Source organism: Akanthomyces muscarius, chromosome 2 (assembly GCF_028009165.1).
Source record: "Akanthomyces muscarius strain Ve6 chromosome 2, whole genome shotgun sequence".
Classification (NCBI taxonomy): domain Eukaryota; kingdom Fungi; phylum Ascomycota; class Sordariomycetes; order Hypocreales; family Cordycipitaceae; genus Akanthomyces; species Akanthomyces muscarius.
Window position 1 is genome coordinate 5,179,358 of NC_079242.1, and position 207,463 is coordinate 5,386,820.

At 52.7% G+C, this 207,463-nt stretch overlaps 59 protein-coding genes across 59 annotated transcripts; 29 read left to right on the forward strand and 30 right to left on the reverse strand.

Annotated features, from left to right (window-relative positions):
• Positions 1-2,390: 2,390 nt before the first annotated feature.
• LMH87_004854 (uncharacterized protein) lies at positions 2,391-3,284 on the reverse strand (the record flags this gene model as incomplete). The annotated part of the gene is made up of 2 exons (XM_056196135.1): positions 2,391-2,505; positions 2,623-3,284. 2 exons carry the CDS (start codon positions 3,282-3,284, stop codon positions 2,391-2,393), a joined length of 777 nt encoding a protein of 258 aa, XP_056049694.1.
• A 16,456-nt stretch (positions 3,285-19,740) lies between these two features.
• Positions 19,741-21,906, forward strand: LMH87_004855 (uncharacterized protein; the record flags this gene model as incomplete). The annotated part of the gene is made up of 4 exons (XM_056196136.1): positions 19,741-20,386; positions 20,457-20,589; positions 20,646-21,220; positions 21,299-21,906. The coding sequence occupies 4 exons, from the start codon at positions 19,741-19,743 to the stop codon at positions 21,904-21,906; spliced, it is 1,962 nt and encodes a 653-aa protein (XP_056049695.1).
• Positions 21,907-23,253: 1,347 nt separating this feature from the next.
• LMH87_004856 (uncharacterized protein) lies at positions 23,254-24,319 on the forward strand (the record flags this gene model as incomplete). The annotated part of the gene is made up of 2 exons (XM_056196137.1): positions 23,254-23,278; positions 23,334-24,319. 2 exons carry the CDS (start codon positions 23,254-23,256, stop codon positions 24,317-24,319), a joined length of 1,011 nt encoding a protein of 336 aa, XP_056049696.1.
• Positions 24,320-24,462: 143 nt separating this feature from the next.
• On the reverse strand, positions 24,463-25,615 carry LMH87_004857 (uncharacterized protein; the record flags this gene model as incomplete). Its single annotated transcript, XM_056196139.1, has 4 exons — positions 24,463-24,557; positions 24,613-25,285; positions 25,358-25,407; positions 25,462-25,615. 4 exons carry the CDS (start codon positions 25,613-25,615, stop codon positions 24,463-24,465), a joined length of 972 nt encoding a protein of 323 aa, XP_056049697.1.
• Positions 25,616-26,085: 470 nt separating this feature from the next.
• On the forward strand, positions 26,086-28,033 carry LMH87_004858 (uncharacterized protein; the record flags this gene model as incomplete). The annotated part of the gene is made up of 4 exons (XM_056196140.1): positions 26,086-26,123; positions 26,172-26,423; positions 26,475-27,884; positions 27,937-28,033. 4 exons carry the CDS (start codon positions 26,086-26,088, stop codon positions 28,031-28,033), a joined length of 1,797 nt encoding a protein of 598 aa, XP_056049698.1.
• A 666-nt stretch (positions 28,034-28,699) lies between these two features.
• On the forward strand, positions 28,700-30,116 carry LMH87_004859 (uncharacterized protein; the record flags this gene model as incomplete). Its single annotated transcript, XM_056196141.1, has 2 exons — positions 28,700-29,162; positions 29,230-30,116. 2 exons carry the CDS (start codon positions 28,700-28,702, stop codon positions 30,114-30,116), a joined length of 1,350 nt encoding a protein of 449 aa, XP_056049699.1.
• Positions 30,117-30,415: 299 nt separating this feature from the next.
• On the reverse strand, positions 30,416-31,490 carry LMH87_004860 (uncharacterized protein; the record flags this gene model as incomplete). The annotated part of the gene is made up of 2 exons (XM_056196142.1): positions 30,416-31,363; positions 31,422-31,490. The coding sequence occupies 2 exons, from the start codon at positions 31,488-31,490 to the stop codon at positions 30,416-30,418; spliced, it is 1,017 nt and encodes a 338-aa protein (XP_056049700.1).
• Positions 31,491-32,282: 792 nt separating this feature from the next.
• Positions 32,283-32,684, reverse strand: LMH87_004861 (uncharacterized protein; the record flags this gene model as incomplete). Its single annotated transcript, XM_056196143.1, has 1 exon — positions 32,283-32,684. The coding sequence occupies one exon, from the start codon at positions 32,682-32,684 to the stop codon at positions 32,283-32,285; it is 402 nt and encodes a 133-aa protein (XP_056049701.1).
• A 1,307-nt stretch (positions 32,685-33,991) lies between these two features.
• Positions 33,992-35,554, forward strand: LMH87_004862 (uncharacterized protein; the record flags this gene model as incomplete). The annotated part of the gene is made up of 1 exon (XM_056196144.1): positions 33,992-35,554. The coding sequence occupies one exon, from the start codon at positions 33,992-33,994 to the stop codon at positions 35,552-35,554; it is 1,563 nt and encodes a 520-aa protein (XP_056049702.1).
• A 1,575-nt stretch (positions 35,555-37,129) lies between these two features.
• On the forward strand, positions 37,130-38,505 carry LMH87_004863 (uncharacterized protein; the record flags this gene model as incomplete). Its single annotated transcript, XM_056196145.1, has 5 exons — positions 37,130-37,222; positions 37,283-37,681; positions 37,748-37,871; positions 37,941-38,060; positions 38,114-38,505. 5 exons carry the CDS (start codon positions 37,130-37,132, stop codon positions 38,503-38,505), a joined length of 1,128 nt encoding a protein of 375 aa, XP_056049703.1.
• Positions 38,506-40,020: 1,515 nt separating this feature from the next.
• LMH87_004864 (uncharacterized protein) lies at positions 40,021-41,769 on the reverse strand (the record flags this gene model as incomplete). Its single annotated transcript, XM_056196146.1, has 1 exon — positions 40,021-41,769. The coding sequence occupies one exon, from the start codon at positions 41,767-41,769 to the stop codon at positions 40,021-40,023; it is 1,749 nt and encodes a 582-aa protein (XP_056049704.1).
• Positions 41,770-42,449: 680 nt separating this feature from the next.
• On the reverse strand, positions 42,450-44,295 carry LMH87_004865 (uncharacterized protein; the record flags this gene model as incomplete). The annotated part of the gene is made up of 2 exons (XM_056196147.1): positions 42,450-42,897; positions 42,944-44,295. The coding sequence occupies 2 exons, from the start codon at positions 44,293-44,295 to the stop codon at positions 42,450-42,452; spliced, it is 1,800 nt and encodes a 599-aa protein (XP_056049705.1).
• Positions 44,296-45,362: 1,067 nt separating this feature from the next.
• Positions 45,363-47,138, forward strand: LMH87_004866 (uncharacterized protein; the record flags this gene model as incomplete). The annotated part of the gene is made up of 2 exons (XM_056196148.1): positions 45,363-46,964; positions 47,025-47,138. The coding sequence occupies 2 exons, from the start codon at positions 45,363-45,365 to the stop codon at positions 47,136-47,138; spliced, it is 1,716 nt and encodes a 571-aa protein (XP_056049706.1).
• A 54-nt stretch (positions 47,139-47,192) lies between these two features.
• On the reverse strand, positions 47,193-47,696 carry LMH87_004867 (uncharacterized protein; the record flags this gene model as incomplete). The annotated part of the gene is made up of 4 exons (XM_056196150.1): positions 47,193-47,443; positions 47,495-47,503; positions 47,551-47,571; positions 47,627-47,696. The coding sequence occupies 4 exons, from the start codon at positions 47,694-47,696 to the stop codon at positions 47,193-47,195; spliced, it is 351 nt and encodes a 116-aa protein (XP_056049707.1).
• Positions 47,697-47,816: 120 nt separating this feature from the next.
• LMH87_004868 (uncharacterized protein) lies at positions 47,817-51,239 on the reverse strand (the record flags this gene model as incomplete). The annotated part of the gene is made up of 6 exons (XM_056196151.1): positions 47,817-47,931; positions 48,039-48,079; positions 48,147-48,490; positions 48,541-50,608; positions 50,685-50,720; positions 50,781-51,239. 6 exons carry the CDS (start codon positions 51,237-51,239, stop codon positions 47,817-47,819), a joined length of 3,063 nt encoding a protein of 1,020 aa, XP_056049708.1.
• A 1,040-nt stretch (positions 51,240-52,279) lies between these two features.
• Positions 52,280-54,199, forward strand: LMH87_004869 (uncharacterized protein; the record flags this gene model as incomplete). The annotated part of the gene is made up of 5 exons (XM_056196152.1): positions 52,280-52,312; positions 52,361-53,384; positions 53,452-53,639; positions 53,703-53,985; positions 54,084-54,199. The coding sequence occupies 5 exons, from the start codon at positions 52,280-52,282 to the stop codon at positions 54,197-54,199; spliced, it is 1,644 nt and encodes a 547-aa protein (XP_056049709.1).
• A 121-nt stretch (positions 54,200-54,320) lies between these two features.
• Positions 54,321-55,200, reverse strand: LMH87_004870 (uncharacterized protein; the record flags this gene model as incomplete). The annotated part of the gene is made up of 2 exons (XM_056196153.1): positions 54,321-54,773; positions 54,844-55,200. The coding sequence occupies 2 exons, from the start codon at positions 55,198-55,200 to the stop codon at positions 54,321-54,323; spliced, it is 810 nt and encodes a 269-aa protein (XP_056049710.1).
• A 735-nt stretch (positions 55,201-55,935) lies between these two features.
• On the forward strand, positions 55,936-57,679 carry LMH87_004871 (uncharacterized protein; the record flags this gene model as incomplete). The annotated part of the gene is made up of 4 exons (XM_056196154.1): positions 55,936-57,137; positions 57,195-57,292; positions 57,368-57,464; positions 57,610-57,679. The coding sequence occupies 4 exons, from the start codon at positions 55,936-55,938 to the stop codon at positions 57,677-57,679; spliced, it is 1,467 nt and encodes a 488-aa protein (XP_056049711.1).
• A 3,330-nt stretch (positions 57,680-61,009) lies between these two features.
• LMH87_004872 (uncharacterized protein) lies at positions 61,010-61,476 on the forward strand (the record flags this gene model as incomplete). Its single annotated transcript, XM_056196155.1, has 4 exons — positions 61,010-61,071; positions 61,153-61,239; positions 61,327-61,339; positions 61,402-61,476. 4 exons carry the CDS (start codon positions 61,010-61,012, stop codon positions 61,474-61,476), a joined length of 237 nt encoding a protein of 78 aa, XP_056049712.1.
• Positions 61,477-63,483: 2,007 nt separating this feature from the next.
• LMH87_004873 (uncharacterized protein) lies at positions 63,484-64,336 on the forward strand (the record flags this gene model as incomplete). The annotated part of the gene is made up of 2 exons (XM_056196156.1): positions 63,484-63,588; positions 63,731-64,336. 2 exons carry the CDS (start codon positions 63,484-63,486, stop codon positions 64,334-64,336), a joined length of 711 nt encoding a protein of 236 aa, XP_056049713.1.
• A 1,796-nt stretch (positions 64,337-66,132) lies between these two features.
• LMH87_004874 (uncharacterized protein) lies at positions 66,133-67,447 on the reverse strand (the record flags this gene model as incomplete). Its single annotated transcript, XM_056196157.1, has 2 exons — positions 66,133-67,328; positions 67,399-67,447. The coding sequence occupies 2 exons, from the start codon at positions 67,445-67,447 to the stop codon at positions 66,133-66,135; spliced, it is 1,245 nt and encodes a 414-aa protein (XP_056049714.1).
• Positions 67,448-68,397: 950 nt separating this feature from the next.
• LMH87_004875 (uncharacterized protein) lies at positions 68,398-68,796 on the reverse strand (the record flags this gene model as incomplete). Its single annotated transcript, XM_056196158.1, has 3 exons — positions 68,398-68,546; positions 68,620-68,710; positions 68,776-68,796. 3 exons carry the CDS (start codon positions 68,794-68,796, stop codon positions 68,398-68,400), a joined length of 261 nt encoding a protein of 86 aa, XP_056049715.1.
• A 2,975-nt stretch (positions 68,797-71,771) lies between these two features.
• LMH87_004876 (uncharacterized protein) lies at positions 71,772-74,647 on the forward strand (the record flags this gene model as incomplete). Its single annotated transcript, XM_056196159.1, has 3 exons — positions 71,772-71,849; positions 71,907-74,456; positions 74,510-74,647. The coding sequence occupies 3 exons, from the start codon at positions 71,772-71,774 to the stop codon at positions 74,645-74,647; spliced, it is 2,766 nt and encodes a 921-aa protein (XP_056049716.1).
• A 928-nt stretch (positions 74,648-75,575) lies between these two features.
• Positions 75,576-76,396, forward strand: LMH87_004877 (uncharacterized protein; the record flags this gene model as incomplete). The annotated part of the gene is made up of 4 exons (XM_056196161.1): positions 75,576-75,596; positions 75,700-75,787; positions 75,880-76,169; positions 76,238-76,396. The coding sequence occupies 4 exons, from the start codon at positions 75,576-75,578 to the stop codon at positions 76,394-76,396; spliced, it is 558 nt and encodes a 185-aa protein (XP_056049717.1).
• Positions 76,397-78,165: 1,769 nt separating this feature from the next.
• Positions 78,166-79,629, forward strand: LMH87_004878 (uncharacterized protein; the record flags this gene model as incomplete). The annotated part of the gene is made up of 5 exons (XM_056196162.1): positions 78,166-78,373; positions 78,470-78,501; positions 78,556-78,834; positions 78,881-79,548; positions 79,602-79,629. 5 exons carry the CDS (start codon positions 78,166-78,168, stop codon positions 79,627-79,629), a joined length of 1,215 nt encoding a protein of 404 aa, XP_056049718.1.
• Positions 79,630-80,842: 1,213 nt separating this feature from the next.
• LMH87_004879 (uncharacterized protein) lies at positions 80,843-82,097 on the forward strand (the record flags this gene model as incomplete). Its single annotated transcript, XM_056196163.1, has 2 exons — positions 80,843-81,176; positions 81,292-82,097. The coding sequence occupies 2 exons, from the start codon at positions 80,843-80,845 to the stop codon at positions 82,095-82,097; spliced, it is 1,140 nt and encodes a 379-aa protein (XP_056049719.1).
• A 2,023-nt stretch (positions 82,098-84,120) lies between these two features.
• Positions 84,121-84,987, forward strand: LMH87_004880 (uncharacterized protein; the record flags this gene model as incomplete). The annotated part of the gene is made up of 1 exon (XM_056196164.1): positions 84,121-84,987. The coding sequence occupies one exon, from the start codon at positions 84,121-84,123 to the stop codon at positions 84,985-84,987; it is 867 nt and encodes a 288-aa protein (XP_056049720.1).
• A 6,021-nt stretch (positions 84,988-91,008) lies between these two features.
• Positions 91,009-95,087, forward strand: LMH87_004881 (uncharacterized protein; the record flags this gene model as incomplete). Its single annotated transcript, XM_056196165.1, has 2 exons — positions 91,009-93,973; positions 94,063-95,087. 2 exons carry the CDS (start codon positions 91,009-91,011, stop codon positions 95,085-95,087), a joined length of 3,990 nt encoding a protein of 1,329 aa, XP_056049721.1.
• A 618-nt stretch (positions 95,088-95,705) lies between these two features.
• Positions 95,706-97,237, reverse strand: LMH87_004882 (uncharacterized protein; the record flags this gene model as incomplete). Its single annotated transcript, XM_056196166.1, has 3 exons — positions 95,706-96,916; positions 96,998-97,102; positions 97,153-97,237. The coding sequence occupies 3 exons, from the start codon at positions 97,235-97,237 to the stop codon at positions 95,706-95,708; spliced, it is 1,401 nt and encodes a 466-aa protein (XP_056049722.1).
• Positions 97,238-98,650: 1,413 nt separating this feature from the next.
• On the reverse strand, positions 98,651-100,414 carry LMH87_004883 (uncharacterized protein; the record flags this gene model as incomplete). Its single annotated transcript, XM_056196167.1, has 4 exons — positions 98,651-99,539; positions 99,604-99,694; positions 100,124-100,277; positions 100,364-100,414. The coding sequence occupies 4 exons, from the start codon at positions 100,412-100,414 to the stop codon at positions 98,651-98,653; spliced, it is 1,185 nt and encodes a 394-aa protein (XP_056049723.1).
• Positions 100,415-102,758: 2,344 nt separating this feature from the next.
• LMH87_004884 (uncharacterized protein) lies at positions 102,759-103,820 on the reverse strand (the record flags this gene model as incomplete). The annotated part of the gene is made up of 1 exon (XM_056196168.1): positions 102,759-103,820. The coding sequence occupies one exon, from the start codon at positions 103,818-103,820 to the stop codon at positions 102,759-102,761; it is 1,062 nt and encodes a 353-aa protein (XP_056049724.1).
• A 254-nt stretch (positions 103,821-104,074) lies between these two features.
• Positions 104,075-104,361, forward strand: LMH87_004885 (uncharacterized protein; the record flags this gene model as incomplete). The annotated part of the gene is made up of 2 exons (XM_056196169.1): positions 104,075-104,241; positions 104,307-104,361. 2 exons carry the CDS (start codon positions 104,075-104,077, stop codon positions 104,359-104,361), a joined length of 222 nt encoding a protein of 73 aa, XP_056049725.1.
• Positions 104,362-105,308: 947 nt separating this feature from the next.
• LMH87_004886 (uncharacterized protein) lies at positions 105,309-105,809 on the reverse strand (the record flags this gene model as incomplete). Its single annotated transcript, XM_056196170.1, has 1 exon — positions 105,309-105,809. The coding sequence occupies one exon, from the start codon at positions 105,807-105,809 to the stop codon at positions 105,309-105,311; it is 501 nt and encodes a 166-aa protein (XP_056049726.1).
• A 672-nt stretch (positions 105,810-106,481) lies between these two features.
• Positions 106,482-107,390, forward strand: LMH87_004887 (uncharacterized protein; the record flags this gene model as incomplete). The annotated part of the gene is made up of 3 exons (XM_056196172.1): positions 106,482-106,528; positions 106,579-106,634; positions 106,687-107,390. The coding sequence occupies 3 exons, from the start codon at positions 106,482-106,484 to the stop codon at positions 107,388-107,390; spliced, it is 807 nt and encodes a 268-aa protein (XP_056049727.1).
• Positions 107,391-107,884: 494 nt separating this feature from the next.
• On the reverse strand, positions 107,885-109,922 carry LMH87_004888 (uncharacterized protein; the record flags this gene model as incomplete). Its single annotated transcript, XM_056196173.1, has 6 exons — positions 107,885-108,235; positions 108,293-108,962; positions 109,030-109,144; positions 109,214-109,467; positions 109,532-109,573; positions 109,630-109,922. 6 exons carry the CDS (start codon positions 109,920-109,922, stop codon positions 107,885-107,887), a joined length of 1,725 nt encoding a protein of 574 aa, XP_056049728.1.
• A 1,827-nt stretch (positions 109,923-111,749) lies between these two features.
• Positions 111,750-113,145, reverse strand: LMH87_004889 (uncharacterized protein; the record flags this gene model as incomplete). Its single annotated transcript, XM_056196174.1, has 2 exons — positions 111,750-113,019; positions 113,072-113,145. The coding sequence occupies 2 exons, from the start codon at positions 113,143-113,145 to the stop codon at positions 111,750-111,752; spliced, it is 1,344 nt and encodes a 447-aa protein (XP_056049729.1).
• A 478-nt stretch (positions 113,146-113,623) lies between these two features.
• Positions 113,624-115,629, forward strand: LMH87_004890 (uncharacterized protein; the record flags this gene model as incomplete). Its single annotated transcript, XM_056196175.1, has 7 exons — positions 113,624-113,773; positions 113,836-114,235; positions 114,312-114,341; positions 114,399-114,789; positions 114,840-114,910; positions 114,973-115,111; positions 115,176-115,629. 7 exons carry the CDS (start codon positions 113,624-113,626, stop codon positions 115,627-115,629), a joined length of 1,635 nt encoding a protein of 544 aa, XP_056049730.1.
• A 430-nt stretch (positions 115,630-116,059) lies between these two features.
• On the reverse strand, positions 116,060-118,267 carry LMH87_004891 (uncharacterized protein; the record flags this gene model as incomplete). Its single annotated transcript, XM_056196176.1, has 6 exons — positions 116,060-116,808; positions 116,874-117,154; positions 117,206-117,731; positions 117,790-117,832; positions 118,089-118,182; positions 118,248-118,267. 6 exons carry the CDS (start codon positions 118,265-118,267, stop codon positions 116,060-116,062), a joined length of 1,713 nt encoding a protein of 570 aa, XP_056049731.1.
• Positions 118,268-120,734: 2,467 nt separating this feature from the next.
• LMH87_004892 (uncharacterized protein) lies at positions 120,735-120,965 on the forward strand (the record flags this gene model as incomplete). The annotated part of the gene is made up of 1 exon (XM_056196177.1): positions 120,735-120,965. The coding sequence occupies one exon, from the start codon at positions 120,735-120,737 to the stop codon at positions 120,963-120,965; it is 231 nt and encodes a 76-aa protein (XP_056049732.1).
• Positions 120,966-121,612: 647 nt separating this feature from the next.
• LMH87_004893 (uncharacterized protein) lies at positions 121,613-122,592 on the reverse strand (the record flags this gene model as incomplete). Its single annotated transcript, XM_056196178.1, has 4 exons — positions 121,613-121,676; positions 121,737-122,433; positions 122,485-122,509; positions 122,563-122,592. 4 exons carry the CDS (start codon positions 122,590-122,592, stop codon positions 121,613-121,615), a joined length of 816 nt encoding a protein of 271 aa, XP_056049733.1.
• Positions 122,593-123,395: 803 nt separating this feature from the next.
• Positions 123,396-124,341, forward strand: LMH87_004894 (uncharacterized protein; the record flags this gene model as incomplete). Its single annotated transcript, XM_056196179.1, has 2 exons — positions 123,396-123,914; positions 123,994-124,341. 2 exons carry the CDS (start codon positions 123,396-123,398, stop codon positions 124,339-124,341), a joined length of 867 nt encoding a protein of 288 aa, XP_056049734.1.
• A 270-nt stretch (positions 124,342-124,611) lies between these two features.
• On the reverse strand, positions 124,612-125,508 carry LMH87_004895 (uncharacterized protein; the record flags this gene model as incomplete). Its single annotated transcript, XM_056196180.1, has 1 exon — positions 124,612-125,508. One exon carries the CDS (start codon positions 125,506-125,508, stop codon positions 124,612-124,614), a length of 897 nt encoding a protein of 298 aa, XP_056049735.1.
• Positions 125,509-127,292: 1,784 nt separating this feature from the next.
• Positions 127,293-128,298, reverse strand: LMH87_004896 (uncharacterized protein; the record flags this gene model as incomplete). Its single annotated transcript, XM_056196181.1, has 3 exons — positions 127,293-127,788; positions 127,872-128,099; positions 128,162-128,298. 3 exons carry the CDS (start codon positions 128,296-128,298, stop codon positions 127,293-127,295), a joined length of 861 nt encoding a protein of 286 aa, XP_056049736.1.
• Positions 128,299-129,264: 966 nt separating this feature from the next.
• On the forward strand, positions 129,265-130,660 carry LMH87_004897 (uncharacterized protein; the record flags this gene model as incomplete). Its single annotated transcript, XM_056196183.1, has 4 exons — positions 129,265-129,469; positions 129,527-129,870; positions 129,937-130,007; positions 130,075-130,660. The coding sequence occupies 4 exons, from the start codon at positions 129,265-129,267 to the stop codon at positions 130,658-130,660; spliced, it is 1,206 nt and encodes a 401-aa protein (XP_056049737.1).
• A 2,092-nt stretch (positions 130,661-132,752) lies between these two features.
• On the forward strand, positions 132,753-133,295 carry LMH87_004898 (uncharacterized protein; the record flags this gene model as incomplete). Its single annotated transcript, XM_056196184.1, has 1 exon — positions 132,753-133,295. The coding sequence occupies one exon, from the start codon at positions 132,753-132,755 to the stop codon at positions 133,293-133,295; it is 543 nt and encodes a 180-aa protein (XP_056049738.1).
• Positions 133,296-133,977: 682 nt separating this feature from the next.
• On the reverse strand, positions 133,978-134,526 carry LMH87_004899 (uncharacterized protein; the record flags this gene model as incomplete). Its single annotated transcript, XM_056196185.1, has 1 exon — positions 133,978-134,526. The coding sequence occupies one exon, from the start codon at positions 134,524-134,526 to the stop codon at positions 133,978-133,980; it is 549 nt and encodes a 182-aa protein (XP_056049739.1).
• Positions 134,527-135,102: 576 nt separating this feature from the next.
• LMH87_004900 (uncharacterized protein) lies at positions 135,103-136,243 on the forward strand (the record flags this gene model as incomplete). The annotated part of the gene is made up of 4 exons (XM_056196186.1): positions 135,103-135,315; positions 135,388-135,627; positions 135,692-135,989; positions 136,236-136,243. 4 exons carry the CDS (start codon positions 135,103-135,105, stop codon positions 136,241-136,243), a joined length of 759 nt encoding a protein of 252 aa, XP_056049740.1.
• Positions 136,244-136,474: 231 nt separating this feature from the next.
• On the reverse strand, positions 136,475-139,200 carry LMH87_004901 (uncharacterized protein; the record flags this gene model as incomplete). Its single annotated transcript, XM_056196187.1, has 8 exons — positions 136,475-136,626; positions 136,674-137,147; positions 137,193-137,439; positions 137,486-137,613; positions 137,658-137,881; positions 137,937-138,678; positions 138,736-138,819; positions 139,194-139,200. 8 exons carry the CDS (start codon positions 139,198-139,200, stop codon positions 136,475-136,477), a joined length of 2,058 nt encoding a protein of 685 aa, XP_056049741.1.
• Positions 139,201-140,486: 1,286 nt separating this feature from the next.
• On the reverse strand, positions 140,487-141,343 carry LMH87_004902 (uncharacterized protein; the record flags this gene model as incomplete). The annotated part of the gene is made up of 2 exons (XM_056196188.1): positions 140,487-140,892; positions 140,952-141,343. 2 exons carry the CDS (start codon positions 141,341-141,343, stop codon positions 140,487-140,489), a joined length of 798 nt encoding a protein of 265 aa, XP_056049742.1.
• A 1,354-nt stretch (positions 141,344-142,697) lies between these two features.
• LMH87_004903 (uncharacterized protein) lies at positions 142,698-146,281 on the reverse strand (the record flags this gene model as incomplete). Its single annotated transcript, XM_056196189.1, has 6 exons — positions 142,698-143,316; positions 143,367-143,479; positions 143,531-144,019; positions 144,079-145,901; positions 145,960-146,033; positions 146,088-146,281. The coding sequence occupies 6 exons, from the start codon at positions 146,279-146,281 to the stop codon at positions 142,698-142,700; spliced, it is 3,312 nt and encodes a 1,103-aa protein (XP_056049743.1).
• A 2,006-nt stretch (positions 146,282-148,287) lies between these two features.
• LMH87_004904 (uncharacterized protein) lies at positions 148,288-150,019 on the reverse strand (the record flags this gene model as incomplete). Its single annotated transcript, XM_056196190.1, has 3 exons — positions 148,288-148,945; positions 149,003-149,411; positions 149,482-150,019. The coding sequence occupies 3 exons, from the start codon at positions 150,017-150,019 to the stop codon at positions 148,288-148,290; spliced, it is 1,605 nt and encodes a 534-aa protein (XP_056049744.1).
• A 5,557-nt stretch (positions 150,020-155,576) lies between these two features.
• On the reverse strand, positions 155,577-157,814 carry LMH87_004905 (uncharacterized protein; the record flags this gene model as incomplete). Its single annotated transcript, XM_056196191.1, has 5 exons — positions 155,577-155,820; positions 155,880-156,640; positions 156,696-157,473; positions 157,531-157,634; positions 157,767-157,814. 5 exons carry the CDS (start codon positions 157,812-157,814, stop codon positions 155,577-155,579), a joined length of 1,935 nt encoding a protein of 644 aa, XP_056049745.1.
• A 902-nt stretch (positions 157,815-158,716) lies between these two features.
• On the forward strand, positions 158,717-162,961 carry LMH87_004906 (uncharacterized protein; the record flags this gene model as incomplete). Its single annotated transcript, XM_056196192.1, has 2 exons — positions 158,717-159,498; positions 159,547-162,961. The coding sequence occupies 2 exons, from the start codon at positions 158,717-158,719 to the stop codon at positions 162,959-162,961; spliced, it is 4,197 nt and encodes a 1,398-aa protein (XP_056049746.1).
• Positions 162,962-170,920: 7,959 nt separating this feature from the next.
• LMH87_004907 (uncharacterized protein) lies at positions 170,921-172,324 on the forward strand (the record flags this gene model as incomplete). Its single annotated transcript, XM_056196194.1, has 2 exons — positions 170,921-171,441; positions 171,502-172,324. The coding sequence occupies 2 exons, from the start codon at positions 170,921-170,923 to the stop codon at positions 172,322-172,324; spliced, it is 1,344 nt and encodes a 447-aa protein (XP_056049747.1).
• A 658-nt stretch (positions 172,325-172,982) lies between these two features.
• Positions 172,983-177,905, reverse strand: LMH87_004908 (uncharacterized protein; the record flags this gene model as incomplete). The annotated part of the gene is made up of 3 exons (XM_056196195.1): positions 172,983-173,606; positions 173,667-175,872; positions 175,930-177,905. 3 exons carry the CDS (start codon positions 177,903-177,905, stop codon positions 172,983-172,985), a joined length of 4,806 nt encoding a protein of 1,601 aa, XP_056049748.1.
• A 117-nt stretch (positions 177,906-178,022) lies between these two features.
• Positions 178,023-180,677, reverse strand: LMH87_004909 (uncharacterized protein; the record flags this gene model as incomplete). Its single annotated transcript, XM_056196196.1, has 4 exons — positions 178,023-179,965; positions 180,021-180,153; positions 180,227-180,495; positions 180,557-180,677. The coding sequence occupies 4 exons, from the start codon at positions 180,675-180,677 to the stop codon at positions 178,023-178,025; spliced, it is 2,466 nt and encodes an 821-aa protein (XP_056049749.1).
• Positions 180,678-181,813: 1,136 nt separating this feature from the next.
• LMH87_004910 (uncharacterized protein) lies at positions 181,814-183,618 on the forward strand (the record flags this gene model as incomplete). The annotated part of the gene is made up of 2 exons (XM_056196197.1): positions 181,814-181,940; positions 182,057-183,618. The coding sequence occupies 2 exons, from the start codon at positions 181,814-181,816 to the stop codon at positions 183,616-183,618; spliced, it is 1,689 nt and encodes a 562-aa protein (XP_056049750.1).
• Positions 183,619-184,353: 735 nt separating this feature from the next.
• LMH87_004911 (uncharacterized protein) lies at positions 184,354-185,488 on the reverse strand (the record flags this gene model as incomplete). The annotated part of the gene is made up of 3 exons (XM_056196198.1): positions 184,354-184,498; positions 184,598-185,069; positions 185,146-185,488. 3 exons carry the CDS (start codon positions 185,486-185,488, stop codon positions 184,354-184,356), a joined length of 960 nt encoding a protein of 319 aa, XP_056049751.1.
• Positions 185,489-186,697: 1,209 nt separating this feature from the next.
• On the forward strand, positions 186,698-189,011 carry LMH87_004912 (uncharacterized protein; the record flags this gene model as incomplete). Its single annotated transcript, XM_056196199.1, has 7 exons — positions 186,698-186,852; positions 186,922-187,055; positions 187,174-187,297; positions 187,414-187,620; positions 187,718-188,059; positions 188,157-188,533; positions 188,611-189,011. 7 exons carry the CDS (start codon positions 186,698-186,700, stop codon positions 189,009-189,011), a joined length of 1,740 nt encoding a protein of 579 aa, XP_056049752.1.
• Between the last annotated feature and the right edge of the window lie 18,452 nt (positions 189,012-207,463).

The following is a 207,463-nucleotide window of genomic DNA, read 5'->3' on the forward strand; positions in this document are numbered from 1 at the left end:
TCGAGCGGCTGGTCCCGTGTGTCGGAAAATTTCTGAACAGTCCGCAAAGAGCTCTCTCATTACTGCGAACTATTGACAGCAGCCTAGTCAAATGGGCAAAACACTTGGTTGGACATTCTAATGGCATTGATGATCCCAAGGATGTAATCATATCGTGTCGTCAAGGCCAAGTAGTGTATCATGCCATCTTTGACACGTTCCGAGTTGAAAAGTATGGTTATGCGGAACTCATCTGTTTGCCAGGTGTACTCAGCTATAAAGGTGAGAAGTTCAACTCTGTGGTAGATGGAGAGCTGATGCCGGGTGGCCATTACATACCACCGACTCGACTTCAGAAAGATGATCTTTTGACAACACCGAATTCTGAGGATACAAGCATATCCTGGCGCATCTCGGTATTCAGCGAAACAGCGCTCGATGCAATGCTAGTCTGGTCTTCCAAGATAAACAATACGCAGAAAGATGCCCACCCATGTCACCTGCTGTATCACCTCCGCCGGGCATCGATATTGGAAATCTGCGCCCATTCTCAAGATACTCCAGTGGAGGAGATCGAGGACAACATCTTTGACGCTCCTGTTTGGGATTCACATTATCACGACATGAGGTTATGTACAGAAGCCATGCTTGACGCTTATGTTTGGGAGTCAGATTATGACGACATGAGGCCCTCTGGAGGGTGGCTTCATGTTGTTAGAGTGGGAAGGGAGGCCGACCAACTTTGTTTTGGGCTCGCCTCGCTAAAACGGAACCAGCCTATTGTGATAGGAAGAGGGGCTTGTTTTGGTTGCTGTGTAAAGTTGTGTCGCGTCCTGAAAGCTCAAGTATTGTTTTTTTGTAGATGTTGAGCATGACAGGCTGTTATTTAGCCACCACCTGAGGAGGTCGTTGAACTAGCCAATGTTTACTGCTTGCTCACAATTTGACAGCGTAGTTTCAACTCTGATTGCATCTTTAACGTTTTTCTCTTATTGACGATTTTCCAACATAGCGTTAACCTTTGATTGTCAGGCACACAATGATGCCGTCGATATGCAATACCAGATACCAGAACACAACAGCGTGGCAGCCACGCGCGGTCAACGTAGCCCTGCAGCTTCGTGCAGCAAACCGTAAACACGTACAGGTCTGCATCATCGTTTCATGCCCTCCTCTCACTCAGCATGTCGCATTTCTTCGACGCGCATCTGCGTTTTCAAACAGGCAAATCCTGCTGGCGTGTACATTAACCAGTCCTCATTGCTGATGTTGCTGCTGCTGTGCTCCATCCCCAAGTCCTGCTGCTGTACCTTGTCAACCAGATGTCTGCTGTGCCATCTCCAAGTCTGAGATCGACGACGACGCAGCGTCGTGGCACAAAGAGATGCGGGCCTATCGCTCCCATGTACCACTTCTAATAAAAAACACGAAACAGTCGTTCTTATTCCCCAAGAAAATGGCCAACGCTCACCTCGCACAAGCCAATCAAGGCGGGTGAAGAGGAAGAAGTCGGTGTAGGAGGCGGCGGGCGAGTCGACTAGTCTCAAGCAACACAGAAACACACAAGAGTGAGGCTTGAATATTTGGTATTTTTATTCCATTACTTAGACAAGGGAGCACTCCATCTCTCCTCCCTCTCTCTATCGATGATGCAGTGAATGCAGAGCGGGAGCGGGAAGGGGCCAACGACAAGGCGATCGAAACATGCGGTGCGTTGTCCCCGTACAACCCGTCATTTTTTCTTCCCACCCGCAGACGTACATTCAATCATTCAGACAGATGCCGCCATGCCAATGTTCCTAATTTATTCCTGCTTCCCCCTCAGCGGTGAGGCATCTACTCGTTGCCCACCCATTCATCCCTCAACGGCCTCTTCTGTCCCACATCCTTTCTCCTCCTCCAGCCGTTGTGTAACCGCCGCTGCCCACACACACAGAGTCATCAACGCTGCATTAGCTCCCGTTGTATTTAGACCAAAAAACGCCACATTGTGCGACACTGTCTTGCAGCGGCAAGTCGTAAAAATAAATAAAAAGTCAATGACGCTAAAATGGAAGACGGTGTAGCACAGAGATTTGAGGTCTGTGACAGGTGTAGACGCAGCGACGTCTTTTTTGGGGGCCAAGAGGTGGTCGACCGGGTCCATGAGTTCTAGTCCACGCGCCGAGGGGGGCGCTTTTGGATGTGTGTGTGTGTGTGTGTGTGGGATTGAAGAGCAGGGAAGCTGATTTATTACGGCAGAAAGCCTCCGGGGTAGATGAGTATGCCTGGTCGATATGCCTGGTCAGGGGATGAGGGGGGCTCGGCGCGTACAAGTGACGGGGAGCGATTCATTTCCCGTCCTCGACGACCAGCTGAAGAGCTATTATTTGTGGTTTTGTATTTTCTGGCAGCAGGTGACGAGAAATCGTTCAAGCTGGCTTCTTTGCGAGGCTGTAGACGCTCGACTGGCCCTGGTGGGCAATTTTAAGGTTGGAGAAGCGCGCCTCGGGGAGTCGTGTGCCGGCGCGGATACTTTCGAGGACCCTGGTCAATTTGTTAGCCCTTTTCTTTCTTTTCTTTCTCGAAGCATGAAATTTCTCCGAGTTTGACAACACCCAAACATGTGGGAAACAACTGCAGCTCGGTAGAGGTTGTACGCACCATTCAACGCCCACGTATTTGATGCCTTTGCCGCCGAGGCGTCGAATCTCGCGGTCCATCTTGGTGCCGGCCAGACCACCACCGCATCCCGCCGCTGCACCTGCCGGCCGTCCGAGGACGACGTGCGTGACCTGCCGCCGGGCCAGGTGCAGGGCGATGCGGGCGCCGTGGGCGGCCAGGGCCGTCTTGAGCTTGTGGTCGGAGATGAGCGGAAAGGTGCTGCCGTTGATGTACACGACCAGGCCGTCAAAGAGCTGCCGGCCTGGGCTTCCTCCTCCAGCATGTTCAGCAACCGGCAGCGAGATGATTTCCTTCATCGAGCCTGGCTTGACGAGCATCTCGACGACACTCTTCTTCTGCGGTGGCGGTTGTTGTTTGCTGTCCTGTGTTGGAGAGGCCGGGATGTGGCTCTGCTGCGGTTTGAACTGGCGGTTGAGCTTGAGGCCGCGCGAGGTCCGCCAGCTCGTCTCGGAGACGCCGTCGGTCTCGCGGCGAGAGGCCTCGCGGCGCTGGTGGCCGGACGACGACGAGTTCCACGGGTCAAAGGGCCGTGGCCGGGAGAGCGGCGGCGGCTTGGGGAGGGGGTCCGTAAAGGGCTTCATGGTGGTGGGCGGCGGTTGCGGCTCATCAGTCCCACGAGATATGCCCTTTGCGTCCAACATACAAGCAACGCTGGCGATGGTGGTGTTGCTGGGTGAAGAGGACCATACGTCGAGTGGTGGTGAAATTCACGGTGCTTTGGTTTGGCCCCATTGATGCCAACGCGTTCAAGGGAGACATTACGCGCTACGATGTGTTTTTGGAAACCAACACTGTCCAAATGCAATGTTTGTAAAATCTTTATTAAAATCAGATAAATATTCCATGACCAGGTACATCCTTTACAATACCCTACACCACGATTGCGACTGCAGCGTTGCGCCGAACGCACGCTGTCCGTGTTGGACCAACGCCCTTTGGCTTTGGTCCCACATCAGCAGCCGTGAACTCTACCTCTTGATCGCACGACTTGGCAGCCCAAGTTTGTTTCATGCGGGCAACTGAGCTCCTCTAAACGAAAAAAATCAGGGGCAAAAAAAAATCAGGGGAAAAACGGGAGCCACGAAAAAAACTTCACGAGGAAGGAAAAAACTCTTCAATAACCAAAAGACTGCGAGTATAAAATCAGCACAACTTGGTGGTCATTGCGGGGCGCGCCTCTCTTTTGCATTTGTGCATTTGCCGAAGTCCGCCGCCCATCTCGTCCCCTCATGCTGACACTCTCGATCAAGCAAAAAAGCCGAGACTAGCTGTATCAGTTATTGGCCAGCTTTTTCAAATATCATCGATCCCATGCTCACTGCGAGATTGCTTTTCGGGGGGGGGGAGTTCCTGTCATGTACATGCAGCTGTACATACGGCCGGCCGATGGGCAAAGCAGTACCGGTACACACACCCTCCCGTAACAAGACCAGAAGCGGGCGCGAAATCATGCATCCCGGGCTATTGATGCCCATTTTTAGCAACACAAAAGGCTATTGATCGTCTTTGGCCGAGGCAAGCGAGTCAAGAAGACTAAACGATAGAGAAAGAAAAAAAAAAGGGCCATCGTGACTTGCATGGACCACGGGCGCGGACGTAGCCGCAGCCCGGGTGGCCCGCGGGGGCGAGAAAGCCTCCTCAGCCCACCACATGGCAGGACAAGTACCCAAAAAGCCAGCCAGCGCAGCAAAACGCCCGCTTGTAGTTTAGCGACTCCTGATGGAGTGGCCGCTCCACAGGGCGACCTGCAGCTGCTTGGTGGCTTACAGGATGATTGCGTTGTATCTTGTGCTGTGGTGCTGCCTTTTTGCAAGGACCACGGCCGAGGGAAATACTTTGTCAGTGATGCTGATGGAAAAATTGGAGTTGCGGAATGGACATGTCTGATGGTTTGAAACCCGGCGGCTGTACGAGATGCACACGCACGCTTGACGTATCTCTACAGGCAAACCATCACTGGTCGCAGTGTACCTCAGCACGAAGGTTACAGCAACGGGGAACCAAGGTTCGCTGTGCCGGGCGAGCGAGCGCCGCCCGTCCCTCTCCACCTGCTGCAACGGCCCGCTGTTGCAGAAAACCGTTTTTTTAAATCATGTCTCTCTCGCTTGCTACCAGTAATTCACCGCACACTACACGCTGCACAAGCTCCCGCGATAGGCACCATGTACTGTGCTGTCTTGTTCTTGTCTTTTCGGTCTCGGCCTCGTCAGTTTCCGTCTAGACATCACACACATACCTAGGTACCTATATTGCGAAATCCAGATGAGGAGCCGGGACCCCCCCTGTTATACGCGGAAGCAGACCCGGGCCAGCTCAGACACCACCAGCTCCCCGCCCGTCCGCCCCCGACAAATAAGCTACCCAAGCGGCGAAGAGTATTTTATTTTTTTTATTCCGTGTTTTTAAATCACAAACAACTAATTTACACGTGTCAATGTGAAATAGCTACGCACTAGACTGTTTACAAAAAAAAAATTGTACTTGACCATGGAGAACTCGGCCGACCCGTCCCGTCCGGCTGACTACTGCCCTGCCCTGTCCTGCTATATCTCGCTCCCCCCCTTCGCTCCCCACCAATGACGCCTCCAAACGTGATGCTGCAGAAAAGACAACGGCCGCCGCGCTGAGTTGATCAAAATCGTACTGGTAACGGAGCCTTGTTCGTTTCATTTCATCTCACCAGGCCATCCACAGCTCTCCGACACACGCCCCTCCCCTCCTCCTCCGTCCTTCGATCCCTGCTTCTTGAGAGAAGAGACCAAAAGCAAAGTAGTAGTCCGCACCATTATTAGCCTCTCTTTGATTTGCCCTATATCATCGATTTTATAGCTGTCATATCTCTCTCGTCAAACAATACTACCACCCAAGACAGGGTCCCCCCCCCTCCCCCGTTCTGCAAAGGCCACCACCGTCCGAGGTTTGCCCCTCCAGCTGCCATCGGAGGCTCTCTGCGTCTGCATGCTTTCTGCGGTACCTCGGGCCTGCTTGCTTCCACACACACACTTATTCACAATACATGATCCATGGTCATCGTGGTTTGGTAGCTAGGTACCCCAAAGGTCCTTGCGCCCCCGGTCCCCAAGCCACACCGGAAAACGATGCCCACCCATGATCCTACCTTGGCGCTTTTTTTTTCTGCCTCTGCTTTTGGCAACCTTTTTGCTTTTTGCCTGGCGTCATCTGGAAGCACGTTTTGATTACATCTTCTTTTTAATATACCGCTGCCGGTACTCACTGACCACCAATAGATGGTCTAGATACACATGATTTCTACAGATCCTCGTAATAGTGCATGTTAGAAGATGCTGCCGTCCATGACAACCATATCCGATTAGCTGCAAACGTCCAAGCGCCTTATGGTTTGTTGTATCAGGTTCGTCCAGCCATTGCTCGTGACTGCGCCGCCCCTCCCCATCATAGCGTCGTTTCACCAACGCCTCTTTTTTACCTTTTTTTCCAGAACCCAGATACCATGCCATGCCATGCTCCATCGTCAGCCGCTTTTTTTATTTACTTCCTGGCCATGCGCACCATCATCGGGTGTATCTCCTCCATCTAGAAACTCGCACTAGCAGCCTGCTCACTTGTGGCTTGAAAAACGACACCACACAACCCGCTAATGCACACCATACTTGCCTTGGCCCTGCTTTTTGCATGAAGAACAAAACATCACCCAACATGAAAGCTTTTTTTGCATTATACAATCTCGTTTCTGATCTCCTAAATCACAAACGTCCAATATTATAGCAAAGTATAGAAACATGTTTTGCGTGATGTTGATGTAAAACATGGATAGGAAATATCCCGCCGTCACCGAGTCACGGCACCGCCGCTCGCCGCCGCCCGCCCGTCTCCCCCGCCTTCATCTTCAGCCCCCCCGGTTGTGCACGTCTACATGTGCATACATTCTTGGGCAGATGGGACAAGCAAGAAAAGAAGCGAGCCCATTGCTAGAATCATCCCAGCAGAACCCGCCATGAGTCAAATCCCCCCCCTGGGGGCTTGGATGGGCTGCAGCAGCTACCCGCCCGCCTCCATCACCCCATGGCCACAGCCGAGCCCCCAAGGATTCTATAGTGGATTTCCTTTTACGCCCGGTCTCTCAGTCTCTTTCTCGTTCAGACGGCAACAGTAACAAACAGACAGAGAAAAACCGACACGGAGCATATTGGCCAACTATAGCGTGGATATACCTCATTTTCGCCCAGATTGGGCAATCGTAAACTCCATTATACCACAAGCTAGCTATGTATTAATGTAATGTAATGTAATGTACCCAGCTAGCCCTGGCTGTCAAGCTAACAACCCCACCACCACCACAATGGCCGCCGGGGTTCGACAAAAGATCCCAAGAGAATTCAAAGTGAATTGCGCCGCACTAATGTACAACGGGTGCTAAAAAAGGTCATGTTTTTCTCGGAAGAACGCTCCCATCTACAGACTATTATTCTTGGCTTTTCCTTAGCCAAGGGCGTTCATGCACACGATGGGGGCGTGTAGATTTTCAGATGCCGTCCGCAGCTTCAATCTTGATGCTGCAAAGTCACTTGCCACTGCCTACATGTAATTGCCTACCCACCCAGCTGTTGACATGTCTGTCCAGATACAGCGCCATCACAATATTGCAACTCCAAAGCTCCGACGACGAAAAGCGACTTTCCTTGACACCTTGCCTCAATGTCGCCTCGTTTCTCACTCAGCCTCTCACGCCCTCGCATCTTACCCAGCGTTGCATTCATTCTGTCATCGCGCCGGAAAACAACGCAACCTTCTTTCTCTTCCTTTGCGGCGCAGCCCCCCATCCCAGCCTGACCCCCCCTCCTTTCCTGGTGGGCTTGCCGCACGGCACGGGAAGACTAACGTACCTCTCATGCACACTTGCGGGACCTCCTCCCCTATTCCTCTCTCTCTCTCTCTCTCTCTCTCTCTCTCTCTTTCCTCCTTCTTTTCTGCTTTTTGCTTGCTACATTGTAGCTCGCTGGCAGTGAGCCTCTTCTGCCTGATATCCACTACGTAACCCGCAGCAACCTTGTCTAGCCTCGGTCAACTATCCCAAGTACTTAGATGCAATGTGCATGCACCAGCGTCTCGTCCGTACGAACAAACCCCTACCTGCGTATCCATCTCGCGATCTTGAGAGATGGGACACGCTTCTTGATTTTTTCAAGTGTTACTGTGCGCCGTACCTGACACAAAAAGAAACCCTGCGGCGCACGCACGCACGTACTACATCCCGTCTTGTTTCCCTCCCAAGCTGCATATACCCCCGCCTTGTTCATTTGGGGGCGGAAAAGATATCCTCTTACTGGGTCAAATACAAGTTCGACTTGTCAAGACGGGGACGCGCCTTGTACCAGCCATGTAGCCACGCTCAGGCCATGGGACAAAACTGACCTTCCTTCATTCGACATTGACATCCTGGACCTTGAAACGGAGGGCCATTGTCACCCCTTCAAGTTCCAGGGCTGAGATGCCGCACAAGAATCTGCCCCGTATCAGCATCTCTTGTATAACAACGAGTCAGGTATTTTGTGCTATGCCACATCAGCCACTACAAGCAAACAGCCAGAGTTTGCCCGACGTCTGCCGAGCCCCAAAACTGAGACCTTTTGTTTCTCAATGCCCAGAGAAAAACCGTTATCGAAGCGCCGCGCCCAGCCCCCCCCCCCCCGCGAGAGAGTCACAAGGGTCCCCTCCCTGTGTGTGCTCAGACAAGCGCAAGGTATTGGCATCGTCTCCTCTACTTCTCATAGTGACCTTTTGAAAACTATGTGTTTCCCGCCTGCACACCCTCGCGTCAAGATACATGCAGATACATGCACAGTGGACAAAACAGCCCATCTGGCTTGGGATGAAGGCCACTAGTTCGACGCACAGCCGGGTATGCAAGGGAAAGAGGGGCACAGGCTGGGGGAAGAGGCCAACACATCCATCGACCTGCGTCTGGCCACACGGGAAAGAGATGGCAGCGCGGCGCGACAAGAACATGCATGCTGCAACAGGCGGTGAGGGGCATGCGCCGAATCGACTGGGGGGGGGGCGTGTCGCATGTGGTGCCGCTGGCCCCAGTCGCCCAGCCTCAAACGAGACATTTTGGATATCGAAGACAAGATCCGAACAACAATGGGAAATCGGACACAGACGGAAGACAGGAAAAAGCTTTTCAAAAAAAGAAAAAAAAGAGAGCCATCAGTCATGAACACAGATGCAGAAGAAAGTAGATGCAGCTTTGACGGAACCTGCCCACCAAAACGGCGCGTGTGGCCCGGCGTAGAGTTGACCGATAGCTTGCTGACTTTGCACTGCTGGAGTCCATCCCCTGCGTCGCAAAAAGATCGTCTCTCCTAGCGAAAAAGAACATGACCGGCCACCAGCCGAGCTGCCAGGGTCTTGTTTGGACCGACGGGGATCTTACCAAGGTGGTATCTTGGGCGCGCCTCGTGCTTGTACCTCTGTAGCCACACGCCCCCCTACCCTGGTCCGCCAGATGGCCTTGAGTGGTGGTGGCCTTTGCTTTGCTCAGGGATGTTGCTTCGCTGGACTAGCACGACCGGCCGAGGCCGAAGAGCGAGAAAAGAAAACCCGCCAGTTCTCCTTCTCCCTTTGTGAGAAAGCGCGCATGGGTCGAAAAGCCCTACCCGCACTCCTTGCTGTTCTGGGAGGCTGGTCAAAAGTCTTGTCTTGACGTTGAAAGGAAGCCGCCGCTGCACTTCAGACTACTTGTGCAAGATCGCGCACGATGGGCCTACCCTGAAAAGAAAGGAAAGCTGCTCGATGAAGAGAGATCCGGCACAGCTGCGCGCGCATACTCTGTGCATAAAAGCCACAGATTAAGTGGCCCAGCCAGCGCCAGCGCAGCAAGGCAACACGGGAATCGTCCTTTATTTTTGCTTGCATTACTCCGCCGTATGCAAACTGCACATGTGGCAACCCGCGGAAGCACGCGTGCAGAACCGGCCTCCCACGCTGCTAAAGCCCATCTATAATACGACGCCCAGTTGGGCTGACATCCTGCCATCGCATATGTACACCATGCTTTGCGCTCGCAAGGTCTCACAGTGCTGAAAGGAAAACGGCGCGGCGAAACGTCTTGATAGTAACCGCCCAGATCACAAGTCCTGGTAGAATTTGCGCCCACCGCACTGTCTGTTCGTCTGTCTCTGCTCTCATGCCCTCTTGTCGCGGCATGTGGTTGGGCCACGGCATGAGTTTGGTGTGGGGTGGTCCATTCTCCAGCCTTGCTTCTCTTTGGCTCGAACAATAGCTTGCCTCGCGCCGGACCACACAGACGCTATTGTTTTCTTGCGAAAAGCCAGGTGCGGGTGGGCTTGGCCAGCGCACACTTTTCAAGCCTAGTCCCTGGTTCACGCAGCCGTCGTCGCACAAGGTTCTGTGGCACGCCCCCAGAATGAGCGGGAAGCAGCGAGTCAATCAACCCCATCACACGTTGGACAATGCTGGCCAAACTGTGCCACCTCACTTCACTTGCCCTGTCTAGCGAGCATGGTGGCATGGTTGGCAGAAGCTTTGGTCTCGCATGTACCGGCGTCGGCATAGAGCTCTTGTGCGTCTGTAGATCCACCAAGGAATTGTGCATAACAAGAGCATCGTTATCGAGACTTGAATCGCACAGGCAGATCCGAGCAATCCTCGCTGCGGCTGCAATAGCATGACAGGCCTCAGGCTGTTAGTCAATTGTTGAATGATCCCAGCAATAATGTGCTGTCAGTTCATCACGGACAAGTTTATGCCCACGCCCCTGTCAATATCGGAATCCTCCCAACCCCGTCTGCGATAGCACGGCATCACTTCTCGAATCGGTAAGCACTGCTCGCTCCCCGATAGACACTTGAACACAAAAAGACGGTCCAGAAAATTTAAGCCAAGTGGGGAGCGGCCTGGGCTTTTGCCCATCGGCCTTCGCAGGTGATGGTCCGCCCGGATCTTGTCCAATTGAGGTTGTGCTGGTGGACATGGCCTGTGTGCCAGCACAACGTGGTGAGTCCTCATTGGACTGCTAGTGGTCAGCTCCCAACCCCCGACCGAAGTGACGCCACTTTGTGGGTGAACAAGGAGGAGAAAAGGCGAGAATCCACCGCAGCGAGGCTATCCGTCCTGAGGACGAGTATAATTTTTTCATGGCAGTACTGGTACGGCGCGCCGTCTTGAATGGTGATGGCTCCATATGCACCAGGATTGTTTCGCAATCACATTGCGCCAGTATGCTGCCTGCTTCGATAGCTCGGTCAGAAACGTGTGTCCAGCCACCGCTGGCCCCGTGATTCCTTTGATATGTACCGTCTAGTTCAATCGAAGCCAATGACAGACATCAGACGGCAATAATGTACGTATAACGTGTATAATCAGCTGCTCTTGCAGCCATGTCACCTGCGGCCTCGTTGAATTGTCTTGCCAATGTGGCCTGCAAGGACTTTTGTTAAAGCCTCTGCGGGCGGCTAGAGTGAAAATAGCAGGAGGCCAAAGGACCCTTGTCCAGTCGATCGCTGCCAAACCCTGTAGCCACGGGCCAAAGGCAGTCATCGGCTCTGCAGCCTTCGATGCGGTCGCGCGGGAAGACTAATGTATGCACGGAAAACGGAGTGCGGGCTGGCGAAACCACAACGGAGGCATCCACCGAGAATGGCATCGATGGTCTGCCCACATGGGCGCCGAGCTTCTGCTTACCCCCCATCAGGCCCACAGACGCGACAGGCATTGTGTAGTCAGGAATAGCGTTGCAGTGACAGTCCGCCCCGTCTGTCGTAGTGGTGGCTGAATGAGCGCGCAGCGGTGCGGTCGTCGTCTTATTGGTATTTTCAGGATGGTGCCGAGTCAATTCGGTAATGGCTTCCGTCTTGTCATGATTGAATTACGCCAATAACAGGGTCGCTAAAAGGCGAAACAGGCCGTCGTCACTCTAGCTGGAATATCCAGCACTCCCATTCCGGGCTGCTCTGAGACATACATAGCCGCTGCGTGTGTCATGCAAGTGCGCTGTCGGCCCTCCGACTAGCTGGCTGCAGGGACTGGCCGCTGTCAAAATGCGGCTGGCCACATGTATTGTGGCTGTTATAACGTCTTGAAGTTAATAATAGTTGGCAGCGCTGCAGCAGTGGTGCCGCTGTGCGGTCAGCAGCTACGCATTGGAGGGGCGAGATTTATCGTGCATTGCATTGGTAGCTCGCGGACGCAAAGTCGGCTTGCAACGGCATCGGCCGAGTGAACGAATGAGCAGGTCCCTTGTCTGGTTGTAATTATCAACACAGCCAATCCCACCGCGGAACGCAACCGCACCAGACATTTCAACAGTTGTAGGCTCCTTGTGATGTACCAGTAAAAGATGCAGGCAGTGGAAGGCTGGCCCCAGGTCCACATGGGTCAGCCCAGGCAGATTATGTACAAGATCCGGCTGTGCCATGATGATGTGCATACGCGGATAACATCTTGTGTCCAGATCGGCATGCTTCATTCTGGGCCTAACGAAGCGAAGACGGCAAATGGCATAAGGTGTCACAGTGTCTAGAGGTATAATGTAGACATGGAGTGCAGATCATGTGCACAAACAGGCCGACAACCACGTTCCAAGGCAGTGTCGGCCGTCGAGCGCAACGGCCTCGGTCGGAGTGTATGGCTGATATTGAAGCAAGTAAAATGATAGTCTCCACTGGGGCGTTGGTGGAGGTGGGGAGAATTGCGGGAGCTTTTCCAATCGTCCAGTCCCACGCAGTCTGCAAAGGAACATGTTGGCATGATGCGGGTGAGGCAAAAGATTGAAGGATACCAGGCCTGGCCTCGTCCGACACAGCTGCGTGGAAAGGATGGGGGCGAAATGAGGTGGCGTGGAGAGGGCCTGCCAGCAGAGTGTCTCGGAAGCGTGCAAGTGTGCCACATCTTGGTCTGCAGATGGCCTGGTCCGGATGCACAGCCTTGGTTCGGGGTTGTGCAATGCAGCCCAGCGCTTATCTATTCACACTAAACCCGAGACTGGCTTGCTACTGGAGCTGGCCTGACAGCCGTCGGAGTCGGAATCTTGTAGCGGCTGTCCGCAGATTGGCAGGGCTGGCTGCGTACCAGTTTTGGCGCTGGCTGTGGTAGGATCCGAGGTTCATGGCTTTGCAGTAGATGACGCAACTTGGGTCATCAGATGGGATGCGCCATGTTGTTCGATGACATGCGCAGAATCGACGGACGGAGCACAACGAGGCAGTGGATCAGTAAGACGGCGCATGGCTGGACGATGGCAGGCCCAGCGTGCCAGGGAACAGCCTCGTGCGAGCTCTCGATCAGGCATCGTGGAAGCTGCAGGCTCCAGCAAGTTGAGTGGCGCTGGTGAGAGGACTAGCTGTTCGTGGCAAGCGGCTAGAATGGCGCAAGATCGGGCGTGTGGGGACAGTATCACAGGGGTTTCGTATCAGCAAGGAGAATGTCACCAAGCCTTGGTGGATTGGGACGAATTGCTTGTATTTTGCCCATTTTGCGGCGACGGCAAGTCAACCGCTACTTCTGTCACAATGAGTGTATTGGCAGCAGATCGCTTCGAGGCCAACTTGCCTGTGGTCGACCGTATTCGGCTCAGGGATCCCGGCTGCTAACAGGGTTCAACTGGTAAAGCTGGGGCGAAGGATGAAAATGCTGAAAGGTCAGCAATAGATTAGCGTGATACAGGAACGGCGGTGGGTTTGTGGCTGGCTATGCTGGTGATGCTGTAATAATGGCACCTGTATGGAGCAGCGTCAGCCGACCCGAGGCATCTTGATTCGCGAACGCAGTATCATGCGTAGCTATTCCCATTCCGAATGTACCGGCGCTGAGAATACATTCAGTAGTGTCCGAGCAAAACGCCATGGTGCGGGATATTATTACTGATCTGTACCTAGTTGGTGATGCAGGGACGGATGCCAAAGGAGGTCCTAGGCGGCATCGGATCGAGACGGCTGCAGGAGAGCTTGCAGCAGGTAATTGCGGCGGAGTGTTTTACCGACGAAGGTGGTCGTGTGGAACAGGTTGATGGCAGAGATGAAATTGAGCACATGATTGATAGGTGGTGGTTTTCTTGCAAGATTGAATCATGATATTGGTGGCGTTTGCAGGGGTTAGTTTGTGCTTCCGCAGCCAAGACTGGATGAGGTTGCAAGCTGGCCAGACGCCAGGCTTCAGCAGAACGGTCAACGCATGAACTATGGATGCGAAATCGAGTCGAGCGCGATGGCAGGTTTGGTAACTAATAATGCAATGCCTGTAGGGTGGCGCGGGCATGCAGCATGGTGATGAAAGGCGAACGGCAGCATGGGCTGGCGTCCGGAAATAGGCGCTACGCGATAGAACCTGGCAGGGGAAAGTTCCAGCCAAAAACGCCCTAGAACAAGCCACTCAGCGCTGTACTTCTGGCTGCTGAACGGCGCACGAGAAGCAGCAAAACGGCTGAGGCACCACACTGAACCACCCCACTTGGCAGATGGTGACGGCCACTGATGACGGGCAGGTTCAACGCTTGCCGCTCAACTGCTACCCGGGGCCACTATCGTCTGCTACGTTTGGCTGGCCGACCAGTTAGTTGCGCGCCGTACATTGTAATCGTTACATTGCAATCGATATTGAAACACAGAAGCGGGAATTAACGGTCCTCATCATATGAGGCGTAGAAATGTCGGTCAGGCGCCTGCCAACTTGCGATACTGAGAGACGAAGTCTGGTCTGTGACAGCGATTTTGCGCAGTGGTGGACGTGATCGCCGCTCGTTCTGGTTGGGGCTCGCAGTATTTGGACCAGCCAGCATGCCCCACGGCGACTCCGCTGAAAGGGTTTTTGCTGGTGCACTCTCTTGGCCAGCCCAGCCACCCAGCTGATACGAATGCCATGGGTTTTCTTTAAACAATCAATTTAGCCCGTGGTACCTGGTCGCTCTGATTGGTACTCGGAAAAGCCCTCGTCTCATTTATGCTTTGCAGGCGAACCGGCGGTGCATGGGCAGTCTGCACGATGCTGCGGCGGGCGGTGCATCCACACAGCAGCCCCCAGTCGGTGCCAATGTCGATGAGCAAGATTTGGCAGGCGGCCGAGCCTGCATTAATGCACATTCATGCACAATGTCGCTAGGGGGAACCAGCGTCATCGTGGGAGGGAAAAGCCAGGCGCGGATGCAGGTCGATCTGGGCCCCAAGATATTTTTGGGATCCCAGCCGGCGCTATCGGGGCCTTTTCGGGGCCGCTAACTAGCACGACTGGGACGGACTGGGACTGGGCTGGGCTGTGAGACGGGTGAGACAGTGGGCTGGGCTGGGCCGGGCTCTTCAATGGCTGAATCAGAGGCGTTGGGAGCCTGACCTGGCTTCTCTACATGGTTCGCAGAGCGGACATGGACATGGCAAAACGCGGCGTAGAGTCTGACCACGGGTATCGAGGAGACCAGCACGACAGAGGCGCATAAAAAGGCCAGGCGAATACGAAGGAACCAATTCGACGTCTGTTTCGGCAGCTTGTCGGCCGCTTGGAAGAAACGGAAAGCCTGCTCATCAATGCCTCGCTGGTAGAGTTAGTTACTTGGGTTTGAAAAATGTTTATGCGCTGGCCGCTGCGGGCCTCGTTCCGCGTTGCCACAAATCCAGCCCTCCAGCTTCCGAGCTTCCCTTGCCAGCTTCCCTGTAGCACAAGCAAGCCCCCTGAAAGTTAGTGGTGTTTTAACTCAGGGATTGGTCGCCGAGCAGGCTGGTTGGCTGGCAGTCGCTCGACTTTGGAGACCTGAAGTCAGCCACGGCCCGCCCACCGCTCAAACGCCGTTGCGTCGGCTGTCTGTCGGCTAGTACGAACAGTGCTTAATACTTGGCTTTTTACTAGTCGGCCGACTCTAGTTGATCCAAAGGAAAAAAAAAACCGCAAACCTTGAGCTCCATTCACACGAGGTCAACAATAACTAATCGCTTAAGCTTCTGTTCCTGGCTAAAACGGCTCCAACCACAAGTATGGAACGCGCCATTTTCGAGTCGAGAAGCAAAAGGCAAAAGCAACGACCAGGGCTTGACGGGTATAGTTGGAAACAGAAGGCCCTGGTGCGAGAGAAAAAGGAATACCGGCCGGCGTCGAAACATGCCAGGGGCTGCATATAGGTCAAAAGGAACGACTGCCGCCGGCCACGGCTGTGCAAGCATAAATCGGGAAAAGCAAATCGTTATCCGCAGGAACCGGAGACGTAGCGAAAAGCAAAACGACGCGACGCGAGGCAAATGCTACGCAACAGGACGAGACTGTGGTAGTGAGCGGTTGGGTAATCATGAACCAGTTTCTTCAAACTCGCTTGTCTTTGAATACATGTGCTAGGATTGGAAGGAAAAAAGACGGGGCTCTGACCTCTGACTACTGACTACAGCTCAGATCCTTGGCATCCTGGCGGGCCCAACCTCCCCGAAAACACCATGATATGAACGAGACGACACCATTATTTGCGACTGCCGTCGGGCGAAAGACCGAGTAAAAAAGCTTGCTTCTTTTTCGTCAAGGACTGACATAGGTACAACAGTAGCCTCAATTATTGTATACATGGCCTTCTCTCTGCACTACAATCCCGTTGCACCCGGCGTGGACAAAGTAGAGTAGTGGCATCTAGCCCTCGTAATGCTTCTGGACGCAACAATTGCAGACTCAAAATTCGTACGTCCTTGCACCCCCAATGGGAGCGCGATGACGCCCCCCTCCACTTGGTCCCTCCACCGGCGGCCAACTAGCTAAACATGTTACTACTGGTTAGCTGACGCAGGCTTTGGCGTCGGAAAAGAAAAAGCTGGCTTGTCGCTGCTGACCGTGGGCACCCACACACGGCGCGGACAGCACGGACAGGATTGGTCCCTGTACCGGAGCAGGCTGTTTATACTTTTTTTCTACGTTGAGCGGTGACGGGAGCAAGGAAACGCCTGGAGATGCCGGCTGGATGAGCGAGATAGTAAGCACGGAGCTCCGTGGCGCTGTCTTGGTTGATGTAGACGGGCTCTGCTCTGGCTTCACGAAATAGACCACGGCGGCCCGTTTCACAATAGAAAAACTATGTTGCTGAAAGAGGCGCCGGGATGAGCTATAGGCGTTCAGGCTTCGTTGTACGACCCATGGTTTTATTGTAGGGACTGACACCCTCATCCACACACTTTCGCAAGGCGGAACGGACACACACACACACACACACGCCCGCGCGAGGGCCGATAACAAGCAGACGGTGGGCTGCGATTCGTTGACCTGGTCCAGCTACGTTTGGAGCCAACTGGCGATGGGGTTGGGGCGGCGGAGGGACGGCAAATGGAGAAGCGCAAGTTGAAAAGCGGTGGATGGGCAGAAAATAGCAGAGAGTAAAGGATCTTGAATGCGTAAAGATGATGCCCGTGTCATGACAGGCGAGATGCTGGGAAGCTGTAGACTACGATCTGAATCGCGTAGAGAAACATGGAAATAGAGATAAAAATAAAACATGGGAAAGCTAGCTGGAGCCTAGGATAGATGGTTGACCGACTGCAGGTTAGAACTAGCTGAAAGGTCAGCAGTCAACTAGAGACGGGGGTTCAAGAGGCGAGACCAGGACGCAGGACGGGGGACATGGGTGTGGGCGGCTGGCGAAATGTCTCTCGCTGTTGGGGTGCTGGAGGAGGAGGAGAAGGAGGCGGACGGGAAGCACAGAGACGGGTGAGTTGATGGCAGCAGGCCATCGCCCGCTAATATCTGGTGTTACCGACGCGAGAATGAAGATACACCGCTACGCAAGTGAATAGCTCGAGTTGAGAGATGACGGGTTCTCGGATGGCTACCTAGCTACATGTATATCCGTCAATGGCTGGCTCTGTACCAGTAAATGCAAACGACAGGCGAGCAAAGGGGAGACATCGGTGCCGGCCCAAGCCCTGCCCGAGCTCTCTCTCTCACTCTTACTCTCACCACAGTCACTACAGGACGCCCACCCCCCGTGCTTCTTACCGGGTCCCATCTACAAGAGGGGTAAAGACGGGGTGGAAAAAAAAAAGATGGATTTTGGGGGGACGGGGGCGCAGCGGGCGGGCGGCCATCTGGCAGGAAGCGGCTTTACCTTGCTGTAGGTACCGTGCAGTAGGCTGCTTTTCTGCTGTGGGCTTCAACAGCACACACACTCGCACGGCACCCGCTGGAGGCGCCACTCGCGTTGCCGCTGAATTTTGGCTGGCTGGCGGCCAAGATGTCTCTGGCACCCACCCCCTACTTGGACAGTCTATGCTCGTACAGAGTAGCAAAGCGGAGGAAAACCATCGTCTCTGGGAAAATCACAACAAGAGGAAAAGGACAAGGAAACAGAGACACGATGCCCCAGCACATCTCGTCTGCCAGCCAGCCCAGTGCCAGCCAGCCACCGCTCTACCCAATCTGGGGCGGGAACCTTTCCTTGAACCAGCCAGGGCCTGCCTGTTCAAGGTCCCCTGTCTTGTACACTAGCCAGACCCTACACCAGCGCATCAATTTTTTTTTAATTTTTTTTTACTTGCTCGTCCACTTCCATGCTGTTAGTGCCCCCCCCGGTCCATCCCCCCGGGCCATCTTGACCACGCCCCCCAGAAGCAGAGGCCGGCCCCCCTCTCCCCTCAGGCTCCTCTCTCGGTGGCCCAACTCCTCTTCTTCCTCCGTCCCGATGGGCGCGCACTAAAAAAAAAACGAAGAATTAAAAAATCGACTAGGTATGCCTGTCTGCTCGTAGGGACCGAACGGCAGCCTCTTCTCTTTCTCTTAGACAAACGGAGAGCACTCCCACTGCTGGCCTAGTCCATCTTGCTCCTACCGATACGCCCCCCCATCCGTCTCCCCCCAGAACCCCCTCCTCCTCTCCCAGCACCCCCCGGCCAAGTTGACCGGCCTCTCTCTTCCTCCTCTCCTCTCATCACACGCCCAAAAAAACAAAACCATCCCGGGCCCAAGTCGACTTCTTGTAGGGCCTCCTCTTCCTCTCTTCTTTTTTCCTCTACTCCCGTCTTTAAAATATTGTCCTACGTGCTCTTCATAAGCTCTTTCCCTCACTCCCTCTTTTTTTCTTTTCCTTCTACTCCATCTCCTTTCTACCAGCACCGTATCCCTCCTCCACCTCGAAACCATCCGCTACCGACCTCTCCATTTTTCCCAATTCTCAGACTTTGTTTCGAGACGGGAAGACGAGGATCCAGAAAAAAAGGTACGGCTTCTTTTTTTCTTCTTAAATGCTCTCCTTCTTGGTGAATGGGCTTGCTTTTACTCGCACTCCACAATGGCCCTGTCTCAATCCATCCTCGCCATCGTGCATGTCGGTTGATGCGCCGCGCCGTCTCTCGCTGTGCCCTCTTCTCCGCCTGGCACCACCTCCACCACCACCAACATTTCGTACCTCCTTCTGCCCTCGCCTGTGTACCCAGCCTTCTCCCAATTGCATTATATCCCCTCCCGCCGCTCCCACCGTTTTCTCTGCATTGTCTTCTTCTTCCTTCTTTGTATGCGACTGTGCATTCTCTGCATTCTCCCGCCTAGTCAACCTTGCAGCTAACCGCATTGCATTGCAGCTATCGGCGCACTTCTAACACCCCCGCCAGTCGTCAAGACCTTCAAACGCCCTCTTCACCTCCTTGCCGTTTGCATAGCTTCTTGCGTACGCGCCGTCTCGCTCCGCCCTTGTTTCCCACCTCGTGCCAAACGATTCCTCCTCCCGTCTTTGACGACAGACATCACCGCCTCTCCGGGACGAGATATTCGGCTTCTTCCACCGCCTCCAGCCTCTTCGCGCATATATATCTGTCTTGCCTCTCGCGACAGTCGCACTCCGTCTTCTTGACAGAGAAACCACTTCTCTCCCAGGGATGCTTCACGATTAAGACGATTTTGTACCTTATGCCCGTTTACGATTAGCACGTCTTCTCTCCGACCACAGGTCTGCTCTTTTCGCGCCTGTCTTGTTGCTAGCGTTCCTTCCGTCCTATAACAACTCTCGACTTCCTGATTTTTTGTCGCCTCTTACGACGTCAGGCTTACGACCTCTGCTTCCATCACCTCTGCTACTCTGAATCCAGCCAGAGTTGTACTACAATTTGACCCCCCCTTCTTGTCTCGCCAGCTTGACCCTTGACAAGAGTATTTATGAGCCTTGACAGATTACCGTCATTTACTCTGCCTCCTCCTGGCCAGGCCCATTCCTCCGGCACTTCGTCCCCGCGTCTGAGCTCCTTTGCCTCTCACAACGGCTCGCAGTCCTCATTCACCTCGGCCGCCTCCTCCAACGGTCCCAAGACGCCATCGCCCACTCTGCCGCTCAACGCCATCACCGGCCCGCCCACATCAATTGTCCGTTACGACGCCATGAATCACCCGCCCGACCTGTACTATGCCCAGCACCTCTCGGCTGGCCAGCCGCCTGCTCCTCAGACGGTCACCTCGGGCGCCATGGGCCACTATCACCAGCAGCCGCCTCCCATGTTGCAGTCCCATGCTCAGTACACCAATCCCGCGCCCTACCAGTATGGCTACGCCAATGGCCTGACCTCGCCGCCCTCCGCACCCCCCTCAGTTTCCAACGGCATGGCTGCCCCGCAAAATGTTTTGCCTCTGCCCGGTGGCGGCGTCCCCAGCCAAAACTCCATGCAGCAACCCTACGCTCACTTTGACAACACCGGCCAGCAGCCCCCGCCCGGTATGAAGCCTCGCGTAACTGCTACGTTGTGGGAAGATGAGGGCAGTCTCTGCTTCCAGGTCGAGGCCCGTGGCATCTGCGTTGCCCGTCGCGAAGGTACGTTTTTTTTTCTTTCCTCGCTGCGCCCGCGGCGTGTTCCTGACATATCTTGCTCACCTTTACACAGATAACCACATGATCAATGGCACAAAGCTGCTAAACGTCGCTGGCATGACCCGTGGCCGCCGTGACGGAATTCTCAAGAGCGAAAAGACCCGTCATGTGGTAAAAATAGGTCCCATGCATCTCAAGGGAGTCTGGTATGTTGCTTGATCCACATTTAAGACACTACATCGTAGATACTAAGACACGATAGGATTCCCTATGATCGAGCTCTCGAGTTTGCCAACAAGGAAAAGATTACCGAGCTTCTTTACCCTCTTTTTGTTCAGAACATTGGCTCTCTGCTCTACCACCCCACAAACCAAACCCGCACAAACCAGGTCATGGCCGCCGCCGACCGCCGCAAGCAGGATCAAGGCCAACAGATGCGCTCCAACTCCACCAGCCATGGTCTGCCTTCCATTCACCATCAGCAGCAGCCCGCCATGGCTCAGGTTCCTGGTCCCCAGACCACCCTGCCCTCTCACAGCTCCCTCGCACGTCCGGGCCTGGAGCGTGCACACACCTTTCCTACGCCCCCGACTAGTGCCTCCAGTGTCATCAACGGAATGGGCGCTTCGGAAAGCTTCAACTGGCAGGGCCACGGCATGAACGGCCAGCAGGCCACCACTCCGCCCGGCTCCACCCTCCAGTCACTCCAGTCGTACCCCTCCAGCGCTCATGGCGGCTATGACAATCAGCGCCAGATGTACAATGCTCCGTCGTCGCAGCAGTCTCCCTACCAGAGCGCTAGCAATTCTTCTCAGGACCGTCTGTACGGTCAGGCTGGTTCGTACCCCAAACACGACATGGCTCCACCATCAAGTCGACCGGCTACCACGAGCATCCTTGCTGACCACTCCGAAGCCAAACCCAATGGTGTCATGCCTTCCGACCAGTCTGCTCACCAGCAGCCCGGCGAGGAGGAGGGTGAACACGAGCAGGATCCCGAGTATACCCACGATAGTGGCGCCTATGATCCCACCCGCGGTTCCTACAACTACAACGCCCCTGGCGGCATGCAAAACGATAACAACAACATGCCCCCTGAGATGACGGGCTCCCCTAACCATCCTCCTGCCTCTGGTCGTGCCACCCCTAGAACTGCCGCGCAGCCTCAGTCATACTATCAGCACACTGGCTACAATACACCTCCTCGCGTGCAACAGTCGAGCAATCTCTACAGCGTCATGAGCAACGACCGCCCCGCCACCAACGGCGGTTCGACCGGTGACGTCTACGCCCCTGCCGGGGAGATGCCTGGTTCCATGAACAACGGCTACGCTCCCCGCGCTCCTCTTCTCAACGGGGCTGGTGCCGGTGTCAAGCGCGGACGTGACGACGACGAGGCCAACAACGCTGGTGGTGTCGACCTCAAGCGCCGCAAGACCATGATGGAGACGAGTGTCCCTGCTCCCGTCTACGACGCCATGAACCAGTCTGCCTCTGCCGTCGGTGCTCCTCCCCGACGATGAGCACACATAACTTGCATGTCATCATGACTGCCATAAGCACGTCTCCACGACTGCTCTAATGATTGCGCCGCCCACGTCTCCAAGACTGACTTTTTTACGTTGGACACACCAAGTCATCTTGCGACGGGGCATCCCGTTCATTTTGTTCATTTTTATCCCTTGTCACAATTCTTCACTTCTCTCATTGTTTTTTTCCTAGTCACTTCTGCGTCATTAAGCGCAAGACTAGCGGTTTGAACTTTTGTCGATGCTACAACACACAATGCGCGACGAGTTACGAGTTTTTACGATTTGTTACCATTTATTCAGCCATTTATTTTTTCTATGGCTGCGCAACGTCTTAACGAGTCACGCCTTACCATCTTGACTGACACGGGCTTGATCTCGAATAGCCTTTGCCCACGGGGCAGATCTTATTTGAGTGTTTCCATCCAGACCCAGACAGGTCGATGGCTTTGTTTTCTTTGCATATACTGCCTGTTACGACCCCCAGGCAAATGAGGAAAATGAAGTGCCTTGAGCGTTTATGGGAAGCTGGGACACGATTGCACAAAAAAACCTACAACGGCCTCTTCCCATGTATACAGGCGAGGCGAAAATGAACCTTTGTTTCTTTATTCTAGAATGCCTCTTTTTATGATTGGGAAGAGTTGGAAAATGGCATTTTAATTGGAAATGGAAGAGACACCGGCTACAAAATACGCCGGTGATGACTTTATGACCTGTTTATTCTTTATTCATATTTTTTCTCCATGGTATTTTATTTCTTTTCGGAACAAACCACCACTTTTTGGTGTTTTTCTCTTCTTTGTCGGACATGTTGCGTTATTACTTGACGACTTATGAAATGACAATAAAAGCTATTGAGGGTTTAGACCAACAGACTTTCATTTGATGCCGTGAGCGTAATCGCTATTGAAACGAGACTGCAATGGGCTCCCTAGGTGGTGTTTCAGCTGGACGTACGGCAGGGATTGGTGCAAGCCTGATAACCTGGCTAGGCTTGGCTGTGCGACTTTATCCAGGTGCCTGGCGGCCGGCTAGCCTACAATTCCGCGCGATGCCTCAATTCTGGAAATTGGTCCAAAAATTGGCAACCTCGAGCTCCACTGCTTTCGACGATATCGCCCACTGCTATTGCATTTGTAATCCTTTCTGTGGCCTCCGTTGGGATGGTGCGGACGTTGATCGGGTTGTGAATGACTAATCCGAGAGCTCCGTCGGAGCTCTCTATGACCTCACTGTCGTCACTGCATAAAATGTAAAAGTTACTCGGGGTCCGGTAGCCTGGAGGCTTTTCTCTCTTCTCCAACAATCAATTTTAATACAGAATACGTCTTAGTCAAAATGGCCGGCACAATGAGAGCAGTCGGTGAGCATCCCCAGACATTTGCAACAGCGTTCACCCCGCATTAACCCCGCGATAGAGATCAAAGGCGGCAAGGGTGAGCTCGATGCGCTGTACATCAGCCCCGAGGCGCGCAAGCCCGAGGCGGCCGAGGGCCAGGCCATTGTCAAGATCAAGGCCTTTGGAATCAACCGCATGGACATTATCCAGCGCCGCGGCCTCTACCCGCTGCCCCCGCAGGCGCCCGCCACGCTCGGCGTCGAGTTCTCGGGCGTCATCGAGTCCTTTGGGCCCGGCGACCACGGCAACTTCAAGAACGGCGACGAGGTCTTTGGCCTCGCGTACGGCGGCGCGTACGCCGAGTTCATCGCCGTCAGCTCCAAGATGCTGCTGCACAAGCCCGCGCACCTGAGCTTCGAAAAGGCCGCCGCGCTGCCCGAGGCCTGGATCACGGCCACGCAGGCGCTGCACCTCGTCCTGGGCTTCGCCGAGGGCAAGTCCATCCTCTGGCACGCGGGCGCGTCGGGCGTCGCGACGGCGGGCATCCAGCTCTCCAAGATGGCGGGCGCGTCGGCCGTGTACGCGACGGCGGGCACCGACGACAAGTGCAAGTATGTGACGGACACGGTGGGCGCGACGGCGGCCTTTAACTACAAGACGCAGGACTGGGCCGAGGAGGTCAAGAAGGCGACGGGCGGCAAGGGTGTGGACTACATTGTTGACTTTGTGGGCGGCAGCTACTTCAACAAGAACCTGGACGCGGCGGCGCGCGATGGCCGCATCGTCATGCTGGGCACGCTGGGCGGCGCGCAGGTGCCCGACGCCCAGATCGGCATGATCCTCTACAAGCGCATCCGCATCGAGGGCAGCACGCTGCGCAGCCGCGATGAGGACTACCAGGGCAGGCTGCGCGACAGGCTGGAGAAGTACCTGCCCGAGTTTGACTCGGGGAAGCTCAAGATAGTTATTGACTCGGTGCTGCCGTGGGAGCAGATCCAGGATGCGCACCGCCACATGGAGGATGGCAAGAACTCGGGCAAGATTGTGTGCACGATTGGTCACTGATTTCTGGTGTGGCAGGTTTGGACAAAGGGAGGGAAGTTCTTCTTGATACGTATTCATGAGTTTTGATCGCTAGGTAGAAAAAGGCCAAAAGAAAGAGCAAAGAACGAAGCAAACCAGCAAAGCAGGGGCAGTCGTGCAATGATTTAGTGCTCCTTGATCCATTTCAGCATCTGCTCGTAGGCAGTCGCCTGAGCTTCCTTGATATTGGCCTCTGCGTACTCGCCAACGACGGCAAACCCTACGGCTAGGTCAGTATAATGACAACGAATATTCAAACCACGGGGCGCACTTACCGTGTGGCACACCGGGATACACCTGGACCTCGTGCTCCAGGTTCGCCTTGGACATGGCGTCCTCGCCCAGCGTGCGGACCTCGTCCGAGAAGAGCGGATCGTCCTCGACGCAGACCAGGCTCAGCGGCACGCAGACGTCGTCAAAGTCCTCTGGCGCCACCGACGCGGCGTGCGCCAGCGCGCCCGCCTTGATATACGGCCCCCTCGTCGTCGGGCCGCTCTCCTCGTCCGCCGCCGCCTCGGTGGTCTGCTTGCCGAGCAGCAGGACGAAGCGCGCGCCGACGCAGTAGCCTACGGCGTAGATGCCGTCGCCCTGGCGGACCGCGTCGGCGTACCGGTCGCGCGCGGCGTCGAGGACCCGGTGCAGGACGGGCAGCACGCGGTCGGGCGTGACGCGCGCGAGCCACATGTCAATCACAAACGACTTGGTCACCTCGGCCGCCTTGAGCTTGACCTGCTCCAGCCACGAGGAGGAGGAGGGGTCGATGGCCACGGTGCCGGGCGCCGGGCCGTCGCCCGCAAAGATGTCGGGCATCAGCACGAGGAAGCCCTCGGCGGCGAAGCGGTCCGCCTGGATCTGGTTGTTGACGGACTGGATGCCCGTGCCGCCGGTGAGCAGCAGCAGCAGCCGCGCCGGCGCGTGCGGGTAGTCGGCCGGCTTGGAGATGTAGACCTGGAGAGCAGTTGTGGTTAGCGAGTGGTGGGAGCTAGTGGTTGCGAAGGGGAGGAGAGGGTCTTTTCGTACATCAACATCGTTGAGCTTGATGATTTCGCCGGTGGATGACTGACCGGAAGCTGTATACGGCTTGTTAGTTTACAGTCCAGAGTACGAATAGAGGGAACTCTCACGAGTTGGTCGGTCAGTGACGCAATGCTCGCCTGTGACGGGTGCGGTAGCAGTAGCGGTAGCGGTAGAGGTAGCGGGAGCTGGCGCTTCGGCGGGGGTGCTGGTCTCCTGAGCGTCGCTCTCAGGTGCCCTAGTCGCATTGTCGGCGTCGGCCATGGTTGCGGATGATTTAATGGCGAAAAATGTGACTTTACAGAATTATGCGCAAACGTGGTTTCACGAGAGGGGTTCCTTGGCTGTCAAGCTGGCCAGGCTACATACAGATGGGCGGAGCGGTGACATGCAGGCTGCGCCAGCAGCACAGCTTCAATAGCTCTCACACAGGATTTGAGAAACACAAAAAAAAAACATTTTATCGGCACCCGATAGCCAATTTTACTTTTGGTGTTCCAACTATCCGATTTATATATTATTGAGCTGTAATGTTGACCGTTACATAAGCCAGTGGCGACCCCGCCAACCGTCTACCTATTGAGGGGCGATTTTCCATTTAACGCGTCCAACGCGTCGCGGTCCACTGTGAACCTGGCGTCCGACTTGCCGTGCTAGATTTCACGCCCAAACCACTGCGTCACTGGAAGTCGAATTCCCGCACAAACATCAACACGACATCACACTCAGCAGCCATGGACGCCGAATCTGCGCTTTCCAAGGGGTCCTTGGAGTAAGAATTTCTCGCCTTCTGTCGTGTTCCTGCCGCTAATCCGCGTAGCCTCATCTTCAATGATCCCGACAAGGCGACCAAACAGTTCCCCATCCCGACGATGCAATGCCTGCAGGTCAAGCAGATGGCGCCTTCCGCCCAGGGTGGCGACAGATATCGTCTCGTCATGAGCGACGGTCAGCACTACGTCCAGACCATGCTGGCGACGCAAGCAAACCACGTCGTGCACGAGGAGAAGCTGGTGCGCGGATGCATTGCTCGCGTCAAGCAATACACGCCCAATAATCTGAAGGGCAAGAAGTAGGTGCTATCTGCTAGTGATCAGACAACGAGCTTCGGCTGACCAATCAGTATCCTCATCATTCTCGACATCGAAGTCATTGAGAGCTACGGCATCCTGGACAAGATCGGCGAGCCCTCAGCCGTCGAGTCCAAGGCCGCCGAGACAACCATTGCCGGCAACGACTTTTACGGCGTCAAAAAAGAAGAAAAGGCCACCCCACAGCAGCAATCGATGCCCTCGCGACCAGCCATGCACGCTGGAAACAACATTTACCCCATCGAGGGCCTGTCGCCCTTTTCTCACAAGTGGACGATCAAGGCCCGCGTCACATCCAAGTCGGAAATCAAGACATGGCACAAGGCGACGGGTGAAGGCAAGCTGTTCAGCGTCAATCTGCTCGACGAGAGTGGCGAGATCAAGGCGACTGGCTTCAACGATCAGTGCGACGCCTTCTATGAGCTGCTGCAAGAAGGCTCGGTTTACTACATTTCTACACCCTGCCGCGTGAACCTGGCCAAGAAGCAATTCTCCAACCTGCCCAATGACTACGAGCTGGCGTTTGAGCGCGACACAGTGATTGAAAAGGCCGAAGACCAAACCAATGTGCCGCAGGTACGCTTTAACTTCTCCACCATCCAAGAGCTGCAGAGCGTCGAAAAGGACAACACGGTCGATGTCATTGGTGTTCTCAAGGAGGCTGGCGAGATTAGTGAGATTGTGTCCAAAAAGACGGGCGCGCCTTACCAGAAGCGTGAGCTTACCATGGTCGACGACACTGGTTACTCGGTGCGCGTCACCATCTGGGGCAAGACAGCCAGCTCTTTTGAAGCACAGCCTGAGTCTGTTGTCGCCTTCAAGGGCACCAAGGTATCCGATTTTGGCGGCAAGAGCCTGAGCCTGCTCTCATCGGGCACCATGTCCATCGATCCCGATATTCCCGACGCCCACCGCCTCAAGGGCTGGTACGACTCGGCCGGCCGCAACGACACATTTACCACGCACCAGAATCTTGCGAGCGTCGGCGCTGCCGGCGGTCGCAATGACGAGATCAAGACAATTGCGCAGGTCAAGGAGGAGAACCTCGGTGTGGACGACCAGGCCTACTACACGATCAAGGCGACAATTGTCTTTGTCAAGCAGGAAAACTTTTGCTACCCAGCGTGCCTGTCGCAGGGCTGCAACAAAAAGGTGCAAGACATGGGCGACGGCACGTGGCGCTGCGAAAAGTGCAACCTGTCGCACGACAAGCCCGAGTACCGCTATGTGCTGAGCTTCAACGTGGCCGACCACACCAGCCACCAGTGGCTGAGCTGTTTTGACGACTCGGGCCGTGCGATCGTGGGCATGTCGGCGGACGAGCTGATGGATCTCAAGGAGAATGACGAGGCCAAGTTTCTGGCCGCGTTTGAGGCGGTCAACTGCAAGAAGCTGCAGTTTCGTTGCCGCGCCCGCATGGACAACTATGGCGAGGTGCAGAGGTGAGCTTTTTCGATCAAAGTGCCGCAAGTGTCACAAGCTAACTGTAAGCAGAGTACGGTATCAGGTCATGACAGCATCGTTCCTCGACTTCAAGTCGGAAGGCGATAAGCTTGCGGAAATGATTAAGCAATACGACATGAACAATTAGAGGGTGGGAGTTGAGTTGAGGAGTTGCGGGAGGGCCGTGGAATACGTGAAATCTAACTGGTTCTGTTTTTGGGTCTGGTAATACGGGAAAATTTGTACTCTATGGTATTGGTATTTGCTGTAAGGTGATGAATTACAAGTCATACTCAACTTCTGTTGCGACGCCCTCGGTTTCTCCATCTGATAGAGCGTGACTCGCTGCCGTGCCTCATTGGAAACTATCACGACCCATGGGGCCTTGGAGGCGGCAACTACGTCATAACCACTAAAAGTCTGCATCTGCCGCTCAACGAGTCAATCTTGACGACACCTTAAAAAAGAAATGCCCCATAGTACAGTGAGATATATAAAAAGCGCACTGCTATTCTCGTCCTTGGCGCGAGAAAGCACTAACAAAAAATATCTGCAAGCCTCGTCCACGCCGGGCCTATCAGCGACAGGCACCGCAGGCAGTTTGATGTCATCGCGTCGCAGCGCCCAGCGGAGTGCAAACCCCGCGGTGGGGCCTGGGCGGGCGTTTGCTTTCGAGTGACGACAAGGAGGGGCACATGCTATTTTTCTGCATCGTCGGTATTTATTACAATCTCTCCCCGGGTAGATGCTATAATTCCCTCATTTTTTACAACCATATCCTGATCTTTCTCTTTCCACCCCCGATCATCCGAAAATGTCGCTCACAAACGCTTCTCCCGAGGCCGCCGCCCGCGAGGCCAAGTCGGCGTCGTTTACCCTCGCCGCGCTGCCGGCGTCGGCGCGCAACGAGGCCCTCGAGGGTATCCACGCCGCGCTGTCGGCCAACCGCGATGCCATCCTCGCCGCCAACGCCCGGGACTTGGAGCTGGCGCGCAAGGCCGCCGCCGACGGGTCGCTCAGCGAGGCGCTCGTCAGCCGCCTCGACCTCGGCAAGAAGGGCAAGTGGGAGGACATGCTCAAAGGCATCCTCGACGTGCGGGACCTGCCCGACCCCGTGGGCAACATCTCGATGCGCACCAAGCTAGACGACGACCTCGTCATGGAGCGCGTGTCGTGCCCGATTGGCGTGCTGCTCATCATCTTTGAGGCGCGCCCCGAGGTCATTGCCAACATTGCCAGCTTGGCCATCAAGTCTGGCAACTCGGCTATTCTCAAGGGTGAGTTTCAAAAATCACCGCCCCTCCTCTCTCTTGATGTTTCAGTATGCTGACAGTGCCAAATCAGGTGGCAAAGAGTCGACTGAATCCTTCGTCGCCATCTCCCAGGTCATCTCCGCCGCCCTCGACAAGAGCCAGGTGCCCAACGGCGCCATCCAGCTCGTCACAACCCGCGACGCCATTGCCAGCCTCCTCGCGCAGGACCGCTCCATCGACCTCGTCATCCCGCGCGGCTCCAACGAGCTGGTGCGTTACATCAAAGAATCTACCAAGATCCCCGTGCTGGGCCACGCCGACGGCCTGTGTAGCATCTACCTGACCGCCACCGCCGACCCGGCCAAGGCTGCCACCGCCATTGTCGACGCCAAGACGAGCTACCCGGCCGCCTGCAACAGCGTCGAGACGCTCCTTGTTCAGGACGCTGCCCTCAACAGCACCTTTGCCCCCGTCGTGGCCGGTCTCGTCGCCAAGGGCGTCGAGCTTCGCTGCGATGGCTCCAGCAAGGCCGCCGCCCTGGCAAGCCTCAACGGCGGCGACTCTAGCAAGATTGTCGACGCCACCGACGCCGACTACGACACGGAGCACCTGTCGCTGACGATTGCCGTCAAGACGGTGGCGTCGGCCGACGAGGCCATTGCGCACATCAACGCCCACGGCTCCGGCCACACCGAGTCCATCATGACGTCGGACAGGGACGAGGCCGAGCGCTTCATGAACCAAGTCGACTCGGCGGGCGCGTACTGGAACGCCTCGACGCGCTTGGCCGACGGCATGCGCTACGGCTTCGGCACCGAGGTCGGCATCAGCACCAACAAGATCCACGCCCGCGGGCCCGTCGGCCTCGAGGGCCTGACCATCTATAAGTACAAGATTCGCGGCGACTACCAGCCCACGGCTGGCTATGGCGATGGCGAGGGCCAGAAGCCATTCAAGCATGAGAAGCTGGCTCTTTAAATATAAAATGTTAGGAATGATGATGGAAAAGAAGAAAAAGGCATACCAGTTGTCGCGTTGGATACCCCCGTGCATATATAGCGCTTAAGAAAAAAATATCAAAATCACAATTCATTTAAATCGACACATGAACTGGGCTTGAAGTACGATGCAGATGCATTCTATCCTTGCGAGTCTCGACTTCGGTCTTCCCACCAAGTGGCCGAATAATCGTAGCTGTTCAAATATATACGGAAAAACTTGGTCTACGAAAATCACTAACGACTCTATGTACTGATACTACAAAAACAACCATCCCTCTAGCTGGCCATGCGCTCCGTCCGCTGCTTCAGCACCTCGGCCAGCGCAATCGCGTCCTTGGTCGCCTCGTCCAGTTCCTCCTGCGGCAGGCCGAGCAGCGCATTCTGCGCCTTGGCCGAGACGTCGAGCGCATCGTCGGGGAAAAAAGCCCGCGCGTACAGCATCTTGCCAAAACCGGCCATGTTGCCCTGGCGGACCAGCGCGCGGCCGGTCTCGAACCGCTGCCGGGTGCTCTCCTGGGTGACTGTCCAGTCGGCATCGGTGGTGCCCGTCACGCGCTGGACGCTCGCCAGCATGTCGTTTTGGCTCACCACGAAGCTCTTGACGTAGATGCTGGCGTTGAAAAAGGCAGACAGCGTTGGGCTGGCGTCGGCCGCGTCCCGGGGGAGGAGTGGGAGCGCCAGCGCGGCGGCCACGGCCCGCCCGACCTGCGCGAGCGTCGACGTCGAGTTCCTGGTCGCGCCGTCGTCGTAGCGCGTGAGCGTGCGCCGGTCAAAGTCGAACCCGAAGCGCGCCTCGCCGCCCCCGAGGCTGTAGTCGTACCAGAAGCCGCAGCAGACGTTGACCCACGTCATGCCGAGGCTCTCGACCTCTGCGCGCTGCGCCTTGGCCGCGGGCCCGAGCAGGACGTCCTCGCCCATCTGGGTGTCGGCGACGTCGCCGCCGTACGAGTTGGGCATGATGTAGGAGACGCCGGCCCGGGCCGCGGCCTGGACGAGCTGGCTGTGCGTCGAGGGCGGGGCCATGGGCGCGAGCGTGATGATGAGGAACTGCTGGCCCTGCAGCGCGGCGACGAGGCTGGCCGGGTCGTCGTAAGAGATGGGGGCGACGGCGACGCCGGCGGGAAGCGTGTTGGTGCTGCCGACGCGGGAGAGGGCGGTGATCGTGTGCTTGCGGTCCGATTGGAGGAGCGCAGCGGTAATGTGCGCGCCAATGGTGCCGGCGGCCTGGGACGTTTGTTAGTAGAGTGGGAGGAGGAGAGTTGGAGAGGACAGAGAAACGTACGCCGACGATGGCAATTTTTTCAATGGCATTGACAAAGCCGGGTTTCTGGTTAGAGGCGTATTCGGGCATGTTGAAGGTTTGGACCAAGTGTGGTGTGGAAGAGAGTGGTGTATAGAATGGTGTAAGTGGTGAGAGTGTAAGTGACTTGGAGCATCTTCTGGCTCTGAGTTGGGAATTACCCTGAACTTATATAATTTGAGTCGGATGAGGATTTCGGAGAGTTTTCGTAAACTCAAAGCAAGACTTTCGCTGCCTCGTCTTACAGATGAGCATCGTGTTGCGCCGTAGGGCTGGCCGCGCCGCCTGCGCCGGTCATGTCCGCGGCGTTAGCGGGGGCGGACTCCGGGCCGGAATTCTTGGCCACAACAGACCGTCAGCAAAAGTAGCGGCCCTGTGAGTCAGCCCATCACGACCTGATGTGCGGCTGCTGCGGCTTCCTAAATCCGATTTTGGGTAATCGCACTTGGTGCGATCGGAGTCCGTCTGCATTGCAGAGTGCGCAGAAGCAAAACACTGCACAGCTTGTGTTTATGCATCCCTGGCTGCAGGAGAGAGCCAGTGCATGTTAGTGGCGAGCCACAGATCCATACGCGCATAGAAGATGTCATCATTGGTGCCCTCATAGTGTAACTCTGTTCGTTCGACTGTCGCACAACAATAGCAGAGCGACACCTGGCCAGGCGCCAAGCAAGTCCGCAGGATAAGCTTTTCACTGTACGGAACTGGAGAGCCGATGTACAGTGTGACAAGTTCCCTTCATCTGCATACTCGGCAACCATATATCTACATGCTAGCCTACCCTAGAACCTTGTGTCAAGCTCATTTCTTGTTCCCAATCCTTCTGCTGGGCCCTTCGCTGCATTACCACGAGATCTGCGCCCCTGATGTCTGCCCAAAGAACCCCCACGCACCGAGACCCAAGCTCGTTATTAGCCGAAACATCGCCTTGCCTGGGTTGCCTTGACGCCAGCAGACGTACGAGTCCACAAGTCCCAAGTACCAGCCCATGAGCGTCAGCAGGATATCGCACTCTTCCAGCATGCCGCGAAAATAAAGGACAAACATGATGATGCCGAGGACGGTCGTGCGGGCACCGTTGATCATCATGACGGGGTGCGCTGCGGGTGAGTTTGCGACACGCGCTGGGAAGCCAAACTCGAGCATCGCCCCTGCCGGTGCGAAGAGGGGCCAGAAGCCGCCTAAGGATGTTGTTGTTGCGGCGAAGAGCGCGGGCATGTGGCGGCGGCTAAATTCGACGGACATTATGGCGAAGGCGGTAGAGGAGTTGTCTGACTGGTAGGGGTGCAAGAAGGTCTTTGCGGCTCAGGCAGTGTAGCTCGGTAATAAATGTGTAAGGATTGAATTCTTTGACGAGGCTGTAATTTTACTGTCCAATATTTTTGTTGTTGGGGTGTCGCCGCCCGCCATGCTGTCGAAGGCTAACGTTGACCCTTGCAAAAAGTAGTTGACTAACCGCCGGAGTGTCTACCAAGCCTCGGTAGGCAGCCGCCTGATGTTGGCGTAGGAGACAGTTGGTATCGAATCAGCAAAACTCAGGTTTATGTTGATTATAGTAGAAAGAGGTATAAGCTTCAGGATCCAGTCTAGGCACAGAACCCAGCGCCATTACTGTGTATTCTTAACACTATATTATAGAGACAGGTACAGAAAGGCGTGTCGTGTGTAGCGAAGCGTCCAGGCTTAGGTGTAGAAGGTCGCGCTAAGCAATTAGGACGGCTACTTTAAAAAACATGTTGCCTTATTCCGTCAATTAGCCATATTGCTAGTCGATAACAGTGGTTTGTGAGATAGTGAGCTCAGATAGCCATTTGAATCAAGCGAATGCCACTTTTTAAGTCCCGGCTCCCTCTCTGTGGCCGTGGTTCCGTAGATGTAGCGGCTAGAGGCCTACAACGTCCACGAATGGATACGCTCTCGGTTCTCCCTTGAGTCGATGCTGAGACAGAAAGTTGTCCGCCTCAACGTATGTTCCTGCCCAACGATCCCAAAGCATGGTATACTGGTCAAAACTGCAGAATTCAAGCTTTGGATTTTGGCGCTCGCCAAGGTCGCCTTATTTGAGTCGTATGGCGACAGCCACGAGATTGTTGACGCATTCCATATTAGCATCTTTGCCCCCCGCGGCCGATCATTAGTGTCAAAGAGAACGGGGCATTCTAAAAGATGTATTTAGAACAAAACAATTTTTTTCTACTTACTTGATAAATATCATTTAACTAAAGAAATGAAATTTTACAATGGACTAGAATAGATAAGCGCCTAGTTCTCTGGATAGCTAGAAAGTAAGCCCGCGGCGTCCCGCAGCACCCGCAGTTTAATAAGTTTTGGTGGTGTTGAGCAGAAGCTTCTTTGAGGCCGCTGGAGCCGCAACAGCCGCGCAGGGCTGTCCTTAATTTCGGCCGCATTGCCCCAATGCTACTACTAATTCAGACGAGTTTAAATCAGAAATTAAATCAAGGTACGATTTTTTCTATATATATCACCTCTCTTTCGCAAAACAATTGTGCAAATGTCCAATAACTTACACCAACTTACATCAACTGGGCACCATGCCTCTACCACACAACACCACGGCACAAACCAAGGACCAAACCCCCGACGTCCTGGCCTCCGATATGTCTTCCTCCAATAAGGATAAACGCCTCGTTCATCGCTCACTTGCCACCGAAATCATCTTTGTCGGCGTCGTCTGCGCCGCACAGCTCCTCACGCAAGCCGGCCTCGCCCTCAGTATCGCGCCCCAAACCCTCATCGCCCAATCCTTTCACATCACCGACCAGGGAACTGCGAGCTGGTTTTCTGCCGCCTACTCCCTGACGGTGGGCACGTTTATCCTCCCAGCGGGCCGCCTGGGCGATGTCTTTGGCCATAAGCGGTTCTTGGCGGGCGGCTTTGCCTGGTTTGGCGTGTGGTCCGCGCTCGCGGGCTGCGCCGTCTACAGCGGACCGATCCTATTTGCGTTTTGCCGCGCGATGCAGGGCATGGGTCCGGCGTTTATGCTGCCGAACGCGGTGGCGATCCTAGGGCGCGCATATGAGGCCGGAAGCATGCGTCAAAATATGGTGTTTAGCCTTTTTGGTGCCACCGCGCCTTCTGGGTTTATTGTTGGCGCCGTTTTTTCGAGCTTGTTGGCGCAGAAAACGTGGTGGCCGTGGGCGTATTGGGTCATGGCCTTGGCGTGTCTGCTGTTCGCTGTCTTAAGCGTCTTTGCTGTGCCGGCGACGGTCAGGGAAAGCGCGCAGGAAGATGGAAACGACCCGCTCTGGCAAAGAGTTGATCTATTTGGGTCGGTTGCGGGCGTCTCGGCCCTGATCCTCTTCAACTTTGCCTGGAACCAGGGTCCGGTCGTTGGATGGACACAGCCATATACATACTCCATCATGATTGTCGGCATTCTTGCATTCGTCCTCTTTATCTTCATTGAAAACAGAGCTACGCACCCTCTGATCCCCTTTGGTGTCTTGAAAATCGACTCCCTCTTTACTCTGGCCTGCATCGGCGCCGGTTGGTCCAGTTTTGGCATTTTTGTTCTATACACTTGGAACTTTGTCGTTCAGTTTCGACACCAGACGCCCCTTCTGTCGTCGGCGCAGTTCTCGCCCGTTGCCATCAGCGGGCTGTGTGCTGCTGTTGGCACAGGTATCGCTCTGAGCAACCTGCGCCCTTCGTCCGTTATTTTCGTCTCCATGGTTGGTTTTGCCGCAGGCGGAGCCATTTTGGCAACCATGCCCATCCACCAGACGTACTGGGGGCAGGAGTTTGTGGGCCTCATCGTCTTGCCCTGGGGTATGGACATGTCGTTTCCAGCGGCGACCATTGTCTTGAGTCGAGCAATGCCGCGGAAGCACCAGGGTCTGGCAGCGTCTCTGGTGAACACCTTTGTCAACTATTCCATCTCCATCGGACTCGGGTTTGCGGGCACTGTAGATTCCAATGTCAATGATGGGGGCCGAGAGGTTCTTCGCGGCTTCCGTGGCGCGCTGTATCTGGGCGTTGGTCTTGCGGGCTTGGGTGTCGTCGTGGCCCTGCTGTTCTGTTTTGTAGATTGGTATAGATCTGACATCTGCGAGAAGATGGAGCAGGAGAGTGAGAATAAACTAGACAGTGCGTAAATGGGTGATAGCTCGTACATAAACGGGCCTTGAACTGTGGCGAGTGGGTGATTGTCGGTGATCAAGGGGACACTATTTAGTATGGGTGGTATTTACGGGCTAGTAATACCTATTCAATCATTGCACTCCGTACTGACTGACACTGAATGAGTGCCGGCAGCGATTGGATGTTGGCACGAACCTAGTACCAGCAACTCAAACTCGGTGTCAACCAGTAGGCTAGGCAGTACTTGACTTGTCTATGTGCTAGTACATGGTAGTGGAATATAGCAGTTACTGGCATAGTAGCTATGTCCGGTGCATCATTCGGACCACTTTTTGCATCATAAACTTTTGATTTTGAATTTGTGAAGTCGGCCGGTGGCAGAACTGAGGTAAATCTTAGGCGCGTATATGCCAGCGTGTGATCTGAGTAACTAGAAAAAAGGATTTTTTTTTTAAATCTCCACGACTATTGCATTTCAATGATAGTACTTATCATAATATCAATTCTAAATTAGAGGTGTGGTCAGTGGTAGAAGCTAGGCAGCCGGTTTGGCTGGCGGTCGCTGCCACGAAGGCATTAAGAATGACTTCATCAGCGTTAGGGTTAGACGTGCGCTAGCTTCAGCGCGATAGCGCTATAACTAGTGCTGGAGCATAGGCTGTAACTAGCGCTGGAGCAAGCGCGGCAACACATTGACCGCTGGTTGAACAAGGCAGATAGGCTCTGAAGCCTACTGCGGGAGTAATACGGATAAGATCAATGTAGAGAGCACATCGTAAACTTCAAGTCCAGCCACCTCTTAGAATAAGTCTAGAAGGAGAAGTGGGGCTAAAAGTGGCAGAAAAAAGTGAAGATGCATGGAATGTGCGAGGTATGTGCACTACAAGTACTCTCAGCCAGCCAGCCAGCCACTTCGACTGTTCAACACGATAAATCTCGCGAGTACCGCAATGGTGCCGTTTAGTGTACTCACCGCCACGGTGACTGACATTGAAGAATTGCTGAGCAACGGTACGCTCACTAGCGAAGCCGTGGTAACGGAATACTGAAAGCAAATTGACCGCTACAATGGGTACCTCCATGCCGTCGTTGCTGTTGCACCGAAGCAACTGCTTATCAAGAGAGCTCGCTTTCTAGACCAGGAGAGGGCTTCTGGACGGCTGTTGAGCCCTCTCCATGGCATCCCTTACTCATCAAGGTTCGAAACTCCTGTTCCTGCTGCGTCGACATCACTTACTTGAAGATAGGATAATACTGCCACTCATCACGCTCTTAGAATGGACACAACAGCGGGAACGCTTGCCTTGGTGGGTTCAAAGGCTCCAGACAGCGCCCCATGTGTTGCTCAGGTATGAAGCAGACTTTTTCGCCGCTGGTCTGTCGATGAAGCTGACTATAAAAAGTTGCAAGCAGCTGGGGCCATCATCCTTGCGAAGGCAAATTTAAGTATACATCTGCCCTTTGCCGTCCTGTGTGCTTATTGATAACTAATGCTAGAAAGGAATTGAGCAACTTCAGGTAAATAACACCCCTCCTTTTAGTCTGCTACCTCGCCATCGTACCACTGACATCTTTCTAGAGGCTTGCATATGCCAACTGGCTGGTCGGTCGTCGGTGGACTCACGCAGTCGCCCTATGTCATCGGAGGCAAACGCTGGGATGACGGCTTCGGGGGCCATAGTGTACGCTTCTGCTAGATCTCCAAACCGACCGCGGTACTCTCATTCTAACTCATCCAACAGGCTGTAGGTGGCTCGTCTTCAGGATCTTGCGCTGGAGTGGCTGCGGGGTTCGCCCCTGCAGCCCTTGGTACTGACACCAACGGGTCGATTTTGATGCCTGCAACTCGACATGACGTCTACGCCATGAAACCAACTCTCGGTCTTATTTCCCAAGACGGTATCTGCCCTATATCGTTCGACTTTGACTCTGCCGGCCCGATTGCCCGGTCAGCGCGAGACATTGCCATCCTCATGGATGCACTTGTCGACCGTGAGAAAGCCACCAACATTCCTAACGGGACCTACGTATCGCATCTCACCGGATATTTTGACGGAATACGAATTGGAGTGCTGGAGCCCAAAGAATGGCATATGCCCCCCGTCGCAGTAGCGCCGAACAAGGAAGTAGATGATCAGCAGGTACGTACAGTTTCCCTCAAGATAGACTATTAAGACTTTATGTGAATCACTAAACGAGAATGGCAGGACGCGGATGCTTCAGCAGCGTACGAACGGCTAAAGTCCCTTGGGGCCATTGTGAAGCAAGTCGAGGTAGCCTCCTTGGAAGAGCTAGTTGTCGACGGAATGAGCCAGATTCAAAGAGTCATGGGTAAGTTCCACCAGCTAAACGAAAAACTAGAAGACTTCTAATCAGTATTTTCAAAATTATGTTCAAAAGATTCCCGCTTCAGGCAGGCCATCGATTCATATCTCTCGAAATTAGAGGGAGGCAAGGTCCAAACCCTGGACCAGCTCATGCAGTTCATGCGCGATAACGCGAAGCAGGAAATGCCCCCTGGTATGGTTTCACCATCGCACTTGATTGGAATGGCAGTCTCTGACGATTCTCAGAGTCTCCCATTATGACACGTCTGGAAATCGCGGCAGCATTCGACATTACTGAAGATGGGTACCAGAACGCTCTCGCTGATATGAGAGATCTTGGCAGGAGGCGGGCGGTTGATAAATGTCTGAAGGAATATGATGTTGACATTATCCTTGGGCCAGGAGATAGCAGGATTAATGAGCTCTACGCAACCGCAGGTTACCCGATGGCAGTCGTACCCTTTTCTTACGCGAGCTTCAACGGAAGACCGCTCGGGATGTGTGCTGTGGTCACCGCAAACCAAGAGGGCCTCATCATCCAGTTCATGAGCGCCTGGCAAGCTCATTTCAACAGTGAGAGGCAGCTACCTAAATGGATTGGAGGTGATCCCAACAGTGCCACCGAGAGCGAGCTCTAGGATTTCTTGGAGAAGTGTCACTTCAGGCATTGGCCGAACGCACAGATGCGGACGGTTACTAAGTAATTGAGAAGGGATAGCAAAGAAAACGGCTCAAATTGCAAGTTATACCATACTAGCTCATCCTAATCTTTGGCTTCACAATTTTACGCTTGCGTTTCTCTATCTCGTGATCCTCCTGCGTATGTTCTCCATTCTTCAGATCCATTACCAGCCATGAATATCTCCTGAACGTAGAAAGTTTTGCCCACCCATTAACACACGACAATAAAGCTGGCTTCCAAGCTTTCTATGGGCCAATGTTCCGCATCTGTAGTCCCCAATTTGAAGTTTCCGTGAGAAATCACTTGCGCTGTTAGTGGCACTGAAGTGGCCTGCCCGCTTGGGGGGGATCCTTACAGGCTGAACCGATGCCCTGGCTTGAATAATAGCTTACAAACACCAGCATTTCATCGAGCGCTTGGTTGCTGAGCCATTTCCAGTCTTTTTCTCATTGTGGGCGATATAGTATGTCTCCTCAACGTGATATGAGGTCAGTCAAGTGATGGGAAGGAACATCGTGCCGACGGAGGACCCAAACTCCGCTTTGCGTGGATTGACGATCGAACTTTTGTGAAGCCGCTGCCGCGATACCTTACGTCTTACGCATTTTGGCACAGCTACCTTGGCAGAGGCGTAGACGAGGCGGCTGACACTCGAAGTCAACGCATCCGCAGGGCAGCGCTCGGCTACCTGAGGACGTATTACTACCTCGTCAAGACTGAGCTTGACTTCCATATCGCGCAAGACCTAAGCTTGCGGTTGCTGACCAAAGACACCACCTGGGAGCAATTCTGCTATTTCATCACCCCTCTGGTCGATGTCACTGATCGGGACGTATCCGGGCGATACGCGTACGGCGAAATTAGGCTTAGAAGGCTCAACTTCTACGCACCGCTGTTGCTAGGGAAGGCGAATTTCCAGCTTGTGGAATACCAGTCCGCGTCATATTTTGCCCGTTTTTACGGACCCATACTGTTTCTGATTGGCGTGATGTCTATCGCTCTCAACGGGTTTCAAATTATTATTGGCGTCGAACAAGCCAAGCCCACCCAGTATAGTGACATTGCATTTGGTGTCGCGATGTGGTGCAGCGTGCTCGTGATTGTCTTTTTCTGTATTTTATTTGGCTGGCTTATTCTTCTCTATTTTTATAAGGTAGTCAAAGAGTGGAAATATGCGTTTCGGGACCGTGCGCGGCTCCTAGAGCAGGCCGTCCCAAACCCGGCAAAATGAGGTCACTCGTGATATTACCCTTGCTGGCAAGTCTTCGCCAATGCTGAGACGTTTTGGGAGCATGGGCACCTTGAGCGCAAAATGGAAGCCACCTCTGTGGCAAATAACAGTACCTCCGCGGTCATGGGTCGGAGGAGTGACAGCAAGGGACGCCACGTCCGCCCCCAGCCTCGACTCGTCCGACAACCATGACCGTGCAATATACATATTATCAATGCAGGCGCACTGGTTCGCTGTGAGCTAGAGCGTGGCATCGAGACCAAACATTGTGAGATACGGTTCGACGAGAAACTGGTCCCAGTCCATATCCCAGGTCATCTCCCCAGACGAACCCGCTGGGGGCTCTGGCTGCGGCGGCGAGTCCTGATAGCTTGCCTCAACGGCTTCCAGCATCTCCAGCTCTCGGCGCTTCTTTGCCGTGCTGAGACTAAGCAGGCGGCGCGCCATGGACAGCGCCTCGCGCGTCAGCCCCGTATCGGCGGCGCGAACGAGATTTCCAAGGCTCTCAAAGGCCTTTGAGATGTGCGCATTCGCGGCCGGCGTATCCATTGCTAGGAGGACACAGGTGTACTGGAAAACGCTGCCGATGACGTTCCAAAACATCCGTCCTTGACTGGCGAGCTGCTCGGCGGCGACGATGGCCGCATTGCCGCTGTTTATCACCATGTGAATAATTTTGTCGGGTATGCCCATTTTGAGCTGATACATGCGCCGATAGAAGCAAAATGTCAGATCGGCCTTGGTCACCACCATGAATGGATGCTCAAAGTGAAGCTTATCCAGCGCCCGGAGACGCTCGCACAGCTCCTCCGTCGGTGTGAGAGCCTCGCGCTCTAGCCGAAAGGGCGAATTGGGCCCCGGAAGGATTTGTCCTAGCGTCACAAACTGATCCGCGACAGAGCCGGCTTTCCGGGAGATTTCTCCGCATGTCACGGCGTTGAACGAAACCGAAGATCGGTCGTACTCGTACGACATGATTTTGTGACCCGCGTACGCGATCCAGAAGACGCGGCGCAGCTGGTCCTCGCTGTGGCCCATGGCACGCGCCCCGGGCATCGCCGCCGTCTTGACGATGATTTCTTCGCGGTGCAGGCCGACGGCCTCGCAGAGGTGCAGGACGGTGCACGAGGCGATCCACGCATTGTTAGGGCGCGTGGTGGCGCGCAGATAGAAGACGCGCAGACCCGACGCGACGATGTGGTCGACTGTCAGCGCGCGCATCGCGACGGGGTCGTCGAGGATAGCCTTGGCGTACCGCACCAGCTCCGTCTCCTGCGGGTGTCTGCTCGCGGAGAGAAACGAGCCCAGGGCGGCGACACCAGCCGCCACGGCGCCAAACGCAACGATGTTCGGACCAGCGTCGTGGAAGTAGTCCCGACAGCGCGTACTGTAGACATTCTGGTCCATGAGGTCGGCAATGGGCGCCATGGCGGAGAAAAAGACGGAAGAGAAGCGCGTTAGGTCATCGGCGGAAATGAGCCGCGACAGCGAGCCGTGCGTGTGCGAGGTCTCCTCGGGCCGGATCCCAAAGTTGTACGCAAAGGAGCGCATCCGCGGCGGCGGGCTGCTGGAGCCCAGCGCGACGCCGAGGACGTGTGGAAAGGCCATGGCGGCCGAGGCGCCGGCGTACCGTGACTTGTACTCGTCAAAGATGCCGTCGGGGGTGCTGCCGCGGCCGCGGCGGCTTCGCGGCGTCGTCGTCTCATCGGTCTCCCTTCCGTCGCGCGCCGTCCGGGGGCTCTTGGGCGGATCTGCTGCTGCTGCTCTCCTGGCCGCCGTGGGCTGAGGGCTGGCGCGGCGAGCCGACGAATGCTGCTGACGATGCTGGCCGTTGGCTTCTCCGGCTGGCAGGCTGTCGCCGTAGAAGCAGTCGTACTCGTAGGCGGTGCACATGCCGCAGGGCAGCCTGTTGTCGCACTTGCGCTTCCGTTGGTGGCATGGTGTGCAGGCCTTGCGCACGCGTCGCCGCTTGGAGACGGGCGCCGACATGCTGAGCAGGCAAGGGGGTAAATAAGAGGAGAGACGCTTGCTGTAATTTGCGGTTATGGAAGGAAGGATAAGAAGAAGAAAAAGAGAGCAAAGAATGGAGATCGAAGCAAGACGTTGATGGAAGTTCAATGTACAAATAGATAAACTCGGCACCTTTTTTGCCACTCACTTGGCGGCAATGGTAGGGGAAACGAGGCTGTCGAGGTGAGGCTGTTTTATTAGTGTCGAGATGTGGTCAGCCTTCCGGCCCCACCATGCCACGATGGTAGGTCTGTGTGTGTTGGTCCAGTTTTTGGGTAATACAGCAATTACAGTTCTAGCGCGACGTATTTACCTTGTTTTGAGACGGCAAGGTAGAATGTATGGAAATGTATCTTTCCAAGCCGAGGGCATGGCGGGGTGGAACCTAATGACGGCTGGCAACATTTGCGACCGCCGTGCAAGCGTTTGGAGGCGTCAAGCTTGCTGGTGTTAAAAGGGCGCTTCCTCCGCTCAGTGTTTTTTGTAATGACCAAAACAAATAAACCACTCCGTACATTGTGCTCTATGTTCGTTCTCATGCTGCATATTTTTCCCCATTTGCTCTAGCAATCGGCAACACGACACAGGCTACCTAGTGTTTGGCTCTGTTTTCACACGCTCTTATATAAACTACCAAGAAATGAGATGACCGCTCCAATTCAACTTGGCCACTTTTCTTTGCGTAAATCGTCCACAAATGCAAGGCGCTGGCGATTATCGTCCACCACGCGCGCATATTCCAGCAACAACCTCCAGACATAGAGCTTCATATCCTCGTCCCGATACACCGCATTCGCCCAGTTACTGCTCTCCGTCGCAATGACCTCGGCCTGCGCGTCGCGGCCGTCGAGGAAATATTCCATGACGGCGTAGATGTCCTTGTACGACGCGTCAAACGGCACAAAGTGCACCCAGGGCACCATGCGGTCGTCGTGCCACTCGGCGTAAATGGTGGCCTTGAGCGGCACGCTCGTCGACTTGAGAAACGCCCGCCAGCGGCCGCTAAACGAGTGGCCGTCGACGTCGGGCAGGTACTTGTAGCGGTACTGCTGCTGCAAGGGCTTGGACGCGGCGATGCCCATGTGCGGCCGTGTACGAGCACGTCCCCTTGCGCTCCTTGGGCGGCTCGGGGAAGCACTCAAGGTGCACAAACGAGACGTCGGAAAAGTTGGAGAGCCACGCGCCGATCTGGCCGCCCATGGCGCGTGGGAGGCTGTAGTTGGCGGCCGAGAGCAGGTTCAAGGTCGGCGCGCTGGCCGCGTCGCCGGCCTCGACGCGCGCGACGGCGGTGCCATTCATCATCTGCACCCAGCGGTGGCGGTGAAAGTGCCACCAGTTGTCGGCCTTGTTTCGGCCGCCCAAAGCTGTCCCGCGCCAGAGGAGGGCGTTCCTCTTGGTGGACCACTTTCCGCCACTGCCCCGGCCGCCGCTATAAAAGGCGCGTCGGGAGAGGTACATGGCGGCGGGGATGAGGAGCTCGTTGTTGGTGGGGAGCTTGGAGCCGGCAAAGAGCGGGAAGAGCGTCGTGGTGGTTGACATGCTCACGCTCTCGACAAAGGTGCCTTGGAGTCCGCGCAAGTGCGGCTGCAGGCATGGATCGCGGGCCTGGGTAAAGTTTTGTACGAAGCCGCGGTAGGCGTGCGGCATCTGCTCGCTCGGGTACTCGACAGGTACGTTGAAGGATTCGAGGGCGCTGATGTTTCGACTGGGGCTGTCTGTAGGGCAGGTCTCACGAAAGTAATTCCAATAGAGGTTTGCGTCGTCTGATATCCAGCCAGGGTCGAATGTTTCCGGTTTCTGATTGTCAATGTCTTGCCGGCTGCTGTACTTGGTCATCGCCAGTTCCGGCGCAAGGAGCTCTCGACGCTCCTGCTCAATCTTGACGTATTTGTCAATCATTTCTCTAGGTGTCAAGATGCGTGATTCGTCCATGACGTTGATAGCCATGTCTAGGTCGGGCAAGTTGGGCATCATTTGTTTGACCAGGGCCGTCCAGTGTTGGATCCATGGCTGTCGGTCTGGGTCGTCGGTGACCATGACGACTTTCTTATTCCGAATCTTGATGACCTGAGGCTGCAAGGCGGCCTGCATGCGCATTTCCCGAGGCTCCAATGCCCATAGCGGATTAATGTCGTGGTGGATTCTGTCGAAAAAGCTTTCCACAACGATGGCGTCGTCTTTCATGGCCTGTTTGAACCAAGCGTCGAATCCCGGGGGAGGGTGTCGGCCACGCCGCTGTCGGTATTTTTCCGCGGCATCTTTGAGTGTAAATGATCGTTCTCTGAGCAAGCTCTCAAAATGCGCCGTCGCATTCGATATCAGCTGCGTGATGGGATGCGCGTCGGGCGTTATCTGGGTGGGGAGCTTGGTCGGGCCGGGATACAGCAAACGGACAAATACCCATGAATGAATGTAGAGCGCCGTGAGAATCAGCACAACAGCTACCGGAATGATTCGTCTACGGCCAGGTACAGACACTGGCGCAATGCTGAGCAAGGTGCGCATACTTTGGTGTGGTTTGCCGCAGCCATCGGCGTTGGCACTTGGTGATTCGCAAGGGGGTGAAAGCTGCAGCTAAATTTCGGCCACACAAAGTATAAAACCGTAACATAAGCGCCAAAAAAAATGGTGCGATTGATTTTGCTCGTGATTAATTGCCTATTTTATCATGCGGGCGCATCATTGGGCGGGCCTGGCATCTGGAGCACCTGGTTTGCCGTTGGCCCGTTTGCTTGTTGGATGGGTGCTTAGTCTGCGTCCTGAAAAGCTGGTTCCGACCATGTGGACGCTGTCCCAAATGCAACCAACATCACAGCAGTTCCAGTTGAAAGTTGTATAATTCTTTGCCCTGCTGCATGGCATGTTTGGGCTAGGAGGTGACGGTACTACGCTCAGAATCGTAGAGTTTCCCAAGGCATACGCTAGCTCGCACGCCTAAACTTCATGTCCATCTTCAAGGCAACGGCAAAGCTAGGACTGATTCAGATTCAGGAACAGGAAGGGCATATCCGTGTTTCCAGCGTGGGCCACCTAGAAAACGGTGAGCTACAGCAACCGATCTGGACAAGCAGCCGAGCCTTACAGGGCAGGCTCCGCAGCCGTTAAATGACGCTTTTAGCCTCAAGCCGTCGGCTGACCAGAAACAATTCACCACATATTTTCCTTTTTTATTCCCTTTTTGACGAAATCCTGATCATGTTTTCCTCGTCGTCAAAATACTGGTGGTCAGTCAGTCGTCTCTACTCTTTGTGTAGAAATTCAAGTAGTTTCCTTTTCTGACACTGGCTAATATTTTATACTCTACCGATATACTAAATGATTTTAATAAAGAGTTTATATCCAACCAAATTTAGTTTATAAAGTATTGTTTTTGATATATTTCAACTCAATAATATGGGCCACACACCACTTCGGTCGCTAACACTCGCTGACTTAGTGGCGGATTCGTCTCCGCGAACACCCCGCCACGCACCCACAACTAAAACCCCGGCCGGTCGCCCATCCCCATCCATTCGCGCGCTTGCAACCGCTTTTTTCTTTTCTTTTTTCTCATATAGTCATCCCTATCTGCCATGCCAGGATCGCCTCCACGAAAATCAGCGTCTACGCGCTCGGCAAGGCAGCCGAGAAGCACTACATCTGCACGACAGAGGAAATGGCATCCCCGTGTCTTCACCGGCTGCCTCAACTGCCGCAAGAGGCACGTCAAGTGCGACGAGCAGACGCCGTCGTGTGCAAACTGTACGCGGCTTAACATGACTTGTACATTTAGCCTCACTTTTGTTCCATTGTCCATCGATCAGAACTCGTCGGCTAGATCGGCAGCCGCCTCGTCAACGATGGCTAGTCAAGGGACTAGCAATTCTGACCTGGTTGCGGCTTCATCGGACGACAAGGGTGGATATTTTGAGTGGAATTTATCATCGCCTGACCCGCTGCCGTATTTGTCTATTGGGCAAGTCGCTCCGGTGAGAGACAGCATGGAAGGACCCTCACTCCAGTTCTGCCTACCAGCCCAAGTACAGTGCAGTCAGAATGCCATGTACTATCAGCATTACCTCTTCACCGTATCCACACTCCTCATCATTTTTGACACGCCCTGCAACTCAAATCCCTATCGAGAGCTACTCAGCCTCGTGGGCAATGAGCATTCCGCCCTCCTCCAAAGCACCATGGAAGCACTCGGAGCCATGCATTTGGCCAGCCTTCCACAGACACAGAATCGCTCCAAGCACCGCACCGCGGCCATCAACATGTACGCCGGCGTTGTCACGCAGCTTCGGCAAGCTCTCATTCTATCCAAAGGACAGGCCGATAGCCTCGAGCTACTGTCCATATGCCTGCTGCTTTGCATGTTCGAAAAAAAGTCCGCTACCGATGCGTCCTGGAAGGTCCACCTACGGGGAGCGAGTCAGATTGTCCAGGCCATGTATTCTCCTGGTCTGACTTTGGCCAATAGAGATGCAAAGAGCTCACTCACCCTCGGCAATGATAAACTGCCTATACGCCGATTTCTCGTTTCGCTGCTGTCATACCTTGACGTCGCGGCTTCTTGCGCCACTGGCGAGGCACCATTCATCGCGGGCGACTACTGGGAAACATTGGGTGGCGGATGGCAGTACAATCTGGGCGTGCCAGATTTTGCAGCGACTCACTGTACATCGAATCGGGAATTGGCCCAGGTACGCAGCGCGTGGTCTAGGCTCATGTCCATACAGGCCGAAATCAGCAGCTTTGCCAAGTTGCAGCGCTCCGGCCTTGACCAAAAACAAAAAGACGCAATACATGGCGACCTCGTCTACAGGCTGAAAAACTGGCACGACAGTGCTCCCAATGTATTTTTGCAATTAGAGGGCCTAGACGGGATTCCCGACGGCGCGACGGACAGCGAGGTCGATATCCTGACGGTTACCGCATGTGTCGAAAGCTATGCACTGGCATGCACTGTCTATCTCGACAGAGTCGCTACGAGAAGGATCCAAGTTACAGACTGTCATGGCGAAATAAAATCTGCTGTCGATAGGGTATTGACGCTGACGCTGAACTTTTCTCGCGGCATCAACCAACTAGCCGTTGTGTGGCCGTTGCTTACGGCCGGCATAGCCACAATTGACCAACAGCAGCAGAACCTATGTCGCCAGAAGATAAGTGACATGAAAAGTTTCGGGTTCAAAGTATGACCGCATTACTCAAATTCATTGGACGCGCTGAATTCTCACTGACTCTTTGCACAGCATGTGGCCCGGGCACTGGAAACGCTAGAATATTGCTGGCAACATATGGCGCAAGACGACAATATCGACTACGAAAGATTTGAAGCCATGCTGTCTTCGAATCTAGTCCCATAACTTGGAAATATTTCGAATCATGATAATTCGCCCTGAGCACCAAATTCCCCAATCCTATTCGGGCTCTTCTTCGTCTGGCCGTGACAGCACGATGACCACATCGCCGGGTTTCACAATATCGCCGGGCGCAACGACGACGCTCGCTACAACTAAACCAACCTGGTCCGGCGACGCTGCGATGTTGATTTCCATCTTCATTGCCTCTAGTATGACTAGGATGTCGCCTTCCTTGATTCTGTCACCCTTTTGTACTTTTATCTTGTATATGCTGGCATGCATCTGGGCCTCGATCTTGAGTTCATCTTCTATGCAGGGGTCAGTATAATATCCGTTCTACGCAGCGGTTCTTGACGCACCGATGTCCTCTAAAGATGGCACACTGTCTCGTTCAACCTTTTGCTCTTTCTGCCACTGAGCAAAGATGCGCCTCTCCCTGAAAGCAATGGATTAGCAGGCGAATAAAGCAGAACTTATGGGGGCTTGCGAACTTCTCCGTCTCAATTGCGGTAGCTTCTTCCTGGCGTGTTTGAAACTCGGCCGTCTCGTCGGCGACATCATCGCAGAATTTTGTATACTCGTCCACGTCAAATTCGGTTTGTGTGATGTCGAACTGGTATTTGCCAGCCTGGAAGCGGCTGTAGATACGCTCAAACTCGTCCTCATCCACTACATAGAAACTCAGCTGGTCAAAGTTTTCAAATAGCCATGGTCTGTCACCGAAGCTTTTGTTGACGCAGAATTTGTCCCAGCCGGGAAGCGTGCGGCCAAAGTTGACATATCCTCCGGGCGCATCCTAGGTGTTTTGCTTGTTAGCCCTGGTCTGCTGGTTTTTTTTGTCTTGCTTGCTGAATGCTCAAGAGCGAAAGCGAAGGAAGCAATTGCAATTTTTTCAAAACTTACAGTGGGATCGCAACAAAAGAAGCAGCCGCCGATACCAAGACCTCCAGCAGGCGAAAAGGTTCTCGATGGGTTGAACTTGGGGACCATCAGTCGACAGCGCGGATCCACCGGAAACCCAATAGGCGTGCCGCTCCAGAATCCCACGCCGACGACCAGGATCTTGGTGCTAAGCACCTTGTCTAGAACTTCCTGCTTTGACTTGAGCCCGTTTGAACGAGCAATGAACTCGACAGGATCGGGAAGGTACGAGGCAGTTGGCCTCTGCGTGCTCATGTATCGCTCGATAGAAGCTCTGTTGACTTTGTCATCAAATACCATGGGCAGTCTTATGTGCCGGCTGGACAGTCTGTTCGACAGTGATGGTGATTCGTCGTGGGCTTTCAGTGTGCGATGTACTTCATCTACTAGCTGTGCTTGAGAAATTTTGAATCCGTCAAACTGAACCAAGAGACCTGCGATGATGTTAGTCATATCGTATTTGGGCCACTTTCACCAAACTCACTGCATCCAATTGGTGTCACCAATTGTACGCCGTCGATGGCGGCGTTATCAATTGCCTCTGTCACAGCCTGCACTTTGCAGCGGACTTCAAGCTGCAAAGACTGGAGGAACTCAACTAGGATGTACGAATCACCAGCTTGACGGATTGTTACATCATTGTGGGTACCGATGATTGCTGCCGATCTGTTCCCAGGTTCCGTACTCTCTGGTTGAAGCTGAAGGCTCAACGGAGCTACCGAGACCGCATCTCCAGCTGCAAGACATGCTACTTGCTTGATGAAGCTTTCCTGTCTTTGGCGCAATTCCATGGCAGATTTGAGCGGGATTGGGGCAAAGTGAAATTTATCGCCCGGTTTCAGCTGGCCAATCTTGTACAATTCAGCACGCGGAATAACATGTGACGTGATGAAGCCGCCTAGCGAGGGAGCATCAGCAGGAAAAATCACTGCCGAGTCACCTGTCCAGTTGAGAGCGCCCAGCGAATAAGGGTAGTCCAAGTAGTTGCTTGGATGAGAGCCGCCCTGACCGCCGGTTTGTCTCGCCCATTGCGGCCCTGGTCCATCCAGACGAACGCCAGTGCGAGAGGCTTGGTGTGAAACTGACCACTCAGATGAGTATATTGCTTCAACATCAGAAGTTGTCATAATATCTGGAGAGTCATGCGGGCCAGAAAGACAATAGACTGTTGTGAGATCCAGCACCGGGACAAGTGAAGACGGTAGCTCAAACGGCACGAATTTGGCAGGCTCGCTCAAGTCCAATAAGTCCCCTGCGACCAGCTGTCGGCCTTGGTGCCCTCCAACCTCAATAATCGGGCTTGTTGACTTGGAACCGAGATATAGAGGGATACCAGGCAAGCCACCATGAATTGCAAGATAGGCGCGGCAGCCTTGCGAGAGACGGCCAATGGTCACGACAGAGCCGGCGGGTACCTGGATACGCGAGTACATTCGCACAGGATCATTGTCCAGGTGAGCCTCGACAACACCGCCCGCCAATGCAATTATCGCTCTCTCATGGAAGATGAGAGTAGGTCCCGTAAAGGTGATTTCAAGGAGTTCGCTGCCAGGGTCGTTGCCCGCGACACAGTTGGCTAGTCGGGCGTGCAAGGCATCCGCAGGACCTGCCTCGGGGATGCCAAATCCGACGCCGACTCTACCTGGAAAATCCTGAATCGTGGTCGATGAGCCAGGAGACACAACTTCCATGGCTCGAGGCGTGTACTTGAAGCTATCGAGGACGTTGGTCGTAGTCTTGCCTTGGCTGAACCACTCAGTTTCGAAAATGCGGCGCACATAGTCTGTATTCGTCACCACTCCTAGCAACTTTGTGTCGTGCAGGGCTTGAAGTATTTTAGTAATGGAAGAAGGTCGGTCTTCAGAGTGAACCATGACTTTGGCAAGCAGCGGGTCAAATGCGAGAGACACATTGGTGCCGGTCTGCACCCAGGTGTCAACGCGGGTGCCAGGACCGCTCCCAAATTCCACCAGCTGCAGCTGTCCTGGGCTGGGAAGATGGTTCTTGAAAGGGTTTTCGGCGTAGATGCGAGCCTCAATCGCTGCGCCCGACGGCTCCAGCAGCTTGAGAGCACCGACGTCGAGTGGCTGCTCAGCCTGTTTGAGCATGAGCGCGACCAGGTCGATGCCAAAGCGCAGCTCCGTGATGCCATGCTCAACCTGTAAACGAGTGTTCATTTCCAAAAAGAAAAAGTCCCCAGTCTTATCGTCAACCAGGTACTCTATCGTCCCGGCAGATCTGTACTTGATGCTGCTGGCAAGTAGCTGGGAGACTTGGACGAGCTTCTTCCTCAATTCTGGTCGGCTCTCCACAAACGGACTCGGGGATTCCTCAATAACCTTTTGGTGCCGTCTCTGGATGGAGCACTCTCGCTCACCAAATATGACGCAATCACCTTGGCCATCACCAAAGACTTGGATCTCGATGTGACGGGACACTGGGTAGTAGCGTTCCAGAAATACGCCTGGGTTAGAGAATAAAGCGGTGCCTCGGCTCACCACACTGGCGAATGATGAGCGGACTTGGCTTTCGTTGTCGCATATTTTCAAGCCCTAAAGCTGTGTTAGACAGTATCTAAATCTCTTTTTCTTCTTTGTCGAGCGCTTGCTACAGCTGCACCGAACTCACCATGCCGCCTCCACCCGCAGTAGCTTTGAGCATGATCTACACAGGTTAGAAACGGGTATACGACAGTGACGCTCAAGGCTAAAAGACTCGTCTTACCGGGTATCCAATTCTGGCGGCTTCTGATGCGGCTTCGTCTTCAGACTGGATGATTCCTGAGCCAGGGCATATAGGAACGCCAACCTGCGCGGCCAGGTCCCTCGCGCGGTCCTTGATGCCAAACGTAACAATGTGCTCAGGCTCAGGGCCGACGAAAATAGCTCCAGCGTCTTCAACGGCAGCTGCAAAATTTGCATTCTCGGATAGGAAGCCATATCCGGGAATGACAAGTTCTACAGCATGTCGCTTGATGACGGCAACAATTTCGTCAACGTCGTTGTAAGACGCCACCGGGACGGAGATGTCGGCGTCTGTTACATGAGGACTTGAAGCATCGCTGGGCATGTAAATGGATATGACGCAGTATTCCAAGAGTCGTGCGGTTTTTAAGATGCGATTAGCAATTTCGCCTCGATTAGCAATGAGAAGGCGCTTTGCCGATGTCTTGGTGCTGGCCATGGTGCGCGATCGGGTGAAGCCAGTGCGATGCGAGGTTCACTTTGTGCTGGGAGAGAAAAGATGCGGAAAAAAAATCCTCACTAAAGAGATTTATAATTTAGTATGCATACGCTTAAGAAATGACCGCATACTTGATCTATAAGGAGGCATGCCGTCGGGCCGTTTTCTGATTTCCCAAACCGATGCCGTTCCCCGACAGTGTGGGCCATTTGTCTGGTGTCAATGCCAAGGTGGAACACTGCCTTCTGATCGCGGGGTAATTAGTTACGATGAAGCTGTAGCTGTGCTACCATGGGCAAGCGCAGACTGGAACCACTGACAGCGGCTTGTTATTAGTTTGTCTGTCAGCTATCTCGCATGCTATCCTGTGGGAGCATAGATGCGATGAAGTAGTAAACTACAGCATGTGTAAAGACGGCTAATGTTGCGCTGGGGTTCGCTGGCCACGCCCATTCCCCGCTTGATACCACCCAACTTTCTGTAAACGGTGCTGCTCCACGAGGCTACGAGGCTAACGAGCGCCATGCAGCGCTCCTACTCACCACTTTATCTGCCACCAGAGGCGCTCCTGCCTCCATGAGTCATGCAAGCCCTCATGCAGCCTGACAATATGTTGGGACGATCTTTGTCTCTTTCTTTCGGAAACAAGGTTCTTGGAGCAACAAAGTTCCACGAGCAACCTTGGTGAGGTGCAGCGATTAGATTATGTCGGCACATCATAACCAGCCGCCGCCGAAAGAAGCATATTTCAACGAGCACAATGCCACCCGACCTCTTCCTGACGACTCTTCTCCGCACTATTATTCTCAGTGGTGGCGCATCCACGATAGAGCAAGGACGCCACCGGGGACGTATTCCTAAGCAGATAGCTGTATGGCTAGCCTACTGTTGATAAGGCCGCAAGCGCTTGTGGGATCCTGTCTAGTAACTTAGTACATGCCATACAATCCTCACTTACATTGAGCATTATATCTCCCACGTCTTGACATTCCCGATTGCGACTTGCAATTTTATTGCCACATTTTTATCACTTCTTTGCAATGACTACTACATCGTGGGAGTTGATCGCTATCGTTTGTTAGACGCCATTTCAGTAGAGAAGCGTATCTAACCAGTAGTAGGATCACCAACAAACACGCGCCGCAGCAATACCCTCAAAATGGCTCCTGTCGCCGATTCATGTTCAAGAGCTCAAGAGGTCAACTACTCGGATCGTTGACTTGCTGCCAGGCCTGCTGCCGAAACCGGTGGTCGATATCACGGCCCTGGGCGCAGCAGAGTTGGCAGCCAAGATCAAAGATAGGCACTACACATGCGTGGAAGTGACCGAGGCTTTCTGCCAACGTGCAGCAGTTGCGCAGCAGCTGTCAAACTGCCTCACCGAAATCTTTTTTGAGGAAGCTCTCGAACAAGCCCGGCAACTTGACCACGTACTCGAGGCTACAGGGATGCCTGTTGGTCCATTGCACGGAGTGCCAGTATCAGTCAAGGACCATTATAATGTCAAAGGTCATCTCACTACTGCCGGATATATTTCGTATGGCGGCCAAGCAGTCAAAGACAAGGATGCCCATATTGTGGAGATTATGCGCAATGCAGGAGCCGTTTTGTACGTGAAAACGAACAACCCGCAGTGTATGATGGTTCTCGAGACGGTGAGTAATATATATGGTCGAACCCTCAACCCCTGGAACACCACTCTCGCGGCTGGAGGTTCGAGCGGCGGCGAGGCTTCGCTTATCGCCCAGCACGGATCGCCCCTAGGCATTGCATCAGACGTCGGTGGCTCCATCAGGGTTCCAGCCGCGTTTTGTGGTCTTTACGGTTTCAAGCCGTCCGGAAAACGAGTTCCTACTTCGGGATGGGAATGTACAATGGCCGGTGCAGAGTCCATCACGGCAGTCTCGGGCCCGATTGCTCGTAGCGTACAAGACTTGGAGCTTTTCATGCAAGTCACGCTCGATGCAAAACCATGGCTGAGAGATCCGCTCCTTGCGCTGCCATGGCAATCACAGACGAAGCGTCTCGAGACGAAGAAACTGACAGTCGGTGTGATGCTTTGGGATGAAGTGGTGACGCCGCATCCCTATATCACGAGAGTTTTGAGGGCAACTGCTCAAAAGCTGAAGGAGGCCGGACATGAAGGTAATTGATGCACTTAACTGATGCTTGATGACACTGGTGAGGGTCATGTGCTAACTGCAGCGATCAGTCTTCGATTTTGCGCCGTATGACCACAAGCGTGCTTGGGACGATATTCTGCTTCCCCTGTACTTCACCGACGGTGGCTTGGACATTAAGCAGACCCTTGCTGCTGGAAATGAACCAATGCTGCCATCCGCTGAGAGGCTCATCTCCGATCCAATCGTGAAGCGGCGCTCGGTCAATGAGGTCTGGAAGGTAACAGTCTCTTGAGCTGGAATTTTAAAACTTGGAAGAAAGTTACTGATCTATTGATGGAAGCTCCACGTGGATCGCGATGTATACCGATCGGAATACCTGTCAAAGTGGGCGGCCACAGCCGAAGCGAGCAAGTCGGGCATGCCGATGGATGTACTGCTCTGCCCCGCTGCGCCGCTCCAAGGCACGCCTCATGATGTTAAGCCCTGGTGGGGATACTGCTCGCAGTGGAATCTTTTGGATTATCCCAGCGGCGTGCTTCCTGCGGGAACAGTACTGAGAGATGATGCGTATGCGGAGGGGTATCAGCCCGTCAATGATCTCGACAGGGAGAATGTTGAACTCTGTAAGTCCACTCTGCTGTCCGGTAATGGTTTGCAAAACAAAAAAAAAGTGATCTCACGCGGGATTATTCCAAAATTCTAGTTGCTGATCTTGAAATAGACGATAACAGTGTTTATCTGGGTATGCCGGTGGCTATCCAGGTTGTGGCTTTGACACATCAGGATGAAGCGCTCATGGGCGCAATGGCTGTAATTGACAAATTGATAAATGGCTAAGCCAGCTCGGACAGTTGGCATCTTGCGTTTCCTAGTTTAGTTGAATGACTAAGCTGTGAGTAGACAGAAAACCATTAGCTCCTACGTAAAACTACCTATAGTAACTATTGTTTGACGAAAATCATTCATTACCAAACCGCTGCGCATTAAACTCCCGAACCACGCGTTTGACCGCGTCCGCCACCTCGACCGCCCCCGGGGTGTCGCTGTGAATGCAAAGGCTCAGCGGTGCACCACCCAGCTTCAGATCGACACTCTGGCTCTCGCCCTCCCTGCACGCAATGCGGCCAGTCTGGAGCGCATTCCCGAGGCGTGTCCTCAACGCGCCCACGTCGACCGCGTCGTGCGTCCTCGAGATGATGCAGTCACCATTCGCGTCGTATTCCAGATCGGCGATAATCTCCTGCACAAACGGTATGCCCATTGCCGCACACGTCGTCTCCATGAGCGTGCTCGCCGCGCCAATCATGGGGACTGGTGTGCCGTCGGCCGAGGTAAAGTGCTTTGCCGCGCGGCAGACGGCTTCGCATATCGTCTTGTCTTTGCACATGACGCCGTAGAGTGCTCCATGGGGCTGAAGAGTTTTCTTGTGTTAGTGCAAAGACAGGGCTCTGGAGGCGACGGAAGGGCCTTTGGTGACGTACGCTGATGTGTGAGAGGGGAATTCCCTCAATGTCGAGAAATGCTTTGAGAGCGCCGATCTGGTAAATCACCATCTTCTCGCACTCGACATCGTCCATCTTCATCTCACGTCGGCCGAAGCCCTGTAGGTCGAGGTACGATGGGTGCGCCCCGATGCGCACGTTGTGGCACTGGGCGGCCTTGACGGTCTTGTACATGACCATGGGGTCGCCGGCGTGGAAGCCGCACGCAATGGAGCAGGAGTCAATGTGCGGCATGATCGCCTCGTCCTCACCCATGGTCCAGTTGCCAAATGCCTCGCCCATGTCGCAGTGAATCTCGACGGGCTTGGATGCCCATGGTAAGTCGGCCGTCGCCATCCCCGATGGTAAGTTTCGTAGAGAGAGCTGAGAGAATGAACGCAAATCCCGCTTCAGAGCAGAGCTTTTCTAGGTGAGATTTGCTGAAAGATGCTGAAAATAGGAATGGGAGAAGTTCTTGGCAAATTTGGGCAAACAAAAGCCAGCGAGCGATGTATCAGTCAGTGGTAGGACTGCACCACGTCATTGCATGGCGTCTGCATGCAGCAGAAGTCCAGCTATAGACACTGAATTATTCGTGGGGTCCGTCAACTAGCTGGGGGTTGCATAAATTAGATCTCTCGTAGACTTTGCCCAAATTGTAGACTTCCACGCTGTCCAGCCGTGGCTTGTCTGCAGACTGCGTGGAGCGTGTGGCTGGCTCGTGGAGTTGTCCCGATTCGGCCAGCGCGGCGGAACGGCCGCTCGTGAAGCTCGTCGAAGTTGACCCACCCCCGCATTGTTATCTCTGTACAAGCCAACTCGACCGGATACAGACAAGGATGCGACTCAATGTGTGAGACATCTTATTCCTCCCGTCCGAGTGTCTCGAACGCGGCACCGCACCGTTGCCCAACACCCTTCGCTGACCGTGGCTGAGAAGTCCCGGATAACGATGTGATACCAGGTGTGACGAGTGGTGTTAAAAGACACGGGCTCGCCACCAACAGGCCCAGGTCTCGTTGGGTTGCTAAGCTTTTGCTACAAACAAACAATTTTCTGGGTTTTTTTACTTCATTCACGGCCAATATCATCATGCAGCTCTCTCGCCACCTTACCTTTACCCAAAACCTCATATCAGGTGCTGTGCTCTTCTTCACAGTGGGCGTCTATCTCGCCGTCCTCGGCCTCGGCGCCGGTGGTGGCAAGCCCTCGTCCCAGCGCGTCAGTGACATCTCCAACAGCTCTCTCTATGGCATCTACGCCATATTTGGCTTTTTCACGGGCGCCATTATGAACAAACTCGGCCCGCGCATCACAATGAGTATTGGTGTCGCTGGATATCCCATATATGTTGCCGGCCTCTTTTACTACGATCGCACTGGCCATGACTGGTTCCCGATTCTCGGAGGCATTCTCCTGGGGCTCAGCGCACCCATGTTGTGGTGCACTTCTGGCTTTATACAATGGGCATATGCGACAGAGCTCGAAAAGGGCAAATACATTGCCATACAGTACTTCATCAACCAGACGGGCAGCGTTGTGGGATCCGTTGTGGCATTCGGCATCATCTACAACAACGCCGCGTCGACGGAAGACGGCAGTCCGACCAGCGTCTATATTGTCATGATTGTTCTCATCTGTCTGGCATTCCCCCTGACTATTTTTGGACTTGTCAGCCCCAAGACTGTCCGCAGAAAAGATGGAACGCCTATCGCCATTTTCCACAATCTGTCTCTCAAACAGGAGCTACAAGGAGTCGCCAGGGTCCTGCAAGACTACCGTGTCATGGCTATGCTTCCCGTAATATTCAGCTGCGAGCTAGTGCTTGGAATCCTTCCCTCTGTCAGCGGTCGATATTTCAATCTACGGACCCGTGCCATGAACAACATCATATTCTACCTTGTTCAGCTCCCTGCCTCCGTGGCTTGCGCCTATCTTACAGATCGACTGCCATTTCGCCGAAGCGTGCGCGGGTATATATCCATCGGAGTTCTCGGCGTTTTCGTCTGTAGCGGTTGGATTGCCTTGCTGGTCTGGGTTTCTGTGTCTGCCGCTTGGGCGTCGCCGCCAAAAGGAGGCGTTGACTGGACAGACTACGAATTCCGTGGGCCCTTTGTTCTCTATCTCCTGTTTGGAATTATATACGGCTCTCATCAGCAGATTGGAATGTGGGTCATGGGCTCTTTTACCAATGAACCGACTGTTCTAGCCATTTACGGTGGCCTTTGGAAAGGCGTCGCTGCAGGCGGTGTCGCGGTCCAATTTGGAATGGCGGCTGCTGAAGTGTCTTACCAGTACGTGTATTGTGTTCTTTCTAGAAGGAGATTTGCTAATGTTGTCTGCACAAACAGAGCTCAGATAGCCTTTGCTCTTGCGCTACAGGCCCTCTCCATTCCCATCATGCTTATTCTTATGATGCGGGCTCGCGAGACGAATTACACTGCAGAAGGTATGCTTCCATGAAGAAGAGGAATAATTGCACGACTCTGTCGAAAAAATAAATGCTAATAGTTATTTTTTTCAGCCGACGTCATTGTCCCTCATTACGCGGAAAAGATTGTGGCCCAGTCTAAGGTCGACGATGTTGAGCTAAGCTGCGATCGCAGACGAACCGAGCCGCAGTGAGTCGTCAGAGACCCGGCTATGGCTCGACAGAACGGATTGCTGAGTTTTCTACACGCTCATCTTTTTGAAAAGAGAGGAGACGGTGCATGTTAGGTTTCTGGCGGAGTGTTTCAAGCCTGAGTTTGTTGCCGTTTTTAATAGTACCGTCGCCCTGGATATTGTCGTCGCCGTCGTTGTCATTCACTTCGTGCCTGAACAGACATGTGCTTAAAGGCTATTTGATTATCAGTTTGTGGAAGACACAGCAGAATAGTGAAGTAAACAATGAGAAATATACCGGACTGCTCTGCTCAAAATCAAGCGCCGAGTACATCAGATCGAGACGCTCACTTGCTACCTCTTTACGACGATCGATTAAAAATATCCTTGAAGAGTCTCAGTCCTCAGCCCCTCACTTTGACCTCGCCTCGTTTATTTTCTCTGACTGCCCTGCCGCAATATGAGCATTGGTTCACTTCAGTCTGCGCCCAGCATTCGACAGTCTCGGCTACATTCTTGCCTTGACTCAATACCTCTTTCATCTCCTGTACAGTATACCATTTTGCGCTTCTTGAACCTGGTTTCGTCTGTGCTCTTTACATCACAACGTACGTCCAATCTTTCCCTCGTTTTTCCGCAATTTTTTCTTTTTTTTGGAAACTTATGTTCTTGAAGTAGCACCCAGCAACTATACTCTACATTGCAAAGAATTTTGACTCTCTACGTCAAACGCCCCATGAGCCGCATCTAGCCCAATTCGGCGCTTTGCAGATCCCAACGTTCAAGCTGTCCCAAGACAAGATTAATAGAGATTGTGCAGCCGACCTGCAATGCTACGTGATACAGCGTCTCCATGCCGCAGCGGCACTTCATCTCGCCTGTGTGGGACATCATCTCGTTGGCCGCACCCTTCATAGAACCATTGCCTCTTGCGCTGTGCGGAGGGGGCGGACGGGCTGCACAATTGGCGGCCGTCTCTGCAGGTGCTGTGCGTATGCGTGTGTGTCTGTGCATATGTGTGTAGATAGGTGAAAATCGACGGGCGAGGCCTTTGCTTTTTTTAGGGGGAGGGCTACCAAGCGGCCGCAGGAAACACGGGCACTGGATGGTGTAAGTGCTCGGCTCCGCTCCCGGGCTTCCGCTAGTACCATTTCGGTAGGTCTGTAGCTGGGAAGCTTTTTACGATGTTCTCTATCCGGGACGGGGAGGGGACATCCTGGTCCACGCTACGGCCAGGAATTGCGAGCTACTTCTTAAGCGTTTTCCCGGCCGGTGAATTATTCCACTCTGTGGTTTTACTTTGAACAAAGTCTGCCGGTTTCTCGAATGCATCAAGGCCCGGTAAGCAGAGAGGAAGGCGGCGTGCGAAGGCGGCCAAGTTCTAGTGTGCACGAGAGCGTTAATTACACCCGTCTCGCTGCAAGTGTCTCATTTTAGAAGGACAAAACTATCCGACATCGCAGGCTGATTTTGTGCGACGCTGTTATCAAGGCGTCCCTGCGCCTGTGAATCGCTCTTGAGGCTTGCTGCCCTGGTCTTCGGAGGAACGAGGTCCGGGATGGATGGACAGGCGGCGGCGGGGTAGCAAACCCATGGATCCGCGCGTATGTGTGTGTGCGTGTCGTCTGTTGTCTTAGCGGTCACAAATTCCCGTTTCGACCAAGGTCGGAGCGAGCTGCAAACCCGTCCACCCGTCACGGCGGTGGCATGTGAATCCTGGCCTGTGCCTGTGCGAACAGGGTGTCTTGCTTGTCCACGGGATACCAATTTGGCAGTGCTGTGCGTGTGGCTTGCCGTTTTAAAGAAATAAGCCATGGCTTGCCTTGGTGGGGAGTGGGTGGTTTCTTGGTAAGAAAAAATCCTGTACTGGTAGCGCAGAAATAGCAGACGATATCAAGACTGTGTATCCGTACTTTTAAAGTTGATTGACAGCTAGAGCATTGACAAGGAAATCTCCATCTCTTATCCGTCCCGCTTTTGGGATGGTGTGAATGTGGTGGCAGGCTCGCAGCATCTCTCGGTGCGCCACCGGTTTTGCACCGAGGCATGGAACTGTCCATTTTCAATTGCTATTACGGAAGGCCGGCAATTCAAAAAGTGTGTAATCCTAACGGTCGGCTGGCGGTGCATGGCAGTACGCGGAGTACCAGCAGATGCTGGCCAGATATGCATACACCGGGGGGGTTGGGTTGCGGGCGAGTGGCACCGATGGGCAGTCCGTGACAGCTTCTTCATGCGGCCACCGTCGTAGCTAGCTGGTATCTACTTGGGCATGCCAGTCAAGTCGTCCGAGTGGGCTTGGGGTTGCACCCTCGTCCTCCTGTTTGTGCAGGGATTGTCGTCGAGAGCTGCAGCAGAGGAGGGGAGGGAGGGTCTGGCTTGCAGGAGCAGCGAACGCCTTTTGGCCGGGTAGCACAGTGAAAACGGAAAGGAGCTGCACGACGGAGTTTAAAAAATAAAGAAAAAGAAAAACTTGCAGGCCGAAAGCATGTGTGTGCTGCCATGTTATGGAGGTGCAGCTCGGCCAACGAATGAGATATTGACAAGACAGCGGTCGAGTCATTGGGAAGCGTCCCTTTCAGCTGGTGTGCACATTGCGGTTGACTCGCCAGTACAGAATCACCACTCTTTTCTCTTCTCAAGATGTCGAAATTTGTGCAGCGAGTTTTTAAAAATAAAATGCGATGGGTGGTGACGAGGAGTTTATGCGACAGATTGCAGTCCCGCTGTGCACGATTGCTGCCCAACAGGGCGTGTGGGATACCCGTCGCAAGATGCAGGCGGCGCTTGTGGCATCGTCCCGAACCGGCACCGACCGTGGTGTGTGTGGTGTCGCAGTTGAGAGCCTCGGACCGCAGCGGTTTTAGAGCAAAGAAGAAACGGCGGATGTGGTGGGAAAAGGGTGAGACATGGATACCCGGCAGATTGGGTGTGATTATGTGATGAGCGGTTCTGGCGGAGGAGACAGGAGGAAGCAGGAGGAGAAAAACCCAGTTATCTGACCGCCGAGGGCGTTGACAGGCATCAGACTACTTTTTTTTGACATGGAGATGCTGTGACGAGAGAAATCGTATCGATGGGTTACGCCCATGGCGCCGGACGTTCACGGGCCAGATGAACAATGTAAAATGGATGGCGGTTGGTTACACAATCAACAGGCATCACGAGGAGGCGGCTGCCAAGCTGCCCCCCTCACTTCGAATTTGGTGACCGAGAAGGATGCGAGGCGAGGCTATGTAGGATCAGCTGAACTTTGGTATGTTCTCTATTTCGACAATGTCCAGAGCGACGCTGGTAGTGTACAGAATTCACGGTGCTGTGCTGACAGGTAAGCGGCAACTCTAACAACAGCCATATTTAGCTTGTTAGCTGCAGAAGGTACCTTGACCTTCATCGTCAGGTTGTTAGCTGGTTCCAGCTCTTTGTCTTTGAAAGAGCACTAATTATTAACGTGGTGTCTCTGGCGCGGCGGGGGATGGCTTGCCTGGCTGCCCCCCACTTTGGACCGCCAGGGCTAGATTCTTCCTTTTCTTTCCCTTTCCCACGTAGAATAAATAAAGAAATGGGAACAGCGTTCCGCCGTGTTTCTGCCTTGTGCGTTGTGGTGTGTGATTACTCTGCAAGGTGTGATGATTATTGTTTCTCCTCCGTCTCCCAGGTCGGTCCCTCGAGACGGGAGAAAAGCTGACATGTCGTTCCGGTTAGGCGTTGTAGTGCTATGGACCGACCAGTCGATGAGCTAGTTGGCGAGATGGCTTGCTTGCCTCTTTTTTTTTTCTTTTTTTTTTCTCTGTGCGTGTGTGTTGTGCAGGCACTGTGTCTATTGCATGCGCAGCGGTCCGTTCCTTTCAAAACTCATGCTTACTACTTACTTTTCAGGTCATATCTCATGGTATGTCTTTCAGCATTCCTTCTGTCACTGCTATAGTTTGATTGTCTTTTCTTCTTCTTTAGCAAAGTATTATTTTGTCTGCCACTCCACTGGCGCGCCAGTTTGGACGCTATTCGAGCGGATATCGAGATTTGTAGGCCTTTTACCTTATTACCCACTGGCTCCCATTTCAGCTCGTCTGGCAGCGATACAGAGGCTCGCAAGTACCTTTTTGGTAAAGAGACCCGGGGCCCCGTCGACGGCGGGCCAGGCTTGCTATCCCCCGAACCAACTGCAGAGGAGCAAGAGAGAGAAGGCTAGCGCAACTGCGGCAGCAGGAGGGGCGCGACCAGAAGATGCTTGGATTTGACGGCTACTGTAGAGCCGGATGCATGAGGGGGTGCCCGAGGCACCACCTTTTTCCTGATTGAACTGGACTGATTTGTGTAGAATCACGAAACACCAGTCACGCCTGGAGCGGGCTGGACTGGGTGTTCCCTTGCTCTTGCGCCGGGACCCGCCTGGACGGTCTTCTCCACCAGGCCTGTGGACGGACATGAGAAGGCAGAGGAACGAAGGAGACTTGCCAGGGCCATGGGGAGGGCCGCATTGGTGTCGAGAGCTGTCTGGAGGTCGCGAGAGGTGGTGCCCGTGAGCGCCCGCTTATGCAGGAGGCGTTGGAGTGCTATGGCAGGCTGGCCGGGATTGTATCCGCGTGTGCATTATGTATGTGCCTGTATTGTTTAGCATGCAGGAATGAACCTTGGAATTCCAAGTTTGAGGATCCTAGCTCTGTTTTCTTGTTCTGTGCGTGCGATCATTTTGTGTACGGATACTGGTAGAAACGAAACAAAAAAAATGTAAGGATAACTACCCCTGCTTGCTTGGCTTCAGGGACCCCTCCCGAGGCAGTGGGCAGGCGCGGAGGCTGGCAACCGCGTGGCACCACCGCCGAGCCCCTACCTAGGTCCAGCAGCGGTCGAAGATGGTTGAACAGAGTCTAGACTGGATAATTGATGGGAATAAAAAAAGACGGATTGCGAACCAACTGTCAGGCAAATAGCTGTCGCAGATAGATTCTGTCTGGAAGAGTCGGTTCCATGCTCAGCTAGAGCCCTGTACCGGGACGCCAGGTAGCGCTACCGGTGGACTGGGACCCCGCTGTTGGAGCTTGCCCTCAGCGTTTTTACTGGAGAGACGAGCAAGGCCCCCGCCGGCGAGTCCCCCTCCCGGGGCAGTTGATCGCCAGCGAGCTGTGTACCTGCGCAGCCATGTTCCTGTCGTCGGTGTTTGTCTGTTTGCAACGGCAAGGTGCATAGGCAGGAACCTCTGAGGGCGGTGCAATTGTGTTGGCTCGTGTGGTTGATCTCTGGGCGTTGCGAGCTTGCTCACAGACAGATACTCGGGTAGTTGGGTAGCGCCGTCGCGGTCCACCCCGAGCGGCCGCAATAGTCTGGCGCCTGTTGTCGGCGGGCAGAAGGCTGTTCAGCAGCGGGTGCAACACTCACTGTAAAGGCATCTGTAGGTACCTAGGTGACTGTAAAACCTGGCAAGTGCGTAAGTACCTACCTCTTGGGTGAGGTACCTGTAGCTGTGTGTCTATCGCACCTCTCTACTCCGTACCAGTCTATTTCTCGACCTACCTAACGTTACCTACCTACCTAGGTACCGGTCTACCCAAATAAGATACAGTACTGGTGCTTGCTGCTACCAGTAGCTTGCCAGCCTCTCCTCTCCTCACTGGCCCATCACTGGTCCTCGATGGTCCTCAGCTCGGCCACACCTTCCTTGCCTCTTCCCGCACCCACGCACCCACGCATACGCACGCCCACCATCACTCTTCACCATCAACCTTGCTTGACCCATTCCCGCGTCCCTATTCCTCCCACCCCATCTCTTGTTGTGTCTTTTTTCGCGCTTCTTTTACTTTATAGCCGCTTCATCTCTCTCTTTCTTTCTCGCTTTTGGCTGCAACCTTGCTACCTCGAACTCTTTCTCCTCTCCCCTCCTCCCCCTCCCGCCGGCTGCGCTTTGTTCGCCCCCCAGAACCGCCCGCCTGGTCGCTGCTTGAACCCCTCCCTGCCCCAAGGACGCTTCCACCTTTGTCTACCTCCTTCGACCTCGACAACCACCCCGAGCTCCTCAACCTCACCCAGTCGCCCATCATGGCGGGCCGAATGGTGCTGTACAAGCTCGTTGTCCTCGGTGACGGTGGTGTAGGCAAGACAGCCCTCACCATTCAGCTCTGTCTCCAACACTTTGTCGAGACTGTAAGTTCTGCGCGAACCCGACCCTCGCACGACTCATCCTCCTCGCCCTCTCTCTTTCCGCCCTTACCCACCATCAATCCATCCAGCAGCCTGCTGCGCCCATTGATGACTTCAATTTCGCTAATCATTTGTCTGGTCCCAGTATGATCCCACAATTGAGGACCAATACCGAAAGCAGGTCGTCATCGACTCCCAACCATGCATGCTCGAAGTCCTCGACACCGCTGGCCAAGAAGAATATACGGCCCTCCGCGACCAATGGATCCGTGACGGCGAAGGTTTCGTCCTCGTTTACAGCATCGCCTCTCGCTCCTCCTTTTCTCGCATTAAGCGCTTCCACCACCAGATTCAGCGCGTCAAGGAATCCTGCGCCTCCTCCCCTTCCTATCCCGGCTCCCCCATATCCGCCGCCAACCCGCAGCTGCCTGTCCCGATCATGCTCGTCGGCAACAAGAGTGATCGCGTCACCGAGCGCGAGGTGTCTACGCAAGAGGGCCACGCCCTCGCCCGCGAGCTCGGTTGCGAGTTTGTCGAGGCCTCGGCCAAGAACTGCATCAATGTCGAAAAGGCTTTCTATGACGTTGTCCGCGTCCTCCGCCGCCAGCGCCAGCAGGCTTCCAAACCCCAGGGCGCCACCAGCGGCCGCAGTCGCACAGGAAACGGCGACATGGGCGGTCGCGACCGTGAGTCTCACAAGTCGCGCCGCAAGGACGGCGAGAAAAGCAAGGGGCGTTGTAACATTTTATGAGCGACTCTTGTCTCATGAGCCACTCGTTGCTTGCCATTACCTGCTCTACTTCTCTACGCACCACTACCGCCGCCGCCACCGCCATAGGCGTCCTATCCTTCCCCTCCCCGCCATCATGGCCACTACCCCATTGCATCGCCTCGCTTGTTTCTCTACATACTACTACTGCTCTTTATGTTGGACCGGTGGATGACACTAGCTACGACACTGCGCTCAAAATACGCGCACTACAATTCCCACTCTACAACATGTGAAACTCGGCCATGACAATCGTCACTGCAGCATCTCGAATCGGCGAACGGCGTACGAACACTAAAAGAAAAGAAAAGAAAGAGGCATGGTTTTTATTTTTATATGGGCGCTGGGTTTTTTTTAACGACATTTACGTATTACGTCTCTTCGCCAAGGTTGGAAATGTTCTGCTTCTGCTATTCAGTAGCCATTTTTGTGGGAGTCTATTCCCTTTTTTTCCTTTTTGCTTTCGTTTTCTTGCTTCGTGTTCGTACCCTGGACACGGCCATTCTCAATCTTCCCATCTTTTACCCTTACACTCATGCATTCCGATACATGACCGTGGTTCCTGGCACTGCATAATTTGAAGCAATGGGAGGTTCGCGTTTTTTTCTCTTCTCTTTCCACGTCTATAATTGCACAGAAGAATGGTAAAAAAGAGCTGCAGAGCGACGGACTATATATATTTTTGGTTCTTGCCAAAAGACAATTGACCTATATTACAAGCTCTGACAGGGATACATATAGACGCCGTAGGCAGCGAGAATGTTGCAATGGATGTCCTTTCTACAAACACTCCATTAACTCATAGCCAAAACTTACACCGAGATGAACAGACACCAATGAGCGAGGATTAAAGAAAAAAAACACAAAAAATCAGCAGCCACTTGGTAAGGGGAAAGCGAAACCTCCAAAAGGGTGGTGTGGACATGCCACACTTTCTTTCTTGTACCCCGTCGTGCCCGTCGTCGTCCAATGATCGCGGCTTTCAGAGGGGTAACTAGAGAGAGAGGGGAGCGGGGGGAGCGAGCAATGGGCATCAAAAAAATGAACATGGCTGACTGGGCGCCGCGACGAACCCATGCAAGCCACCAACACCACATTATGGTTTTTTTTTTGTCCCCGTCCCTTTCTCCTCAAACTAGTTGCGTACCCCTGTTTGCGTCTTTTTCTCTGTTCGGTGCAACTTGGGAAGGGGGGAAAAAACTAGAATAAAATAAAATAAAATAAATTCGGTGCCCGGTTTACTCTCCATACGTGTATACAACGTGCATCATGTCACCGTCGGAAACACGGCACGAGACAATGATACCCAAGCAAGCCGTGGCAAGGACGGCAGATGCATCTACACATGACACCATTCATCACAGGCTTTTTGCAAGCTCTGCCGGGGATTTTATCAGATGGGAGTTTGAAAAAGGGTCATCTCTATTGAAAAAAGCACATGGAGTAGAAAACTGATGTCGGTACGTAAAAAGACCGCTAAATGCCCAACCACAGAAAAACAAAACCCTCCATCAGAAAAAGAAATGAAAAATCAAATGTTGACAAAAATAACGAATATTTCCCAATCCGTATCAAGTAGAAGTAGAAAGAATTCACTTCAACAGCATCAACACTGTCTTGTCTGATCAAAAGCGCCTTGTCCCGATTGTCTCCAGCTTAATGAATAAAAGGATAAAATAAAGTCGCCGTCAAAGAATGAGTTGAAAAGGACATGAATTGTCACATGTTTCAAAAGAGTGAGTATTGGTTTTTTTGTTTCTTGTTGATTTTGTCCGTCGTTATTCTTTCGTCGCATGCTCGTCACCAAAAGGCCCGCCACTCTTGTCAGTCTTCTGAGACTCGCCGTCGCCCTTTTCTTCTGTAATTGCGGCCAGGTTCGCTGCCCTGGTTGCAGTGCTGGGAGGGTCGGCGAATGGGCTCGTGCCGCGTGGTGTCGACTCCTGGGCAATGTGAATGGTGCCAATGTCATCAGAGCTCTCCTTGCTGGCCACCGAGTCACTGGACGATACGACCGACAAAGAGCTGCCTTCTTGCTTAGCGCCAAGGTCAATCTTCTTCAGCCCGCCAACCTTGACCACTTGAGCGCGACCCTGGGTCGCCGTGTAAGTTGCCCCGACGCTGAAGTTGCTTGCCGTGCTCTCAGGGCGATTGGTCGGACCAAATCGCTCCATGTCGATGCTGGGGACGGGCGGCGTGTTGGGGCCAGGCTTGACGCTGACGACAGTTGGCTTGGCACGCATGCCGGCCTGCGAAGCTGTCTGGACCTCCGCCTGTCTGCCGTAGATGGTCGAGGCAATGCTGGAACGGGGGGCGTACGAAGTTCTGTCCGTTGTCGCCGAAAAGCCGGAGTAGGTAGAGTCGCGCAGGTTGCCGGGCACAAAGAAGTGCTCGGAGCCTCTGGCTGCTTCGCTGTGGCTGACGGGAATGGGAGGGACGGGGGGCACCAGGACGTCTGGCGAAGTCGGGGTTGCGCGGTTGGTGACGCCGGGAATGTACGCAATCTGAATGATATTGGAGGCGCGGGTCAGGACAGTTGAGGCAATCGAGTGGACGGTGTGCGTAGAGGCTCGGCGGCCAAGGCCCGACTGGTCGCTCTTCTCAACACCCCGAGAGGGGATGCTGTCCGCCTCGTATATGGAGGTGTGGTGGTCGTCGAGGCGGCTGGCGCGCTTGGGCTTGATGAGGAACCGCCAGACAAGGTAAGTGATGATGGCAATGACGATGATGCCACCGATAACACCGCCTGCTATAGGACCGGCACTGGGACCGTCGTGGCCTTTGCTTCCGCTGTTGTTGCCGCCACCGTTGCCACTGTTGCCAGTGGACCCGGCGGTTTGGCAAAAAGCTTTCGGGCACTCGGTGCAACTCTGGGTTGTATAAGCACAATATTGTCCACTAGGACATGTCGGGCAAACGAGTTGTTGGTTCCCGTTGCAGCCGACGCAGTTCTCTTGACGGACGAGGAGCTTGGCGGCTGTTCGGCGAGTTAGCATTGCGGACGATACAACGCGCCTCGAAATTATCCAGGGAGCGTGACAGCTTACAATAATTGAGGGACGACAAGTCCCGCGCAGTGGACTTTTCCCCTGCCATTCTGGCGATTCTAGCGAGACGTATGCCTGATATCGTGTGTTGGGGGGGCTGTATCTCCGATGAATAAGGCCTGGCAACTAGTCGCGATCGTCGGTTTCGGCCGCGGAATCGGAAGCAGCGAGGTGCAGCGTGGAAAAAGTCAAGTTACAATCGTGAGAGTCTGGTATTTGGCGATAAGAATGGAATGCGAGAGTTCGCAGAGTCGAAGATGAAAAGGGCGTAGAGTCGGCCAGCGATCGAGAGACGTGAGAAACAAGGGGTTGATAGAACGAGCGTGCGCAGAGACTAGCTCTGATAGAATGTGGGCGAAAGAAGGAAAAGAAAGGGCGGCTTGGAGATTAAGCGACAGACATAACCGTGTCTTCGGAACTCGACTAAGTTGTTTTGCTGGTAGACGGGTGGTGAAGTTGTTTCTTTGGCGACGGTGTCGGCGGGATTGATTGAGGAGGAGAGAAGCGGATTGGGGCGTCTCAGAAGGACGGACAGAGTGGGCAGCGAGAAGGAGCGTCAGGCACAGCAGGTTCAGGTGCTGCCACGCCGCTGAAGGTGCCTCGTTTTCAGCGCTGGGGACCAGGGGCAAAACGCCGCTAGAGACTAAACAAGACTAGCTTGCCCGACCAAATATCTGCGCATAAACTTGCACTGTGCGTCGCTAGCTGCGTCAGCTGAAGATACTGCGAATTGGGTGCACCCCTAGCGGATTTGGAGGCAAACAACTAGTGAGCAAGATAATGTGAGCTGCAGATCCAAGTCTCGGTCCAGAACCACAGTGTCCACATCACAGGGTGTACTGTACGGAAACCCCACCACACCAGCACCGACGATGCACCACAGCTGCCCATTTCCAGCGCCCGTGAGCGCCTTCCAGCACCCACTGACGGCCGGCCCGCTGGAGCCCACTAAATCCCTCGGCCAGGCACAGGACAAGCACTGTTGCCGGCACTTTAATCTCAACCATCAGCGAGTAAAAATGCTGCACAGCGTGTTTTGCGAGTTGCGCTGACTAGTACGACAGCAGTATAAAATGAGAAACGAAAGAGGTTGTAAAAATCGGGAGGAACAGCTCGTCGTCTTGGCCATGGCGTGATATTAGATATTCCTGTCATGAACCAGAGTCAGGTCAATGTCGCACAGGTACGCGAAAATCGGCATTCCACAGGTCCCCGGCTCACTAGGTATTTTTACGCGTGGTTGCGCAGCATCAACGCTCGAGGCGGGATCACATTGGCAAAAATATACCGCAATTTGCCCCGATTTATCCTGCTGTTGATGGTCGCTTTGTTCAGTTGCTTCCTTGACTCTCTTTGTCCTGGTCGAAGCGCTCGTACCATTTCTCCCTCCCTCGCCATTCTCACCGTCAAGCAGAGCGCCGGCCAGCAATGTTTGCTCAATCCTTGTAGTCAGGTGGCCGTTTCCCACTCTTCATGTGTACCTACCTGTCGGTTGAGTTTGCTGTACACCCATTCTGCCAGTGTTGCCAGTAAATGGCCAAGCCTATCTTTCCGAGTGGTACAAGCCTGGAGAACATCAGCGCACACGGCGGCCACTGTGCACAAAAGCGTACAACAATACAAGAGCTAACTTGCCAGCGACTCGGCCCAGAAATCCAAGCGGCAGATTAATAAGGAGCCGATGGGCCAATTAGCAGACTTGGCCAGACATAACGACAAGCTGGCGGAAACCGTCGTTGGTCCTCGAGTGGTGGCTTCTGAAACGTGCTACCGGCGCCTCATATAGCCGTAACGTCCGCGTGGGTCACAACATCGCGAGACGACGATCTGTACATCCAACAATTAATGCAGTGGTATCCTAGAGAGTGTTCGAAATACCGCTGCAAAACTACACGTTACTGTCCCCGCGCTGTGCGTCCATGGTGGCGTGCCGTGCCGTGACTAAAGCGAGACTTGCGAGTGCTACCCTACAGAATGGACTTGGCAGGTAAATGATAGCCACCTCCGGTATAAAAAAGACAGAACTGCTCGTTGATTTATTAAATCAACCAATGAATATAAGCACGCCCTCTGCCCAGTGTATATCTTCCGCATTGTACCTACGTGTGCTTGTAGTAATGTAAGGTTTGATGATCCCAACGGCAGCTGTTGAACTTGGATTATTGTCAACGAGAATTCGTCGAAGACAGTCCACTACGGAGACGCTTTTCCAACTAGTATTACGGATGTTCGCATCCGTGACTTACGGATTCATCGGCATGGCCTGCCGCGCAACCGTGGAACTAGATTCGTGGTCGGCATGCTACACGGCGCGGCGCCAAACGCAAACCTTGAGAACCAGACGACGCGTGGACATGGAACCGATGTGAGTGATTGGCTAAGCTATGCGCCAATAGACGTTGCTTTACGACAAGGGATAAATACCTATCAAGCATTTGCAGGTATGAACACGCTACCGTGGACGCCGTGCATTTGGAGGCGGGCGTTTGCTATGATGTGAAGGCCCGGTCAGGTGAACACGAGGCCGCTGTGAAGCGTGCAAGCGCGTAAACCATCTGATCACAACACATACCTGTGAAGCCTGAAGGTGAACAAATATGGATGCGTAGACATGATAAATGATTTCTATCGCGGGTAACGGAAAGAACAGCACCCAAGCAGCGTAGTCATGTAATCGACCATGGTCGACCTGAGCACCGCCTCAATCGAGGGAGCCACATGAAGGTAAAAAGAGGATCAGCGAGCCAGTAATGCCGGCTCGCTCCAGGTTGCTATTTTTGGGCACAGCCAGTCCTGGACGGAACCCACACCAAGGGTGCGTGGCCTTGATTTCTCTTATTGCTGTGGCCGAAACCCAACGTTGCGATGAAAGTAGCCGCACAGCGGTTTTACAGGAAAAGTGACATGTGCTCGTATACACAACGGCTCCAAGCTCGTAACAATGCATGTTGCAGTGGCGTATTTGATCGCCATGCACAGTGATCAGATTTTTCAGCAGCCCAGAGGCTCGAATTTGATGATACTTCTGAATACGCGAGATATTCATGAGCAAACATTCGGGGCTCGCTTTCATCTGCTTCAGTGCCGGGTATAAGCATTCTGCAGCCTCACTTGGCGCCCTTTTTAATCTCTGGTAGCAAGTGGGCTGGCTGACCGAGCGAGCCCCTTATTGCGGCAACGTCTGGCTCAGCCTTGTCTGACTGCCATAAAAAATCGCGAAGAATGAAGATTTTTTTGTTTGTATTTCATGGAGAATAAGCCTTGCGGCTGCTGACCTCACGACCCTAGTGATGGAATCTGGCCAGTTGGTGGCGGTGGCTCACATGCTCGCCAGGGGCAACGTTGGGCCAGGTAGACAGGCATATTCGGTACAGATTGACAGGACAGGAGCATGGCTCGATGCATTGCGATTGACAAAATGCAGTGCAGACTTGCGAGGATCAGCAATTTGTACAAGCGATTTACAGATTCTGCAATACCCATCGTTGTATGTATCAAATTCTTCCAGCAAACAACAATCCTCTCTACTCGTAATCCTCTGGAGCACCAGCAAGCGGCTCCTTTCACCTTGGTTTTTGGTGTGGAGTCTGACCAGCTCCACAGTGGCCAAGGGCATGGTGGCTCAGCGGCACCCGCTGGCTGTCTCCGTCATTGTCCCTATTTCTGGCACTGCCAGCCTCTCGTAGCCTCGCTGAAGCCTCCAGGCACCGCCGCCTGCCACCGCTGGCCACCGTCTGCACACCTCTAACCGTCCCGCCCACGCGCTAAAACCACTCGGCAGCCCGTACTCTGCTGCTAGCCTGGACCTGGGATACCTTCATCTCCACCAATTCTGTACACAAAGCCCCGTACCATTTGTCCTTTGCCTTGCTTGCTCCGAAACATCAACCCCTGCTGACCCCCAGAACGCGCCAATGCTTCTCACTGCCATCTTTGTGCTTGCTGTTCCTTTTTTTCTGCCTCTCCGGTTTCTTTTTCAACCATCCCCTCCCCGATCCCTATTCTGGTGATTTCTTCTCCTCTTCGTTTCCCTAGTTCTCCATATCAAACCTTATTTTCATCGGCTCGACCGCTACAACAGTCTTTGTTGTTGTTGTCCGGCACTGACTGGCGTCATACAGCTACCCTAGCCTCCCACGCCTACGGTCGATCCGATCAGCTGGCAGCTCTCACGTTACTGCGCCTCCGACGCAACGAAAATAAACGAGAATTCCACAATCGTTATTTCTCATCTGCATACTTCAACGCACAACGGCCTACCTGCCATCTTGCCCCTGCGGCCCTACCTTTTTATTCTTTTTGACGTCGCCCACGACTGTTTAGTTACACCAGCGTAGCGAATTCGTTTGCTCCTGAGAGCGCCCCTAATCACCATGGCATACAACGGCCAAGGCCACGAATACGCTGGCGGTTCTGGCCACCAGCTCAACGACCTGCCTCCGGGCGGCAACGTACGTCCATCCGCAACCCCTTCGATACCATCCACATCTCAACTGACATCCCCCCAGTATCATATGCCCCCGCATGAGCACGAGGAAGAGGCTGGCCGCTACCTCCTGAACGAACAGCCGGGTTCCGGCTACGAGCACGATCGCCTGGGCGTCCAGGCTCCCGACCGTCCCGTTTCCACATACAGCTTGACCGAGTCCTACGCCCCTGGCGCTGGCCAGACTGTGCCCCAGCCTCACCAACCCGGCAGCTATGACAACGGCTACGGTCAGTACGGCCAGGAGGGCCAGTTCGTCCAAGAGCACGACTTCCCCTACGGCCGTCCTGCCTCCACCGTTGAGGATGAGGAGGAGAGCTGGATGCAGCGTCAACAGCAGCCTGGTGGCTTCGGCCGCGGCAACGGCGGCGGTCTCAAGCGCTTCAACACGAGAAAAGTCAAGCTCGTTCAGGGCTCCGTGCTTTCCATCGACTACCCCGTCCCCAGTGCCATCAAGAACGCCGTCGAGCCTCGCTTCCGCGACGTCGAGGGCGGCAACGAGGAATTCATGAAGATGCGCTACACCGCTGCCACCTGCGACCCCAACGACTTTACGCTCAAGAACGGTTACGATTTGCGCCCTCGCATGTACAACCGCCATACCGAGCTGCTCATCGCCATTACCTACTACAACGAAGACAAAGTCCTGCTCTCCAGAACCCTTCACGGTGTTATGCAAAACATTCGCGACATTGTCAACCTGAAAAAGTCCACCTTTTGGAACAAAGGCGGCCCTGCCTGGCAAAAGATTGTCGTCTGTCTTGTCTTTGACGGTATCGAAAAGGCCGACAAGAACACTCTGGATGTCCTCGCCACCCTCGGCATCTATCAGGATGGTGTCGTCAAAAAAGATGTCGACGGCAAGGAGACTGTTGCTCACATCTTCGAGTATACCTCCCAGCTATCCGTCAGCCCCAATCAGCAGCTGATTCGCCCGACCGCCGACAACCCCCAAAACCTGCCCCCCGTGCAGTTTATCTTCTGTCTCAAGCAAAAGAACAGCAAAAAGATCAACTCTCACCGTTGGCTGTTCAACGCATTTGGCCGCATCCTCAACCCCGAGGTCTGCATTCTGCTAGATGCCGGTACCAAGCCTAGCGTTAGGTCTCTGCTCGCGCTGTGGGAAGGTTTCTACAACGACAAGGATCTTGGTGGTGCATGTGGTGAAATCCACGCCATGCTGGGCAAGGGTGGCAAAAAGCTAATCAACCCCCTTGTCGCTATCCAAAACTTTGAGTACAAGATTAGCAACATTCTTGACAAACCTTTGGAGAGCTCCTTTGGCTATGTCAGCGTTTTGCCCGGTGCTTTCTCCGCCTACCGCTTCCGCGCCATCATGGGCCGCCCTCTAGAGCAGTACTTTCACGGTGACCACACCCTGTCTAAAAGTCTGGGTAAGAAGGGCATTGACGGCATGAACATTTTCAAAAAGAATATGTTCTTGGCTGAAGACAGAATTCTCTGTTTCGAGCTGGTCGCCAAAGCTGGTCAAAAGTGGCATCTGTCCTATATCAAGGCCGCCAAGGGTGAGACTGATGTACCCGAAGGTGCTGCCGAGTTCATCTCCCAGCGTCGTCGTTGGCTCAACGGTTCCTTTGCTGCCACCCTCTACTCCCTCATGCACTTCGGACGCATGTACAAGAGTGGCCACAACATTGTGCGCATGATTTTCCTCCACATTCAGCTCCTGTACAACATTTTCAACCTCATCTTTACCTGGTTCTCTCTGGCATCTTACTACCTCACCACCACTGTCATCATGGATCTTGTCGGCACCCCGGTCGTCGGCGGCCAAGGCGGCGCCGAGCATCACGGCTGGCCCTTTGGTGACACAGCTACACCCCTGATCAACGCGCTCTTAAAGTACCTTTACCTGGCTTTTGTTATCCTGCAGTTTATTCTGGCTCTTGGTAACCGTCCCAAGGGTTCCAAGTTTACCTACATTGCCTCATTTATGCTCTTTGGTCTTATCCAGACATATATTCTGGTGCTCTCCGGCTACTTGGTCGCTCGTGCTTTCAACACGCCCATTTCCCAGCAGATCAAGCTCGACTCTGGTAAGGACTTTGTCAACAGCTTTTTCTCAGGAGAAGGAGCGGCAGGTGTCATTCTCATTGCGCTCATTACGATCTATGGTCTATATTTTCTCGCATCCTTCATGTATCTGGACCCGTGGCACATGTTCCACTCGTTCCCTTACTACCTGGTTCTCATGTCGACCTACATCAACATTCTTATGGTCTACGCCTTCAACAACTGGCACGACGTGTCCTGGGGTACCAAGGGCTCTGACAAGGCCGAGGCTCTGCCCTCTGCCAACGTCACCAAGGGTGAAAAGAATGAGGCCGTGGTCGAGGAGATTGAAAAGGACCAGTCAGACATTGACAGTCAGTTCGAGCAAACGGTGCGCCGTGCTCTGGCACCGTTCAAGGAAGCTGAGGAGCTCGAGGCCAAGGATGTCGAGGACTCGTACAAGTCTTTCCGTACGGGTCTGGTAGTCTGCTGGTTGTTTTCCAACATTATTCTCGTAATTGTCATTACCAGCGACAACTTTAACAGCTTTGGCATCGGAGTATGTTACCTCCCCGACTCATTGATTGCGCTCACTGCTAACTCTCGCCCTAGAAATCCTCATCTGTCCGCACAGCCAGCTTCTTCAAGTTCCTTCTGTATGCCACAGCCGTACTATCGGTCGTCAGATTCATGGGCTTTCTCTGGTTCCTCGGAAAGACCGGTCTTATGTGCTGCTTTTCGAGAAGATAGTTTGCTGTCTTCCTGCTTAGTCTATTTTTGTGTTGTTGTTGTTTACATCATGTCTGGTGTGAAAAGAATTATTAGGCCCGGTTGGAAAAGAAATAGCCGGGAGGCAGTATGCATGACGAGGGTCGGAGACACCTTTCGTCACTTGTCAGATTGGGCTTTCTTGCAGATACCTTGTGTTTATAATGCTTCGTAATAGGCCTTAGATTGTTTCTATTTAATATTTCAAGTTTGTCAAAGCTACCTTTTTTTCTTCTATTTTGGCCTCGCTTCGCTTGAAGCGGATGTTGGGTTATTGCTCCCCTTGCCTGACGTTCGAACAGGCTGGACATGCTGTGGAATAAAAAGGCAAAAGCTATGCTGAACTGGTACTCTGATCTGTTGCCATCGCGCAGGACTCATCTAAAGTTGGCTCAGCAAATTATGAGCGCCCACGTGCAATCGTCCAATACGATTGCGTATCTTACCAGCAACGCCCACGACTGCCTAATCGGGCGGGCGGTGTCGCGAGCTGTCACACGTCTACCCGTACCGTTGTGGCCCATGACGAGTGGCGGGGGAGGCGCTGGTGGGTGCCTAGGTAGGAAGTACCTAGGTAGTATCCTATCGCAAGCCTCAGCATTTCACCTCTGCAACAAACCACCCATCTGCACGTATCTGCGAAACTTGTTGTCTTTTTTGCACGGAGCGGGATATATAGCGGGCGGTAGGACGACCTCGGCCACTGCTTTTGCAACTTAGTTTCTCCAACCATCTCGACGAGTGCGCGCGCCTCAAACGAAAACCGCAGCCCCGCGGACAGCGTTTTCCCCGGCCGAAGCAGCCACGCGCGAGCGGTTAGCACAACATCCCGTCGGACACGAACGACTTCGAGAAGAAATACAGAGACAGCCCCGTCGCTTGGGCAAGGGTGGCGTGATTCACAGACAAGATGTTGAAGATTTGGTCCATGGTAGGTTTTCCGGCGGGGCGCGCGGGCGTCTGCCTGACTCTCGCGCTCGGTGCTAGTTTGAGAGAGTTGTGACTGACTTGGTATTCTTTTTGCGGTGATGTAGAAAAAGGAGCAAAAGGATGCAGAGAATGCAGAGGGCCAGGCAGGCAAGAAGAAGAAGGTGACAGCGGCGCAACTTCGCGTGCAAAAGGGTGCGTTTCTCCCCAGCGTTCTACCAAAACCGCCACAGAAGCGGAGAGGGTACGGGAAAGAAGGGCAAAAGTTGCTAACATTTACCCGGCAGACCTCTCGGAGCTCTCTCTCGGCCAGACCATGACGACCGAGTTCCCCGACCCCGACGACATCCTCAATTTTGTCCTGACCATTGACCCGGACGAGGGCATGTACCGCACCGGGCGGTTCACGTTCGATTTTGCCATCAACCAGAGCTTCCCCCACGAACCACCAAAGGTTCTGTGTCGCGAAAAGATTTACCACCCCAACATTGACCTCGAGGGCAAGGTCTGCCTCAACATTCTACGGGAGGACTGGAAGCCAGTTCTGAATCTGAATGCTATCATTGTCGGACTTCAGGTATGCCAGCCTTTCTGGGCATATAGCTGTGTCTATCTTTGACAATACAGCACTAATGCAGGAAACAGTTCCTTTTTCTTGAACCCAACGCTTCGGACCCGCTGAACAAGGAAGCCGCCGAGGACCTCCGCAACAACCGCGAGGGCTTCAAGCGCAACGTGCGCACGGCCATGGGCGGCGGCTCCGTCAAAGGCATCCCCTATGATCGCGTGCTGAAGCAGGCTTAAACGGAAAGGGACAGGCATTCCCTCGGGCGATAAACCTGAGCAGGGATACGAATAATGAATTGCGAAGCGTTGGAACATTCTCACAATGCGGATTTTCGGAGAGCTGGTGGGAAGGCAGGGGGGCACGATAGACATGGATGCACAATGTACATGGAAGGCGCCGCCAAAAATAAATAGAATACATCCTGTTTTTTTCCCCGCCTGGGCATGCAGAGACAGGGCATGCATTGGGGGACGTGGACGATGTGTAGAGCATTGCGGGCAGTTCTATTCTTCTGGCTAGACACGGCATTTTGCAATGGAAATGGAAATTGAACAGCATCGAACTTGCACACTCTAGCCGGGGATGTAAATCTTTGGTCGGGCCGCAAGGATCGAACACGGTTGGGTGCGCGCTGCCCTTTTAGCCATGAAGGCTCGTCGACTGCGAAGCCGCTGCCAGATTTTGGTCCATCACCTTTGCTGCTGTCGAGAGAAGCGATCGCGCTGATTGAACTTTTGCCGCTTTTCCGGACAAGAGGTAGCAAGGGTAGCAGCTAGCTCCTGACGAATGTTTGGTTGGTGATTCGAATCGCATGTCGCATGTCGCATGTCGCATGTCGCATATCGCATGTCGCAGCTCTGCGGCTGTCGTCTTCGCACCTTGCCGTCCTCTCGAAGCCTACCAGCTCGCCCAGCTCCAGCTCACGCGTTTGTTGCCTCTACACGCGCAGGGAGGTGAATCGAAGCTTCGGCACCCTACGGAATCCCGATCGGCTCGTCGAGGGACCGGGTCGCGTGGGGTAGCGAAGCTCAATTGATGAGGCATTGGCACATGTGATTATTTTCTACAGATTCACCCTCGTACTCGAATCAATCTGGCCCGACCGGCCGCACCATCGGAGCCAAAGCGACAACGGCGCGACTGGTGCCTGAAGCTGTCTCCAGGGTCCCCGGTACCGCTCCGAAGGCCCGGACAGAGTCACAGAAAATGGGGACGAGTCGAGGTCCGCTATCGCAATTGCCCTCTCCCCACCCCTGCTGCAGGTTGCTACCGGGCTTTGCCGCCCCGCTTATTCTCGTCGGTCAGTGGTCGGTGTCCAGTGGGAGGCTGAGAAATGCTAAGCAGTTGGAAAAAAATTGAGGACAGCAAATACCTATGTAAGAAGAGCGCCCCTGTTCAGACCAGGGCTTCTTGGGTAGAAACAGTTCGAGATCAATGCAATTAAAGATGTGCACATGTCTCATCACGCACGACTCTGGTAGGTGGGCAGATTTCCCCCGCTGATTTCCAGATTTCACATGTGGGCAAGAGTCCAGCAAACTAGTACTCGTACCAGCAGCCCACAAGGCGTGCTCGCCGTAGCTTCAGCGCTGAGAGGCTTCAGGTGGACCGAGTTGGCGGCGCCAGGCCTGCTGGACCCCTGTAAATGCGCTCCTCCAGCACTGTCAGCACATGAATTTGGAGTTGACTGGCGAGTTGGTGTGCTGCGGCTTCCCCCCGATCTCGGTCCCTTCGCTGCCCCAGCAATAGGTAGCTCCAACCCGGTTTGCCAGGGCCGTCCACCAGCCAAACCACGCAGCCCCCCCCCCCCCCATTCCGGCCTGGCACCGATCCCAGTTGATTTTATCTTGGTACTCAAAACTCAATCCGTCCGCTTCTTGCTCTTCCCTTTTTTCCCTCTTCCTCCTTCATCACCAAACCCATCCTCTCCAAGCCTCACCTCAATTGAGCTTGCCTCTCCTCTCCACTCCATACTTTTCTTCCCTCGCACAACACACAGCTCACAATGGCTTCGAGAGCTTTCTCCAAGGCCCTGCGTGGCCCCCTCGCCCGCCAGATGGCCGCTCCCGCCCAGCAGCGCGCCGCCTACTCTGTCGCCCGCAGCGCTCTTCGCGCCGCCGCCATCGCTCCCCGCGCTGTCGCTGGCGTTCAGCAGCAGCAGGTCCGTGGCATGAAGACCATTGACTTCGCTGGTCACCCCGAGGACGTCTATGGTGCGTAATTTTTTGACTAGCCGATGAGCCGGCAAATGGCGGCAGACGACCGCCAATTGAAGGGAACAAAATGTGGCTAACGGTGGTAATTCACAGAGCGCGCCGATTGGCCCCAGGAGAAGCTCCTTGTACGTTGTTTTGTGCCTAATTGACCTGTCGAAATGCATTCTAACAACCAGCAGGAGTACTTCAAGAACGACACCCTTGCCCTCATCGGCTACGGCTCTCAGGGCCACGGCCAGGGTCTCAACCTCCGCGACAACGGACTCAACGTCATCGTCGGTGTCCGAAAGAACGGACAGTCCTGGAAGGACGCCGTTCAGGATGGCTGGGTCCCCGGCAAGAACCTCTTCGAGGTCGACGAGGCCATTGGCAAGGGTACCATCATCATGAACCTCCTCTCCGACGCTGCTCAGTCCGAGACATGGCCTGCCATCAAGCCCCAGCTCACTGAGGGCAAGGTACGCTCCCCAAACTCTTTGTCATCGAGCCCGGCTAACAATTCAGACCCTGTACTTCTCTCACGGCTTCTCTCCCGTCTTCAAGGAGAAGACCAACGTCGATGTCCCCAAGAACATTGACGTCATTCTCTGCGCGCCCAAGGGCTCTGGCCGCACCGTCCGCTCCCTCTTCCGCGAAGGCCGCGGCATCAACTCGTCCTTTGCCGTCTTCCAGGACGTCACCGGCAAGGCTCAGGAAAAGGCCATTGCCATGGGTGTCGCCATTGGCTCCGGCTACCTCTACCAGACCACCTTCGAGAAGGAGGTCTACTCTGACCTCTACGGTGAGCGCGGCTGCCTCATGGGCGGCATCCACGGCATGTTCCTCGCCCAGTACGAGGTTCTCCGCGAGCGCGGCCACAGCCCTTCGGAGGCCTTCAACGAGACCGTCGAGGAGGCCACTCAGTCTCTGTACCCCCTGATTGGCGCCAACGGCATGGACTGGATGTTCGAGGCCTGCTCCACCACTGCCCGCCGCGGTGCCATTGACTGGACCCCCAAGTTCAAGGACGCACTCAAGCCCGTCTTCAACAACCTTTACGACTCTGTCCACGACGGCACCGAGACCCAGCGCTCCCTCGACTACAACGGCCAATCGGACTACCGCCAGAAGTACGAAGCCGAGATGGAGGAGATTCGCAACCTCGAGATCTGGAGAGCCGGCAGAGCTGTCCGGTAAGTACTCACATATGCCAACGGGATATATCATATGCTAACAACGTCTGCAGCGCCCTCCGCCCCGAGAACCAAAAATAAGCGATCCCCGACGGCGTGTGAATAGCAAGGATTTCTTTTACCATGTATGCGACATAAAAAAAGACGGCGGGCTCTTTTCTGAGTATCGCCATGGAGTTTTGATACCTGAGTAGCTGTAATATGAATGGACGGCTTTGATTGCACCTTTTTCTTCGCTGCCAGTGAGAGCTCATGTGTTCGGAGGCTGCTGAGACGAAGTCATGCCCGACACCGGAGATGAACCCGACCAATGTACAGTGGCGCGCTTTAGCATCTCAGCAACAGCAGCAACAGTGACAGCGGTAGCAATAGTAAAACCAGTAAATTACAAGGTAGCTTGGTGGCGCCGAAAATATATTCCCTGATCTTGCTCAACGTTTCTATTTGCGATGACCGCCCCAATGAAAGAGGCCTAAATATTCCTCGAGATATATTTTTGCTGCGACTTGAAGCCTTGCTGCTAATTATCGCCGGCCCAGCCATGTGGTGTGGTGTTGTGTGGGAGCGGGCTATGACCGTATTGGGAAACTTGGCGCAGCACAGCACACCGAACACACAATAAACGCCACGAATCAAAGCCGACAATGCGCTTTCGAACAAGACTCGTACGCTGTTTCCTATCATATCACTGCTTTCTCGCATGTAAAAATACTGTTGTGAGTATTCGACAGCCTATTGCAACGGCGCTCGAGCCGACACGTTGAACTTTGGCCAAATGGGCGATACATTCGAAGGCCAGCTACCCCATCATGCAACTTTAACTCCGATTGCTCAGTGCCACGTCGTCAGTCCATACGGTCGAAAGACGTGGAAGTATACTACGATTTGGATATCGGGTACTTGCACTGGACTTTTGGGATAATGGAGTATCATGACGCGGGATTGCCGGGACTTTGGATTGATGATACATTGGACTGTCGGAAAATGGGTTACTGGGGCTCTGGTCTGGTGGGACACTGCGATACTGACATGGGCGATGACAGAAGCTGGGTCACGAGAGCATTGCATTACAATGACAGCAGAATGCGAGGCCATAATTGAGGATGTATCTCTCCTTTTGGTGGCACCGTCGAACTTTGTGGGGTGTCCAACCCTCGTACTGGTGGTACCAGTACAGACAGCGACCAATGGTGGGGTAAAACGGTTGGACACCGTCTCTGCTCATCACCTCTCTTCACCAAATCTTCTCACCAATATCTATTTTCTCAACTTATACGGAGTACAGGAAATCAAGATGGCAGACATTTCGACCACTGCCCCCCTCACCCGCGCGTCTGTCCAGGCTGCCCACGCCATTGTCGCGCCGCACATCCACCGCACACCCGTCGTCGCCTCGCAGACCCTCACTACGCTCGCGTCGACGCCGCAGGCCGACTTGTCCAGCACGCGCTTCGCGGGCCGCACGCCCGCGAAGCCCAGGATACGACTATGGTTCAAGTGCGAGAATCTGCAGCGCATCGGCGCCTTTAAAGTCCGCGGTGCATTCCATGCGGTGGGCAAGCTTCTCCAGGAGGACGGCTGGGTGCAAGATGGTGGTAAAGAGCGTGGTGTAGTCACTCACTCATCCGGTATGTTTCGGGCCTCGCTTCGCTCAAACGTGGGTTCTGTAGTATTGCTATCTATTTCTCACGCTCAAAGAGGATTTTTAGTAATGTGAAGTGCATGCTGACTCGATGAGCACAGGCAACCACGCGCAGGCTCTCGCCCTCGCGGCCAAGGAGCATGGTATCCCCGCGCACATCATCATGCCCTCCATCTCGGTGCCGCAAAAGATTGCCGCCACTCGGGGCTACGGCGCGAACGTCGTCTTTAGCGGGAGCACCGCGGCCGAACGTGAGGCTGTCGCCGCCGAGGTCATTGCCGAGACCGGCGCGCGCCTCGTGCCGCCGTACGACCATCCGGATATCATGCTCGGCCAGGGAACCATGGGTCTTGAACTACAGGAACAAGCCGCCGAGCTGATGTCCAAGGGCTCCTCTCCTTACAAGGGTAGCGGGAAAGGACTGGATGCGATCATCACGCCGTGCGGCGGCGGCGGCATGCTCTCCGGCGTCGCATTGTCCTGCGAAGGTACTGGAATCAAGGTCTTTGGCGCGGAGCCCTCGTACCAGGGCGCCGACGATGCCAAGCGCGGCTTTGAGAGCGGCGAGCGGGTGCTGTCCGTGTCGTCCCTCACGGTGGCGGACGGGCTGCGCACACCGCTAGGCAAGTACCCGTGGAGCGTGATTTATGAGAGGAAGCTGGTGGAGAGCATGTATAGCGTAACGGAGGAAGAGATTGTGAGCGCGATGCGGCTCGTGTTTGAGAGGATGAAGATGGTGGTTGAGCCGAGCGCGTGCGTGCCGCTCGCGGTGGCGCTGTACGATGAGGATTTCCGGAGCATGGTGGAGAGGGAGGCGGGTGAGGAGGGATGGGATCTGGGGATCGTCTTCAGTGGAGGAAATGTAGGGGCGGATGCGCTGGGGAAGTTGTTTGGTTTGAGGGAGTGATTGGGATGTGTGGACGGATTTGCTTGGGATATCGTGCAGGAGGGGTGAAAGGAGGATGTAGAGGCAGTTGCGCGTGAAGCGAAAATTGTAGAAGTATGTCGCCATTAACCTTTTGAATATGGTCCAAGTCATGCAGTCTTGACAAAAAGATTATCAAGCAATATGATTAAAAGATAAAGTGTGGTACTAGCTTTAACTGGCGCGATGTTGTGGCCGTCTGCTCGTGTCAAGAGGTTCTAGCCTTGGTGTATCTAAAACAGTGTATTACAGAAACTCAGGAAGCATAAAAAATTGTTCTTTTTTGTAGGCCATTATGAGTCTATTCAAATTGAATTTGTTGGACGCCCAGCCACTATGGGAGTGCGCCACAGACGCCTACTTGGAGGGACCAAATTGTGCGTCTCAAGTCGAGAACACTCAAAAATGAATACATTCGCCGATACAAATCAACTTTCAAGTACCGCGGTGGTCTGCTCCTTAATTCCGCATCCGGCTTTCTGGTCATTTCTCGGCACGCATCAAATGTTGGCTGGTTCACTGTGGTCGCATGCTAAGATAGAAAGCAACTGGGCTGGAGCCTCTGTTTGGATGCGGAATGTGTGATTCAGTAACTTCCGGCATTTGACTTGCACCTTCGCGGGCTTGAAGCAAAGCAGATGCGTCGGCGAGAGTGAACATGGTCACAACGGCGAGGATGACAACGGCGAGGATGACAACGGCGAGGATGACAACGGCGAGGATGACAACGGCGAGGATGACAACGGCGAGGATGACAACGGCGAGGATGACAACGGCGAGGATGACAACGGCGAGGATGACAACGGCGAGGATGACAACGGCGAGGATGACAACGGCGAGGATGACAACGGCGAGGACAACGGAAATAACAAATAGCAATAGCAATTACGAATGCAACAATAATAATGACTGCTATGTTTATCCTGGTACCAGTGGTAGTCTCCCCGCCCGCTCTCCCACAACGTTCTTGTTAGTGCCACTGTCTCGACCGTTGAATGGGGCGGCCATCAGGTCACACGTGGGGTTCAATCTGCTCTGGCGGCAACACCACTTCATCTACGGCCTGGCTGCTGGTTGCCACTTAAGGTCTAGTTTTGCAAGCCTACGACTGGCCAAAAATACACATAAATTAATCCCCCCGCGGCGGTTTCGGCGTAAAATAGGTCGTGCCACTCTGTTCGTGTTAAGCTACCTTCAACATGGAGAGCTCCTAGTCGTAACTGCAATGTTCAGATTAGAGAACTAGACAACAGCCTTGACTTACTCTGTGGTTTGACTCAACTCGCTTGCATTATTTCTTTTAGTCATCAGTCGCCATCTTGCCGTCTTGCCGACCTTATGTGCGGATTAGCTGACACCACAAGTCGCCGAACTGACTCGGCCAGCCGAATTGAGCCTCACCATAAAGCCGCGCATCTCATGTGGGCGACAGACAATGGCGCTATTAAATCATGTAGAGACTAGCGATTTGCTGTATAAGTATCAGTTGAAGCAATTGAGTAGCTCTTTGAGAAAACTACATGTTTTAAATTTTGTTCAGTACTCCTATTTTCCTTCATTTCCTCACTCTTCCCTTGTTTCTCTATTTTCCTTGTTCTCCCAATTTCCTTTTCGCTCGTAAAACCAGTAGTCGCCGGCGTCTTTGTTTATTACCCGAGCTGTTGCCATGCACTTATTCTTTGCTAGTCGCCATCTAGCCTACGATGCGCACTAAAAACGCCTTCGCTGCTTGAGGCTCACGGCCTGAGTCATCGGCGTCTGGATCATACAAAAACGCCGTAATAACAAAACTCCGGCCGAAAATACGCGATTCACTGGATCACACCGAATGCTACCTGCACGTAATAACAGCATACGACACGTAGGCGCACCCGCTGGTGTCGCGGATCGAGCTCCTATAAATATGACGACATGTACCCCGCGATAGTTGAAGGCCGCGGCATCAAGACGCTAGACATCTCTGTCACTCTTTCTTCTCACAAAAACATTCGTTCACGATAAAATAATGTCTCCAAGCGCCATTTCACCGCTTGCATCCATCAAGGCGCTCACCTTTGACGTCTTTGGAACGACTGTCGATTGGCGCACTTCCGTCATTGACGAGCTGGGGCTGCGCGTCCACCGCAAGCTCAGCACTAGCTCCGACGCCGATGGCGCCCCCTCCACGGAGCTGCGCGATCGGCTCGAATACCTCAACACCAATTACACCGGCCACGAGAGCCAAGAGAACTGGACGGCGCGCTTCGCTGATGCCTGGCGCTCCTCGTACTGGTTCTTTGTGCGGTCGCAGGCCAAGGCAGGCGTCCAGGACACGGCCACGTTCAAAACAACAGAGGAGCATTTCTACGATAGCCTGATTGAGCTCTTGGAAGAGTACCACCTTGAGGGTCTGTTTTCGGACGCGGAGCTCAAGTCGCTCAGTATGGTGTGGCACCGCCTCGCGCCCTGGCCGGATACCGTCGAGGGCTTAGCCAAGCTGGCGGCGCCGCCGCTGAACTTGCAGACTGCGACGTTGAGCAACGGCAGCACGGATTTGATCAAGGATCTGAACGACTTCGGAGAGTTGGGTTTTCAGCACCAGTTCTGTGCCGAGTCGCTGAAGGCTTACAAGCCAGCGCCGGAGACGTACCTCGGCGCGGCGAAGGAGTTGGGTCTGCAGCCAGAGGAGGTGGCCATGGTGGCGGCGCACATGTCCGATCTTGAGGCGGCGAGGAAAGTTGGCCTACGGACCGTGTATGTAGAGAGACGAAAGGAGGAAGAATGGCGGGATCATCAGCTGGAGGAGGCCAAGGCGTGGGTTGACCTCTGGATCAAGGAGGATGAGGGAGGGTTTGTTGCGCTGGCGAAACGTCTCGACGAGCTGAGATTATAGTTGACTTTGACTACGATCAGGATTTCCAGGCTTCAGACTTGATTCAAGCTGCTCAGGAATAGGCTGAAAACTCATGACCGACTTTTTCTCTATGGCCATTATCATCTTCCCAGTGCTCCTCTATGATGTACCGATCTAAATCTCAATCGCGAATCACGGTGGCACCACCGCACTACTGCGCGAATTTACCTACGGATACCTTATAATATAATATTAATCCATTCTTGATAATCTACCAGTACCTTCGAAAAATCCAAGAGAATCCTAGCTGTTGTATCTGCCTATTTTAGCCGTTCTGTTTAGATAGAACAGTTGATTTACATTCTACACCGAGCCCTACCCTAGAGGCCAGAAAGGGCGACAGGATCAGTCGACTGCTGGGTGTGAGCTGATCAATTGAGACATGCTAGATAGGACGACGCACTAAAATACGCGAGAACACGGCGTTAGCAGTGGACAAGGTCTCTTGCCGTCATGACATGGGATTTGGGTCCAAACGTCCGAGCGCTGTGTATTTGTAACGCGTAATTTTACCTGCACATCGAAGAAACTCATGCGCGAAAACGGTCTTGACCAGTTGTAAAAACAACAAGACCATCGTACGAGGCGTATTTTGGCCACCCAGATCGCAAAGCTAGGGAGGTATCCAACGCTGGGTCTGGATGAATGATTTTTTTTGGTGTTAATTTGGGCGGGAAGTACAAAGGCACGGAAGCTCGCTTCTGTCCTCGACATCCTCCACGCGAAACACAGGAAACACGCGCCCTCGTGGTCCGTGGCGCATAAAATAAACAATCGAAACAAGGTTGCGGGTTGCATGAGGCCTGCCGCATCGGTGGACGATCTGAAGCAAGAACCCGAGTGTCTGTTTCTTTCGCTCTCGCTGGCGAGCCCGTGGATGCGCATGCGACGGTCACGACCGCGCGGGGCGCGCAGTGACTGTCGGCGCCCTTTGTATCCTTTGTATTCTCATGCGCATGTGTACCCGGATCACAGCGCACTGATTAACAGTTTTAGCGCCCGCCTGAACCCTTCCGAGGTCTGGAAGAAATGCGCAATATCGGTACCTGCATCGGGCTTGGATTTCCGGCGTCGACAAGCATGATCGTCTCCCGCCGTTAGAGAGACACTGATAAAGAAAAGGGATAGTTTTGGGTATCCACGTAGTGCCTGCTGGCTCAAGTGACGTGGTGCACATGCGGCCTGGAGACCCATTTGATTCTGCTCGGCAGTTGTTGAGACAGAATGAGCAGGGCCATTGGGTCCCAGCTTGCAGGGACAGTGGTCGTCCGATGGCCGAAGGCTAAAACGGAACACCAAAGTGAGCGGAGCCGATTCATCTCGAGAAACGAGATGAAACCACATGAAGAAAGTCGCCTTCAAAACCGCCACGAGTGACGAAATTTTTTTTTAAATTGGCAAGGACCTTTCAACCCCGACTCCCTGACCGCGGCACATCACTTGCTGATGCGCGCCCATGTCCCTGTCGTGCAGCGCTGTCATCTGCGGTAGCAAGAATAGACCAGGACATTATCCGTAGATTGATGTTAATTGCTCTGGATCCGACGTGCAGATGGCCATGGCCAAGGCTGCCGAGTCGCTAATCAACACCAGATCCGCGAAGCCATCTAAGTGCAGTGCAAGCCGCGCGCATTAGCCAGTAGTAATATTATCATTATTAACACTGATAGTATTCCGTACTAGCAACGTTAGAGAAAGGGCTAGTACATTGGGACATACAATGCAATGCTACAGTCCCGTGGACATCGTTAATGCCGTGCAGTCAATGCGAGCAATGGTTGCATAGGACCAATCACACAATCGGGCTAGCGGGGAAAGAGAAAAAAGCACAGGGGAATGTTGATTAGCAGTGTTGCATTGCATTATATTAACTTACAGCCTCTCCGTGCATGTTGCCTCCATTCTCTTGCAGCTGCTGGGTCTCCCTAGGCTCGATTGCAGCCGGAAGGCATGCCGTGTGTCTTGTGCGTCGTAGTGGCTTTTTTTAGGCATAGAAAGGGCGTGGGTGTGGTAATGAATGAGGTTGTACATCTTTGCCTCACATGGCTAGCTGGCAAGGTTGTCGGTACCGGCTTGGCTTTCTTGGCCTTATCATCTAAGTGGCCATTTGTTTGCAGCGCTGAGCATTGACAAGCCGAGCCTCCGTCGCTTTTGGCGACTAGGAAAGCAAAATTTCCAGCATTGATATCGAATTGGTGAAAAGTTCCCGTCCCTCCACCTGGGTGGCTTGCGCTAAGACTAGTTTGAGCACCTCATGGCTTGTGGATCTGCGGGAAAGGGCCAGAGAGCAGTACAAATTGCCAAAGTCCCCAGACGGGCCGCGGCCGTTCAGAGCCAGCGAGACCGATGGGAGGTGCCGGTGCTGGCCGCAAGGGGCTTTTCAACTTTTGTGTCTGCCCCAATCTGCTCCTGCGCACCAGGTGGAAAAGCGAATCAGTAATCTGTACTCACATTTCAAAGCGGGATCCTCGTCGTCCCCGCCAATTGTGGCTTTTGGTGGATAGGAGCGACATGCAGTCCTTCTGGATTTGAACAACCTTCTTTGTTATTTTTACTTTGTGAAACGAGCTGGAGATGGGGAAGGACTGTGGGAGGGCGCCACACGATGTGGTGGTGGGTAGTTCAACGAGAGAAATTTCCTCTTCTCCCCTCATTGCGGTGTCCCGTTCTGGCGAGGAAAGATTTGCTTTGCCCGAGCACCGGGCCGGCCCCTGGGCCCAAATGGTGTGGTGGATTCATTTTGGCTAGGGGCATCGACAGCAGAGAACGAGGCCACTGCTAAAATCCGCACCTTGTTTTGGGAGGGTTGCTTCGCGTCGATTATACTTGGCGGATTCTTCAACATCTCCTTTCTGGCGCGATCGCAGGTCCTTGATCTTTTGGTTGATGGCTGCATGAGTTTGGAAGTTTCTCCCAGCCCCGTCGAGCTGCACAAGCATGCCGTGGCATGTTAGCTGCTCGATTCAGGCTGCATTAGCAAGACATGGCACCTGGGCATCCCTCCCGGCCCCCTGCACGCTGGTCCAGGCTCATGATCCCTCGTTCTCCTGGAACTCCACAAAATCGAGCGGCCGAGGGTGTAGCCATGCGCTGAGGCCAACGATGCAGCGCATCACGGTCCACCGAATTCCCCCGCTCCGCACTGGTGAGCTTGGGAAGGGAGAAAAGTTTCTGGCGTCGGGTCGTAGACAGGGGTTGTGTGATTGGCCTTGCATGTGCAATTTGTTAGTGAAGAGCAAAAGCAGGCACAAGCCCATAAACAAGACTGGGTCTTCCTGATTCGCCGCCTGGGTATAGTGACATCCGGGGCACAATGTCTCTTTTCGTCTTATGCCGTGCCGGCTGTCGACTGGCGGTACTGGCACGGGCGCATCTGCTCGCGAGGTCGACTCCTATTTCGACAATGGCTCTGGATGTGCCGCAAAGTTTGACGGTGCCTCTTGGGCAGAGCGATGGGCTAATGGCGCCACAGTGCTGTAAACGACTGTCACAAGCACAAAGAAAAGGGTCTACGGATATAGATGAACATTACTCACGATTGAACGCGGGGATTTCTAGAGTCCGGCGCAGTTCATCGCTCCTGATATGCAAGCAGGCGTATGCTGTGAACGATTGCAGGCGGTCCATGCTCTGGCCAGTACTTGTTGTGCTCCAGTCCCGTTGGCAGCCAAGGTTCCTGAAGCCACTGGTTTTGATCACCCATGGGCAGAAGCCCAAAAGATGGGAAGGACAGCAGGGCTCATCATTGCCTGGCAGGGGAGCGTAAATTGGCAATTCTGGCAGCCAACGAAAGGAGCGAGAGGAGGTGGGCGTAATTAGCGCTCCCAGCCGGAGTGACCGCACAGGGCGGATGTCTTCCGACAGGCTGGGCCACGGACTGCATAATCAGCGTGGTACGTCGACTTGCTAATCACAATATCCTTGTCGAGGCGGCCCGTAGCCAGGAAGCTAGTGGAACTGCACCCCAGTCGGCATTCATCACTACGGAGCGTAGAGCCAAATGCAGAATGTCTGGCTGTCAAGTGTTTTACGCCGGGAGAGAAGCAACCTTGGTAACCAGGCGCGTAATGGTATGCGCAGGCAGTGTCCGTATGCATCGCCATCACAGCATTGGGTTTTGTTGCAGCTGTCGCAGCTGACTGACTTTGGTCGGGCCGTGGCGCGTCTGTACTCAGTAGTTGTTGTCTCCGAACCACCGAACCGGACGAGATGCCGCCTCCAAGGATCCATGCCAGGTTCCCCGGCTAGACTAACTGGTTAGTGGGCTGCGCAGAAGCTATTACCTAGTACGTGTACGGAGTACTTGGTGAAGACTGGTGCAAGGAGCTGCTCGATGGGACAGCTCGGCGTCAGTTTGGTGGAGGAAGCGCTTGCCCCGAAGAACACTGCTGCAATAGTAGATGTAGCAGACGTATATTGGATGCGACCCCTGTAGATTCTCAAACAACCACCATTAGCAGGTTCGGATCACAGGCTGTGGTGGCGCCAACGCAATGATGGTTGATACCAAGTTGACAGCGCGATTGCAGCAAGCCGGCCGTGGCGCGACGGTGCTGGCACATGTGGCGACTGCTGAGCTGCACCGACAAACAATAAAAGGAGGGGGATGGCATATGTACAGATATACAGTAGACAGGATGGCGAGGCCACTCTTGGCTGAAGTAGTAGAACCTTGCACGTCAGAAATAATTTGCCCTTCGTCATTTGCCTCCACCGCGTTGTCTACCCTTGCCGCGGTGCCAACTGCTGGCTTCCAGCTGCCCACTCAAAAAAGTTGCCCGCCAGCTGCCCAGCCCAGCAAGCTCCCGTAGACCAGGGCCAAACGCCTAGCTCGGCCCAAATTTCGCCAACTCTTGCCTCTCCTCTTCTCTTTTCCCTCTTCTGCTTTGCGCTGCGGTCCTGTCGCGCTGTTGAAATAGATACGGGCGTTGGAAGTTGGAATTCGTTTACTGCGGGATGCTTCGCTTTCGCATCTTCGACTGTCTAGCTGTGAGTCCCAGCCCTCCGTCACCACCACCACTTCTTTTCGAAACGTCTCGACCTGCCGGCCATGTCAACTAACCTCGCTTTCAGTGCCCCAGAATGATGCCCTCTTGAATTGGGACCTTCTGACCCTTCTCATCGCTCAATCGCTTCGTTGTCGTACCGAAACGACTGTGGCCACGATCGCGTCACCTCGCCCCATGATACCCGAACACCACTGCGCCGGCCGCGACCCAAGAGTATTTGCCTTTTGCCCCCAGTTCTTCGCGCGCAGACCCCGAATCTAAACGGGCCCGTTCCTACACTACTTCGAGTTCCATATTGTCTTTCTTTGACGCATTACCTTTTTGCATATTCGCTGCACACCATCTTCGTCACGACACGACCCCTTTTGCCCCAACACCGGGCCGACAATTTGAGACCTCCCCGTTTTCTTTCTTTTGACTGACTCAAGCGTGCGTACTTGCTATTTTCTACGTTATATCCATGCATGAAAGTCAACATGCTTTGCTGCAATGAATTGCGACTCAGTCTGCTAACGATTTAACGTCTACAGTGTCGAAATCCTTGACCGCTGCAGAACGTTAGAGGCGTCGTTTTTCTTTGTTTCAGCGCCAGAATTGAGAGGCTCACCCGCGCTAGCTCATCCCGCTGCCGTATGTAAGTCAGCCTAACCCGCCCTAGCATTGCCCCATACGAAGTCGTTGCTTTTTATTTTCCTTCTTTCCGCCTTCTCTTTCCCCGTGCGAAACTCGCTAATACCTCTCAGTTACAGGTAAATGCATCATTGCTGAGTCGATCCTGTCGCAGTTGCCGGTTCTCACCCACAGGAACCTGGGTGGCTCGCTGACATCTCAGCCCACCCGAACCCCCCGCTGATTGTCTTGCCTCGAAAGTGGTGGCTTCAGAGTCGTCAGCCAGGTTGACAGGAAAAGAAAAGTTCTGGGGTGTTGAATCCTGTTGACTTTTCTTCTCCTTTGACCTTGTTGGCCCTCGTCTCTACCTTCCAGCGTCAACATGCCTGAATGGGAGACAGAAGACGAGCATGCGGGCAGTCTCAAGGCCCATGAGGCGACTCGTAGGTCATCTTCGAGGTCCGCCAAGTCTCGAAGAAGATCCAAGACTCCGCCCAACAGGTCCATTTCCCCCGCCCTGGCAGACAAAACCGCCAAGCGGTCCTCGCGCGACATCACCACGGACGAAACAATCAGTATTTTGGACCCTCGTCGATTTACACCCACTCTTCATGCCAACCTCGTTTCCGAAATCCTCACTTTACGCAGAGACCAGGAGGATAAGACCAAACTCATTGAAAGTCTCGAAACTTCACTTTTCTCCACAAAAGAGGAAAACGAATCTCTGCAGGCGAACTTTACTACTCTAGGGAAGGAAAGTCGCTCTCTCAAACGCCAACTATCCCTTCTAGAGGGTGGTACTTCCTCTGCTCTAGGCGAATTAGCTCGTGAACGCGACGATGCTGTCGAGTCCATTACAGAGACAAAGAAGCGACTAGATGCTGCTCAAAAGAGGATTCGAAGCTTGGAAGACGACTCCCAGCGCGTCCATGAGCAGTGGGCCAAGGAAAAGGATGATTGGGACGATGAGAGACGCAAATATGAGTGCAAGATCCACGTCTCCGAATCCCGACTCAAGACGATTCTCGAGGAAGTCGCAGCCTATCAGAATGCGCAGGCCAACGGTGAAGAGCTTGATGATGAACCCGATGATGCACACAAAGACAATGACGGTGCCAGTATTCGCACCATGAGCATGACTGGAAGCCTCCGCTACTCGCTTCTTAACAGCCCTGGTCCGGCCAATCCTAACGGCGCGTCGTTGGCGGACGAACTCAATCTCGATGACGACGATAGCGATGCGGCGGCTACTGAGAGTGTTTTTTCCAGCCCCCGTCATAAGCGCACGATCAGTCGCGATACGGCGCCGATTGGTAGAATGCATCGAAGAGATCTTAGCCTTGAAAGCCTTAGCCGCCCCGGCAGCGCTGCTCGATCACGTCTTTTCTTCAATCCCAATGTTCTTGGCATTCTGCAAGGCGAAGACGAGGAACAACCATCCACTCCTACCGTGCCGCCCACTACCTACAAGGACACTGGTGTCCAGTTCTCGCCTCCACCATCGCCTAGGATTGAGCAATCCCGTAAGCCGGATGCGGAAAATGTTGCCCGCATCGTTCACGAGATTGAGGCGAATCAACGCCGCAAGCGAGTTCATCCTGGTAGTTGGTCTGGCAAGCCTGCCGTTGCCGAAGATGCTCAGCAGCGGTCGATGGTATCGACTTCTGCTCAGACTATCGAGACGCCGCTTAGCCCGCCCAGAACACCCAAGATGCAGATCGAGCCCATGACACCTCCCCCGGAAAGAACCGAATCGACCATGGTATCATCAGCGATGCAGACAGACAAGGAGTCGGAGATGCCCGTTCTCAACGTTGTGCCGCCCCTGACACCCCCTATGCCTGCTATGCCCATTCCCAGTATCAATGTGCAGCCCCCCACGAGCAGACCGACAACACCAAGATCCCCCATGCTACCGCCTTATATGAAGAATTTTGGCTGTCAAGTCAACATCTCCTATGAAGTGCCGATGACTGAGGCTGCCGTTCAGACTGAGGGCATCCAAGTAGACAAAAGATTGGCTACCCTGCCACCCCATCTACAGCCCTCGACTATCTCTTCCCGACCAACTTCTCCTAACAAAGACGGCATTGACCGCGACAAGAATTTTACACCGGTTCCCGGCAATCTTCCACCGCGAAACCCACGCCGCCTGGCCAGCAGGACTGCAACAGACTTCCAATCGTCACCTATTTCCATGGCTGGAGATGAGGACGATATTCTGGACTCGTATCTCAACAATGATATGGAGAGTACAGGATTAAGGGCTACTCGACGACATGGCGGCCTTTTCGCAGGGTTTGAATCGCAAAGCTCCGACGAGGCGGAAGAGTTTGGGGAAGCTGACGTCAGTGATTCTGAGTATCGCACGGCTCTCTCGGCCCCACGACCATACTCGAACACAAGCCGTGCCGGCAAGCGGGGCTCTTTTGGTACTTCGACCACTTTCCCGGAGCAGTTTGTCTCGAAAAGCTCCGCGAGTGGCTCTGCCAAGGTGTTTGGTACCGACATCTACTCCAACGGTCGATCAGACTTGGATGCTGGCAGTCGTGGTCATAGGCGCAAGCTCAGCAAACCACTCGAAAGAACTGTTGTCCCTGGAACTGGCTCCACTCGTTCGAGTGATATTCGGAAACATGCTATGATTCAAGGCTCCATCGCTAGCCAGCAGACTAGGTCTCGAAGTCCAAGTCTGCCTGACGGCCGCAACCCTCCGTTCCCGATACCGCTTCGCGATAGCTCTAAACGTCTGTCGTCTTCTATCATGAGCACGCCAAGCGATGACTACAGTCCTACCAGAACCGAGAGCTATTACCGCCGAGGTAGCAGCCGCGGCAGCTACTACGGAAACAGTGTTCGTAGAGTGCGATCTGCCACTGCTATGCCCCGCAACCAGCGATACCGCAGACACGGTAGCCGATCACCGCCACCTCTTTCTATATCGACAGAGGCCCCAGAGAGCCCGAGCCTACCTCCCTTGCCACGCAATGATCTTACAACCCCACGCGGCAAGGAGCCCAGTAGCTCCTTGTACAGACGCCATCGCCATGAGCTCTCGACCAATACCGATAACACGCTCAATACGGACCCCATGTCAACCTCCCAGGGCAGCTCCCAGGCAACTGGCGTCGTGGACGCCATTGCGCAGACCATGGTCGGCGAGTGGATGTTCAAATATGTCCGCCGGCGCAAGTCCTTTAGCGTGCCGGATGCCACTGGCAAGGACGACACGGGCAATGATCGTCACAAGCGATGGGTCTGGCTCGCTCCGTACGAAAGGTCTATCCTATGGAGCAGCAAGCAGCCTTCCTCCGGCAGCGCGTTGATGGGAAAGACTGGGCGCAAGCGTAAGCTCCTCCTGCTCCTCATTCTTGAAATTACCCAGTGCTTGCTTGTTTGGTTGTTTGGCATCATAGGCTAACCTTTTGTGCGGTAGTTACCATCCAATCTGTCCTTGACGTCAAAGACGATAATCCTGTTCCCAAGGGTGCCCAAACCATTTTTAATCGTTCGATTCTCATTCTCACTCCCCAGCGCGCTTTGAAGTTCACCGCCAGTTCATCAGAGCGCCATTATCTTTGGCTCACAGCCCTTTCATTCCTCGCACACTCGTCGCAAGCTGTACCGGAGAACCTGTCGGCACCACAGCCTCAAGTAGCTAAACAGCCACATCAACAGCCAATCCCTGAGTTCGAGCTACCACAGACCAAGACACGCCGTCCTGGCATCAGAGACTCGATCCGGTTGGCCAAGAATAAGACTACTATCGGCAGCCGTACCGATCCTCCCAGCGTGCCTAGCCTCCCCAGTAACCCTTCCTCTCGCATGGGCGAAGTGTCAAGCTCCCGCCCTCCGCCATCCACAGGTACAGCATCAGTCAGCCACCACCGAGAAGGATCGCATGAAACGGCAGAGCCTCCCATGATTCAACGCTACAATGAGCGCTCACAGGCGCCTTCCCATGGACGCAAGCGAAGCAACACGGGTGGGCAGCAGCATATTCCTCCTCCGCTGTCGTTCCGAGGCTTCTCTGGACCCTTGGGCAGCCCACAAGACAATGGACATAGCACTTCGACCAACACCCCTGCGTCTTCTGACATGTTTCAGTCGCAAGCTTCAAGCAATACCACCTGGGCCGGCTCTCAACGAACATCCGAAGCATCGAGCAGACGGGGCAACTTTTTTGACGCCATCGGCACAGTTCGAATGGAGGCTTTCATCAGTCCCCTCGCATCTTCGCAGGCGGCGCCGCCTCCAGAGCAGGAAGAGTTTCGACGCTTGACCCGCCGACGTAGCAAGGAGCACCGCAGACGTCACAGCCGCAGCCGCAGCCGCAACCGTGACAGCTTTAGCTACTACACTCGCGGCGTTGAGCGCCGTGGCTATAACGACTACTACGGAGGCAGCCGGACAGCTGGCGAGGAGGATCTTCCCCGAGATGACCCTTTCAGGGGATTTTAAGCGTCTCATGTACATACTTCCACGCCAAAGCCAGAGGCTACGACATACAGTACTGTGCCGGCATTTTCAGGACAGCACTCCACATTTTCCTTTTTTTTTCTTGTTGAAATGTTTCTTTATCATGGGACGGGACATGGACGATATATGCCAATGGACATTTGGTGGTCAGCTACAACAGCATCTTCTCTTCAATTAACTGGCGCGGCGTTTTGTTGGCACGTTGCCGTTGCAGGTTGTACTTATTCATCTTGCGAGTTTCCAAAATTAGCAGTTTGCCATTTTCGAATATATCAAGTTGTGTACATCATGCCGTTTTGTGTGTCAAGCGTATTGAATGATGTATGATTGCCATGACATGTAATGACAAACAACGGTGTCATATCGCGGCGCTACTGTGCAACGTAAAGTTTGTTGAACCATACCATGTTCCCCGCTGGACTTGGTCGTTGAAGTGATGCAGTCTTCACATCGGATGTGGTGCTTGAAGGCGCTAGCCCGTTGCTTTCCTGACTGCCTAATAAACAGATGCAGAGTATATAATGATAGAAGACAAGATTGAAGAAAGCGTTCAAGTAGTATACATAGTGAAGCGAAGAAATAGAACGAGAAAAGTATGAGTCAATCAAAAAGATCGCTCATAAGAAAAAAACTGCCACCTACAATCCCCACAGCAAATAACATGGTGAGGATAGCGGCGCCGGCCCTGTCTGCCGTGACAATGGCCCTCGGCTTTGGCATTGGCTGTGCCATGCCACTCCCCGCGTTGGGGTTCCCCTTGGACGTTCCGCGATCCTCGCTTGTTGCCGGCGGCTTGACGTCTTCGAGCAAGTTGTAAAAGACGGCGGCGAGGGCGTTCATCTGGGGCCCCACGCCGGCCAAGCCGTCGTACTTGGCGTTCTCGAGCCAAGAAAAGCCGCAGGCGGTGCCGTCGATGCCCTTGTAATTGGCGCCGGCCGGGCCGATGCAGGCGCCAGCGGCGTCCTTGGCGGCCTGTTTTAAGATGGTCCGGATGCCATCGGACGTCCACGGCGCCATCTTGGACGTGAAGGCGAGGAAGCGAATCACGTACCCTTTGAAGCTAACCTGGTTCTGATCGCACCCCTTGGGCTGCGTTTCACACGGCGGTTCCCACAGATGACCGTCCTTGATGAACATGCGCGTGGTGAAGTTGAGGAGCCCGTCGACGTGCGTCTTCCAGGTGTCGTTCTTGGTGAAATCGTACATGGCCGCGGAGCCGGCGAGCCAAATTCCCGCGTTGTAGCTAAACTGGATGTCGTGTAGATTGCCGCAGGTCTTTGTGTCGTCGAAGACGTTGTAGCCATCGTATACGGCATAGTCCTTGCCGATGAGGCCGATGCCAGACTCCCACTCGTAGATCTTGGTCGCCCATTCGCCGTAGGTGGCATTGCCGGTGAAGCGGGCGAGGCGCGCCGCGACGTTGAAGAAGCAGCCGTTGGCGATGCTGTTCTTGTAGTCGTAGCCTTGCAGCACGGCGTACACCTGCCAGCGCAAGCCTCCGCCGCAGAGCCCATTTTCTTCCTGCCAGCGCACCACGTACTCGTTGAAGACGGCCTGCGCGCCGGCGAGCCACTGCGGGGTGTCGGACGGCGGGTTCGGGAACGCGGCCTCGGTGGCCATCATGGTGGTCAGCGCCCAGAAACCCTGGTCATCGTTGCCCATGGCGTTGGACTGGTTGCGTGGGAGAAAGTCGCCCGTGGGTGCGTTAATCTGGTGCATCATGCCCTGCATGATGATGTCGTTGTATGTCGAATCGCCCGTATAGTACCAATAATCGATGAGATGGCCAAACATGCCGCCCGCCTCCCACCCTGTTCAAATGGAAGGTCAAAGGTTAGAAACAGTGGAACGGAGAGAGAGGGGGGCTTTGAAGGAAGTTCTGTGATGCATACAGTAATAGGGACCCGGTAGGAGACCCGGGATGCCACCTGTGAGATTTCCATTGTAGTATTTAACGAGGCCGTACGCAATTGTGCTGGCGGTATCCTTGATGGATGCTATGTCCAGGTTAGTAGCTGAGAAAAAGGATCTAAAAGCGCAAACATACTTTTACTAGAAATATCAAGCTCCAAAGCCTTGCTCGGCGCTGCCAGCAGCATAGACACGACGCTCAGTGCCCAAGCCCTCATCATGGATAGGGTTGTCCGGCACAGCCGGGCACTTTGGTTGGGAAAGAAAAGGAGGGAAAAACCGTCCACAAATTTTCGATATTCAGCGACCCTGTTATATCTTTTGCAAAGTGAAAGTGAAGACGCCGCGATGGCGCAGCAGCATACAAGTTGAAAACAACGATACTGGTTGATGGCGGAGGATGCTTTCGCGGGTCGGATACGGTGAACATCAATCAGGCCTAACAATTATCACACGACAAGATTCGAGCAGCCCAGGCCAGCCCTAGGCGCCCTAAGCCAAATTTCTAAAAGGATTGCTGCCCCTCCCGCAAAAAAAGGGTAGATAAAAATAGATGAAGAACGTGCCAAGACTGGTACACGCGCAAATTGGCCATCCGGTAATACCTCAAAGGAGCCGGGCTTGGCCCGCGCCAGGGGTGTGTTGCTGCGCCACAGTACACGTATGTATCCGATCATAATACAAACAAGGAATTGGTACAAGGGGGGCAATAAAAAACAGGTCATAAACGAGTTATGAGAAGTGAATACTGGTAGGCAATTAATGCGCAGCGATCTTGCCAGGTGGCTTGAGACTACTCCGTGCCTGACGATTCTTGATTGCGGCGTTGGACCTAAAAAATAGACATAAGTTAGCCCACCCGTTTCTCCAGTTCGCCGAATTACCCCAATAGTTACTTGAGAAGTAGAACCGCCCGAGGAAGGACTTGGAGCGACCTCTCCAACAGTGGCAGTTATGTGAGCGCTTTTGGGCAGCCCGCGAAGCCGTCATCTGGTAGAGCGCGTGTCTTGCATCGGTGTATTGGGGATTTTCGCATCATTGCTATTCTAGAATGGTTCAGCTCATTAAACGGCCATGAGTAGCTCCACGAACACCCCCCACGGCACAGCCATTCCATTGTAGTCGGACCCCTGAAATGCCAAGTCTTGTCGGTTAGTTACTGCATTGCGAAATTTACCAGTACATATTCGCCTAGAATCGTAGTGCATGTCTGAGAATCTGGCACAAGACTTTATAGCTGAGTTACGTAATGTTGTTTTAGATCGTCTTCGTTGCCCCTGAGTAATAGCACCGACGTCGACGCCCTCGTCAGTCTCCGTCCCATTTATCGAGCACAGAAATCGCGGCTGGCCCGGCGAGGTGCACCGTACTTGATCTCGGTCTGTGCGAAGCAAAGAAATAAGAGAAGAATCAATTTCTACGGATCAATACACTAACCAACGCAACCCGCTTTCGCGCAGGCCTATTAGCCCCAAAAAAATCCTCCCAGGCGACAAAGAAACAACAACAGCAGCAACAATAAAACAACAGGCCTAACTGTGGAAAATAGCAAGACTAGAGCCTGGCTACAGGCCCAGGCAATGTATTGCTTTTGCACCAAAATTACGAGACGGCTTGCTAACAGCAACAAACCACTACTGCCCCATCTCTGGATGTATCTTTTGGTGCTTGGTTTGTGACTTGAAATGGGTGTAGGCCTGTCGGGCGACAGGACCCCAACAATCCTTCTGTTCCGACGCATCGATCTTGACCAAATCCGACAGCGTCAGGTTCCATTTCTTGTAGATGACCGATTCAAGCCGCTTGACTACCGCTTGATAGAAGTACTCCTGAGCCTCAGCTCCATCAAAGCTACCGCGGTCATTGATACCGTCTTCCCACTCGAGGCAGGCCTCGGCGGCTAGGTAGTAATTTCGGGGAGCGTAAGCCTTGAAACACGGCAGACGGTCCACGCAAACCTGCCATCTGGTTTTGCAGTTGTACTTATCCCCACGTTCACCCTCACGCGGGGCGATCTGACAATAGTAGATTTCCATGAGGAGGACACCAAATTCTTGGATAGAGGGCTGTCTATGATTTGCTGGACAGCCGTTCTTGCCCTTTGCTGATGACGTAAGGGCCCTTTTCGAAACTTTGAGGAACGGTAATGCGAGATTAGGTAGCTCGTCGCCTGCCGGCGCGTGGAAACAGACGACCGAGCTGTGAATCGCGTTGCGTGTGAATGGGGTCTCCAAGAAGGGTAGGAGCGCCGCGGCAAGTCCGGCAGCTAGGATACAGCGACCTTTGACTGACAAGATATCTCTTGAATTCTGTTGCCGCTCTCGAAGAAAAACAGACAAGGATAGTTCGGGAATCGGTTCAGAATTTCGAAGGGCCTTCCCTTGAACGCCAGCATCTTTAAATTGACCATGCTCCAGAACGATATCAGGACATAAGCGATCACCTAGTCTTTCAGTTACCAACGGGCAGATGATTGATGGCTTTGCTTTAGCCTTAGCCGCACTCTCATCGCTTTGCGGGCTTCTGTCATCAAGTTAGCACATGTCTATGCCGAAAGATGGGAGGAAGGAAAATAGCTTTTGCTGACTTGACTGTCAATCGGCTTTCGCAAGCCTTGAGGCGGTTCGTACTAGGGTCAGTTGCCGACTCGAAAACGGTGTGGAAGCGGGTCTGCATAGCTAAGCTGTCAGTAGCATCATCCGCTTGAGGGAGCTCGGGTCTGATACACATGTACCTGCACAAGCCGCATTCGCAGCTCTTCAGTGCATCCGAGAGAAGCTTGGCGTTTTGTCTTGCGACCACAAACGACGGTGGAAGCTGCGGCGAACTAGCGAAATTTGTCCTCTCTGTGACCGAAGCGGTTATGGTTGAGGTATCATCACTCGGGACTCGGCTTGAAGCAGGACTTGTTCGAAGGATTTTGACTGAGTTTGACCGCAAATCGTGCTCCTCGGCATCAGTAGCGCTATCGCTACCGATGTCGCTCTCGTTGTGCCGCTCGCGCTTGATCACGCTCCCGCTGCTGCTGTCGCTCCCGTTCTGTCGTTTGCGCTTGATCACGCTCCCGCTGCTGCTGTCGCTGTGTCGTTTGCGCTTGATCCCGTTACCGCTACCGCTACTGCTGTCGCTATCGCTGCTTCGCTTGCGCTTTAACCCACGCTGAACGGGCTCAGATATGGTGCGCAAACTGGACTCTGACTGCAGCAACTCAGCGGCGCTGAATGTCTGGATATTCGAGGCGGCACTGTTCTTAGATGTGTACTGCTTGTCATGGCGCCATTAGTCAAAATAATCTAAATAAAGATAGCATCGCGGCGTGAGCCATTCTGAGGCATGAGCAAACTTACAGAATGTAATAAAGTTCTTAGTTCTGTATCGGTATTGGTTTCTTGCTTCATGGTCTGAGGCGTGCTAATGGATGAGACCTGTGTGTTTGCTGTGTCTGAAGTGGATTGGAGTTGCTTTCTTTGTGCGCGTGTGAGAGCCATCTTGATGCCGTAATTAAGTTTGCGAATTGTGGATGATGTGTTAGTGAAAGAAGAAACCAGAGCGCGGCGCGATGGGAGCATTTAATAACTTTGCAATCTTTGTTGGCTAGCCCATGTAAGACTTGAGCGTCAAAAGACAATACAATTTGGGCTCTGAAACCGGTAGTCGACCAGCTCGAGCCGTTAAAAGTCAATAATACTTCCCCCTGAATGCATTGTGACAACGAGATCTTTGCCAATCACGATGAAAGGGATCTTTGCTGGGCAGGATGAAAGAGATCTTTGCTGATCAATATAGAGGAGGACAAAGTGTGACGCAAGGCAGTGCCAAGTAGAACAAAGGGCACATGGTGAGGAGTGATACTTGTCTGTCGGTGCAGGAGTCGACCTCGCCTCAAATCGGCGGACTCACTTTTGAAACCAGTGGCAAGTCAAAGATTTAGCGCATTAACAGCTTGGTCCTCTTTGTGCTCAGCAAAAGTTCTTTTTGCGAGCTGCTAAAGAGGGAGAACAAGGGTAGCGCGAAAGCGATTTGCACAAACACGAGACAAACAAGCGCGAGCACCAACAGCCATTTCCGAAGACAATGCGCAATGTTTCTTAATCGTTTTGTCCAATTTTTCGTCTTTATGCCTCGGGTCTTGGAACTTGTTGCGCGACAACCGCAGATGTCGCTCGCTTCCTTGCTCCTGATGAGGTGCTCCGTGCAGGAAACATAGGTAGCTCGTGTCGATAGTGAACACTTTCCTTGCGAATAGTAATATTCTAAACTATAGGTCTATAAGATAATCTCCTTCGACTATTTATCATTAGTGACGCCAATATACCAATAGGGAGATCCGTGGCGACATACATCTTTATATGAAGTAGGAGGCAAAGGCAGAAGTCGGAATGTTGGTAGAGGATCTGGGTTGTTCTTGATCGCGGGTGTCGAGGTTGGCTGGTTCCTCCTGGTGTAGGCAAGCTTGAGGCGGGCCTTGGCCTGCGGCCATAGTGAACAAACCATGTTCCGGTGATTACCCAGGGCGTGTTAAGAGGTCAGCTGCGCTGTTCAGAATGCAAGTTCTAGCGTGAAGTGCGAGGTGATAAAATGTGAGGTCCGCGTGTGACGCGCATTGCTCTTGATGGCGAGACTCTGACTGGGCTCCATCGACAGCTATTTATTCTTTCAGAGGGAGGTACGAAGGGGCGCCTATGTCTAATCAAGTCGAGCGATTCAAACAAATCTTCGAAAATAAATTGGTGGTGTAGAAAAAAATCACAATATGCTGGTCTTACTTTCGTGCCTGTGGAACATACGCCACGCCCGCACAAGCTACAGAACTCGAGAGCGCTCGTGATCAGACGACAGTAGTGTAGCCCACGACACGATATCGATATCCCGGCCTCCGCAGAGCAGCGCTGAAACGAGCCTAGAAATGTGAGAAGAAAATGATGTCACGCCGTGGCTTTCGTTTTGGAGCTGGTATGCTTTGTAGGAGGCGCTGGATTGGCGGCGCCGCTGTAGATACAGCGAGTGGATGCGCTAGGAACTTGCAGGTCGGCAGAAGTGGCGCGCCGACAATTGGGATACCCCCAGAGGCTTTCTATTACTATATTACCCATAAGTCGGTGATTCATGATGACTTTCAATTTATTTGACTAGTTACTTTATTAGAATGATTCCCTATTTAAGTGGTGCTGTTCGAAATCCACATGCCCGTGTAAGCGCAGGATGCGCACGCATCTGCGCATAACTGGTGGTGGAATGTAGAATCGCGGAGCCGGGGCATTGTGGTCAAATGGGTAACATCATACGGACAATATGGGGAAGAGACTCATGGCGCCCAATCCGAAGATGGTATCTCTGGGCCCAAACATTGGTGGCGGAACACACAAGAGAATCTAGTGATAAAAGGACAATGCCTGGAGCGAACCGTTTTAGCCATTGATGAGTGTAAACTATCATCGGGTCACTGGCTTTCGCAGATTTTAATATTTGATTATTCACTGGGCAGGCAAAGAGGCTGGCTCATAGCGCGAAACCTCAAACCTTTTCCCGTAAAAAGCTATCGGAGTAAAATTAGCGAGTAACACTCTCATGCGCCGCTTAAAAGATTGACTAGACTACGGCCCCAAGTCGGTGGCGTTTTTGACCGCGTCGCCCAAGTGTTCCCAGATGCGCTTGGCGCTGACGACTTGAAGCTTTTCTTCAGCCGTGTGACACGACTTCTTCCCCGATCTGAGTGCCTCGCCTCTCATTGTTTCCTCCACGTCACCCTTCAAATTCCTCGTCGCGCAAAGCCGCGCATCGCGCAGTAGGGGTAATACGCCTGCAGTCTCCCAAAAATGCAGCGTAACAGTATCGCATAGCCAGCGCCATCTCTTCCCAGGAACCGGGTGAATACGCCTCTGGAATGCCGGAAAGTGCCTCGTCGGGCTCGAAGAGGTTGTAAATGAAGTGTTGGTTCGCATTCGTCAGAGCGGTGCCCAGCTCGCGGTTGTGCTTGAGGAGCCTGAGTTCAAGCTGATCGAGGCCCTCGGGGAATTCCTTCAGAAACCTTTTGGAAAGAGGGCTTCGGACTAGATTTGGTTCTATCAATCGACATATGTCAAGAGGGACGGATCGTTGCGCAAATATCTTTCGGGCGACACGTATGTTGCGAATGTCGACAAGGAGCTTTAATTTCAGCAGTAGAATTGCAACGACGTTGTTCAGCGCGGGGAACCTGGTGATAAGAAATCCCGGGTCTTCAAAAACGTCGGCGTTGCGAGTGTCGAGATACGGCGCGTCCATGTTATCCCATTCAAAGCCATCGCAAGTAGACCGCCATTTCACAAAATCATGGCACTCCTGGTCACGATCCAATCGTAGCATGACCACGGGTATCAAGCCCCTCAGTCCCATATTGTCGCCGCGACACAGCCTCAGCATATCGCGTATATGCTTGAGAGCCTCGGTGACACTGCTGAGCGTGCCTAAATTGAGCAGAAGTTCGCCGGCCAGTGCGAAGCGCGCCCGCATGTAGTCACGAGTGTGCAGAAGACCCCAGAAACGGCCAACATCTGTTTCAAAGGCATTTGCAGGCGTCATAAAGTCTTGAGGAGCGTTTCGGACACTGTATTCCTCCTCCTCGAGCCGAGCTCGTGCGTGTTTAATATTGGCACAAACAGATTGATGTAGCGGCCAGTCATCAGTCTGGTGCTTGGCGTTGCAGTATTTGACCGCCAAGCAGCCCAAGCATCGCTTGAGCTTGGGTTTGCTAGCTTTGCAGTGGGCACGACGATGATGGAGAGGCCCAATGGGACCCTTGTATGTGCTCGGTGTAGTGTCCATTTTGCAATTGATGCTCGGAGTGCAATCCACTGCGGTTCTTGGATTGATGCAACTATCGTTTGGTGAGGAGCACGGAGTACGGGCGGCGCGGCATCACAATGCTCCGGCAAGATGGCTGAGCTCCTGAGGGGTGCGGTGGTGAGCCACACTGTGCAGCCTACATCTGTCCAGCTGGAGCAGTTTTGCTCTGGTGCGACTCCCGGCACTCATTTAATCATTTGATTATTGGGAAAGCACAAAAAGGCGTCGCAAATATGAGCTCGCGCTACCAGGAAATTGACGAGTCTGGAGATTTCTTGATAATTTTGAGACCCTTTACGGAGCCGTTCGCACCATTCTTAAACTTCGCACTGTGGGAGCTTGACCGCTTGTACGACACAGACAGCGGCCAAGACCGGGAGAGTGATGAAGAGGTAGATGAGTATGAGCTCATGATGAAGACTGAAGAAGCGAAAAGGAAATTCCAGGTTTGACAAGCGATCTAAGAATCCCCACAACAATGCCACTTGGACCAGGAGTCCTGCTACAGGACGAGATTTAACAAGAGTTGGCGGCGTCGCAAGAAGGTACTGTATCAGCGAAATACGCTGCGGAAATGACTGAAGAAGCGGAAGACGGAGACACGGGAGCCGACTTTGCGCCACAAGAGTTCAAGTTTCTGGTTTCTTCGGCTGTCCTTCGGCTTGCTTCCCAACTGAACCGCAGGACCTTGATCCAAGCGAACCATAAAAGCAGCCAGAAACCCAGCCTTGCTGCTTGCGTCAAAAACGCTTGGAAGGCTTTGAACCAGAGGCACTAACCCCTGTTCTCAACCTCATTCATCCCCGAAGCAGTCGAGTTCCAGAACAGCACAAGTTGGAACAGCTGGTGAAGATAGCCGTTGTGGTGGACTACCTACAATGTCACGAGGCGATTATTTTCGCAACCAGATCTTGGATCCAGGCAAAAATGACACTTACAATAACGCAGTTCGAAGACCATCAATCATGTGCCTTCTAATTGCTTCTGGTTGTAAGGTCAACCCCATCTTGCAAAAATTGGGCCCGATTGTCATCTTGCAAAGTGTGGGACCATTCGATAACCTTGGCCTACCAATCACCGAAAGTGTCATTCGTGATTCGTCGGGGGAAAGTTGATGAGTAGTGATTCGGCGCTGACGAGCTATATTAAGTATTTTTAATTCTCTCACTGGCCTGTATTTCGCATCGCGGCTTTGAATTTCATATTCGCTTATTCATGTATATATATACGAGAAATCAGGCACTTTGCTAAGCGGCGGGCCATGCCGCCCGGGCCTAGCCAATGCTCTGCTAAATAATTCGACACTCTGGCTGCGCTGCTCTGAGACAGTCAACAACACAAAAAATAACTGCGGTAGCAGTGTATCGCCATGGTACAATGCCAAATGCAAGTCCCTCCAAACAAGAGAGCGCAGCATCGTAGCCCGTCTCGTAACCAATGTGCTCTTCCCGTACTTCCTGCTCGCCATTAAGTCGCCAGTTCGGCTGGATGTTGCTGTTGCGGCTCGTATTTGGGCTGACCCGAGTACACATGCTGCTGCGGCGCCGGGGCGTGCACCGCCATATATTTCTTTTGCTTGCGTATTTGCCAGACCAGCGCGCCAATGGCGGCAAGCAGGGCTATGCCGAGGGATGCTCCCACACCGGCGCCGACGGCCACGACCTTGGAGTTGTCCGTCTTCTTGGTGCTATTGTTGCTGTCGTCCGCGGGCGAAGTGGCGGTTGCCGTGACCGTCACAGTGCCGCTTGCTGCCGTGGACGTTGGGGCGCCGGCGCGGGAAATGGCTGTGTACTTCTTGATGCCGGTCACAATGGTGTCGGTATTGTTGCAGCAGCCATAATCGCCACCGCAACAGAATAGGTTCCTGGCATTAGGGTCGAAGCCGCTACACTGTTGGAGATAATGAAAGCCGTCACCGAAGGTAGCTGGAGCATCGATGGACAGATTAGTATCGAGTTCGTTCGTCATAATGTTTGAGGTTGCTTCCTGCGCCGGGTATATTAAAACACATGGATTTCCACATCCCTTTGTGTGCCGTAAACCTACACTCTTGTACTTTGCAAGGATGTTAGCGAATGAGAGGCTCTGAAAACATATGGTACCAAGGTTACGCAGCGATCCGCACCAAAACTGACGTACCGCCAGTACAGCACACTACCGCGCTTCAGGGATTATTTGCAGTGGAAAGCTGTATCTCTTGGTATAGCTGGGCACTGGGTACAGTGACCTGGCTGTAGGCTTACGGCACACAAAGGGATGGTATGCTTGGCCAGGAAGTAATTTCTGTGGTCATACAGTTATCTTTCCCTTTCGGAAGCATTTCAGCAAAAATTCCGAGTTCGACAGCAACCATTTGGTGAAAGTCATTACTGGTAGCGTTGGCTTTGGTAGCATTCTACAATTTCCACTAACTAGCGGCCTTTGCTTGCACCCCCCCGAAAAACGTAGAGCACCCTAAATTCGACAATTTGGTGTCTAACTTCCAGTGGTGTGGTTAGGAACGGAAACCCCGTGACAAGCATGGGAGAACAGCACCACGTGAATTTGCCATCAACAACATCCGCAGGAGTGCCACAAAAAACAGCTCCTACTAAAGCGCCAGAACACTGTTTGAAAAGTTCTGTTCAGAAGCCCAGGCCGATGGCCCCCTCGAGGAAAGAGCTCTCCGGAGGCTTCATAACTTGCAAGTCAGTCGATGTCGACAACTTCAACTCCCCTCTTACTGGCGGGTGGCTAGACCGCCACACCGCCCCTATGGATGGCGAGGACGAGACTGGCGCGCATCCTCACCAGGTAGCTGCACTTGGGCGATATCTTTATGGCCATTCTGATGTTAAGGACACAGTAGCGGCCATGACTAGCTCAGCACCGGAGGTCTCGGACACTGATTCGGGCCTGCGAGATCGTGTTTTCGGCATCATCGAAGATGCACTCTTTGAGCTCCCACAAGACTATACACTAGCCCTAGTTGCAGTTCTGCGAGAGCTAGATACTGTTCCAGGAGTCGATGACACCGGCAGCCCGCTTTGGAAAGGGGTCAAGCCTTTTGGGCACTCCTGGTCCGACTCTTGGAAGCAATCGCACTGGCGTGAGGCGTTGGAAACAAGAGACCCTCGAATAAGAGACAAGAGGCGCGCGGCGCATGTACATCGCGCTTTTGTCGAGGCCACCTGCGCAATGGCAGGCACGGGGCTCAACCCGCAAGCCCCAGATACCGCGGAAGACGGTGTTCTCCCGCTTAGCTGGGGATATGAATGCTTGTCAGATGCGCTTGAGCAGCAAGAAGGCGTGGTATGGGATTTTGAAGTTCCTGCGTCCGCTGCCTGGATCCGTGTTGCCGGAAGAAGAATCGTCGAGGGCGCCACGAGCAAAGAAACAAGCTGGGCTTTGGAAAGAGAGGGCAGGCTATGGCCGCCTGGCCCGATGAGCATCGATCGATGGCATTTTTGGCTAAAGAGGCTGGATGGAGCGAAAAAGTTTGGCGGCGATACGTGCAGGGCTGCCGAAAATGCTCTTGCTTGTGCAAGAGAGATGACTCTGGCGGAGTGAGGAGGTTATGGCTGCGAGAAGAGAGAGACGTTTTGGTAGTGGCGCCACCACGAATAAGCGGCGTCAACACATGTCATCTCCTCAGGCGCATAGCGCGGCCTACCGTGACAGCAGCAGTCTCGATTTCGTTCCCCGCTCACACTTGACACATTCCAATTTTGTCACCAGGCGATGCGTCTTTTGAGTGTAGCGGCACAAGACAGACCTTTAGCCATGCTTGAATAAACAATACCCAGGAATATCAGCAGTGTAGTTATAGCTCGCACGACTTATAGCGCCCGCGGGTTTCTTCGTATGCGCTAGCTCTACTTCTTTTACTACAATTATTACTGCACTTCAGGTTATTTAATACCTAACCCTAACCCAAACCAGTTTTAAAGCTAAAGCCGAGATTGTTTCTGAAAGTATTTTCAAAATCCATCATAATTTAGCTGTAATACTAAACTGATAGCTAAAACTAGATAGCAACAATCCCAGCTACCTAAGAAATAATATTAAAGGATCCAAACTAGAGCCACAGCTAGAGCCGGCGCCAGATTTATTTTCGATATCAGACTAGTCGCGCGACTGACTGGAGGCAGAGTAGGCTTGGGATTAGCTTCATTGTCGCTGCCGTTGCCGTTGTCATTGCCACCGCCAGGGACTGGTTGAGGCTGAGCATTGCTCCCTCCTGGGCTACCAAACCCATCTCCATAGACCTCTGCGATGGCATTTTGCCAAGTGTAATTTCCATACGGCACCGCATTGACCTCACACTGGAATCCCTTCTCCGGGAGAGTTCCGTTGAGCCAGTATGCCGACGTCTGCTTGAGATTACATACAGAGGCTTGCGACATTGTGCTGTGCTGGAAAAACCAAGTAAGTAAATGAACGTAGGGGATGAAACCGAAAAAAAAACTTACTCCAAACCCATTGACCACCAAAACACTGCTACCTTCGAAGCTGGAGCTCACGTTGTAGGCCGATTTCAGCGGGGTGTGCCCGTCATATCTGTTGCTGCTCAGCAAAATTGGATTCTTGGTCTTGACCTGGAAGTCGCCCATATAGCGTTCCTTAGCGTCCGACTTCCACAGCCCGCATGCCATGCTCAATGCAGCGGATCCATCCATGACTTTAGAGATTTCGCTGAGCCTAGCCTGCACAGGTCTGAACTCATCCAGCGTCTCCAGGCGCGGGATTCGGTCGCTGCAGTGGATGCCGTATACTGCAGGGATAGTATCAACAGATGCGGTGAATTGGTTGACAAGAGCCGAAGCAGCCTTGACAAAAACAGGATGATCGGTCTCATTCGTGGCCAGGTAGGGCAGGATTTTCATCAGCAGCGGCCATCTGTCGGGGCCGTAAAGAGACAAGCCAAAGAGGCCGCGGATGACGGGATAGTCAAACTCCGTGCCGTTGCCCAACTGAATGGGATTAGTCTTTAGGGCGTTTGCTACCCGCCAGGCAATCATTTCCATCTCCTCAGCCGTGTAATTTCCCGCGGCCATTGGGCATTGCTGAGGTCCTGCCCTGACACAACTGCGAAAGATTTCTGAGAAAACTCTGTCCGAATCGGTCCATTCTTCGTAGTCTCTGTTGGGTCTGTGCGTTAGTTTCGGATCGGATAAGCAAAATCGAGAGGTCGAGATTGAATACATACGCAAGAGCATGGTAATATTCATGAGGGTTCTGCACTCCATCAATAACCATTTTGTCAATCTTATCAGGGAACATCGCAGCGACAATGGCGCCCAAAGTAGTTCCGTATGAGAATCCTGCAGGTCAAGTGGTTAGCAAATCTGTACGATGTTGTGTTATTGTCTCCGTGAATGAGCTGCACTTACCCCAATATCTCAGCATGCCGTCTTCTCCGAGGGCATCGACAACGCTCATGAGGTCCCTAGCAACTGAAGCAGTTCCCAGAAATGGCTGCGTCTTGTTGTGCGCTTCGTAACATTTTTCAACGTCGATTTTGGCTCGATCCCACATCTTCTCTAGGCTTGTTTCGTTCTGGTCATGCCAAGTCTGTGCTTCGAGGAACTCGATTTTGTCCTGCTTACTTAAGAAGCACTTTTGTGGGATGGTGTTCGCAACACCGCTGCATACACATTTAGTCTCGGTTTCACCAGCAAGTGGTTTCTATCAGGAGCATCGATGCATACCGTGGGTCAAACGCAGCAAGGTCGTATCTACCGCCGCTGAGACTGGAAAGTCGCGAGTTAGCGACAGTGACCGTCGCGTCAGTGACAATAACACCTACGCAAGATATTGAATTGCCTTTGGGCCTGTCAACGTGGCTCTTGCCTCTTCACCGGGTCCTCCAAAATTGAGCAATATAGTCCCCTTGGCAGGTTGTACAGGTGCTCTGATCCTAGCCAATTGGAGTTGGATTTCCTCACCTCCCTCGGACAGGTAGTCGAGGGGCACGGTAAAGTTGGCGCAGTCGGCGGGCAAAGTGGCGTTGATGACGGGATCATTGCATTCGCCCCAATCCAACTTTGAATCCAATCGGGGCTGGAGATGTAAGGATGACGTGGTTGCCATTCCTATCATTGATAGGATTGATAAGATTTGTTTTGGAGACATGTTTGAGCTGTTGGTAGGGAAGCACGTTGTCTTTGTAAAGTCTGTTTAGACAAGAGAGTTCACAGGGAGCCATTGCGCCCTTATATGTCTTCCATCTTTCTTGAACAGGAACAAGAAATGACACAATAACAATTGAGCGGGTCTTGATGATCAGCCGGAGACTTTGTCATTGCTGGCTTCCTAATCCATCCCAGAGGCTGGAGACGGGTCACACTACCGTTGATCGGCACGTCCTACACTACTCTATTTCTAGCTTTAAATGCACAGCCTCAATTCCGGCTGGGCGTTTTCAACTGCTAGGCATCTAAGACCTGAGTCTGCCCTCCTCACAAAGCCCTCTACAGATCACGATCTACCCTAACCTAATATCCACAACCTAAAATAAAACGACGCAAGGACGCCACAGCTGTCATACTAGTTGTGGGTGGTGGGTGGACACAGGGCCGGAAGATGGCGCTACGATTGGTCAGAGCGTACCATTCCCCTGCTGATAAAAACGAGGCGACGCACGGTGAGGAACAAGCTGTCGGCCATCCCCAAATCGAGAAAGAATAAACGAGTTTTCCTTCCAACGACGTAATCAATTTATGACCAGAAGCTGCAAAATCATAGTAGCGAGCTAGTTGCCGCCCTTGGCACATCGACCGACCTGGCAAGAGCGTATGTGTCGTGAGATTCGTTGGGGATGACTTGGACGAGGTTGTTATTTGGCAGCACTCGGCATTCTCTGGCAAGCTGTGTACTTGATGGAAAGAGTATCCGTACAGACCGCTGAGATAATCATGTAGTAAAGTTCTCAGATCTTATAGTACCAGGAAAATATAATACAAAATTCTTGTACTGCTACTCTCGAATATCGCGGGATGTCTTCAGTACGTGATGACCGTCGCCTCAACTTGGACCGTTGAGTGAGACATCTATTTATGCTACCGATGATCTGCCTCAGCATTTACTTGCTTTGGGGAAATTTACAGTAAAAGTGGCTGAGCCACAGCTCCAACGCATTTTGTCGCCGGGGACATCCTAATTAAGAGAAGAGCCCCCATTTTGCGGTGTGCCAAGTGCTGCTATGCCATGTCTCGTTATCATTTGCGGCTCAAGTGACGTCACTTTGCACAAGCCAATCCTGCCACTCAGAAGCGCGTCTCCCGAGTGTAGCGACGCAACGTAGACCACCGACTCTGCTCAAACTGACAGTGCATGGAAGTATTGCTATTGGCAGCGTACAACAACTGATGGCGCCTTTGGGGCTGCTGGTACGCGCTAGCGCTCTAGTTACGGGTGACGTAGCACCCGGCAGCGCTACACCTAGCCAACAAATTGAGCACACGGCGAAGCAAATATAGAGGCCGCAAAACCGTTCCCTTCATGTGCAGAATTTGGACAATAGTCTAGACGGTAGTGCGATATCGTCGGTAAATGATCGTAACTAGTTCTCAGTCTTTGGACTCTCCTCCGCGCACACGTGATGGTGCTTTAACACGAACACGTCTAGAAAAAGATGCAGGGCGAGCTAGTTTACAATCGCCGCATGGGGCTGAAATTGGTTCTTCATATCGAAAATACTGTTCATGTATCTTCCAAGCCTTTCACCACTTCTTTCACCCATTCGAACGCCACGACGTTGTTTTTGCCCTGTACATTGACGCGGGACTCGGGGACCCGCAAGGGCCTAGGCGACTAGTTACCACTTCAACATTACAGATGTGGCTCCTTCACTACCACTGCTTGTAACAGAAAGCTCCACGCTCGATAAAATCAAGTTTTTGTATTTAGAAGCTGCGTAAATCCCAACTAAGAAGCAACGAGGTTCTCGTATTGCGGCAAAATCCATGGCTTGCTTTTCAGGAAAGATGGAGTGACATCAATTTTGTCCAGGCTCAATTTCGAAGCCAGTCCCGCAAACCAATAGAAAGCCTTGACTCCAAGTTCGCTAGATGGATAAGCTAAGCTCGGCAAGCCCAGCGGTAGTTGTTGAGATTTCTGCACAAACGGCCGAAGAGTCTTTTCATATGCCGTTAGAGCTGTCGCAATATCGACGCCGGTCGATATTTCGCCTGCGAGAACGTATGCTCCGATGAGAGCCAAGCTCGTGCCCATACCGGTTAGTGGAGTCGGGCAGTACGCAGCATCGCCCAGCAGTACCACTCGGTCCTTGGACCACGCGCTGATCTTGACCTGCACCGCGCTTTGAGCATAAAAGTCATCTGCTTCCCGCAAGCCGTCGACCAAACGCCCGGATTCCCAGCCTGCATCTTTGAAGACGTTCTCGAAAAGCGTCTTCTGGGCGTCAACACCTTGTTTCAAAGCCTCTTCCATCTCGTCTTGGTGGGCCATGGTTGCCAAGTAGCCCTGGCCCTGTTCGGTGCTGTGCCATCGGGTGCACAAGATTCGTTCGTTGGGGGCAACGTAGACGGTGGCGCAGCCGGAATCGTTCGCTGTTCGTGGTATTCTGTAGTATGCACTATAAACGCCGAGGTTGCGCGACTCGTCCGCGATTGCTGGGTTCTCGCTCAACATTTGCTGTCGAATCTTGGAATTCTGACCATCTGCGGCGACAACGAGATCGTATTCGCCCACACTCCCGTCCGAGAATGTGACGGTAGCGCTGTCATGGTGTGATTGGATACTTTGAACAGTTGTACCAAGTAGGATCTGAACGCTTGAAGCGTTTTTCGAATTTAATAAGCGAGATAAATCACCTCGCATGATTTCAAACTCGCTGCTCAAGCCCTGTGCTCGTGCGGAGGACTCCGTGCCAGAAAAAAACGCCTGCTCAGCTCCACGACTGTCGACGAAGCGCACTCCGGATTCCTGCACAGCAAGACTTCGAATCTCGTCCAGTATGTCCATGTGCTTGGTGACTTCGATGCCATGGCTGCGAATGTCAATCTGCTGACCGCTATCGCGAAGCTCAGAGGAACGTTCAACAATTGTGCATGCATGTCCGAGTCGAGTGGCCCAGAAGGCGAACGCGGGGCCGGCGATGCCGGCGCCTGATATCAAAATGCGAAGGCTTGCCATGGCTTTGAGCAGTGCGAATTGGAGCGGGGGCCTGTAGGTACTGCAACTGTATTAGTGGGCAGAAGCGTCTACGACGGCGCATTGCGCGAGACTTATAGTCAGTTCCTCCGTAGAGATAGCGTAACTGCCAAGAATGTTTCGGGTCTGTTAGACTCTCAGACGTCATCGAAGAGATTTATGTGCGTCGTCATCGACCATGTAGAGCAATTGCAGGGAGCGCAACTCACACACAGAGGCCACCGTGGCGGACTCGTCTCGGGGGCCGATGCGCTGAAGGACAAATCCACAAGCACCGAGCCAAATTGGGCGATGTGCAAGGCTAGCCAATCAACGTGCTTAGGATTGGGGCTGCCCAAAAGAGGAATCTTTGAACCAATCGGAGGCGCTTCTGCCTGCCGGAGCTCCGATTCAATCCCGACGGTTTACCAAATCCAGTAATTGGGCACCGGAAAGCCTCAGAAAGGCCTTTCTCTTAACATAAAGGAATGACATGGCCAATGCGTCACAAGCCTTAAAGCATCAAAATTTCTGTTATTTTGAAAGCTTCTGAAACACTCTTCTTTCAAAGTGTCTTGCTTCATTCCGCTTCTAGTACATTCGCAAACCCCCCCCCCCCCCCCCCCCCCCCCCCGACGTTGACAGCCATGGAAATCGAGTCCATGGAGAAGTCGCGGCACCGCGACAACGAAAATCAGCCGAATGATGATGCTGATCAGGAGCTCGAATATCCAAAGGGATTGAAACTCGTCCTGATCTTCACAGCTCTTTGCCTTACCAATTTTCTTGTCGCTTTAGTGAGTATACCGTGTCTTCTATGGCATTGATCTACAAAGTCGTCGGAGCTGACTGGCCGTAGGACCAAACTATCATTGCGACGGCTATTCCAACAATCACATCGCAGTTTCACAGCATTGAAGATATTGGATGGTACGGAAGCGCATACCTCCTCACCACGTGCAGCTTTCAGCTCTTCTTTGGCAAGCTGTACACGCTGCTGTCCATTAAATGGACCTTTGTGGCTGCTGTTCTGATTTTTGAAGTGGGATCTGCAATATGTGGTGCAAGCCCTAATTCGATCGCCTTGATTGTCGGACGCGCAATTGCGGGCATAGGGGGGTCTGGCGTTTTTTCCGGAGCGCTCATCATCATTGCAAAGTCAGTTCCGTTGGCCAAGAGACCTGCGTTCACAGGCATACTTGGAGCCGTATGGGGCGTAGCGAGCGTGGTTGGGCCTCTGCTAGGAGGTGCATTTACAAGTGAGCACTATTTAGTGGCATGTGTACTTTGTCAAGTACACACTTGCGAGGATGTATACTGATTTTCTCATCATAGGTCACGTCTCATGGCGATGGTGTTTCTACAGTAAGCCGCCCGGACTTGCGCTTGGATATTGATAGAAGACTGACAAATCGCTATCAGTCAATTTACCAATTGGGGTGGTAGCCATTCCATGCATCATATTCTTTCTCTCATCATCTCGATCACAACACGCGAAAGCCGGTGGATGGGCATCTGTCATACAACAGTTTGACCCTATCGGGACTGTTTTATTTGTCGTCAGTATCATTTGTTTGTTGATTGCACTACAATGGGGAGGTAGCAAATATCCATGGAGCGATGGTCGTGTGATTGCTTTGCTTACTGTGTTTGGCATATCGAGCATCGCTTGGGCATTTACTCAGTGGAAGATGGGCGAGAACGCAACAGTACCCCTTCGTATTGCACGACAGCGCTCCGTAGCCTTTTCGACATTTTACATCTTTACAGCTAGCGCAGCGTTTGTGATACCAATTTATTATTTGCCTATTTGGTAAGTAGCTTCGAAGAAACGAGAACGTTTTGTCAACTAATGAAGCGCAGGTTTCAGGGCATTAAAGGCGACTCCGCCTCACAGTCCGGTATCCACAACCTGCCCTTACTCCTCAGCGTCGGTAAGTATACCTCCGCAAGTCATTTCATTTTATTTAAATGGATCCTTACTAAATATCGATAGTTGTATTCGCTATCGCTGGTGGAATAGGCGTCACAATCGTGGGGTACTACACGCCGTTCATGGTAGTAGGCGCCATTGTTATGTCGATCGGAGCTGGACTTCTCTTGTTGTTCCGAGTCAATATTCCTATCTCCATGTGGTATGCCAATGCCAAGTCCTGCATTGTCGACTTCGCCGAAAGGATATAACTGACACTTGCTTAGGCTTGGTTTCCAGATTGTATTTGGTGCTGGCGCTGGTCTTGGCCTGGAGCTTCCAAATATTGCCGTGCAAACGGTCTTGCCCAAGAAAGATGTTGCTATTGGCACATCCCTCGTTGTTCTTGCTCGCTCTTTGGGTGGTGCTATCTTCATTTCCGCTGCACAGAATGTTTTCAACGAGCACATCATTTCTGGCATGCGAGGGAGAGTCCCCGAGATTGATTACTCGGTGGTCCTGAATTCCGGCGCCACAGAGCTTCAAAAAACGATCAAGGACGTCGCTCCTGGCCAAGCAAACATTCTTTCCCGAGTCTTGAATGTGTACAATGACGCTATTGTGCAGACATGCATCGTTGCATTGGCGCTCGCGTGCGTTTCTATCCTGGGTGCAGTCGGTGTCGAGTGGCGAACTGTCAAGAAAAAGTCCAAGACGCCGAAATTTGACAATATTGGTTGACGGCCGCGGACGAATGGCATCTCATTAATGACCAATACAATTCGGTCTTTTTGTTTCTAATTGACTGATACTTCAGAAGGAGTCTTTATGGCGTAGGCTTATGTACCCGAGTTGGGCCCTTCGTAGCAGTTGGTGTCAGGAAAAGTCATGTCTTCTTCTTACTCAGACAAGTGCACACAGAATCTTTACCTTCTTTGTTATTCTGGCTGTCATTGGCTACTTTGTTACTTGTATACCAAGACTTTTTGCGCAATTTTTTGCGCAAGGTTGTGGCAGAGGTGTTTTTTTTTTTTTCCTTCCATGTTTCCCTCGCCGTTACTTTGGGCACGATGTTTCTACTCTTAGTCTTCCTGCGTATGTTTCTTGCCAAATTTCACATTATGCGTTACCGTCTGCCCCTATGCCTAATTACATGACTTTTAATGGTGCTTCAATGCGGCATGTCGAAATCGACTGTATTGACCGCATCGTCGAAAAACCAGTCGCAATTGAGTTCGGTGTCCCAAAACAAGGGGTCGCTCCCCTCAGAGCACAAAAGTTGAATGGCAGACTGCTCTGCGATTGCAGCATTTTGATCTTTGGTCACCGAACCCGGATCACTGTATGGCTGCCCAATGAGAGGCGCTTGCTGGTCATAATCGCTGTTGCTAAAGCCAGAGTTGCTTCGCATGCTTGGACGCGACTGCGTAGACTTGCTTTCCTCAAATCGCCACTTTTTCAGCTCCTCGACGATGAGAAACGACCTGCTGAGGCAATTTCGCTCATCTCGTATCATCAGGTCCTTTGCAACAGCACCAAGACGCTCCAAGTGCTCCTCCAAGCGAATGTCTTCAAATGGCAGGACCGCAGACGTGTCGACTGTCGATTTTTTTATTGTTTTGTAAAGCTTACATAACACGATGAGTGAGTATATGATGCGCCCACCGTAGATGTGTGGTGGAAGAGCAAGCATATCGACCAAAGATAATCCAAGAAAACAGTTTAGTAGGGCGTGCGACGCAGTCATTGTTTCTTGCAATAGGACAAGATCGGCAGAACTCGTTTGCGCGTGTATAAAAGTGCAAGCTTTGAGGGATTTCAAGGCGAAGGGAGCAGCAAATTCACTGATGTTGTGATTGACGTGCATTGCAGGCTCGCGTGCGTATAGCAAAGCCACAGATTGGCCGAAGTCAATAAGAGCTAAGTGCGTCAATACCAAATTTGCTTGCTACACTAGTTGCAAAAATGGGCAAAGTGTATCTTACCTCTTTGCAGCTCATTGAAAGTGCAGCTTTCCCTGTCAATCGTTCGCGGCGGTGTACGCTCAGCTGCATCACGAGGACTAGTATTATGCGCAGAAGTTGGTCGCTGCCGGCTACTGAGGATTAGGCGTTGGTCTATTGTGTAATAGGCCAATTCTAATCTGACAAGCTCGCAGAAGAATTCGTCCGAGGGCGATACTTGAGCTCTTTGCAGGCTCGTCATTAACTCTTCCATATTTGAGGACCAGCTAAGCATTTTTGGTTGTCTTAAAATGAGAGAAATGCTGATGCTGATTAGTGTTCGTGCGCCTGGGAGCGAAGAATAGCGCAATTACCTCTCTGAAATAATGAAGCATGTGAGCCACGCCCGTTGTCGCTCGGCGCGCTCCCAAGCTGTTTCAGTGGTCGCAGCAGGGGAGAAGTCGGCATTCTCTAGCTCTAAGTCAACAGCCATCGTGATCATGACACGGGCTAGCTGGTTGAAGTTGACCTGCTGGAAGCTTTCTGGAGCCCTGAACCATAGGGTCGAAATCTGGAGCGCCTGGACAAGCTCCAAGGACTTCTCTCCACGAACAAAAGCACGGTCGGCGAGGACACGTTTTGTTTCCAGAATCAAAGCGTTTTGCTGAGCAATAGGGCAGAACCCAGCTGAGGCAACGCTGAGGATGGCTAGAAGAAGGACCGGCTTTGCCTCGCCTAGAGTTTCGATAGTCGTTCCTGTAGGAAATAGTACCACTGGGCATTTGGGGACAAAATGATCCATGAAATGGTAAAAGACTTTTCGCGAGGCTTCTCGAGTGATGAGAGAATCGATTCTGATTTGAAGTTGTTTGTCCTCGATGGACGGTAGTGGCCGCAGATCTGCAAGGTCAGCACTCTGTCTCTCTTCATCGGGTGACAAAAAGAAGGTGAAGCATACTTGACTGATTTGCAACCCCTAGGAAGGCAGAGGCGGCTTCTGCCTGTATTTGTCGGGTTTTAGTGAGAGTGCTCTCAGCCAGGCTTTCTCGTGTCTCTGTAGGGTTTTGGGAACCGCGATCATCAAACGCTTCGTCGTATTGGGATGACGCGCGTGATGTGCCAGAATTTGGCGATAACGGGGCTGTAGATGCGGCCAAAGAATTTATTCCAGCCAGTCTCGCATCAAAAACGCAGCGTTTTGACAATCTCTGGCACCTAGAGCACGGCGCCGCTGGCCTTGAGGTCTGTGTCTCGCACCGAGTTTTGGATGCTTTGCACGCCAAACAGGAGGTACTTTTTCGGGGCATTCCCGTGTTTCTGGTGATGTATGGCGTTGGCTTGCTTTGCAAAACTGCCGAAGTAGGCCATGCGGAAGCGATTGGGAGAGGCGTTGTTCGTGACGGTTTCTTATCCAACTTAAACTTTGAAAAGGACATGGTGTGTGATCTAAGCAGCCAAGCGGTACCTGCAGCGTGCTACTCAAACCGCCTATCGTTGGCGAAGGTGCCGCCCAAGACAGGCAGGGGTAGATGACAGTGTCACTTGCAAGTTGTAACTTGCGACAGCCACGAATGGTAGATCACGAAACGCCATCCTTGGGCCTTAGCCATGGGACACGCTGGGTGGACCACGGCAAAATGTAATTCCGTAGACGTACTGACGAATAGGACGCGTAGAGTCACCTTGGGCGTTCTGGTTTTCAAAGGCTTTGCATGGTTACTAAAGCCTTTGGAACGAATGCGATGGAAGAATGTGCGAATTCTGCGTTGCCGGATGATCAGAAGTTAGCCTTTTGCGCCGTTCCCAAGATGCATGCTCAGCGGCCATTAATTTACAAGGGTAGGCCGTTCGCGCCAAAGCCAGTGGGTCACGAAGGCAGTTACAGGAAGACCAGCCACTGTAAGTTTCGTGCACAGATTGATACCCTAGCGGCTGTCAAGGTACCGGTGCTCTTGAAGAGTCGGAGAAAGCACAAGTGCTTTCGGCAGTTGCCACGCGTCCATTATCGATACCAGCGGATAAAACCCAAGCAGCTCTTTGCGCGATCATGTCTTCTATGACAGATGCTTCCAGTTCTTTTGACCGGTGGCGTACCACACGGCAATACTTGACAAGCAAAGGTCGGCACCATCTTACCCTGCACTTTAAGCACTTCTCCTAGGTAAAAACCTTCGCGGCGAGTATCTTGTTTGTCTCGACCAGGCCTTCTCGCAAGATGTCGGCGTATTTTTACCATCGCGCCTGATGGCGGCGGGGACCGCGAAGTGTAGATCCAATTTGCTACCACTGAAACTAAGTGCGCTCCTGGCAAACCACTTCTCTTACGCGAGATACAGCATAGATAGTTTAATCTAGATAGAGTGACGACGTCGCTTTAATTATGCTGCTATGTTCACTAAAAAAGAAAAAAAAGAAACGAGAATGAATGTTACCATTCGACCGTCAAAGTGTGGGGGTGGATAGAGTTCCGCTTTTTACAAGGTGCGAGTGACTGGCGATGGACGGGTTTAGGTACTTACGTTGGCACGTAACCTTCTGAACGCGGCTAGTTGTTAGCCCATGTATTCTTCTAACATGGCGGAATGCAGAAGCCACATCGAGCGAAGCGAGGGAGGAGAGGGCGTATATCTTCGGGTTGAGAGAGGGTACGGTTGAGAGATGCCTGTATTCAGAGAGCGATGCAATATTCGAGGCACGATCCTGAAAATGGGGCGTCTGTCGATGGAGTTCAGGCTATCTAGGTACCAAATAAGTAACTAAGGGACGTCGCCGCGCCACGCGCAACACCATGGTTCTGATACCGCTCCCTGTGCCGAGGGCCAAGAAACGTACGAGTCGGTGGTGCGATATGAGGTGGCGCTCTTTTGGTCTTTTTCTTCCTCTTCGAATTTCAGATTTCTAATAATAAATGGCGATAATATTGCTCCGTAGGATAACAGACGGAACCGAGCGAGTGAGATCCCGGCACAGTGGTGTATTCGTACCTTTCTTTGTACTAATTGGCATAGATTCACACATGCATGCCCCGAAAACTCAGGCGGGCTATCCACTGACGGAAGCCCTGAAGTGCGCTAAATAACACTGCGAGGTAGCCCGGCCACTCGCTTAAATCAGAAGTCCCAGCGTGTACTGGTAGGCAGCTTCGCGCTGGCCTGACAGGCCACATGTCCGCGGCATCCGGACCGAGTCCTGCTCTGCTGCAAGATTCCGATTGCAGACGGCCGTGATGCTCACGACTAGAACCGCACTAAAAGTCCGCCCAAGGTCCTCGTTACATCGCATCTGCTTTCGTACTAATCTGTACGCTCGCTCGGGAAGCTGCCACTGACCACTAACTTGCGGGCTTACCTAGCTAACGAGTTGATTCACGGTTGTGTAAATTCTGCCGCTCATCACAGCCGAACGCATTTTCGATCTTCCCCGCCTCATCCCCACGAACCACGCCTGTCTTGCCACACTGCTGTTGTTTTCTCAACCTTCCAACATCATTTCACCATCCAGCGAAAATCCGTTCGACATCTTCTCGGCTGACATTTCGTCACCCGGCTTTCGTCTTCTCTTCTGCTGGTGCTGCCGGAGCACCTTTGCGCCCGCACTGCTGTAACATCAAACAGCCACACGCCGCAAAGTCTCGTCGTCACTGATTTCCCTCCACATGCGACACGATTGCCGTTGACTGTTCCTCGCCTGCCTCTTTCTTCTTCCGACTCCATACTCACCGGTCAGCCGTTATTCTGCGCTCCTCACGCGAGTCGGGTCTTTTTTCGACCACTCCACACTTTGAGCGGGCCACCCTACGACACCGGTATTTTTCCGTCGCTCCCAGTCGCAAATACCGACATTGGCCGAGCTTTGATCTTTCTTCTTCTTCTCTTCCCATCCTTACACAAACACACGACCGAAATGGACGCTCCCATCTCGTCACCATCGCAGGGCGGTGCCTCCTCCACCGCAGCGGCCTCTTCGCTCCGCACATCGCCCGACCAGATGGCCTCGGCGCCCGCCCCGCCACCCCAGGACCTGAGGAAACCCTCAACCGACGTCTTTCTCAAGGATTTTACCCTCGTCGCCGAGGCGGCCAAGCGCGCCCAAGTCGCCGTCATGGTCCGCGACTTTGAAAATTGTGGCCTATAGTCCCCTTTACCCGACAACTTACGCCATCATGTCTTGCTGCCTCGCCAGGCGCTGGCGCAGTGACAGCGGCATTGTCGCAAAAACCCATCACATGTCAGCCGCACAATGCCCTCGATTCCACCTTTCTCATGCGACACTGGAAACCACCGCGACCATGGCTGTTTGAGCACCCGGCCCGACTCAATCTTATCTTCAATTTTTTCTAAAGAATATGTCATCTTCTGCGACAGAATACATACAGTTGGGGCGGCACTTCACTTTAAAAAAAGGGATTTCTTTTGGTAACTTTTATTGGGACTGGTCCGCCCTTTTTGCTAGGTTGTTGGACCAGCCACGGTCACTGCATCGCTTCCGGCGCAGACTCAAGGCGTTTTCTGCTTCTTTGCTTTAGATCTAGGCCGTTTGGCTGGACACTAGATTTGTTTGAATTTCTCTTTTATTTTTGTATTTAGGTAGCATAGCCGGTATACCCCCCTCAAGTAGACGGACGGACGGATGGATGGATGGATGGATGAATTATTTGTTAAAAACATGCCACTGGCAATACACATTTCTTTTTCGACACTAGTATTTTCACGACAGATGTATGCTCAAGAAGATGAAGTAATCTAGCGCTTACTATATGCTACAATACAGCCTACTAGGCATCAAATTTTGGCTACCTGCGACGCACCGCCATCGACACGAATTGTCGCGCCATTGCAAAAGGCACTGCAAGTGTTAGCACGCGACCAACCAAAACTCGAAAGAAGATGGAAATGATAGACTCACCCAGCCTTGCTCGACAGATAGATGCAAGCCCCCGCCGCATCCTCAGGCTTACCCACCCGTCGCAGGGGCACTTCGCTCTTGATGTAGTCGCCCGCCGCCTCGAGCGTCGCCTTCATCATGTGGCTGGGGAACGGCCCACAGGCAATCACGTTGCTCGTGACGAACCGCGGACCGAGATCCCTCGCCAAATGCCGCGAGAGCTGGTGCAGGCCAGCCTTGGCCGCCGAGTAGGCAAAGTTGGACGTCGACGGTGTGCGGATGCCGTCAATGGAGCCGATATGGATCAGCCGCGCCGGGTCGTCGGCCGTGGCAGCTTGCTCGAGCAGAGGCAACGCCTTTTGCGAGAGCGTAAAGACGCGCTGCAGGTCCAACGTCAGCACCTTGTTCCACGCGTGGTCCGGGTAGCTGTCAATGTCGGCGCCCCAGACCGCGCCGGCATTGTTGACGAGGACGTGCAGGCCCTTGGCGCGCCCGGCTTGGCCAATCGCGGTCGTCAGTTCAGCGACAAGGCGCTCGCATTCCTCGTAGGATTGCAGGTTGGCGGGGATGGCAAAGATCGAGCCGCCAGCTTTGGCGACAACGGGTTGCAGTTCGGCGACAACCGATTCGCAGGCCTTGCCATCGCGGCCGGTGATGAAGACGTTTGCGCCCGACTCAGCGTAGCCCTGGGTGATCATGCGGCCGATGCCCTTGGCGCCTACATCTGCTTAGCAGTCAACTAGTAAGAAACGGTGGCGAGCTTGGGTACCTCCGGTGATGAGGATATTCTTGCCCTGACGGAAAAAGAGTGAGCTTGATACAAAGTGATGAGAAGTTAGGGGCGAACCTTGATGTTGAACAGACTGCAGGAATCCATTTCGTAGTGGGCGACGAGAGGTAAAAAACTCGTCAGATAAAGAATTACGCAACAGAGATTGCTTTGGGAGTTCAAGCTATTTTGGATGCAGTGTTGGGGAGGTACAAGTAGCGAGCCGGATGAGATGAGCTTACAGCTTGACCCCAGAGCAAGCTAATCAACCGAGGCTCCCGGTTGAGTCGGCCGCGCTGTGATAGGCCAGCACACCGCCACCCCAAATGCGGTAACTGCGCGCCTGCAGCTCTGGAGGTACAAGCTCTGGTTTTGACCATCAGCCATGTACAATTTCTTCAGTCCTTGTTTCTGTTTCTGCCCATTTTCTGCTGGCTTCTGTTGCTGCTTGTACGTGCCTCACTAGCCAGAGCCACTGTTTGCGCCAACATTGCACCTTGTACTGCGGCAGTGTCGCATTCGCGTGCGTCATGCTGCTGCACGTGTAGCGTGCGTGTCAGACACGCCGCAGCCGCATTCCCATCAAAGTTGCATTATGAAATTGCCTGCCCGATATACGATCCTGTAATTCTTTGCCCTCTCTAACTCATCATAATGAGCAATTGGCAACACGGCTGAGTAGTTCCCAATTTCCAACACCACACGTCATCCCGGTCCACTCCGGCCATTGCACGCCACTGCACCCCGCCCCCACCACGGTCGCCCTCCACGATTCCGACAGCTTGACACCACTCAATTGCCCCCATCATTCAGCTGTCAATCTCTGCTTCCATTCTCGCTCCTACGAATTTCCTCAATCCTCAATCTCTCTGCCCAGCATCCCATTGCCTCGCCCTGAGCTGCCCACAATCATGGCCGCCCCAGACACCTCCAATCCCAGCATCCTCCGAGACACATTCGCTGCCGCCGGCCACGACCAGAAAACCGCGTGGGACAATCTTTACAGGCATGACTTCCATCCTTGGGATCGCGGTGGCCCATCCGTAGCCCTCGCCGATCTGCTGGCCCAGCGCCACGACCTTGTTGTTCCTGCGCAGGATGTCGACCGCCGCGGCAACCCTCTCCGTGACGATGCCGGCGGCGTCGTCCGCCGCACCGCGCTCGTCCCCGGCTGCGGCCGCGGTCACGACGTGCTTCTCCTGAAAGCCTTTGGATACGACGTTGTGGGTCTGGATTGCAGTGCGGATGGTATCCGCCGCGCAAAAGAAAATGTGGCTGCGCTGGAGGCGACGCCCGGAGGCGTCAAGCCGCAAGGTGATGTGCAGCTCGGACAAGAGTCGTGGGTCGTCGCAGACTTTTTCGCGCAGGACTGGTCCAAGGGATTGGGTACCGATGGTTCTGGCACTTTCGATCTCATATACGACTATACGGTATGTTTACTTGCCGGGTTTCTGGCTCCGCTCAGATTGGTCAACCGTAGGCAATCCTCTCCTCTGACATCATCTCAAGTTCCTCTGCGCTCTGCCTCCCAACATCCGCCCGCAATGGGCTAAGCGCATGTCCGAGCTCGTCTCACACGACGGTCGTCTTGTCTGTCTCGAATTCCCCTCGGGCAAACCTCTTTCCGAACAAGGGCCGCCCTGGGGCCTCAACCCGGAAGTCTACGAGGAGCTGCTGTCGCATCCTGGGCACGAGCCGAGCTACCACGCCGATGGTACCGTCATCGAGACGCACGACGTGAAACCGACGGATGGAGCACTGCACCGCATCAGTCTCATCAAGCCAGAACGTACGCACAAGGCCGGCATGAATGAGGATGGCTCGGTGCGGGATTTCATCTCGGTCTGGAGTCGATAGCTGATGCGCTGCAAAGGGAAGAGAGAGAAAAAAGCACAGAGTAAATGCAAGTGATAGATGGACCTGAAAGATGAAAACTGTATATAGAATGGAACCAGCATCCTCAAAAACCACCCTTGGTATACGTATCAATGCAGCCTGAGCTGAGTAAATCGGCAGTATCAGATCCCTGTGTGCAAAATAGTCCATCCTTGTCATCATGCCGTGTTTCGTCGGCAATCTTTAGCCTTGTTCTTTGCCAAGTCTCATTGTCATCTCGGTTCATGTGGATTACTTCCGCCGCAACGAATTGTAATGCTCACCAAGACCATAGCCATGCCGATAATACGCCAGCCACAACAGTTTTTCCCCCTGACCAATCTCCTCGGTCCTCCCGTCCTGCACTACGCGTATTCCAACGCCGTATGCTCGCGCCAGCGCCATGAGCTCCGGCTCGCCCCCCCACTCGGCCGTGTCCCGCATCCGCGCCAAGTAGGCCCCGAAGTCTCCCTCTACGAAAGGCGCAAAGTCGTCGCCGTGCGCCTCCATGAAGTCTGTCGCCGCTTGCCGTACCGTTTTATACGCAGGCCTCTCTGCTTCGTCCGCAGTTTTGCTTAGAGGAATTGACAGCTGCGTCTGCAGCTGGTCGGCCACGGCGGAAAACAGGCAGTGCCCGTCCGGCGCAATGTCTTGCTCCACAAGCCCTTCGGCTTCCATCTTTTTCTTCATGTAGGCGTTCTCAATAGCGCGGTGGTTGGTCATGGTAGACGCCTCTTCCTCGGCCTTGGTCATGGCGGCTTCTTGCTCTGCCGCCCGGCGCGCCAGCCGCTCCTTTTGCCGGTTGCGCTTCTTGCCGGGCTGCTGTTTGCTATCTGATATTGATGTCTCGGCTTCAATAGTAATATGTAGTTTGTCGTTTGCTTCCTTGGCTAGTGCCTCGTCGTTGCCACTGGTCTCTGGTAGCTCGTCGTCGTCCGCTGCATCGCCTGTTGAGACCTCCCCGCTCAGCGCCAAAACCTCGGCGGCTTGCGTCTCATGGAGCGTCCTTTCCAGCTCAGCGCATTCGTCGTTGACCCCTTTTCGCGTTTTCTTCGTTGCACTCTTCTTTTTATTCGTAATTCGGCCTTGAAGGTCTTTCAGCTCCTTGCGATGGCGGGCCTGCGCCTGCTCCATAGTTTCGGACTCCATGCGAAGGGCCGTCGCAAGGTTGGGTGGTATACGTAGTAAACTTGATGCTGAAAAGAAGATTGAGAAGCCGTTTTTTGTCTGTCGTTCGCTCGCGTGTCGTAAGAATAACTACTCTACCGAGAAAGCCTTTTGTGGTGAAGTGGTAAAAATGTAGCTCCGGTATGTCGTGGCCCTATTTTGTGCATGGTGGGGTCAATGTGAATAGAGGCACCACAGTGCTAAACCGTCCCACTTTATAACTACAGCATTTAATATTTGATTGAGATGGACAATATATATAATTAATGTATAAATAACTCAAATAACCAGGGTTTGCAAAATAAAATTTACAAACACCACAGCTAAGTATAAACTTGAGGATATCATTATACCCTCAGTTTTTTCTACTACTGGAGCATTTCTAAGAGTGCTTATTATCGAATTTGCTTCCCCAGAAGAAAAAAACACAGCCTCCTCCCATCAGTTGGTACTGAAATAGAGTTCAATAGTTTTGTAGAACTCTTCGCATTATTTCGATTAACCGAACGTTCTCTATCGAACCATTGATTTGTTTAGCGTTCTTGGCAGTCACGGTGGGCACCACAAACCGGGAACCTCGGCGAGCGTGTGTAAGAGCAGAGGCAGGAGTCGGCTATAAAAGTCGGAGTCGCTTTTTACGATGGGAACACTCTCTAACAACATTGCTCGTTCTTGGATCCCAGAAAGCCAAAAAAAAGCGATTTCAGAGTCAATTGAACATGCTCTTCTTGGTTTCTCTCCTCACCCTCGCGGCGAGCGGCATCAACGGCGTCCTCGAGACCCGGACCAGCCAATCTACCGCCAAGCCAAGTTGCAGCCTCCCAGGGTATGGCGCTCAATCAGGCGGCGAGCTTGGCTACTATCGCTATCTTTCCAATACGAACATCGCTGCGTGCCAGGAGCTCTGCCGTCGCGATTCTGAATGTCACTCTTTTAGTTCATATGACAAAGGCGGCTCTGGCAACTGTTATCTCTACAAGTCTCCTGCCGATCAAGTCATTCGGACATCTTACCCTGACTATTCTGTTTCCGATAAGTCTTGTAATCTTGGCAATGAATTGCAAGAATGCTTTTTACCTGGCTATGGAGGTGCAGTGGTTGGCATCAATGGTTTTTTGGAAGTGGTTGAAAACGTCAAAGTGTCGATATGTAGGTCGCATTGTGATGCACATCCGGAATGCAACTCATTCAGCGGTCGAGACGATGACGCGAGCACTTGCTATCTTTATTCTTGGCAGGCAGAGAACATTGCTCGTGTGGAGCTCGTGGGATATGTTATATATGCACAAGGTTGCTCTGTGAATGCAGCGCCTAAGTGCAACCTTGCTGGATGGGGTTCACTGTCTGGAGGACAATTTGGATACTATCGGAGCGTCACAGGCAAGTCTCTCGCCGGATGCCAGACTGAATGTCGCCAGGACATCAGTTGCCGAGCCTTTTGCGGCATAACCGGCACCGCGTCTACTGGCAATTGTTATCTTTATTCAGTGCCTGCTGACTATGTGTATCGTACGTCTTATAGTACTTATGATGTATTCGACTTACGCTGCAGTATTAGTTGAAATACAGTCTCAGAGGTATAAAATGACTATTCATTATGGTTGATCTCAAGGTACTGTGAGCGAGAAGTCCGAATAAATACAAGAATATTGCAACGCTTGCAGCAGTATTACTTCTCAGCTGCTAGTTTGTTATGAACTTTTTCGACCATGCAAATGTAAAGATCACGGCGTGAATGATTGCCAAGTGCAGTGCCCGTGTCTTTATTACGCCTCAATCTGCTTGGTAGCCTCTGCGCCGCCAACAACAGTACCCGTCCTCAGGGCTAGGTTGTCCGCCTGCCACTCTGCGCTCTTTTCAGCTTGGATGGTCTTAAAAGGTTTTGCCGTTGACCGCCGCTGGATGTACTGCTCCGACGTGGCTACGCCTTCGCCAATGACTTGCGCCAGCTCTGCGCGCGCTGACAGTAGCTCGGGTTCCGCGGCGCGCAGTGTACCATTCTCGTCGACAATCTGCTTCTGATTTTTGGCAACCTCAATCATGTGCTTGCCGATGGCGGCGCGCTGGGCGTCGGCCAATGTAGCGGAGCTCGTCAGCACGACACGGTAGGCATTATCGTCGACCATGTTGGCAGCGGATCGGACAATACAAGTGCCGATGACAGCTTTGCTGAAGTTGACGACGCCGCTTGAAGCAAAGCGGTAGCAGAAGAAAAACGCGTCAAGGCGATTTAGGCCGCCGAGCTCATCAAAGGTGACCTCGCTGGAGAACAGGCAGCTTCATTAGCCATGCTTTATTATACAACGACAAAGAACGCTACTTGGCATTCATTATCGATCACTCACTAGATTCTCTCAGTTTGGGCTGAGCCCGAAGCGGAACCAAAAAGCTTGTTGAGCAAGGTACCAGCCAGGTTACCCAGACCCTCCATGACTTTGCCATCCGCGAGCTTGGAAATCAAGTCTTTGGCAAAGTTGCCAATATCGGTGCTCTTGCCAGTGAACACGTCAATGGAGGTACGGCGACTGATTATGTAGCTGATCTTGAGCAGCTTGTGGTCGTTACCGTTGCTCCTACATACAATTGCATTAGCATGGTGTGAGATCTTTCAAAAAGCAAGGATGGAACAACGCACTCGACCTCGTTAAGAAAGTTCTCGAGCTTCTCTTGAGCCCATTGGGAGGCAACCTCAACGGCTTCCTCCTCTTTCTTGACAGCATTGCGGTCGGCCGTCTCGGCAACATCGCGCACGGTTTCGATAATATCAGGCATGTTGAAAAAGGTTGTTTCAGGAAGCTGATGCTGGGAGTTGTGAGAGTAGCTCAGGCTAGGCAGGTAGGTGTTAAAATGAGTCTGAACTGCTGTATGAACTCAAGAAGAAACGGGAGGATTCATTGTGCTTTTATGCTTTTTTTGGTCGTATGGTAGTAGGCACTTGGAGAGAGGTTTCTGTAAATTGATTGATTCGTCATCCCTGCTGCATGGCTCGGTGTTGCCGCTGCAGCTTCTCGAGGTCCTGTGAGGCTGACGAAAACATTGAGCCTCTTTTGATCGAGAACAGGCGAATGATATGATAATGACAAGAATCCTTGTAAGCCTACTCAATAGAGGCAAGAAGGTAACAGTCCGCTAGCCGGGGTTCCCTGAATAGCTCAACTCGGCGTGGGCATGACCCGATTTTCGACATGTAGCGCGGCCTAGCCTCGTCGATACCCGTTCTAGACCCCGCCACTGCCCGAGAATGGCAGCGGGACGGCCTCCTAGAAGAAGTCCACTAGAGAGGTGGCAAAACCATAGCTGAATTTGGATGCAGGGTCCAGGCAAAAACGTATTGGAATTTTATCCTCCGATTTGTCCGCATTGCTGTTTTCCGCGGCGGCCTCTTCCCGAGACGGTTTGGCCAGACTTGACATGATTGTTTGCAACGGCCTCAGTTTATGCTCCGCTGCGGTTTTACTCTGAAGACCTTCTGAGGTTAGGAAGCAGTTGCCAGCGATCTGCAACAGAAAATTTGTTTGGTGTTCAAAAGGAAAACAAGTCTGAGGCTATTCTCTTATATTCACTTTGCTTCCACCTTGCGAGCGACTATCTTTGTGGTATTTTGGCATCTGTCAAACTGAGCCAATTCTCTGCAACCACGAGCCATTTGCTCAATCCTCGACACAATCTTCTACTCACACTATTTACAATCCCATGTTAGTTGGCTCATCCTATTGATTGACACACGGAAGTCTCTAAATGACGATTACAGAAAATCACAAGATGGGCTTCTTTGACGGCATTACACAAGCTTTTGAGAGGGTCGCCGAAACAGCTACAGCGGCAATTCAACATATTGCAGAGTCTGTTGAGGAAATTCAGCGAAAGATTCGCGAGCAAGCAGAAAGGGCTGCGGAGCAGTTGGCTCAAAGTGTCATGAGCCAAGTGAACTCGGCAGCTGACAGTATGTGTCATGAGCTAGAAGAGCTCCTCCCAAAATTTGATGACAAACTTCAACAAGTCATCGACGAGATTACCGAGCTCGCCTCGTCTGCCGCAGATGAAGGCGTAGACATTACCGAGGCCGTCAATGCCGCCGTTGAGATTGCCGTCCAAAAAGTCGAAGACGCTAAGACGGCCGCTATCAAGGCTGTCAAAGACTTTATAGACCATGCTCAAGACAAGCTGTTTGGGTTATTGAAAGCCATCTTGCCAGGATTTCTTCATTCTTCCATCGATTGGCTCAAGGATAAAGTCAAGTTTGTTGTCAACAACTTAGTTGCAATTGGTGCGAGACTCATTGAAAATGGGATTTCCTTTGTCTTGCAAAAGATCAAAGTCTTTGTACAAGATCTTGTCAGGAAGGTAGGCGAGGTCCTCGGGCCGATATGGAAGTTTATTAAACAGATTTGGAAACTATTGTTTGGGCAGAAACCCGAGCAGTGCGAGCTGGTTGTGCAGTGGATAGAAGAGAAGATGAAACGTACGGAACGACAATTTTTGTAAGCCTCGAACATTTTTTAGATTTTTTTTGTTCTCCGGTGGCTAACTGTGGTCGCTTCAATTCAGACAAAAGGCCGGCGTTGCACCCGTCAGCGCCGTGATCAGGCGGCATAAATTCTTCGAACTCCTGCCTCCCGATGAAATTTCTTGGAAAGCTCTGGTACACGAGTTTCTGGACAGAGAGGATAGCACAGCAGCATGGCGCTCTTGCCAAGATAGCATGAAGCCTCTGCTGGCCACCACCAGGCCCAAACCCGGCAGCATGGTCCAGCTTACCTGGGATAATCCATACACTGATGAGCTTGGTGGCCAGCAGCGTGTGCAAATCACGGTAATATACTTCAGGTGGCGTACAGAAGAGTTTCGCAAAGTTTCGGCTGGTTTTATTGGCATCGTCGCCATGATCTCCGCCGTAGATGCTTGTGCAAAGCCATTTGAGCCCCCGACTACTAGGGGAATACCGCACGATCCACCGCTACAGATGGACTCGGCTGCAATGCAGGCCATTTATGATGAGCTTGCGCCGCACATGCGTCTTCTGTCTAAAGGAGGTAGCCAAGATTCAGGCATCCTTGCGAGGCCGAAAAGGACTGTTTCGAGACAGCTGAAATTTAGGGATGACGATGGGGTCTGGAGAACTGTTGACGTGTAACCATGACACAATGTGCTGTTCGACAAAAAAGAGAACAGCTTGAGCTTTAATTAAATACGGACTCAAGATAGCTTGCGGCAGTTTTAAGGACAGTTCGTATCATTTTAAGCCAAGTCCGAGTTTTGACTTCCCACATGAGCAGCTGGATGATTGACGACTAGAGGCGAGTGGAGTGCAGGAGAGTTCTGGTCGCGACAGGGTGGTACTCCGTACCCGACCATATTGAGCAAGGCTGTTGCTATAGCTCCGAAACCTTGTTTAGCCTATCCGCTATGGCGGCTATCCGTCTCCTCGTGATAGAGGCTCATTGGCTGTAAAGATGGGTTGCCGAGTGTTCCCAAACTCGCACGGGTCTGAGGGAGAAATGCTTCGTCTCGCCACCTAGATTAGCAGACCCAATGGAGCCTCGCAGACGTTCCAAAACGTGTGTGCCCCGCGGGTAATCGGCAGAAGCCACGTCGATGAACAACTGTCAGGCTCGAAATAATCGAACAGACTGTGCATGTACCAAGGCATTTGTTAGATTGAGGCACCGCTGTGTCTAGGCCGTTCTGCAATGCCAATCCAGCAGCGTTCGCGACAGCCATTTAGTCGCTAGGGTTGCGCCACTCTCAATTGTGGGATGCAACGAAGTACTAATACTCAGCTCAGCCCGCAGGGGCTGGCTGGTCCGATAATGCGTGCACGATTCAGAGCTAATAATCAATCCATCACCGCGGAGTTCCTCCCGAGCTGAAGCCGAAACTGTCCACGTGAGGCTACTTTCACCCACGCGCGGTGGTTCAGAAGGCAGACTTCTCCACAGCGGGCGTCTTGCCTCTTACGCTGTACATGCACGTGGACTTGCCACGAGACAAGGGTCGGAGCTGCATTCTAAATCTAACGTGAAAAATGCACATGCATTTGCGCCTGAACCCTAAACCTTTCTTTTATTTCTATCTTTTTATAGTAGCCAGTAGTTACTAGTCTCTTTTTTTACTACCCGCTCAAGAGAGAATGCAGGCTATGCCATTCTAGTAACTCTGACAAACCGTGGTACTCTTAGCTTCGTTTAGCAGTGTGCATTTTGTAGATAAACCTGAGCCCTGGCGACGTATGCAACTTTTATTGCCCTGGTATGAAGCAGAGTACTGGTAATGACAAGGCATGCAATTGATGCGCTTTTGTCTAGTGGGTGAGGTGTTAGATTATGCACACATAATCGCCGTCCGAGGCTGCTCAAGTCTTCAGCGCAACTCTCTGAATTAAAAATGAATTAAATTCTAGACGTTGAAACGAGACTCTCAAAACTCATCACAATGATAAATTCATGATGGTACGAATTCCTCGTCGATACTTCTCGAGTCTGCCGGCAGTAATTGCGTTCAGACTCCACTGGCTACCATCTCCGGGTGTTGGAACCCCAGGGGACGGCAGGCAGTAGCGCCGCCCCAGTCACAAACAGGGGCAGAGGCGTAGTTACGCCAGCCACTTGCGCGTGTTCACCTCCACAAAGGCGTAAACTATTTGCACTAGTAATAAGTAACTAACGCATCGGGATGTGGTTCAGTTGAAATACTAGCCCCAGATGCCGAGAATGAGAGGTAGGTCCCGCTATTGCTAGCGAGCTAGTTGCCGTCTTCGCATTCAGCTATTCTGATAAGTCAGACAATATGTTGGTCGCTCCTATATTAAAATTTTTAGACTCTCACTGATTCAAATACCCTGCCTTACTCTATCTGTTTCTATTCTCAACTCTGGGGTCCCCGCTACACAATTCATAGCCGTACGCTGGCGGAGCCGGGCTTGGTTGTGGCTGGCTGAAGTCAACGGCAAGATTTTGGTTTTCTTTTGTGTCTTGCGCTTTTCGCTGGCGATTGCTCTGGAAACTCGCAATATTATCAATATAAGTTGACACTGGCTGCTTAGATTTGGAAGCAACAAGGCCTGGCTTGGGTACTCGTCTAGCTACTTGTGACAGACGAGATAGTCATTGCGTCCGAAATTAATCATTCTCTCGTATGTACTGCTTGCTGGCATGTGGACCGAGAAAGCAGAATGTTCATCTTTGCAAACACATTCCTAACTTGTCGAAATCAGTACCTTCTTGACCATGAATTCGACTCTCAAGAAAATATCACAGGTCAACGATGAAGGGGTAATGGACATATCTCCCGGGTTGAAGAGCGCGATGCACAACTACCTCGCCACCGCTGATGAGAAAGAGTTCCACACCAACGGGTGGGTGGTCGGCAATACCAAAAAGGCACATGGAGAAGGTAATCGAGGCACCTTTGGCATTGTGTGCTCCCTCCAGCAAGAGCCGACAAACCATGTCACTTGGCTGGTGCATAAGCAGGAACAAATTAAGGGGACTCAGTTCAAATGGGGACCCAAAGAGCCTGAGGCGTGCGATGTTATGAGGCACTACAAATTAAACTTTGGCGACAAGTCGACCGTCAAAAATACGAATGAAGAGAAAAATAAGGAGAAGCAGGAGCTAATCGCAGAACTTCCTACAAAGCTCGCGGTGAAGCTGACGCCAGGGCAGCAAGCGAAATTGGAGAGAAGCAAGAAACACCTCAACGTAAGTGAGAAATACTATAATGGTGAAGCGGTCGAGGGAAGCGAGGGATATATGGAGAAGTCGGAGTAACGCGATATAATTTTTCATATCCTAGAACGAAGCTTTATATGTAGTGAAGTCGTACGTGACGTGGTGTCAAGTAAGTCGGGGACACATGTTGCTTAAAACATGACGCTGCCGGTTATTGGTTTAGTAAGAAGTGAGAAATTGAAAAGACTGACTTTTTATCAAAAGAAGCGGCGGAAATAGAGAAAATAGAAATAAAGTAGTAGACTAATTTCCCTCTTTTATTCTTATCTAGTACATTCCATGCGAACTTTTTACCGATGAATAATCAAGGCCGACGTTGTGTCCTTTCTTTGCCTCGGCCTCGGCCGTTCTTCTAGCACTCAGCGACTACCAAGTTTGCACAACAACCATCGAACCTATCGAGGGCGCCGCTGGAAAATCTTCGAACAATATCTTTTTATGTTTTCCATCCTCCATTTTCTTTTTAATTTTCCATTTTATTGCACAAGAGTCAGACTTCGCAGCAGGAAGTGCGGAGACTCATCTCGCCTTTTGTCTGCTCCAATGACGCCGCTCGTAGTTTACTAGTCGAAATGACAGAATCCTTGGGACACTTTGAGCGAAGCTACAATGAAAGCAAAGAAGAAGGTAGGACATCAATTAGTTACATTCAAGCCAGGATAGGCCACGTCCTTTTTTTTTTTTTATACCGCGGGCTCTAAGCATGATTTCTGGCAAAGGATCAATTCTCCCACAAAAGTGGCTTGCCGCCAAGCGTCTCGTTAAAAACCAGCATATAGCCATTTTTGCCCAGCTCTACGCCCTCCTTGCGTAGAATGTTATACGCTGTCACTAGGTGAAAGAAGAGGTACGACATATTAAACGACGTAACGTAAGTGTGAAGCGGCACCTCCGCCTCCCCGTCGTCCAAGGGCAACGTCAGGGTACCCGTGGCGATACTGGTGTTAACTGTGTCCTGGTCCGCGTTTTTGAGGAGCGCCTGCGCGGCGTGCAGACGTCCGCGCACGGTAGCGTAGGATGGTAGCGCGTCGTGGTAACCCCAGCCTTGAGGCGATATGTCGCAGACACGTGAGACGAGTTTGTCGATACAAGTAGCGATGATGCCACATTGACCGCTGAAGGGAATCATAGTTTCGTGGGTGCGTGCAGTGAGAAGGGTGGTAGCATTGGGGGAAGACTCGGCGACGGTGAGCAGAGAGAGGGTGGTGGCGACGATGTCGAAGGCTGGCACGAAAAACGCATTGTAGCCGTTAAACTGGGAGTGGGCCATGTCTTGTAGAAGAGTTATTAGCCGCTAAGAGGAAAAGATGGGTATGATTGGGTACAATTACTTGTGCTCTTGAAGAGGATCGCCTACTGGTAAGGGCCAGGTGTGTTGTGTCAGGCTTTCCTGGATATAAATAGAAAAAAGAGAAACTCCGCTTGATTGACGTTGGTCGCGTTCTTGCTAGTGCCAGTGCCTGCTTTTGCTGCTGTTGATTCAGTTCCATATGTAATAAGGACGAGAATAGTCACCGTCGTGAGTAGCTCTTATTGGCTCATTGTTGCCACGCTGTAGGTGCCTGCGAGGCTCAGCTGCCATCGAAGCCCTCCCCCACATTTTTTTTCCAGAGCAAACTTAACTTGTCAGGACTATTCATTGCGCTCAATAGCGGTTGTGCATTTCTTTCTGCGGAAAGAGATGAGCTAGGTGCGCTCCCCATAGTAAAGTGACTTACACGCAAGATCTCGCATTGCTGCTCCACTTCTCACCGCTTCCTGCACGCAACGTCACTGCAACTAAATTCTGCCGCGACCCTTTTTGAGAGCTGCTGCGTGCATCACTACCGTACCAGGCCACAACAATATGGCAGCTGCCTCATCGCCAGGGCTGCTCTCTGCCCCTACGGCAATACGCTCCCTCTTCAAGTCCTTCCCCCTCGCCGTGCACCCCGCCGAAGCGCTTCCCGCGCGCGTCGCCGACACCGACAGTACACTTCCGCGGCTCTACGTCTTTACGCACGAGCGCGATGCGGTACTCGGTCTGCCGAGCTACAATCCGTCGTGCTTAAAGTGGCAGGTATGCTATTTTGCCTTTGTTCAGATCTTGAGCAGTGATGAAGAAGGGACGGCGAATGCTAAATGGGTACAGACTATCCTGAAAATCGCAAACATCGACTTCCAACTCGTGCCCTCCTCCAATCACGCCTCGCCATCGGGCGCCCTCCCGTTCTTGATTCTCCCATCCAGCACACCTACCGCGGTACCTCTGACGGGTGAGAAGATTGCGCGCTTTGCTAAAGAGCATGCCCCGAGCGTCAACCTTGACGATCCATCACCACGGATTGACGCGTACCAGGCGCTGATCGCCCATAGCGTCCGTCCCGCATGGGTACGAAGACGCCTTTCTTCTTCCAATTGATGCTTTCAAAAGCCGTGTACTAATTGCTGAATAGCTTCACGCATTATACGTGAACTCTGCCAACGATAGTCTTCTAACCGCCCTCTACCTCCCTTCGTCAGCTCTACTCCGGCCGGCGCAGCGCCACAATTTAAGGACAGCCGCTGCGACGGAAATTTTAAAGACAACACGGCGCACAACAGGCGGCATGAATGTAGAGAAAATCTATCACGAGGCAGAAGAGGCGTTCGCGGCGCTAGCGGCCCTGCTCGGCGAGGCAGAGTGGTTCTTAGACGGAGAGACACCGGGCGTGCTGGACGCGGAATTGTTTGCATACACGCAACTGCTTGCGGGTAGGCAGTTGGCGTGGGGGGATAAAGAGCTTGTGAAGAGGTTGGGAAAATTTGAAAACCTAGTTCGCCATACGCAGAGGTTGTATCAGCGCTGCTGGGGGGACTGAACTGGATGCCGACACGTGAATTGTCTTGTACATTACAAACTTTTATAACATAAATACATCGAGCAACATCACGATACAGCTATACAATCAACCAATTTTGGACCCGCGCGCTACACAGAAACTCTAACAGCGTCTGTAGATGGTTGATTTGGGTGCATAATAAAATATAGCACCGACCGGCCGATGATTTCATAATGATAGCCCAAAAAAATACTGCACAAAAGGTGCCTCCGAAGCCTATACGCTGCCTGAGAACGTCATTTCGCAAGCCAGTCAAAATACCCAAACACCAAACTCCATGTCATGTCATCCGTGTGCCGCCAGCGTCGCGGGCCCTTCTGTCAGTGAGAGGTCCAGAACGTCTTGCCAGCTTGTCACCTAAGCATCGTGCTCAGCCCGGATTTCGTTTATTATGTCCCCGACCGAGGTGAAGGCCCCATCGCCGCCATCCTGTCTCAAGTCTTCCAAGAGTACACTTGTCTGCGCGTACAGCTTTTCCAGCGCCGCCCGTGACGACTTGCCGAGGGAAGCTGCAATTTGTTAGTAAACGAACGAGCTCCACGCCAAGCATGCTTACATAAAATGGCGGAGTTGAGCTCTTCTGCCACGATGACTCGGCCCTTCCGGGCCAATAAATGGCTGACTTGTGGTTCCTTCAAGGGGTTGCGATACGCAATCAAGGACCATATCTCGTCCAGAGCCTTGCCCACTTCCTTGCGCGAGTCGTCTGCGTATTCTGCCTGCAGAGCTTGGCCGTACTCTAGCATGTCTCTCTCCAAGTCCAGCACCTCACTCTCGTTTTGTGCCACTGGTGCGTCGTCCCATTCGTCTTCGTCTCCGTTGGCGTCAATATCCATATCCTGAGTGTTGCCGTTTTCCCCAGTCTCCGCAGCCATGTTGAGCTGGGCCGCCTTACGGACCATCTCAATAAACTTGCGACAGCGAAGCTTAAAGTATACCGGCTCGTGTTCTTGCAGGACATGCGGGTAGTACACGTTGGTAAACTTCAGAGCTCTATCGACATCGCCTTCTAGGATGGCTCGCCGGATGCCTGTATTTGTTAGCTTAATCAGATAGGATAAGCCGCAGTACGCACGCTGTCGGTTGTTGGCATCTTCATCGTCGCGAATATTTAGGCTGCTGGATTTAGGCCCCGTGTTCGAGCTCAAGGCTTCATTCTGCAGCTTCAGATCTTCGGCGAATGCGCGCGCTGTCTCTACGTAGCCGTCGTGTTGGAGGAATTGCATGACGAGAGCCTGAATGAAGTCCGTTTCGCCGAGGCCGGGTTCGAGCTTTGATGTGTCGGTCGATTCGATCTCTTTTTGAATATTTTCTCGTTGTTCCTAACCGGTCAGCGAGCCTTCATCCAGCCCCCCACACAAAACTTACCCTCATAAGGTCGTCGATATTGTATACAAAGGGTGTTTGGCCAAAGTTGACCAGCACATGCTCGCCGGCCTTCTTCATGCTCACAGTAGGAAATAATCTTCCCTTTGCCACATCTTGGAAAGCCACACCTGCTATTGTTAGCTGCGTCCACCACATCGGCGACAAGACATACCTAGTTTGACGCCATTCTTTGTATAAAAGGCCGTTCGATCACGGAAGTTGACGCCGCAGCCAACAACATCGCCGACAGAAAAGGTTGGCCCAAAGGGTCGCCCAATATTCTGCCCAGAAAAGCATCGGCCATCGTCGGCGTGGTAGCCCCACGATTCGGGTTCCCAGCCGACAGGTCTGGCCGTGGACGCTGCCCTGCTGGAAAAGCCAATTGCAATCAAAGTCCTATACCGACTTAGCATGGTGTGCTCTCAAAAAGCGCAAAGGCTGTATGACGTACTCATCGCGCCGGCCAGACAGAATCTGAACTTCAAAGTAGTATATACCACACTGCAGTGGCATGTGGTAGTCGGCTCGAATGCCACAGGCTTCGTGGTCTCGATCAAGGTGACCCTTGATTTCCACGTACTTGACCCCGAGCCCGTCAGTGTGGAGGTCGAGGCCGCCGCTCATGTCGCTCTTGTTCCATCGCGTAGGCAGCGGGGAGAGGCCGTCCCTGTCCTCGGACAAAGCACCACGCTCGACAACAGTATGGGAGAGGCCGCGGTGGGAGCCTGTAGGCAGCAGATCGGAGGAGAAGCCGTTGCTGGAGGACATGGTGCCATTTCGCTTTTGCTCCCGTCTTGAGTGTGCGCGTGATCTATGTGCCTCTTGAAGCTTGTGCATATACGTCGACGACTGCAAGTACGAGGGAATGAAGAAGCGTTGTTCCTCGCCATCGTCGGAGACGTCGTCGGGATCGCCATTGGTGAAGAGGTCAAAGGCTCTGGAAAAGGATGGCAGATTGGTGCTGGAGCGCCACATGGCAGAACTGTTGGCGGCACCCGAGTCGTCCATGGCGGGAGTCGGTTGCCCAGATGAGCAGATGAGCAAAGCGGTCGGGTCGATGGTCAGGTCGCCGTTGCCGTCAAGGATAGAGAGGCGGGATGGGTGGGTGTAAAAGTTATAGCCGTGGGCTCTACGGTCGACGGCAGCGTCTTCGTCTCGGGAGGCTGGGCGAGTCGATGGCACCAGGCTTGGATCTGCACCAGATGAGTGATGCTGACCAGAACCGGACATGGGAGGGTAAAATGCAATACTGGGGTGACAGCGGTGGGGCAAGCACCTTGGCAGCGCGGTTGCGCGTCGTGATTTCGATGTAGGTGTAACAGCTAGGTAGGCAGCTGGAGGAGGGAGGGTATGGTGGTGCCACAGGTGGTATTAAGCAACTGGGCCTTTCGGGTCGCGGTGAATCGGCGGCGGGGGATGACGCAGCAAAGGTTTGCAGCGAAGAGATGCGGCTGGAAGAAAGACAGCCTTCGGCTGGTGATGGGAATATAGAGGGAGAATGGACGAGTCGAAAGCCGCGATGAGGTGTGGCGGCCGGTGATGTACGGCTCGTGGCGGAGAGAGAGCGGGACAGTCGAGGTTGGAGCTGCGTCGACTGGGGCCTGTGGTCTGTGGTGTGGTCGAAGAGCGATTGGCTGGAGTAGCACTGTCGCTTCCTGGTCGGGCCGGGTCTGATCTGGTACTTGGTGCTGGGACGCGCTGGACGCACCTTGCATGTACCCCAGCGGCACTGTATCTCGGAAAAGCCCCAGCGCCGATGGCGAGCAGATTGGCTGTTTAGCCGGATCCGTGCAGCAACCCGAGCACATCATCTGAACAAGAATAAGAGCAACCCGACACCCCCCTGGGCAGACTGACAAGCACAATCATTTTTTTTGTGTATATTCATGACCATCATTGGGCTCCAGGAGCGGTCTGCATTGCAAAGACTGCCGTCAGATGCAGAACACCCATTACCTTGCAAAGTACCCAGGTACCTTATCGGGCGGTGGTCGTACTGATGGCAGCGGTCACTGGTCACTTGGACACCTGCCACAGCAGAGGTCCGGCCCAGCACAGCGCCCAGTCAGCCACTGGCCCTTCGCATGCGATGCAGGGGATTCACCTCCGCGTCTTCGCGGCTACCTCACAGCCTGCCTTAGGTACAGCACTCTACCGCTACATCGTCCACTATAAGTCCGGAGTTGAGGCAATCGACCCTGAATCCCGTGCCGCATCGCCTAAGCCTTATGAATTATTACATGCATCGCCATGGCCTTCACCCGTTTCTGCCTCTCGCGATGCGTAGTCTATCCACTTGCTCTACCTTTTTTTGTTAGTCGCTGCAACCTGCGACAGACGTGAGGTCCTCAGCTACCTGACGACTGAGTCGTCTGTTAACAATTAGTAAGCAAGGGGTCCTGCTAAGCAGCTTCTCAGTACAGAGTATCGGATGCAACAAGTCTGAGCTCCCACGACATCAATAATGGGGTTGAAAGCTGTCCAGTTCGTATCAAACAATAGGAAAATTACTTTCATCGCACGATCTGCCTTGACCGATAGTGCTGCGATGATCGTATGTTTGCGGGAGCACACACACGAGTACCAAGTGCACGAACAGCCAGCTAGCAGATCCGCCCACCTGTCACCTTGCCGGATTTTTCAAATCCAGTCCGAAGAGCAGCATGGGAATACAAATCGCAGCAGACTTTTTGCTCAGATTATGCCAATAGTTTCTGCCCATCCAACATTATCTAATTTCAAAAGCATGGCTCGCTGTCCTATATTTACACTTCTATACACACGATTAAAACACGCCAAAACGCCCTCGCAGCAAAGCGCTGCGTTTCTCCAATCCAACCCATGCAATCAAGATGCACCACCCGTACCAAAGTCGAGTCTCGAAATAGTATCGTCGCAAGACATATTAATGCAGCCGCATATAATAGACTTGATTTCAGAATGGTTTGGCAATGCAGTAGAACGGTCCCATGTCGCCAGTGACAGAAACATCCCGGTGCCACTATGAGGCTGCGGCAACAGGTGCAGGCGCAGGTGACGAGGCGTTGACGCTGGGCAGGCTTTGCATTTCCACGTCGCCGCCGATATTGCTAGGCGCAGTGCTGTTGTTCTCCTGACCATTTTCTTTGTTCTCCTTGTTGCTGCTGTCGGCAGAGTCGGCCGGCGTGACCTCAGAGTCGCCCTCAGCACCATTGGCCTTGGGCGGCGCGGTCCAGCGATTTATCTCCCAAACGACACCCGTGAAGCTTTTCAGTGTAAAGTTGCCCTTTGCCCACTTACGGCACGGCTTTCCGGATCTGTCGAGGGCGCGAAGGCCGGCGTTAATGGCGCCTTGGTTCGCCTTAGGACCGAGTTTGTGAGCGGCAGCGTTGGCGCGAACGGCGGCATGATCAATAGTACCGTCCTCCCTGGTCAAGATTAGCGATTGTCGATGCGAAGGATCATGGGGAAAGGGTAGAACGCGTACAGACGCGGCTTCTTCTTGGGGCCTGGCTTGCCGCGGATCTTGGGCTGGCCGTCGGCCGTTGCAGCGGCGCCTCGCTTCACGCCCTTTTTTCTTCCGTCGGTGGGAGGTCCCATAATGGATGGTGCAGGCGTGCCGTCGCCGGCGGGTGTAACAGCATTCGAGTCGGATGCGGTCTCACCACTGCCATTGGGTGCAGGGACTGGCGTAGATGGCGACTCCTTGACCTCGCTCGAGTCCTTCTGGTCGCTGGCGGCGGCGGGAGACTCTGGTTTGATCGCGTCGTCGCCGATGGCCTCGCGTAGGATGGAGGATGGGACAGAGAGGGTGACGACGAGGGATGGCTTGCCTCCAGACTTGCGTCGGCCGTCGGATGTCTTGGTTGGTGGAGCCATGGGAGAGAAATTGGCGGAAAGTCGTGCGTCTCTAGACGGATTAAATACGCGGTGGAAGCGAACTGTGCCAGCGCGAAAAGAGCGAGCGTGTCGGTCGATGACGATGGGCGAGGGCGGGTGTTGATGAAGCCAGGTGTTGGTGGATCAAATTTCGCACACGGCGTTGCTCTGGTAGCCTGTTGGTGGTGAGGTCTGTCAGGTAGGCAGTGTGGTGCGGTGCCGACCTGGGCCAGGGGCGTATTACGTGGAGTAGAGGATTTAGCTGGCGGGCGGTTGGCGATGGTGGTGATGTGGTGCGGAGGATGACCAGCAAAGAAGGGAAAGTGGTGATGATGGGAGGGGGCAAAAGGGTTCGGGGCGACGAGGGTTTTTCATTCTGGGGCTCGTCTGCTTGGTAGCATTTTTTTGGTGCCGTGGTCTGGTCTCATGCTGGCGGTTTGGGTCAGAGGCGGCGCACAATAAAATGGGCAAAAGGTTCTTGTTGCCTCCGCCTGGCAGACCCAGGCGGAGGCAGACGTGACGCTCGCTCACCAAAGAAAGATTTCGGTGGAGCCTCGCCCTTTCTAGAGGACGGACCAAAGGGGACTAGTGACGGTTTGGCATGCACTTGAAGGGGCCACGGGTAGCTGCGTAAAGTACTCAGTACGAGGGATGTGAGGTCAGCTACATTAATATTGCGTCTTGCGAACGCGGTAAGTAAAGTATCTTAGGCACTCTATCCAGTACCGACTACTCGCGCCTCGTCCCACGGCCAATCCCCTCGTCTCCTCGGCGGCCACTTCTCTGCCTCCGAAACGAATCTATCCTGAGTTATCCCTCGCCACGCTGGCCACCTGCTGAACTGTTCTCTCCCACTTGCGCGAAATATCACGACAGCATGGAACGATAGCGTCACGTAGCCGTTTGCCAATTTTTCCTGCCACATTTCTCCATCGCAAACCACGCATGTCTGTGCCTATGTGCCGGGGCAACTGGGTTCCCACGCACCACATTATTTTCTGTCCACGCGCATCAAACAAGCAAACAGCCCGCCTCGAATTACGAGCTCATACCCTTCTTCTGACCCTATGACCAGAAGCCTTCAATTCCAGACCTAGTCATATTCTCGTTTCGCTGTCGACCGACCTATAGCAAGTAGCAAACCAGCCATTGCGCGCTCGCCTACCCTACACTATCCGCGAGCATCTCCTAGAGCCTATCAGGGCCCTGGTCCTAACTGCGCGCTGCTATTTCATCTTTTCTCACGTCTAGTCTCCAAGCGCTTCTTAAAAAAACACATTGAATGGTAACCTGTGTTGAAAATGCTGATCAGGCTACCTCATCTAAATTAAGCTTCCCCTGACCGTTGTCGACGTTACCACGCGGCCCTGGCCATCAAGCCGTTCGGGTATTTGCGTACAAAAAAACGTCTTGCCTCATCAATCAAAATAATGTAAATACCAAAAGCAAATGGCAAGAACCAGTATTCGACAGGCACTGGTGCTGTGATAATCACGCGCTGAATCGCTGGTGGGTAGCACCAGAGGAACGCCATGCTAAGCGCGAAGAGAATCGCGGGAAACAAGTACAGGTTTTGCGTAGCCTTGTCAAACACCGGCGGATGTTGGAAAATGCTCAACCGGCGGCACCGAACTGCCATCAGGTTGAACCACTGCATCACCACCAAGTTGACAAAGTAGATGGACGACGCCTCCGTCAACCGAGCGTTGTAGTAGTCCTCGGTCACGTATGACGGGACTTTGCCGAAGGAAAACCATAGGTCTTTGAATGCGATGCCCTTGCGCTCTAAGTACCAGTATGACATCGCGAACGAGGCTAACGTCTCAGTCATGCCAATAATGCCGTATGCCTGGAAGATGAGTTGCCAATTGACCAAGCGGTCTTTCTTGACGTTTCGCGGGCGACGGTGCAACACGTCAGCCTCGGGCTTTTCGTAAGACAGGACGGTGGCGGCCACACAATCAGTGAAGCAACTGGTTTTGTTAGCCAAATACTGCCATATAGTGAGTTGCTGAGACCATACCAAATGATGATCATGAGGAAAGAAGACAGAATCTGTGGAAGGCCAAAGGCAACGTTGGTTATGACAGGCCAGAACTCAGAGAACGATCCAGCAGGCAGAAGATACGCAATGACCTGCATTTGTTAGTCAACCGACATCTAGAATCCAGAGTTAGAACATTATACCTTTTTCAAGTTATCAAATACGACACGGCCGTACTGCACAGCAATCACGATCGACGAGAACGAGTCCAGCAGGATCATGTCGGCCGCCTCCATCGCAATATCCGAACCACTACCGAGGGCGATGCCGACATCAGCGGCCTTGAGTGATGGCGCGTCGTTCACGCCATCACCAGTCATGGCGACGACATTGTCTTTTTGGAACTCGCGCACGATGCGCAGCTTCTGCTCTGGCGTCGTGCGCGCGAAGACAATCTCCTCATACTCGGTGAGCGTTTTCCACTGGTAGTCGTTGAGCAGTGTAAGCTCGCTGCCGCTGATTACAAGGGCGCCGCGCGAGCCGCTGCTACTGCGCTTTTCTTCAGAATCGGTCGAGTCGGGGGACGGCTGGGGGTTGCGTTCCAGGTAGCTGGCGCCGTCGACGTGCACGCAAGTGACGATACCAGCGTCGCGGGCGATGGCCAGCGCCGTCAGACTGAAGTCACCTGTAACCTAGAGGAGTGGTCCGTTTAGTTTATGTAGGCTGAGAATTGACCGGATGGATAGCTCACCATGGCGATTCTAATACCGGCACCGCGAAGAGTAGACACGACATTGCGAATCTCGGGTCGGAGAGGATCGACAATGGCGACGAGGCCGACCAAGGTTAGACTACACTTAGCAAGCTCGAGCATTTCCTCCTCATAAGCACCATCCTCAACAGCATTCTTGATCGAGTTGCTGGGAACAATCTTGCGCGCGAGGAGCAGACAGCGCTTACCCTGCGACGAGTACACTTGCTTAAGGTGTTCAAACGTGGCAAGGGCGTTTTTGTCTAGTGAAGCAACACTGCCATCCGGGGTGAGGTACTCAGAGCAGCGACTAATGAGCACATCGGGAGCGCCCTTGATCGTGAGAAGAATATCATTGTCTCCAAATTGAGAAGCACTGGAGGTGTGCATGGTATGCCCGAGAGCCTCCTTGCGACTGCAGGTAAATGTGCGAATCATAAACTTATTCTTACTGTTGAAAGCAAGATCAAACACCTTTTGCCAGCATCCTCTGAAATAACCAACATTCCCATCTGAGATGGACTCAGAGAATCGCAGAATGGCGGTGTCTGTAGCGTCACCAAATACGTTGCGCTGGGCCAGGGGGATGTCTGTCTGCGAGGCGTCCAGCTCCGCGGCGTTGCAGAGAGCAGCGAGGGCACCAAGCTGTTCAAAGGCAGATTGACGCGGAGAGTCGCTCCCCTTTTCGTTGCTGCCTAGATTAATCTGAAGCTCTTCCACACTGACATTGCTGCTGCCAATGGCGCAGTCGGTAAGAGACATCTTACCCTGCGTTAGCGTGCCCGTCTTGTCTGAGCAAATGACGGAAACGGATCCGAGCGTCTCGACAGTCTTGAGGGACTTGCAAAGGACGTTATTCTTTTTCATCAGATTGGCAGTGATGGTGAGGCCAGCGGTGATGGCAATGGGGAGGCCCTCGGGGATAAAAGCAACGGCAACACTGACGCAGCTGACGATGAGGGCGCTGACGGAAATGAAGCCCGGGTGGTCCTTGCGAAGCCATGCGCTCCAGAGAATAAGGACCAAGGTAATCATGGCCAGCATGATGCCGCAGATAAAGAGCACGAAGTACAGCACTTCTCTTTCCAGCGTCGTCATCTTTGTCTTGGGTTCGTTGGTCAAGGTGGCGATGCGACCAAAGACAGTCTTGTCACCAGTCGCGACCACAATGCCGGTACTAGTACCAATGATGCAGTGCGTCCCCTGAAGGCCAATGTTGTGCGTCTCCAAGTAATTTTCATCGGTAGAATTGACGGTGCCCGGTACAGGGCGCGATTCACCCGTCAAGACAGAGCGATCAAACTTGGCATCGGACGAGGCTTGGATGAAGCGCATATCAGCTGGGAGTTTGTTGCCAGCCTTAATGAGGACAACATCACCAGGCACTAGCTCCTCAGCTGGCACATGGACGAAATTCCCGTCGCGCATCACCTGCGACTGCTCAGGCAGCATATCCTTGATGGATGCCATGACACGGGACGTGGACCAGTCCTGGAACATATTGAAGCTAGCTTGGAGGAAGAAGACGGCCAGAAGAACAATTGCGAGTGCAAGATTGGCGAGCGCTGGGTTCGGCTCGCCGAGGGGCTTCCAAGAGACGAAGACGAGGATGCTACCAACGAGCAGGATGCCACCGAAGCCCTTGAAGAAGTACCCAAGGACGGTGAGTGTCCGATTCGTTTTCGGCGGGGAGGGAGCGTTCCGACCGTATTCAAGCTGGCGACGCTTGACCTGGTCCTCCGACAGGCCATCCAGGGGAGAGCTGGTGAGGCGCGAGGAGACTTCATCGGCGGCAATGGTGTGCCATTCCAAGTCACCAAGGTCTAGTATGTGTAAGCTATAGGTCCAAACAGCGTGTGCAATATTGGTGTTCGTGTCTACCTTTGGCAGTGGCATCGGCCGCGCGAATAGCTTCTGCACGCTCCTTGCCTCTTGACTCTTCAATGCCGAACGAGCTTTTGGGGGGAGTCAGATAGCTTCTAAAGTAAACAGAGAACGGCTTCACCTACACAGTGCGGTAGTGAATAGGAAGAGTCACGGCCGGATCGACCTGGGCTCGTGAAATGCTGCGAATGGCCATTGAGTCGGTGGAATTGGCGCGGCTCAGGCGAGGGCGAGAGCGCGTCCGCTGATGACCTTGCTCCTCGTCATGCCAGCGGATGCGTTCTGCGCCGACGGCTTCTACAGGCTTATTGGAAGCCATGAAACGTCAGCTGGGAGGAATAAAGACAGAGAAAAGTGTACCGAAGAGGAAAAATGGAACGAAGAGGACAAATGGAACGAAGAGGACAAATGGAACGAAGAGGACAAATGGAACGAAGAGGACAAATGGAACGAAGAGGACAAATGGAACGAAGAGGGGCAGTGCTTTAGAGCAACGAGATTGGAATGGCTTGGGGATAGTACAAACCGAGATCAATACTACTCTAACGTGGTGTGCGAGAGATCAAGGCTTTATATTCTACAGCGATAAACAACAGGAGGATTTGCCTGGGCTTGAATTGAACGGGCCTTTTGCCTCATTCAAACCCAGCAGAGCAGAAAGCTAGCTAAGATGGGACAGGCCGAGGGCGCAGTAGCCTGTTGCCTTGACCAAGATGACCTTTTGGGGAGTCAGATGAGCCTAAATCAATTGACGAACTAAACGAGGCGGTGGTAAAATTATGGATGGACATGTGGGCGTGCGCAAGCGACCGTTCACGGTATGGGGTGCTCAATAACACGCGAGGTTGGTGAGGCAAGCTTGTATCCGCTTCACACCCAGAAGCTAAGAATTGCGACAAGAGAGGAGAAAAAAGAAGAAAACAATAAATGGCATGAAGACTTGACGGAAATTGCCTCATCCCACAGCCTCGCGAGATGTTGGAACCCTGTGGAGTAGGAGTAACATAAGTTTGCCGAAGGATAGGTGACACGGTCCAAGAAAAGGCCATCCGAGGGAAGAAAGGCGGAGTGTGCCGATCGGCAAGTGGAGGGGGGGTAGTTAGGCATTCGTGTTGCGGGATAACAAAGTCGAAGTATTGCGGACGAAGCTGGTGCGTGGACTGGGTATGAGCGATATACCACCAAGAGACAGGGCTGATGTCGGGGCAAGACAAGATTTTTAGCGCCGCCTCAGTGTGGCCATGCCATCCTATTTTAGAAAGTCTGACGGAAAAATTGGCAGCGCTGTTTTGCTCTCCTTCATGCATGCCAAAATATCACTCGATGGTCCATAGCGCTCTGGATCGACGGGGTGGACAGAAGAAGCCATCGAGAGCCACATGGCGACGTCAGCGGCCCCCCGAGGCAGGCTACTAGCGTTGCTTTCCCGCTGTTGTTGGGTCGGCCTGTCTTCCGGCCGATGAACAACGGGGAGGGGTTCAATTTCCCGCATGTGTCTAGTGAAATATGTAGGCTGCCGTAGGTTGGCTGGAGTGGGGATGAGAACTAGCATTGGGGTGCGCGCCTTTTGCGGAAGGGTGTAAATGAACTTCGGAATGGTGTACTACACATCGAATTTTGCATTCTGGTGGTAAAAATGACTAAGATAGCAAATGTAACGGTAACTCTACAGCTTTGCAGCAGGTCAAATAGCAAGTAGACTGCATCTCTATTTTCCTTGACCTTTGACCCTCTCCAACATGGCTTTGACAGAAAGCTGGAACAATATCAGGGTGGCGTCCACAATCCAGCGGCTTGTTATGTCGACGCTTCTCTCAACCGTTTTTACGACGGGGGGGGGGAGGGGGGGTCAAAAACAAGTACTAAGTGACCCTCCAACTTGATCCTTTTTTATAGCGCGGTGCCCGCGGACCGCGCCAACATCGACAGAGCTCTTTTCCCTGAGGAGTGAGCTAGTTACTGGTAGCATACACTTACAAGCCCCCAGAGGCCTCCTCCTAAAACTGGAGATCAGTTTTAGTGGCTCCCTGGCGAGGCGGCTGTAAAATGGTTCGAGGCGCTGGACGAGTGCCACGTACCGCTACAATTCGTCCGACCATTACGGTGTACTAGGGATGACCTCCCTCTCTTCCCACTGGCCCGCTCCCGCGTGCTTGAGACTTGCAACAAAACTTGGAAGTGCTGCTATTGCACCCATAAGCCTGGAGGAAACGGCACCTGGAAAATTGGCTATATAAAAACATGTACTCTACTAGAAATTAAAGTCACAAATGTGGTCAAGGTCATGCATGTATGCAAAATAGAGCGGCTCCGCCATTGCATTCTTCACTTGCCGCTTTGGACTACCTCAGGTAACATCCAGTCGAAAGTTCCCAACAAGTCATACCCAAAACCATTCATGTTAATTTCCATCTCTGCTCCCCAATCCATGGTGTCCACTGCAGGTTCCAGCGAGTTGGACGAAAAATTTAGCGTCTCGTCCAGTACGCGCTGAATAACCCTCCGCACGCAAGAACTCAATTCCCTATTCGGTGTCAAAGGCTTTATCCAATCGAGAAATCCGCTAAGAAGACATAACATCTGGATCACCTCGGATCGAGAGGTGGAAGAAGCCAGCACTGCATTATCGGTGCACGGTCGCAATAAATCTAAGCAGAGGATGCCAGCTGCAGGCGCAGCATATCCCATGACAATCCACTCAAAGTCATAAAGACCAATCACCTTGTCCTTGTGCGTCCAGAAAAAAAGGGTTGTTGATACCATCTTGACACTGACCTGGAGAAGTTCGGGGCTTAAGGAGGTATTGCCAACTCGACAGAGCAGGCGCTCGATCAAAAAAAGATTCTGCAAATGCTCGAGCTCAATGAGAAGCTTTGCATATAGTGTCGGGCCGGATAACCTTCGATCTTCTATATCTTCAGGCTTGAATGCTATAAATCTTGGGAATTCCGCGATGATGTTTTCTTGCTTCATGCGGAGGTCACTGTGAGGCCCCGATCAGCCTGCTGTCTGTGTCACACAGTCATAGAGCATGACTTACAGGAGGTCGTTTCTGCCTATATTCCCCTCAGCCTGCAGATTATAACCTAATATCGAGTCTCTGATGAAACCCATGTGAGCTCGGGCACGAAGTAGCGTGCTAGAATAAATTTTGCCCAGGGTATTCCAGCCCTGCTCGTCCACAATGTCGTCGCGCCAAGGTATTACCCCCATCAATACCTCGTCTGATACGTCAAGTGGCAGAAGCGTAGAGACAAACCGTTGGGAGAGCATGGGTGGTCGGCCTGCATATGTCGACACTACCTTGTCGCCGTGATACACTTTGCCAAATAAGCGCCGCTTGATCTGGGTGCAAATTCCCGTATCGTGCATGTCGCCCTTTATCGCATGAAACCCAAGGTACGTTAACATGCTCACGGTTTCGCCATGGAGTCTGGAGTGTTGAAGACCTAAGAAGTAGTGGGCCATTAGACTTATCTTGCCAACAACCTTAGGTTCCAGTCGCGCGATGAGACTCACTTTCATCTCCCGAAATGATTGATTCCAGGCACTCTTGTGCATATAACAGGTAAAGTAGTAGCGTGTTCGCACTTGCTGTGCTTCTCGTAATCTCTATGGCGTCCCACGCACAATCTCGATATCTCAAGACATAGTCGGCGAAGTTCGGAATCCATCGTTGAGGAGGCCCTGGGCTCTGTCCAAATTCAGTGATGCCAAAGGACCAGTGACTGAATAATATGCCCAGCCCCTCCCACCTCATATTAGCCCCAGAGAAGCTTTGAAGCCAGTCTTTTGGGTCGACATAATCCTCCCGTAGCGGCCGAGAGCTATTTTCCGATATTTTCGTCGCAAGCCGGACAAGCGATTCAGTGGAGCGCTCCCCGTCTAGGACTTTGCCAAATGTGTCCCATAGAGAATCGTGTAACTGAATCGTGGCGAGCCTACACCATCCATCGTTTGGATTAATATGCGCCTTTGAGAAATCGTAGGCTAGGGCTCTTGGCGGTATCGCGCGAAGGATCCTCAATGCTGCCTCATAAGTTCTCGCGTTGCACATGATGGGTGACTGCGACGCTTTCGGATTCGAGGTGCTGGATTCGTCAAAAAAACTATCTAACCCAGACCCAGGCGGTATATTTGACTGTGCTTCGTGTATTGCATGCTTGTAACTCGTGGCGCCGAGGTACCCGTCGTGCACTGGTGCCATCAGCGGCGTCGAGGCCAGACCACCTCGCTGCGCAGTGACTTGCGCAGGTGCTGTCCTTGAAAGATAAGACTTGCGTCGGCCGTAGTTTAAAGCGTTGGAGTAGAGACAGCTATTCGGACTATTTCCAGATTTGCAGCGCGAGCAGACTGGCATCCTGTGGTCGCAAGCTACCTTCCGCACACGACAAGGCTCGCAAGCCTGCGGACGACCATTGCGACGACGTGGCGCAGTGCCCGTGCTCGCTGTCAAATCCGAGTGCGCGGACATACTCTCAAAAATGACGTCGGCTCAAAAAAAGTTGAAACTTCGATTTTTTTTTCTTGTGAGTAGAAGAAGCCACATGGGCCGTGAAGCTTGAGCGGCGAGCCGCTACTATGGACCGGCGCTCGGCGCTCGGCTTCTAGTACGGCGTTCTGGAGCCTGAAAGCCCCGGACCGCACAGTGTTAGATAATCTCGAGACATCACCGTACTGAATGCACTCGACTGACCGCAATTTTTCCATGGAGTTATGCCAATGTTGTAAGGTATTAATAAGAGAGTCATTACGTAGTGTCAAATTTTGTATAACGAGACGGGCGAGTAGCTAAATGTGTTCTTTTTTCTCGTTCCTCTCGCGCTTTTGCCTCCACCTGAGACCATTCATTAAGACAGCCGTTAAAGGTATACAACAAATAAAGTAGGCGCTGCCGATGGCTGCAAACGCTGGCCCAGCCCCGATCGAATTGATGAGAGGTACAGTAGCAGCTGTAGCGCCAGCACCAATAAGACATTTTGCAATGTTGCTGGCCGCCATAGTCGTACCAGCTTGTCCTTGATTAGTGTCGACGAGAACAAGGTTTATGCAGTTATTACTGCTAGCCATTCCCATACCGACAAAGAAGTTCAGCACACAGATGACGGCAATGTGGGATCTTGTGTGCATCGCCCATCCCCACCCCATCGTGCATGCACCAGCCAAGATTGTCATCGGAATTCCAATTTCCAGTCGCGTACGTTCTATCGGAAATTTGGAAATATCGATTTGACGATTGTGTTCGAACTGTAGTCCAGCGCCTGCACAGTGACGTCTGTAATTCCAGCCGAATAGTCGGCCAGAGACGAGAGCCACTAAAACAACGCCACCGGCGAGCGGAAGATACATGAGTCCAATTCTCGTTTCGGACATGCTGTATGAGTCGCGAAGCAAAAAGGGCATGCCGGCAGGCACACAATAGAAGGTAATGTAACTGAGGCCGTTGCTCCACAACAGAATTCCAGACTCCTTCTTGAACAAGAGTACGACAACTTTGCGGATATTGGAGAAAACAGTTTTTTCTGGTGCTGATCTGTGTTGATGGGATGGCTTGTCGTCGGGTGTAGCATATGTGATGTCGTGTTTGGACCGATGAAGCTGGAAGAGTTGCCAAGGAGTTTGGTAAAGCTTTGGGGGCATTATGGACCCGTCCTGGACAAGTTTGCGGCAAGTCTCAGGCAGGAAACCAATTGTACCAACAGCCATAACAACAGCGTATATTGTCAAAAACCAGAATATTGATCTCCAGCCGAGATATTGTGTCAAGACGCCGCCAAGGGTCGGTCCGACGGACGGTCCCAAGGCTTGTGGGATCAAGGTAAATGCAAAGTATTGTCCTCTCTCTGCAGATGTGATTATATCGGCAATCACTGCACTGCAAAGGACCATGGTGCTGCTAGACCCTACGGACTGTAAAGAACGCAGAACCATGGCCCCGGCAAAATTTGGAACAAGTGCTAGCCCGACGGTAGCTGCAATGTATATAACGAAACAAAATGCATATGCCGGTCTTCGGCCTCTTGTATCAGCGACAGAGGTGACGAACATCGGCGATATTCCTTGGAAAATCATATATGTTGTGATAGTGAGTGTAATGTCCTCGTCTGTAACGTCCAGCTCTCTTGCCATGGGGCTCATAGCGGGCAAATATATTTGCGCAGAGACTGTGGATATGAAAGCGGTCAGCGTCGCTAACAGAACGATAGTCGTTTTCTTGTGCGAAGAGTAGACACAGTATGGTGCTTTGAAGATCTTCTCACTCGAATCCGACATTACCGCTTCTTCTTCTGCAGCAGCAGACTCTCTCGCCACCGAGCTCGTGGTAGAGACGGATTGCTGCCGCGTTTCTATCACAGTCTTCATTATGACGGCGAGATCTTATAACCAAAATGCAATGGATTGTGACAAAGAGGTCAATGCGATGGATGTAAACAGAATCGGCTAGGGGCGACAAGTTTAGTTGAGGATTAGAGTGTCTCTATATTGGACGGACGGGAGCTAGATATGTACCCGAGGCGCTCGGTTTAAGGGTACAAATAAGTCTACCACTCGCACGGATCTGTGGACCTGTTCGAACACGATGCACCATTCATCCCCTTGAGGATTGCGCACGTTTATCAGCTTACGACTCGATCATGCGATACGGGCAGCCAGCGTTGCAGCCGTCCGCAGTTCAAAGTTTTGGTGAAAATAGTGGGACTGCGTTGAGGATTTATGCCAAGGAGAACTCAATCTTGGGACCAATCAGTGGTTTCGGCTTGCGTGTCAAAAGTTCCGATGTGGCTTCGCGCTATATCGGCGAAGATCTGGTGGCTTCTTATCTCCTGTACCGACACACAATTGGAGGAACGGCCGAAAAAAGCACCACAAGCCCCAGCAGAGTTGCAACATACCACGGGGTCCACCGTCGCAGACTATCAGTGTTCTTGGTAGTATGTCGCAATATTTTCAGATTGCTCACCAGTGTTTTAGGCAGGTCGCATCAGAGATAAGCTTAGGCTTACGAATGCGCTTGAAACAAGGTTAGATACTACAACCTCCGCCATCAACAGTGAATGTTCAATTCACCGACAGCGTCAACCGAAGCATGGCGGCGTGGATCGTGGTGGAGGTTTGCTGTGGAAAAATCTCAAGATAGCTACACAAATGTCAAAGCGCAGAGGGGCGGTGTTTTCGCCAAGTCTACTTTGGCAGTGGCTCTCGCTCAGCTCCACTACGGCTGCAAGGCAACTGATTCAAGATAGGTTATCAAACATATGTCTCCTACATCCGAATCCTGGCTCCAAGAAAATTCCAAGTTTTGTAATTGGCCGCCATGCTTTTATGTAATTGGTAGCTCTCCTTGATCCGACGTCTCCGACGGCTGATTTTGGGGCTACCGAGTCAGCACCGCTGCTGTGTGCCCGACGACTGCTTTGTACGATTCATAGCAATGCAGCGCACAAATGATTAATCCACTTTAGGCTGCAGAAAGTTTGACCACGAGTTATGCTCTCGTTTTGTGGTTGGCGGCTTAAAGGCGGTTGAGACGTGGCTGCTCGTCGCTCCGGGGGCTGGTAGAGACTGCGTCAAATAATTTGGCAATCACAATACTACCACGACAGCGGTGTTTATTTCACGTTCTAGCATGTGAACGAAACGCAATCTCAAGTGTTTGTTATATTAATAGAAGTATCATACTCTGCAAGACCATGTCCCATCAAGATAGTCGTGGCTGGTAAGAGGCCTTGGAAGCTAGGCTATGTTCTCGATGGATTCCTAGCTTGGCTCTCTATCCTTTGACGACGGCGAAGTCAAGAGCCGATTGAGCAACAATTTCGGGAACACCCTTTTATCTTCCTCTCAATATCGCGAATATTGACTCTGCAGTAAGCATCCACTTGTGATTGACAGGAGCGAGAGGCTGGAGGATTAAACAAATGTTAATTAGTGTGCCTCGAACTAGAAGAAATAGCGAGCCATCGCCAGATATGTCCAAGATCTTTCCTCACAAATATTCAACAGATTTAGATTCTTGCTGACTTTTATCTGCAATACCTGTAATTCTGCCAATTGGTCACCTGCTCACAATGAAGTTCTGCATGTTCGCAATCGCTGACTTGGTCACTCTTGCTAGTGTAGTTCCGCCGCCGCCTAATCTTGCTACAGGGTCCTCCAAGTCTTCTATGAACAGGACGTGAGGCTCATGAGGTTATATAGGCGTCAAGTCGACCAACAACTTCCCAGTATTCAGGTCGCCCGCCAGATTACCAACGAGAATGGTCGCCGTAACTTCCTCGCCGTTCAAGCCCGCTGTGCGAGCTGTGAGGCGCCGTGGCTTTAACCACGTGCAATACAAGGGTCAAAGCCAGCTAAAAGATTGAACGCTTAGAGTTCGACTAGATGGCTGGTTAAATTGACTTTCTTTTGTTTTCTATAAGCCGGACCGGTTCCCTACTCGCAGAGCGGAAAGCCATAACGAAGCTGCATGATGAAAAAATAAAGTTCGATAAAACATAAATCTAATTGATTTCATTGGCACACTGAATTTCCGCCCGGTTGTGTTGTCCTGTACATCTCCGACGGTGACGAAACTAATTCTGGGGATGACTCCCGTTCGACAGATCTCCACCACTATGACGCGATGTCTATCACAGACGTATTTGCCGCTTATGCACCTCTTCTCCTTCGAGCATTCGTCTTTGAGCTTAGTTTCGGCCCAGGCGACCTCCTCTAGGACGATGTTCTCATCAATGAGAAAATAGATTGCCGAGTGTTTGGTCAAAGAGTCGCGGGATTTGAGGGGTAGCGTCGAGAGCCCAGACCGAAGTGAGCTTTGCAATGCCGCAGCCGCTCTACGCCGAGTTTGTGGGTGACGAAAAGCTTTAGCGATGATGTTGAGCGATTATAGAGCGATGGCATGTACCCTACTTTGGCTGGCACACAACTTTTTCGTTTTGGGCCACTGTTTCCGTCGTTCTGCCGAGACTCGACTCGATAATGCTCAAAGCTCGGATGGATTCGGGCTCGAAGGTGTCCCAGCACGTCTCATCGCAGGCCTTGTCGAAGCTTTTAAAAGTGACTTGAAGGAGAACTTGAAGCAGAGTTCGGTGCGTTTCCAGAACGGTGACATGAATTGGAACGGCCGAAAGCGTCGAATGCGGCACAGCTTCGAGTCGTGCTTTCCATATGTTAAATTACGCGCACAGCGTTGTGAAACCATAGCGAGCAGTGCCTTTACTTATTTTTCTCTATTGAAAACTGATGAAGACAGCCCAGGTACTAATCCATATTATTTCAGCCTCGAGGCAGGCTGCCACTGAAGATATGACTGACCACTGTTGCAGCCACGTAACAGCTTTCAGCCCAAGTCTCGGCTAATTTCCTTCCGCCGCGTTGTGACTGAGACGCTTGAAAACTGGTAACTCTGAGAAAAAAGTAAAGCGCCTGCGTCGCGATCTCTCCTATTCCAGGAGCTTGAACACATTCCCAAAATTTCCAGTATCGACTGCATGCGTCGCCTAGGATTAATCTCATACATGTCTAGCAAATTCGACTGCTTGCCGTAATGTCATGAGGTAACGATTTTATTGAACAGGACATCTGCAACTGAAGATAATTGCCCAGGTATGTTCCTATCCGCCTCGGAATCTCTCGACGGCGCGTTCCGCCAGGCGTGCTACCTCAGCGCGAAAGCGATCGATTCTACCCAAGTAGGTGGCCTCGTCAGGCGTAGAATTGCTCTTCGGCATCTTCTTGATGATATCCGATGCGGTTCTGATCAGCTCCAAGTCCAACTCTGCGTATTCGTTGCACGGACTGCGCAGTAGGTTGAAGAATAGGCTGATAAATGCGGAAAGGGGGTAAAAGTAGAATATCCTAGTCACAATTGATGAGTTGAGGCCAACAGATGGTCTATGGCCACCGTGTGTACTCACCGGAAGGCCTCGCCATCAAGGCGATGCGCCGCGAGGCTAAGGAATATTAGAGTCGACCTACTAGCCTCCACTGAGAGATCTACACTAGATTGCAGGCCGGAGCTGGTCTCGCTCGTCTCGCGGCTTTGGTTGCCAGCACAGCGTGCGCTTGCGCGGTGGATTATGCTTAGCAGGTGATGGTAGGCCAGGTGCAGCTCAATCTGTAGCATGTTCTCGGACTGCGCCACGTGCTCGCTGAGCTTTGCCCCTTTGCGGATGGCCAGATTTGGTGCGTATTCCGTCGGAATGGAGAGCCGCCAGCGCTCGAGCTCTTCATCCAGCTCGCGGATGGTGAGGAGCAGCTCCGCATCGGACTTCTTCGACGCTGCAACCGAGAACAGCTCCTTGGCCGATCTCGACTTGATCTGAACGAGCCTGAGGTCTGAAATCAGCCAAGGTATCGGCAGCTCATCAGGCTCATAGGTACTCTGCCGAGTCCGGTACACATGCTCGTGGTACCCCTCGGGCAGGGTGAGGTCGCAGTATTCGTCCCCAACAATGGGGGGCTGGCCTGACCGCAGAGCAAGTTCTTTATCAAAAATGTAGCACAGCCAGAACATGGAGCGCACGTGATGGTCGTGTCGCTCCTGTATGGTGGGCTCGCGGTCCCTGCGCATGGCTGACACGCGCGTGTGGCCACCGAGGGCAAAGACAATTCGACAAGCAATTGCATGATAGATACCGATGCCTGATACGCTGCCCACCTTGGCCTTCCAAACCATCTGTTGCGGTCAGTTGAATGTTGTGAAGATTCTGTTGAATGTATAGCTGCTTTACCATCATGAGGGAGGCCTGCAATGTCGTCAAGCTCGCGTCTCCTGACACGGAGATGAGCAAATGCTCAGCCTGACGCACACAGGCTTCTACATCGAGTTGTTTAGAGACTCGTGCGTCCCTGAATTTATCAGCCGTGATTGCACAGAACGCGAAGACGCAAGCCCTCGCGCTGTGCTGAGCTAAGGTCCAAGAGTCACCAGACACGGGAGAACTATATGCCAGTCCCCTTGTTTCCTCAAACAGTAAGCGATCAATGAAGGGGAAGCAGCGACTGAAATCAGAACGAAGGAATGCGTCGACCAAAAATTGGAGGATCCATGGTTCGGGAAGAGGAGAACCTTCAGTCAGACCACCATTGAGGCGAGGAGCTGCAGAGGGAATGAGTGGCTCCCGATCGCCCGATTCTTCGAAGTCGGGCCACTCGCCGGTAACGGCATGTATCCATCGTTTGCAGCGGTCGGTAAACTGGGGCAGACCTGTGGGCGAGCACAAGGTGCCAAAGTCGTGACTGAAGAAGTAGAAGTGGCCAGCTGGATCGGTCGCCTCATCAGCCTGCAGGTAAGAGGATGCAGGTGAAGCAGACTGTGAGTCGACTGTGGGCGGTAGTATCAGTATTGGATCTCTTAAGAACTGGGGAGTAATTGAGGGTGCGTCTATAGCATCAGATGTCTCAGAGTCGAGGTCACCGTTGTGAAGCTCGCGCACACGAACGAGCTTGGCCTCGACCAACTCCAATCTCTTGGCGATCTCAAGGGTCTCCTTGCACTTGCGCTTCGAGCTGCTTCCTACTCAGCCTGAAAGATCAAAGAACTTAAGAAGGCGACTGCGCACGCACCGTGACGTAGTGGCCTTGCGGCTGGGGCGTTCGAATGTGCAATTCAGCTTGTGGTGTTGACACCAGTTACACGGAGGACCAGTCTCAGCCGCATCGCACGAGATCTGTGATGCATCAGTAAACATGAAGAGCGAGGCACCAGAATACAAATTCAAGGCCATCCCGGCTCCAGAATACCTATTTCATTGGCCATTGGCACGAATTATGATAGACGAAACAGATTGTGACAGGCTTACCTTGCGTGCTGAGCAGGAGTCGCACGCGCGTCGCCTCGCGGGTGACATATTTGCTCTTCTTAAAGGAAATTCATATATTCAGGAGGGCTGGAAGGGTGGTGGCCAAGGCGGGAGTGAAATGAAGACCGATTCATTAATTTCGTGGCGTATCCAAACTTGTTACTGCAAGCCTCAGGGCCAGCACAATAAACGCATGATCGTCAGTCCGGTCGAGTTGCTTGTAGATTCCGACGCTGTGATATGCCGATGAGTAAGCGGTTTTATAGAAGGTGTTTGATCGTGTCCGACGTCTGCCTGACTCCACTTCTGGCCGCATTGATACGCTTCTAACTCTACAGGTATAACCAGTAAACTCCAACTGGACTGACGCTAACTGGGCCAAGCTGAACGTCATACGGCTTAGTACGAGGCTTGGACAGGCATCTTAAGGTTTTTTCCAGGGCCTCGGTCTTCGGTAGTGATAAGTTTCCTTTCCGATTACCAACGGGGGTTGAGCAGCCAATAACCCGCCGTGGTGGGCGGGAGGTTCAGCCACAACTATGCGTGCGTCCCCCTCTGCACCTGACTCAGCGGCCTTCGATATGGAGGCCCACAAACGCGAGCTGTCGGGCTCGGGAACTTACATGCTTGTGCCCGTAGTCCGACATGCAAATTTGACGACGGTGCATTAGTCTCGCGGATATGATTTTCTCGTAGGGTATACCCACGTTTGTTTTTTGGAATATGCGGCTTCGGATGTGTCTCAGGGCCCGAGACTCCACCCAATTGTCGTGCTAGGGGGGGCCACGTCTGATAACCATTGATATATAGGACGGCTGAATAGGAAACGTAACCCAAGTTTTTCTTCCCTCTTGATCATTAGCCAGTATCATTGAAATAAGCTGCTAAGTTATTGCTGGAAAAGCTCGACAAATTGCAAGATAACACTAGCCACAACTACAACATCGGCCATGGAGCCTGTTCGTGACGGACAGCCTACAGAAGGCAATTCTTCTCCGGAGCGCAGCGAGGAAAAGACGCGCAATGATTGGGCCCTCCGATCTGAAGTTGTCGCCATGTCAGATCAAGATCAGGCGTCTGGATTCCCTCGTCGAGAGCTTGGTTTGACATGGCAAGGTCTTACCGTCGAGGCCTTGAGTACCGAGGCTGCTATTCACGAAAACGTCATATCGCAATTCAACATTCCCGCGAAAGTCATGGAGTCTCGACAGAAGCCCCCTCTGCGAACTATTCTTGACAATAGCCATGGTTGTGTGAAACCGGGCGAGATGCTGCTAGTGCTCGGGCGCCCTGGCTCAGGTTGTACAACTTTACTCAACATGCTCGCTAACAAGCGACGAGGCTACGCAAAAGTCTCTGGCAGCGTTAGTTACGGCTCAATGAACGCCGACGAAGCTGAAGGCTACCGGGGACAGATCGTCATGAATACCGAGGAAGAGGTCTTCTACCCATCTCTGACTGTTGGTCAGACAATGGACTTCGCAACCCGTCTAAAGATGGGTGCTCAGCTTCCGCAGGGGGCAAAGAGCAACGAAGAACAACGCACCGCGTTCCGTGACTTCTTGCTCAGATCTATGAGCATTGAGCATACCAATGATACTAAGGTGGGCAATGCTTTTGTTCGCGGTGTCTCTGGTGGCGAGAGGAAGCGTGTTTCTATCATCGAGTGTCTCGCTACAAAGGGCAGCGTCTTCTGCTGGGACAATTCGACTAGAGGGCTAGATGCCAGCACGTAAGTTACCATAAATATGTACAATTTGACGATACTAATGGCTGTTAGCGCTCTCGAGTATGCAAAAGCTATTCGAGCCATGACGGATGTTCTCGGGCTCGCGACGATCGTGACCTTATATCAAGCGGGCAACGGCATTTATGATCTCTTCGATAAGGTTCTAGTCCTAGATGAGGGTAAAGAGGTCTACTATGGCCCCATGTCTGAAGCCCGTCCTTTTATGGAGCAGCTGGGCTTTGTTTGCGAGACTGGCGCTAATGTGGCTGACTACCTGACCGGTGTCACGGTTCCTACTGAGCGCAAGATCAATCCTGCTATGGAAAACAGCTTCCCCAGAACAGCCGAAGAGATCCGCCGACGCTACGAGGATTCAAACTTGCATCCACGCATGATTTCCGAGTACAGCTATCCTATGACGGAAGAGGCCAAAACAAACACTGCTAGCTTTAAAGAAGCCATTGCGATTGAGAAGGACAAGAGACTGCCTCCCACCAGTCCCATGACTGTGAGCTTTATTGCCCAAACCATGGCCTGCGTGGCTCGGCAGTATCAGATCCTTTGGGGCGACAAGTCGAGCTTCATGATAAAGCAGGTGTCAACGCTGGTTCAGGCTCTCATCGGAGGATCGCTCTTCTACAATGCGCCAAACACGACTGCCGGCCTTTTCATCAAGTCCGGAGCATGTTTCTTGGCCTTACTATTTAACAGTCTGCTATCCATGTCGGAAGTGACTGACTCTTTCCATGGACGCCCTGTTTTACTTAAGCACAAATCTTTCGCCTATTTCCACCCAGCGGCTTTCTGTATCTCCCAGATTGCCGCCGATATTCCTGTCATTCTATTCCAGGTCTCTGTCTTCTCGCTCATTATATACTTCATGGCCGGATTGACCTCGACCGCCAGTGCTTTCTTCACCTTCTGGGTTATCGTCGTGGCCACCACCTTCTGTATGACAGCGCTTTTCCGTGCTATCGGCGCGGCTTTCAGCACTTTTGACGGCGCCTCTAAGGTCTCTGGCTTTTTGGTAACCGCGTATATCATGTATACGGGATACATGATTCAAAAACCGCGAATGCACGACTGGTTTGTCTGGATATTTTGGATTGATCCGCTATCATATTCGTTTGATGCGCTGCTGTCTAATGAATTTCATAACAAGGTTATCCCTTGTGTTGGCAACAACCTCATTCCGAGCGGTCCATCTTACGCCGATGCTAAAAGCCAGGCTTGTGCGGGCGTTGGCGGCGCTGTCGCCGGCCAGACTTATATCGACGGCGACGCGTACCTTGCCTCGCTCTCCTACAGCCACGACCATGTGTGGAGGAACTTTGGCATCATCTGGGCCTGGTGGGTACTTTTCGTTGCCATCACTATCATCACCACCACGCGCTGGCATGCTGCGTCGGAAGATGGGCCGAGTCTGGTGATTCCCCGTGAAAAAGCAGGTCTCAGAAAGGTGCGCATGGCCGACGAGGAACGCGGCCAAAAGACAGCTGTCTCTTCGAACTCGCCTTCGCGTGATGGATCCGATGACGAAACGAGCCAGCCCAACTTGATCCGCAACACGTCTATCTTCACCTGGAAAAACCTATCATACACTGTAAAAACACCGCAAGGTGATCGTCTTTTACTCGATAATGTGCAAGGATGGGTGAGACCTGGAAATCTCACAGCCCTTATGGGGTCGTCAGGCGCTGGTAAAACGACACTTCTTGATGTGCTTGCTCAGAGGAAGACAGACGGATCTATCCATGGCTCTATCTTGGTCGATGGTCGTCCACTTCCTGTTTCTTTCCAGCGCTCTGCCGGCTATTGCGAGCAACTCGATGTCCACGAGTCCTACGCCACGGTCCGTGAAGCTCTTGAGTTCTCCGCCCTGCTCCGCCAAAGCCGTGAGACTCCGCGCGCGGAAAAGTTAGCATACGTCAATACGATTATCGAGCTTCTAGAACTTCACGATATTGCCGACACGCTTATTGGTGAGGTTGGCGCCGGACTTAGTGTTGAGCAGCGCAAGCGTGTTACTATTGGCGTCGAGTTGGTCTCGAAGCCTAGCATCCTCATCTTCCTTGATGAGCCAACCTCAGGTCTTGATGGACAGTCTGCGTTTCATACGGTTCGTTTCCTTAGGAAACTAGCTGCTGTGGGCCAGGCTGTCTTAGTCACCATTCATCAACCTTCTGCGCAATTATTCTCTCAGTTCGACACCTTGCTATTATTAGCTAAGGGTGGTAGGACTGTATACTTTGGCGATATTGGTGATCAAGCTTCCACCATCAAGAGCTATTTCAGTCGTTATAACGCACCCTGCCCTCCTGGCGTCAACCCTGCGGAGCACATGATCGATGTTGTGTCAGGAACGTTATCCAAAGGACGCGATTGGGGTGAGATCTGGCTAGCTTCTCCAGAGTACGAAAAGATGACCCAGGAGCTTGACACAATGATCGAAGACGCTGCTTCAAAGCCTCCAGGCACTATCGACGATGGTCATGAGTTCGCAGCTCCGCTATGGGAACAGACCAGATTAGTCACACAGCGTATGAACGTCTCGCTCTATCGCAATGTTGACTACGTCAATAACAAGCTGGCGCTACACGTCTTCTCTGCTCTATTCAATGGTTTCAGTTTCTGGATGATTGGCGACTCAGTGGCTGACATACAGCTGAAACTCTTCACTATCTTCAACTTCATCTTTGTGGCGCCTGGTGTGCTAGCGCAGTTACAACCCTTATTTATTCACCGCCGCGATATTTTCGAAACACGGGAGAAGAAAAGTAAGATGTATTCTTGGATCGCCTTCGTCACCGGCCTTATCGTCTCCGAGATTCCATACCTTATCATCTGCGGGGTACTCTACTTTATCTGCTGGTATTATACGGTCGGCTTCCCCACGGACTCTAATCGGGCGGGCGCCACATTCTTCGTTGTTGTTGCCTACGAGTTCCTCTATACTGGAATCGGTCAATTCATTGCCGCCTACGCCCCCAACGAGGTCTTCGCGTCTCTGGTCAATCCGCTTCTTCTTGGTGTTCTCGTGTCTTTCTGTGGAGTGCTAGTACCTTACGCTCAGATCCTCTCTTTCTGGCGCAGCTGGCTTTATTGGTTGAACCCATTCAACTATCTCATGGGCAGCCTTCTGGTTTTCAACGTCTGGGGGAGCAAGGTTGAGTGCGACGATCGCGAATTCGCAGTCTTCAACCCCGTCAACGGGACGACCTGCGGCGAGTATCTAACCGACTACCTTTCCCAGAGCGCCAGTCATCTCGTCAATCCCAACGCCACGTCCGACTGCCGAATCTGTACATACTCTAAGGGTGAGGACTATCTCAAAACCTTGAACCTAAAGGCGTATTCATACGGTTGGCGGGATGCGGGTATTGTGGCGGGCATGGTCCTTAGTTCGTATGCTTTGGTGTACATTTTGATGAAACTGCGCACAAAGACATCGAAAAAAGCAGAGTAGAGAAAGCGTCTTACTTGTAATTTCTCATTATTTTAGTTTAATAATTTGAGCTTCTAGTGTGTGTCTATATGTATTGCCTTCTTGGCTGAGTTTCCTTTTATACGCACTAGGTACGGCCCGGGGATATGGCACTATACTCTACCCTCTAGAAAGTTGCGAACGTCGTTCTAATACCCTTGGCTTTAGCAAGCTGTACAATCTGGTGCCCTACCGCTATATCTATAACACCTATTGTAACGCTTTTAAATAGGACGAAGCCTTCTTCAAGCTATTTAGTCTGCGCAGGAAGAATAAGTTAAGATCGAAGTACTAGCCTAACCTCGAGCATCTTACCAGGGTCTATAATTACGTTGACTAGCTCTCCGACCTCTTATAGACACCCCTCGCGAGTATTAACAACAATATACCCCTCCCGCACATACTGCTAGAATATTCCAGAAGGGTCTACCATTATCTTGATAAGCTCCAGATCAATCTCTACTATATTTAGCCGGTATAAACTAATCGCGTTAATATATCGTGTCTTCCTTTAAATACTTGCCAAAATAAGTAAATTCACACAGAAAGGTGGCTCAGTTGCCAGAGTGGTGTAAAAGATAATATCCATATCCGCGACTAAGTCTTCGAGGCTTCCATTACGCTCCTCGAACTGGTATAACTTAATGTATGACGACTAGGACTAATTTAAGTCTTTCACTAGGCTAGCAATCAGTGCTTACGCTCTCTTACAGCTTTAATTAACAGTAGTAATCTTGCGAATATCCTTAGCGCGCAATATCACAGCTAGGTGAATATACCACTACGCCTACTTCCCGGAGCTAAAGACCACAACGTTGGCCGACTCCTTGCGAGACTGGTAAAGGAGCGTAGACCCCAGGGCGGTGCGGAAAGACGTAAGCTCCGCGGCGTTAAGTATACCGACGGCTTCCCCCACAGCATTGCACAGGGTAAGGACGCTACGTAGCGCCAGTTGCGGCGGTTGTGCTGCCTCTAAAGCAGCTCTAGTAGGCCTAGACGGAGGAGCAATGCCCACCATTTTGACACCGATAGCCTGCGGCGTCGTGGCCGGCATAAACAAACTCTTTTAGCCGCTAGGGCGAGATATAAGTAAACAAAACTGCTGCTTATCCTCGCACAAGTAGGCAACAAGACCCCCCTATAAGGCTGTGATAAGTGGGCGGGTATCTTAGGCTGAGTTCGCTCAGTAATTGCTTCACGTTGTTATCTAATAGCACGGTAAAAGTTGTAGTGCGCGTTTAAGAGTGTCTGTTTATAGTATACGGCAGGGTTAGTATAATTAAAAAGGGGTGGTATTTTATAACAGACGGGTCTCGTTTATACCACTTTATTATCCGAGCGCTGTAATCGTCTGGAGACGCATCACCCAAAGCCCCAAGTGACGAACTAAAATCAGAAAACACTAATATCCTTAGTAAAGGAGTGGACTGGAGCAAAATAGGTTTCAATCAGCGAGTCAGGCTCGGAGAGACTACCTACCCTACCTGACTAAGTTGATAACTTGTATGACTTGGCAGGGTATCATATGACTAAATAAGCGTGAATTTGTGGCAGGCCTCATGGGGGCAATTTTGGAGCTTGATTGAGAACGGTCCCAGACTTAATGAGTGGTCCAGGTTGGCGGCGCGTACTATAGCAAACTAACCTGGCCAACTAATCTTTTCTATAAAGGTTTTGGAAGTCGCCTAGGGCGACGGCAAAGTCTCTTACTATGACGGTCTCGTCGGATGTATCGGATATAAAACATTTTAGAAGAGTTAGCGTGCTTGCTTTACGACAGTGTCAAAACAAAACAAGGTGCTTGAGGCTGGGAGGAATCCAGAGTCAGCAGGGCTGTAAGTAGGGCAAAACCTCACACCGTGGTTTGCCACCAGTCTGTGAAGCTTCTTCTTACTGCTAGCAGCTGATATAACTACGACTTTCATATCTAGGCCAGGCTTATACGGGTATCTATAAAAGTTGACGATAATACTTATAGTGCGGGCACTAAAGCGGTTATTTATATATATAAGCGAGTCCTAAGGGCGTAGACATATAAATGCGTATATGAAGTACAATAAGTTATGACTAACTCTATAATCATTATCTATATCGTATTTACTGTGTATCTTGTATTGATATCTACTATAAAACGATATAAGCCCGTATAGCTTTATCGTCGTTCTATGTAGGTCTGCCTCTATTTTGCCTAACTAATTTGCTTATCGGGATTATGCCCAGCGTAACCTATAGATATAGCGTGCTATCAATGCTATCTTCTACCCCCGGAGGTATGCCCCACAGCTCCTTAAGCTTTAGCTGCTTCTCTCACAGGTCAAACCGCTTTAGGAACTTATGCACACTCGCCAGCGCGCTGTCTAAGCTGCCACTAATCCACCTATAGTGCGCACTACTCGCCTCGCCGCAGATCTGGAAGCGGCTGTCGGCCGCTAGACACGCGAGGTAGGGGTACAGTATGGAAAATTGCCGGGACCAAACAGCGCAAAGGCGCCATGGTGAAAGGGTCGTACGACCAGCTCTAAGCGTAGGGTAATATATAGGTGTCGCTGATAATCTGGCGAGCCTTATTAGGAGTAGTCAGTATATAGTAAGAAACGGGTTCCTGTTATTAGAAGTTCTTTAAGTGCACCCACACTCTATTTAGTATCAGGTCGCGGAGTTCGTTATCCTACAACACAATCAGGTTGCCAATACGTATCACATCCTAAGCCCACATATAGCTACAAATAAGCGTAGCTAGCTGGTCTTGCGGATCGCGGATATTATAAGACAAATATATATACCTGCGGAGAGGTGTATCCGTAGAAGCCTCGCCGCCACTTGTGATGCCGCACCTTATTATCCACTATAGATATAAAAACTTTATGGCGTCTTTGCACTATCGTCATAGTCTAAGCTTCTAATTGCGCACTTTTAACTAGAGGGAAGGTCTAGACCAGTCAGATCTATTCGTTGCAGACACAGAAGGCTAGTTGTGTTAAATACGGTGATATAGCCCTGACGACTTGTTGACAGGTGCTAACGGCACTGGAAGAGCGTTCCTCTACAGCCTACTATATCTCCCTATATAGGTGCCTATAAGCTTACTTAGTTAGTATAATAATATAATATGCTCTTTCGACGGCGGTTCCGGTAGTCAAAGACTCGTTGAAACTGAAACTCTTCGCTGGAACGATGTACAATGGTAGAAAACAAATGGAATATGAGGGCCTGGGCGTGGCAGTAGTCCGTCGTTGACTCCCGCTCAATGGCCATGTTGCGGGCGCATTGAAGACGAGGCAGTCATGGAGGCGTGCCGAAATTGCGGTCAGGGGTCGCCTGCGAGTCGCCCAATTAGGACAGCATCCCAAGCGACCACATGAAATTGATGGAAGCCGTGAGATGGTCCGATACTACAGCGAAATTAATTGATATATGAGAGAAAGGCTTCCACTAGTGCAAATCTCTGGCGTCTATATTATGAATCTGAGCAATACCTCTCCTGCTGAGAGTTCTACTCCCAAAAGACCAAAGACGACGAAATCGTCCGCGCTTGGGTGAGTTAGGTTTACGAGAGATGCATTTGAGCAACTCTGCTAGCTGCGCCGCGCATTGGAGTGGCGCTAGCCTTGTATCAGAAATACGATGGCACTAATGTTGGAGTGGAGTTTTATCTTGGAGGTAATTATGTGATGTATTCTTCTTCCTCCATCCTCTAGCTTGAAGGATACAGGTCTTTTTATCTTCGTTGGAGTAGGTTTCCCAACCACCTGACTTTCAGGTGGTTGGCCAGCCTTTTAACTTTTGGTATCAATCATCCTGAGAATCCAACACCATCCTGGCCGCCTTGTTACTTTTCTTCGTTCGTAACACCCGCAAGTCTCGAATAAAAGATCGGATGCAAAGGAAAGAGAAAGAAAGATGATATCGAAAGTTTGACCCCCCCACTAGAAACCAGCTGGTAGCGGGCAGCCGACCTTGTGGTAATAATCATCGATCTCGACATCGTGGCTACAGTTAAGCTTGGGGCCCATGATCGCGTAACAGTCAGTGGTGGGCGTTTGGTCGCAATAAAACTGGCCGGGATGACCCTCCTTGCTAATGTACCTGCAGCTGTAATGCCCCCAAATGTCGACGGGGGACGTCATTTCCGGCGGATAATCGGGGTTCAAGGGCCCAGCGGCCGTCTTGGGCTTCTGCTGGCACACCTAATTAGGATAGATAGATAGTTATATAACTCTTTAGAGCAGATTATAAAGTATTACAGAGTGTACTAGTGGAATACTTTAGTTACTAGATCAAAGGCAAGTCTGCATAAGATACGTGCAAGTGCTATTGTTGGTAGAGTGTTTAGTCTAGGCAAGCCTAGGCAACACCAGATAGCTGCCGACATACCCTGAACAAGACACCGTAAGTAAAAGCTCAGAGGCGCCGCTCCAGTAACAACCCGGCCCTTTTTGCCCAGCAGCAGCCCAGTGCGACGCACAACAAGCGCCGCCAGAACTAGCCGCCAACGCCGACAGCTCAGGAGAGACACCAATCCTAACGCCATTTACTATGGGATTCTCGCCGACGAAGAAGCCGATATGCTACGCACTTTTACGGAATCTATCGCCACTTATATAAGACTATAGCTCTCAGCCTCGTCAGAACTAGCATCCTCGCCGTAGTGTGCTGACTATAATCCCTCGTCTTAAGGTAGTGGCAGACATCCCAGTAATAAATAATCACTCATTTTTAGCGTATTCTTATCTATTCTTAACCACCTCGTCTCCGGAAGCGTCAATGAGCTCGTCTTCTACGGACACGTAAACTCTTGTTAGATTGTGGCGCTGCTGAAAAAGTACGCAGCCACCGCCTCACTGGTTTTGGGTAGCAACGGTGGCAATCCTGCTGCCTAAAGGGCAGCAAGTATTTCACCTGGCTCGATAGAAATATTGAGAGTTAGAACAAGCTTTTTGAAAGAAGATAATTTTTACACAAAAAAATGGTGCCATCGTATTTCTGACAATACCGTTAATCAAGCCGCTTTCACACCACCACCAGACCCTCGCGATACATATCGTATGAATCCTTTGTGATTCCAACAGTTGCACTGCACTCTCCGTCGCATTTTACACGCTGCATGCTATGTATTTTGCCGCAGACCAAACACTGCTCTGTCACGCACACAAACAGAGGTCAACCCACTCTTGCTGCCGTGTTTTGGCGGCGGAAACAATTGTGGGTCAGCCGTGGCCTCAACGGTCGATAAGGATGCCGGTTTTGCCGCCTAGGCGAGCCCTGGTTAGTTTCTCTTACCCATGCAGAGGCGGCGAAGCCGAAAGTGCAAGAAACACCATGCAGGGGATTTTACTGGAGTTTCTGTTTTCCTTACATACAGTGCATTATATCTGCGTGTGCTCAACGCCATGGGGCCACCCCAGTCGCACTGGGGCCACCCCAGTCGCACTTTACTAGCTCTTAGATAGGACGAGATGAGATCAGTTGGGGGAAACGGGAGACCTTGAAAAACAGCCCCTCGTCAAAGGGGGTCCTCTGCTTAGGCCCATTTTCATCACTAACAGAACATTAAAGTGAAAGGGTGGTGCGGAGACATGACAAAAGGACCTTTCGGTACCCAGTAATCTGTAATCTATACGCATAGGTGGTTAAAATGGAGTCTCAAGGCGTCCACCTCTATACCTCGATAGGAACGGCCGGGCCGAGGGACCGAAGGGGCGTGCATACAGCAATCTTATTCTTCTGTCTTCGTTTCAAACAAATAACTGTCAATTCCGGAAGAAGAACGTCTGCTCCGATGCGTTATAGCGTCATAACATACTCATACTTATTCTGGCCGCTTAGCACTACTATAGTGGTTTAGGTAGATTTGCTTGCACATATATATATGTGCCTGGTGCATATTGTATAGTTTGCTAGATCATAGCCTCATCTCCTTTACTAGACTCGTATAAGGCGGCTTGCCTTCCAAAGTGTTTAGGCCATAGTTTATATACTACCCGCTATCCTAATCCCGCACTCGCCTCGGCGGCCTGTCCAAGTCCTAGTACATATCGGGGGCTCAGGTTAAGTCAACCAACCTATAGGCACTTAGCCACAGCCTTAAATTTAGTCGCAAAGCCATTCCGTTTTAAGAACGACTTTAGTGTTAGATGGAGGTCGCCTAAGGACCAAATTTGGCCCCCGCAGTTAATAAGGTCGCGAGCTTTATTAGAGCACGACTCCAGGCTCCTCCATTTCCAACCAACACAATATAGCGAATACTAGTCAGAGTAACAGCAATCTACTTACTCTCTATTATCTAATATAGAGGAGGACATAATACACGCTTTCAGTATTAGGCAATTGCCAGCGAAATTACAGAGTCCTTAACATTATGGATCTAGTTTCCTCTATTTAGTACGCAGTTATTCTTAAGCGTGACAGACCGTTGCATAGCAGGCATAGGTTATGTGCCAATATTCGCTCGTACATAGCACTAGTAGATGGGGGCTTAGAGTTGTAAGGCACATATATATGCACCTCATGCACGTGGAGGACGCCACTCCGCTGGTGTTTTATGCGGAGAGAATAGGGGCAGGCGAAGTTTACTCGCAGACTTTATGGAAAAAATGTCGTCGCATCGCGACTGCAATTAGTATTACTACCCATCGGCCCCATTGATAACCGCTTTTCGCCGTCCGCGTAGAGATGCTAGCTCATCTTGAGGCAGCCTGCCGTCGTAAGCCGAGTCCAACCACCGCCGGCATCAATAAGGCTGCGTGATGTCACCTACCGCCCTTGTTCATCACAGCTTTGCGCTGCAGAAGCCCAGTATCGAGTGTACTTCTGGCACGTGTGTGGTTGCAGACATAACCGGTGATAACTAAAAGTCGGTCGTGGGATGTGGCCCGTGCACCGTCGAGTACTACTTTCAAAATCTATTCGGTAAATTACAGCCACCGTAGTTTGCTGAGCTTGAAATTAATCAATATAATAATAACTTGAGCATGATGTTTCGTAAATAAGGCTCTGGAGACCACAAAACGGCCGAGCTGGGTACGGCTTGGCTCATCAACAAGCCAATCATGGAGGCAGGGACTCCTATGTGGCAGAAGAGAAGCTGGCTGCCGCCCGTCGTCAGCCACGCGAGCACGCAACTGCAGTCTGTTGAGGACATCAAGGTAGCATCGTCAGCTCTCGGGGCGCTTCCGTGGGCTGTGCTGGTGCAGGGGACGGCAGGAGGGACGGCAGAATGGACGGCAGAAAGGATGGCGAAAGGATGGCGAAAGGATGGCGAAAGGATTGCGAAAGGGTGGAGAGATGCAACCTTGACAGACCATTCAGTTGTCCTCCAGCCGTTCAGTCGTCCATTCAGCCTGCCACGCCGCAGCCTCGCCCGCCACATCATCTATTCTGCTAACGGGCAATGTCGTCTTGCCCGCCAGCCACGCGTGACTGAGCACCCGTATTGTCGGGCAGACATGGGCAACGTGGAATGATGAAATGCGAGTCGCAGGACCATGAGTTGTAATTTAGCACCCACGAGATGGTAGGAGGAACAACGAGGCTTCCAGAGGCTTGCGGCTCGCAGCTCGCAGCCTGCAGGTTGCAGCTCGCAGCTTGGACCCAGGAGGAGGGAGCGGGGAACCCGGTCAAGGCGTGGCCTTTGGCCCACTATCAATCAATGCGAGAAGCCACAAGTCACGCTTTCAGTCACAATCAACGTCGTCCAGATACGAACACAACAAGGCTCAGAGGAAAATAATGCTGACACAATCATCCGCAGTTCTGAGCTGCCCCGAAGTGACACCTGGGATAAGACCAGCCGCCCATCCCGGTTCTCAGCAAGCCGATCACTGTCTCGCCCCACGTTGCATTGCGTCGGCGGCCCCATCTTGGCTCGCAAACACAGATCACCACTTGCTCGCTTTGCCGCTCGCCGCGCTCCATAATTCAAGCGTGTAATACCTACCTTGTATGATGGACACGCTGCGTGACGCATGTGACGACTGTCACCGTCGCAAGATTCGATGCATCTCCCGTGGCCGTGGCGCCTGCGCCAACTGCTGGGACGCTGACCAGGTCTGCATCTACAGTCCTCGAAACCGCATGGGCCGGCCCGCCCAGCAGCAGAGAAAGACGAAGCAACAAGGGCGGAAACGGCGTCAGGACAAGTCGGCAAACGCTCCAAGCTCACGGCAGGAACCAAATTTGCCAGACAAGGCGGCGGCGACAACAGTGCAGCAGCAGCAGCAGCAACAACACACTGGCGTCACACGACCACAAACCGAAGAGTTCCACGAACATGTTGGCCAGGAGAGCTTATTCGGATCTGCAAGCAAACCCACTGAAGGCTCAGGAGAGTATCCAACACTTCTACATGCAGGAGTTAATGGAGAGTCGACATTCTTGGACTCCATGACACACAACATGGAGCCGATGCAGAGCGGCAATAAAGTCTCCGCCTCGGAGAGCATGAGCTCATACATGGCAAGCTTGTAAGTATGCTCCAATGCTGTCAACGGAAAGACATTTTCACCAACACTGACGTCAATCAGATTCTCTGAGAATTCTGGCTTTGCGCCTGAAGCACACTCTGAAAACAAGGAGCACAGCAGTCACGAGACTCAACGCCCTGAGCTCGTCTTCGATCCGCACATGCTCGCGGTCACGGCGCCAGACGACCCCTCTGCTCCGGGCGCCATGTTCATGCCGACGTCTGACACCGTTGAGCAAATGGACAAGGACGATCTGTTCATGCAGCAGATGGCCCTTTCGTTCTCGGCAGCGAGGATGCTCACCAGCCAGCCGAGCACGCCGGCGCTCATGGAATGCTACAGCCAGCTCTCCCAGATATTATTCAGGCTCCATAGCTCTCGTGAGCGGCTGGAAAAGTCACCTATAAACCCGGCGGACGCCCAGCGAGACTCGTGGACGCGGCAGGTGTTTGAGACGGTCGGAATGTTCTGCGACCTTGTCCTGCCCATCTTCGGAGACATGCACACATTTGTGGAGGAGCCCAGGTACTCAGCCTACCTGCTTGTCGTGTCCGTAACCAATGCCATAGTAGACCTCTACCAGCTCCTGCTAGACCGCCACCGCAGCGCATGGTCTCTCAGACCGTCGTCGTCGTCGTCGGGGTCGAGCACTCGAGAGTCGAGCTATGGCGTTGACTGGCCGGTGCAACAGAAGTCTGTTGGGACGCAAACACTGCTGACGCTCATTTTATACGCGCGCACAATGGACTTTCACCTTCAACAGCTAGAAAGACTATTCTACTCTATCACGGTGATGGAGGGAGCGCAGCAAACACAGTTGAAAATAACAACCCTGCGCGAGGCGCTGCAGGTAGCCATGGACGGACTCGAATTATATTACTAGATACGACAACAGTATAAGACCGGAAAGCGTAGCACGTAATAAAGTACATATCGATTGGCGAACAAAAAGCGGTGCGCCATAAAAAATACATCAATCAGCCGCCAAGCAGAAAGCGCCATGTAATAAATAATGCGCCACATCGTTTGGTCAACAACAGCGCTGCGAGATAAGGAAGATAGAAAATCGACCGATGAGGCAAGTGTTGCGAGATTAAGAATATTTCTACATCGCTGACGAGGAAAGTATTGCGAAATAGGTATATATTTACATCGACTGCTTCAAAATGCAGACGGTATAAGGAAATCTAACCATGAACAAAGTAAATCGAATTCCCCGCTCCATTTTTGCAATCTGATTAACAAAGGAAGTTAAATCTCGGCGCCTTATCTTTTGCCATTGCTCGTATTCCACTCCTACAAGTACAGTTCTGACATGCCCAATCCCCCATCTTCCATGCATGGCTTTGTCAGCCCTACGCCGCGGTCGACAGCAAAGCTTCCGGCACGGCCTTGGAGGACGCCGCGAGCTTGGCCGCGAGCTGGCTGATGGGGATGTTGCTCATCAGAGCAAAGACGGATACTTCCGCCTTGGCCTCGTTGCGGACCCACGAGCGCACCTCGACCGCCAGCAGGCTGTCGACGCCGTAGCTGCTGACGGGCTAGGTGGGCTCAATGTCCTCGGCCGACATCATCAGGCTCTTGGCCAGCTTGCCTATGAGCCTGGCCGTGATGGCGTCCGCGGCCTGCGCGAGGTCGGCGGCGCGGGACACGAGTTGCGTGTCGATCTGCATGACGTGCGCGAACTTGAGGTCGTTCATCCACCACGGGTACTTCATGGTGGCGTAGGCCATCATGCCGCCGGTGCCGAGGCCGAGGATGAGCTGCGCCGGCAGCGGCACGCCGGAGGTGCTCTCGTTGCGGATCACGGCCTCGAGGATGCCACTGAACTCGCGCTCGCGGATCCCAAGGAGGGCCCAGGCCTGCATGTTGTCGCGCATCGCGTCGGTCGTGTCCTCGGCCAGGAAGCCGACGCCGAGCATCACGCCCAGGTCGAGGGCGCAGCCGGGGAGGCCCTTGCTGCGACGGTGGCGCGCCAGGGCATCCATATAAGTGTTTCCGGCCGCGTAGTTGCACTGGCCTCGGGAGCCGACGATACCGACGGTCGAAGATAGCATGATGAAGAAGTCGACATCCTTCGCCATGTGCGTGTGAAGGTTCCAGCTGCCGTTGACCTTGGGGGAGATGGAGTCTTTCCACTGCTTGAGAGTCATGTTCTCGTAAACCTTGTAGCCAAGTTAGCAGGCAGTTTCATAGACCGCGTAGACCAAAAGAATTATACTTACAGCGTCCTGCAGCGTCATCGCACCCTGGATGATGCCTCGAATCTGTGGCCACGACTCCTTCTGGCAGCGCTCAGCTGCCTGTCGTACAGCCAACTCGTCGCCGACGTCGCAAGCCCACGCGGCGGCTCGCGCGCCGGCGCCTTCGAGGTTGGCGACCAGGTCTCGCACCGCAGGCTTGGCGTCGCCAGACCGCGAGAGGATGATGATGTTTCGCGCGCCGCTCTTGACCATCCAAGTGGCCGTGAAGCGGCCGAGGCCACCGCTGCCGCCCGAGATGACATACGTGCCGTCCTTGGAGAACCTTACCGGGGGCGCCGTCGCGGGCAGCATCGGGACGAGGTCGTCGTCGTTGACCTCGAGGACAATCTTGCCCATGTGCGCGCCGGTCTGCATGATGCGGAACGCCTCCTCGATGCGAGACAGGGGGAACGTGTTGATCGGCGACACCGGCTTGATGATGCGCTGGTTGAGCATCTCGACGACCTTGGCCAGGTCCTGAGCGGCGCCGTCAATGTCGTGCTCCAGGAAGTCGGTCAGGTTGACGGAGTGGAACGAGACGTTGCGGAAGAAGGGCTCCATATCTAGGCCGGTGTTGCCAACAATGTCACGCTGGCCGAGCTCGACGAACCTGCCGAAGCGAGCAATCACGCGCCACGACGCCCGGAGAGCCTCGCCGGCCAACGAGTTCAGGACAACGTCGACACCGCGCTCGTTGGTCAGTCGGAGCACAGCCTGCGAGAACTGTACGCTGTCGCGACTGTTGAAGATGTGGGACTCCGGCAGCCCATAGGCTTCCATCAGGTGCTTCTTCTTGGCGTCGGTCGAGACGGTGGCAAAGACGGTGGCCCCGATGGCCTGGGCCATGATGATGGCAGCCTGGCCAACACCGCCCGCCGCGCCGTGGATGAGGATGGACTCGCCCTTGCGGAGCCTTGCGGCTCCCTCCAGGGCGCGGTACACGGTGCAGTAGATGAGGGGAATGGAGGCTGCCTCCACCACGCTCATGCCCTGGGGAATATGCTGGACCATGGCGGCCGGGGCGCGAGTGAAGCTGTTGTACGTGTCCAGCTTCCAGGTCAAGACTGCGTCTCCGGGCGCAAAGCCCTTGACCGCGGAGCCGACCCGGCTGATGAAGCCAGAGCACTCGAGGCCGAGAGCGGGCTGGGACAGCTGGCCCATGGCGACCATGATGTCCTTGAAGTTGAGGCCTATCGCCTTGACCTCAATCTCGATCTCGTCCGCGCCGAGCTCCTTGTTCATGACCTGGTCGTCGTCGAACCGCAGAGTGTCGAGGCGGCCGGGGTTTTCGATTCCGAGCTTCAGGCGGCGGCCGGGCTGCTTGAAAGGCAGCAGCTCAGGCTTCGGGGGCCCGTACCAGGCAGACGCCATCTCATTGACGTTGCTCTCGACAATGATTCGCTGCACCATGTGCTTGCCCTGGCGGATGGCGTACTCCCAGTCCGGTCGTCGCTCGTTGTCCAGAGGCTGGCTCGCGCAGATGAACACCTTGAGGAGGGCGGCAATGTTGTCCCTGCTGCTCAGGGACGAAATGCTCTCCATGTCAACAGTCGTCAGGCGAACTTCGTCAAGCTCCGAGCGGATAGTTCTAGCCATGCCTGTCATCAAGTTGTTTGAAGGGTTCTCGCTGTCCTGGGTGGCACCTCTGGTGATATAGGTCATGGAGCCGATGGACATGATCAGGTGCTTCAGGGCGTCCCATTCTTCCTGGCCAATGCTGGGAAGGATTCCTTCGGCGGTGCGAGCATCAACGAGACAGATGCAGGACATGCGCTTGAGCTTGCTGGCGTCCAAAGCCGTGGTTTCTGTCAACGACATGGCCGTCACTGCAGCACCGCGCTCGATGAGCTCGCGCTCCAGAGTAATCGCGGCCTGGGCGACATCGTGATCGAGAGTGTTGGGCGCCACGAGGAGGACTTCCTTGGGTACAGAAGGCTCCGCGGTGCCAGCAATGCCAGTGCCGATGACAGAAACAGCAGTGTCAGGGCTTGGGGCATCCGAGAAGCTTACCTGGATGCCATCAAAGCCCGCGTCGCGGAGAGCCTTGTCCCACTGGTCAATCTCGAGCGTCGGGCCATATTTGCGGCCATCCTGCTCACCGCACCACCAGCCGCCGAGGGTACCGACAATCATATGGGCGCGCATCTTGCCCATCGCGGTAATTTCTGTCAGGACCAGCTTTCCGGTTCTGTCATTTTGTTAGTCAGTGGTTACTAATAGTTTTTGGAAGGGGGATGCTGCATACGGCCTCAGAAGCTTCTTGATATTCTCAAGTACTTTGGAAACGGATCCTGTGGTATGGATAACCTTGGATGCCACAATGAGATCGTAAGATCCTTCCTCGAAGCCCTGAGAAGTCGGATCCTCTGTGATATCGAGCATGGCAAAGTCCATGAATGGAAGCCACGGCGAGAGCGTGTTGGTCGACTCTTCAAAGTAAGCCACATTGATATCCGTAAAGGTGTAGCTGGAAAATCGAGGAGTGCCATTGGCACCCCCCAGCTTTTTAAGTATCGGAAGAGTAGCCCGGGCCTTGCCCGCACCAACTTCAAGAATCTTCATAGTGTCGTTCTTGTGAGCCAGCATGTCGACGTACCAGCTCATTTGAGCGTGCCAGATGTCGCTGCCAAGCGCGGCCCGATCGAAATCGCCAAGACCGCCGTTGGGGAGAAGGACCTGAAGTGGAGTGACTTCACCGCGCAGAATCTGCGGGAGAGCTCGGCCGTGCTGAACAAGGGCCTTGCCATCGGTGGATGTCTCTGAGACGCGCTGAAGAAGCTTCTCCTCCTCCTCAGTGGTCATGCCCAGCCAGTCAATGCTCTTGTATTCGTTCTGGTAGGGTAGCTTGCCGTCTCTGTAGCGATGAAGGCAGTGCTGCATGTAGTCGTAGAACATCTTGAAGTCGAACTGAAACTTTTCCGACTCCTCAGCGGAGCACTCCTTCAGAGCTCGCTTGCAGATGATCAAAGAAGCCATTTCAAGCTCAATATAGGTCTTTCGGTCAGGAACAGTGAGGTACTTTCCGACCTGGTCCGCAAAAAGCTCAAGCGTGCGCTCGTTGTCCAAAAAGGTCGCATCTTCTTGCCAGTGCAAGACTGTTCCAAGTCTACGGAGACTCTTTTCGGTCGAAGACGTAGAGTCCATATTGAGATCCTCGAGCTTCTTGCACTTGAGACCCTTGAAGATAACAAGTGGCTTCTGCCACGTGGTGTCGGACACAACAACTGAGCATGTACCGCCCTCGAAGCCAGTGACCTCTGAGGAAGAATAACCCTCCAGCACAGAGCCCGGCGCACTGGGGACCTCGGCAGAAACATAGAGGCGCTCGATGGACACAGGGACCATGGCAACAGCAAGCTCTTCATCGATGCCAGAATAAGCGGGGAGGGCCATCTGGATGACGTTGTCGAGAGTGGCGGGATGGATGACGTGAGAGTATTCAAACTGACGAGGCATGTCGCTCTTTGTGTCGGGGATCGTGAGCTGGCACGCGCTTTGTCTGTCTCCCTTGCGGATTTCCGACAAGCTGCGGAAAACTCCCTTGTAGCTCAGGCCGATGACATCCAGGTGGTCATAAAACTCTCTGGCGCCTTGGGGACGAAGACACTCGCTGCGGGTCTTTTCGAAGGCCTCGGCATACGATTTGGCGAGCGACCCCTCCTCGTCGGCAAAAACGTTGTTCTTCTGCACTGGCTCGTATTCGAGACGGATGAGGCCGGAGCAGTTGAGCTCCCAAGCCTCCACTCTTGAGAAGAGTTCAAATTCCTGCCAGGAGGAGGTCAGGGCCTGCGAGCCGTGGCGGAAGGGCTTGAGGCTGAGAACCGTCTCAATGCCCCTGTCACCAGCCGGGATCACCATTGCCTTGCTGATGATGATGTCGCGCAGTTCGTAGCCCTTGATCTTTCTTGTCGTGTCCGCCTTTTGAGTCATGGCCTCGATTGCCATGATCATCATACCGGCCGCGGGGTACAAGAAGGAGCCTTGGACGCCGTGGCTAGACATCCAGGGCACCTCTCTGAGGCGAAGAATGTTCCGGAATCTCGGCTCTTCGGGAATGCTCTCTGGCGTCTCCGCGCCGAAGAGGTCCTTTCGAGGCTCCTTCATGAAGCGATGAGCGCGACCGACGGCGCCCTCATGCCAGTACTTGTGCGAATGGTTCCACCCGTATGGTGGAATGTCCACGAGGAATCCATCTCGAGAGAAGCTTGCCGATTTCTCCATGACAGAGCGAAGATCCAGTGAAACACCAAGTTGGAAGAGTCGGCCGGCTGCGGTCAGAGCCGTCTCGCAAGCGTTCTTGCCTCGCTCAAGGACGGATTGACATGTGACGGCGGATGCTTAAGCGGCGACACTCTCATGACCAAGGATCTGCTTGACGGGACCCTTCAATGCTGCGGCTGGACCGACCTCTACTAAGTGGTCGACAAATGACGCATTCGCCTTCTGCTTGCTGTCTCCATCGGTATGCTTGAGCAGGCATTGAACAGCGTCAGAGAACTGAACGGGGCTGACAAGGTTCGCAACCCAATATTCCGCATCGAGTTCGCTGTTGATGGTAATTTCCTTGCCCGTGAGGGAAGAAAACATAGTCACGGAGTTGTCGGTATCAGGGAGCGTTTCCAAGTCGCTCAGGGCCTCCTGGTACTGTTGGGCAATGACCTGCATGTGTGCGGAGTGGTAGGCGACACCAACTCTGAGCTTGCGGGCAAAGTGTCCTTCAGCCTTGATCATAGCCTCCAGCTCATCGATGGCAGTGGCATCGCCAGAAACCGTCGTGCTCTCGGGGCTGTTCACACAGGCCACCGTAGCAGAGCCATAGGTGACGCGCTCAATGTACGACATGGCCTCCTTCGGGCCCAGGCCGGTCGCCATCATGCCACCGCTGGAGTGCGGCGCAACCTCGCCACAAAGAAAACCCCGGTAGTAAGCAATCTTCCACGCATTCTCTCGTGAAAGAGCTCCTTTGGCATAGGCCGCGCCAATCTCTCCGCTTGAGTGGCCGACGACCGCAGTTGGAGTAATGCCCCAGGTCTTGAGCAGATCGACCAGTGCAACCTGGAGAACCGTGCAGATGGGCTGGCTGATTCTGGGGGACAGTATGTTGGAGGATTCCTCGTCGTGGAAGAACTCCGTCTCAGCTGACCAGGAGGCGCCAATGCTCAGCAGGTAGTTGCTCGCAGCCTGGAGACTGTTGTAAAAGACTGGGTAGGCGCAGAGCTCCCTGCCCATGGCGAACCACTGGGCGCCCTGTCCAGTGAAGACGAAGCCCAGCTTCGGTGCGGTGTCAGCGTTCGAAGTGACTCGGAGCGGCTTGGCCGCCGACTCTCTCAGCTGGGTTACCACATCCTCCAGTGAGTTGACAACTGCAAACATTCTCCACGGCAGCATGCTTCGTCGTGTTGCGAGAGTTATGCTGAGCTTTCGGAGAAGCGCCCTCTTGCTCTTTTCAGATTCATCCGACTGCAGCTTTGAGGCAATGTACTCTGAAAGAATCTTGCCATTTCGCGAAGCAGCGTTTTGCTCATTGACTGTCCACAAGAGAAGGGTTGGCGTCGCAGTAGCCTTCTCAAAGTCAATGTTTCCGGGAGATTGCTGGGTTAGGCCGTTGAGAGGGCTGGGCAGGCCAACACCCGAATCAGGAGTTGAAGTCGGGGAGATGGTGCCGAGAGTTTGGACGTTATGATGGCCAGAAAGCCCACGTGCTTTCAGGTAGTTCATGGCGTCATCAACAATGCAGTGAGCGTTTGCTCCTCCATAACCGAAAGAGTTGATTGAGATGCGTCGTAGTCCCTGATTGGGCCAAGCAGTGAGCTCCGTTGCGAGCTTCACGTTCCACTCCTCAAGAGGGATGCGCGGGTTGGCCTTGTCGAACCAGAGCAGGGGCGGAATCTCACCCTTCTCCAGCATCATGACAGACTTGATAACCTGAGCGAGGCCCGAGGCACCTTCGAGATGGCCGATGTTGGTCTTGATAGAGCCGACGTACAGAGGATCACCGCGCGGCCGGGACGCAGCAAGTGTTCGGGCAAGGGCGCCTGTCTCGACGGGGCCACCAGCAGGGGTACCAGTGCCGTGAGCTTCGACATAGTCTGTGTTGCCCATGCCAAGGCCAGCCTCAGCATAGACACGTCTGATCAAAGCCTCCTGTGCCTCTCCCGAGGGAAGAGTAATTCCGGGAGTGTGGCCGTCGTGACCAACACCAGTGTTGCGAATTACACCACGAATGACATCGCCGTCCTGGAGATCCAGGTGAAGGGGTTTCAGGATAACAAAGGCAGCACCTGCATTTGATGTTAGTGTCTGATTCGTGAACTAGAGAGAATTGGCTGTCCATACCTTCACCACGAGAGTAGCCATTGGCCTTGTGGTCAAATGACTGGCACTTTCCATCCGGGCTCAGGAAGTTGAGGCTACCCATGGTACCCATAATGTCAGGGAGGAGAATCAAGTTGGTGCCGCCGACCACGGACTAGAGTTGAGTAGAGCACGTGTCAGTTAGAAGAATTCTCTAGGTAATATCCTGCATGGTCATGGCCACTTACCAGGGTTGTCTCTCGCGAACGAAGACTCTGGCAGCCAAGGTGCAGAGCCACCATGGATGAAGAGCAGGCAGTGTCCAGGCTGATGCTTGGGCCCTTCATGTTGAAAAACCAGGAGACTCTGTTGGACAGGATTGCTGAGCCGGTACCGGTGCTGTGGTACAAGGGGAGGTCATCGGGGTCGCAAGCCATCATATCACTGTAGTCTCGTGTAAAGGATCCGACATAGCATGAGGTCTCGGATCCGTTGACTTCCTCCATGCCAATGCCAGCTATTCACAGACGCAAGTCAGTTTCGGACTGGAATTGATCTTGTCGGAGAAATGCACATACCGTTCTCAAGTGCCTCATAGGCGCACTCGAGGGCCATGCGTTGTTGAGGGTCCATGGCTTGAGCCTCGGCGGCCGAGATGGTGAAGAAGGGAGCGTCAAAAGCAGAGATGTCTCTCTTCATCAACTGCACTTCTTCCCTCTGTGATCATTTCCCAAAGCTTCATCGGGTTTTCGGCGTCGCCAGGAAAACGTCCAGACATGCCAATGATGGCAATTGGCATGACATTTTCGGTGTCAGCCTGTGGAGAGGGCGCCGCTGCAGAGCACTCGTCTCCCATGTAAGAAGGCATTTTGGCTGATTGGGATGAAATGAAAACTCCCGGATTTTCTAGGTGTGCTGGTGCTCTGCAAAGCCTGGCCGTGAGGCGGTGATGTATTGAGCCGGGGGTGTCTGGAGTGATGGTTCGAGCTTGAGTCGACAATGCTCAAAGCAGCACATGTTGCGTATATTTGAATGAAACCTAGAATGAGGTGTTTGGCATTTCTGTCAAGCTCGCTACGTGTTAGAAATTTCTGAGCCTTGAGCCTTGAGCCCAGAGCCTAACAAACCGATGTAAGTGAGCGTAGTCTGGAGCGGTGACGGATATTGCCGCGGAAACTATTTCAAAAACGTGCCATTTCTCTGCTTTGCGTCTCGATACTGGATCCACTTAGTGCTCAAATTCCAACCACTGCCATGAGAGTTGGAGCTGATCAGTGAAGGCATTGCCGGACCCAGCGTCGGCGAGAAGAGCAGTCAGCCACCCGAGCCCACAGCCCCCATTGTTCAAGTCTAGAGCCGTTGAGCGGAAGGCCCGCGGTGGGCGTCCCAGCTTGGCATTTTCTCGGACGCCGAAAGCAAGCTGTGGACACGGCAAGAGTGGATTGGGGCGTTTCTGGGCTTTTAACAGAGGCAGGCTGGCAGCCCGAAGCCTTTGACAGCGTGCCCGCGGTGCGCATAAGATCCTGCTAGTGCCTCGTAAGCCGCCAGTATCTGTTGGAATAGGGCAAAGTAAGAATAGTATGAGGGATTTGAAAGGCGAAATCAGGCTATGCTCCAGTATATATTGCTGACTGGCTTTTGCCTGCGTTGTCCCCGCGGCGACATTGACCCTGACCGCTGCAGCCTTGTGCTCTGATGGCTGAGAATCATCCCTGTTGAGGGCGCTAATTGGCTCAACGCTTCAGAAGATTGCTCCACTGCCCAGATATCTTATAAACATTAGAAATCGTGCTTCCGTAACAGCAACAGCAGTCGTTTCCAACCATCTAACCGTAATGGATGCTCAGAGCCTCACGACCCAGTCAGGCCCGTCCAATAAGACGTCGTCGGATGAAACATGCAACAGTCCACCACGAAAGCGAGTGCTGGTGTTAGTCTGTGGCGGCGGGTACACAAATGCAGGTAGGCTTATTTATTCTCCGTATTAAGCTTTTGGGCCTAATACATGAGATTTCCCGTCCCCACCCGCCTTATTTGAGAGGCGAATATAGTTGAAGTTGACTGACTGTCGGCATCAGCTCCAGTACTCGAGATCGCCTCGATACTCTCAACCAGAGGGTACGAGATTGAGTTTGGCACCCTCTCTGGCCGTGACAGATGGCTCAAGGACTGGCCCTTCATATCTCGCCTCCACGTCCTCGGCAACAGTGCGCCTTGGAGCGTGGAGGAGCAAGCTTACATCAACATGTGCGAGTGGAACGCAGACTTAATCAAGAACTGGCGTACCGTCTTCGAAACCAAGGCATACATTGAGTCGACATGGCCAGAGGTATACACCTCGCTAAAGAGAGTCGTCCAGGACAAGAAGTCTCGGCCCGACTTTATCCTCGCAGACTACTGGGTCGAGGCGGCGAGGGACGTCTGTCTCGAACACGACATCCCGCTCGCCATGCACTGGCCTCAGATGCCTACCAACATGCTTCACTCGGCTCACATCCCAGGAATTCCTGGACTGCAGATGGAGGTCATCACGTCGGAATTCGCAACCATCTGGCAGAGGCTAAAGAACGCAGCGGCGCTTCCCACTGCACTGCCCCAGTATCTGCGATACCTGCGCACGACCAAGAAGATGCGCCTTACCAGGGGTGTGACGAGAATGCCGGCCGCCTTGCCGAAGCCAGAGTATCTCTGTCTTGTGAATTCCTTCTTCGGCATGGAGGCCGCAAAGGATCTTCCGCCAAACGTCGTGCCAATTGGTCCGATCCTGTCGAAGGCGTACACTCCTTTGACTCCGCAGCTGGATCAGTTCCTTGCGACTCGCCATAGGGTGGTTTACGTCTCAATGGGAACGCACGTAATCATGACCCATGAGCGGTTCTGCCATATTCTCCGCGGATGCATGGCCGCCCTTGATGCCGGCAAGGTTGACGGCGTTGTCTGGGCAGTGGAGTCCAAGAACCGGTCCCGGCTGATCCAGTCGGAGCTCGTCTACACGTCACAACCAACCGTAACCGCCGCACATGACGCCAACAAGCTCGCAAAGGCCACCGTCGGAGACTTGATCAACAACGCGCATCCGTCTCTCCTGTTTGTCGACTTTGCTCCGCAGCGCGCCCTCTTGTACAGCAGCAGCGTCGCCATCTTTGTCAGCCACACTGGGCCTGCGTCCAAGAACGAGGCCGCATTTGCGGGCGTGCCTCTGATTTCTATCCCTGTCTACTTTGACCAGATCCAGTACTCTATGCGAGCCCGAGATGCCGGCGTCGCCCTGTCCTTTAAGAAGGAGAAGCTCACCACGCACGACATCACGGCCGCCATCTTCCGCATCGTGGATGACATTGCCTGCCAGGGTCCAATCTCGATCAACGTCAAGCGACTGAGCGCCATCGCGCAGCTCACATCGAAGCGCAAGTTTCTGGCGGCTGACCTCATCGAAGAGACTCTTATCGACTGGGAGGGGAGAAAGGCAGAAAGGGATTTTGGTGTGGAAAGGCCGCGCGGCATGCATCTGCAGACCGCGGATGCAAGGATGGGCTGGTTCAAGGCGCGCAACTTGGATCTTTGGGCGCTCGTTGGTGCGGCGGGCTTGACCGTGGCTGGCATCGTCATCCTGGCTGTGGTGTTGCCTCTGAAGCTATGAGCTCGGCGTGTACATATTTTCCATGATGATTCTCTTACATTTCGCAAATAGAATGTTTATATGTTAAAAGTAAGAACTCTTTCTACAGCCACGTCCTATTTCGTGATGAGTTCCAACTACTCACCACAGTTTCCACCTCATAACTCCGTGAGCTGGTCAATTGAAGGGCGTTGGCACTACGAAAGACATTGATTCGTCTTTTTGTGAAGAAAGAGAAGCAGCGTCGTTATAATATAGAAACTACCTTGAAATTCTGTATCATGTTCGTTTCAAAAAAAAACCCTCAAAAACGATGCGGACAAAAGCACACGCAGAGGCTTGACACCAGGTTTGGGATATAAATCAATGGATATATAGACTGTCTAATGTGAACAATTTGGTTTATGCAAGCAAGAAACTATTTATAAAAGCAAGATCTTTCTCGGAGTATCCCATCGCCGCACTCTTTGTTTTCCCCTTCTGTACACCTGCTGACTCTCAAGTTGCCCCTCGGACCAATGCAGCGACGTGACCTCTGCCGGCCAACTTGAGAGAAAGCAAAACCTAAAGCCGTAGTGCGAGCGAAGGGCGAACAAAAGATTTTCAGAACCACAAGTAAAACCAGAGACAGAAGCAGAACCAAAAGTAGACCCCAAAGCAGAGGTAGAATCGAAGCCAAGAGCAGAGGCAGATGCAAATCAGAACCAGGATAGATATGGAACGGTCATCACCCAGTTCAGAGTGAAAAGAAAATCTCTAGCAAGACTGTGCCTGTGACTTGATGCTGGGTTGATCGTTCAGGGGGTACTCGGTATCGGAAAGGCACTTGGTCTTTCCATCCGCGTTGAAGATGAGTCCAGGATGACCAAGTGTCAGAGCGCATGTGGCTGCGAAGACGAGTCTAGAGTCGGAAGCAAAGCGTCAGTCGAGCAACATAAAAGGCAGTCAGCCGGAAAAAAAAGAATGGAAGGGAAGAATAGGATAGCGAAAGAATACTCACGTTCCCTCGAGGCCAATGAACAGGGCCTCGTCCTTGACAAGCGATCCACCGTAGCCCTCGCGGAGCTCAACGAGACGGAAGACGCAGCGGACAGTAATGAGGATTACAGCTCCATAGAGACATGAAAAGAAGGTGTAGACTCTCCAGTCCCGTTCAGTCGCATTGATTCCGGATCGAAAGTAGCGGATGGTAAAGTCTCCCATGAAGCCGCAAAAGATGACGATGGTGACGACCTGGAACGCGAGACCGGCGAGTGCGAGATTGACGCCAAGCTGGCTGGCTCCCTTTGCCGACACAGACATGGCTCCACCGGCGGCCTGGAGGGCCAGAGAGACGATATCGCAAGGAAGGAAGACCCAGTAGAAGTAGCTCGGGTTAAAGCGAGAGAGCTGAGGAGCAAAGGCGTTGATGACTTGGGCGAGGGTGATGTAGATGGCGGCGCAAAAGTAGACGGGCGTGGTCGTGATGCAAGCTATTGGTTGAGAGAACTCGTTGTTAGTAACAACAACAGAAATTCGAGCCACACCACGCAGGCTTGATCTGCTTACTGATTTGGAGCATGAAACCGGCAAAGTCGAATGGGTTGCGGTACAGCAGGACACGGCCGAGGTAGCCCAGGATGGCGGAGATGCAGCCGATGACACAGGCGATGGCAAAGAAGCGCGACTTCCATCGGAAGCCTAGGTAGATGTGGACGAGACCAGCAATGGCAAATAGGGCTATGGACAGGACGTTGGCAATCAGAGACGGGCGGTAGCCATAGACGGAGTACTGCACGGGGCAGATGTTGATGGTGCAGTTGGCCTTGGGGCCGAAGCGGACCACGTACGGCGGCAGCCCAGGGAACTCACCAGCAGGTGGTCCCTGATCCGAGGGCGGTACTTGCGACATTCTGATGTTGGATGAGGAAAGTTAAGATGTAGGTGGGGGGAGAAGAAGACAAGACGCGAGGTGGGAAAGGGAAGAGGGAAGAGAGTGAAGAAGTAGGGGTATTAAGAAGGATGCTATGGAGAAGGATGATATGGGGAAGGATGATCTGAAGAGGAAAGGTATGAAGAAGTGCTGTAGCAACTAATCGATGATGGGAGATCAAGGGAACATAAAAGGCCAACGGTTCCTGATCGCAAGACAACAAGGGACTACAAACCGCCTCGCAACAGCAGATGCCAAAAGCAGCCTTGCGGCTGTGCACAATAACATAATGCGAGCTGATTGCGTGTCAAGCGTCTGCAGCAGATGTGACAGCGAAAGCGAAGCACATCTCGCAACTAAAGCGAGCAGAGGAGATTATGCTTAATTGGAACGGGGGAGTGGGGGGGGGGCAGTGCCAGATCGATTCAGAGACTCTTCAACGCGGTCGGCGATGCCCAAGGCCCATCCAACCATTCTCGATTGGTCCATGTGAGGGCCGGCACCGCGCTGGACTCGACGGACGGGTGTCATGAAGCTGTGTTGGCTGCGCGGGTTTGTCCTGGTGGCGGTCGCACTCGCACTTACACGACGCCTGGATCGGCGCGGGAAGCGTTTCTCGGCGACTTTGAGCTCAGCCCTGTTCAGCCCGGGTACACGGCAGGTCACTCACAGCAACAAGGCTGCGGCCGAGGTACCTGCATGATACCTGGACCCGCCTCGCACCCAGAATCTCGCCGCGGCGACTTTAATAAACCGTTTTCCTTTGGCTTGGCATCACCGCATCTAATATGTTGGCTGGGGGGGAGGCCGGGCAGGGTTGGCCTGCAGCTGGCCAGCGCCGGGCATTGAAATGGCGCCGCTGAATGGACGAACAGGTCGCCTCGCATAGGAGTCAAGGGAGAATTTCAATTAATTGAGTCCTGAAAAGGGCTAGTCAAGGTCGCATTCTCCTACCATGCTTGCGTCAGACTCGCCATTTGATATATAGCGATACTCTACGTGCAGCTGAGCCACGCCCACCCAAACCGTCTCACGACCCATCATTGGCTGTTCGCGACGAAACAAGTAGTTGCAGAGAAAATAGTTCATCTCCCAACCGCATTTCCAAAAAAAGAAAAAGTCAATAAAAGTTACAACTAAGAAACAAGGAGCCAGCGGTTTTGCCGCCCGCACGACGGCGAGCCCCCCATGTCCCAACCAAAAACGACGCCCGGTCGGGACGTCGCAGTCGCTGGAGACTGCGCCACGGAGAATGTCGCAGCGGCTGAAGCTGGAACGGGCAGGCTGCCCGCCGCCCATTTGAAGCCGATGCAGGGATGGAGCCTGTGGCTCACGCTGGCATGGTATACGCCCGCAACTGAAGACAACCAGCGAAGGCCTAGCGCCCCCACGCTAACAATCTGCCTTTGCAGCCTCGGACTGGGTCTCCTGCTCTCGAGCCTGGAGACGACGATTATCGGAACGGCCTTGTTGTCGATTTCGTCGAGCTTGGGGGGGTTTGACAAGAGCAACTGGGTCGTGACGTCGTATCTCATCACTTACACGGGTATGTGAGCCAGTGGATCGCGCCGCCGTTCCCGACCTGAGCGACGCAATTACTCTCACCAAAAAAACAGAGATGCAGAAAAAGAAGCCAATGAAGTAAACTAACCTGTTTAATGTAGCCTTTTTGGTTGTATGGGCTCGCGCGAGCGACTTGGTAGGGAGGAAGACGACCCTGATTCCCGCGCAGCTCATCTTTACCTCGTTTTCCCTCGCCGGCGGTCTAAGCCAGACGATGAAGCAACTGTACGTCCTCAACAACTCCCATACGAGAAAATAAGAGAGAAACAAAAAGAAAATGGGAAAAAATAAGAAAATGATCCCAAACCAGACTTGGATGCTAACCTCACACGCGCGAATAGCATCGTCTTCCGCGCCTTCCAGGGCCTGGGCGGCGCAGGCCTGTACAGCCTGGCCATGACCGTCATGGCCGAGGTGACGCCCGTCCAGCACATTGGCGTCACCTTTGGCATGATGAGCGCCATCTTTGCCACGAGCAGCATCCTCGGCACGATCCTCGGTGGTGTCATTGCCAACTCGACGACCTGGCGATGGGTCTTTTACCTCAAGTAAGCCAGCCAGCCCGCCCTAACCAAACTCCTCCCCCCTTCCCCCCGTTGACCAAAAACTCACATTTTGGGGCCTTTGTGTCCGTTTGTTTTCTAGTCTTCCTCCCGGAATCATCTGCCTCGTCGTCGTCATCTTCGTCTTCCCCGTCAACACAGGACCGCTCCCGCGCACGTGGCGCACCCTCCAGGGCATCGACTTCCTCGGCGTTGCGACATTCCTCGGCGGCTGCATCCCGCTCATCTTCGCCCTCGAGTCCGGCGGTGTGCACTACAGCTGGAACAGCGCCGTCGTCGTCGCGAACCTGGTCGTCGGCGGCGTGTGCTTCGCCGCCTTTGCCCTGTGGCAGTGGTACGTCGACCGGCGTCCGCCCAACCAGAACCTGCTGCCGCTCTTCCCGGTGCGCATCGTGTCGCAGCGAACGGCCGGCCTGATAATATCGTGAGCTTTTCTCCAAAACAATGTCGTCACCACCCCTGCCATTCCCCAGACGAAGATGCGTGATGTGGATGGATCCGTAATTAACCAGGCGACGCAGGTCCGCCTTCTTCTCGGGCTTCCCCTTCATGGCCATGCTCATCTTCCTGCCGCAGCGGCTGCAGGTACAAAACGGCCTGAGCCCCATGCAGGCCGGCATCGACATGCTCGCGCTGCTGCTGCTGACGGCAACGGGGTCGGGCATCGGCGGCATGGTGTCGGCGCGGGCCCGGGTCAAGGGCATGGCGTGGTACATGATGGCGGGCGCCATCCCGCTACAGATCGTCGGCCTCGGGCTGCTGATGACGCTGCCCGACGGGGCGAGCGCGGTGCCGGCGCGGCAGTACGGCTTCCAGGTCCTGCTGGGGCTCGGGTTCGGCATCGCCATCAGCAGCCAGACGATTGCCGTGAGGCTAGAGGTCAACCACCGCGACACTAGTAAGTGGGACAGTCCCACGCAGCCATGGTTAATTACTTTTGAGAAACCTAGCAAGGCTAACATTGGTTGTGCGCAGGCGTCGTCACGAGCGCCATCACGCAGGTCCGGGTCCTCGGTGGCCTCGTCGGCATCGCCATCGGGCAGAGCATCATCTCCAGCCGGCTGAGCTGGCAGGTCGGCCCCGTCCTGGGACGCGAGAAGCTGGGCGAGATCCTGACGTCCATCAACCGGGTCAAGCAGCTGCCGGCCGAGGAGGCGGCGCTGGTGCGGCTATCGTACGGGCAGGCCAACCTGACCATGTACAAGGCGATGCTGGGGTTCGCCGTCGTCGCGCTGGCGTCGTGCCTGGCGGCGTGGAAGCCCGGCTTTGACAGCATGCTGGACGCGGAGAGCAGGCACCGGGAGCTGCAGCACCAGGAGAGCAGCGACGGCAACCGGTCCGAGACGACGACGGAGGAGAAGCCTGGCCGGCCCTGAGAGAGGAATAAGAAAGAGATGGAATACGCGCGAAAGAAGGATGATGGAGGCAATGTGCGAATCGAAGATGACAAAAATTAGATAAATAGCTGGCTCACGAACGACTTTTGTAAATATGATTGCAGGATACTGAGGGTGTACTATTCTATAAATGGTTTATTAAATGTGATATGCCTAATTGGGAATCAGGCCTCAAAAGGACAAATAACTACGTGTCTCAGTACGTGTAATTTATAAAAATACTCTAAGGAGTCGTGCAGGATAGTGGACGACAACCGCTCCGTGCGTACATATGTACAGAAGAGCACGTGTTGTCCAGTTGCGCTAGGTTGAGGTCCGTGGCTTCTTTAGCTGCCAGGTCGGCAGCCTCGTTTCCAGGCACTGCGACTTGTGCAGGGATCTAATAGAATTGGATCTTCCATTTTTAGCGCCTAAGTTTGTCTAGGGCCTGTACTACCTCAACAAGGATGTATTGGCCGGATGGTCTTGGCCGGATGGACATTTCGGGCTCTGTATGGCTTATATGGCCGCCTGGTTGTCGGTGAGGATGGCGCACCAGCCAGGGGTGGCGCCTGCTTGCTGGATATCGAGGACAATTTACAGAGCCAGAACTAGTCCACGGAGCTCCGCCACGTATATGGTGGATACATCAGAGGTGCCCATACACTGCGTCCGTTTTGTGGTAATGCTATTGAACTGGAGGTTAGGAGCGACCGCAGCTGCACCGACGTGACCATTAATGCAACTTCCGTCAGTGTAGATACAGATCGTCCGGGCTCCTATGGCGTCATGCTCTTTAATTGCCTCTGCGGCCGTTTTGGCAATTCGTGTGACCGGCGGTGTCCACCAAGGCAGCACGACGTGCGGCTGGCATTTCTCGAGTTGATTTAGTTGGACGCCGAACTTGTCCTCTAACATCGGCGAGAATCGGTCAAGAGGGCTCGTAGCATCACGAGGCTGATACCCCCTTTCCTGATTCCCTTCGATCACAGCCATATTGCTGAAAAGTGGTGTTATTCTGATACGCATTGTCGTTTTAATCGCCATTTGCTCAAGCTGTTAAAGCACTGGCAGCAGGTGAGCTTCAATATCAACCGCGCCACCTGCTGTCGCCCGGAAAGCTCTAGTGATGATTTGCCTAGCCCGACGTTGGATTTTTCGAATGGCGGTAAATCATCGAGTTTCCGCGACCACTGCATCCTAAGCCAGGGATAAACTATATGCCAAAAATGTGGGAAACGGATCCTAGGTACTATTGACGGGGAAGTGAGCCTACTAACCCAGTCTAGTATAACTACAGTAGAGTTAGATTGGAAATTAGTAGTAACAGGGGGTAGAGTTGGATTTCCGCGACTAGGGGTAGAGTTAGATACATTAGTAGGTCCACTACTAGTAGTGTAAGCTAATAAGATTATATAGATAAAAGGTATTATTTAATATAAACACGCCTAATATATAGTATATAAAGAGCAAAGAATAAAGATATAATAAAGAACTATCTAGCTATTATTTAGAATTAGAGTAATTTAGTTAGCTTTCTATATCTACCTCTTACTACTAGTTATATCCCACACTTTACGCCTTTATATTAGGATAGGCTAAAATACCGCTAATATCTATATATTATATAATAACTATAAAAAATATAAGTATACTACTATACCTAATATAACTAGGAGAATTACTATACTATAAGTTAATTTAATTTTAAGTATAAGATATTTTTAGGGGGTAATATAGGTAGTATAAGTGGAGTAGAGGCGTAGAAATAGCTATTATAGAGGGATAATATTACTTATTAGAGGTTCTTCCCTTTAAGGCGTACTAATAGGTGGTTTAAGATTAGTTATTTATTACTACTAGTATAGGTATATCCTATATATATACTATAAATATTAATAGTAGTAACTATACTAACATAGCTTATAAGCGAGTGGGCCACCTAAGCGAGTAGGCCACCTTCTAACGTTAACAACCCACTTTCAGGCCATTCCCACTTTCGGGCTAGTAATTCCCAGCCACCTCCATCCCTAACCTATATTACTAGAACTGTGTTTTCTCGTATAATAATAATTATTTTAGTGTTAAAATTGAACTATTATATTATTATGCCTTAATATACCAAATAAGCGCTTTAAAATGCTATACAGGACGTTATTAGCGGCCACAGTATCTGGAAGGCGGCTGGCCGATAGGGAGTACCTCGCTAGACGATATAGAACCGTATAAACGGCCAGATAACACGAAAAGAGGCCTTTAAGCCGATATAACAGCTTCTAGCCTCTTAAGAAGTATCTCTTATCACCTAGATCCTAATTCAGGACTCTATAGGCAACCCGCCGAGCTATAAGAGCTGCTAGAAGATAGCTAGGTTCTTATTTATCGCTAATAGCAACCTTTAACTAATTAGTGTAAATTAGTTACGCGGCTTCCTAGCCCGAAACGTAGAGGTTAGGTCCTTAAGAGGTAAGAGACTTAATTTCTAACGTCTTAATAGCGCTTTAACTTATACTATATAGGCTTTCTTTAAGCTATTAACAATCCTAGTACTTATAAAGATACCCCTAGAGAACTAATAGAATATAGATAAGATAGGGCTTATAATAGGCCTCTAAGAGAATAGCTTAGTACTAGGATTATCTTAGAAGAAGATTGCCTTAAAGAGACAGTTAGGGCTATATTATTAGAGTATAATCTTTAAGTGTATCTTAGCCGCTAAGACGAAGCTAAACCTATTAGTACTATTTAATAGAAAGAATATTTAATAATAGTGGTTTCTAGAAGAATTAAAGCCCTTTAAGAAGTGGTTTTTTAAGGTAATAGACTAAGGCTAGACGAATAATATAATTATAGTGTACTAGCTTAAAACGATTTTTATACTAGAGACAAATCTAACTAATAATAATAACTAACACCTTCTTATTATTAACAGCTATAGTAGCTACTATACACTTAAGTTTATATATAAATATTATCTTTATAATATATTCCTTCTATTCTTACTAGCTTATAGCTCTTATATACTTTAACCTCTTAATATAGTAGTCTTTAGTCCTATTAAAGTTAGCTATAAAAAGGAGCTAGGAAAACGGCTAATAGATAATAACTCGTCGCCTCTTAGAAAGCGAATTTTTCTCTAGTACTATGTAATTACTAGAGAGACCGGAATATCTAAAAAGAATATCCTTATAGGGTGGAAGGCAGCTGGCCTATAGCTAGTTAGTATAGCGAAGCTGTTAATAAGCCTGTTAATAGCTCAGAGCCTGCTAATAATACCGATAATAGTATCTATAGAGCTAGAAAAGGCACTTAATATCAGTCTTCTAGAGGTCAAAACACCTATATAGAGATAGCAGCTTCGCCGCCTTCTTTAGGCTAGTACGAGCCGTTTAACTAACTAGTATATAATCCGACTAATACAGCGGAAGATTGAGAAGCAATTTGATATCTAATAAGCCCGAATTTGCCTCTAAGTAAGTTAGATATTAAAGCTTAAGGTAAAAGCGAAGCTTATTAAACCCTTTAAACGCAAGTCAGTTAACATAAATCCTAATAAAACCTTCACTATAGTTATAGACGTTAAAAACACCTATTCTTAGCTAGAAGAGTAATTAACAGGTATTTAGTACTAGCACACTATTACACTATTAGAATTATAATTATTTAGCTCTTAGGCTATCTAATAGTGTAATTTTAGGGTTACTTAGGGTTAGGGTTAGAAACTGTAAATTGAGTTATCTAAGCTAGCTCGCTCGGGAATTTTCTAATAATACATTTAGAGAAAGTAATAGTAAGGAAAGAAAGTAAAGAGGAGAGTGTCCTAAGAAAGAGAGTATAGGGTAGGTAGTATAGGGTGGGTGGTATAGGGTAGGTGGAGGGGGGGTGCTAGAATATGTGTTCTAGCTATAGAAGGTGCTAGGACGTGGGTTCTAGCTGATAGAGGTGCTAGAGCGCGTGTTCTGGCTGCTAGAGGCGCTAGAGTGTGTGTTCTAGCTGCTAGAAGGTGCTAGAGCGTGTGTTCTAGCTGCTTAGAAGGCGCTAGAGTGTGTGTTCTAGCTGCTAGAAGGTGCTAGAATGTGTGTTCTAGCTGGTAGAGGGTGTTAGTATGGGTGTTATAGTGGGTAGAGAGGCGTTATAGTGGGTGGAGGGGCGTTATAGTGGCTCTTAGCTGCCTAGGAGCTGCTGGGAGGCAGTTGGGGAGCTGGTTGACCGCTGGGAGCGCTGGGGTGGCTGCTGGGAGGCTGTTGTAGAGCGCTGGGAGCGCCGGAGGGGCGGCGGCGGGGAGGGGAGGTCCGGCAGGCCCTTGGCGGCTCTGTTCCGGGCCTTCTGGGCGGCTGTCATAGCCTTGTATTCCCTCTGGAAGCGCTGGGACGAGGTTTCCGGTGGCTGGGAGCCTTCTGAAGGCGCTAGAGAGCGCTGGGTTCCTTCTAACAGGTGCTGCATGTACCGGGAGGCGCCCGTGGGGCGCTGGGCGGCTGCTGTAGGCTCTGAAGGGCGCTGGGCGGCTGTTGCTGGCACTGACGGGCGCTGGGCGGCTGTTGCAGGCACTGACGGGCGCTGGGCGGCTGCTGCAGGCACTGACGGGCGCTGGGTGGCTGCTACAGGCACTGAAGAGCGCTGGGCGGCTGCTGCAGGCACTAAAGAGCGCTGGGCGGCTGCTGCAGGCACTGACGGGCGCTGGGCGGCTGTTATAGGCGCTGAAGAGCGCTGAAAGGACCGCTGGACGTGCTGGGGGGGCATGAGGGTCTGTGTGGCAGGTCCTCCCCGGAGCCCTTCGCGTATAGCGGCCCACGAGGTGCTAGGAGGCGGCTGCTTCCTAGCGATAGAGGCGCTAGAGTGTACCCGGGCCTTGTAGAGCGCTAAAGAGACCATTGTGTCCAGCCAGGTAGCTGCCACAGGTCCTATAGTGGTCTGCAGGTCCTTATAGGTCTTTGTGGTTGCCTTTTCCATTAGGCCACCAGCAGAGATAATAATCGGGTAAAATTGGGGTCCTAGGGACCTGTATTTAGCCCTTTTAGCGTCTGCAGCCTCCTGTAGGGCCTTCTGGGGGTCCTCTCGTGCTGACGCCTTGTTTATAGCGACAATTTGGACGTCATAGTACCTAACCGAGCCATTTAAGGTTGTGGATAGGTCTGGGCGGAGGTCCTGGTTACCCTGGAGCTTCGGCTCGAGCTTTGGGTCCAGGGTAGCAACGGTTGCGTTGAACAGGGCCCTGACGATGGCGTTATGGCGGATTTGCCAGTGCCTTTCAGCGCCTTTACAGGTATCCTCGTGTCCTATCGTGACTATAGAGCCACAGTAGGTACAGGGTACGTTAAGTGGGCGTACAGGAAGAATAAGACGTACCCTAAGGCCTTCTGTGACTTGGAAGTCTGCTAGTTTGGTTTGTTTTGATGTTGGCAGCACTTCCAGCCACTTCCGGCTAAGGTAGGTCGAATTTTCCAGTAGGGCCCGTTGTCCGTGTAGGGTAAGCTGGTCCTTGACCCTCTGGAGCCTTCCCTGGTTGATGTCCTTTATAGAGGGCTTATCTGGGGGGATTCGGACCTGTCCGGGCCCTTCCGGGGCTTCCAGGGGTACCTGCACGCCCCAGCTAGGCGCTGGGAAGGACGCTAGGTCCGCTGGGAGGTCTGTTGGGAGCGCTATAGGGGCGCTAGAGAGGAGGGGGCCTCTCTGGAAGCCGTCGAGCACTATAGAGGACGCTTTCTGGGCGTGGCTATAGTGTGTGTAAGGCATCTCCGCGTATAGGGTAAGTCCTAGGCCTCCCATACGTGTTGGGAGGGCTAGAAGGTCCTGGTTGGCTTGGATAGGTGCTGAGGGATCTTTCGAGGCGAGCTTTTCGACGGTGTGTAGGGTAAGGCGGTCGATTTCGTAGTATAGGTCTTCCAGGCCACTAGGAGCTAGCTGCCTGAGAAGGTGCCTAAGTAGGAAGGTAATACTTCCTCGTAGGAGAAGGAGAGCATGCTGTTTAGGCATATTCTCTAGAGTAGATAAGACTCTCTTAAGAGTATCTATCTTACCCTGTAGGAAGGCTCTTCTTTGCTCTAGGGGGCCTATATAGGTTCCTAGGGCGTTGAGTCCTTCTTTTCTGACCTCTTCTAGGGTATAAAAGGTGGATTTGTAGGGGTTTAGCTTGATTGGGGACCCGTGGAAGGCCTGGAAGACCTTTTCCCTAGGGTCCTTCTCTCTAGAGATAATATAGGTATCATCTAGGTACGAGATAAAGACGTCCTTTGGCAGGGCCTTCTGTGCAGCCTCTAGGGTAGGGCGGTACGCTAGGGACCAGATAAAGGCGCTAAGAGGGTCTCCCTGGCGTACCCCTGAAGAGCTCGCTATAGTGCTTCCGTCCTCTAGGAAGAGTACCGCGGCGTGGTTATACGCCCACTGTGCTGACCTGTAAAATACAGGGGCATAGAGGCTAACAGCAGCCGCTATAGCCTTCCGAGGGAGGGCGTTAAAGGCGTTTTCGGCGTCTAACGAGCCGATAGAGCGTGCTTTTAGCTTATTCCCCCCTGTAATTGCCTCTGAAAGGAGGAAGATCGCTGGTTCCACGCCTCCCGGGCTTCCAACGCCTAGTTGGTTCGGTAGGAGCATGCCGTCCTGGTATAGGGTAGCTAGGATCGCTTTCGTAGCTACCCTATAGAGTATATCGCCTATCGCGATAGGTCTTATACCCCCGTCCTTCTTCTTCAGGGCAATAAGCCGTGAGGACGTTAGGAGGTCCTTTCCAGGTGCTGTGCCTTGCCGTATCATGTCCGCCAGCAGCCGTAGGAGCTCTAGGACCGCTGAATCCTTCGCTATAGCGATGTCTAGCAGGTACCGGGTCCAGCCGGACGGTCCGGCGGCCTTTTCCCTGCTTATAGAGCTTATAGTGGATAGGATCGCTTCTATAGGGATCTTCTGGCCTGGAGACGGGCTTGTTGGGGAGTTGAAGGGGTCAGAAGGCCCTATAGGGTGTTTCTGACGGAGGGTCTCTAGGGTAGAGGCGTCTATAGGCGCTAGTGGCGAATTGTCCACTATCGTCCTAGACGCTCTTCCTAAGAAACCGGCTTCTAGAAGGTGTGTAGCCTTCTTTTCGGCGGTAGAGAAGGACGTGTCTTCTCGTATAGGGTAGGTAGGGACCTCTAGGGTATCTAGGTTGTCTGGATAGTCCTTTAAGAGCCTAGGGAGGTTTCCCTACTCTAACCCGAGCCCTAGGATCCTAGGGAGTAGTAGGAAGTGTAGGAGGGTTGTTTCCGAAGGCCTAGCGACGAATTTTACAGCAAGCCGGTTCGCTACTAGATGGAAGATCCGGGCAGGCCTAGGTCGGAGCTTATAGGTCGGTATAGGTACCTTCATAAAGCGTTGTAGCTGCTGTATAGCTGTTTTGGCGAGTATAGGTGCTAGAGTAGCCGTGTGGGCCTCCTGGGCGCTCGGGGAGGATATGTATAGGGTAGGTCTTTGTGCTGGGGTGGGTGGTTCGAACCAGGCAGCGGCCTGGGATGTGTTGATAGAGCTGTGGAGGCCTGCTAGCCTCTCTGGGGCTCGGATTGTCTCTTCCTGGCTGCTAGGGGCGTCCTTTGCAGGTGGGACGGGTCTTCTAGCAGGTCTAGGACCCTCTGAAGGTCCTGATAGGCGTCTTTTTGTGCCTATTTGGACCTGGATAGCCTGGGAAGGCGCTGGAACGTCGTCTTCGGAGGCGAAAGGGTCGCTAGAGGGCGCTGGAGAGTCTTCCACAGGTACGGAGGAGACCTGGGAGGCTGGCGTACAGCTTCCAGCGTCTCCTAGCTCGATAGAGGGTGCCAGGGAGTCTTCTAGGCTGTCGTAGAGGCCTTCTGAGGGGGTTGGAGAGGGTTCCGGGTCCTGTATAGAGCCTTCTAGGTGTACTAGGAGGTCTATAGGGAGGGTCGAGTCGTTGGAGGGCGTTGGGGAGGGCTCTTTGACTTGTATAGGCTGTGTGTGTACCCGTGGAAGTGTAGAGACCTGGGAGGTTCCTTTAACGCCGTGGACCTTGGCTCTGTGGGTTGCCACGCCGTGGCGGCCACGGCAGGCTGTGCCACAGTCCGGGCAGCTAACAAGGCCTGTAATTTGCAACTGACGGTCCGTATAGTGGGCTTGGGGGTGGTTTTTGCGTATATGGTCGAGCAAGTCAGCGTACCAGCCTTTACAGGTCGGGCACCTGTCCTTTGCCATCGTAGCGGCCTTGGGCCAGTGCTGGAGGCTGCTGGCGGCTATGGGCGTGTGCCAGAAGGCTGCTAGCGGCTTCGGGCGTGTGCCGGAAGGCTGCTGGCGGCTTCGGGCGTGTGCTGGCGTGTGCCGGAAGGCTGCTGGAGGCTTCAGGCGTGTGCTGGCGTGTGCTGGCGTGTGCCAACGTGTGCCGACGTGTGCTGGAAGGCTGCTAGCGGCTTCGGGCGTGTGCCGGAAGGCTGCTGGCGGCTCCGGGCGTGTGCTGGCGTGTGCCAACGTGTGCCGACGTGTGTTATGGACGCCTTAGCGCTACTATTATAGGTACTAGTACTAGAAAGAGGCCGCTAAAGACACTTCTAAGACCTGTTATAGTGGATAGAGCTATAAGAGGTGCTAGAAGGCTTCTAGAGGGCTATTTATAGTGGTAGTTACTATAGAAAGCAGGAAAAGGTATAAAAAAAAACACAGCCTTTCTTATAAGAAAAGGATTTCTACTAGAAGGGACTTCTAAAGTGTACTTCTAGTAAAAAGAGAACCCTTTTAGCTACTAAAAGTACTAGGTACTTCTTTATAGCTAGAAAGGCTAAGATAGGACAGTATACTAGTAAAAGGCACTTATAAAGTGTATTTTAAAAAGTAGGTAAGAGAGAGGCCACCTACTAGAAAAACCAAGATTCTTCTAGTAGAAAGAGGTATATACTAGAGGGTACTTCTAAAGTGTGCCTCTACTGGATAAATCTACTAGAAAGGACTTCTAAAGTGTACTTCTAGTAGATAGATAGGACGTCTATAAAGATACTAGGTATCCTTTATAGAGAGATAGGACATCTAGTAGAAAATACTAAGTATCTTCTAGTAGAGAAAGGTATCTAAAGAGAATAAAAGTATTCTCTAATAGAAAGGACCTTATAATAAGGTAAAGGTAGGTAAGTAAAAGTAAAGAGGTAAAAAGGATAGAGAGTAAAGAGTAGGAAGTAAAGGGTAGAGAGTAAAGAGTAGAGAAGTGCTTAGTAAAAAAGGGAAGATATGTTTTCTTTAAGAAGAAAGAGGGTAAGTAGAAAGACTACTTAGAAGAGGTAGAAAAACAAAGAAAAGAAGAAGTGTGTGTGTAAGGGAGAGAAGGAAGGAAGAAAGAGGGAAAGAAAGGTATTATATAGCTAGAAAGGCCTCGGAAAGACTCTAACAGGTCTTCTAGGGTGAATCTAGGCCCTTCTAAGTCTCACAAGGCAATTTCACAGCCTTTACACTCTTCCCGGCCTATTTTCAGCTCTCTACAGGGCTCTCCATGTCTCCCAGGGCTACCCACGTAACTAGACCCCTGTTTCCAGCGCCCTAGGACCCCTACCTGTCTCGGAAGGCAACTAGCACTCTTCCCGGCCTGTTTTCAGCTCTCTACAGGGCTCTCCATGTCGTACAGGGCTACCCACGTAGTTCGACCCCTGTTTCTAGCGCCTATAGGACCCCTACCTGTCTTAGAAGGTAACTAACACTCTTTTAGGGTTATTTTTAGCTATCTATATTACTTTTCTATTTACTATTTCTATTTCTTTTTTAAATTAAACTAGTTTTTTATTTTATTTTTTTATTCCCTTACCCTATACTAAAAGTACCTTTCTATTCTACCTTATTCTATATACTAGTAAATATAAAAAGGACTTTTTCTATAAAATAAGCCTTATCTTATTATACTATTTAGTTACTTTCTATTATTTTTCATAGTAGTTCTTTTTTTCTATTTAAGATACTATATAATTTAAAGATTTTTAGTATTTATCTTTATATTATAGTCTCTTTATTAATAGAGAAATAAAAGAGATCCTTTTACTACTTTACTATATTCTATATAACTAGACTCTATATTTACTTTACTATTATATTCTAGTATAAAACCCTATTTTACTTATATTCTAGTTCTTTTTAGTAGAGTACTATACTATTATTAAACCTTTTTACTCTATCTTACACTTTATAGTTCTTTCTTTTCTTCTTACTACTATATCTTATTTTATATAAGACCCTACCCTATACTTTACACTACTTTCTTCTATATATTATAGAAGCCACTTTACGTCTAACCCTACCCTAAACCCTATACTACCTTTAACGTCCCTTAAAGAAGCCACCCTATATCTAACCCTAACCTAGACCCTAAGCTACTTTTTCTATTCCTTATAGAAGTAACCCTAAGTCCAACCCTAACCTAGACCCTAAGCTATATTTTTAAGATCCTTCTAAAAGCAACCCTAACCTAGACCTAAACCTAGACCCTACCCTATTATTTTAAGTTCCTTATAGAAGAAACCCTAACCTAAACCCAAACCTAGACCCTACATTTAAAAGTACTATAAAGGACTTATATTTTCGCGCTAGCGGAAATAATTCGCGTTAAAAGACACGTTTAAACCCTAACCTAGACCTAAACCTAGACCCTAAGCTACTTTTTACATTCCCTATAGAAGAAACCCTAACCTAAACCCAAACCTAAACCCTAAGCTACTTTTTACGTTCCTTATAGAAGAGACCCTAACCTAAACCCAAACCTAGACCCTACATTTAAAAGTACTATAAAGGACTTATATTTTCGCGCTAGCGGAAATAATTCGCGTTAAAAGACACGTTCAAACCCTAACCTAGACCTAAACCTAGACCCTAAGCTATGTTTTCAAGTTCCCTATAGAAGAAGCCCTAACCTAAACCTAAACCTAGACATTAGAGGGCGGTTTGGGGTCGGGTTAGACAGTTAGATAGCAAATAGAAAAAAACTTGGCAGAAAAAAAAGTGAAGTGACTAGCAAGAGTAAGAGCAAGAGGTGGGAACAGCGAACGGGCGGTAAAGATGCACGCTCTTAAAAGTTGATAGCTGACTGCAGCAGGCTGTAATGGACATTTTGGTCGGCTCTACGAAGATTTTAGACTGCAAATCAGTGGTATTCCGGATTGCGCATGCCATCTTCCTGTTAACGTGCGGTAGGATGGAGCAGAAGCAGATCTGACTCGAGACGACGCAGATGTCAAGCTGCGATACGGCACGGGCCGCAGCGTTACACATCCCGGCTTCTGGCGAGCGCGTTTTCCCCACCGAGGGCAAGGCAGCCAATGCAGACCATGGAAATGGATGGTCGGTACCCCTGTCAAAGCCACAGTACCTCCCGTTGGTCGAAATGCTTGGTCGGACCCCTTGTCCATAGCTCAGCCTCGTGTGATTGTGACGGCCATGTGTAAACAAAGAAGAGATGATCTGTTCAACTGCGACGCGTTATCACACTGCACCCGCTCGTTCTTTTTACGGCGAGTGCACAGGCGCAGAATAGGGGGTGGAAAGAGACAACAATGGCCAAGCGGTGGTGTCGTCGCACATTCTTTCCTGTCTGCGCCCGGGGGCACTACCCTAGATAAAAGGATGCGGTTGCAATAGGACCCAACACAGCCATCTCTATCCTCTCTTGCTATAATAATAACCAAGTTGGAAAATAAAACGTGTATACAGGTACCCAACTACGTGACTTGAAGGATTGTCATGACGCGGCGAAAAGTGAGTCTCACCTCCGAAGAGCAACAACTTCGGCGGGAATTGGAGAGACAGCGGTCATTCCGTCGACGACAAGCCGCTGCACAAGCAAGACGAGACCAAACCATTGCCGATGTGGCGCAAGAACCTGCCATCAGCATTATAAACACAGTCGATCATGCTGAAGAGCAGATCAGAGACAACGCGGCGTCAACACATGCCGGACAAGACAATGTCCCAGACACCGACGATGGTCAACGGCAAGACCAACAAAGCCGTTCGAAGAACGAACTTCAAAAGTCATGCGAGACATATGGTCTTCATAGTGCTGCTTTGGGCCGCGTTGAAACAACTGACTTGACGAGGCAGAGTCCACCATGTCTGACAGCACCCGAGCAACGATACAACCTCCGTGAGCGCAAGAGCCCTACGCCGAACGCCTTCCTCTCAGACCAAACAACGAAAGTCTCAAGAGAGCACGAGAAAACAACGGTGAAGAGCGCACCTGTTTGCCTTGCTCTACGGCCTGCTACTGGCAGTGTCTCTATCCCGGATAAGCGAGGTGAAGACGCTCCACCTACACTGTCGGCGACCAAAACATCTTCCTCCACCCGTCGAGTCCAGCAACACAGGGCCAGGCAGCGCATTACGCGCTGGCAGGAGCACATCGACGAGGCAAACACACCCCAGAGTCAAGTGCGTATCCTGTCACCCGCTCCGATTGAACCGCCAGTCGAATCGACAAGTGCGACCTTCCCCACAGCGGCCGACCCGCCCGACCCGGGCGATGAGCACACTGCAGAGGAAGCTAATGGAGCGGACGCCACGCTTGTACGATCGGTGATTGTTGTGTCGACGGGCGAGACCTTTTTTGGTACCACCGCAGAGAATGACGAGGAAGAACGCGACCACCCGTCCGCCGCCGACGAGACGAAAAACGTGAACGAGACGGTCAGCGACTGCGCGGGTGAGCACCAAGACAACCATTCTGAGCCAGAATGCAGTGCGAGAGATGAGTCCGGCTTGTTTGTGTCGGATGAGAGTTGGGATCTCAGTGTGGAGGGGTATGTTGGGGACGATTCTACGCCGTGCGTCGAGACTTTGTCCTCTCCAGACGGACCTCAGCACGCACTACCCACTGAAGCTGGGTCAGCATCATCCGTTGCTCCCCATCCTCTTGATGAGATTGTTGCCGCCATTGAGTCGGCTGAGTCTACCGCCGGTCGTACCTTTCTCTCACGTCAATCCGATGCCTACCTGCGCATATTCCAAGAGACGCTGTCTGGTCGCTGCGCTTGTATGTATCCTCTACATACCAACATATCTGCAGAGCTGACGGAGCATATAGGTCAAGAGCCCCATCAGCAGTCGCCTGATGTAGACCGGGACTGCTTTTCCATACAGGAAATGACACAGTGGATCCGAGATAGGCTCGAGCCTGCACTGGAACCGCAGCACGAGCGAACCGAGGGTCGACAATGGCAGTCACTTCTTGCCCAACCACCAGCATCGCTGTCGCTGTCCAAGTCGGAGTGCGACATCCGCATACACGACGTGCGCATCACGAGAGCATGGGATGTGGACAGTATTTGGCTCGGCCCCACAAGCCTCGCCGCCATCCGGCCTGACAACAACTCATTCCGGCTCTCCTTCAACCCGCCCTATACGCGGTCCATCGCGGGGAATCAGATCATCGCGCCGCATGGCGTCGACCTGGGCCACACACGACACACGCTGCTCGGTTCGTTCGTCGCCGGCGGCATTCCTATGGACGTGTTTGTCTTTTTCCCCAACACCAACGATGGCAAGCCGGTAAAGCCACAGCGAGCACGACAGCAACGTGCCGCCAAGTCTCCCTACACCCTGTCGCTCGCGCGCCAGGAGGAACTGGTGAACGGTGCTATCTTGCCAGCCGTCCAGTCCACGCTACCGGCTTTGTTTCGACAAGAAATGCCTTCCACATTTGCCATCGCCAATGCCAAGTGCAAATCCTATCAGGAGAAACCAGCGACGGACCGCTGGTCGGCAGACGACAGCTCTCGTGCCGCCCACTTACGCTACACCGTTCCAGGGCAGTACCTTGGCGAATTTTGGCAGGCCTTCCAGGCAAGATGCGCTCAAATCAGGATTTCCGTCATAAACGGCGCATCTGCATTTGCCTACTTCCAGAACCCCAAACTGTTATTCCAGGTCCATGACACCAAGAACAGCTTTGCGCAGCCGACTCTTGGTCAGTCCTTGGACCTTTTTGTGAGCAATGTGATGCGCGCACTCAACCCGATGTTCCTCGACTTCCGGTCCTGCTGGTTGGATATCGGGCTCCGCGATCTGGCCACGGCGTCCACCACAGAGGGTCGGGACGAAGTCCCCGTCACACTTTTGTGGAAGAAACGATGTCTAGAGAAATTTCACGCTGATCTTCGAGACATTTCGCTAGATATGGGGCTCCAGTCCGAGTACTTTCGCACGTACCACCTTCGTGATGCGGCTACCTACGACGCCAAAGTGCGAAGTGTGGCGGCGCGTGTGCCCCAACCAACCGACCCTGGCCACCCCAGCTGTCCAAAACTAGGTGTCGTCCATGCGAAGGCGTACAACTGTGATAAAGAACGATTCTCTGTCATTGCCAGTGATTACCGGCCTTTTGCCGCGCCTTCGCTTGCAGCCCTGGCACTGACAGACACCATGATGAAAGATGTTTTCACTGCGGGCCATGACCGTGCCAGCGCCATTACCGGGGCGCCACAGAGGCGGAAGCTGGTGGGGGCGTGGGAAGCCAATAAACGCCATCTTGATGCTGTAGCAGACCACGACGCGCCCACGAACGGGTACGCCGTCCGCAAAGAGATCACGTTTCGGCTTGACGCCATCCTCACGATGCTTCATGGTGGTAAGTTTAACCGAGGGGAGCAGGACGGGACTTTAGACCACCAAACTGTAGGTGGTGCCTCTTGTACGTCCGTGGGAGATCTTGAGCATAAGCCTTTTTGGGTGTTGCCAACAGCAGACGTGAATGACTTTGTCTGCACCATGGCGCGCCGGTTTGTCAAACCACTCGACTATATTTTCGCTAACAGCGGCGAGAAAGACGAGGCATCTTCCCATGCCAAGCGGAGCTCACGGTCACTCGTGTGCTTCTATACCGCCGAGCTTTTCCTGCGACTGCTCGTGTCGTCCTTAAATAGCGATAGGGACTACTTCGCCGACAAATGGATATGGGAGAACCAATGGCAGTTGAAGCAGATCAAAGATGGACGGCGTGTCCAGTACACACGACGTGGACTCGGCCTACGCGAAACGGTCTGCGACTTAGGCCTTCTCTGGCTCAGACTAGACCAGCTCGATTGGATGCACGGTCACCTGTCCATTCCGAAGCTGCTGCAATTGTACATACCTCGCAATCCTCTGCACCCGGAATGGGCAGCCCAGTCTAGTGTCCGGGCTTTTGCGTGTAGTAACGTGTCGGCTGCGTACATCATCGAAGACCTAATGCTCAAAGCAGCACATCTACGCGAACACGACCGAGCCAGCTTACACATAGCCATAACGGACGAAAAAACGGCGGTTCACATTGCAGCGCAGGAGGTGGCAAGAGAATACGGGCTCCACATGCTGAGCAAGCTGTTGCTGTATTGGCGTAAGGCATTGGAGGAATACGACCAAGTAAAGAACAGCCAAATACGGCGTAAGTATCCCAATGGACCAAACTCGCTCGCGACAGCTCTCGAGTCCATTCAAACTCCTACTGGGCGCATGGTCACCCCGCATACTATACTGGATATTCTGGACGAGGCGTGGGAGATTCGGCAGCTCGCAGGGACGCCGGACAGCACACCACACCTCCCTACGGGCCTACCAAACTGGATGGCAAAACGGGCTCCCAAAGAGCAGCTATGGAGCAGAAATGTGTTCGACACACTGTTCGAGACGCCGAACAAAGTGACATGGGCCGGGAACGCGTTCCGGGTCTTCTACGAGCGACTACGCGATCTATACAACGCAGCGCGCCACCCGGACGCGGTCCCATTTGGCAACCTGTTTCGGGACACCATCGGTCGCTACATCACCGTCATGTTCAATCCAGACCGGACGAAAGAGATGAGCGTAAGCCACGGACGGAGCTGCTGCTATAACCATCTGCCAACATTCTTTCGCATACAATTCTGGGCTCCCCTCATTAACCCATACCGGTACTTAGCGGACACGTTCGAGGTACGTAGATGGTCATGAGTAGATTCAGCATTATACTAAGACGCGAACGTCTAGATTAAAAAAACGGCTTTCCCTCTTTCACCGAAGTGGAAAAGAGCATATCAGGCGCTTCACTATAGAAATGCAGAGCTCGTCCAAAGTTTCCGCGCGGTGCGCGGACTGTCCATAACAACAGGCTGGGTAGCTCGCCAACCATTGGATACGGTGGTGCGCCTGGCTGGTGATCTTCAAAGGTGCTTTGCATGTCTCTTGCGGGTGGCCGGACCTCGGCACTTGAGCTTGCCAGGGAGTCCACCATCTGGCTTCTGGAACTTCAATGATCCGGATTCGATCGACCTTCAGCTGTGGGAGGTGCCGGTCGAGAGTGGTTCGCCGCATGGGGGGGCGACGCCGACCGTGATCCTGCCCACACTACCTGTCCTGAATTTTCTGCGGCACGCCAGCCGAGCTGCCGTTGGTGCCATGCCTCTGCTCACCGAACCGCCGTCTGCCCAAGCCCGTGGTGAGCTATGCCGTCTCCAAGAATTTGTTAACGTTATTGAGCAGCTCTTTGAGGACCCTTCAGGTAAACGGAGCCTGATTATCACCAAACTTAGACTCTTAGAAGAAATCAAGAGCATGCATAACGGGTCAGGTGATGATCGGCTACTTTTCGAATTTCTAGACCAAGCAGAAGCACCTCAGACGTATAGATATGTTGACGATAGGGCTCTACACGAGGGTGACGAGAGCGCGGACGAAGACGAAGACATAGAGCGCAGCAGTGGGAACAGCACTGCCGGTGCTGAAAGCGACAATAGTGACGCAAGTCTATAGAGCGAAGAACATACGATTTGCTAATACTACTTCCATGTACCGCTACTCCCGCGTGACAAGTTCATGAGGCGTCGCGACTACCGACGCGGCCGACGCGGCCGACGCTGCCGCCGTGACCTCGCCCAGACCAGTCGACTAAGCTGATGTTGGAACCAACGAACCCTTACGTCGACGAGAGGCCGATATTGGTCGGGCTTTTGTTTAGTTGGTTAACTGACGCCCGATGGATGGCCTGTCCACTTGTCTAGCGAATCTGTATGTGGATTCCTCCCGCGAGATTTCCTCCTCGGCATCCTGGATCTGCTCTTTCGTCAAGGCATACCCATAGCTGACCATTTAAAATTCGCCGCTATCTAGGCGGTGAGCAAGGAAAATTGGCCAAACGGCCCTGGTAACCTGGTTCTTGTTTAGTTTGACGGGGACGTGATGTCGACAATGTCGCCGCCTGCTATTGCTTCGGTGTCCTCACTTGCGCCTTATTTGGCCGACCGTACTAGATTCAGACGCGGTCTTCCTCAACACAGGTGGGAGAGGCTGCCAGTCTTCTGGCACTTGCGTGTGAACTTGGCCTGACTTCCACTGTGGCCCCGGGTAGAGGCGGGATATCCTTCGCAGCGTGCAGCGAGCGATGTAAAGCAAGTCAACCATGGACTCTTAACTATTGTCTTCCTGCCAAGAGGTATCCGCCCACGGTAACACATTTAATCGTAATATTCTTCCGTGTGGATCTAATTAGGAGGGTACGTGCGCAGGGAATGGCTCACTACTTGGACAGGGTTTCGAGTTACGAGTAGTAAGGCAGGCCGTGGTTTAGCATAAGCCTCAAGCATAGCAAATATCATGCCAACCATCGACTTGACAACGAAGTCCAGCTAAGACCCTTCATAGAGGGCCGCTTCCAACGGGCACTCTATCACTACCAGTTGATTCGGAAAATTAAGAAAGAAAGGGAATCTAACAGCAAGCCGCTATATCCTCAAACAAGTGACAAATTAGCAGAGCGTAGATTGTGGATACGCGCATATAAAGTAGTAGTAGACCAGTCGCTCGTTGCGGCCTCACAACATGCCCTTGGGTGACATGCCATCGGAGCGGCGGACGGAGCTATGTTCGTTCAGCCCCATACGCTATAAATGGCGGCCTCCGCCAGGCTTGCTCCTCCTGGACGCCGCCATGGGTCCAAATCAGGCTGCGCAGCCTAGCGCACTCTGGCAACGGTCACACTTCACACAAATTCTGAGCCTTGGCGGCATTAGCGCCGCATTGGTGGCGCCAAGGTACACCAATAGCACAGATCACGAAGAAAGTCCTCGAAGTTCATCTCCATCCCAGCAGCCTTGCCACGATCCACCTCACCGTAGAGTACGCTCTAAAACCCCAGCCGGCCCAGTGTACGTGGCTTATACTACTACGCGAGCGACGACGGGGATAAAGAACCTGCAAGATGACCATAATAATCGACGATGGCGACGCCTTTCCGCTGCATAAAGCCACCGCGCGAAATATAGTCATGCATGCTCCGTCAGCATGGTACTTTTTCCTGCGTAAGTACACAGATCAGGTTAGTGAAATGGTTCATAGCTGTCAACATACGATTAGAGGCCAACAGTATCGTGAAAGCTAGGTATAAATACTCGCCGCGCTGACCTAGAGACGAGGAATCCCTTATGCTTCTCTTTCATATCAGCAGCGTAATAGCATTTCTCCTACCGAACGCTCCTGTTTGGTCTTAAAATGCGTGGTTTTCTCGTCCT